The sequence below is a fragment of the Phlebotomus argentipes genome, unplaced genomic scaffold (assembly GCF_947086385.1).
Source record: "Phlebotomus argentipes unplaced genomic scaffold, Phlebotomus argentipes genome assembly contig_5, whole genome shotgun sequence".
NCBI classification, from domain to species: domain Eukaryota; kingdom Metazoa; phylum Arthropoda; class Insecta; order Diptera; family Psychodidae; genus Phlebotomus; species Phlebotomus argentipes.
This window is the reverse complement of record NW_026776165.1, coordinates 7,017,756-7,268,694: the sequence shown is the minus strand read 5'-3', so window position 1 is coordinate 7,268,694 and position 250,939 is coordinate 7,017,756. Positions and strand designations below refer to the sequence as shown.

The following is a 250,939-nucleotide window of genomic DNA, read 5'->3' as shown; positions in this document are numbered from 1 at the left end:
GAGATGAGGTTTTGGGGCTGAAAAAGAGGTCCCAGCACTCTCGAGGATGTGACATTTTCCGTGCGATGAGAGAAACAATTAAGAGAGAGAGAGAGCAATTACAGATACATAAAATTTTCAATTGATTCATCGCAACCAATTATAAATTTATGGCACGATTTTTATTCCCAGAATGGCGTCGTAAAGTGAAATTTAATAACCTATCACAGCTAATTGCGCTGGCCCATTTCCACCCTGAGAGCTGTGAATTTCCCGCCGATTCAATATACGGATATCACACATAAATATATCAATAGGATTAAGGTAAGGAAGATAAACGTGAACAACGTCTTCACGATCTATAAAACTTCGTTAGGCTTTCACTCTAACACACACACAAACACACAATAATCAGTGGCAAAGTTTACAACAGAAATTCAGATATAACACAGGAAGAAAATTACCCTTTTATCCTTTCTTAATAAAATATGTAAAACATTCTCTTATTCCACAGATTCATTGCGAAAATAAACTCACATCTTTTAGGACAGTAAATACAGTAAGAAATTATCACTCCTAATATCTCCTTGGTTCTATTTCTTGATTTGATTACCGACAAATATCTATACTTCTTACTGTGATCTTTCGTGAGCACTTGAAGTGCAATTCTCGCTAAACTTTCAATGCATTTGACCAATGTTCCGCTTCAGTGTTTACACAGAATTTCCGTGCAGACGTCAAACAATCAGTCCAAGGGGGGGAAATACGTCTAATTGTGTTTGCTGGCAGCTTCTCTAAGTCCTCCTCGAGAGAGCCGAAAGACTGCAGCACGTGTGAGCATGAGCGCGAGAGAGTTAAGCAGGCAGTGGTAAGTATTTGAGAAGATGACGCAAAACAGGTGAGCAAGAGAGATGCCTTCGCCAAAAGGGGTTGCGAAAGTGTCACATGCTATTATATCACCTTTCCGCATTTATATGATTTTAATTAGCTCCATTTACATTGTACCTGCGGCTCTGCTGGCTCTTCCTCGGTGCCGCAATTAAGGAACACAGCGCGAGTACACCAACATTGTGTCGCGCTTAGGGAGCAATCGGATGAATAGGAAAAGGGGCATTTCTCTATTTGGACTGCGCCTCGGTCAATGGGTGTGGGCTTGAATGCACTCTTTTCATTCCTCTCTGTTGGCATAATTGAAGGCAATAAGGTAGAAATTAAAGTGGATGAGACAAGTTGTTGGCGGTGGTAAAATATCGATTCCCTCTCTTCTCATATGGCCATAATAATTGCGCGCACTCAGAGTGTTCCCGGGCCTCATCAGCGTCCGGGTACATCTCAAATCGTCACTTTTAGACCTGTCCCTCTCTGCTTAACCCTTTCGCGGCCACTCAATATGCTCTGAGCACAGAATCATGCAGCGAAACTATTATTGAGATCTAAGAAAACATCTTGACTCATATTTGATCCCCATTTCTCACAAAATCTTTCAATATTCCCGTGTAAATGAAAAGAAGAAGCCTTAGGAAGAGTTGTTCTCACTGCCTAACAGTTCGAGGGATTTTCGTCGTGAAGGGGTTAAACACTCCTCTATACAAACCAACAATTTTCCAACTCTGCTCGATATAGAAGCACAATACAAATGCGAAAGACTCCTAACAATAAATTATTGTCAATAATATCTCGGATAGGAATTCCACACTGTACACCTCTTTCCGGATACGGCAACTTGGTGTCTGCAGATGCAACAACTGCGATATTAAGGCATCTCACAATTGCTGACTGCCCCTGAGCTCGCATTTTTTCAACTGCCCCCCAAAATGGAGTCGCGCAGTCCTGATCGTTGGCATGCGATAATCGATATATCATTATTTACGAAACTTTAGAGAAGTCATAATCTAAAATTTCACCTCCATTATGATTTTCAGAGCCATTCGTACATGTTCATGGCACAGAGCAAGGAGGAGATAAAGTGGACAGAAGAAGTGGTGAGCAGCTAAGAAGACTGTTTTAAGACTAAGAACGTCTTGAAATAGAAATTATTGCACTGTAAATGACACTACATATTCCTCATTGAGGAATCAATGAGTGGTGGAAAATTGTGCTAAAGTCTCATATAACCTCAAATTTGCATTAAACAATTGCAATTCAGCGCCACACATATTATAATCGAATTCACTTAAGAATAACTCAATGTTATTCATAGACACACATAATGTTTAAGATTATCTGAAGTTTTACCTAATTGTGGACAGATTTTAACCAGTTTATCTCCCCCTTGGCACAGTCTCATGATGGATTAAAGATGGAAACGGACGATAAGCCGTGCACAGTTTGTTTTGACGAATATGAGATCGATGTTGCTGATGGCAGCTTGCATAATTATTTACGAGCGATGCAACGAAAGACCATTCATTTCTTTGCCAATGCTGCCGATCAGGCCAGCTGAACTCCTCATGAGATTTAGCAAGATGTTTAGTGTCTTAAAACTTTCCATAAAACCCATTGTACATAGCACTATTAGTACCAGAAAAAAAATCAGTTGTCGTTCGATTTCATACACGACGTTTTCTGTGCCCTGATTTGTGTGCTTAATGTACAATTGTGCCATGAAAAATCCACACATGTGCTTTAATAGGGGAGAAGCTCAATGGCGATATAGAGGTTTGACGCTTTTATTTGGCTTTTATCGCACAGAATACATTGGCTGATTTACAGCAACGGGAGCACGATGTGGACATTTATTGGGCCATTATGAAGTGATTCAATTGAAAATTATCTCAGCCATTAGTTTCACATTCGATGAATTATCGAGTGGACTTGTGGACAACTTGCCTATCTCACTGTGTGCGCCTCCTTCTTCATCTCCCCCAAAGCCGTGTGCTTCCTTCCAATGAAAATTGTATTGCGGTGAAAACAAATTTATGAAGAATTTGCTTCTTGGCCATTTGAGTGCACCGTAAAATTCTGCTTCTCTGGCAATCGCGAATACTTCAAAATTGATTCATCTCACAGTTGCCTCCATACTTCTTACGGCGCTGGGGTAATGGAAATCCTCTGGGTGTCTCCTCTTGCGCACAGCCCGATGGCAAGTAAACAGCAAAATTGTTTGAATAAATATAAAATTTGCGATTCAGATTTCTCTCCTTGACATCCAGCAAGAGAGAGAGAGAGACTCTGTGGCGAGTGGAGAAGAAGGTGGCCGTGGAAGCAGAAGAAGAGATTCTCCTTGTGTGTGACTGATTTTATATCATTCACGCACTTGCCATAAGTTTTATGTTTCAATTGAGAATGAACCCCAAAGAGAACTGTCTTGTGCACACACTTTTCCACTTCCTCTCTTTGCGCCATCGCGCGAGTTTCTATATCTCCCATACAGAAGTTTATGAATGATAATAGTCAATTTATTGCATGCATTTACTGGAATTGACTGAAATATCGTCGCGAGTGGAATAAATTTATATCACGAAGATGCTGCACGTCTCGGCCTTATGATGAATTCATCGCTGGACTTTTGCAACCTCCCGCAAGAAGAGAGTTTTGCATACTGGATGTGCGCGACTTTCCACAAATATGTGCGCCTGGGTATATTTTTGATAAGCCCCAACACCCAGCTGTGCCATCGAGGAAATTAGACTTATTCCACTCAGTCACGGAATTGTGTGCAACAGCGATAAAATACATGTAATCGCGCCGCAGCGGAGACACACTGCGGATGGGAAAAAACGACGATCGCGTCGTGTGAATGTGTTTTGCAGACGCTTCTCTGAGATATAAACCATTTGATTTATCTTTCTCACGGCAATAATAATTAGGCACGGCAATAAATTTTACCTACTAAATCGAACTCATCATCGCAAATAGCACTCAAAGAGTGGCTCCGTGAAAGTGTCACGTGAATTGGAAATTTACCAGATCATTTCCGATAACACTCTGTGCAGATTTTTATTGGCATTTTATTTGCAAGATATACTTAATGTTGGGTATTTTGATAGGAAATATCATAATGATGATTTGATACAAAGATGTTGATTTAAAATCCAGGAATTTTATGGAGAAATTCCCCAAAAATCTATTCACAAATTTCAATCTTTCTCTCGCTGCAGGACATTTATTAGTGACCAAATGGGTGGAATTATTCACTTATCTTAACATAGAAATCCATTATGTATCATATTGGAAAGTCTGCAAGTTCATTTTTCTATATTCGACTGCACATAATGACTGTGTGCAGGAGTTTTCATGATCCAATTCCTCAGCTAATGATGTGAACGGTTAAAAAGATAACTTTAGCCATTTATTTTATTAATTTCCCCTGCCAAAAGTCATACTTTGTGCGAATAAATTTTCAATTGAGAGGGAAAGACGATGGAAAATGTATCTGCGCTCTGATGCTATCGCTCCACAGCGTATTCAATCTTGTGGAGGTGTATTAAAATTTCATTAGTTTCCATGGCATGTGATTAAATCTGCACGAGATACTAATTGAATTATGCGATGCCCCGTTCTGGGATGGAGGATTTGTGGAGAGTCCAGTGCGTGATAATTTGATCCACATTTCTGATAAGACGCTGACAAATGTGACACGAGCGGCTCTTGACAAATTGCTAAATTAACCCGGGTCAAGCATGAGCACACGTCTCGCCATCGATGGAGTGCGAATGAGGAAGAGGACCGCAATGTCTCCAGGTGATAACCAGGGTGAGATATGGCTCACGAGCCGCAGAGCTGCAGATCAACACGCGCGAACAGGATTAGAAGTTCACAGGGCAGATAAAACTCCTCAAATCTGTACACCACTTCTGTCTCCTCTGTAAATTTGGAGAATTTGATTAGGAAATTCATGTTTCAAAAGCAATGGGTTCATTGATCTTCCTAATTGCAATCTAAGGAAATTCCCAGTGTCTTCTCAGAAGTACACCTCTTCTGATCACAATTCTTCCCTTGGGAAATTTTATGGGCGTCTGAATGAACAGCTTAATCAACACTCGCGACAATTTTATGTCAAATTAAACTGCACGCGTGCACCAAATGCCATTTGCACTCCACCCGCGATGCCGGCATTCATCTGTTGGCATTGTTGACGAACAGTTATAAAATAATAATATTATTTCACGCTCTGCGGCAGCGTGTCATAAAATATCCCCAGCAACACTCCCGGAGTGTAAATAAATACCAATTGATGGGACTTTTATTGTATGTGCCTTTCGATATAATTTCGCAATTTCATAGTCATCTCGACGCTGGCGAGCCACTTCACCATGATGACTCTATTCGGTGTCCAGGCGATGATCGATTGATCCCAGCATCGAGCATTCAGCGAGAGACGAGCATACTTTGCAGCATTTTGCATTCATTGTTACGCCGCGCTGAAGAAGTGACCAAACCCACTCTTGCACTTCGGCATTCCATCGCCACATGTGTTGCAAATCACTCTGCGCGTGTCAGATTTATTTGTCCGTGATTCTTTTTCTGGCGCAAAATCATATTTCGACCATCTAAGACACACATACACACCCTTTCAGAATCACAGGCGTGCGCGCATATTGATATTCATAAATATATGCGCCGGTTGTAAAATTAAGGCACTTTAGCAGACATTCATTCGCCTCATAATTCAATTTGTTTAATGGATATTCAGTTGTAAAATTTAATCCAGAGCAATAAACGAGTCTCTATAATTGTTGCTAAACACCGTGTTATTGGAGAGTTTTTTTGCAGATCATATATTTATTTATTGCCATATTTTAGTTAACATATCAATTTGCTGCCGCGACCGCACATGAAGATGTCGTTCAATGCGAAAACACTGTATTTGAGCCACAAGTTTTGATCTAGATATTTGTTTTCTTGTGAAAAGTGAGGTTTTTCTGATGAATTTACCAGCCAAATTGAATTTAATTCGACAGAGCAGAAATCACATGTCTTCAAGGAGACCTTTAAGGAGTTTTCGATGGTTGAAGTTCAGGCAGAATGCGGAATCCGCGATCTCCTAAGCACAGCATCTCAATTCGCCGGTCAAGCCGATCAGTCGAAATGTCTAAATTCGACGGCTGGCAGTGCATTTTATTACAATAAATCGCGCTGGGGAGCCAAAGTTGAAAGCGTGCGCCGTGATCAAAGCGATTGGCGGGCCCGCGACCACACGCAGGTCGCTCAAGGGTCGTGCGCGCCGCGTGATTAATTGGACACTTTTCGGGGACGCGCATGAGCGCGAGATCATCCTGTGCAATTGCCATCGCACTGATTAATATTCACCTGAAGCCCAACTGCTACTTTATGGCGCTCAATGCCAACATCTCGGGCTCGTCGACAGGCCGCGAGGAAGGGAAGCGGGCGGATCGCCATCCATCACTTAATTACGCCAACAATTTTATCTCATCGGGCTCCGCAGAGTGATACGGCAGAAGACAAATCTTGTGCCCGCGAAACGTGACTCGTGATCCTCTCCTGACAAATTTCCTAATCGCCAAACATGCAGATAGATTTCCAGTCGGCTGCCGTGCTCACGAGGGGCGCCGCAGTTCGCGATCCGACGTACGAAAGTTCTGAAAAATGTAATTAGTAGAATTTCAAAAGATTTTCATTACAATAGATCTTTATAATTTTCATTTATTGATTGAAAAATACGTGCTCTTTCTCATATCACTCCGTATAAATTTTAATATGCTTTGTTCGCGTCTTGTTTTGATCATTTTATATTAATCAGCGTTAATTCGATGAAAACTCCATGAATTGAAGTATTGAGAATTTTTCACTGAAAATCTATGAAATAAATATTAGACGTTCAAAAATCTGGAGAATCTGTAAATTATTCTTATCTCTATGCCTAAGTAAACATTCTTCCTAATTGTCTGGATTAATCACACTGAATCCTTATAAATTTCACCAGTAGTAATTCCTCAAACGGCCAACAAAATGTACAAATAACCACGAAATGACGCGCCCCGCTGAGGCACTCGTCCAATTGCCGGGTCATTGAATGCTGTGGAGAAAAGAAATCCAGAAGCATTGTGATAAATCTATTTGAAACTTCCATATTTTATTTATTGGTCTCCCTTTTTTGCTCCCCATTTTCTTCTCCATCTGCCAAGAATGAAATTTTTGTACCACTCGCGATCGTTTTTCTCGTCTTCTATCATGAAACTTATCACGTTTCTTCAATATAACACAATATGTGAAAGACTATTGAGTGGCCTCTCTTTTTTCCTACCTTCTGCGCTCTGATTTATTTTCTACCATAGCGTAAATCTCGTGTTTTTTCCTCCCAGAGCAATCTCTGCGGCCCGAGATGAAATGGCCTGAGATTCCTCGCTTGACCAGAATTTCTGGCATCCGCAGATCGCGGGCTATGTCTCCCCTGGAAATGTCTTAGTTTTGTGTGTCTTGTGCCGAAAATCGTGACTTGTAGACAATATTCGAGATGATCGAATAGTTTTTACAATGAAACTGATTCAATTGTTAACGGAATTCTTTGATCAATTATATGGCGAATGCGCTCGGCAGAGAAAGAGAGCGAGCTTTTGGCATCCGTCTTCGCGTTTCCCTTTTTGACCCTTTTGCCAGTCGCTTTGCCTATTCACAGCTCTCTTCTGTGCCAATTTACTTGCAATTTCCTCAATTTGCCGTTTAGTTTCTCATCAAATATAACGTAAAACAAACAACCTAAAAATGTCATTAGGAATCGACGTGAATCCTTAAATAAAATGTGTTTCCAGTTCAGATCAGGTGAAAAGCTCGGTGGAAAGTGAGAGAGAAGCCGATGACTCCGGGCGGCCAAATGACGCGCCCCTGGCGCGAGTTCCGTGATTGCCATCGAGTGTGGTAATAATTTGCTGGCAATTTTTCCATCATAAATTTGCGCGCCATGATGACACGAATTGCGCACGCACTCACCCACTTTGGCCAGCCACCCACTCGGACACCCAGCGAGCCGCGGGACGGATTTATTGGGCATTTATCACGCGGTCGCATCGCGATGCACTCTTGAGCACCACTCCGAAAACACTCTCAATCAATTGGCCACGCAGATCGCGGAATTTCCCATATGTTTTACTCCCTGTCGAAGCTGATTTATGCGAAACACTATTAATTTATTGAACTGGTGACTCTCATCATTGATCCCCTTTGTACACAACACACCACAAATTCCACTGCGCGGCGAAGGGCTATAAAATTGCAACAACACTCGAGATGAGGAACATTTGAAATGTTGTTCATGGGTCGCATTTATGAAGGAAAAAGGGAAGAGCATGAGCATGTTAGTGAAATTTATACAACAGATGCCAAGTCACTCTGATACTCTTATTAATCTCTATTATACTTGCTATAAAATTGCCTTGCACTTCATCAACATATTAGCTTTTCGGTATAAATAATAATTCTCGTGACAATTCCACGATGAAAGCTGCAGTTCGTTATTGCTGCGCTGTCTTCATGCAGACATTGTTGCGCGCGGAAAGCAATGATCTCTAGAAGTCATTTCCATGGGGAAATCTTCATCTACTTCTCTCCTGATTCAGGACTACAAGGACTCTTCTTATGATCTTGGAATGTTATTATTAATCGACATACTAATGATCTCAACTAAAACATAAGGAAATTTAATAGAAGTACGTAAAAGTTTCTCACCAGATATTCGTTTTCCAGCGATTATTTTAATTTTCAAACTATGGACCTTATATCTAGGCCACTACTGGACCTAGGCTCTTAAGCGGGGGTTTGTTGGAAAGGCTTCTGTGCCAGGTATAACATATTAGAACATTTGGTTGATCCATGCCAAAGGAACTGAGTGAATGAGGCAAAATGAGGAAAAAGTGTTTCATTCGATTGTTAAGATGAAATGGTTTTGAAGATTACTCCTTGCTATTCTTTAATAACTGTTTGTTCTATTGAATTAATTTAACTTAATCTAACCACTGTTGTATTTTCGCCTAATTAATTGTCATTTTGTAAAGATTTCACTTTGCTTTTTGGACAAAACGGGTCAAAACTGAATCCCCGCCAAATTCTGCGCTCTTCCGCGATGGCAGCGCTCCTGCGGCAAGCACTGGCGAAGTGCGGTAAATTGATGCGTCAAAGTGACACAACTGCTCGAAATCACAACAATGTCTCCTAGTGATAGAGACTGAGAGTGTTTTCAGCTATTGTGCACTATTTGGGGCAGTCTATCCACCGAGTGAGGCTTGTGCGTGGGGCGATGGCGTCGAATTTGAAGGAGGAGAACGACAACAACCCCTGCTCGCAGGTGGAACTCAGCAAGATGCTGGCCACGACGAAGGTGAGTCGCAGGAAAGATGGTGCTTTGTGTCATCTTCTGCAACCCAAATCGATCATTTTCACCCTCTCGAGCGGCCTGCTCACTGTCTCTGCTTGTATTTCTCGTGCAGCGCAATCCCAAGATTGACTTCAACAAGTCGGACCTGCTGAAGCTGCTCAGCTACATGGAGGGCGAATTGCAGGCGCGGGACGTCGTGATTGCCGCTCTCAAGGTGAGTTGCCTGCACATCGTGCGTGAGTGGCTCTAATGCGGGGGTGTTTTTTTGTAGTCTGAGCGCGTGAAGCAGCTCATCCACATCACGCACTACAAGCCGCCGAGTCTCAACGATCCACACGCAGCGCTGTTCCGCGACAATCTCGTGTCCGCCGGCAACATCGCCAGCCGCCAGTCGTCAATTGCGGCGGCGTCGTCGGAGCAGGAGGCGCGCTCGTACCCGAGCCAGCAGCTGGAGATTTTGCAGAAGACCATCTCCGGGCAGCGGCAGACGGTGAACACGGTCACGCAGTTGCTGAAGCAGTCCAAGGAGAAGTACTGCCAGGCGCTGCACGATCTGGAGGAGGAGCGCCGGCGCAGCGCCAGCACGGACCCCGTGAGCGCCGCCGAGCGCGTGCAGCTGCGCCAGGTGGTGTTCGAGGAGCTGGAGATCGAGAAGAACACACGGCGGAAGGCCGAGGACGAGCTGAAGAAGCTTCAGAAGACGCTGGACGCGGAGCGCGCGCGACAGAAGCAAATGGTGCTGTTCCTGCTCAGCGAGCGCAAGCAGATCATCATGAAGTACAATGAGGAGCGCAAGCGCTCCGAGGATCTGGCGCAGATCTTGTCCGAGGAGAAGCAGCGTGTGGACACGATCGCCGAAGGCTTGGAGGAGGAGAGCAAGAAGTCGCTGCGCATGGAGGCGGAACTGGAGAAGCAGCTGCAGACGTTCGAGGCGGAGCGGAAGCTGCTCAAGGCGGCCAAGGAGAAGGAGGAGCGGCGCATCAAGGAGCTGGAGCACGAGATCCTGCAAATGCGTGCCGAGTGCGAGAGCACGAAGAAGAGCGCGCTGGACGACGCCAGCGGCATCAGCCCCATGATGTCCAGCGTGACGAAGGTCGTGCAGCCAACGGCCACCGTGTCCAGCGTGCCCGTGTCCGGACCGAGTGAGTACTTTGCCATCGATTGGCTCTGTAAATATCTCGCTTGAATGTCACCTTTGCCGGAGCATTTGTAATGACATTAACAAGCAGCACTGCTGACGAGAGTAGGGGAGAGTGGGGCCGCTCTGACTTGTGCAATTGCTCGTGAGTGTTGAAGGGAAAGATATAGAGGCGCCGCGCTCCTCTTGCTCTCTAAGCATCATTGATTTTTTTCATATTGTTTTTTATAACTTGCGAGCGAATTGTAGCACGAAGCGTCAATTGATATTAATCGATTTATGTGGACAATGAAGCTTCGTGGATTTGTTGGCTAAATACTTTCAATTCCATGTGCAATAATGCTGGCGATTATCAATTGCAGCGACTGGAGTGGCGCGATCCATCACATCAGGCCAAACTCTTCGGCAGACGGCGACAATGCCAGAGACTGCGAGTGGATTTGCCACGACAAAGGTCTGTTTTCCTCATGTATTTTTGGCCGTAATTTTCTTGATTGTTCTTGAGTTTTCTGGAAAGAATTCCTATCTTGAGTCAAATTTAATTTTATATTTCAATTGATAAAAAATATCTCATATCTTGTCACAATCGAGATACTTATTGAGTCTTCTGTTGTTTTGTGCTTCAGGTTGCGCCGCGGAAGATGACTAGCACGTCGGCCACCGTGGCTTCCAGCGCGCCGCAGCAGAATCTGGCGACCATCACCAAGCCGGGCGCGTCTCTACCTCAGCAGCAGTCGCTGGCGAAGAAGTCCGCGGCCATGCCGCCGCTGGGACGCGGCGTGCCGCCGCCGATTCCACCCAACAAGCCCGTGATTCCGCCAAAGAGGGACGCCTCGTCGTCGAGGATCGCGTCGGCGGCTGGGCAGCCGGCCAAGGACAAGGAGGACGGCGTCGGCGAGATCGCGGCGCCGGAGAACGACCTGCAGCAGAACTACCAGCAGATCGCGGTTGGTGGCAACAGTGGCAAGTAAGCACGCTGAGAAGCTTTTTACTGAGCGGAAATGCAGAGGGATGATTGAGCGCGGCTTCCAGAGGGGGATTCTTATTTGCCCAGAGCACACAGAAGGATGATCTCAGTGTTGATCTCAATGATTCCGCCAATAATCTCATTTCGCCCGATCACAACGACATCACGCGCGCCATCGAATGAAAGTCCGTGCAAAAGACAGCTATATTCAGTTTTCTCACTGTTTTTGTGCAATTTTTAAACAATTGACGGTCCTATTCAACTTTACGGTCATACTTTGTGATCTGTTCATGCTAGAAATTGCTCAAACATCACATTTTTGTCCAAAAATTCAACTAAAAAGGCTTATCTTATTTGACAAGACGTCAAATTTCGCGATTTCTTAGTGTTGGCTGAAGTTTCAGTTGAATTTTGACTTGTTCATTGAAGATAAAATGCAGAAATATTCAAATATTCAATTTGAAGATAAAAGGTTTTCCTACTCTTACATTTTATGAATTAATCCATTTATTTTATTTTTTACATTTTAATTTCTCACATTTTATGGATGATAAGAGGAGATGCGTAAAGTTGAATAGTGTCAATGTTTTTGTAAAGGAATCTTTCTGTGTGTTTTGGCGCTTTTCTCGAAAAAAAATATGGTTTTCCACATTTCTATTCCATTAATGGACGTTTTCCGACGATGGATGGGGAAAAACTACCGAAGAAACACCACCAATTTACCAAGTAGAAATTTCGCAATCTCCACAAAACATTCAAGTTCCGATAAGAGATAGAAAAAAAAACTCAGCCATTAGAAAGCTTTCATTTATAGGTAGTTTATACACATTGTAATTGAAGGACATGTAAGAGTTTTGACGGTGATATTTTACGAATTGATTTCTGCCATGAAAATGCAGTTTACTTAATTTTTTTTGCGTAGATTTATTTGTAGACTATTTTGTCAAGTCATAATTATAATTTTGTGTCACTTAATATTTGTATTTAATTTATATGGAAGAAGAAGAAGAAAAAAAAACATGTCACTTAAAGTAGATTTAAGTTACATTTTATGCTTAGGACTATTTTTTTTAATACTTATTAAGAAAGAAAATTCTGGCGAAATCGCGCAGCTCTTTATTTATCAAATTAGTAAACTTTATTTTGTACAAATCTCCATGAATCTTTCTGAGAATGTTCAATTGATAAGGCGAGAATGGTTGATTGTCGACCAATTTCTCACTTTTTCACCTCAAATCCAACATTATTCTCTCGTCCAGGATGCAGAAGAGGAATTTTATAAGGGTGTGTTAAATTGATATAGAGAAGAAACTGACGCAAAAAATACTGAAAACTTATTTGTAGACTTTTAGTGACAAAGAGATAGACTTTTATTGAAAGGTGAGAAGAGAAATCTATAGAAACAACTTATTATCTTAAAGAGAAAGAGAGAGAGAGAGAGAAGAGCAAAAAGTAATATTATGTAGATAAAATGATGAGAAGGGATGAGAAAGAGAGAAAAAGCTTCTTTATATTGATATTCATGCATAAACATTATAATATCGTGCTATTGAAGATGAAAATATTCAGCATACAATTCCATAAATAGCATTTAAAAGGATAACAGTGAAAACCGCATTCGGGATTTTTCACCTTGATGTGTAGTGCAAAACATATTTCAAGTCATTTGTATTCTATAAATGTGAAAAATCATAACTGAATGGTATACATTTGAAGTCATTAACGTGATGGAATATGAGCGATTATAATGTATTTTTTTCCCTCATTATTGCACTCTGAAAAAAAAAGAAGAAACAGTGAAGAATAGATGTGAAATAGATATAAAAAAAATCACATAACATTAAAGACACACGAATATATCACAGATGAAGAAAATGGTAAGTAAAAATGAAGAGAAATAATAATTGCTAAAACAGGGAAAGAACTTAAGGACATTTTTTAATGGTTATATTTACTTTTCTCCTTAAAATGCGCGAGCAAAGATGATGCGAATCGATGGAAGAGCATGAAATAATCGTTGAATGTGAAACAATACTCACTGGTAGATTTACAAGTGAAACCATTAATGTAACATATAATATATATATGGAAGACAGACAGAGAAAAAGAGAGAGAAAGAAAGAGAAATAGAGAGAGAGGAGATGAGCAAAAGTGGGAAGAATGTTGATACTTATCTATTGTTAATGTTCATGCTAAAAATTAACTGATTTAGAACACTAGACAGAATCAAAATCAATAAATTGATTTAGAACTGTACTCAAAGTCTCTTCGTCATCAGGGCAATCAAATGTCGATTATGATTTTCATCGTGCTAATTTTTGATCAGCATTTACTCCAAATGATTAGAAAATCAGAATTTTAACAATTGAACAAGAAATATGATCGAAAGTCACGCAATTTTTTAAATTTTGTGGCAATTTGCCACTGTAAATTCACTGTGAAAAATACCTTTTCGTCCCTTCGGATTGTGCAGAATTTGAAACATCGGCCGGCGCAAGAAAAGTCTCACTTTAACATTAAATAACATAATTTTTTATTATTTTCTTCACTCTCCTTTCGTTCTCGATATAATTGTTTATGAATTTATCCATATTTTCATTCTTTGAGAATTGATTTTTACTATTGCCTTCCACGTCGCGTTGAAAGACTGAAACGCAGAATCCAAGACTTTTGGTCGGGTGACCGATAAATTGATGATCTCAATGTGACCAAATAGATGAGAATTAGAACTGTCTAATCACTGTTGATCCTGTTGAAATCAACAAACAAAACAAATTTATGTGGCTCTAATTTGGAATAATTGGTCATTTGAGTTGCGACGATGACTCAATGACGCGGCGGAAAACCGCTTCTCGCCGGTTCTCGCCGCAGAATGGAAATGCCTGAAAGATGAGCAGGTCGTGCTAATTGTCCAAGAGTCCAACTCATTGATCTTAAGTCTTGCTAACTGGTGCCTCCAGATTCGCGTCACTCGCCGTCATCGCGAGATTGTCCACGCCGGCGCTCTTCACCGCAGAAACTTTCCGCGAGCAGCTCTTGCGCTCGAACAACTGCGTGATGCTCTCGAGATCGCGGCCCTTCGTCTCCGGCACGTAGGATATCACAAAGAGGACGCCCAGGAGGCACATCACGGCGTAGGCCCAGAACGTGCCGGCCGTGCTGATGGCCACCTGGAGCGGATGATACGTGAAGATCACGATGAACATGATGAGCAGGTTGAAGGAGCCCGCGAAGGAGCTCAAGATGCTGCGTTGCTTCGTGGGGAAGATCTCGCCCATGAGCAGGAAGGGAATGCAGCCGAAGCCCACGGAGAAGCCGATCATGAAGACAATCAGGCTCACCAGCGGCAGGAAGCCGTACTCATTGTTCCCATTGTCGCTGAGGTGGAAGGCGAATCCCATCGATGTCATCGAAATGGACATGAGTGCGCCGGAGACGATCAGCAGCGGTTTCCGGCCGAAGCGATCCACGACGAAGAGGGAGGCAAAGTTGCTGAGCAGCTGCACGACGCCCACAATAATCGTGGCGATGTTGCCGTTGATTGAGCTTCCGGAGGCGCGGAAGATCTCAACGGTGAAGAAGATCACGGCGTCGATTCCGCTCAATTGCTGGATCATCAGCAGCACCAGGCCAACAGCCAGTGGCAGGAGCACTGTTCTCCTGCACAGTGCGCGCAGAGAGTAGGATTTGTAGGCCTTCACGGCGCTCGCCTGGTCAGCGGCTGTGCTGAATCCGGACAGCGCCAGCCATTCCGCCGAGACGTCAGCCTCGGGGATCCTCTTCTTGCTCTTCAGCCACACCGGCGATTCCGGCAGGAAGGCGATCACGATGAACTGCAGAATGCCAACGGCGCAGGCGAACCAGGCCTGCTGGCGCCACGGCAGGAAGCTGCCGATCACGTAGGCAAACACGATGCCCAACGACATGGCGATGGCGGGAAAGGAGGCCAGCACGCCTCTGATCTTCGGATCGCTGCACTCGCTGACGTAGATCTGCGCCGAGGGCAGCGTGATGCCCACCGCGAGTCCCGACAGTGTCCTGCCGGCCATGATGATCTCCCAGCGCTGCGAGAGCGCGATGAGTGCCCACGAGACCGCCCAGATGGGCGCCGCCAGCAGCACGGAGATCTTCCTGCCCATGCGGTGCATCAGCACCATCGTGACGAGGCTGCCAAAGAAGGCGCCCAGCGGCGGAACGGAGCTCACCCACGTCTCGATGTGGCGCTCCGGCAGGAGCTGCGGAAAGGTCTCCTTGATGGACGGAATGGCCGGAGCCGAGAAGCCGCGCACCAGCCCGATGCCGAAGTACCCGAGCGAGACGCACAGCGACAAGATTGTCTGACGGAAAGGAAAAGAAGAAGGAAATATTGATTTTAATTGCGATCCGCATGAATAATTTGAAAAGAAAATGAATGAAAATATCGCCAAATTTCCCTTTTCATTCGATGTTCTGAACGAGATTTCCTAAAGAAAGGGGCTTTTAAAATGAAACCTTAAAGTTTTAACCCTGTTTTCTTCCTTCGCCGACATATTTGGAAGAAAAATGTGCCGTAAAATTTAATAAATTTTATGAGAATTATAAATTCAAAGTTTTTTTTTACATTAAAAGTGTTTGAAATCAGTAAAGAAATTATTCCGAGTGTTTTTCATACATAAATTTAACCTTTTCCTGCTAGCGTCCAATGTAACTAATTTCATCTCAATGATTTATTTGTTATAACTCAGGTTTAGAAGATATTTTCCATATTTCCCTCGAAATGCGGCAATGCATTTGATGATGATCAACAAACGAGCCATTTTCCCTTCACAAGCAGCCTCGGCGTGTCCTCCAGACGGTTTAATTTCTTGTCTCTGTTGCGTGCAATTGGCGTCGTGATTGATATCACTTGCACGAACCTTGACGTCATCACTGCGATCGCCAAGGAAAACTTTCCACGCACGCCACAGAGATTAGTGAAGAAATCCGACAAAATGCTCTTAATAACACTTCTCATCGTGGCTGTGATGATTCTAAAATTCGCCTGCTTTTAATTAATTCAAACATCGTGACAATTTGTATTTAGCGCCAAGGCGAGAATTTTAGCCAATTTCACCTAACTCTGCCACCACTAAAAAATCAGTTTTCCTTGGTGTATTGCTGCAATTTTCCGGAAATTTACCCACCCAAACAAAAGGATGAATTCAGCAAATATTGTCCAGTGAAACGAATCACCGTGTCTCGAAGGCATTCATGCTTGAGAAAGCAATTTTCTCAGATGGAGGAACATCGTAATGACCTAAAATTGCTTCTTAACAGATTGCAAGACGGAAGAGGCGTTGCATAAGAGGTGGTGGAAAATTTTGTACATCGCGCTTTATCCAAGAAACAACTTTATACAAGAACAGCAGACAAAATCGCAAATGCAGTGAATCAATAAGCAAACACTGCTTGAACTGCGCGCAAAGATAAACAAGATCAGTTAGCAAGTGTTTAACAATATACACAATATCAACTGTTTGAAGAAAGTTATTTGTATGTTTTCTTCCGATCATGCCGAAAAATGTGCTACTTTGCAAATCAATTTGACACAATCACTCCCAAAACAACTTGCTTAGCCGCCAATCTGTGTGCAAAAATGCCAAATCTCGTGATGAAAGAAAAGCCAGATTGAACCAGAAACCGTGTGCTGTGAAAACCAACCTGATCGTGTGAGTTTTACACATGTTTTGATAATTGTAATCAATTATACTGTGGAAAAAGGTAATTGACTTGACAAGAACTTTATATCGCCATTAAACACTATCACCTGACTTAAAATAACAATACAATTTCGGGTTGGTAGTAAAAGAAGTTTGTCGAAGTCTGTCTGTTAAGTTTTTTCGTCAATATTCAGTAATTATTTTGTAATTGAGTACACAGAGTTAAGGCATCATTGGTCAATTCCGGTGTAGCGAAAGAGTACGGAAATATCATCCCACATTGGAATTGTTGAACTTGACTTTTGGCGGCAAAGGTCAAACGCAGTGCTTAACAGCAGAATTGCAGTCGAGATTCGCATTTAATGATCCCAATATTCAATTACACAATTTAAATGCTTTCATTCGCTTATTGAATTGACTCAATAAGTATGCTAAAAATAACTTTAACCCTTCAACATGTTTAAGTCACATTGCAAATGCGGGAAATCTTTAAAAAAATCTTCTCAGTTGTTTTATTATTGCACTTTGGAACGCGGATTTTGTCACGTAATTGGACTTTATGGTGTGTAAATTGTACAAATACTACGAGCAAAGCATTGTAAATATTTAATAAAAATAATTTAGGGGAGAACAGAGCTAATTTTGTCTTTTACAAAATGTTTTTAAAAAATCAAAAATATCTTTAAGAAATCAATTTAATTTGAAGAATTTCGCAATCTTTTAGTTGCCTCTGTTTACTTAACAATGCTTTCAGTTTTCCAAGAATTTTTTATTTTCAATTTTTAGGCTAAAACGTTTGTGGTTTAGGAAAAATTTCCTGGATTTTTTTTGACGTATGAAATCACTGAATTTAATGGAAAACATTAACGAATCGTAATATTTGGCTAAACTTCATTGGAATTCCACTGTGAAAGTGTCAAGTTTCTTATGAGAAAATCCCATGATATTCAAACTTAGACTTTAATGGGGTTTTCCCATTAAAAACCACTCCTTAATTGGTGACTAAAACTTGCCCCACTCTCCCCTAACAGAATTCTCCGTTCAATTATCAACCAATCTCTCACTGTTAAATCATAATGTAAAGCTTTAGGAAGAAGAATTAGAAAAAAATACACTAATTTACTCCACCCGAGTCACGTTAGATGTGCATTTCATATTTAGCACATTTTAGAAGGAGGAAAAAACACGACAAATTTGCAAAATACTCTTACGATGAGATAAACATGCAAATTGGAAGCTTTTTTCTCCGACGATCAATTTTTCTTACGTCTAGCGGAAGTCAAAGAACTTTGTTATGATTTAAAGAATCCCTTGCAAATCCCGCAAACAAAACTAAACCTTGGAAAAAGTTTTTGGTGGAAAATATGCATTTTTTAGCGCCTTTGCAGACACTTTTAAGACACTCACTTGCCGAACAATCGCCTTGGAGAGATGATTCATTTTGCGGCAATTTCTCTTCTAACACTCCACGAATTGATATATTATGCTCTGCGCCTATGACAAAACTTAGACTGCGAACACTATGGATTATATCTAAAGAGATGCTGATCTTCCGCTCCTGATCAATAGATCATGTCTCGCTGGAGTTCACGACGAAACTGATTTGTGAACTCCACAGCATTTTCCAGCTTTGCACGGTGATTGTTGACAGTCTCATTAAACTTGGGGCTTTTATTCCGTCACCAATTGGAAGAGATTCACATATTGTTGCGAGTGATGCGCTTATTTCTGGATTTTTTTTTGTGTGCGCGCGCCTCTAAACTGTCACTCTCCGTGTCTAATAGAATTTGAAACCACTAAATTGGACTTCTTATTGAATTAAGAGTATACTAACAATACTCCTGACGTGACACATTTTTTTATTGGACACCTTTCAGTGTGACTTGTATGGCCATTTAGGCTCTTTTTGCCGCATCACGACCAGAAAAAGCAACATTTTTCCATTGCAAAGTGTAGGCAAAAAAAGCTAATGATTTTATGGAATGCACGCAATACAATTCTCACTGCAGCCGGATGAAAATCTACTAAAAATTCCCAACTTCTTACCAGATATCGAGCTTCAGCGGCACGTGTTTGCAATTAACATTAAGAAGAGCGGACAGAACTATCACACATTGCAAGATTATTGTTCAGAATTTTTGAGGAAAGCTTCCTGGGATATTTCACTCACTCTTCCCATGAAGATTAGAACCTATTAAAGACGACGTCAACTGAAGATTGACTAGCAAATGTTGCTAATCTGAGCAATTTCCTGCCTTATATAAACATGTACATTGTATGCACACAACAGTCGCAAAACCATTTGGAATCATTGTCAGAAAATATCATACTTTTTATGATTCACGTATCAATAAAAGGAAGCATAAATTCAGAATCTCAAATATGATTTCATGACAAATAAAAGTTTCCATTAGACACGCCCACTCGTTAGCTCCGCCTATTTCCAAAAGCTTCATCGCACACTTTGTATTCTTTATCTGAATGTTCAAATTGTTTCGAACAACCAGGTAAAATATACTTAAAAAATTTCTACATATTTGCAATTGCTTTATTGAGCCTTTTAAATGCGTCCCATGGCGAAAGGAGAAGCACTGTTTGTGGGTAGCCAGAAGACACCATGCTGGGAAGGATCTAATGGCTCTCCACTCTTCCTTCTGCTGGCTCCGGTCTGTGGACAGGTGCCGGCCAGGATCTGGTCATATCCTCCAGGACAAAGAACAGCATAGAAGTGCGTGTTCGTGTTGATGGACTCAGCATAGAAGTGGTTAGAGCGAGCGTGAGCACAAGCACCGGAAACGTCAATGCCACATCCGGGCTGAGAGCTTCCGCCATTAGGATAGTAAGTGGCGTCTCCAATGGGAACAGTGAAGCCGAGAACACCAGCGTTTGTGTGAGAAGATTCTACAAAAGCTGCGTCTCCGCGGTCCATGCGAGTCGTGGTGTCATCAGCGCTGAACAGAGGCCAGGCAGGATCCAGACCAACAACACTAGCAAGCTGGTTTGGAGGCGGATGATTCTTTCCCGCGAATCCGGCCACATGAGCACCCAAGCTGTGTCCAATAACGGAGATGTGAGCCCTCTGAGCGCCGCCTGAGTTCACGATGAAGTGAATGAAGTTACCAACAATGGCTCCAGTTGGGCCGACGCGATTCCTGGCCGTGATGTAGTTAATAGTCTGGGCACCAGCGCTCCAATCCACGACGAAGACGTTGAAGTTTCCGCGCTGCATGAAGGCGGCGCGTGCGAGGGTATTGGAAGCTGCCCCAGGGCTTCCGTTCCAGCCGTGGATGAGGAATCTCGTGGGATGGCTGGGATTGAAGTTGGAGTTGGCAAGAGAGGCGGCATTGTTCCTGATCACAGTCTGTCCATTGGTCGGATTGCTCTGGGTGAAGAGCAGGAAGTGGACATCGGTTTCAGGGTTGAAGAAGTTCTCTGGCTCCTGATTCAGAGCCTCATTCACGTTGACGATGTGGAACTTTCCCTGGGCATCTGGCACCATTGCCCACTCCTTATTGTCGATCACAGGCATGAACTCCTCTCCGGGTCCCTCCTCCATCGGCAATCCCGGGGCCAGGAGGCTCTCCGGGAAGGCACACGCGGCACTCACGGCAAGCAGAAACACGAACACCTTCATCTCGATCACTAACAGCCCTGATCAGATGCGACGCGTCTTTTATAAAGGAACTTATCGTCCCTTATCGCACCTGCGCAGTCATCCGCAATCAATCTTGACCTCGTGATAAGGGGAGACCCTCGGTGAGAAAGTAGGATTACGGATCGAAGATCGCAATGCATAATTTATGGGCTGTTTTCGCCTCCGGGAGTCCATTTGCTCACCTCATTTTATCAATGATCGAAGACTTGGAGGCAAGCAATAGACAAGCTGAGACGTTGATAACGTACGGCTGACTGGGATTTCCCAAGATTCTCCATTCAAAGTTCGCTAGCGACGAATGTGAGAAAAATATGAAATTCCTCGCACGCCAATTATGTGATAATTGGCACGATAAGAGGGACTCAATCACTTTGAAAAAATCCACAAAGTCTATCGAGATGTACGAACGTGGAACACTGGAACAATATTGTATCAAGACCAAACATTACACCAAGTATTGCACTCTAAATGACAATAATAAAAGTGTAAATAATACAATTTTGCATTTGCAGTGCTTATTTTAGTATTTTGGTAGCACTTTGCATTTTAATTATTTAAATAAGAAACTTTTACGCAATAAACGCACACGAGTTTTAATCAAAATATCAATAACTATTGAGAAAACAATCAATGCTTTAATCCGTTGCATCGATAAGATAGTGATTTGCTGAGAATGACGAGATTTTTTATCAATTGCTTGTTATCACTTATATTTGTGATTGTTAATTGAAAGGATTTTTTCGTGTCTGATAGATATAAAAGACGATAAATGCATAAGAGTGTCATTCAATGAGTAGCAATGAAAGTTATTGTCGTGATTGTGCTTCTCTCCGTTGAAGGTTGGATATAAGGTGTGATTTTAAGATTTTGGCATTAATTAATTAATTGGATTATCCAGCATCTTCCGCATCATTATCGTCATCTCTTGACCATGAGCGTCCGGAAAGAAATTGGCCTGATTGGGCGATGATTCCTGATCTCAATGGAACATTGCATCTTGTGAACATCAAAGCTCAACTGGCAGATCTAGAAGCAATTTCAGACGCCGCAAGAGTAGAAGACATGGTTGAGTTCAGACTGTTCACACACAGTGTCAGTGATTACATAGTGGAGCAGAACAGTCAGGATTCTTTGGCTACTTCCAGCTTCAATTCCAAATATCCCACTTGCTTCATAATCCACGGATGGCACGGAAGTGAGAACTCCAGTTTGAACTTGCACATCCGAAAGGCGCTTCTCTCGCGGAGGCATTACAATGTTTTCGTGGTAAACTGGAGGGAAACAGCTGCCGCAGACTACATCTCAGCCAGCTACAGCGTTCATCCCGTTGGCGATGCAGTGGGACAATTCATAATCTTCCTGAAGAAACACACTGCAATGGCTCTGGAAAGCGTCACTGTGATTGGACACAGTTTGGGCGCGCATGTGGCCGGATTCGCGGGAAAGAGCGCCAAAGCAGGTGGAAAAATCGGAGTTATTGTGGGATTAGATCCGGCTTTTCCATTATTTTCTCATGCTAAACCAGAAAACAGACTTAATACCAGTGACGCCATCTATGTAGAGACAATTCACACAAATGCAGGACTTCTTGGCTATAAACTTCCACTTGGTCATGCAAGTTTTTTCCCCAATTATGGCACTTCACAGGTAAGACATGGGCAGCCTTAAGTTCCTAGACAATCAGTCTAAATTGACTTGTCTACATTTATTCACAGCCCGGATGCGGAAAAGGCTTAAATGAAGCCTGTGCTCACAGTCGAGCACATGAGTTGTATGCAGAATCCATCACAACAAAGCACGGATTTTGGGCGCGAAGGTGTAAAAGTTACAACGATATCAGTGTTAAAAAGTGTGAGAAATCCGGAGCTGATGCTACAATGGGTGGTGAACCAACAATAAAGAATATTCAAGGAGTGTATTGGCTGGAAACAGGCGATGATTCGCCATATGCTAAAGGTCCAATGTTGGATAAATAAAAATGTATTACGCTATTACGTTTAATTTGTCCATAAACAGAATGATTGATTGTAGGAAATTATAGGAGAAAGAAGTCTTTCTTTATTAAAAAAAATTCATTTCATTATGTATATTTAATTTATTTTAAATCAGTTCAACATCATCACGTCTCTTAAATGGGTCCAATGGCGAAAGGAGCTTCGGCATTAGTGGGTAGCCAGAAGACGCCGTGAAGAGAAGGATCTAATGGCTCTCCGCTCATCCTTCTGCTGGCTCCGGTCTGTGGACAGGTGCCATCTAGGATCTGGTCGTATCCTCCAGGACAAAGGACAGAGTAGAAATGCGTGTTCGTGTTGATGGACTCAGCAAAGAACAGATTGGATCTGGCATGAGCACAAGCACCGGAAACGTCAATGCCACATCCGGGCTGAGAGCTTCCGCCATTAGGATAGTAAGTAGCGTGTCCAATGGGAACAGTGAATCCGAGAAGACCTGCATTTGTGTGCATAGATTCGACAAAAACTGCGTCTCCACGATCCATACGAACGGTCGGATCATCAGCGCTGAACAGAGGCCAAGCAGGATCCAGACCAACAACACTAGCAAGCTGGTTTGGAGGCGGATGATTCTTTCCCGCGAATCCGGCCACGTGGGCGCCCAAACTGTGTCCAATAACAGAGATATCCTCTCTCCTGGCGCCGCCTGAGTTCACGAGGAAGTGAATGAAATTGCCAACAATGGCTCCAGTTGGGCCGACGCGATTCCTGGCCGTGATATAGTTATTCGATCCTGCGCCAACGCTCCAATCAACAGAGAAGACATTGAAGTTCCCGCGTTGGAAGAAGGCTTCGCGAGATACTCTTACAGTGCCACCACCAGGACTTCCGCCCCAGCCGTGAATGAGGAATTTCGTGGGATGGTTGGGATTGAAGTTGGAAGCGGCGAGTGAAGCTGGATTATTACGTTCAACAATCTGGAAGTTGTTGGGACTGTTCTGCGTGTATAAGTGAAAGTGTGTGTCGGTTTCAGGGTTGAAGAAACTCTCTGGCTCCTCATCAAGAGCTTCTTGCACACTGACGATGTGGAACTTTCCCTCGGCGTCCGGAACTAGCGCCCATTCCACATTGTCCACGGCTGGAGCTTCCTCCAGAGGCAAGGAACACACAGCACCCACTGCGAGAAGTAACGCGAACACTTTCATCTTGATTACTAAGTGTCGCCTGGAATCTGGGCTTACTTATAAAGGTTCGGTTCTTATCACACCAATCAATTTTCCTGCTTAAGCTGGCCCCATGGCGACAATTGTGATCTCTCAGATCCAGCGAAATCATGCAATGTGCAAAGGTCATTCAAACACAGTTCCTTTGAAATCATTTAAACAACAGAACTGTTTAACAGTTTCAAATCATTCATATTTGTTTAAAATTCGCAATGAAAACGTCTGCAATCATGCGCAGGGCGAAAGTTTTAATCACGCGTTGTGATAGAGCAAAGCTCTTTATCGATGATGTCAATATCTAAACGGTAAGGATTAGTTCTTTGTCATCTTAATCACTGCTGATAACATTTCGCTGCGTATAAAAAGACTACCATCGCGATGACTTGAGGATGTACAGTGCCATTTAACGTGTGACAATGAAGGTTCTCGCTGTGATCGTGCTTCTCTGCCTCGGAGGTTGGATTGAAAGTGATGTTGATTGATTTAAGGGCCATAATTTCTAATGCATTTTCTGTGCAGTGCACTCCATCCCACTGGAATCTCCTCCGAGTCCTCCAGTCGTGCTTAGTCATGGAAACCAGGTGAAAGAGCCCGAATACGCAATGGTTCCTGATGCTGAAGGATACATGCATCTAGTGGACATCAATGCTGAGCTCAGCGAGCCCGAAACCTTCTTCGAGGCTGAGCGGGATGTTGTCTTCAGGCTCTTCACGCACACAGTGAGTAATCGCGTGGTTCAGCTGGACAATCCCGGTTCCTTGACTGGATCCAGCTTCAACGCCAATCACCCAACGCGTTTCATCATTCACGGCTGGAACGGAGACGGAAATTCGGGCATCAACAACGCCATCCGCACGGCTTACCTCGCTCGAGGGGACTTCAACGTCTTCGTCGTGGATTGGGGCGCAGGAGCCAACTCGAACTACGTCACATCGCGCAACAGAGTGGATGCCGTGGGTAGGGCTCTGGCCAGATTCATAATCTTCCTCAATGATCACACTGGCATGGCTCTGACCAACGTAAATGTAGTTGGACACAGTTTGGGTGCTCATATCGCTGGAATCGCAGGAAAGAACACACTCGTGAGAGGAGGAATTTCAGTGATTGTGGGTTTGGACGCCGCCTTCCCGCTATTCTCCGCCGATCGTCCGTCTGAGCGTCTCCATAATGGCGACGCAAGATATGTGGAATCAATGCACACGAACGCGGGACTTCTTGGCTTTGACACTCCCTTGGGAGATGCCAGCTTCTATCCCAACTATGGAAGGAGTCAAGTAAGATTCTATAGGTTTAAAGAAGGGATGAAACGAATTTGAACAGTTTTGCTATTATATTTTTAAAAAGAAAGCATAAAAACTTACAAATGATGTGTAAAGGGAGAGTTTTAGAAGCTCCGCCCCCTCAAATGCCACGCCCATTTGTATTGCACTCTTGCAATTACATCACTTTCAATGTGTTTTGTATATAGATGGGGATTTAATAGATATGTCAGTCAGCATCTGTTAATCAGGATTTTAAACTACTAATGAAGAGAGTTCACCGAAATCCTTCCCTTCCAGCCTGGCTGTGGCATCGATCTGGCTGGAAACTGTGCTCACAGTCGCGCTCATCAATTCTACGCCGAGAGCATCACCACTGATCGTGGCTTCTGGGCGCGTCCTTGCGCCGATTTCAGCAACATCCTGAACGAGAACTGCCAGGCGATTGGAGTGGAGACTTTGATGGGCGGCGAGCCGGCCAACGTCAACGCTCGGGGAATCTTCTGGTTGCGCACCAACAGCAACAGTCCCTTTGCCATGGGGCGCATCTGAAGCGGGCTCTTCGCGAGGCTCTGGCGGTCCATGTGGGGCTTCACGGAGTTCATCGGTCAGACGCTCGCGAGCGGCCTGAGATTCTTCGAGAGGATCTGGGAGCGTTTCTTCCACGATCCGGCTTAATGCAGAATTGTTGAGAAAAATAAATGTGAACTCAACCCACGTGGACATGATAAAACACACGATTTTGTTGCTCATCTTGTTATTGCACGGGATTTGCCCAATCTCGAGATGTAAATTGAACCACGAGTTGCTGACATTACCTTCGCCAGTACTAATTGAGTGCCACACTTTGAGCATCTTTTTAATTAAGAAGAAATCTGTTTATTCGCAATGTCAATAGAATCACGTGAATTACAACACTGCGAAATTTATGTCCAGTGTCAAAATCGCGAATTTGTATCAAAAAACGGAACAGTATGGGAATATGTTGAGAAAATAGCATTTATGCTGATATTTATTAGTTTTCTCAAATCATGATCATAAGACATCAAAACAAGTTCAACAACGAACAGCAAATACGTTGAAAATTTCACGAATATTGACAGCAAATATTAAAGTGAATGATTAAAAATCATATAGATATCTGTACAGAATCAATGCGTAAATGAAGACTACGTTATTAACACTCTATTTGTGATATTCAATGCCTTGAAAAAGCTTAACTGCAGCATTAATCACACTATGAGACCCACTATGAGAATCACAGTTCCTATAAACGTTTTGTGATCCAAACTTTATCGAAAGGTCAATCAAAGACGTACTCAAATCACGTGCGCGTCGAAATGACAAAAAGTTTAGCAATATTTTTGCTCCTACAACCAGTTTCTCGAGTCACGAGTGTGGCTTTTTTGTTGGGACGTCATTAATGGCAAATGGACTTTGATGCAAATTCTGAAAATAATATCGTTTTAATCGGCCAGCTTCATTACAATCTTTGGTCACAAAATCCTTTCAGTTTTCACACAACGCTGCCTCTGGCGAAGGGTGCATTTCCGTTTGTGGGCAGCCAGAAAACTCCTCTAGCCGCCGTGGCCAGAGGCTCGCCACTCATGCGTCTGTTCGGTCCGGAAGACACGCAATTCTGATTGAGGATGTCGTTGTAATTGCGACACTGGCGACTGACAAATCCAGGTCCAGAGTTGATGGACTCGCCGAAGAAGAGCCAGGCTCTGCCGTGGGCACAATTGCCGGTAACATCTGTTCCACATCCGGGCTGAGTGCGTCCCCAGTTGGGATAGTAGTCAGCCAGGCCAATGGGCAGATCGAAGCCCAAGAGGCCAGCATTGGTGTGCATGACCTCAACGAAGTTTGCGTCGCCCGGAGCGACGCGCTCCGCAGGACGATCGATCGAGAAGAGAGGCAAGGCTGGATCCAGAGCCACAACAGCGGCCAGGCGACCGCGGGTCACGCGCTTTCCGGCAATTCCAGCAGTGTGTCCGCCAAGACTGTGACCAATCACGGACACACTCCCGAATCCCATGCCTTGAGTGTTGAGGAAGTCCACCATTTGAGCCACTCGCGGACCAACGATGTTAATGTTGTTCCGGGCTGCGGCGTAATTAATGGTTTGCGCTCCCGCACCCCAATCCACCACGATGACGTTGAATTCGCCACGTCTCAAGTAAGCATCCCTGATGTTCACATTCACTCCAGAACCGCCGTTGTTATTCCATCCGTGAATGATGAATCTGGAAGTTGATAAAGTCTCGAAGTGTTCAATGTCTTTCATAACAATTGAGGACGTTGAGGAAGATTCTTAATTACTATCTCCGCCTTAGCTCACAAATTCAGCATACCTGGTCGGATGTGCTGTGCGGAACTGGGAATTGGACACAGACCCAGCATTGTTGAGCGTCAGAACTTGGCCGGCTGTGGGATTTCGGCGCGTGAAGAGTCTGAAGATCACTTGATTGGCGTTGAAGAAGGGAGTGGCGCCTTCTTCCTCATTCAAATTCACCATATGCATGGCGCCATCGCCGTCAGGAATGAGCGCCCAATCCTCGTCATTGGACGGCACCTCTGGACTCAGATCCTCATTCTCCCAAATGGGATTCGCCTGAGCTGAAAATCGCAGCACAATCCAAAGTTATCTCAACGACACTGAATCACAAGAGACAAAGACTTTTACCGAAAGCGACGAGGGCGATGCACAGTAGGAGTTTCTTCATTTCACAAAGTGTCTTGGTACACTGGTTTATCGGAAAATGCGGAGTGGTCCTTTTATTGAGAGTTTTATCTAATCGAGAGTCAACTCCATCTCAATAAATTCTTCAGGACAAGTGAAATTTAGCATTGAGATAGCAGAGTTGTAAAGAAAATTCTCTTTATCAGTGTTTGACCTTTGTCTTACTATCACTACGTAAATTATAGTTAAGATTCCACGCGGATTAACTTGAGATTGAGCTATTTGAATGTTTAGTATGATCCGTTCGATTTCATCAATCACTACTGACTGAAGATATCACAAACTTGTCACCTTAAGGTGACATTATTCCAAGCAATTGCAGAAGTAAATAAATTCGGGAAATAATTAGACTTGGTCACGCATTAGTGGCAAAAAGTGCTGTGAATTGAGAGTAATTGTATTCAATAAATTATTCCAGATAACATGCATGTAATTGAGTGAATTTGCTCTTCAAGATTCTTCCTACAAGCTTCTTGAAGATCACTGAGATTACAGGATCAAAACGACTTATGAAACATATGAAATTGTACATAATTACATAATTAGCTCATGTACAAAAAAAAACAAAGTAAAATGTTAAAGTGTGATAAACGGAAGCCTTTAAAGCTTCTAATTAAGCCTCATTTAAATAAATCGTTTAAATAACAGATGTTAATTAAAAGTAAGTAATCGTATTCGTGTTTAATTAACTGTTGAGTAAATATATTGCTGTTATCGTTCCTTGTCTTCACACGATGTCGCCTTTGGCGAAAGGAGCGTTGTCGTTCGTTGGCAGCCAGAAAACTCCTCTGGATTCTGTGTCCAAAGGCTCACCACCCATGCGTCTGTTTGATCCGGAAGACACGCAATCCTGATTGAGGATATCTCCATAATTGCGACACTGGCGACTGACAAATCCAGGTCCAGAATTGATGGACTCTGCAAATAACGCATAAGATCTGGCATGAGAACAAGCCCCAGCGACATCAATCAAGCGGCATCCGGGCTGAGAAATGCCCCAGTTGGGATAAAAATCCACCATGCCGATGGGCAGATCGAAGCCCAAGAGGCCAGCATTAGTATGTATGACTTCTATGAAGTCTGCATCAGTTAGAGCGATTCGCTCTTCAGGACGATTGATTGTGAAGTGAGGCAAGGCTGGATCCAGAGCCACGATTGCGGGCAAACGACCGCGGGTCACGTGCTTTCCGACAATGCCTGCAGTGTGAGCACCGAGACTGTGTCCAATTACAGTAACATTTTCGAATGGCATGCCTTGAGTGTTGAGGAAGTCTATCATTTCAGCCACTCGCGGACCAACAATGTGAACATTACTGCGGGCAGCAGGATAATCAATGGTCAGCGCTCCTGCACTCCAATCCACCACGATGACATTGAATTCTCCATGTAACAAGTAAGCATCCCTGATTTCCACATTCACTCCCGAATCTGCGTTGTTATTCCAACCGTGAATGATGAATCTTTGCCAAACAATTAGAAAGCACTTGAATCAAGAGACATATGGTTTGGACTAGAGGGAGATTTACCTTGTTGGATGATCTACGCGGAAGTTGGAAATTTCGATTGATTCATTACTGTTTAAAAACAAATCCTGAGCATCCTTAGGATTTTGGCGAGTGTAGAGATAGAAGAACACTTTGTCAGCATCGAATGATGTTACTATATTCACGACCTCGTCAATAGTATTGCCAACACTATCAATTATATTCGCAGTCTTTTCGAGTTTAGAATTGACTAAGTCTGAAAAAATAGCGCGAGAATATTCGATAGCAAGAAGAACGAGGACAAAGCACAGGATTTTTTTCATTTCACAAGAGTAACTGAAAATCTCTGAAATTCTCAAGAGCTAATGAGAAGAATTTAATTTTAAAAGATTTTAACTTTGTAATTCAATCGTTTTCAATATTACCAATGTAACTGAAGATCATTGTAACTTTGTCACTTATTTAAAGCATTGGCGACAAAATCAGCGATATTAAATATATATTTAGAAATAATTAGACTTGTTCATGCATAAAGTGTAGAAATAAATATTGTAAACAGAAAGAAATTGAGCGAATTATTACCAAAGATTCTTGCCTTGCATATAAAAACCTTTGTCTAAAATGTAATTAAAGCACGAGGAAGAAAACAGTGAGAATTATGATCTTAAGAAGAAAATTGTGAATGACGAATTTATAGTCTGATTTATATTTTATGCACTCTTACAAATGATTTAATCGTTTATCATTTAAAATGCTGTTTCATCTGCATTTCATTCATGTTTCTCCTCATTCGTATTTTATCTTATTTTGGTTTGCGTCTCTCACTATCCAAATCACACTGAAATTCGTGCAGAAGTTTGAGAAGCACTGCTTCGTACATTCATTCGCTTCACTTCGTCACGTTGCGCTTTCACATTTCAGTCTTCATCTGTCACTCGAATACTACAAAACTCATTGCAATACAAGTTTAGCCTCAACTTCCTTGAATGATGTTTTCCCAAAAATTGCGTTAAAGCGTCAGTTTGTGGGCAGTTTTCCCAGAATCTTTGATCTTGAATCTCATCTCTCGTAATCTGTGAAGACTGTTAGCGTTCTGCGAACGTCAAAATCACTCGTCTTGCATACTTTTCTGCCCATTGCGACTGACCATTTGACCTGCAATTATTGCCACCCCATGGAACTGTTCAGGAACTCCAGGAAGAGGCGCTCGTAAGTCAGGTCTGTATGTGCATTTTAATGATTTCAATGAATAAGTCAATCACTCTATCGCCGAGACACTGCTCCAAAAAAAATGCCCTGTGTCGGTCGTGTGCAGCCTATTGCCGCAGTGTTGTGGGGACTTTCACTAAATCAAAATAGAGCCACAATTGCCCCTAATGAACGTACAATTGAGTGCGGTCCACGAGATAGGGAGAGCAGAGATATGAAATTATCTGAAATTAAGAGTGTAAATTACCATTCAGAGCAGACAAACTCCGCCATGCGCAATCGCAAATCCTTATGGTTTTATTTGTGCCTAATTGTTGTGTGTATCTAAAAAAAAACGTAAAGAACCTAGTCAAATATCAAATAGCGCCTTGGTACAATAAAAATTTATTATTGCCTTATTTTTGTACAGTCGAAAACGTCCTAACACGAAAATAGTTCCGTCTCGTGCAAGAGATTTTTCTGTCAGATTCAAGGCACTGGACACACATGATAAGCATTTGTGGTTTGCAGGAAGCAAAGATTCAATTCAATTCAATTTGAGAAATCTTGTCGCATGCATAAAACGTAAAAAATGTCAAATTAATAACTTATATTGACTTGATTCTTTTTCACGCAAGATAAAATGTAAAAAAGACTAGTCTTTAATACAATAACTTCGTCAATAAATGTGGTTTAAGCTGTCTATTTTACAATACAAAATTCACATCCTATCTTATAAGATATGAATTTAAAGTTAAATAACGCACTTAAAACGAGACCACGATAAAAATCCTTTCATCAGTCATACAATTACGAACATTTAATAGAAAAACTTGTGAATTCATGACTAAATCTTGTTCAGAATTCTCCTAAAATACTCTGTATGCTCACAGTATCCGCAATTTTCACGTCAACGACAGAGAAAACCTCATGGAAGTTGATGGACTGATTTGCAAGTGTTCTACTTCGCTTTCCAACGTCCAAGGCGTGATGAATTTGGGGTGGAAAAAAATTAAATTGTCATTACTGTGGGGAAAAAGCGGCAATTTGTTCGTCCATGTCGTCAATCTAAGTCCTCGTGACGTTGAAGTCACCAAAAGTTGACTGGAAAATGCTAGAGGATTTTCAATGTTGAATTGCGCCAATGACGGTACGTCAGCTTTATAAAGCTTTAGTCCAAAGACTCTTATATAAGGCGGTTTGTTGGAAGTTTGTCAACAGATTTTTGCCATCCAATGAAGCCACTGAAGAGACACGAGAGGGTGCAATGATTGCGAAATTGTACGCAATGCAGATTGAAATTGTGATGCTCTCGTGAAATTTCCCGTTTGAGTATCTAAATTGGGTGAATTAAGCTTGATTCAAGCCAAGCTAAGGCATCTAAAGTTATGTTTTTGTCGTGTCAGTAAATATAAGATGAAGAGACATAAATTGTTGTAGCGCGTGAAAGTAATTTACAAAATACGGTGATTTTCAAGGAAACTAATAAGAAATTCTTACAAGGAAATCATTAGGAAGTATTTTTGGAGTGCCTAAAGTTGTTCGATAGTATCTAATTTCGTGGGTCGTTGGCTAAAAATGGAGGTTAATTACCGAAAACGCACAATCAAGAGGCAAATTAATCTGTCAATCATATTGAGGAAATTTGAGACATTTTCACGATAACGCCTAAATGGCTTTCCAAATGTCCAGAGTACAAACATGAGGAATTCATCGCCAATATTCACTTTACAAGTTGAAATTGACAGTCAAATTGCAGCATTTGAAATACCATTTAATCACTGGAAATTCCTCCCCTCCAGGCAGACACTATAAATTGATAATTTTCCACATGGAAACATCGCAATTTGTGTCTGTGAGGACGAAAAGGGAGCGTGGAAAATTGAAATCTCGAAATATCAATACTGCAGTTGTGCATAAAATTAGCATTTGCATGCATTCTTCCAGCTGATACCCTTCGTGACGTCGCTGGCAAGTGGCTGTGAAGTCAAGTTACTTAATTGGAGATGGAATTTACAATTTCTCATGGAATTGAGCGCACTCTGCCCTTGAAATATCAACACGATGATCACATGTGAGGCACTTAATATGGGGGCTTCGAGACATTTTTACGGTAGATCAAGAATTTAGAGACAAATTGCCTCACTGAAGCCACTTCACAAAGAGAATTGAGAGTGTTTGTGAAGCCTCAAGAAATCTCCCGTCGAATTACAATGTTTCATTTGATTTCATTAGCTTACGCATGATTATTTTCACAAGAATTGGATTTGATCCAAAGGCAACTTCTGGGAAAGAGTTGTTTATGATTAGCGCAATATCGCTTCTTTTCATGAAAATCATCGTTCGTATGAATGCCTTAATGTGCTGCAGATAAACTGACAGACCACATTGGTAATTGGTTAAGTGGAAAATTGAGAATGACTGATTGTTATCATTCATCTCTGTTTGCCGTATGAATATTTTCACTAAAGATAAACGTGAATGCAGCATAGTTTGTTGAACTGCAAATGATTAAACACAATGCTGAATTCATATCAATGGATGAATAAAACACTCATTCGCTTTATGAAGTGCAAAATTGGCTATCATAATATCGAATGGGTCAATAAATTACACATCAAAGTCAATTCTGCGAATTCTGGGGATAATAATGAGTCACCCAATCAGTGTGAAAGCCCATTAGTGAGTCCTTCTCTCTTGCAGAAGCATGACGGGGTTGAGAGGCGGAGCAGGAGACTCAAATTGAAATAGGATCCGATCGGAATCTCATGGCCCGATGGCATCGACCTGGGGCCGAGCGCACGCAATCAAGGCGGCGTTGTTGGTCGGATTTATTTTGGTGGTGCTCCTCAACTTCTTCAGTTACCACTACGATGTCAAATTTGACAAATTGACTCACATCCCAACTCTATCTCACACAAGGTAGGATCATTTCGTCCGCAATGACATTCTGCTAGATCCTCCCTTGTTTTGGGGGCTAAAAGCAATGTAAAATCACCTAATTTATGCAAAGCATTTAGCATTTCAAGTGTTTCTGCAGAAATATTATATCAATAATTGACCATTGAAAATTCAACAAAAAGTAAAGAGACTTTACTAGAATGTCGTGAACTGTTACCAAATTGCTGTTATCAATTTTGGCAGTTCTCCGCTGTTGTGGCCAAAGCGAACACGTTCCAGTACCGAAGTGGCCAACATAACACATTCAGGATTGCCCTCAGTTAATGCCTCAACTGCCTCACTAGCCAACTCTTCCACTGTCGCCGTCGAGGAGAGAAACACTTCCGCCAGCACCTCGACGACGCCGCACATTCTCAATGAGACCCTCCCGATGGACTTGGAGCACTTTACGCGCGCCCCCGCGGAACCCGTTACCGGCAGCACCAAATTCATCAAGAGCCTGATGACCACGCTGGGCCTGAACGCCTGTCCGCCCGTGCCGCCGGACCTCGAGGGCCCCATCGAGGTGAACATCACGGCGGACACGATAGCCGGCGTGGAGCGCTGGCTGGCGCCCCGGCTGAAGCCCGGCGGCTGGTTCCGGCCGCCGTGCAACGCCAAAGATCACGTGGCCATCGTGGTACCCTTCCGCGACCGCGAGCCGCACCTGCCCATCTTCCTGAAGAATCTGCATCCGTTCCTGCAGCGCCAGCAGGTCAACTACGGCATCTTCGTGGTGGAGCAGACGTCGGGCAGCCTGTTCAACAGGGCGGCGCTCATGAATGTGGGCTTCAAGGAGGCCTCGAAGATGGCCAACTGGGACTGCTTCATCTTCCACGACGTCGATCTCCTGCCCATGGACGATCGCAACTTGTACGTGTGTCCCGACCAGCCGCGCCACATGAGCGTCGCCGTGGACACATTCGGGTTCAAGTGAGTCTCGTAATTTCCTCCTGCAGACACTCTAAAGACTGATTTATAGCCTAGAATTCATGGTTTGGAAATTCTGGAACTGCTTTAATTGATATTATATACAGATTTTAGCAACAATAGTTTCCCTTTATTGATTCTAAATCCAAATATCGGCAGTCTTAACTGTGTTCGTGAACACCGAGAAGAGATTCCTGATGGAAGAATTTTTAGCGATAGTGAATGACAAACGCTTATTGTAATGTTTTGGGCTTTTATCAATGGTCAATATTAATTTTGATATTGGCAATTGATGCGCCATAGAAATAGGCTACAATTGATTCTGAGAAGTGATACAAATGGGTTAATTGTGATGTTTGATTACCAGCAAGCATATGTATAAACATATCAGCAAACAAGCCAATTAAATATTTACCAAACTAAAATGTTGAGGTGAAAGTATGGAATTTGATAAAGTTATTATGCAATACATTGAGGAATGGCACACACAAGCCACAGAACATGTTTCATAGTGATGAAAGGCAACTTCTATGTGCTTTGATAAACCGAACTGTGCACGAGAGGGTGGAACAGAAAGTGTGGGAGCATTTTAATTGTATTATACTATGTTGCAAAAGGCGGTTTGAGTGGTAAATAATGAAAGTGTAATTATTTTGTTCACATAGGTTACCATATAGTACAATTTTTGGTGGTGTGTCGGCGATGACGACAAAGCAATTCCGTGCCGTGAACGGCTTCTCCAACTCCTTCTGGGGCTGGGGTGGCGAGGACGATGACATGTCGAACCGACTGAAGCACGTGGGATTCCACATAGCCAGATATCCCATCAACATCGCCAGATACACCATGCTGACACACAAGAAGGAGAAGGCGAATCCAAAGCGCTACGAGAAATTGGTCACGGGCTCGAAGCGCTTCGAGACAGATGGACTCAACTCGCTGAAGTACACCGTGAAGGACATTCGCAAGAAGCCTCTCTACACGTGGATTTTGGCGGAAATTCAGGATGTGAGTCGCTCGCAAATTATACACAATTCATAACTGGGCGTAATTTCTTTTGTTGTACCACAAGAAATGCTTTAAAAATCCTTAAGAATTTAAACAAAATCGATTAACTATCCTAGAAATCTATCTGACTGTGACTTTAAATCAGGATTTAATTAAAAGTTTCGCTACTACAATTTTTATGGAGTAAAATGTTCAATATTCTACCGGGAAATGCAAATTCCGTCGGTTTAGAGACGCTCAGAATTGATTTTTCAGGCGTTATTTTATCCAACTAGAAATAATATAATTTATGCACATTACAAATAGTATTATAATTAATTTTCAGAAAGTTAAACAAAGCGGCAAATTTCTGTACCTTTTCTAATTTCCTCTTCTGTTTTCTGCACTACGCTTTTTTTGCAGGGAAGCTGATAAGTGATGAAGTGGCTTTGGGGCGGCTGGGGCTGAGATCGGATTGTGAGAGAAACGCAGAATCTTCTAGGCAATTTATTAAATTGTAAAATCTTTAGTTGGGAATCATCAGTGTTGAAAAATGTGTGATAAAAACCCCCATTAAAAATCGTTGTAAAAATGTTCAGAGAGAAAGGAAACAGATCAAATCTGTAATAGATATTCATGTCTCAAATTTGTGATTAGTTCAAATTATGAGTATGTTAGGGTATTGTACAAAGTAATCTCAATATTCAATAAAATACTTCTAATATTCTTTAAGCAATGCATGAATTCTCAATTGTGGTATAATTTTATTCACAATTCAAGATCAGTTTTTTTTTCCTTTGGAATGTTAATGGATGAAAAATACTGAGAAAAAAATTGTATAAACTCGAGAACACATCAAAAAAAAATTCAATCAAAATTGAATAAATATCACAATATTGATATCAATTACTGAATTACCTTTTGATAAGTAACACGTATTACACTAGATTACAGTTATTTTTAGTATCCTCATTGATTCATTTATGTGCGAAATCCCATCTTCGAGTATATATTGCACTCTTACTGAAACTAAACCTCCAAATAACTACTAAGCAACTGAAGAAAATCTGTAGTGATACTGAAGCTTCCTTACAACACAGTTCTTGCATTTGTATTCAAATTCTGATTAGTAATTATGAGAGTTTTCACAAAGGCTGTTCGACTCTTGATGAAAACCTTTCTAATACATAATGAATATAGTGTCTTTCCAAAGATTTTCCAATATACATATATATTCATAAAGAGAGAAAACTTTGATATATGAATCAAAATATTCATGAATAACACTAAAAGTCATGAAGTATAGTGTGCAATATAGCGACATTTTCCTATCGAGAGTATCTATCAAAGTATGCAGCAAAAAGAGTCATTCCATTTTATATTTATGTAATAACATTTTATAGTTTGGAGTAACAGTGAATCCACGTGATTTCTCTCTTCGCATAACACTTCATTGTTCACATTAAGCGTTAGAAGCATGGAGAAAATGAAAAATTAAGTGAGATCATCGCGTCAATTAGAATTTGTAGTCTTGAATGTCAAAAGTATTGCAAATATTTCGTTGGATTTCTTCACTGAAAAGGTGTCAAATGCCAAGGGGCCGATCTACTTAAAGTGGACAAAATCTTGTATACTGAATTGCATCTCAATTGAATTTTCATTTCTTGATAAGTGCCATTGGATGTGAAGGTTGAAAATTGTGAAATACAGATTTCTCTAATAGAAAAGTGGGAGCACATTAAAGATAGGAAGAAAAAAACACATAAATTGATATTCTCTATTAGTATAGAAAAATCCAATCTGAAGCTATCTTGGCAGAACAACAATAAGCAAAAAATAAATAAGAATGGAAGTAGAAAATTTTCTAACCGTAGAAAGAGACTCATTGAAACACAAATGAAAAAGAAAAATGAACAAGAATACATGAATACAATAATAGTCTGTTTACTTTTTAGGAAATAGGCAAAAGTGAATTTCCAATATAAACTTATATATTGAACTGATGTGATAAGAAAAGAGAAATAGAGATAATAAAGTTGTGTAGACGATGGAAGATTTAGTGACACATCAGTATTAATATGGCAAAAAAGCATTCAAATAAAAATTCAGATACAAAATACAAATGTTTTTCCTCTCCGCTTTAATATCATTTGCCCATGGTGAGAATAATTCAATTTCGTGCCATTCTGCAAACTCTTCTGTTGCTCTTCTCTTGCATTTCTTCTCATTTTCCTGATTACTATTTTGCCAAATGTTTGAGTTTGCCACTCATGAATCAACATTCCATTAGAACATTTGTGCTTCCCAAAAGAAGTTTCACCGGAAAATTGTATTTGTCTCTGCGGGAGAACGTGAAATATTTACAAATGTGCTACAGTGAGCTTCACGGGCTAATAAGCAAAATCAACACTTCTTCGATAACAGACTGTGGAGACTAGCGAAATAAGGTTTTGAGTTTTTATAGTATGAATTTCTTTCATTCATATTTCTCAATTAATTGTGTGATTTATTTCACATATTTTAAATCAAAAAAGCTTTTAAATAAATCATAAAGTTTAACAAATAAAACCTTGAGAAATTATATTGTTAATTAGTATTCAAAAGAGAGCCTTCATAATGAAGCCACTGAATTCTCTCAACCTCAACACTGTCCTTTAATACTCTCAGGTTCATGAGCAATTCTTGTTGAGACCGTTGAGCCAAAAAAAAGCCTGCATTATATGGATATTGTCCTCTTTTATCGCTTTACAGACCATTGTCTGTATTAAATCCATTTCATGGATGGGGAATTCCCAAAACCTGCGATAACCTTTCGCTCATGAGATGTGAAGCTAATATTTGTCATGTCGCCAACACTATATGAAAAATGGGTCCTTGGGCCATCTGATCTTGTAATCACATAGTATGCAAATTATTTAGCGCTCAACACTTTCACATTACCCTCCAATGACGTCTGCAACGACACTCAATACGATGAGCCAAACACACGAGTTCAGTCAATTTCTGGAGACACACGTGTGAACATCAATCGAAATGCTCTCGAAACTTGTGCTTTTTCTCGCGCTTTCGCTGCTGCCAGTGTTTTGGGCTCTTGCCGAGCCTGAAAACTGCCTGACGCCCAAGCATTACGAAGAAATTGGATGCACGCCAGTGTTGGAGGACAACGAAATCTGCCCAAAGCGATTTGACTGCGGCACAGTGTTAGGCAGAACTGGGAATCAGTGCTACTTCCAGGGCGTGTCGTACAAGGAGGGCGAGCACATTCCCGGCAATCTCACAAACGGTGCTTGTCAGGCGTCCTGCTTCTGCCGCGATGGCGTCATAACGTGCGCCAACATCGAATGTCCTGAGATCTTTGGGCCCTACAAGCAAGGATGCGTTCCTCAACAGAGTGAGGAGAGTTGTTGTGCGCAAGATTACATCTGCGGTGGGTTCAAGAGCGATAGTGCGCTTATCAGTCACCTAAAGAGATCCGAGATAACGCATTGGAAATATTCCAGATGAGGCAGCTATTGAGGAATTGCCAACGTGCTACTTGGACGGCAGGAAGTACCGCAAAGGACAGAAAATGTATCCCGAAACGAGGTCCTGCTACACTTGCATTTGCGACGAAGGCTTCGACAACAGCACAAAGCTCGAGAACAACACACACTGCAATTTTATCAATTGCGGAATTGAGCTTCACTCCTCGGACGATGTGAAAAATGGATGCACTCCAATTTACTACGAAACGCCAATCTGTTGCCCAATTGGATGGAGATGTCGTAAGTAATGCGGAAAGCCAAGTAATTTTCTAACCATATTAACTATTTGGTGTCTTTGCAACAGCTCAAGACTCAGATTCAGTGCTTGAAGGCGAAGGACGAACAAACGACGAAGATCCTAACATGGAGTGCAAGTTTGGAAGGCTGACACTCAAAGTGGGAAATCAGCTTTCATCCCTTGAAGGACCGTCCGTGAAGTGTGAATGCACAGTTCCGCCCATGGTGACTTGCATTCAGACATCTTAAGCCAAGTCTTAAGCTGTAACATTTTGAAGATAATCCTTTCGAGAACTAATTTGTCTTGATACTTTATAGTTACAAATAATAATAATGATTTAGAAAAATAATTCGGTTTTTTTCACTTCATTTTCTGCCCATTACATAAGGCAAAAAAAGCTAAGTATAATCATAAGAAATAAGTATTGCTAAGATTTGCTCTAAAAGATCAGGAAGAACGAGATTTTGGATTGAAATGGGTGGGGCATTTCAGTAGGCGTGGCCTTACTCATCTGTATACAAGCATTGGAAGACTGAGAACCCATATGACGATTTCTGAGGTAAAATTTCAGGTACAATTTATGCAAAATCCCCCATAATTCTCTCTGTCTTCAAAGCAATAAATATTGTGTACTTTCTACCCGTATACTTAGAGCCATTAAAATTTATTTGTATCTACAATCAACTCCATATGCATAAACATAATAAATTGTCATAATGAAAGTCCTAAAGGTATCAACAGAGACTGTCTCATAATATTGCTACAATTCTACAGCTACAATACAAGGTGTTTATGTACAAATGTTCCGCTCCTGGCAGAATTGCTTGGCAGATGGGAAAGACGTACTCAGTACTCCTGCACTTTTAGCTTCTGGATGCGACTAGACACAAATTCCATCTCATGCGACAACTGCGATCCCGCCAGGTTCTCCACGCGCACGTCCTCCAGCGATCGCGCCTTCTTCAGCGGAAAGCCCGCCTCTCCGCGTCGCGCCCGGACGCCCGCCGGCGCAGAGATTTCCATGGTGTGCGCAGCCGGATCCGTGTCCATCATCGTGCTGCTGCCGGCCGTGGCGGTAGGATTGGCGATGGCGTCTGCCACGATGGCGATGGTGTCCTGATACTCGCCGGAATTGGGATCCAGGCTCTCGCTGCGCGTCCGGTGTCTCTCCGGAACTGTGTAGGGGCGCATTCGCAGCGGTGTGCCCGGACAGCGCCTGGGACTGCTGTAGATCTTAGACACGTACTTTGGACTCATGACCACACGACTGTGAGACTTGCTGTCTGTGGAGGTTGTGCAGAAGACGAATCCCGGCTCCCGGGTCAGGGAGGGATTCGTGGTCATGTTATCGAGATTCTTCAGGCCATTCAGCTCCGTCAGGGCGCTCATTAGCTCATTTTCCATGCCGCTGCAGGAAGTGATTAAACTTATTGCGAGTTCTAGAATTGTGCTGTCAATTGACGCATTTGGTTTGTACTCACTTGGGATGTGCACAGAATACACTACGGTATTTCCACGGTACCGAAGCAAAACAATTTTGTTGTCCAACACAAACTCGGATAGCAATGACAGCTGTTTCTTGACGCGCATCCAGAGGCAAAGCAGCTACAATAAATGGTTCCGAGTAATAGAAAATATGTACAAATGATTCAAGAAGAGATGGGTTTGTTACAATGCAAAGTATTAGCGTAATAATTACAAGAGAATCACGAAAGTGTCTTTAAGAGAGTTAAATAAATTCAAATATCTAATACTTCTCGAATTCTTGTGAAACTAAAGAAAAAGCCATTAATTGTTCTTCTGTGGAAAACTGAATACCCTCCGAATGCCATGAATCACAATCTCTTTCCATAGCACAAACCAGTTGAAACATTGATAAAATATTCGTTAACTTTCTTCATGTATGAATTGGAAACCCAATGAATGACTCAGATATTATTATATGGCGCCATGTATTCGAGCTATATTTTGAAAAATTGATTAAAACTTTCAATACAAACCGCGTGAAACATTGGTAAGAGGGGTAAGAAAGTTTGCTTTGCGTTCGTTAAAATATGCCAGAATTACAGTATCAAATTTGGCTGTGAAAATCTCATTTGTGGTGAAGAATTCAAGGAAGAAACAGTCCGGAAAAGCAGAAGAATGAAAAGGTAATTTTCAATATTTCCTAACATCTGCACTGACCAGAATCTGCTTGAAATCTTAATTCATCTTTTATCAAAACTTTTAAAATTGAAATTCTCTCTTAAAACTTTGATAAGAGATTTTCGTCCGATTACTTTGTTATGGGAAATTTTATGTGTGAGGTTATGTTAATGCTCCCGGACGCCCCTCAGGACGGAATTATACAATGATTTTCACACTAAAAAATCACATTTCCCGCATTTTCACAGTGAAAAAGTGTTCATCAGCCCTCCTTAGTGCACTACAATGTGCCCCTCAAGCGTGTCATTGTCCACCAACCCGGAATTTCTCCTTTGACCCAGTGAACATCTTCGATCGTGAGGCGAAGAAGTTGCAGCGCGAGAGGGCTGCCCTTAGGGAGGATGTTGATCTATATGACTACATAAAGGATGAGGTCGGCTTCCGGCTGGCTGACAGAGTGTTTGACGTGAAGAAGCAGTTTAAGGTGGGCGTGGATTTGGGCACAAACCGCGGTTTCGTGTCGCGACACATCCTCGCGGACACTGTGGAGCATCTCATCATGTGCGAGATGAGCCCCACGATGCTCAGCCAGGCGACATCCACGCCCGGCGTGCGCGTGACCAAGACTGAGGTGGACGAGGAGGTGTTCAGCGAGAGCATTGAGGACGATTCGGTGGATTTGGTCATCTCGAACTTGAGTCTGCACTGGATCAACGACCTTCCCGGATGCTTCGTGAGGATCATGAAGTGCCTGCGGCCGGACGGAGTCTTCATGGCGAGTCTCTTCGGCGGAGAGACGCTCTATGAGCTGCGCTCGGCACTGCAATTGGCAGAGTCTGAGCGGAAAGGCGGCATTTCACCCCACATTTCCCCATTTGCACACGTGAGTTGGGCATTTTCCGCCCGTTTTCTCCAACTTCTGGCTTCAATTCTGGCCTCTCTTTTGCAGATCCGAGACATAGGCGGGCTTCTGAATCGCGCCGGCTTCACGATGCTGACCATCGATACAGACGAGATCGTCGTGGGCTTCCCGAGCATGTTCGCGCTGCTGTGGGATCTCAAGGGCATGGCAGAGAACAACGCAGCCTTCAACAGGCCTCTCCATCTGCCCAGAGACACCCTGATCGCCGCGTCCGCCATCTACGAGGACATGTACAAGAAGGCGGACGGCGGCATTCCTGCCACGTTTCAAGTCATCTACCTCGTAGCCTGGAAGCCCTCGCCGGATCAGCCCAGAGCGTTGCCGCGCGGCTCTGGCCAGGTGTCGCTCAAGGATCTGGACAAGGTCGTCGAGGGGAAAATAAAGAAGGAAGAGAAGTAGAGCTTGTCGCTATAAATATCATTTTTATTACTCTTTGTCATTCAGCATTTCTCCTAGATTTCTGTTATCTTTTAAGTAAGGTAATATTAAGTCGTTGAACAAATGGGCAAAAAAATTTGAACCTCTCAGGATTTTTCGTGATTTTAGGACTCATAAACCAGTCTCTGATAGTGCGGAAATATCTCACTAATCGGGACATGCAGACTAAATTCAAGTGCCACCAGAACGGCAAACTCCGAAGCGATCAACTCCTTGCGGTTCAGCCTGAACACGCCCTCCGTCTTCTCAATCAGGCTCTTCAGTGCGTCGCCCTTGACGTCATTGAGCTTGGCACTGAGCAGCAGGCAAGCGCCGGCGCACAGCTTCCTGTTGGCCTTATTGATGAGATTGGCCAGAATCAGCTTCTCGAAGTACACATAAGCCTGCGAGATGGTCAGCAGATCCACGCGCGAGTCCATCTTGTTAATGCGCCGCATATCGCGCTTCAGACTACGCAACTTGCTGAGCGTCAGCTGCACTTGTGGGAACTTCTCGCGGAACTTGTCGTTCAGCTCCTTCTTCAGGTCCGACGGACGCACGTAGTCAATCACGGACGTCATGTAGGACGTGAAGGTGAGAAGAGTGCGATGCTTGCCGGCAATCAGCTCTGGATCATCCAGCAAATTGGCCGAGTACTGCAGATTCATCTGGCGACCCTCCAGACTGTCATCCAAGTCCAGAGTGGCACTCTTCGCTTCGCACAGCTGGATGGGACTCGAGGCGCCTGGCTTGGGCGCAGAGTGATTATCATATGCGAAACACCTGCAAGAAAAGTCAGGAACACCGTCAGAAATCTCAACACAGCGACAATTGCCGAAAGGATACTTTGCGCAGCACAAAATTCTATTTACAAATTAATAACAGACTACAAACCAAAGAAATGAGTAAACAATTAATTACACAGAGACAGACATGAGCGTTGTCAAGATGTGAACGAGAGAGGAACAAAGTTGAGAAAGTGCTGAAAAATGAATAAATCTATACTTGTAATAAAGCCATAATAACCAATTTTCCAATTAGAAATTATGTGTTAACAGAGTGAAAATATCTTCATTTCATCTCTACTTGATTAAATGAACCAACTTTTGGCCTTTATTGGCCACAAAATGTTCTCATTTCTAAGAATATCACTTAATAGCTAAAAAAGCTCTTAGAATTCAGTTTAGACTGAGTGTTTTTGATCCCCCTCTGCCCACACTTGGCCGCGCTCATGCACAGAGATTAGAAAGCATAAACACACACGACAAGGATGAGTGATTACCATTTGCTACCCTTCTGCCAGGTGATTATTTTCGTCCTGAAATTTGCAATTGTGACATTAATGAAGCATTATATGAGAGACAGAGATCCCAGACAGGACACTTTGGGTGAGAATGAAGCTGCTTTAGGGGGGTTCTTTGGACGCTTCCTCACCTGGCCATGGCGTGAATCTTCATAGCATTTGCGGATGTTATCTCGAAATTGGCCTCCGGAATTGCTCCGTACGCACTCAGATGCTTCTTCTCCTTGTAGCCGAGCTTCGACGGCACCAGCAGATGCCCGTAGGACACCTCAATGCTGCCGTCCACCTTCTCGATGCCCAGCAAATCGAAGGCATCGAACGGTGCATCGTTGATGGCCGACAGCGGACGAGGCCCAGAAGTGTTCCTGCGCCGCGTGCCGAAGTCCTTGCGCGCGTCGCGACCTTTGCAGTACGGCAGCGCGGAGAAGACGAGAAAGGGCACTTTCCTGGACGCCACAAGGACGCGATCGTCCTTGAAGTGATGCAATTTGGCCGAGCCAATGAAGCGAATCTCCTTCGGATCGGATATCTGGACATTCTTCGAGCGCCCTGAAAGACACAATTCAACACCTTTATTCACTCACCACTGGAAGTCAGGCTATAAACTCACCCAAAGACAAACTCTCAGAACTGCTGTTGTGAATATCGGATTTCCTCTCGTCGGTCAGCATCATCAGAGCTCTCTTGCTCACGCAACTCGTGCGAATTGATGATGATCCCAGGCGTGCTCTCGCCAAGATCTCATTTGGCTGACTCGAGAGTCTGCAGAAGAATGCCTTATTAATTGTTTTCCCATTAATTCGCCTGGTGCTTTGTGCTTCTATTGATTTCTTCTCTTCTTATTGTTATTGATAGAAGAACACTAATTGCTTGAGCAGATCAATTATTACTAAGGTAAGCAAGGTGAGATATTAACCCTGATAAGACTATAGTGGATCTTAATATCTCGTTTACGATTTCTTGAATCTTAAAACAAAAATATTTTAATAAAATCAAAATTGCTTCGAGTTCAGCTACAAATCGAGCCTGCAACACTTAGAATTGGCCGCAAAAACTGGTTATCAATAATTTGAACTAACGCAATTGGATAGAATGACGAATCTAAGCGAATCTTTCACAATTCGTGAGCAGATTGACAAAAACAATGGGATTTTCATTGTGTCGCAACGTCGCAACCAATGATAAGGTCACCATAAAAGAATGTTGTGCTGATGGATTTCCTCCCATTTTAGTGATAGACACACAGTAAAGCGATAGGGAAATGAAGCGTTTCACTGCAATTTCTTCCCTTCTCACGGTTTTTGTCATCATCAACAAATATGTGGTCGACTGCGAATCTTTCCCAGGAGTTTTCGTGGTGTCTCAAGTCGATGACACGAGCGTGACTGTGAGATTTCATCAGGAAGATTGGGAAGATAGTGAAATTGGTGATGAATTTGTAGCCAAGTGTCAGCTTCAATTGAAACCACTGCACGAAGAGTGGTCAGAAGCTGAGGTGCTGGACATTGAGTGTCGAGAGGACGAATTGACACTGGACAATTTGCTGCCGGACACAATTTACCGACTGAGAGTGACGATAAAGAGTGGGAATGGCGTGAAAGTCTCTGATGGTATTGATATTCTGACGAAGAGGCGACGCCCAGGACGTCCTCCACCAGGTCCTTATCCACCTATCATCAGACCGCCCATGGGAAACTCCACAAACAACATCGGACAAGCCGTGGAATCTTCAGTCAATCTGCTCTGCTTTCTTGCCGTTCTGCTCTGTAATCAACTGCTCTCCTTATCACTCAATTGATTTCTTATCGAACGTGTGTAACGACATCATTCCTTATCGTGGAGACCCAAAATGACATCCTGTCCCGGACGCACCGTGGATTCTATGAATACTGTTTGTGAGCTCGATGACACAGTGATCAATAAAATGTTCCCATATGCTATTGTTAGACGCACTTTGTACAAGAGCAAACACAGACAGCTGAGGCTACTCACCGCTCCCGGAGAGGAGTGTTGGCCGGGACGCCCTTGCCCATTGAGTAGACGACCGAGTCCGAGCTCTCGGACAGCCGGTCCTCGCCGCGCGACCGGGCGGCCACGCGGCGCCCCGTGTCCACGCGGACGTCGTCCGCGAAGGTGCTGCCGTCGCCCTCGTCCGTGTCCTCGTCCGGCTGGGAGGCCTCGATGGAGGCGACGGTGGTGATCTGGCAGGCTGGCTCCTCGACCGCCTCTGGCTCCTCCTGGCCGCCGTCCAGCGAGATGGCGGAGAGGAAGGCCAGGGCGGCCAGGCGATGCTTGTCGAAGGCCCCGTCCAGGATGGCGCCCCCGCGCGGCAAGTCACCATTGGGACACTCGAACAGACTCTGCATCGTTTCACCACTCACAGAACTGTACGCCTGATGGCACGACGTCTCACAAAGGTTTATGCTTGGGCATTGTGGACACACTCTTGTCACCCTGAACAGCACAACACAATAGCGGTAAACAAATATTTTTCAATCCAGCCATCCACTGAATAAATTCGTCACTTTTCACTGAGGTTTTTTGCGGATTTACGGAATTTTAGTACACATCCCGATAAAGTGGCATCTGAAGAGACAACAATTGTCTGTAGACATTTCGCGGGACAGGCGAAAGAAAATCGACACAGTTCGAATAGCCATAGGAAAATCATAAAAGTCATATCTCAAAAATGGCGCCTATTTCTAACGTCAATTTCTTCTATTTCCTTTCACGGTAATTGACTCTAATTGATTTGAATAATGGCGTGAAAGAAATAACTTTAGTATGACACAGGCCTATTACAGAATAGATCATACAGGAACAATTTCAAAAACAAACCGAAGAAGACATTATGCACAAAAATTCGTAATAACTATCTACCGTGCTATATCCTAAGGAAGAACTATCAGCTTATAAGCATACGAGGGATTAGTATACTTGAAAATTAAATGGTCACAGGTTAATTTGATAATTAATGTGAATATTTGCTTCTTTGGGGAACACGCCTTATCATAGTCAATACTTTCAACACAAGAACAAAGAGATTCGCAGAAGTACGAAATATGCAAAGAGACAAGGTTTTCCACAGCTTTTTGACGTTTTGAATAGCCATAAGGTCGTGGTTTGGGGCATTTCAGACTAATTATGTAATTATCTAATTTAGAAATATATAATATATTGAAACTTGTATTGAAGACATACTTAAGACATTACTAATGTTAGGCATACTCCTCCTTTCGAGTTAATTATATACAAAAAAGTTTCTCAAATTGTATAATTATTCCAAATTAAACTTTCAATTAGTTTCATTTGCCCCCCAAAAAGGGGAGTGTGAGTTGAGTGTTTAAATAGGGAATCTCCTTGGAAAAGCCCATCAAAGTAATTGTGAATTTTGATAAAGTGACAATGTTGGAAGAACGTCACAATCGCCTGAAGAATTTCATCTTCAACTACTTCTGTATTTTGCGATGTGACTTCATTCCTGACTTTGAATGGAAGATTATAAAGTGGATCAAGATATCAATTTACCCTGCTAATATGGCTTTCGCAATTTTTTGCTTCATTTGGCATTTGTTCTACCAAATGGAGGATTATGGATACGATTTAGCCCTGACGATTGTATACACTTTCGGCACTTATCAATGTTTGGTGGTTTATTACGAAATCATGATCAATAATCGAGAGAGAATTTTCACAATGCTGCGTTTCTTTGATGGATTTCTAAAGTCAACAGATCCACTTATTTCCTCAATAAGAAGAAAGCATCTTCTAGTTAACATAGAATTGGGCCTTAAGTGGACAAGGTAATAACCATTGTGCTTATGCAATCTAAATTGTTAAGGGTTGACTTGAGATCCTTTAAACTTTTTTTTACAGAATTTTCCTTATGTTCATTACTTTCGTGGGTGTAAGTGTGAACAGCTTCCATCTCTACATAACCAACTTTACCGCCCCATTGCTTTTGACTATTCCTGGTATTCCGATTGACAGTATCTTCTTCTACCCTGTCAACGTGATCTACGGAACTTATCTCTATTTCGCGATACTCATTAACATTACAAGTGCCGATGCAGTCATCATGATATTAATTCTATACTTCAGATCTGAATATTACTCATTGGCAGAGTTAGTGACTCAACTCGATGTTGATGCAGTGGCGAGAAAGAAGGGATCATACATACTGAGAATAACGTATGAAACTCATAGTGCGGCTCTGCAGAAGATAACAGAACTCACTCGGTCTTTCTGGCATCTCTACTTTCACAAACTCTTTGCCATCATGATCTACCTTTGTTGCACACTGTACATTTTTCAGTCGCTCAGTTCTTCAATTTTCATAGCAGTGTTGATTGTTGGCGCAATGACATCTCAAATCTTTATTCTGTGCTTCTTCGGTCAAGTACTGCAGAACTGTTCAGAGCTCCTCTACGATAATTTCTTTATGACGAAGTGGTATGAAATGAACTTATCCGATCAGAAGGCATTCCTCATCATGACGATGAATATACAGAGATCATTGAAAATTTCGACATTCGGCTTTGGAAACATATCAATCTACACATTTGTGCAGGTTTGATTTTCTTTTCTTTTGATTTTCGTGTCTTTTTCAATACTGATAATATCCTTCTGACTCTTATTAGATTTGCAAGGCTGCAGGGAGTTATGCTGCCATTCTTTACACCGTGCTCAATTGAAAAGAAGCTCTCAATATTGTCAGTTTAAAACACTTTAACACATAGTCAAATATGAATGTTTATGCAGAAATGTTGTTATTCAGAGATTACTAAATAAATTCAAGTCTCAGCACAACTGTAAAGATTTCCGAATTGAATTTTCTTATTGGTTTCATTCTTATTTCAGTGAAAATTCTAACTCATTCCCATACAACGGTTTCTCATTTTAAAATTCTCGCCGAGATTTTTAGTACATCTTCGGGCACTGTCGGCTATGTTCGTGGAAATATCCCATCAGCGCAGGCAGCCCCAATTGTCAGAATGACAATCGCGAGAAAAAAAGCAGTGCGACTGTGTGTGTGTGGATCAGTGTAAAAAATTCCATAAAGTAAAACGGGAATTGGGGGTGAGAAAAAGGCGAAATAGTGATCATTGAGTGTGATAATCCGTAGCAGAAGTCCTGTGCGAGACTCCAGAGTCCGTGGCAGTGGATTTTCAGTCGCTTCCCGTGGTGAAAAAGGCGCTGAGGGTGTGCAAAGTGGTGACTTTTGTGACGTGAACCCCGTGTCGCACAAGTCCCTTAAATGTTGCTCTAGTCCGGTAAGTGGGCGCCCCCAGGCGCTCCGCGCCGTCGTGGGGACACGCAGGAGTGGCGGCGCTGGGACGTGAGGCGGGTTCTGTGGGGGCCTGCGTGGGAATTCCCTCGGGAAGTGAAGATTTTCCGCGAAGAGCAAAATGGGTGACTGGGCGGCTGTCAGTCTCGGGTTTCGATCAGAGCTCCTCAAATGGTTCCCTGCAGTTTGATCGATTCAGCTTCTGCGTTTGTTTACTGATAACTCTGATAAGAGTGTTTGTGTCGCGCCAGAGCCAGAGCAGGAAACACTCTCGCCCATTGTCTTCGCAATTTGGGGTCACGCGAAAGAGGAGCCCCACTTCTCAGCGCCCTGCGCGATTGTTCGCCTCCAGCCGAGCGTGATGCTAATGCCAATCTGTCTCTCTCTCCGCAGGACATGGTTGTTGTGAGTAACGGCTGGCTGGAACATGCTGCAGAAGTTCAGTCCTTCCTCAGAGCGAATGGCTTAACAATGTCAGCGCCCCCCGTCCCGTCTGGTGTTGCCCCAAACGGCAGCAACACCCTCGTGGCACCCACCGTTGCATCGGCCGCCTCCCTCGTGCCGCCGACTCTGGGCGAACTGGCCGCCGTGGACGGCGACGCTCAGCCGCCGGGCGGACAGACGCCGGCGCCCGCGGACGCCGCCGAGTGGTTCCCGCACGACGCCGCCGCGGCGCAGGGCAACGGCCTGCGGAACGCGGCTGGTCAGCCGGCCAAAGCCATCCTCAAGTGCAGGCCCAACTCGCATCCGTTTCAGGTGAGCCGAAAGGGCGAACAAACAGTCCTCAATCACCCATTCGTGACACTGAAATGAAGAGTTCTTGTGTGAAAATAATACTATTTAATTCAGAGATCAATCCATTGAAGCAAAGACTCAAGATCAGGAGATTGCGTACAGGAAATCAGTGTGTGAAAATATGTCTAATTAGCCATAAAAGTTGTCAACTCTGCAACACTAGTCCTAAACTTCCATTAAACGAACATTAATGTCTTTATATTGAACAATTATAACCATTTTGTTAAAAACTTCTCAATTCATTTAAATAGAAGCAGAGTCATTAGCAAAGACATTCGCCATGAGAAATGCTTGCTCATCTGTGTTAATTATTTCTTTGCATTCTACAATTGACTGAAAATACTGCTGGTAGTTTACCAATTATCGCCCTTGAAAGATCTATCAAAGACAAGAAGAGAAAAGAAGGAAATGTTTTTGCTCTTGCCAAAGAGGCTGAATTGTTTGAAATTAAAAGAGATTTGTGTATCTGCGAATGATGGAATAGATTAGAATGAATTTTGGTGAGTTTGTTCGGAACTTTGCCGTTGTAACTGGATTAATTGTGTTAATCTTCTTATTCTTCAACAAACGAAAGCTAACTGAATCATTTAGAGACGGACATATTTCAGGTGTTCCATTTTCGATTAAATATTACAGTGCAAAATCAACGAAATTCATTGATTTTCCCGTGAAAATACACGTTTACAAAGACTGCGATAAATTCCATGTCTAAAATGCTCCTTGTGCGCCGCTTTTCCATGTTTGGCGGAAGGAAATGTTTTGTGGTTTCTAGTCACACGCCTGAAGGATTATTGCGATGGGGAAGAATTTCAATAACATGAGAAGTGTGCTTGTTATTGCCACTGCGTCACGAATCCCCGCAGCTATCATATTATTAAATGGTGTAGGAATTTATTATGTTGCACGGCGAGCTGATAAAAGATGCCACACAGCGAAATGTGTAGCTGTGTCAATTGAGTTAACCTCTCGCCTCTGCCTTCTTCATCGTCTTCTCTTCTCTTGTTTGTCAATTTAGAATCGGACACTTCTGCTTGAGCCGAATCAGGAGGTGAAGGTTGGGCGATCCGTGCCGCGACATCGCGTTGCAGAGAACAATGCCATCTTCGACTGCAAAGTGCTGTCGCGCAATCACGCCGTGCTGTGGTACAGTGACGGCAAGTTCTTCATACGTGACACGGGCAGCAGCAATGGCACATTCATCAACAACCAGCGCCTGTCGCCGATGTCCCATCGCTCGGACCCCTTCGAGGTGAGAGTCTTCAACTTTCCAACAATATTCCATCACTTCTTCTCTCTGACTGATAAGCTGAACACGAAGGGACAACATTTCTGAAGTCTCCAAATGGTTCAAATCGTTTTAAGAAATAGTTCCAGATTTTCTGCTATACGGGAAAAATTATATTAAGAGTTCTAATGCACTTATTTGAGCCAAATCTTTTTAAAGTTTTAAATTGCTTGAAAACTGACAGTTGTGTTGTGTTTGTGCAGGTCAGTTCTGGCGACATCGTGCAATTTGGCGTGGACGTGACGGAGAATTCGCGCAAGGAGACGCACGGATGCATCGTGGCGACGCTGAAGCTCTTCCTGCCGGACGGGCGTGAAACGAAGGCCAGTCAGTCCACGTGCGTGGGCGAGATTCCGCCCGAGGATCTGCACAGACTCAATCAGTACGTGCAGGAGATGGTGCAGCGCGAGCAGATGCTGGAGTCGAAGCTGATGGATCTGCAGAAGATACTGGAGTTATCCAAGGCGAATGCCGAGAGCAGCTGGCAGGCGATGATCGATGAGGATCGCCTGCTGAATCGCATTGACATCCTGGAGAACAAGTTGCAGTGCTATCAGAAGGGCATCACGGAGGACAAGTTGCGCGAGGAGGTGCAGAAGTTGCAGGAGGACAAGCTGCTGTATCAGGACTCGGCCAAGGAGGCGCTGCGGAAGGTGTACCAGGAGCGCTATGAGGCCATCCAGAAGCTGGCCGGCATGGAGCGCGCTCTGTCCAGCAGTGAGGATGAGTGCTCAGTGCTGAAGGAGCAGGCGATGAAGGCGCAGTCGGAGCTGAGGGACACACTGTCGCGCTTCAACACGCTGCAGCAGAAGTACGATGAGTTGGCGGAGAAGTTTAGTCAATTAGAGAGTCAGGTGGCTAAGAATCAGCCTTCGTCACTCATCCAGGCTCCCGAAGGTGACTCTGAGGGCGAGAAGAACATGAATGATGTATGTGAAATTGGGTGAAATTGTCACATTTCCTGCAATTGATGGGAATTTTTGTTGCTCTCTTCTTGCAGAAGTGTCCGGAAGAGAATTCAGCCATGAAGGAAGCATTGAGGAATCTTTTTGCCAAATCCGATCTGAAGAATCTCGAGGGATCCGAAGATATCATCAAATCAATGTTCAATGTGAGTGAATGATTGTCACTTTGTCAAATTGTGTTTGAAGAGATTAACATGGAATTGCGTGCGTTTTATTGCAGGACACGGACAGCAATGATGATTTGAATAATGTGCAAGTCACGTACTCGAGAATCTACGATAGACTCTTAGAATTGGAGAGGAATTTCACGTTATCGGACAACTGCAATCCGAGCACTGTGAAACAGGGTGAGTTTGAAGTCACACGGAGGAGATATTACGATCACAGGCTCTGTGAAAATCTTAGGAAGTGGGAAATATTTACAATTTTGACTGTCAAATGCTTTCTTACTTTGAAATTTGTGCAATTCTTGTAATATTTATCAGTATTTCTTGCACTAAAAATTATTTTTCACTACATTTCTAGGTTTAATAATATTCTCTTGGTTGGATGAAGAATCTTTGGGTTTTTTTTGTGTGTGTGATTAATATGCAGATTTCACACATGTGTGTTGGATTCGCACTTGAGTGGAGATTTGATGAATTAGTCTCATTCTCTTGGGCATTAGGCGGAATTCTCCAATGTAACACAGCATAACTGATGATCGCGCGCTTGTGTCTTTCCAGAGCACGTCCGGCGCGACAGCGAATGCTCCGTGGACTCGAATTCCAGCACAGAGACAACTGTGAGTGATGGGAATCAGAATGTGAACGAGGAGGAACTGACGCCGGTGCATAAGCGGATGATAAGTACAACAATTGGCGAGTTGAAGGAAATTTACAGTGACCTGATGAGCAATGTGGCGACGGCGCGAGAGGACGTTGTGGCGCGCAAGGAGTCCAAGGAGAGGTGCGAAGAGATGGAAGCCAAGGTAGAGTTTATTCACTTTATTTAAATGGATGTGATTCAGTTTATGAAGAAAGTGCACAATTGGCGCGATAAAACTTGGTAAAAGAACTGCTAAATTGTTGCTTCTGTTGCCAAAAAGTTGGTCATATGGAGAAGTTTTTGTAGAAAATAATGCAAAGAGAGGAAGAAAAACATGATGTTTTGTTGTGCGCTATAAATTGTTGAAATGGTTTTTGAGTGCAGTTTCTTAACAACATAATAGAATATCGTGATTTTAAGTTGTTTTCAAGTATTTCTGTTTCGCACAACTAAATAAAGGAAAAGATTTTAAGTGCTTTAACTCTAATTGCGTTGGAAGAAACGTTTTTTCCGGGATTTAAACTGAAAATTCACGCGGATTATGGTTGAAAAACCATGATCGAGTTTTTCACCTTGTAAATCCTCTAATGCACTGCGATGCTCTCTTGCAGCTGGTCACGCTGCAGGCGGACCTGCAGACGCTGTCGCTGGAGCTGCAGACGCGTCCCACGTACAATCAGTACCACGAGAAGGTGAAGCTCTGCGACGACCTGCAGACGGAGGTGGCGCTGTTCCAGTCGCAGATCGCGGGCCTGCGCGAGGCGGGCGAGAAGCTGGGCGGCGAGTGCGAGGTGTTGCGACAGCAGCTGGCCGTGATCCGTGACACCGTGCGCAGCGACAAGGCGGCGCAGACGGATGAACTGGAGGCGCCGGTGGTGAAGGTCGTGCAGGTGACGACGATGATGGAGAAGGATGCGGAGCTGTCGCAGGAGATCCAGCTGATCACGGATCCGGAGGTGCAGCGCGAGGAGGAGCTGGTGCTGTACAAGGAGAAGTTCGCGCAGCTGAGCGAAGAGAGCATCCGGATGCGGCAGGAGTTGGAGAGTGTGCGGCGGAGTTATGATTATCTGAGGAATAAGTCGCTGATAACGTTATTAACTTATTTGGTGCCCTTCGTGGCGCTCATCAGTTATTTCTTATTTACAGTGTTCTCGTAATTGGCGAGAGAGTGAGATAAAATGCAAGTTAAGTAGTTGCGCTGAGATTTCTTGTGTGTAAAATGTGGTTGATGCTGAAAAGAGAAGAAGAAAAAAATTGACCCGGTGAAAAAGAGAAGAGAATATTTATGAAATATCATCAACTTTCTCATAACATGTTAATCTAATATATATTTCTCACCATTTATTCCTCACAAAAAACACAGAGAGATGATTTTTGATGATGTGATTGAGTAAGGAAATCATCCTTTCAACTGACCTCTTTAGCAGCGCATTTTCTTCATTTTTTCACTCTCTTTCTCTCGCTCTTACATCCTGTATTTCCCGCCCAGTAAAGAGAAGAGAGTATAATTTAAAGAACTAGGACAGTGTTGTTACCAAAATTCATATTGAAAAGGAAACTCACGTAGAGAATGAAGAAACAAAAAACTCCTCATTGAATTCTGTCATCCATTAATAATTGTATTTGTATAATAGTTAAGTAAAAATTGATAGAGAAACTCTTCATATTAAACATTAAGTCGTGCGCGAACAGAGTTGTTTTAACGAGATACTAGAATATCATCAAATGAAGATAACGTTAAAGAAAAAAAATGCAAGACACAAAAAGAAACACAATTGAAATGCCTTTAGAATGTTCTTTATACACTGCAAATGAGATTAAGACAGTATATATTGATTTTGGAGGACAAAGGATGAAAAAAAATACAAGATATTATCGAGTATGTGAAGGAACAGAGAAAGCATTTATACAAAGAATAAAGGAGAATGGAGAAAGCAGAAGAACAAGAGAAAACAGAACATTTACAATAGATTATATATATATTGTCATGCTGTAGTTTTAACTTTGTGAAAATCATTCAGCAAAAGAAGAAGAAAAAAGAAGAGAGAAAATTGTGTGCAATTGTGCCATTCAAAATGTGTTTTCAGCTGAAGAATTGTACACAGATAACATATCTCGCATAATTCGGCATGTGTGCATTTGTAAGAATTTTACAAATTTAGATCAACGCAAAGAGAGCAATGCTTTTATCTTTGATGGAATATTAAGAAGAAAAAGAAAGAAAAAAAAATGACTTGTGGAAGGAAAAAGCACAGTCAGTGTTGATGAGTTTCTCCTGAATTTTTTGACCAGAATCTCCTGTGAAATCAAATAAGAAGTCGAAAGCGGTCATTGTTAATAACATTACTACAATTTTATGTATATTACTGAATAAAAAGAAGAAGAGGAGGAAGAAAAGGAACACGGATAGCAAAAGTGAAAAAGAGAAAAGAACACATGAATATATTATTACAAAGTAAATTATACAAACATGCTTTTTTGATAATAACATCTTACAAAAAGGAATACAAGTTTTACTTTCAGTTCAATTAAGTGCATCTATTAAAGTGTATTTCAAAAGAACTTTCAATGCCTTTTTACTCCTCTTTTTGCTCACTTCGAAAGTTTTGACGAATGTTGGCGATTTCAACTAATTGGTCGGCGCGAAAAGGACCAACATCAGCGACATCTGTGAAGGAGATTCGCCAAGTGTTGTCGCGCATGCATGCCAGTAAACTCATCGACAAGACGCCAGTGTCAAAATGTAAACAAATCCACGTGAATTTTCTCTCTGAACTTTCCTGCTATTTCTACACAATTCCGCCGGTGATAATGGATATCAACGATGTGTTTGACAACATCGCTCTGGCGGAGGACAAACTGACGCAGCAAGGATACGAAGAGGGCTTCGCGAAGGGCGCGGCGGCGGGAAACACGGAAGCGTATCACTTGGGCTATCACAGAGGCGCCGAGTTCGGGGCGGAGCTGGGATACTACACGGCAGTCGAGGAGATATCCAGGAGTGACTGCAAAGGACAGAAGTCCGAACATGCTCTGGATGTGCTGAGAGAAATGCTGGAGAAATTCCCCAAATCCAATGATGCAACAGTGGATTTTGTGGAAGAGATGCTGAAGATTCGTGCTCAATTCCGGAAAGTTTGTGTTCTGCTAAAGATCAAGAACGCCTTCAGCACCGAGAGCAAGCTGAGCTTCTAAAGGAATGTTTAGGAACTACAAGGACATAATATAATTTCCAATTAAAACGAGCCAAACAATCAGTGTAGGTAAGTAATTGCCCACAATGTGCTTTAGAGTCATTAGAGCCAATAAAGCGCTGATATTGCAACAAAACAGAGTGTTCCCAATTTTGATAGAGAAAGAAAGCAAAGTGTCTTGGCAAAAAAAACATCTGAGAAGCGCCATAATCATCTTGCAATTACTTTAATTTTAATAAGAATTGCCTGCTACCGATTACAACTGCGTGGAGATTTCCACTTGAGAGGTCTTTGAATTCGGCACAGGGCGCAAAAAGCGACACTTATCGGGCGAGCGCACATGGGATGTTTGGCTTGCGTGACCCTCCAAGAGGCTGGGCGTAATCGCATTTCGGTGGTTTTCTGGAATGCGCGCCAAATAGAGACAATTGCCACCCCAACTCCTCCAGTCTCCGGGCGCTCGAAGGAGATGGAAAACAAGGGAGAATCAACAATACGATCTCCTCGAGCGCGCTTTCGCAGCGAATAAGCTCAGCAAAGACTTGAAAAGCAGAAAGAATCGCGATTTTCAGCTGAATATTCAACTGAGTTCATTGAGCTCGATCCTTAGCAGTTTTTGACTTTTTGTCTTGGTGTTTTAGCCAATTTCAAGAAAAACTCTAAAAGTCATAATTTTTGTCAGATCAAATCCCAAGTTTTTCCTCATTTTTACATAAGAAATCAGATTTTCTGCAGGAAAAAGAGTTTCATAGTTTTAGGTTGGCTATAATAAAATATTTCAATCATTTCTGCTGCTTTTGCTCATAATGAATGGCTAAAATATTAGCAGAATTCAGCACAATGTTTAGCATTTCTCTGGTCAATTATTACTGCTTGAATATTGGACTCGACTGAGGCCGACGAGGAGGTGAGAGTCCTTTTTGGCGGGGTGAAAAGTCGTGCATTCACAGCATTATCAGGAGAAGCCTCACCAAATGCGACAGGAAGTATTGACGAAATAGCTTGTCTATAATCCATATTTGCTTAACAATCCGAGGCTAAGAGGTGTTATTTGGAACGTGATTTCACAATTGTGAATTTCCTGTGTCGATACTTGAAACCCTCTTTATTCGTCAATCAATGAATATTGTGTCATTGTTGTAAATGAATGAATTGGAATCACTTTTGGCTTTTAAAATAGATCAACAATTCTACAGCTGTGAATAAAGAAAAGCCTCACTCGAGAGTCTGGTTTGTGTTGCTAAGTGATGATCTTATCTGGTAAATTTGCGAAAATGTACTACAAATTAAATCGGGAGGAGAAATAAAAAAACACACACTCAAAGTCCTGAAATCATCAGAAACAGTGTTGAATGTCGATTTGGAATTAGAGCCCTGAACTGGTAAACAAAGTCCTTGTAATGATTGCTAATTATTGCATTGAGTTTGGATGGAAAACAAATCCATTGGGCATCGCGCTATCAGTTTGTCGTGTGTCAAAGTGTAGATGATAAGAGGAATTTCGTGCACAGTTTGCCGTCCGTTTGTTTTGAACTTGGCGCACTGTTGGAGGCTCGCCTCGCAGCACACCTTAAAAATAGACACTGACTAGCAACTGGTTATCTGGCATAGTCTGGCAAAGGTGAGAATTGCTGTTGTGTGTATCGAAGGAATTCTCGGCACTTTTTTTTTCGCTGAACAGCTAAAAAATCCAGATAAGAAAATACTCAACTGTATTCCAGCGAAAAATTGCTTTTCTACCCACCACTGAATGTCTTATAATTTGGACTGAAAATAGGAAAAAAGCCATAACATTCTCACAGGGCTCAGAATTTCTGGGTGTTATTGGTAATATATTGATAAGATGTTTGAGATTTTCGAACGACTCGCATAATTTTGAGGAATTTGCTGTTGCTATGCCATCATTTTCTGGCTTCGCCACTTTTTATTAGCGCCACGAGATGAAAATATACTGACAACTGTTGGCTTTCGACTGAGCAGAGGCGAAGCACGCTGTCTTGCCGCGAGAGTCTTTCTGTGGTCAAATTGTTTGGCCTCTGATCAATATCGCAATTGGAAATGACGTGCAAAGCAGTGAAATGCAGTGGAAATATCATTGCAAATTGACGTCATTGGGATGCACGTTTTACTTTCCATCTTCCCTAAACATCGGAAACGCAAGTGTAACTCATGTGCAGTTACTTCGAGTGACGTCAAAGAGCATGGGATTTTCAGGGAAAGTAATTTGTGCCTTTTTTCCATGATATTTTGGTCAATAAATCTTCTATTCACTACAATTCTACTTTCTGCCATTTATCAGAGCATATTTTCCAAAGTTCTTTCACGATTTTCAAAATTGACACGAATTTGGAAAGCTAACTTCACAGCCTACAACTCTCTAGAGCCTATGAAGGTCGACAAATGGCCGCCAGATGGTGCTAATAACTCCATTATGCGATAAAAGTCTTTTTATGCATTATGTAGTAAAATATTGATTAATACTGTTGGCTGTATTTTGCGGCGGATTCTAGAGAGGAAAAACCATAGTCTACAAATGTCCAAAACATACCACATATTCATTTGATTCTTATCCGCATTTTCCCCATTTTCATTTGCGTAAAAGCACTATACAGTTTGATGAGAGAGAAATCCAGTGCAAAATCACATTTCCTGATTGACTTCATATAGCTGGACGTGCGATGAAAATAGCAGCGCTTTTCAGCTGTGGGAGCAAAAAACTGAATTTGCATTCGAAGTCTCTCGCGTGGTGAAGTCAGATTTCAGCTGAGAAGAGTGAAAGAAAATAGAAAACAGACTAATTTTTCATGATCTAGCGATATAATTTACATATTCCGCAAAGATTTTCCGTCAATCCTGTTGCTTTTTCTCGTGTGGTTTTTCCCTAAATATCACCAAAACGAAATGCCACAAGTGTGTTTATGTTTTGTGTCGTCAGTTCTACAGACATTTTTTTTTCAATCGTCTCACAGCTGATGAAATCCACACAAGAATTTTATCATCTCACCATGTTTTCTCATGTTGAGAGATGATGGTGAAAGAATACTTTAATTACATCAGCTTTGTCACAGTGTGTTTTGTACACACATTTTGCCAATATTGTTCCTCCGGAGTCAGGTGACTTTTGCCATGCTTTTCGGGCCTTCTTGCCACTCCCAAGATCACCTTGACTGGCCTAATACTATTAGGCTTCTCGTGAGATATTTGATAGCATCTGGAATATTGACTTGAGCGTCAGAGCGAGAGAGAGAAGAGCGGTCTTCTGAAGTAAAAGTGCCCACAAGTTGCCAAGTCGCGCTGATACTTTTCAAAACTTGTTCATCTCTGGGGACAATTATTATCAAAATATTTGGAGACTTTCAGAGTCCACAATTGTGTGCTCTTTATGTGAGCGCGCGCGCGCGCGAGAGAGAGCTGGAAAATTGGGCCAAATGAACTAGTTTCTTGTGGATTTCGCTGCCCTTTTTAGAAAAGCCAACAACATTTGAACAGTGACGCAAAATCGCCCCGAAATTGACCTTTTTCCACCCAAATTGCAATTGATCGCATTTAGAAAGGCGACGGGCCCCCAAAGTGTTCTTTTGCCTGTTGAACAAGTTCCGTCAGCTGAAATTTGTCTTCCGCATTGTGAGAAAATTGCGCGCACAGACGAGTGTGAAAATAAGTCTATAAATTGCGTCTTGTTGTCTCTGGAGGCTCGTGATTTGGGGAGGGCCAAAAAAGCCACCTAGAGAATCGCAATCTCCTGACCTTTCTTCCTCCAAACGGATTCGCGCTAGGTCCAAAAATATATCATCTAGAGAAAGAGCGCTCATTAATTGAGAGGCAAAGCCCAGAGTCAGGGTGCAAAAAAAACCACGCGATTCCCCGGTTCTTATCGACAAACACTCCACAGTCTCTGAATGTTTTGGAGCGCTGTGAGAGTGTGTTTTTGCCGGGGGAAAAAGCCTTAAAGTCGCTCCGGCCATTCGTCTTATCGTCTCGCGGGAGAAAGAGAGATTAAAGAGCCATAAAAGCGCTCCTCTTTTTCCGACCCGCGCGCCCGATTCGGGTAAATATAGAAGAGTGTTGTATTTTAAACTTAAACCATGGCAACAAGGAAATGATGAAATATTTTTGAACACTGGGTGTTTTGATTGCCACCATTATGACTTATCGATGCTGGACACAGATTTCTGATGGCAGATTTCAGCAACAGCTCTCACTACGGCGCACATCGCAGCTGGAGATGCCATGGCGTGTGCTTGTTTACAGGAAAGCGGCATTTTCGCCCAGGATGGGGAAAAACAGCAGGAAAATACTGATAGGCAAGAGTGGCTCACAGAGGCTAATAATAGGAAAATTTGGTGTGTTTGTGCGCGAATTGGAGTTATGAATTGATTGATTCGTGGTTGTTTGATTCGTTTAACAATGAATGGAGCTTTTCTCTCTCGCGATAAAGGCTTGATTCTGAGTGCAAAAGCTCTTAACAACAATGAAGATTTAAATTTATATACTGCTATTAAGTGAGTTTTGCCTAATCCAGTAAGTTCTGGTTGGATTTGCTCAGAAAAACGATGTTTTGAGCATTATTAACTCGACAATAAACCCAAATAAAACTAGGGAAAAGTGTCACAAAGATCTATTATCAATCTGTTAAAGCTTGAAGAGATGGAAAGCAGACAGGAAATCCTGCTGTTTCCTTTGAACAGTAGATAAACAGTGAAATCGAATTGTTCTATTATTCTTAGCTTTCCTTTTACAACACACTTTTTCTGAATACAACTGAAAAATACTACAATTAATGATTCTGTTTGAATTTTTTTTGTCATACAATTCGTTGTGTTTTCAGTTGTTATGACGTCTTTTTAATTTTAATTTGTTCTTTTATCTACTAAATTACGGGGAAATGAGATTTTTATTTGATCAGATTAAAAACCACCTCGAATTGTCGTACTTAAGATCAGAGAACAGAAAATTAAATTTAAGAAAGTTTTCCTGTTTTTCCTCCAAACGCTAGCCTTGGATTTGTTTTTAATAATTTTAACGTTCTCAAGTCAAAGCTCTAGTAAATGATACAAACCTTTTTGCAAACATCATAAGTAAATACAAAAACAATTGGAATCAGTTGTTTTGAAAATTTTGTCTGGAAAGTGAAAAACAGGCTTTTTGTTATTTGTATCTCAAGTGAGATTTTCAGACATGCCAGGAAAAAAGATCTCCTATCTCGATGCTTGTACATAAAATCTGACCCCTGGACTGAAGGCACCTCTTTGGATTAGAAAACAAATAGTTTATAACGTGCTGATTGGTGTTCGATTAGGCCGAGCATATTGATAATCCGGGAGGCGCGGATTCGCGTGTTGATCTTTCTCCCGAATTATCATGCCTAATTATGCAGTATCAAACATCTCTCATGTGTGCTGCCGATGAAGAGTTCGAAGACTCTCCTTCAGATGACATTGGGGGCGCGCGCGCGCGAAAACAATAGCGTCTTGTGGATCAACTGATGATTGGCCATAAACACCCGGTTTGTGGATCAATTAATTCGGGCGCGGGAGAGTCAACAAGTGGGTGGCAGAGTAAATTTGCACAAGTGCGCTGGAGGTGGAAGGCTTTTCCACAACATGTTTTTTTCCCTATGTTGGCAACAGAGCGCGGTTTGGCGTCAGCTGGTGATACTGGTTGGAACAAGTGGCCGATTGAGAGACATTCGGCGAGTGAGACGATTGAAGCGAGCCTCCAAATCCGTCCAATCGCCTGATACCCAGTGTCCCCACCTCGGCGTGGCAGCGCTATAAAAGCTCGCTCGACGGGAGCAGTGGAATTATTCAGTTCTCGAGTGGCTCTCGCTGAAGATCTCGCAGAGACTTCCCCAATTTTCCCTCTCATATATTACAAGAACGTGTGGTGGAATTCTGAGATACAATCCCGTAAATGAATTACACTGAACAATTCAACAAGCAAATCTTCAGCAGTGAAAAGCACGAAAAGTCCTGGAATCTGTTCGATTACTTCTAGAAATTCCCCGGTGAGGAATTAATTTGTGAACACACCCTACAGTTCAGGAAGACGTGAAAATCATCTTGACATTCAACAATGCCTGAAGTCATCGAGAAATATTTTACCCAGTAAGTTGAACAAGCGCCCTTTTTTTCATCACTATCGCGATGTATTTTCTGGGAGTGTATCGATCGCTGTTATCGCTTCTCTGTTATCTTATTTGGGGGTTTTGCCCACTATTTAGTTAATGACTTACTCATAATTTCCCTCTCTTCTCCTCTTTGCAGACTGCCCAGCCAGGTGGGTCACTATGCTGTGCCGAAGAGCGTCGGCTCCAAGGCGGCGCCAGTGGCGGATCTCAGCCGCCTGTCGCCTCAAGTGCGCCAATTTGTGGAGCAATCCATCCTGCTCTGCGCGCCGGATCGCGTGCACATCTGCGACGGCAGCGAGACGGAATATCGCAGTCTGCTGGCGCTCCTGCAGCAGCAGGGCACAATTGTGCCGCTGCCGAAGTACGACAATTGCTGGCTGGCACGCACGAATCCTGCCGACGTGGCCAGAGTGGAGTCGCGCACGTTCATGTGCACGGAGCGCCGTGAGGAGTCCATCCCGACGCCCAGAGCCGGTGTGGCGGGAAGTCTGGGCAACTGGATCGCGCCGGCGGGCTATGATCAGGCGATCAAGGAGCGCTTCCCGGGCTGCATGAAGGGCCGCACGATGTACGTGGTGCCCTTCTCCATGGGGCCCGTGGGCTCGCCGCTGGCGAAGGTGGGCGTGGAGATCACAGACTCGGCGTACGTGGTGGCGTCCATGAGGATCATGACGCGCATGGGCGCAGCAGTGCTGGACGTTCTGCAGGAGGACGACAGTGACTTCATCAAGTGCCTCCACTCTGTCGGCACCCCTGCTACAGGAAAGGTCGACGTGGCGTCCTGGCCATGCGATCCCGAGCGCACAATCATCCTCCACAAGCCGGCGGCCAATGAGATTGTCTCCTACGGCTCCGGATACGGCGGCAACTCGCTGCTGGGCAAGAAGTGCTTCGCGTTGAGGATCGGCAGCACCATTGCCAAGAGAGAGGGATGGCTGGCTGAGCACATGCTCATCCTGGGCATCACGAATCCCGACGGCGAGAAGCGCTACATCGCAGCGGCCTTTCCTTCGGCATGCGGCAAGACAAACCTGGCCATGATGACACCCACGCTGCCCGGCTACAAGGTGGAGTGCGTGGGCGATGATATCGCCTGGATGAAGTTCGACGCCAGCGGCCAGCTGAGGGCGATCAATCCCGAGAATGGCTTCTTTGGAGTGGCGCCCGGCACGTCGGACGAGACCAATCCCAATGCCATGAAGACAATCTTCAAGGACACTATCTTCACCAATGTGGCGTCCACGTCTGACGGTGGCGTCTTCTGGGAGGGCATGGAGGCGTCTCTGGCGGCCGACGTGAAGATCACGGACTGGCAGGGAAGGCCGTGGGAGATGGGCGTGACACGCACGCCGGCTGCGCATCCCAACTCCCGTTTCTGCTCGCCGGCGGCACAGTGCCCGATCATCGACGCCGCCTGGGAGGATCCCGAGGGTGTGCCCATCAGCGCCATCCTCTTCGGCGGACGTCGGCCGGCCGGCGTGCCACTGGTGTACGAGGCCACGTCCTGGGCTAGCGGCGTCTTCGTCGGCGCGGCCATGCGCAGCGAAGCCACGGCCGCCGCTGAGCACCGCGGCAAGATGATCATGCACGATCCCTTCGCCATGCGGCCCTTCTTCGGCTACAACTTCGGCCACTACCTCAAGCACTGGCTCACGATGGAGCAGCGCGCTGAGAAGGCTGGTGGCGTAGCGCCAAAGATCTTCCACGTGAACTGGTTCCGGAAGGATGCACAGGGCAAATTTATGTGGCCGGGATTCGGCGAGAACTGCCGCGTCCTCGAGTGGATCCTGCGCCGCGTGAATGACGAGGAGTGCTACAGAGAGACGGCCATTGGCCGCATTCCCTCGTCGGGGGCTCTCAATGTCGACGGCCTGACGCAGAAGGTGAATCTCGAGGAGCTGTTCTCCCTGCCGAAGGACTTCTGGCTGCAAGAGGTGCAGGATATAGCCACGTACTTCGACAATCAAGTGGGCGTCGACCTACCGCCGCAGGTTGCTCATGAGTTGGCGACACTGAAGCAGCGCGTTGCCCAGCTGTAAACCATTTAATTGTAGCTGAAATTCAGAGTTCAAGAGTCGCACAGACCACAATTAACACAGTATAATAAGAGATGAACAGAAAAGAAATGAAAAAAATGAGAAAAACATGACTTGTGATATGATTTTGTATATTTTTATATAATGGTTACATCAATTTAAATATAGGAAAAATAAAATTTTTATATACTTGTATTCACATCTCTTTTTTTATCCATGGCATATTTTTTTTGTATACTTGTGTATTTGTTCCAGTTGATACATTTTCCATTAAATCCCTTTTCTGTGGGGAGAACTTAATAATAATCAGTTGACATTGAGAAATTCAGAGGACAGTTGAGAAAAATTTTAAATTCTCGCATGACGATCAACAATTTTGATATGAAGAATGATTGTCAGTCAAATTACATTTAGTCCTAACTATATTTATTCTTACTATACATCAACGTATGGTTTCTAAAATAGAAGTAAGTTTAGACGCTATAGAGATAAGTCGGAGAATTTATGGTCGCAACAGACGAGATTACGGGAAACCTGGAGAATCTATTGTCCTTCAAGACATTATTTGACAGATGTGAATTAGAATCACGAGTTGCGACCAATATTTCACTGAATTTAGAGGAATATCATACAAAAGTCACTGAATAGGCCTCATGATGACATTATACAGAGTCTTATTCCTAAGTAGTTTCACAATAATTCCTAACTTGTAAAATATTTAGAATGATTATAATTGTATTACGGTCAAAACATTGAATTCAAACACCATCGTGGTTATAATTCTGCTTCTATCAATGGAGATTTGGAGTACAGGAATCAAGGATCACTTTCTACGTTGATGGTTTTTATTTTTATTGTGTGACTGACTGAAATTGTGCACTAAACTTGAATCTAGGATTTTAGGCCGCTCTGCTACTCTTTATGTTGTTTGCAAGATCAAAACAACAATCAAAGGATCTTCCTTGCATTGACTCAAGTCAATAAAATTACACTTATTACCAAGAATTAAGATTCATCGTTAAAATTATTGATAAATTGTCTTTGAAAATGTTTGGGCATTTTCTCTGTCTCTCTTCTTTTAGAACTTACACACAATTGCACCACTTTTGAGGGATTCACAAAAGGTCATCGTCACGAAGGATTGCAGTAGATGGATGATTTCACAACAAGGATATCTCATATCACATTTAAAGCATTCTCTTGAGTCACAAAGGTATAAATGGCCAAGTGTTCTGTGGTCTCTTGGAGGACAATCGAATGGATTGATGAAGCAATTTGCAACTGCAAATCAATTGTGATTGGTTCCATTGAATTGACAAAACAACTTTGTCTGTATAAGGAAATGGCTTTAAGTTTTGCACAAAGTTGAAACAACAATTTTTCTGCCAAACATTCCAATTAAGCTATTTAACTATTTTCTATTTTGGCCTCAAAAGCTTCTGCATCAATTGATCGTCAGATAATTGAATATGACTTCCTCAGCATCCTGTCTTGTCTTTCTCGCCAATTGTCGGTGATTGTCAGACTCTCTGTTCCTCAAGTGAGCGACTCTTCTTGCCTCTTATAACACATGGAGATTTTCACAGCTCTTGGATTTGCTTATATCACTGAGGCAGATCTTCTGGAGGATCTCCTTGGCCAGATGGAGGGACATGTGCGTGCGCGAATTGCGCATCTTGCTGGCACTCTGGGCCGCCTTCTTGTCGCGCGTCTCCTTCAGACGAATCTGCGACCATAAACAGACAAAGGAAATTTTATAAGAAGAGCACACAGAGAAGCAATTGCTTCACACGCTTTACTCTGCAAGGAAGATTGGGTATTCAATGGCTAATTAAGAGATTATGTAAGATTCTAGACGTTCTAGAATCTTATACAATATAAATCATCCATAAACATCAGTTGATAAAGGATTAAATGCACATTGAATTCCTCTTCATGTCGCACATGAACTTGCCTGCTTGAGGATTCCCACCAGCAATTCGTCGACATTGTGCTGAATTCCACTGGAAGTCTCAATGAATTTGGCGTCTCTCGAGGCGGCGAGAGCTTTTCCCTCTGCACAGTGCAAGGCGATTATGGTCAGTGGTCAACACAATTATGTCTGAGCTTAATACCTTGAGTGGTTATAACACGGGAACGTGCCAAATCTGCCTTGTTTCCCACGAGAATCACCGCCTTATCTCTGATGACATTCTCACGCCACAGGTAATTGATAGTTTCCTCAGCACAGCGGAAGGAGCTGCGGGCGACCACAGAATACACCACCACACAGCCGTGGGGCTCGTAAGTCGACAGGGAGTTCTCCACCTGCACAACGAGCAGACTTTGTACACACGAACGCTCAATGGAGGAAATTATTGGAAGTGTTTTCCCAAGCAAATATCCTGCAAAGCTTATCAATGCGGAGAATCTGTACAAGGTCCCGAATTGTGTGTGTGTGAAAGGGAGATGAGTGACTATGCATTCAGAGTGATGTGTATTTTGCGATGAAAGGACGAGGAAATAGTATGAAAAATATTTAATATCATGATCGATAAGGGAAAATAAAACACTTGAGATGATTACAGCGTCTCGTAAGTTGCAATAAGGTGAAAATTGCAGTCGTTTTAGCACCAAGAATTGACACAATCCTCAATAATTGTAGGATGCAAAAAAGGATTTTCTGCTGATTCCAGCGAAACGTTCACAAAGATTGAACATTTCACCATTAACTTTGCACCTTCACCTTCACCTTGGTTTTATTTGCAATTCTATGGCTTTTCAATATCACTTGACCTTCCGGCCTTTCCAATGAACGTTCCATCAGCAGAAAAAAAAACTTGTTTCTATGGCTGAAGCTCATTCAGAGCACTGTTTGCTCAATTTCAAAAACAAACGGCAAAAGTATCACATTTTCCCATTGATTCTTGGGACATTAACATATTTTTAGATTTTCCTTGGCATGATGATAAAAAAAAACAAATTTTTTTCTTACATAAAATGCCAAAATCATTAATTACGCGTCTCACAGTATGCAAACTTTCCACATAGTCATCTAATGAAGGTTTTCTTTGTTAAAAATTCCCTTTTGGCAAACAATTCCACTCACGCAGGAGATTTCCCCGCTCGCTGGCGCTTTTCAGTCGGAGGGAGGGGGAGGCGAAAGTTGCTAATTTCGGGGCGGAAGACCCCAAAGAATTCCGAGTCATTGAGGGTGGTGAGTGATGTTTGGGAAAAGATGTGGGTCAACTTACGCTCATTTCAGACGTGGGATGATCAATGAACACCATCTCGGACTCCTCACCGTCCAGGAGGATACTCACGGTTTTCTCCCCGAATTCGTCATCTACTTGAGATGGATAGACGGGAAAAGATGCAAAATATCTTCATAGTAACACACAAATGGACAATTTCAGCAAAACAACATCGTCTGAGGGCCAATTTCGGGGAAATGTTGGGGCTAGAAAACCGCGGGGAGTTCTTCACTTACCCAAGCTCGCGTCGTACGTGTGCATGTACTCAGACGTCATGAATTGCGACACGAGGGCAGTCTTGCCGACGCCGGCGTCGCCCAGCATCACGACGCGATACCTGAGCGGAGTGCAAGTGTGGGGAGATTGATACAAAATGGATTTTAATTGGGAATATGGTGTGCTTCCCACTGCGATAAGACATTGCTCAGGTGCTCACCTGGGCGGCGGCGGTGGTTCGCTGTCCGTTGGCGAGGGTGGAAGTGAGTCGACTACCGAGTATCCGCCACCACAACACGACCCATCAAATGGTGACCTCTCGCTGGCTCTGCCGAGAGAAATGCAAATGAATCGTTACACGTGCGATAAATTATTTAATTTCTAAATTACTTTCCAGAACTCTCCACTTATAAGTCGTTTTTTTTTCAACTTGTCGATAGCTATTGGCGTTAGGTGTGGAAAAGGCAGAAGAGCAACTTTTTTAACCTGCCAATAAACTCCTTTCTATTTCCCACTCATTCATGAACCCCACTTTCACACTTTGATGTGTTTAATTTTTCGGAAAATCTCTTGAACGAATTCTTAATAAAATTATAAATCAAATTTAAAAAATAAAACCAGTTTGACAGACCGAGAAATTGTGGAAAATTTTTAAAATTGAATCATTTTATAGGGAATTTCAGTGTTCTACTAATCTGTCACTTTTGCAGGAATGCCACAAACATAAGTAAATTTATCTCTGAAAATCTTGTGTGAAAAATGGCAAAAAAAAACACATTTGCGAGAGAATCAATGAAGTGGCAACACTCATGAGCTCTGCGTAATATTCCTTAAGATCCTACAAAGCCCACAAAGTGATGTGACAAAGTGCAGAAAATACTTTAAAGACTCTGTTAAAGAGAATTTTATTGACAAATTCATTCGTCTTCCAGCGCAGGAACATTTTCCATATTTCCATATAGCGATTAAATTGTATATTAAATAAATTTGCAAGCGGCGAAAAATGATCCCTCCCATCCAGCTCGTGATATTGATTAATCCCGCCCGCACTTGGGGAGAATTCCACCGAGATAAATGATAATTTCAGGCGCACTTTTCCTCAAAGGCCGTTCAACTCAGGCCGGAAAATTCCGGGGCTCAAGCGGAATCTCATTAATATGCATTACAGAAAGCTGTGATTTATTGGCACGTGAAATGTATTTAGTCAAAACTGTAATTGAAATTATTACAATCACATTGCGAGGGGATTTTGTGGGTTAACCGAGGAAGATTGGTCGCTTAGCACTAAATCGTGGCACATTATTTTGCAAAATCGCTTCACCTGAGCAATTGATGAATACCTCAGAATGTAATTGAGATTATAGGACAAACAATTAGGCTTGCAATTAGAGGAATAATAGATTAGGTGAGAATTGTGGGATTTCAATACCTCAAATTAATGTGTGACAATTTACTCAATAATTAAAGGAAGTAAGCGTACCGCAATTACCGTCACAGACACATTAATTGTTCATGGAATTGATGCATTATTCTACAATTTACATGATTAAGACTTCAGTGGGCATTTTCTCAGTCATTTTCACAGGGAAATTGTTCGCCCCAGGAAAAACTCAAGGAAGAATGAAGATGAAATATGGCAAACTGTGAAGAGTTCCTAATTAAATATATCAACTTTCTGAATTGAGTGATGAACTTCCATAATCCATCACTTCCAGACGAGAGAAATCAATCAGGCGAGCTTTAGCAGCAAGCCAAAGTCGTGATCTTACATATAAACTCTACTACAATTCATCATGATTCCACTCTCAATTGCTACAAATCATTGCGGTGAATTTTTCCACTTCACGATTTATCCGTGTGAAATTTCAACTATGTCACCGAATACAGCGAAAAGTCACATGTTCGTAATGTGATTTTTCACGCAGTCTCATCTATTAATCATGCTGCAAGGCGACTCTCGCCATATGGATTCGGTTCTAAGGAAAGACGCTGAATATTTCACGAATGTTGATCAAAATTGTGGCTTTTGCCAAACTTTTTCCCGGGAAATTGTTGAACAAGAGAGTCTTGAAGATTTTCCTTGAGATTTTCCCTCATTACACATAAAATACAAAAGTGCACACAAAACATTCTCTTATACACATTCCCGTGTTTGGCATTGTGAATACGGGACCACTTTCCAAATGCCAAAATATCCCCAGAGAAAAGAATTTCCCGCGCGCACAGCAAATGAAATATTCAGCATCTCAAAAAGGGCATCCTTTTCCACCATCAATTCGCCCGTTACAAATTGCGCTCAACTTCCCATTGGCTAAAATTAATTGGCGCATGTAGCGAGATGTCATTAGATGTGTCTCTACCTGTTGGCAAACAGTCCGAAATTCCTTTAACAATTAATTCCTTATATCGCATTATAAATATGTCATTAAGTAATGCTCTCGTGGGCGGCAGACAGGGAAGGTCAGTCGAAATAACATCGAAATAAATCTTCAGAGGTATTTTCTTTTCAACCTTCCCTGGCATTGATGGCGCGCGCGGAGGGTGGAATGTGGAAAGGACAGAATTTATGGATTTCCCGTGAAGAACGAAGTCTGCAGAATGTAAAATATTGGAAATTGAGAGAGTGTAGCGGCGATTTTGCACAACTTTTTCTCCTTCACCATGGCGAATGACCATGAAATATCTGCTCACTTTCATACGTGCGATGGTCCATTGAATTGGGGGGTGGAAGAAAAAGGTGAAATTTGCGTCTGAGTGTTGTGAAAGTGGGTCAAAATGTAAGCTTTTTCATGGACATTTCAGATGCTTTTACTGGGTGAAACTGTGCAAGTGGAGAAATTTAGAGAATATTCATCACTATTTCAGCGTGTAAAATGAAACTCTGCAAAGCATAGGTTTATTAAAAGCTCCCCTTTACCACTGTGTTGATTGAATTTCATTTGCAGATTTCTTTCATGCTGTGAAATGCAACACACCAGAGTAATAACAAGCAGCAGAATGGCAAATATGTGACCAACGTGTCCATAAGTGCATTTATTTAAGCTTAATTGAAGTCTCGCATCCAAAATCACTAATGGAACATTTGTGTGTGATTAAAATATTACACATTCCCCAAATAGAACAGACTATTTAATGCTCTAAATCACTGGCAAAACATCAAAAGCTCTCACTCTGACAAAATAAACAATTTCCACTCTTAGTGAAGCTTTTAATTTGCGTAAGGTAATTATCGAAAAACATTTCCACTGTTAGTAATTCACACAAGAACATCACAGAGATGGCTTTCCTGGAAGATTTTCCGAGCACAAAATTCAACTGTGCAAATTTAATTATAGAGATTGAGTGCGCATTAGGAAGAATGAAAATGATAGAGAAGCTGAGACTGTTCTAATGAATAGCGCGTAATTATTTCACAGTTGAAAATCCAAATGCCACGAAAGGCATTCCGTGTGCCTCAAAAGGTAGAATTTCACCCAGAAAAAGGATTCAACAGGTTTCTGTGATTCTATCAGGCAAACTTCTCCTTTCATCCACCCAATCTCACACTCCCTCTCACGGAGCCTTCAAGCTCCTGTGCGATACAATGTGGCGATGATTCTCTCCATCGTCATGACTACGGCAATTGGAAGTGTGAGTTGCGGAATCTCTAAATAAACTTTTTCCTCATTTCCACTATATGGAGAGCTTTCGGAGAAATACAACCTCATGAATATTGCAATGTGCATATAAAGATAAAGCTTAAAATGGCATCAGCACGGCTGTGGCGTATTATTTTCCAGTTAGAAAATTAAATTTCGCAGAATTCACTTCAAAGATTTCCCTGTTTTCTCCTCTGCAATAAATACAAATTGCTATTTCTCATAAATAGCCACATCGGTTACAAAAAAATCCCCGGATTTATTGCAAAAACACAAATGCTGAGGGATAAGAAATAACTCATTTATTTCTAACGGATAATTTTGCAAGAAAATTGTATTTCCACGCCTTCGCGCTCTTATTTTCCCTGTGATTTATGTATAATTGACTCATAATTTCCCAGGGGCGAAATCTTTCGCCTTTCTGAGCACGAGATTTCCCGGGTGTTGAAAAGAATTTATTTCAATGATTTCAATTCTCGCATAATGAGTAGAAATATCGCGCGCGTTTCTTCATTTCAACTTTTTTTTCCCCCATATTTAATTGAATTCTCTCTTTTAATCTGCTTCGCACCTTTCATGGCACAGTGGAAGATGTATAAATTGGATGGGAATAAGATTGCAAATAGAATATTACTCGGTCATGAGCTTCTTGAGGACTTGAAAGGTCATTTCGTCACGAAAGCGCTGCAATTTCATTGCAAAACAGAATTAAGGAATTAATAAATGGATGAACTTCGTCAAAGAATGTTTTATGGGTAAATATTTTTTCCTCTCCTGTCTTCAAGATGATATTTTTAGAGTGAATCTCTGACGCGATCCTTTTTGCAGATTTCAGGTGTTCCCTTTGTGGGGTGTGAGATATTTCCAAATATAGATTCCTTCTGTCTACATAAAGCAATATCCTCGGGAGCTTTCGGGGCTTATGTGCGACCGGGAAAGCGCTCAAGATGAAATCTCTGTGGGATAGGCATTCCCGACGCAAACCCCCGCCCTTTGATGCCCTGTTGGGTTGAAATTAAAGCCCAGCATTTCTTTCTCACACACAAAAATATCCCATCCGATATTTCCAAGAGGGAGATAATGCGCCTAAGTTTTGAACATACACCAAGAGAATTGCAGAAGAATTTTTGATAAACAGTGAGGCTATGACATTATTATTTAACTTTGGTTCATTATAGGCTAAAATTCAGGTTATATATCAGTTATTTCTTGATATTGAGCTCAAAATAATCATGTCAAAGCATAGAAAAATCGTGAAAAAACTCTTCAAAATACAATTTTCAGAATCAAAATTAATTTTTGAAGATTTGTGTGACTTTTATATATTCTTAATGTCTATTAAATAGGTTGTTTTTAGTAACTCATTATGTCTTAATTGGCGTTTCGACTAAATTGAAAGTACTCCACCAATTAGTCATAAAAGAAACCTTTCTAACTCAAATATTGTTATTATTTAGTCACTTTGATGTAACATCTCCTCCTTGGATATTCCTTTCGTCATAAGCCAAACGCTTCTTTCCCTTTCGGGAATGAAAAAAAAAGAATAATTTTCCACCCTCGCAAATTCATCTTGTGGGCATTGAGCTGAAATCCCAACGGACGACAGACGATTTTCCATAAATTAACCACAGACTGGGATGGGAGATTCAGCAATGCACTTGGGATTGGGGTGGATGGAGTGAATTGAGTGGGGCAGAAACACCCATTTAATGTACCCGCCAATTTTCCCTGTGCAAACAAATTCCGAGTTAATTCTCCCTTTCGAACTCATTATTAAATCGTTTCCCATTTGCTAATTACGGAGATAAGTAAATGTCAAAGCTCCGGAGAAGGGTAAGTGATCAGCGCTCAATATCGCACCAAATATCACGTCATTACACTGCCGCCACCCCTTCAATTTGCCTTATCTCCCTCCAATGGCGCAACTAAATTAATATTTCGCTCCAGCACAAGGGATGAGGAGAACGCGCCCGAATTAGCATAGAAGAGGCGACGCTCCAGAGAGCTTCCCGCATGGAAAACACCACAACTAGCATAATCTATTTTGATTACATGTCGTCGCACCTGAGCTATATATAAAGATTAATATGTCTTTGCTCGTGTGCCTGGAGAAAAGTTTATTTTCTTGCTGGAAAATTGCCTCCAAATTGTCAAACTTTTTGCCATTTTTGAGACAAGAAAGCCCTCTCTAAATCAATAAATTTGCAGAATTGTCACTAATATTTATGTGTGTAGCTTTTTGCTAAAAATATATTTAATAATTGCGAATTTCTCGCTCCTCAAGTTCGTCTTCCTCAATTTTCTACCTCATATTATATTCCTGCACGGTAATCTGAAATCAGATGCAATTAACAAATTCAAACTCCGGCGCAAAACTTTGCCAAACTCGATAAACAAACAGAGTATAACGGAAAAAAAACTTTGTAAAGTCGTTACCACATATCTCGCATTTGAAGCCGGCAAATAACTTGAGGGTGTGTTTGGTAGACTCCTGATTTAAATGACATTTTCCAATAATTTCCACAATAATCCCGCCGCGTGCACTATCATTCGCTCGCCATCTCGATAATAATTTAACAAAAGCTGCATTGGTGGAATTGTTTAAGGCTCGAGCGCCTCCTGGACTCAATATGCAAACTTGTGGTGTGAGAGAATTGTGTGGGAGAGAAATTGGGTGGGAAAATACAAACATTTTCCGCTCCACCATCGCAGCAATATTCATTAATCATTTTCCATCCCGCGTGCCATTTGCCGTCAAAGTGAGAATTAAGCTCCTTGGCCGCCAAGACATTTTCTCTTTCATTCTCCGTCTTGCAGGCAATTTTGCGGTATTTTCACATTGTAGTTATATGGTATAATTAAATTAATATCGCCACAGACTGACTCAGACGCGCTGTTCCAAGGAATTCCCATGAAACTTCTCACTTTGCGTCATCATGGTGAAAGATATCGAGACCAAGAATGCGTGAGTGAAAAGCTTCGTGAACAAAGGACGCAATGAAATTCTGTCTGTAGCACAACTCATTTATCTTGTCGCTTCGACAATTAAAATCGCTCCAACAATACAAGGATATATGTTTGAGGTGTGGAAACATCATTTGCCTGCCTATCGATCCTTTTCATATATTCCATACCAGAAGACGCGCTTCACGATGAATTTAATGAATTTATCAGGTTCACGAGTTTGCTGTATGCAAAAAAATCTCCGTGTGACGCACCAAAAGATAAATGGTGGTAAATTTTTTATCCAAACACCAACGTGGACACACAAAAACCAGGCCAAGGGTGACATATTTTACTTCACACACTCTCTCACGATCCTATATTTCATTTTACCGATGCGAAGAGGGTGGAGAAGTCGGGAAAAACTCTATCTTGCCACCATCGCCGAGTAATACGTGCCAATCAAAGTTTTTTCACCCGTCCATCAATTCACCCTTTTTACCAGCGCCGCTTTCGCTGCAGAAGTGTGTTGTGTGAGGAAAAAAGTATTTGACATACATGAGATTCAGTACGGAATGGAAATTCCAACGGCTCTACTTTGGCAACGAGTATGAAATGATATTATGACATTACAACCTCTCTATTCAATTGATTCGTCAACTTTATCTCCTCACGCAAATCAATCAATTGTTAATGCATTCCACCAAATGATAAGTGAAGGATAGGAAATACAAGAGGTAGGAAGCAGGTGAAAAATCCAGATAGATCAACTTAAATTATTTTTGTCTATATATAATATTGCCTTATAGAATGGTTCAACTGATATTTTGGCACTAATCAATAGCAATAATAGGAAGAAATGTGTCAATATGAATTTAAAAAATATTCCAATCTATCTTGAGTCCACGTAGTTTTTCAGATATTTTTGGTATTTTAAACAAAACATTGAAAAGTCTCACAATTTCATATTTTGCCATGAATATCCTTCCTTTGCTACAACAAACTAGCGAGTTCAACAGCCTTTGTCGAAAAAGGCCTCATGACATTTTGCCCAGAATAAATAAAACACTCAAACGACACTCCAGCAGCATCTTGTAAGACAAATCAATAAGACATGCGAATTTTCCAGAGTGTTTTTCGCGCGTAATGATGACGACTGAACATTTCGACACTCATTAATTTCCATTAGAAATCATTTACACTGTGACTCTCACGAATTCTCCCTCTTTCACCTCACCAACACCCGAACATCCTGGAGTGAATGATAAATGCCTCAACTTTCTCAACAATCCGTCGATTACCTTTACGACGGGGGCGCATAAAAAGGGGAAAAGATCTCGATCTGATCCTGAGTTGCCAAACACCTCAAATTGTGGTTTTTCGGCCTTCTTCACTTGACACACATCATAAATTATCCGGTTGTAATTAATTGCTCTCTGGCCCTGTTTGGCATACCCAAGAGGAAGTCGAGAGAGGATGAGATTCAATTGTTTTCCCGTTGAGTTTAAGGAACAAATTAATTCGCGAGTGTAATTTTGTATTCGGAAAAATATATGAAAATGGCGATTATGTGAAAGGGAAAGTTTTAGAAGCCCCGCCCTCTTATAATCCACGCCCATTTGTATTGCATTTTTGGAGAATTATTAATTTACTGCTAATAAAAAAAATATATTTCGAGTAATCTCTGGTAAATATCAACTTGCAACAGATAAACATAGCGTGTTATTTGCCCCTCGATGGCGTTCAGTTGAGCTGTTTTGGCTTAAACTTGATAGCATCACAAATACAATGACTTCTTGTCTGTGCCTTGGAAAATCCACTTTGTAATTTACAAATGATTCCCAAAGTGAATGTTTCTCATTATGAAGGGAAAAGAGACTGCCGTTTTTTTGTCTAATTTGACTAATTTCAAATCTCTTGTGAAATCATAATGACTCGTATAACATTTCTGATTATCTCTGCAGATCCCTTGAGATGCCCCTAAAGCGGCCAGTAAAAAGGATACAAATTGTCTGCAGGGCTTTCTCGTGAACGAGATTATTGTTCTCTGGCAGATAAACTTTGGCACAATGGCTTTAACTGACTCTGAAGGGTAGTTATTTAATGTGTGTTTCCTCTTTTTCGGGAATTGTAAAGCATGACGCACTTTCCAAGTGTGGGAAAAATTCGAAAATGAGTTCCCTAGCAAGATTCCTAAGTTTATACTTTGTCCATAGTCTGAAATCAAGTTAAGTTAGATTGATGAAGTTCCCCTGAGTCACACTTCCTCTACAATAAATTAGTCAACATCGGATCGCACTTTGACCATTGAATTGATGATTCCACTTGTGTGAATCTGACTCAAGGATGGGCCGGAAGATGCCGGAAGAGGGGCTAAATTGCCGGTGAAAGTGTGTGTGTAATTTCGGGCCTCACCTGCTCGTGGTGGAGTTGACGCTGGTGTTGCTCCGGGAGCGCCTCGAAATAATCGAGTCACCGCAATTCACCACAGTTCCCTTGCTGATGGAGAACGTGCGGAGGCGATAGAGGTCGTCACTCTGGCGCGGATTGTACGGCCTTTCCGGCAGTGAACACACCCTCGGCCGGATGTGATCCGGAACTGTGGAGGCAAATGAGAGAAATAGACACCACGGTTATTGGGATAATCAATAAATTCAACCTTTCACCGCGCACACATCATTTTGCCGTCATTATTGGCACTACTAGTCCATGTTAAATCACATAAGTGGCCATTTATTGTCTCTATTATGGGGTGGAAATGAAATAAATTCAGCAATAACTGTGGATATACTGCGCATTTTCGCCATTCACGCTCTGGCAGATGAGACTATCATGGAATTAATGATATTCCAAGGGAATGTTGTTAGACAGAACATTTATAATGCAACTTTTTCTACGCTCAGTAGCACAATAAATTCAGAAACCGAACTCATAATAGATTTCCTACCTATATAACCTATATAAGAACTAAAAGATTGTTAGATTATACTTAAATTGCACTGGATTTAATTAAACGCAATTTCCCGGTGATTTGCAATTAAAAGTTTATCTGTTTGAGTCAAACTTTAGCTTAATTCTCCATTGCGATTCTGAACAATCTCTTCGAGTTTCGAGCATTACTTTAAATTTAACGTTAATATTCCGCTATCAGCAAATGATTCTTCAATGATACTTATAATAATTTATTCAAGTGATTTCAATAATCTTGACACTGTTATTCGCAACTTAAGTGCTTTAAGCTTTCCTCTCATTGAAGATTTCTCACAGGAAATCTCCTTAAAAGTTTGCCAATATAATCTTTTGTGGCCGTTTGGATATAGTATGGTTGAAGGAAGAATGTATTGATCAGCCACAATGAATGGTCTGGTAAATGTTGAAGATGTTTTAATCCATGAAATTAAAATCTGCGCATAATATCGCCACTGAATCTGAGCCCAGAACGTGGCAGATAAAATCAACGAGCAGTTCGTGATGCGAAGAACCAATCTACGTGCAGAAAATTCTCAGAGAAAAACACGTCAAAGTGTTTTGGGGTGGGAGGAAAAAGGCAATTCGCAAATTCTTCCCACTCAACAAATTATATGGAAAAGAAATATCACGTTTGTCGCAGCGTGTCCTCTCCGTGAAGAGTGATTACGAGGCAAAGGCGTGGGGGTGGGAAAGGTATCTTGTCCTGAGGGGCAAATGTGAGATTTACATATACGCCTGGCGTGAAAAATAAAACTTTAGTAATTTAAATAGAATTGAAATTGACTTTCTCAATCACTCCCACCCTCAGCATTTGGCCTCACCCAAGGCTAAGGGGTGTGTTCGACATTCCGACACAAGCTCGCTCGGAATATAATTCAAAGATTAAAACCGAGACGCGCGAGGAGTGAATTGTCTATTGAGGGATTCATATCTCAAAAGAAAACTCCAAGGAGGAGATATTTTTCGTGGAAATGTTAGAACAAAAAAATTGTTTTTTAATGTCTTTTGAAGAGCATTTTCGGTGAATTACGATCATTTTGCACTCTTTATCAGATAATAACAAATCTATATTCTCAAATTTAAGCCTTGAAAAGTACGGAATATTTCCAAAAGGAAATTCCTAACTGGGGTTTTACCCTTACAATTTCTGGAGAATTCCTTGAATGCTTATAAAGCGTTTTCATGAGAATTTCAATACTTTCATTTCTTTGAAATTCAAGCTTTCCATGAAATAAAACCTATTTTTAAGAAAAAGAAAAAAACATGTTGACAGGATCTAAAAATAAAGTTGTATACTTTATCTCCTCCTCGGAAAATCCTCCTTATTGGGACTTCTTTGAAGCACTACTCCTAATCTCTCCCTCGTCAATGCATTCTGGGAAAATTACCCACCACAGGCAAGAAAGCACCATTTAAAAGTCATAAGAAGTGACATGGGAGCAAGAGACTTTCCCTAAAATATTCACGCCTGACTTTGTTGAGGACTATGAGACTCTTAAGCGTGATTTGCTCTCACAGCAGAGAGTCTCGCGTCGGCCAATTTTCATTAGAATCACCTCAAAAGCCTGTAAACACCCATTGAGAAGAAGGACTCGATATGGCGGTTTGGGGCTGTTAATTGAAAAATCAACAGAGAGTATATTGTCCTAAATTTGGAAATGTATCGCGCCCACCCCAAATCTCTCCCCATCGCTTTTGCCAGGCGAGCACATCTTGAAGATAAGAGGGACGCCTTCTTGGGGCGCTGCGACAACAAACCCAAACGAACACACACACACACACACACACACACTTATCAATTTTCCCCCGGTGATGATGGAAAGTGTTTACGTTGGCAAATGGGAAACGGAGAGAACCATCCCCTCACTATGCTTCACCCACCATGTAGAGTGCCATAAACATTTATTGCGGTGATATGTTCATGTTATGTGTGCCTGTGCTGGAGATGCCCTAATGCGCCTCTCCTCACCTGATTCCTCAGCCCACGACCGCCCGCAACGCCAATCTGCGCTGCTTGCGAAAGCGGGAAATCGCATTTTTCTATTTTCTCCAAATCATATTTCTCGCACTCACACCGAAGTCGCACTTTATCATGAGAGCGCCCCTAATATCAAGATTCAAGACCATATTCATATGCTGTCGCTCTTCCTTTGAAAACTAAAATTCACAATTTCTCTTCATTTCCCCACGAGGAAATGCATATTTCAAATTTCTCCTCGTGAATAACGTCTCTAAGCAAAGTGAAAAGTTTAAATAAACATACGGAAACCTCGAGAGAAATAATGAAAGTTGTGAAATTTATCTTAGAATTAGTTTTGGTGTTAATAATCCTAAATTGCCTAGATAAGATTTAAATGGTACCGAACAAAGTTTTGCAATCTTACAATGCTTTTCAATGCAGGGACAATCGTATTTAATTACATTGATAATGCATTGTCGATTGAATTGTTTGTATTGAAATCCTTCCTACTCCCAGGGAAAGCTTTCTCATGACCATGCGCATGCTTTTCACTCACCAGGCAACTCCAGGAAGTTGGACGTGCGTCGCTGTCGGCCGCGACTGGTGGCCTGAAACGCCAGGGGACCGATGTCCTCGTTGGAGAAGATGGATGAATTAGAAATGGCACTCTTCATGGACTCCCTCGAGCTGCGCCGACTGGCCAGGTAAGCCAGGCCGCCCTGCGGAGGCAGGAAGTGTCGCGTGAGATGCGAGAAAGCGAATGTCAAGGGGATTCTTACCTTGGAGCTGCCGCGGCGTCTCGGGACAGAGCTCACGGAAGTTTCGGCTTCCAGAGAGGCGTCAGTCAGGTCGCTGGTGGACTTCCGACAGCGCTGGGAGACAACGCTGTCGGAGCAGGTGCGATCCAGCATGAAGTGGGACTTGTGAATGGCCTGCGGACGAAAGAATGCCACATGATTGATGGGCTGCCACTAATGAAATGAGCGACAATTTATTCAGTAGGAAAATCGGCAATTCATTAGCGAAAACAGTGCCAGAACTTGTTCCTATTTAGCCAAAACATAAGCATTTAATAAAGCTAAGGACTTCAATATATAATGACAAGGTCATTGAGCTCAAAAGATTCGTGAAAACAATTTTGCACGGAATTTCATGGATTCTTTAATTGTCTAATCTTCATTGTCTAAAAGCTATATAGAATAGCATTTGTACATAGCAAATAAATATCATATGAACATATATGGCATGAAAAGTTCATGGGGTGTTTCGAACAAACAGCAAAGTTATTTACTGAAGTGTAAGAGTTCAAAGAATCGCTGCAATATTAATATTTGCTCAGGGAGTAATTGAATAAATATGCGACACAATTGCCTGCTTAATGAAATTTTCAATCCCTTGCTCACTGGCCTCTCGCAGGAACGCAACTGCGCGAGATTCGCAGTCAGATTGTCTCTCTTGCACACATACCTGATATCCGGGATTTGGGGTGATGTTGATGGCGTAGCGCCGCTTCACGTTGCCCCTTCTGTGGTGCATATCAGTCTGGACTGTCTTTTGCTCCTCGGTGGAATTGTGCCTGGACGCGGTGGCGTCAGAAGTGCCCATCTTGCTCGTGGCGCTCGTGTCATCCGTGAGAGCACTGCATTCACTCTTCGTGATGCTGCGGCCGCGATCGCTGCTGCTGCAGACGGCCGTCGTGGCCGTGCTCAGCTCCGACTCCCCGGATAGCGTGGACTCCGTGACGACAGAGTGACGCTTCACATCATACTTGTAGTCCGTGCCATTTTCGCCGCCGCCCTTCACGTCGAACACCCTCATGGGGTAGTTCTTGCTCCGCGCGCCGTTGTGGCGACGATAGAGCGCCGCCGGCGATTGGGGCGGCGCTCCGCCTCCACTACTCGTGCTGCTGCCGTCGAAGCAATTCAAATTGGCGTCCTCCAGTGACAAGGGTTCGGCAGCGAAATCAAATTTTCTGCCTAAAACAAGACGGATGCAGGGAAGAATGTGAGGGATGGCTTTAAAAATTAACCGAAGACACAATATAAGCACCAGGGGGCAAATATGTGTTTCTCGTACATCAGCAATCGCCAACAATTCCTGGCAATGCAATAAAGCACATTAATTCAATCACTGTATTAAGAAAAGAAATCGGAACCCAATTATAATAATCACTTCTGATTGTTGGCAGTTTACTTGAAGATCAACGTCTGTTTGTGCCTTGATTTGTGCTTTTCATTACAAAGAACTATGGAACAATTGTTATTAATCCTTCTTATGCTCAATTGCAAAAGTGATAAATTTGTACTGTTCATTCAAAAACTATAAATTTGTTGTGTCTAATTAAATCAGGGGATGAAAAATCGGCAGATCTGCAGTTATTCGCCCCTCAGCAGGCACTTCTGCGTCCACTTTGGCTGGATGCGAAGTCTGACAACCCCCAAGACATCGAGTTACGAATCCCTGAAAGGGTATGGGTCAGGAATTTGCAGGCGAAGAATAAATTATGCGGAGAAATGGTGTGGGCGGGAAGAAAAATGAGATGACAAGGAGAAGAAATTACAATGAAAATGCGGTAAGGCACGCGTTAAAGTGGCTTCCAAATGACGCCTCTTTGCGTAACGCAGGCGACTTTGTCTTGTGCGATGGCATTTTCATTAAAAGTCACAGATTTTTCATCACAACACGGCATAATTGAGACACAAAAGATCACATTATCACGTTAAATCTGGGCGCAATGGATTCATTTAGCAAATGTAATTATGAGTTTAATTACAGTGATATCACTATATTTCAGTGCCGAATATCCTCAAGGCTCATGCATGTCACTCGTGCAGCTCATAAAATTCTAATTGAGAGCCAAAAGTGTAAACAACATTTGAGTATTCTTGTCTGAAGAGCAAGCAATAAATGTGCTCCACTGACGAATTTCCCGTGGAGAGACAGCATAATTTGAATTTTTGCTCACATCAAAGGGAAGCTATGCAAATTCTCCGCGTCTCGACGGAATTTCTGCTGACATGCAAATTGCGAGAGGCATTTTTCGCCACGCAAGAAAAGTGAATTGCTCGTAACGTGGGAAATTCAATAAGAACACACTTACTTTTGCAGTCGTATATGGGACTCACGGCGTCGTAGATAAACTTGCGCGACTTCGAGGGCCCTCGCGGCGATGGTGGTACCTCATAATTGTAGCTGGAGCAGTGCGCTGTACTGTAACCCGAGCGATGGACGCTGCCGGTGGGACTCTTGGCATCGGGATAGTCGAATTTGCATCCTACTCCCGGACTGGGCAGTTTTCTGACGGAGAAATCATGAGATAATAATATGAAATGAGGCTTCTATGAGTGTTTTTAGTTAAAGATGTACATTAAAAAAACTGTCCAGACAAAAAATAGTTAAGAAAACTATCTTGTGATCATTTTCTCAACTTGGATACATTCTAGAGAGTTGTAGACAGTGAAATTTCCATTCCAAATCCGCACAACATTGGGTAATTGAACAAAACCTTCAAAAGATATGGGAAAATATACATATGGTGGAGAGTAAAATGTCTCAAATTGACACTTTCCAGGACAGGACTTTCCTCAGAGAACCCAAAGTAAGTTAGATAAACATTTAAACTAATATTTATTTAGTTTAAGTGCTATTTGTCAGTGGAATTGTTCATTTACGAGCTAAGATAGTGACTTGACGTTGAAGAAATCCTAAAATATCTTGCAAATTACTCACCTCGGTGACTTGGGGCTCTTGGGCGGCGGCTCGTAAGCGAAAGATGGCGATTGTGGGGGTGATGAGTGGTTGGGATCGAAGATGTCGATGGGCGGCGTGTTGCAGTCATCCCAAGATTGTTGCTGGATCTTCGGCGCTTTCGGGCTGTGCGGCGGAGTTCGTTGACTCGTCATCTTCACCCGCGCAGATTTGACGCGAAAATCACCGTAATTGAAATGCTGATCCGCAATTAATTAACACACTTCACCACATTTGATCTACAATCAGCGTATTTGCAGTGCAAATTAGCGGAAATCCGCTCTCAACTCCTGTGACGCACCACTGCAATTATCTCGCGGCAATGATAATATTTCCATCATGCGTTATGACACAATCTCCGCACTTGACGACTACCTGAAAGGATTCCATACAGCATTTGCATCAATAGCTGATTATGTATAATTCGCTGAATTATGTGTAACTTGTGTGCGTGTGTGTTGAGTGTAAAATCAATATGTCAGAGGGCGGAGACATTCACCTATTTTAATGAGGAAATGAAAAACGTCTGGAGAGAATACAATTTTCCGCTTATGGCATTTCTTCGGGGGAAAGTAATTTACAGAGTATTTTCCACTATGCCAGAAGTTTCCTCGGAATGTTATTAACAACATTTCCTCAAGTTATTATCAAACATTGCAACATGATTGAGTGATGACTAGTCTCAATTAATTATCAAATAACATATCGAAATATGCGCTTATTCAATTTTTAGACAGACTAGAAATATAGTCTGCAATAATTTCAATTTTGAGATTGAGAGAGAGATTTTTAATGTTTTCCACTCCATTGTTTGATGGAAACATCATATTCTGCAAATTCATTCTAATTATCTTTTCTGTGTAGTACTTTAGTATTCCTTTTGATGTCGCTATGAAATATTTTAATATTATTCTGTGGCACATCAAGAATCACTCAGAGAAAATTAGAAATGTTAATATGTGTAAATTGCCACGACTTTATGATGAAACACACATTATGATATGCACTTCGCAATTTCCTTCAAACGCAGTTTTGATAATAGCATCATGAGTAAGCAGAAGAAACACCCACGGAGTGTGGCAAGACAAAATGCAATATTGTGGTATAATTTTCAGTAACATCGACATAATGGAATTAATAGAGAGTTGCGGTGTATCCTTTATTGCATTACTTGCCACCTCTTGACTTTCTGCGCCTTGAGAGTGGCGGCGGAAGTGCGAGTGGAAAAAAAGGATCAGCGAAAGTGGGTTAATAGAGTTTGCAGACTTTTGTATAAAATTAACCGTGCCGTTGGCAGAAAATAGATCATTTTTCATGTGACGAAAGTGTTGCCCACCAAACAAAGGCCACCCTCGCGCGAGAGACGGCTTAATAACCACCGCAGAGAGGCGCTTTTTGAGGGTGAGTGAAATGTGACTAATCACAGAATTCCATGTTCTAATTCCAGCATTGATTCTCTAGGATGGAATGGCTTGTGTGAAGGAGCCATTGATTGTGTTTTATTACACATAAAGCATACTCCTGCTGCCCTTTTTGCCGTCAAGCGGGTGTGAGAAGGCATAATGTCAAATATACGCAACAGCGAATAATCCAGACACAAGAATTCGTGTCGTAATCATTTGTGTCTCATTAATGTTTATGCGTGAATTATTCAAAATCGACCGCCCCCACTTATTGTTATTTGAACAATTGCGTGGGTGGATGTTTTTATATATTTCACACTAAACAACACGAGGAGGCACTCGCGCACACCCTAAGATTTCTGCACATTTTCCCTCCTCGCAGGGAATGACGAAATTCCCAGAATTACCTTCAATTCAGCACATGTATCGATTTACAACCCAGTATTGACTCACGAGGCGAAGGACTGTAATTTCCGTGAAAAATTTATATGACAACATTTTTAGAGGATCGTATATGAAACGAATATGGTTGAAATACATGTTGAAAATTTTATACGCGGCAGAGATGAGTTAATATATATGTTATTATATGGTATAGTTTAAACTGAACAACAGCGAAAACATAAAAAAAATAATACTTTTACTGCAAAAGAGCACATACTCGTGCACATATTTGAGCATTTTTCCACTGAATTTTGAATAGGAAGAAAAAAACAATGCAATATCACAAGTTTTAATAAAAATTCCTCATCCAAAGTTTAAACAGTTGGCTGAATTCGAGTTCTTTCTACTTTTGCAATGCAATTACTCTTAAGAGGTTTCTGAAATGATGTGCAATTTGAAATTAAAAATGGTTTCTTTATAGATAAAGTAAGCAATCAACCCATAATGCATTTTCTTAATCATCTCAGTTGCCTCTAGCCAATGCTTTTATTTTTCTAACATTTATCATCATCCATTATCCGAGAAGAATAAATAGAAAAGTCCCTGTGTCGCAATGTATATATATATATATTGTTTTCTTTTCCAATAGAGACACTTTTGCAATAAAATCCAGCTGCAGAATATGAATTTTGTGCCGCGAATGCACTTGACACTCGCTTCAATTTCCTCCGGAACGAGAAACTTTCCCAATACATGTCACTGTGAGTGGTTTGGATGGAAAAATTTGAGGAAAACCCACGATGTTGCGTGGCAGCACAAAGGGTGATTGTTGGTGAAAGTAAAATGGCAAACATGTGATTTCGCAAGAAGCTAAAATTGACATAACAGTGGTTTTTTTGGTATATGAATCAGCACTCCTTCGCAGCAAGTTTAGCGTGGCGCGGAAATCACTTTTTCACCCTCTTGAAGAAGTGAAATTCCACGTGAAAGTACATATAAGGTTGGGGCATGCGAAAACGTGCAGAAATGGTGATTGAGAGAACACGCATTGGGAATCGTATCAGGATGTAATTTGAGACACTCTCACTCGATATATTACAGTGAAATTGGGAATTTTCTCGCTGTCATGATAAAAATGGAAAAAGGTCACATTTGAATACACTCCGAAAGCGATGTTTCTTTAATGTGTTTAAAATGACAATAATTTGGCAATGACACTGTATACCAATCTTTGAATACTGGAATAATGTTAGATGAAAAAAATCAAATAGTTTTCATAGAATTGCTCAAAATTTGCTCAAAATTTATTCTGTGTCTGTTGAAATTGTGAGACATGTTTATAATACATGAAAATTCTACACCAAAGACAATAAGTAAGTTGATATTGTATAAAGAACTCTCTTCAATCTTGTGAAATTCAGTCAATATTTAAATAACAACAAATGTTACAATATAATCTCATATTCAAGGCATTTCCCAGTATTATTCCCTCTTCAGAGCTTACATGGTCCAAATAAGTCCGGATAAGTTGCATTTTTGTGGGGAAAAACTCTAATCTTTATGCAATAATTTATGTCTAAAGCAAAGAAGGATTAACAAAGTACAAGAATAATTAATAAACCCTGATTCACACGACCATTTGAGGGTCCGAAACCACCATATTCTGATCTCAGACTAATCTGAAACTTTTGAGTGCACCTCTCAATAAACTGAAGACTCTTCGTCGGTAATTCCGTTTAAAGCTTAAAGAGTATATTTGGGGGGGGGGGGGGGAATTATGATGAGAAAGTTTCCACGAAAGTTTCCTCAATTGGGCATGTCAGGCAGAAGCATCGGATTCACACGCAGCCAGTCAAGTCCGGGGGTGATTTTGTGTGGTGTGCGATGTTATCCAATGCGATGAGTGCTGTTTGGGGATCGTTAGGGTGGCGTCGCCCCAAACACCCAAGACGAGGGGCCACGGATGAGAGATCTGGCACAATGGATCTGAGTGCGACTCAAGCGAACGCGCAAATGTCACAGGGGAGGACTTTCCCCAAGAGCCCCAGCATCATCCCTTCACCCTGGTGGCAGAATCTCGTCTCGCGTCGACACAATGGATTATTGTGTGATGCAAAAATTATCATATGTGATCCCTTTTCACAAATCCACCCCATGTGGCAAATCATGAAGAAAGTGATAAATCTCCGGCACACGAGATACAGAGTCCGCTTTCAGGCTTTCCGGCCATTGCTTCTCATCCCCCCCCAGAGATGTGTATAGAGACTTGAATCATGGGACTGAATCGGATTAAGAGAGGTGAGTTGAGAGCTTATGGGGAATAAAAATGTGTAGCAATTAAATTGAAAGTCGTGCCATCGCCTCAAATTATTGCCAATTTAGCGAATGTCCAGTGAATCGTATCAATTTTCCGCTCAGAGCCACTGTAACAATCCCAGAGCGTGACTACAGAATGCTCTCCAGCAGCCCACTTTGCCGCATGGATAGAATGTGGGCGGGAAAAGGCCGCGATGGTTTGAGGTGCGGGAAAAATTACATGGTATTCACTCGAGTGAACACTTGTTGCACAGCAAAATTTCATTGAAACACCATCGAAACTCCATTTATTAAAGCTCAACAGGGAAGAAATTTAAGAAAATCCCACCCCAAACATCGTCACGAGACATTTGACGGCTCGACAATGTGATTTGATTCCCGTCTGATAAATAAATCAGTGCGCTTGGAAAACACACATGAGGGTGCGTTATGACGTTATTTTTGAGATTAGGGTGAAAATGCTTTGTTCAATGATTTATGCCGCACTCCATCCGTGACAACATTCCGGCTAAAGTCTTCTTGTTTTATGGCAAACATTTCGAATGAAGCTTAAGTATATTTTTTACTCGTGTAAATACAGTAATTCTCACACAAAAGCTGAATATTTTCCTCATATGGTTAGTTGAGCCGAGTCAAGTTCACTTTGCCATAAAATTATTCATATGTCCGGAGATAATTTAGAGCTTATGTTTTTCACTTTTCGCGTACATTATGTGAAAAACCGTCGACGAAGGTGAAGAACTCGCCAATTAAGAGATTCTGTATTAATAAACGTACAGGTTTATGGCAAATTTGCGTAAAGAAATTACCGCGAAAAATACACAAAATATCTTCGTAAAAACCTCGCAAATTAGAGGGGTTTTACATATACACTTCACATATTCGGCAGAACTCTGAAACAGTCCCGAAAATCGTGGAGCTTTAGTACAATATCGATTGTAATTATCTTCTAGGGCTTTTGAGACTTGTTAACTTTAGCCAGAGAATTAATGGCGTTAAATTGTAAAGCTCAACATGACAATGTGAATGTGAAAGTAAATTATCGCACAATGCACAAGAGATACAGACTTTATTTTGCGGTTTAATACCATTAGTCCAGACTCTCAAAGCCTCAAAATTGTACATGAATTATTTAATTGCAAAATAAAGTTATTGCCAGCACGAATTCCACAATTCTGTTGAATGGCTGGTGGAAAGTGGTATTATGAAAAAGTTATGTGAATTTTCTTGCAAAACCCAGGGTTTCACGTTCTCCGCACAGCCCCAAAAACGACAAGTGTGTGCGAGACCCAGAGGTTATCCATCTCTGTCGCTGAATCCTCATGAAATTCTCTCGTGTTGCCACCACACTCTTGTGCTGTTGACTCTTTGGCTCGATGGGGAGTGGTTTGTGTAATTTATATATGGGCCGAAAAAGATTCATGGTGAGCCGAGAGCAGCCCAACACGATTCACGAACAAACAAACATGGCCACTAAAAGCCACAAGAGTTCGATTTTCACCCCACATCCATGGGTAATCGACATTGGCATTTTTGCCGCTCTTTTCCCAACATCAACGAGACTCCTTTCGAAAGTGGTTGATATACACAAGCGGGAAGCTCGAGTGGACTTAATGACTCCCGTGAATTGCCAGAGTCTTTAACCCAAATACCACCCACCCATTTATTCAGGTCCATTGAATCACGATAATTATGCCACTGGCACTTCCTCGAAGCTCAGCACGGAATTGCATGACTAACAGTGGATCTTCTTACAGTGATCCAATGGCTCAAGTGGCAATTTCCCGTCCCAGCTGGGAAATCTGAGAGAGAAAGAGAGACGAAGATACTTCACCTGCTAATGGTGAATTATGGTGTCAAATGAGAAAATGTGTGACATGAAGAACAATTCACTAACTAAAATCCAATTAAATTATGACATGCGACACAATTACACCAATTCTCTGGCTTTCTCAAGTTTGCCAAAATCTCTTCTACAATTTTTTTAATCCTCGAAAACCCCCTAAAAACTCTTTAATACTTTCGAGAATATAATAGCAAAATATGTTATATAAGCGCTTTGTCAGAAAACAACAGATGTGCTATTCTTTTATTGGCAAAATGCTGGGATATTCTGCAGAGCAAAAGCAACTTTTTCGCTTCATAGCAACTAAGAAAGACAAATGATAGAATTTCGTTTTCAATGCGTCTCAAATTTCCTTTGCCAAATACTCTACAATAAAATAATTCCACACATGGTCATAATTTTTGGATGGATTATTTTTATTCAAAGCAATGTCCTTAGCAATTTCTTGAGAATATTTTCCAGACTCTAAAAATACTGGACACAAAAATCTTTTCTTTTAAGGTTCAGTTGAAGCTTTTGAGAATTTTTTCAGAAAAGTCCTTAGATTGATTTTTCTTACAGACTGTATAGAATTTTTCTTCACATTCTCCAATTCAAGCTCTAATGACATTCATTGTACTGAAAATTCGTATTTCGGCAAAACATTGACTTCAAATGTTTAACTTCACGTCGAAAAAATGGTAGGAATAAAAGGGGTGGAGATAAGAAATGAAGGTGAGGCAGTAGAAAATAGCAGCTCCAAGAGCTTTTCCTTCTGCCGCCGTGTCTGCAAGAGACGTGGTGAGTGTGCGGGTAAAAATTATCATTTCATTGAATATGCCATTAAAAACAATTCCTCCATGCGAACCGATCCTTCGCCGCAAATCTCCCTGGCAGCGTGACGCGTGTCAGGTGCCTTAATCCTACAGGCAATGAAATGGAACACATCACATTCAACCTCAGTGGATAAATTCAAAACGTGCCCGGAAATGGAAATCGCATGCAGTAAAACGGCAATATTATGCCCGTGGACGGGAGAAGTTTCTGATGGGAAAAATAAGTCTCAAAAGTAAAATCTCTTCTCCTTTTTCTATTCTTCTCTGCGGACTTTATACACATATATATATATATATATATATATATATAAGTATACATCGTGATTACCGATTCTATGCATCAAAATCATGCGGCGAAGAAATGTAAAATGCGCTCAGCATTTATGACAAGATATGAATAGAATTTTCCGGATTGAATTTTTATTATTTGCCCGTATTAGGAAATCTTTCAGCACCCACACAAGTGTTTCCTTTCCTTCGCAACACACATTCATAATATCTGAGAGACGCGTTTTGTATCCAACGAAGAATTTCCACCCTCTAAGAGCATTTTCCAAGCTCCCACAGAATGGCAGGAAAAAGGGTGGCGCGTCGAGGGTAAAATTCCCCACCGCAGAGTCCATGAAAATATAAAATGGTCTTCGGTTTATGGGCTGCGCCGGGTCAATGCCACGAGAATGGCTTCGAAAGTGGCAAATTATTTTAAAGCATCTGCTATAATGATAGTGAATAATTAAGACATTCCAACCTCGTGCAGAATACATAATGATGACCTGGAGTTTTTCGAGTACCTTTGAGATTCCTGGTGAAAAAATATTTGCTTTCCCAGAAATTAAATGTCAAAAGTCGACACTAATTCGCATTAAAGCCCTCCAAAAATTTTTTGTGTAGAGAACTTCCGTGTACAGTGAAGCTTTTATCGGATTTCAATACATTGTGCGCTTTGCAGAAACTTTTTTTTTATCGTAGGCAGAAAAGTTCATTTAATGCTCTCATTTCAGAAATTTATGCGTAAAATTTTCAAGTGCTTTTCACTTGTAAATCCCACAATTTTTTTCATCTCTCTGTCAAGTGTTTGTTTCAAAAATTACATTTGAGATAAAATTTATATCTGAAACATTTCCCAGAGCATCTCTTTTGATTCTTTCTAATCAGACCAATGCAATTTCATTCAAAGCATTCACTGTGTGATAAAATGCATTCAGAGCGACCACTGCTCCCACACACACTTTATTTGCAATCTCATGCTGCTCTCCATTGACTACAGAGACTATAAAATAAATAGCAAAATACAGAAATAAATTCCATATTCTTTGTCACTCGGAAAAGCTCTCGATTGTCACTCGAGCATACCTTTATGAGAGACAGAAAATATTTGCAATAAACCGACGAACTTTTCCTTCGATGGAAATATAAGTGGTATAAAATTGCATTTTCCGCATGACATTGGCTTTTGTTGACTTCAGATAAATAAAATACTTTTCCTCTCGGGCAGATAAATGAAAATTCTCCATGTACAAAGAGAAAAAGGACGATAAAATCATTTGCTCTTTTACGTGATGATATTAATATATGGTATAATATCATATAACTTCATCGAAATAAATCCGTGTAGCGAAAACATAATTAATTTTACTACCGACAGTTTTTTACCCACTCTCGATTGCAACTGTTTTTTTACCCTCAACATTTCGACATAATCAATTAAAACGCGTTGCGAATTTTCCACTCTGGCAATTTGACGAAATAAATTTTCAGCCTCAGCGGAGGATTTTTTTTAATCCCTTCCCAGCGGAGCAAATAAATCCCACTTCACATGGAAACATGCACAACAGTTGAGTGGTAGTTTGTACAACATATGATAGCGGGAATCAACAAGTTATGAGACTTAATTGAGCTTTAATTGTCCCGTGAGGGAAGTTTTCACCCGAAATAACTTTGAGCTTCATTTCGAGCATGCGAAGGATATATATTTTGTTGCAATGAAACATGTGGGTGGAATTTGGCCGTAGGAGCGGCGGAAGGACACGAGGAAGGATCACTTGGGCTCTCCATTATCACGTTTCCAGGCCGAAGAGCAGAAAGCACGGGCACATTTGGCGTACAGACGATGGCAAACACTTGTGGCACGTTCATAAATTTTGCAGCGCTGCGGAAGATGGGCAAGAACCATTCTCACCGACCGCAACTTGAGGTGAAGATTGACATTGACGTGGAGGGAAAGTGAGTGTACTTGCCAGGGTTCAATTTTCCACCACCTCTCTGCCCACATGTTTCAGTAGCATTTGACACAGACTCACCCGACAGAGATGCCGCAACGGCTGGAGGAGATTGCGGTTCCGGCAAACTTTCCACGCACAGCAAGAAAGTTAATTAAAGAGAGATCAAGTGTTGGCACCAGATAACTTGTGTTGCGCGACACAGAATGCCACTGGCAGATGAGCGAACCGATTTGGTCGGCGAATGGCAAGAAACTGCCGAGCGCGGACCTCAGTCAAGTCCCAACACGGTCTGCAAGCGCGACTCCTGCGCTCAGGAGAGCGTTCTCGCAGGATACAGTGCAGTGCAGAGTGTTAGAGTCGTGTTGCGGTGTCTCTGGTATCCCTAACGGAATCAGGATCATTTTATCCTCAGTGCTCAGCTGAGTTATCCGAGCTAGAGTTCATCTGGACAATCAAGACAAAAAAGCGGGATTTAATGACTTTATTATTGATGAGATACATAAGGATTGAAGACATAGAAGTGTATTTTTGTATCAAAGATTGAACGGAAAAGACACAACATAAAGCGTAGTAAGTTCACAAGGTTTATACACATAACAACAGGAACAGCATTTATGTGGGCATTTTACAAGAAGTAAAACAGAGACAGAAAGGAGTTAAGCTTTCTTCGCTTTTGTTCCGTCACATACATAGTCGATTAAATGCTGATCGACCAAAAAAGCTCACTTTGCATCAACGCGGATCTACCATTGTGTTCGCCAGTGTTTGTGGCGGAACAAGAAGAACAGCGCGAGAGCGAGAGTCTCTCCGCGAGAGTCCGGGCGAGGAGAGCAGCATGTCGAAGCGTGAAAGCTGGAAGGCCGCCCTCTGGGCGAGGGTTGGGGTCGCCAGGTGGGAGTGGAAGTGAGTAATTTTCCCGTTTTCTCCCTGTTCTGAGAGGCCAAAGGCCACGGGGTGTTCGCCATCCCATGGCGAGCGGCTGCATGAAGCTACAGGCGGTTGGAATTGCAAGAATTACATTATGTTGCATCACGCTGGCACACTCAAATCGATATTCACGTGCAGATTTATGGATTTCACAGGACAAAGTGCGTTAATGAGTTCTGATCGTGAACACGCGACGCAGTATTCAGGCCATAATCGAAATGATGACTGATGAATTTATTGTTCTGTGGCTTTTATTGTGACCGGTGAATAAATTATTCAGGGCATTTTTCAGGCAATCCTTATTAGTCATTCTGGCCATTTTTTTTTGTTCCTGATGCGCTCTTTCGCTCCGCATGAAGGCAATTCGAAAATGATTGGGAAACGGACGAAATATTGCGGAAAATTGTGAACTCTCTCCAAAAGCGGGACTGAAAATTGAATTAGGTTGAAATTGAATTTGCAGAATTTATTTCACATGACTGAACACACTTAGCTTCTGGTTTATATTCTCGAAATTTCGTTATTTGCTGAAGGAGAATTGAGTATCGAGAGATTATCCGTCAATCTTGTGAAATTTCGAGTATCAAGAGTGGAATTTCAACGATATACATTAATTGTTTTGTTTATGCGCATATTGTCTGCTGATTCTATTAAAATTTAATCGAATGCATTAATAACAACACACGATGGAGGCAATTGTGGCGGAGTGTCCATTAAATCTCCCATTGAATGGTGACAATGCGAGGGACGAACAATTAGGCTTGCTTATCGAAAGACCACAAATACTGATAATAATTTAATAATAGTGGAAAATGAATCGATACGCTCTTCCCTCTCGCCATATGCTGATGAGTCGTGGAAAGAGGGATTCTGGGTCAGGAAAGTGTACATCGTCCAGAAACGTGCTTCTTCGACGATGATTTATGGCCCGGAGAAAAGACACCCAAAATACGTTCAATTTTTGGCGGAAATCCATTTCCACCCCTCAACAATGACGCTCCATTTGGCGGCAAAGCCCAAAGAGCCATTCTGAGTGCTGTAAAATCTCATCCACATTCACATGGCATTCAAACCCTTTCCGCCGGTCACGGTAAAGTCCTTTGAATCATTTTTCACGCCATTTAACAAGTGCTGTCAATTCGCATTTTCATCCACTTCCATTTGCCGCACTCTCTTGCTTTTTTTTTTCTTTCTTTCTAGAATTCACCCATTCTCTGGAAAAAAAAGGTGCGATTTCAGTCACACACTCGCGAAAGTGGGCAGAAAGTAGCAATGGAAAGAGGAGGACGTGAAAATGTGCGGAGACGCGAATTGCAGTTAACGATTTTCCACCTCATCAATTTTTAATACAACCCGTACGCGACTTGCCAGCGACACCTGACATGCCCTCGACTTCACCCTCGCACGAGGCACTGATTCGCCGCCTCGAGTTGGTGTGCTGATAAGATAAGAAGTTGTGCTTGAAAATCTGGCGCAACAATAGAAAACCCACGATTGTAACACACAACAATTGACTGTAGATGCCTCTGAGAGTCACAAAGTGGCTTTCTTCCTTCAATCCTTTCACTACAGCAAGAAACTGGGCGCGAGAATCAAATCTAATGATGATGACGACTAATACTCTGTGTGAATTTATTTTAAATCCAGGGAAAACATGGAACCAAATAAGTATTCTTCAACATGAAATGGTTAAGAAACTTACCATCAAACCTATCTTCAATCTATCATTCTCGCATTTGTGTCTCTAAATTGTCGATTTTCCTCTCTCTCTCTCCATCTTTGCCGCATTCTCTTTACTTTTGCACGGATCGCGGATGTTTTCCGGTACACAAAAAATCATTATCCCGTGAATGCCTTCAGGGGCATCCGATTGATGTTTGGTGCCTTCGTCTCCAATTGACAATTTCACAAATAGGAACAGAAGAAACGGAGGAAAAAAATGTCTGAGAAATGCTCAAAGGAAACCTTCCGCACAATATTACGAAGATTCTTTTTCTCATGATTGTGCGCGACTTTAACAGAGTTCAACAGTTACAATTGTTCATTGAAGATGAAAAAAAAAATTGATATCAAATGCGTTTGAAGAGCTTATATTTGCGAGTGGAAAAAATTGTTCAGTAATGGATGATGAATTTAAAATTTAAAATATAATGAAATTTTATTCTGCTTCACAGTAATCTATACACTAAAAACGGCTACTGTTGTGTTAATTATTGAAAATACGTAATGGTTAAATATAAATTCGAACAAAATCCTCTTATCAATATTTCTTCCTGATATAAATCGATGTTAGCAGTTTTTTGTGCAACATTTTCCCAAAAAAGAGAAAACCAAGCAAGTGTTAAGCGACAGAAGATTGATAAATTCTCCGCTTGACCAGAAAAGTCTCCTCTCAGCAGAACATCCGTCTGAACTTCCGGTCATGTCTCAATATATGATGTCTTTTCTCTCCGTTTGGCAGATGGGAAAAATTGTGTTTTGTGAGATTCAAAGTTTTCCAATTAGCTCTGGCAATCGAATTGACTCTCCAAAAAATACTCACGCATTTGTACATCACAAAATTGTATTTCACAGCAAAAATATTACGTTACAAAGAGTGTGTGTCTTTCATCTTGAGTACATGGAACTTTTTTTTTAGTATCTTCTCTACATCTTACACTTACAGATATTCGTCAATCTTACTCGATAAAAAGGAAAATGAGTCACATTTCCTCAGACAATAAATAGACAAAATGGACTTGTGATTAATTTACTGCGGAAGTCACAATATTGTATCACTTCGCATTAAATTAAAAGGGTTTCTGCGTCTTTCGGCCGTCATCAGGTGAAAATAATACTTGTGTCAACTGCAGACGTTGTCTCTCTCTCTCTCTCTTCATTTCTATAAGAACTACAATGTAGGAAGATCACTTGCAATTCAATAAAATCTGACAGAAACACAAGTCATGGCATTGATTGACGTGAAAACTTGTGAATTTTCTGCACATTCTAACATTGTTTGGCAGGTATTTTCACAGAACTTTACACATTCGACTTCTATTTATCACATAGATCACAAAACATATAACACTTCGCACGTTCTTACCTTAAACTAATTGAAGATCTTGGAACACATTTCAGCGACAAGTGAACCTGTGGCTGTCCAGGTGGGAAATCGTCGGCAATCCTTTGCCGCAAGTCGGGCAAATCACCTTCTTCAGCTCACTCTCGCCCACGGACTGTTCTGTGCTCATTGTCAGCTGCTTCACCGCCTGCTCAAGTCGCTTTGTGCAGATCTTGAGGCCCGAGAAGTCATCGGCCAGAGAAGATTCCTCCTCAGAGCCGTCATTCGGGGGCTCTGGGCCATCGCTGAGCTTGTCCAGGATATCCTGATTCGATTGCAGCATGAAAACCATTCGCCGCACGAACTCATGATGCGTTATCTTGTCCTCCACCTTCAGCTGCAGCACCTGATTGCACTGATTGATAAACTCGGTGAACCTCTTCAGCAGACATTGATCCGTGTGCTCCTCATAGGTCTCCTCAAACATGAAGCGCATCCTGCAGAAGAGACACTTGCGCTCGCTCAGCTTCTCAGGCGCATTCGCAGCGAAGTTCTGTCCATCGAACATGCTCATCTGCGTGATGTCATCCTCCACGAAGGCCTTCTGTCGGTAGCCAAAGTATCCCTCGCTCTTCTGCATGTTGTCCGTCATCCGGGGAATGTCTTTGGAGCCCCTCGAGACGCTGAGTGGCTTTGTTTTCGGCAGTAACTTGTTGATCGTTGCATTGGCGGGCTTCCGCTTGTCATTCCTATCCTCAACAGTCACAGCTGCTCTGGGTACAGTTTGAGCAATTAAGGGATTCGTGTGGTGGCCACACAACCAATCTCCTGCCTGAGATGCCCTTATTATGCCCAGGCGACAGGTCAAAGCCTGATTCCGGAAGATGACAGCATGTTTCATGTAAGATATGCAGACGGAACACATCTTCTGAGGCAGTCCATCGTTCGGCAGGACCTGAAAGACCAACATAAGTCAGTGAGAGACCCTCCCGGACGCTTGGAATGTGGATGAAACTCACGGGAATGTTTAGGACGTCCTGCAAAAGGACTCGAATGGGGTGAGGCCAACTGACAGCTTCGCGTAGGCCCATTTCGTGCAAGTAAAAGGGAATTGGGGCGCAGATGTCATAGTCTCCGGGTCCAGAGCACACGCGACACAGATTCTTAACATTCTTAAGCATTTTTCATCACAATGGACACAACTTTTCCCTATTCGTTTTCCTCGTTTTCGCAATGCGTCGACGCGTCAAATGCAAGTTCAGCAAAACTCTAGTGCCAAGATTAAACACTGCGGCGCTGTTGGCAATAAAAAGGTGGAATTATTTGAACCCGGTAATTGATCAACTGTCTTTTGCAAGCAATAATTTTTGATAGTGAAATCTCAAAGAAAATGATTCGCAACACCTTAAATAACACCTCAAAAGCATAAAATGCAATTGCAGTAAAACACTCGTGCAGTATGTTCTAAAATATTTTCTTTATTTTGATGTAATGATCGAAAAATATGGTTTTTTCTCTCTAAACAAAAAAAAAAGTTGGTAGAATATCAGCAATATACATATCATAGTATTGCAACATATTTTGTGCTTCGCAAGATCCTATTCTCACTCCTCACGGCCGCTCGCATTCTCATGCAATTGCAACATTTTATTGACTAGCACCTCTTCGCGAATCAATTCAACTGGAACTGAAAGACTTCGAGAAGCTTTCAAGTTTTCTTACAATTCCGACAAATGTCTTTCTAGAATCACTCTCGTTTTCCGCAGGAGGAGAGAAAACGAGTGAGAAATCATTTAATTTTCATCTACAATTATTAAGCACCGACGATTCGAGTAACTCTGATTGTCTCACTTCAGCTCGTTTCAATTTCTTTTAACAAAAAAAAAATGGGAATAACATGTGTAAAAAATTATCGTTTTTTCTCTTTATCTAAGATTTAGGCTAAACAATATATCAAGAACAATATGCATTCTCTTCTACTACAAAAAAATATCATAGGTTTTCTTGCTCTTCTTCTTATTTGTATTTAATGCAGAGTAACTTATGAAATGTGTGTTTATACATCAATTTCCTCTTATTATTGCAATTCAATTATTGGAAGAGGAGAAAATCATATCAATAAATTAATGCATAAACATTGGAAGACGCTGTGACAAGTTGCTGCAAAATTATACATTACGTAATTCGCCTAAGGAATATTTGTAAAAAAAAAATTGTGTGTCACTTCTCATTAACACAAGCTATTTAGTAGCATAAATTCAACATAAACTATTTCACTAAATAAATTAAAGATAATTCTTCTACATTATCATTTACTCTCTCTCTCTCTTTCGCTTGTATATTTTGTGTAAACTTTTAGAGTTTTTATTGCAAAATCAATTAAAAATATAAATGTATTAACTATGAATTTCCTTCCGCAGCGCGGAAATGTTTTTATGGTGAATTTTTACACTTATCTTCTCTCTTTTCATTAAGTATCTTCTTACAAGAACAATGACTTTCTACTAATCTTGCCATTCTCTTTCTCAACAAACTTATTCAACAAATTCTTGGAAAAGGACATTCTTGGCAAATTTCAACAGTTTACTAAATAAATTTCTAAATATATATATATATATATAATGATATTCTTCTATTGCTAATCGATGAGCTTTTGTATATTTTGAGAGAACAATATTCACATCAAAAAAAAATGTTGCGAATGGAGTTTCCAATTCTCCTTTCTTCATTTCTTTTTCTCCTAAATAAAACAATATTAATGGCAAATAAACAGCGCTCAATGTAATTGCAATTGAATTGCAATGCCATTTTCATCTTCATTTTCTTTCTTTTTTTTTAACTTTTCTTACAAAATACCATTGTAATATCATTGCGAGTTTTTATTCTTCTCTACAATAAATTGTAACAATATTAATAAATCAACAATTGATCGCTTTTGCATGTGTATTCAATGCAGAATTCGACGCGATCGGAATATCTTAGACACAAAGTATTTGTTCTCTCTTGTGGTGTAGAGAAGTAAAGAAAAAAAAAACAGTATGTTAGGCTAAAGCTACGCGCGCGCGCCGGCGTCTCTACACGATGAAGAGCTCGACGTACTGGCTGGGCGCCACGGAGGGCGTGAGGACGCGCGGCGTGGCGATCTTGTCATGCTGCTGCTGCGAAGCTGCGGCGCCCGACTCCGCAGCTGCCACAGGCGCCACGAAGCCGGCTGGCGGCGATTGCGGCGCGAAGCTCTGATGCTGCGGATGGAACTGCGGTGGCTGCGAAATGGCCGGACTTGTGGTGGTCGGACTGGCCGTCACGGCGGCGGGAATCGCCTGCGACATGTACTCCATGGGGAACTGCAAGAGTGAGAAAGCGTGAGCAACAGATGATCAGGACTAAAGGCAAGATCACTCAGTTCGGAAGCCCACAAGCCCACAAAGTGGCTTCAATTGTCTAACTAATCTTTAAGTCTCAGTCAAAGGACTTTTGATTGATTCGAATCTTGCTCTTGTCGTCTTTTGAGCCACAAATATCTTAATGTATACTTGAAAAGAGTTTTTTCTCCGCTTGGACTTTTCACTCGTCCTAAAGTCTTGGGGTGTTGGTGAGGGGTTGAACAGGAGATTCAATTCCTGAGCGGCAGAGAGTTGCACTCACCATGGATGGCTGATTGTGAGGCGTGATGTTCGGTGGAACGTGAGGCGGCGGAGGTCCGTAGTAGGTCGTGGGCGACACCGGGGGACTCGGGTAGCCCCAGTAGAGAATGGGCGGCGGGTAGAAGGCCGGATGTCCTCGCGGCGGCAGCACGGCGGCCGCATGGGGCCCAAATGGTGGTGGAAAACCACCAAAAGGAGGCCCAACAATTGTCCCACCTGAATCAGGGAGAGAAAAAAGAAGAAACGCCAATGAAATCACTGAGTGCGTGAAAAGGCGCGTGAGCGACTGAAAAAAACACAAAGAACTGAATTTTAATAGATAAATAGTCACAGCTAAAAAAAAACTTGCAGATATTCTAGAGAAGTTACTCAAGAGAAAATGTTATGAAACAACAAACACAAATATCAATATTATTTTTTTTCACAAAGGCATTCTTCACTAAAATGTGTAGAATTTTCTCTCTTTCTTTTTTTAATCATTTTATCGATGGACAAGGCAAACACACTGCACTTTTGCAGACTACAGATGTTATGTAATGGAGAGGATTCTTCAGTGACAGTGGGGTGAGAGAGGGTGAAAAAAAGTTATAATAAAGAAAGTAAAATAAAAGACAAAACACTCACCATATTATGCAAGTTACACCAATTCTGCCCAAACACCAAATGCGATTATGTATTGTTTTTTTTTCATATTTTAATTCTCTGTTTATTACTTGCCTATAATGCCAGAGTTTAATTTTTTTTTGTTTTTTTCTGATAAAAACAGACAAACTGCTTCTATCATAATAATGTAAGATAGCACCATATAAAGAACATCATATTGTCTTTAGAGAGTATTTTAAATACCAATACACCAACACAAACATAATTCACGTTCCAACTCCAATGTAGATAAAAAAAAACTAAATAATATAGATAAAATAATGTGAAACATTCATTTTTGGAGAAAATGTCGTTTCTTTTTATTTTGTCCTCTCTCTAAAGCGCCACCAAACCACACAAATTGAGGCTCAACACCAGCATAAGAAATCCTCCAAAAATGACAAGAAAAATGTTGATTTTTGGTTCAAAAAAACAGCAACAACAATATAAGTAAGATGTGACCCAAAACTCATAAATGATAAAGAAGAAGCAAATAAAATACAAAAATAAATAAATATTATTGACGAATAGAGACAATTGAAATTTATTCTGTTGCATAATTATTTTTAAAAAGGAGAAAAAAATATTAAAGTGTGTGTAAATTAAAATGCGGCAAATAATCCAACATACACTTATCATATAAAAGGTGTTAAAATAAGGGATAAGATAAAGTAAAAAAAAAATGTATTGAAGTATTTTGCTCTCAATCCAAACTTCTCTTATGACCTATGACACCACTTCATTATGTATTATGTATGTACTAAGCCTATATATGTATAGCGAAGAGAATAGCCAGTCAATTTGCGTTTTCTGAGCATATTGTTTCCCTCTTTTATTTTTTGTACTTTTTCCTCATTTCAAATTCAAGAGCATTTAATTTTGACATTAAATTGCAAATCAACTGATTATTTTCGCTTTCCTTTTGTGCGTCTGCATGTCACTCTCTTTTTTTATTGTTCCTTACAAAGAGACCACTGACATTATATTACTCGCTTTTCCACCATTTAAACTCTCCTCGTGTGTCGCCTCACAATTAATTCACCCCATTTTCTTGGCAAATTGCAATAAAAGAACACAAATGAGAGAGATGCATAGATGATAGATTTATGCACACACAAACTATATAGGTGTGGAAAATTAGAGATGCGGTTTTTCCTGTGCATTTTCCTTCCTTCCCACACACACGCACACACATTTCTATTTTATTATTCTCCAACCACCACTGAAACTTCTGACTGCACACGGTGAATTAACATTGAAAAGCCAATTTATTTTCAGCTATTTTTACTTAAATTTATGACTGTGACTTTTCAGAAGCAACAGTTGCGAAAGAACTGAGTAAAAAGTATTGATTAACAGCCTTAAGATTGCATAAATTCCGATGATTTGGCATCGAGATGTGACAATTTAAGCCAAGTGCAATTTTTTCTCTTCATTTTCTGTACTCACAAATTGAGAATTCAGACTGTAAATGAGGACAACTTTTGTAGAGTCTGAATGTCTAGTTAGTGTAGCTTTTCAAGCATGATATTATTTGTGTTTTTAAAGTATGGCCTAAAATCACAATCCAGAAACCAATCACCAAGAATGCAGACACACAGAAAGTTATACAAAGGTGCCTAAAATAAAGATATTAAAGTAATATAATATATTGTCCATTACAGTTATTATTATTGTTTGTAATTCTTCTTATTTATCTCCAAACTTAATTATATAGCATAGAAATAGCCCTTGACCACAATACACAAAACCAAAATTATCTTTTGCCCAAACATTAGGGATAAGAAGTATGCTAAAAAAAAAGACAAACCTCCTCAAAAAACACAGAAACGCGATAAATTAAAGAGCAAAATAATGTAAAGCCAATTAATAAATATGTATATATTGCAAGTGTTAAAAAACTCTAAAACATATAAAACTATAAGGAGAAAATAAACACAATGAATGCCAGAGAAATTGTGCTGAGAGAAGACAAAATTTGATTTTGTGAATTGATGAGCCAAAATACAAAATTATTATATATAATAAAATTAATTCCTTACAATTTCTATTATACTAAAGAATCATTGAGAGCAAAATGTGTCTAAAATTTGAGCATCTAAGAGTTATTAATAAAATCTAATATAATTAACTTTATTATAGAGAATGATTTACGAAATACAATAAAAATTAATTCGTTTTAGAAACGATAACAAATCATAGATGAATTTTATTAATTATTCAAAGTGATAGATAAAAAAATATGTATGGACGGGATAATTCATTAAAATTTCTCATTGGAAATAAACGTGGAAATTCATATGAGACACGAAAGTACAGAAAAATATCTCTTTGCCCAGCAGGAAACTAAGTTGTCAACCATTCTAATTCCTCACTAATCTATAGCATATTGTTACGCTTTCCCCACTGCTACTGGCAAATCTCTTCAAAAATAGCTTCATGTCGCAGTTTGACAATCAAATAAGGAAATGAAACTATTTTCCAAAACCACATCTATAAAACATATCAATCCAATATCAAGTACAAATATTATTATAAAGTAGAGAAAAATATCAAGTACGAAGCTCAATGAAATTGTAAATCTCTTATCAATAGCAGAGAGAAATAATAAAAAATTAATATAATCTAAAATCCCCATCACCCAAATCATTTCAATAACAGAAATTACAAATAATAAATTAGCAAAAACATCGCATGAATAAATATATTCTGAATAGTATTCCAAGATGTTTTCTCGTCATTATTTTTTTTTCGAACTCGCGACATGATAAATAGAGGAATGCTGCTTTCTCTCGTTGTCTTTTCTTTTCTTTTTTGGAATAGTATTCATCAATCACTGATTTTGTGAAGAGAATAATAATAAAAAAAAACTCTATCATTCACAATAATAGCCCAAAAGTACGTAAAACATTGAATCCTCCTCGTCACAATGCGGTTAACACCTTTGCGTGTGGATGAATTTGTGTGCATTTCATTAAAATAAGACCATAAAATATGTATTTTGAAGAATTGCGTATTAATAAATGACCTAGTTTCCCACTTTTCTTGCTTATTATTTCCCCTTTTGCACCCAAATAATGCGTGATGGTTTATTTGACGTGAATATGCGGGAATAAATGTGATTGTGTGAGATTTTGGAGTGATATTCACATGATATCTTGGCAATAAGCGATTATGATTCCACTGATAGCATTAATTATAATCACATAATTGGGAAAGACATATGGTTTTTCAAGTCAATCTACAATTATTTCGATAATCATCTTGAAACATTTATTACTGAAAAAAAAATTAATTTGGAGACCAAAAATAGCTTCTAAAATGTTTGCTTGGAATAGCTTTTCCTCCTATTTTTTCCTGTAACTTGATTTAAATCTTTCCTTAGCAGTTGTTCATAAATGCATGATTTCTCAGGGGTTTCTTGTATCCAAAACTGACACTTATGAGTTTCTTTTAACCGCAGAATGCAAATATTTCATACTTGTAACCCTTTGAGTGTGTTAAAGCGACAAATCTGAGTAATGTTCTGATTAGTTATCAATTATCAAATTGCTCACAGCCAAGTTCAGATGAAAACCTCGCACAAATCTCACCGGGAATTATCTCAGGATCAGGGGGAATTGATCGGGAATGTGTTTGAAGTTGAAAAAACACGGAAGACTCTCTGGACACAATGTCTTCATTGCTGTATTGTATATATTACAATTCTAACTTAACAAGTCTCAATCAGAGTGTATAAATGGAATGATTGTCGTTGCAATGGAGTCTCAAGAGAGAGCCGCCAAAGAGTTACATGTTGGGAGGGTAGAAGGGGGCGTAGATGGCGGCGGTGGTGCCGGGATAGTGTCTCTTGGTGGCATTCCCGGCCGTGGCTTCCTGCTGGAAGGCGTGCTCGTAGGAGCGCTTGATGGAAGCCACGGGTGTGCCGGGCTGCGGCGGCATCACGCCCGCAGCCGACGTCAGAGAGGGATGCGCCAGCGGCATGTGGTGCGCTAGCGCCGCCGGCGGGCCCGGGATAATGCCCATGGGGAATTGCGGGTGCGCCGGCAACAGGGCGCGCGGGGAGAAGAGGAAGGGATGCGGCGCGCCCGCGTGGGCGGCAAACATGGGAGGATAGCCCATGGCGGCGTGATGGGGGGGAAGGGCGGCCGTGGTGGCCGGATGCGGCATGAGCGTGAGATTCTGCAGCAGCAGTTGCTCATTGGCCGCGGCGGCGCTATGGCGAGCCAGATTCTGCTGCGCAATGAACTGCGCCTGCTGCTGCGCGAGCAGCGCCGGCGACGGCGGCTGAATGGACAGCGTGAGCGGAGGTGGTACGGAAATGGGAATCTGCTGGGGAACACTCGTCGGCGGAGTGGGCTTTTGCTGTGGTGCTGGTGATGAGTGCAACATACCGGGTGAGAGAAGTGGCGGCTTCGATGGATTGGCCGGTGAGTGAAGGCCGCCCGTGAGGACGAGGTTCATGTCATCTCCCGAGCACTGGAACACTTCGATGTAGCGATGCTTCTTCCCGAAACTCCCCATGTACTTGTTGTGCTTCTGCTGCGCGCACGCGTACGCCGATGTCTCTGAGTCCATCTGGATGAACGCCTCGCCACTCGGCTGTCCCTGGAAGAGAGAGAATCCATACACTGTAAGCCTTCAATGTGTTTCAGCTAAACCAGAATTTTACTTGAATTTAAGTAAAGGGATTCAAACTGCCGAGGAATTTGTCGGTAATTTGATAGAAGCGTAAATGGTTTTACTCACTTGAGCATTATATACCATGTGAACACCTTGGAAGACTATATGTTTGGCAAAATCCTCCAAGAAGTGCAAAATATGTTCCACCTTGGCTTCATAAGGCAATCCTCGCAGCCTGATGCAATCCTTGGACGTGCCACTCGTGATGACGTGCTGTAAAGTGAAGAACAGTCTTAACATTTCTCTAAATCCTCCCTCTTTATGTCCATTTTTTAAACTCTATCCGTGATTCACAAATTCAAAACAAAGAATATGCTTATGAAGTGAAAAAGTGATTCAGTAAGTTTAACACTGAGAGGGAAAATGTGCGTTATAAAGGGAAAACGCGCTCTTGATTCTTAAACATGTGTGCGTTTGTGTTGTGACAGGAAGATCGCGAAAAATGCGAAACATTTTAGAAAATCAACAATGCCAACACAATGTGAAATTCAATTACCTGAGGCACAAGAGGAATTTGCACTTGTGGCAGTTGTGGAATCAATGGTGGGGCCGGTGGTTCATACGTCTTCGGATCCATGGATCGATTAAGTACCTGCAAAGGAAGGATATGGAAAAAAGTCACCAATTTCCTCACTTTTCACACCACTTGAGCCACAAACTTACAACATACACTCTTCCACGGAAGGTTTCAAGGAGAGAATTTACATGAGAATTGAATTATTGGGACTACACTGAGAAGAATTGATTGAATTGAAAATTGAGCAGTTACTACATATAAGTCCACTGGAATGATCGCAATCCACTCTTCTCAGTGTGTACAATTGCATTGAGCTTTATTAATTGTACCTGTTGCACTTCGGCTGTCGTTGAGCGAAAGAGTTCGATGTATCGCTGCCCAATTGACTCTCGATGTCTCGAGAGGGCATTCGGGGCATCCGACTCGTTGGAGAAGAGCACAAAGGCATCTCCAGTGGCTCTGCCATCTGGCTTCTTCACGAACAACACCCCGTCCACCCCATCGAGCACTTGGCAAGGATTGTCGCCCGTGGAGAAGAAGTCCAGCTGTGGAAATAATCAAGTGCTAATTGAGCTTTTGTCACATTGTCTAACAATGCCATCAAACACCAACCACTTGCTTCGCCGTGCAATCATACGGAAGTCCCCGCATGCGAATGATGACCTGGGCGCCCTTCGTGAGGAACGCCTGCGCCTCATTGGATGCCCCGCCGGCCACAGCCAGGAAGTCCTCGCCAGATGCTCGGTACACTTCAATGTACCGATTGCCAATGTGATGCTTGTGCCTCTTGAGCGCCATATCTCGATGTTCCTGTGACACAAATCTCACCAGCGCCTCTCCGTTGCGTCTTCCCTGTGGCGATAGACAAAGAGCTACGCCACCCCTTTTTGCACGCATGAGAAAAAAAAGATAGAGACAAGAAACAGAGAATATATAAGTCAAATGCGATAGGACACACAATGAACTTCTTTTCATCTCTATGAAAATTATAACTTTTCTTTGAATCATCTCTCAATGCTTGTTTTGCACAAACACACACACATACATTCTTTTCCGTGATAACAGAAGACTCTTCCATCTCATTCTCTGTATTTCCGATGGTATCAGGCGACCTTTTAAACCGTCCACATACAATTAAGACAACTCTCTGTCATCCCAAAGAGACCCTCGGCTCGACACTATGTAATTTCTCTATTTATTTACACTCAACTTTCAACTGGTAGAAATACGACGCTATAACTTTGTTCACGCGGGCTTAGAGATTTCATCAATACATTGTTACACAATCCTACACACTTTTTCCCCCTCGTCAATACACAATCCTCAAATACAATCGCTTCTGGTGAGATTAGAAAGGACAAAGATTACAATTTTCAAAGTTAAATCTTCATCAATTCACACAATGTACTTTTGATTGTGCAACACGATATTCTGTTTATTATTACTACAAAAAAAAATCAAATTTACACAGACTAACGGAAAAATGATCGCTTCATTGGTGAATCTCTCACTTTTATGGCAGAATTTTAGAGAAGATCACATTTTTTCTCTCTCTTTCTGATAATGAAAACATTTCTAGGAAATCCGGTGAACTTTAGACTTTAAACTATCAACAATGGATGATATCATGTGCATTTATTAACCAATGAACTCAAAGCGATATTGGAAATTTATTGAATTTTCCCATTAAACATCACACTTCGATTAATTTCTATTCCTTGTCCTTCGATTGTAACAACAACAATTAAAAAAAAACATGGATATGTACATACATGTGACGCAATGACAATCCCAATCAATTTTCCCTCATATCTCAACCACTTTGCAACTAATTTTCCACACAAACACACGACTATTTGCACGATCATCATTAAATTCAAGTGTCCTTTACATTCTTTGTGCGCGAAGTAGCAAATTCTCTTGAATATGGCACAAACGGAAAAATGATTATTCTGTGTGTTATTGTACAAATAATCAAGAGACGAATATATTTGACCAGTGGTGATGATAATTTGAAGGGGAGAAGCTGAAAAAAAAGTGTACAGAATTGCTTAAATACTCACTTGGCAACATTCAAACCCCGGAAAAACTTTGCAATATCTTGATCACTGCTCTGCCACGGAAGACCTCTGGCGCGCACTATGCACGATCCATCAATCTCATCGTCAATTGAGCTGCAATGTTGGATTGGGCAAGAGAGAGAGAGAGAGAGACAAAAATGGCATGATTAGAGGAATTTGCTGCTGTACAAAAACTCCACACTTGGACCTCAAAATATATTACAAATTAATAGACATGAAACACTTGTGAGAGCAAAACACCACGCAAACTTCACCTTTTCTGTGTGCTGGACAAGACAAAGAGCAAGTTTCGGATCTTGACTTCTACGTAAATCACTCCTTGAGATTCCAGATCACAGTGTGCATAAAATATCCAAGAAAAGAGGATACAGAAAAAGAGGCACGTTTCACTCAGGATCACCTCTCCTCTGACTACTGTATTTCTGCCACTGTGACTCGAGTATCGGTGGCAACTCTGTCGACGTCCCGAGCCAATAATCAGGCAAGTTTTCTGGTCGACGATAGAAAGTCATAAAATTCTCTCCTTCAATATGGGTATCGAAGCGACCACTGATAAGAGGTGCTCATGTCTAAGTGACCCCAACGGGAATGTAATTATTTTTAATTTTCATCTCTACAACCACACATTACGTGACTTTACACAACTTCTCGCATCTCTCTACACACTCTCACGAACATGTTCTCCTCCGCATGGGAAACAAAATCCTGATAATGCCCAACCGACGCTCTCATCTCCAATCTTGTCCATTTTTCAATAATCACTCACACAATTCACTTAAGGAAAGATCCAAGATATCTTCTCAGCTCTCCAGCTATTGAAAATCTCTCAGTGTTGCACTAAAATGTATTTATATTTTAGATTTAAGCGATTTCTACAACCTTCAGACACCTCTAAAAGGGATAAATTAAGGCCATTTGAATAGAGAATTAACATGTTTGCATTACTTGAAGTTGAAATACACATTCTGGGATCAGAAATATTTTCTCTTTCACTTGTTGTACTATTGTATAAAAAAATTACATTTATCTATTCGCCACTAAATTATTTCTCTATCGAAAATATTCCATATAAAAATGTCATATTTTGCTCTATTCTTTCTTTATTTTCCTACAGATGCGTGCGAACAATTTCCCAGTATTTTGCAAAATACATTATTAATCATGGTAAAAAATTTGTGTTAATTCACAATAGTTTTTGCAAATTTGCAACGACTGTCTGACAATGTTCCCATTGAATATCATAAGACATTCCATTGTTGTCATAAGACAAGAAAAGAATAATTGCATTTTTCTAGTATTAATGTAAAAGTTTAATCAAGAAAAGGCTTTAAAAAGGTCCAAATTTAACATTTCCGTATTAAACTGACTTTTCTAAGGACAAAGAGTGAGAAATCTGTCTTAATCATTCTGCATCGCACTGTAAGTTTTGAGTGCATGCATTGCAAGTGCGATCGTATTTCAATTATATGTTCATAACTAACAAACCCCTGGCTTTGTATATGCTAATAATCAGAATTTATATCACAATTATAATCTCAAGTGCGTGAGTGACAAGTATACTTCTCCAATATGGAGATTTCTCTCTCTTTTTTCCCACAAGATCCCTATCAGTGCAAATTAGTCTGAATATTTCATTCGGAAAATCCATATCACTTTGCCAATTGCATGCGATAAGGAAGATCAATCACACTCTGATGGGCTGAAATCAATCTACAGCGACGCAATCGACATCTCAACGTCCCGGAGAAACTGCAGCTCATGTGGCAAGATGCAAAAATATCCACTCTCATGACCTCGTCCCCGTAATATGTGGTCTTTTTTCTCTTCTTACACTCTCTCGTGTTGCTCACCTATGCGCTCCCGCGTGTGCGGTGTGTGTATTTTTTCGCAAATATTAATTACTTTGCGATTTAATACCACGGCGCTGTAAATTACACACATATTGCCATCGATCTGTGTGCACTTGCCAATTGTACACATTGTAATTTATTTGGTATTGCGTGTGAGGCAATTTTTATTCTTTCTCCTCATCATTATTTGCTTCTCCTATTTCTTCTCCCACAGCTTTTGCCTTCCCCAAAAACTCACTGTGCGACTCAAATCAGTCGAAATGTCAAAATAAATTACTAGATTTTTGATACTATTGACAATGCTATTTGTCACGAAAGGGAGCAAAGTGAAATTATGTGCTTATTTTCATCTCTCAAATGTCCCCAAAATTCAATTCATGCAACAAAGACAGCAATACTCACCAAATTCCTGGTTCAAGAGCGAGGTTAATCGTTTCTGTACATTCAAATTTATGACCTAGAAGAGATGGCAGAGAGGAAAAAAAGTAGTTAATATTTAATCTTATCTCACATAGCAAAATTATACACTTTACATTTACAGAAGATTGGTAGGTACTTTTGTGAAAAGAAGGAGAATGGCAAGGAAAAAATAGCGTATTTGCGGTAGAATTTGTCAGAAAATAACAGAGTGAAGTGCAGTGAATGAACAATAATAATAGAATGAATTTTTCTCCACAAAAATATCATGTGAACACTCTCAACATCGCACTATATAATGTGAAATGCCGCGAAATTTGATCAAGCGCGCCACACACAAAATATATTTTTTCTTTCACCACACAATTCTCTGCGACAGTGAAGAGAAAAAAATGTGCATTCTTGCAAAAAAAAATCACCATGCAAAGAGTCATTTGTGTGGCGGAAATGGTAGCTTAAAGACGAATTCAATGTAAATTGTAGAAATAAGTGGTATAAATGTCAGTGACTTTGCACATTTTTTTTTTACACAATATCACTCCCTCTCAGTCGTCTCGAAGACAGCCCAGTTATTACCTCAAACATTTAATCATCTGTAAACAATTACACACACACACTCAGCTTATATTTTATATACTTCTTAAAGTATCAGAGACAAATTCAATTTCATGCAATCATTTGTACGATAAAAGTGGAAAATATATATTATTGACTTCTGTAAATTTTTCACATACAACTCCAAGTCACGAAAAGCCAAGCACATTTGTCACACATTCTTCACATACAAGTCAAACATCTTCACTTTACCTGCTGACAAGAGAGCCTGAATTATCGTCACCATATCACGAGACTCCTTCACATAAAAATCCGAATCAGAATAGGGCTTCAGTTCCAGTTCTGAAAGGGTAAAAGAAGAGAGAGAGAGAGAAAAATGTTAGCAAACTGATAAGACATGGAAGAAATGCTGTGAATTATATTTAATTTCCGCACATTTTATCACACAACACGGCAAGTGTATCCATCTTAAGCATATTCAATCAATCAGCAATACAATGATCAATTCCATCCACAATAAATTGATCTTTACACCTTGTGCCAAAGTCTGAGAGACACAGCGAGAAAAGTGTGCGCGCGTTTATCAGTGAGTTATCAGGGCAAAACTCTTCACGAAGAACATCACACAGCAATGGAAAATAAACTCAAAACTCCGCTAAATGCATTTCCCGCTGGAGAAAATGCTCAGTATATAATTAACAACATGTGTACGGTGGCAATTTGTGTCGCGACAGTGCAAACTTCGTCTCCCAAGTTTCACAGTCGCTGATGGTGAGTTTCTTCACAGATGGGGCTCTTTCCGGAATGTGGGTTCCGCACCAATAAGCCCACAATTATGCACAATCCAACAAGTATATGGGAAGTTACTTAATCCATTTTTGCCGAGTGACCTCAACCAGGAGGTGTTTTCAGTCCGACACACTTGACCATTCACTGAATTGAGCCATTTTCTTCCCTGCAATTAGAACTTTCTTTTCGCCCCACTCCACAACCGCGTGGAATTTCCATCAATTTTGTGCGGTTCTAAACCTCAAAATAAACAAAACCATATTCCAAGTAAACTTTCAAGTATTTTTTGTACGAAAAAAGAGTGTAATCAAAATGCAATTTCTTTAATTCATTCACATTGTTGCTTTTGAGGTTGTTAAGAAGTTTATTGTAGCATTGAAAAAAGTGATATCTTGCATAAAAATCCAAAATATTCATTGTGTTCAATAAAGGAATAAAGAGAATAAAATTCAACTATTCTCCACATCATTCCTACGTATAATGAAGCCTCTGTCTTTGGAATTGATTAATATCCGTTTAGCACAGAAATTTCATAACTTTTATGTAATAAGTTAGAAGATTTTCATTACTTCCACATAAATTGATTTATAGCCATCAATACACATGCGCATCTTTTAAATACCTTATAATCCACTCAAATCCTTTTGCTGACATAATAGAATCTTTTAATAACTCTCACAAAACCCATCAAAGTGAGAATATTCGCATTTGTGTGCGAAAAATTAGATATTTTGTGTGCGGCTAAAGGTATTTATGCGAAAAGTAATTTTCCCTCACGAATAATTGCATTTTCTTGGAAATCCCCACACTCACAGAGTGCAATAAATTTCTCATAGTAATTTTAACACGATTTCATATGTGGTTCGCCTTTCTTGGGTGTATTTTTTTTTTCTTCTTCTTCTCTCAAACTGAATTGTAGTTGTATGAAGCAGTGGAAATTCTATAGTGGTATTAACACCTCCGTCATTTTCTATTTGATTATTTGGTCATTTGTTTATGCAAAATACTTTTTTCCCCATCAACGCAGTATCACGTGAATGTCCATAGGACGAGGGAGAGATATTGGACCAAAATCTGTACAACGTTTCATAACAGTGTCAAATTTCCCATGCCTAATGAGATAATAGTAAGAATAAGTATTAAGAAATCACTTAACATGTTTATCAGTGCAAGTTTCAAGCGGATGTGTAAGAATTCCGCTAAGAACTTTCCATGACGGTTTTGAGCATATAACTACCAAAAACCCACTTCCTCAGACTTCATATTGAGCTGTACACCACATGATTTTCTCCCCCTTGGCGCATGGACTCACCTGTAAGCATGTCAGCTATGCTGCCCGGAAGAGGTGGTAAACTAGGCATATTGACTAGTTTTTTGGCATCTGTGATAGGAATGAGCGCCCTGGACAGGTCGCCCGACTTACACCGCACCATCTCCTTTCGCAGGTCGCTGAATCGCCAGTAGTAGGAGGGCAATTGGATATCTTTGGCACTAGCTTCTGGGTGAAGCGACTGACGCAGCGCCAGTTGCCCATCTGTGACTATGCGAAAGTTCGGACTCGTCGGATCGATGGACAGAGAGCGTGCGTAAGCGTCAAACTGCAAGGAAAAGAGAGAGATATCATTGGGAAATTCATCGTCATCACAAGCGTCAGCATCTTGAACACATCCGATGATCAATGTTGATCATCACAGAGAGACGTCAATGGCAAACAGAGCGTCTGATAGATAAATCTCCCACAAGAAGCGTGAATGATTCGGCAGATTTAATTGCTAATCTTCCTGTCATGAGTTTCGCATCAACCGGAAGTCATTCCGCAAATCGCACTCAATCTCATAAATGCGGCCGGTGTAAAGCTTTATCAACGCAATATAGTTATAAAATTGTTCTGGACATACACAAAGTGCTTTTTAAACGTTTCGCCCCGAACAAATTGAAAAAAAGAGTGTTCTGATAAGCACTGATTGTATTTCTATGCCACAATGTGTGCAAGATTATGATTTACGAATTGCTAAGCGAACAGAATTATCAAGAGTTCGCTGATGGAATTTCTTCCTCTCCTGCTCGCTAACACGGCATCTCAACACAAAATTGCACTGTCACAGAGTGAGGAAATGAAATATTTCGTGAGAAATGTTAAACTTCCAAAGACAGTCATTCTCGGAAGTACAACATGACGAAGAGTTTTCACAAACTCTGTGCACAACTTTGCACACATTCATTACAAATTTGTAAAGCAAATTTTGAACTAATGAATTTTTTTTTGTTTTTGATTCAATCACTTTGCAAATTTGTAATTCTCTAATTGTAAAGCATTAAAAAAAGAGATTTTCACTCAAATTTAAATATACACCATCAAATTCAGTCAATAACAGTGAATGTACAAAATATATAACATGCATTTTAAGAAATTGTACGCGCCAGAGAAAATTGTACAATTAGAGAATCAGTCATGAAGGAAATTGTTAGCGACAAATTGTGAACATCCGCATTGGTCTATATTTTAAGAGATATTTTTATCGTACGACCGCCCCTTTTTTTCCAACATTACACACACTGGATGTATAATTCTTTATTTTAGAAAGTGGATGCAGGAATTTGATCATGCAACTTTGCCCATGTCGTTTTATGAAGAATATAATGTCTTCTCTGTCCTTCTAATATCGCCACACGGCGAAGGAAGATATCATTATCAACACTTCAGTTACAGTTAAAGAGCAACATAAAGTATGCTATTTGCTGCATATTTACATAGATAATTGCATTGTTGACATAATCAGCATTGCCACTCTACATATATATTGCAATTATTCTCGTTAACTCTTTCTCTCTTTTTTGGCTGAAATAGAAGTACATTCATCTGCAATGGAGAGCAATTTATAAATTGTGCCTCTGCATTTTTTTTTTACTTCATCGGTCGCCAATTTCTTGAGCATCGCACATTGCAAGCGACGCGGAAAATTCAATTGTTGCAAAACAAGAGGCCTTTCTTCATTGTTGTCCACCTTGTTGTGTGACTTTTTCCCCAAACACACACACACACACACACACACAGCAAAATCTCATTGAAAATATAATCTTAATGGGCATTTGTTTCCGTTCCTTGAAAATTTTGCACCACCAAAACCAGAGCAAAATAAATATATAGAAGAGAACATTGCCTAAAATTGTATGACAAAATTTTCCACATCTCTTTTATCTGCCATTGAGTTGTACAACAGCTTTTCTTCTCCTCATAATTATTGCAGTGCTGCAACACAAATCATGATTATAGCCTGTATTTGCACATGATGGAATCACACAATTGTCTGTGGGTGTCACTGTGAAATTTTTGTGCGCAAATCAAACATAAAATTGAAGATAAATATCCCGGTGTGTGGAATAAAAAATTTCAATCAACTCTTCACTCGACAATTTTGCAAATATTTGCCCAACTGAACCATTGAGACACCGACAAAATACAAAAGAAGCTTAAATGGCAACACAAAAAGCCCAGAAAATACAAAGTTCATGTATAATGTTTTTTCATACGAGACACAATAAAAATTCATAATATACAAATTACAGATTAATGATCGTTATCATGGTGGCAATGGTATAATATTATAAACGGTGACTTGTACTGTAAAAATAAGGAGTTTTTTCAGCCATCCAGCACTCGAAAAGTCATGTCTCGATAGTATAAATTCAGTGAAACTCTGTTGAGGCAAAAAGCAAGGAATTTTGCAAGGTGATTGATGTGTTAGAAATAACCGAATTTAATCATTTTGGATATTAATCACACTGGACGATTTGGTGTAAAAGCCAAATGTTACTGAAATGTTATGTCGATAAACGATTACAAGTGCTTTAAAATCTTGAAAGAACAAAAAAGGCAGCAATTTATTAGCATTTTTATATGACTTTTGCGTGCGATTTTGCAATAAAAATCAGAATTTCATTTTTTTTCTCCTCTCTTAATGCATGCAAAAGACAGTGAAATTCAATGAGAATCACAAATTACACGCAGTGATAATTATTGCAAAATTGTGTTATAAACTAATTGAATTAATATGCAATTAAATGATCTTGTTTGCATTGTGTCATTTGTAATATTTTAACGCATTTTGTTACCGGAATTGCCAATATATACATAATATTCACTCTTCAGTCATCAATTATTGCAAACTACATGTCACTTTGTCACTTGTATCAATTTCCATTTATTGCCAGTTCGCCGGGCGAGAGTAATAAGGCAAAAATATGCAAATGATGTCGATAGACTGGAAATTCATTCTGAAATTGTACGAATTGCTCAATAATAATTCTCCTTGCAGCTCAACCACCTTGCTTTTGGTCATACCAACTATCAAACAGCGCCAGCATTTTCCAAGAGCCATTCACTCTTGGTCTATATTTCGGCCCGTTTGGACTTCAGGTTGTAATCAACTTTGAATCTCTCTCTCTCTCTCTTGCTCTCTTGCCATCTTTTATTTTTCACGACATGAATTTCATGTGAGCATTTTTTCCTCCATCCACATCATAATTCAAATGATAGACTCTCTGTGCACCTGACAAAATATGTAATGCCCTCAACTTGCAACTCCCATCGGAGAAATTCCAAAGCAAATTGACCTGAACTACAGTTTTTTCTCCCGCCATCCCAATCTTCACATCATCCATCGCTTGGGCTGCAACTATTCCGTCATGAAGCCGGTGAGAGGAATCGTTGAGCTTTGGTGGAGTTACAAAAAATGCAGGTTTAACTCTGCACACAATCTAATTTCGTTATAAGATGATAAAACAATATGAACAAATATAGAAAGCAATATATCTTGTAAAAAGATGTAGAGAAAGGTGGGGTAGAATGAGCCAAAAACCGTATTTTTTTAATAGTTCAACTAATCTTGAATGACTGTTTGAAATAACACACATTCAGAGCTTAATTTCAACATTCTATGGAAAATCAGGCGCTTTTCCGGACGGTTTTAGACAGAGAAAATTGCTGTGAGACATGATTTTTACCCTTTTTGAAGATCAAAATAATTCTCTCAGTTCTAAAATAACCATTATTAATTATATTTACTTAAAATTCATGCTTTCCTATCGTTTATAAAATTTTCTTTTCATCGCATATTCCCAATTATAATCCACGTTTATCATTATGATTCTTTCTCAGTGCATTTTATATGATAACTTGTCATGGCAGAGTCTCTTCTACTCATTTTATACCTTTAAATGCATTCAGTTTTCTCCTCAATCTCAACATCGGAATTTTAACTTCAAGACAAATCTTTCCTCTTGGAATTCACACAATTTGTAAATTCTTTTCCAAGATCTCTTGATCAGTGTGCGTACAAAATTTCTTTAGTTCTACAAACTTACGTCAATTCATGGGGAGAAGAGAGAGAAAAAAACGAAGCAAAACAGTTAAAGTGTCGTCATGTTGGCTTTATCACGCCCCAATTATTCAACTTGGCACTTCTAACAAGCATTTCACACGTCCTTGTCAATCAAACTAAAAACTACAAGTTGGAAAGTCCAATTGTCACTTAATTATAGTGTATAATCTTCAAAGATGTGGGTTTATTGCTCACCCAGGAAGTTGATAAATTTTCGCAGGAAAAAAAACGTTCTTTCTTCCATTTTTACCCTTGAATCTGATCTCATTCTTTTTTTCTCTCTCTTCCCCTTTTTCACAACATTCTTCAATTGAAATATGAAATTCTTCAGTCTCAATAAATATCTCAATTAACGGATATTATTTATAGAATTGCTTAATGAATTCTGGCCTCTCACCACCAATAATGTGTCTCACTGTATACACAACATTGCAGTCTCACTACCGATTCAATCACACTCTGTGACGCTCAGCATATCTCGAAATACTAACAGCTTTGGCATGCATTCACAAGGTCCTTGCCCGGTCACCAACCGCGTGGCCGCAATGGATGCTGAATTCCACTCTGCAGCCACACACCAGAAGAGGAATCACATCTGCAGCATCCTGAACACACTTTTCCATGCCCAAAAACAGCCCATCAATTCACCCAACAATCACGCGCATAGTTAAAATTGTGAAATGACTTATGAAAGTTTTACAAGAGAGGTGAAAAATCATAAAAATCACCTTTCAATCGTGATAGGAAAAATTGATGTTATGCTGGGGAAGAAGCAAGGAAAAAAACATAGAGAATCATCCAAAATTGATACTTTTATGCCCTCTCCCTCTCTCTCTCTCTTTGTCGGAATGCTTTTCACATTCGATGGCGAGGTGGAAAAATCGACAAGAAAGACCATGAATCTTGCATCATATTTCTCATCGTGAAGTCTCACAATGTGCCAAGAGATCGCTTTTATTCACACGGAGGATTAACAAGTGCAAAGGGCAAAAAAGCACCACCAATCTTCCACTCTTCTTCCTTTTTCACCGCCTCTCTACACTCTCACAATGCACTCAACATTCGAACACATACACTTTGACCCAATTAGCCGCAAATTCACCTGTTCAACCGGAAATTCTTGCCCTTTTCACTCACTCTCGCGTTTCGCGAGCTTTTATGTCTTCTCCTATGTGGACAAGACGCAGTGTCCTTGGGCGGAGTTGGAGGGAATCCATTGAGACATGCGGTCTTGAGTTGTAGAAGCACCCGCAATTCATTCACAGCCATCAACAATTAATTCACTGTGACCTTATCGTGATGCAGATTTTATCGCAATCATCACACAAAGTGGTTCACCATGTGGTGTCAGGCATTGATACAGATTCCGTGCAGATCGCAGAAATAGATCCATCTTCAAAATTCATTGCATATTTTAATCATGAGCAATTCTCTGCTCAAGCCATAAAAAGCCGTTTCTCTGTCCAAATATTGAAAAGATCTTGCAAAATACCAAAAGAAGACAATTTGACTATATCTTTGAGACTTTCCAGCGCGAGTATTTATCACGTGTTTTCAGTTGCTTTTCAAACAATTTCTGACAATACTTCAATCCCTCTTAATGGATTCCCATCAATACACATTTCCCATTTATTTGGGACTATTTTTCCGATTTCCACTGTAGATTCCATCCGATATGCAAAAGACATCAGACTGTTTTCTGACACATTGACTGACTTTTTTTTCACTGCAAGAAGACAATTCAATTGAACATTGCCGCTCTTTTTGTACAAATATGTTAAGTGTAAATTAAGCATCTTAATTAATTACACATTCAATTAAGATAAATAAAAAACCAAACACATTACGTGCAATAATTATTGAATACAGTCAACATGTGTTTAATAAATTGATGTGATTTCTCGAAATTCGCATTAATTCGCAAAAAGCTGCTGATTTTACGATAGACTTGTGCATGATTAATTCATCTTCAATATAATGGCAACATTCCAATATGAACTGGTTTGAGCGGGTCTCGAGGAAGCACAGCTGAAGGCATCCTGTGCAAGTCGAGAACACGCGCTTATCAATTGATTTAGACCATCTCGCCGTGAAAGAGTACAGGCAATATGAACCATGCTTATCACGACGGTTATCGTGTGCGCTGAAGTGCCCGAAACCGGCAATGGGGGGATCATAAATTTGAGATTAAATCCCTCCAAAAAATGTGTGTCATTACGCAATTGTGAAATTGCTCGACGTTGTGCTCTTCGTGGGCCTACGAAAGACTGTGAGAATTGTCCGCTTGGGTATATTTCTAAATGTCCACCATTGTTTGTCATCCAAAAGTCTCTCTGGGCGACAACACATTGGCAGCGCACGCCCGTTTGGCTTGTAGATGACGGAAACAATACCCAACAAACCATCCAGTCAACCACTCGTGGTTTCGTCTTATTCAACCTAACTGTTTTAAGACATTCGGAACGGGTTTGCGTCGATGAGGCTCTTTTTTCCAACATTTTTTTTCGTCTCTGTGCGCGTCTTCCTTATACTTTTATATTCTTCCACATATGTATATTCGATAATTGTACTCAACGACGCGATGACGCGGCATTTCGGGCGATAGGGAGAGAAACACGGGGAAAAATATGCGAATACCACCAACTTTGCACCTTAATCGAGCGTTGAGCAGTGAAATGGCACAACATATTTATGATTCACACACAAACTCAGTCACTATCAAGCACCAATAGAATCTGATGCAGATATCAAGGCATTCTTGAGACATTCATTGACAACAGAAAAGAGTGACTCTGAGCAACTCCAAAGCATTTCTCCCACTCTCTCATCATCCATATTGTGCAAAATGTCTGTGGAATTTGCTAGAACATCTTCTTGGCAAAATCAAACACACACTCGCGAAAGAGCGAAAAAGAAAATCACTCAAAATATGTGAGCCCATGAAAAATGTGTCTAAGACAAGGCAGAAGAAAGAGTGTCACAGTGAGATAAAACAAATCTCTGAGTAAACATCTGTCAAAGCTACTGTGAAATGATATTCCAGTCGCTTTTAAAGTCAAATTTCCCGTCTCGGCACTTGAGGAAGAAAGCGTGCGAGTGTTGGCAAATTACTCATGCATCTTACCTGATCGATAACTTCACCGAGTGGGCGCCCAGCCACTTGCAGGAAAGACTCCGTGATGGACAGTTCAGGTGATATCAGGGCGTCCGGTGAGCTTGGCTGTTCCGTTGCCTTCTCCTTGTTGCTGAAGTGTCCCACCGGACGGACTAGGTACTGTTGCACACCGACAATCTGCAATCAATCAGCACACAAATCCATCAGTTAATTGAGCAGATATTGAACTTCTCTGACTTATTATCAATTGTTAACCTCTTAACCGCAAATTAAGATAATGTTAATGACTAAAAACATTATGAAATATAAATTAAAATATAAAAATCGAATTTGAAAGTTTTCGCACAAATATCAACACAACAAAATTTGCTAAAATCCAGCCCAAGAAGTCTGTAAAACAGATTCCGGTGATAATATCTCTCCCTTTAGTGTCAATTTATGTTATAAAATCATACAATTTACCTAATTTTACACACGTAGTTTGTCTAATCATTAATTTTGTCAAATAAAACCCTCAACTGTGCTTTTATTTCAGCATAACCCACAATTTTTGCACGCATTTTGTTGTGAAAGTTTATGAGTTGTACTATAAATTTTATAGTGTATTTAATCATTTCATATCTGTAACAGCAAAAATACAGGGTGATCCAATTAACACCAAAGACTTATGTTCAAAAAAAAAGAACATTTCATTGGATATTAGATCTAACTTGATACGATGCTAGTAGAAGCTTCTTCACCTCTCAGCAAAGCAATTTGAATCCCTGAATAGATCGATAATTATCTCTAACTGCGTCTGTTGGAGATTTTCAGCAATTTGACTAATAAGTTCGATAACATCAAACATAATAATGAACAGAGATTGGAATGCGCCAATCCGCAATATGTTATTTGCACTATCTCACAACATCCATGTCCTCTTATCTCTTGAATCTCCTTTCCACGTAATATTTAAATAATTCTTACAAGAGTGCGCAGAAGAGTATTTGTGGGTCTTTTGTACTTATTGAGAAATTTCAGGCAAAACACTAATGACTCTTATTTGTGCAGTGTTTAGTGGCACGAAGAGATGCACAATTCAAGTGGAATAATAATAATTGATGATGATGGTGGAAGCCTTGGAGAATAATAAGAGACCTGTATGTGTTGTTGGGATTCTAATGGCTCAAACTTAAGCGAGCGAGAGAGAGAGAATTGATAGACTGAAAATCTTTCTCATTGGCTTTTGCATATATACTCCAGAAGAATATCTCAATCTCTTCAATAGAACACCTCGGAAAATTATGTACATTGTCGACGAGAATCTATTTGAATATAAATTACGCACACACAACACTTGGGGACGGTTTTAATAGCCACTCTTTCAGCACTTGTGTGTCTCATCCACAGCATTTTTTTTTCAAGATGTGGAGGACAAAAGGTTAAGGATATTCTGCCATATTAGATGTCTGTTCACGTATTCGCTCCACCTCAAATCTTGCACATCGCCTAGTTGACCCTAATTATTCAGCCAAGAGAGTGACAATTACATTTATGACTCTTGTTATACAATTGTAGTTAATATTTAAATTATTACCTCCACGAGTGGACATCAAAGTCCGTAATTAACATTGTTATTTCTCAAATATCATCTTCCACACATCGTGTCTCTCTTTTTTTTCGTCTGCGTAACACAATTTACTCAGCAATAGTGAGGAGTTGAGACAAGAAATCACGTCGATATAAAACTAATGAGGCGTGATATAAAAATTTTATCGACTATGTTATTAATTTCAAGGATTAGCAGATGAAATTTTGACAAGTCTCGCGCGCACACATCATATGTGAAAAACAATCATCATCATCATCAACCTTTTATTGCATGCTAAAAGTTCAAGTAGCAAAAACTCACACTTTTCCTCATCTTATCTCTACCCAGAAATCTTACGTGCGTTACATAAGAATTTTGACTAAAAGCCACATCTGCAATCCCAACAGAACATTTATGAGTTATGTTGGCAAAATCTGATATTGTGTGTGTGTGTTAGGCAAGGGAGAACGAACAACAGTATTTTTACCCACTTGCAAGATAATCCATAAATATTTTGTATGCTAAGCTATGTTGCTGAAAAACAGCCGCCATCCTTAAATTAACCGTGATTACTAGACATTTTTTGCCTTCTGCTGCATTAATTAGCGCCTTAATCGCACCTCTGAGCAGTCTAACTGCTTCTTCGCGAAAAAAAAGAAGCAACGAAGATAATGCCATGGCGTATAAAATTTCTTAAATGCGCGCGCGACTTTAAGAAGTAAAACTCATTGCCGCGAAAAGGTTATACTTTTCGTGTGGAATCCCCGTCGTCATTAATTAAATTTCACTCCACACCTGAGGATAGGCGTATAAAATGTCTCAAGCAGTCCATTAAAGATGCGCGACTGTTTGACATTGCAAGGCGAGGAGAGACAACATCTCTTCAGTTGCGCGGTGAGACTAAAAGAAACTCACACATTGGTCATAATTGATGGAGATAAAATATAACATAGTGTGGTTTATTTTTAATTCATCCACATGCTAAAAATTTCACTTAATTCACCTCTTTTGCGACTCATCTTCTGATCTCTCCATGAGGGTTTAATCAACATCGCTGAGCAATTTTCCAGCTGAATTTAATAGTGGGAGACAACAATTATTTACTGCATTGTGTATAGAATTTCCGAGAACATTTCTGAATCTATGATAAAATATGCCAGAAGAATTAAACGTATCGGAAAATCCACAACTCACACACATGCAAATAATTTTGTGCAAACATTGCTGATTTAATTTTCATCTCTATTTCTAGAATTTCGACAGTCACTGTTTGAACAATGAGAATATTCTTTGAAGGAACTGAAAAGCACCATCTAATCTAACATAAGTACGATTGAGAATTTTTGTGGATGCACAAATTGCAAACATAATTGGCAATAGTCACAATTGACCCAGAATTGGTACAAGAGCCCAAGCACATATTATTACTGACTTGTGAGGGATGAATTTGCGTGCTAGTGCGAGATGAGAGGCAAACTTACTTACCATACAGCAAGTATAAAATGCAAAATAATTGGAGGCTCAGAGATGCAATTTCACAAAGGAAAAAAAATCATGATGCAAAACAATCAGCATATATGATATTTTTTCTTCACCTCCAGAAGGGAGATAAGCTCTGAGAGTTCATAGAGTGGGAACAGCAAATTATAATTCAATCGCGCCTGCATTGAGGGGAAAAACTTAGGCTTTTGTGTGCACAAAATACAGACAGAGTGAGTGATTGAATTCTGATATTCCACCCATTCACGTGCGCGGTGGATAATTAAAATACAAAAGTATGTGCAAGAGGTGAAGGGAGGAAAGGACAAGCAGAATTGTTTTTATTATTATTATTGTTGTCTTTTTTATGCCTATATAAATATTTTATGTGCCACTTTTGAGGCTTTCTGCCAAGTGAGAATAAAATTGCACAACAAATAAAAATATATCCATTCGAAAAAGTATATTATTCAAAAGAAGAGAAAAAATAACTGCCGTGTAAGTGTCAGCATTATGATTGATTTCAATTTAATACCACCAACTTGCGCATATATTGCCAGAAGTATTATCATTGAGATGCTTTTTGGACGGTGCGTGTTGAACAGTTAACACCCAGCAATTAGGCTAAGAAACTTTCGCTCACTGACTTATTAATATATATATTTTTGGGAATAAGTAATGAGCCAAAAGTGCTTATAAGCACACCAAATCTCATGCCTATTAGACAGACACTCAATAAGCACACGATTACAAAATTCCACCCCTCGGGCGGTAGATTTCACAGTGAAAATCACCGCTCGATAATTTGTCAAAATAATTAAGTGTTATGACAATTGTTACGATATTGCCAATAATATATTTAAAAGTCTCTCTCTCTCTCAAACACCAAAGTGGACTTGCATCGCTTCATTTGGTGCTGCTTTTTGCAATGCAATTGGACATGACGAGTTCAAATTTAGAAACTTATACAGTAATTAAGTGCCATGAAGTTGAATTGCTAGGAATTTTCTTGTTATATATTTCTCTTTTTTCTCTTCTTCTTCTTCTTTAAAAATTTCAATCAAGCTTTCCAATGCAGAAATCCCGCAAATTTTATTCACCTCCAGAACACCGATATTCAGCTCAATCGTTCTTGTAATTAAAATTCCCTGTTCTTGAGTACAACACAAAAAAATATGTACAGTATTTCTTGGTCTTAATCCTCCCGCCGCGGGTGTTCTTGAAAAATAATTAACATGTCTTTGGTTTTTGTTGGTCTCCAAAAAATTGGGTACCTTTGAAAGCCTTCCGTTGGGTGTTTTGCGTTAAATGGAAAATTTCCATTTTTGCACTGTAATTGCAACTGACTTTTCAATGTCAAACATTAAAATTCTCTTATTGTGAAGTACGTGAAATTTGTGTCTGTGTCTCAAGAACAAAATGGAACGCGCGCATGTCTTATTATTGTGACCAAAAAAAGAAACCAGCGCCAGAGACCAATTTTACCAAAATTCTTGAGAGTGATTTTAACTGAAAATCAAATGAAGCGTACAGAATTGTATAGTGTTTTGTGTGCAATTTTGCGAGTTATCATAAGGAAACGATTTAGAGCGAAAGATGGAGAAAAACTCTTAATGAGATAATAATTGACGTTCGCCCTCTCTTTTTCCCTTCAGACACTTATGCTGACTCTATAGTGTGTAATAAGGAAATCACTGGTCGTGTGCGATGTGCATGTAAAATTTAGCATGATGCTGTAAACATATTAGCAGACTTAATTATATTTAGTGTACTGTGAATTGAACAATTGACTTATTAGCGTATTCTGTGTGTTGTTTAACGTTTTCCACCTTTTCTTCTGCATTCTTTTGATACTCCAGCGAATCATATTGAAAGATTATCACAATGATTTATCACTAAAATTATATATTTGTTTTCCTTTTTTTTCATATACAAGAAACATTAAATTACAATTTTCGTACGGCTGTTTTTGCTTACAATCTATAGTGGCAATTATTAAGTTATTGGCGCGACGAGGCAAAGGTTTTCCCAGCAGAGGTAGAAAAATATGTTATTTTAGACAATAATAAACCGTCTTGGCCAAACACGAACATCTCTTTGAAGGTAATTTTTGCTTTTGTAGCTCTGTTTTTTTTTTGCTTGAAAGACGTGCCGTCTAGTGATTTATATTATTTTAAAGACTCCTCAAATCTATGAAGAGCACCCTTTTATGGTCATGTGGCAGAGAAGGAGTTTCATTTCACAACTTTGTGCACAAGAGTCAAGTAAGAAGAAGAAGAAAAAAAAACAGAAGAAGAATGAAAAGAAATCTCAACTTTGTGTATGACTTTTTATTCCCTCAAGCTGTGAAAAAGTGTCTTAACTTGTTCCTCACTCATTTTTTGCGCAATGCAAAGTGCACAGAATAATTACACTTGACCAAATCGAATGTGTGGAAAGAATTTTTGCGCGATTGCGAATCAACTCGCGCTGACCAACTCTTGCTTATATTGATGGCGGTGGGCAAAGCGCACAACGTGAAAATTCACCTCTTTTCCAACACCACCTCAAAAGACCCGTCAGAAGTTGTACATTAACTTGCAGCTCTTCAGCCAACGACGCGGACCAAAGTACACACAAGTGCGCGAGAATGAAGAGAGAAAAAAACGCAAAGTTGAATTTCTTTTATATGTGCAATAATTATGTAACTTGGAGAGTCCTACTGTGAGAGACATGGGTAAATCCAATTGTAAAAAAATGCAGAGGCAAAAAGAGCCCAAACAAGTCACTTTGCTTATGGCAATTGAGATTCTTAAGCCGACGATCGCGGTGAGTGCGTGAAATTCTCTTCATGGACACCAAAACTTTTAGATTGTAAAACTAATCAAGAATTCAAAAAATTATGTGTGATTCAATCGCAAATCCTTGATGGCAAAAGATCTTTTTGGCATAGAAAGAAGACTTTCAATTCACGAGAAAATTTATAAAGCAAATAATTAGACTTCTTTCAATTTCTAGCCCAAATTCTAGAAATAACCATAGATTAAACATGTGTTTTTTTGGTTTTGATAAATTTTTGTGCATTTTCTGTTCAGAATTTCTTTTCTGCCTTGTCTAAAGCAAGTTTTAGGCTCAATAACTATGAAAATAAGATTTTCAATCTTGAGTTCATCTACAACATGCACAAGGAACGCTGTTCGGATTTTCCATTACATCCGAAAGCAGAAATAAGTTATTTTTCCCCATGAAAATCCTTCAAAACCACCTACTTTTAAGTCTCTATAAAGACATTCTTTCGTCTTCGTCGAAATTTTAACAGTCTTAAACACATGAAGTATTTTTCTTCTAATTGACAGTCAGAAATTTGGGTCATATTTGATCCATGTCAGTTTAGATGTGACAAATCTTCTCAATTCACGTTCTATTTAGATGTTATAATGTGATGTTTGACTTGAATCTTCGACTTTTGTGTGCTTTAAAATGAGAAATATTGGTAAAATATCACTTCCACCATTCAAAATGTGTACATTTTTCCATTCACTCAATTGCATTCGATCCCCTAAACTTGTGGAATGGCTTAAAGCAGTGACGCTTGCGCCGTTTGTGCAGGAGGAGGAGATTCCCTTGTACTCAGCCAATTATGACTGCGGCATCCGCCGAAAAGCCAGCACTTTGTTCTATTTATACGCTATCATCGCTCGCGAGGCTCTTTCCCATTCGCATTATTGCTTATGTTGGACAAATTGCCAAAGAATGAGATGAAACGTGACGCCCACTTTTTCTCCAATTCGCTCTGCGCCTTCACAAGTGGATCGACTTCAGCCACACAAAATACAAAATGTTTGTCCTCTCTAGAGAAATCATGCTTGAAAAATTGACGACAAAATCTCCACGTGTGTCACAATGAATTGTTTCCTTTTCCATAATTCACAGCCTTTTGACTGGCCTTTTTTCTTGCCTCTTGCGCGCTCGCGCGCGCGCCTTTCTGAAGCCATCGCGAGGCTGACAATAGAAAATGAGGAACTTTAGCACTTTTGCAAGTCAAATATCGTGACCTCTGAACCTGCTTTTAATAAATAACACACAAGAATCCATTGTAAAATTGAATACAAGGAGAGATAATTCCCCCCTTTTCACACTCTTTCGTGTGAGGAAATTATTGTGCCTCCCCAGGAAGTTGTCCATGTGACATGCAAATTTCCGATATGTCGCGATATAATAAACCATTTCACCAAGGAAAACTCCAAATTTGTGTTTTAAACGTATTTGCCACTCATGGAAGGTTTTATTAATTCAGAATTGCCCCTAACTTTACTCTTTTCACGTTGAAAAGAACGTCAATCTGTAGAAGTGAGGCAATTCTTATGACGCTTTTGCTACAAAGAGTGAAATGTTTTATTCATTCTGCTCGACTTTGATTTAATGACTCGAAAATCATAAATTACTCTCTCAACATTAGATACAATTAAAAACTTAGACTCTTTCTTCACTTGCACATCACAGAAGATGATCAAGAGTGGAAAATTTAAAGATAAAAAAAATACACAAATATCTGTAAAAACGGTTAAATTACGAATTAGAAAACATCACATTTAGATATCCTGAAATCTTTCAACCTCGTGAACACTTGCAAAAACAAGTTTATTCAGTAAAATAAAATTCGTTTATGGATAAGCAACATTTCTGTATCCAATAAACGTAAAGATTCGTTTTATGCTTAAACACGGAAAGTGCTTGGAAATTATCTTTTCATTCGCAATTTTAATTTGCTTTTTTTCCAAAGTGAAAGAGTCCATCAATCAAAATTCCAATTAAACATCTCTTAAATCATACAAAATACATTGCAAAGTAAAGATTATGTCCACATTAAATCTATCTTGCAAATTTTTATCGAAAGTTATTGTAGAATTTTACGATATGAGCACATCTTTGCCCTTTTTTCTACCTCTGGTAGACTAAAGTCAACCACTGCTGTGCTCTTTGGGCTATTCATGTGTTTGATTTATGGCTTTGACTTGTTGCAGAGGTATTTATTGCGTCTTGAGGGATTTCTTCAATTTCCTGCGCGACACTTTCACCCGAGCGCTCAAGTGTTCGTCTCGCAAAAGGCAAAAATCAAAATTATCAAGGGGTAAATAGGTGTCTTTTCACAGTGAAATATGAACGGCAGACTTGAAAAAGTATAAAAATGCTTAAGAAATTACAATAAGAAAGGGTTATTATAGTATAATTCAGAGTGTTTGAAATTATTTCTTATGAAATCATAAGAAAATGTAGAGAAAATTGCAAAATATTGCTCAAAATCCTTCAAAATACTTTAATTCCTAATAATTCCAAACTAATAAGTGTATTTTGACTATTAGATTCAGTTTAGATTGCATTTAACAGTAGAAAAGTTCTCCAATTTATCTATCTCAATCGAATTCAAACTGAAAATCCTTGAATTTACCATCGAAACCACGGAATTGGAAGATGATTTGATGAATTCATGCGAGAAACTGTTATAGAATCAAAACAAATCGCAAATTTACAATCTTTTGATGCATGCAATGTTGCTAAAACTACAAAACCCCTTTAAATCCCCTCGATTTGCGTCGATCAGAGCAGAAAAATCGACAGATCGACGATATTCCCTCTTGACACTAATATTTATGTTATGACAAATTACTAAATAAATGGCAAAGATGAAAGACTCACATTTGTCGTGCTGGCATCGATGATCACGTAGACGAGCAGGACGACCTCCTTCTCGTCAGAGCCCAGGCCAGGACCGCCCAGTCCGCACGTGGCCACATACAGGGAGACAACGTGTCCCGGCATCAGCATCTTCCAACAGTCTCACTTCTGCTCTTCCTTCACTCTCTCGCTCTCTCTCTCTATTTCTCTCTCTTCCTGGCGTTTAGGCGCGATCTCCAGTGCCTTCGGTCTCAGTCAAGTGCGCAGGGATTCCCGGCTGTGATTGCTTGATATCCGGCACCTCCTGAGCCACCCATTCGTGTGAGATGTGGTCAGAATCCAGCAGAACTGGTTATTGAGTATTCTGTTGCCATTGATGATTTGTTGATTCTCTTCACTGCCTTTTTTCACCTTCCCCAAGATGCGTGTTACGTAACGCTCCGCGGGCAAGAGTGTAAAGGTGCTCTTCGCGCGCGCCTCTCTGCCCTTCTTCGCCTCCTCCTTCACTCTCGATGGCGATGGGGAAACGGCCACTCTTCCGAGAGAAATTCCCTGCGTATTTTCACCCAGCCTCAATCAAGAAAGCCCACACGCTCGTGTGTGCGTTCTTCGACGCACAAGTGCCACAGTATGACGCAGAATGTTCACAAATGCGGAGAAATTTCACTCAAATTTTCTCATTTCAACACAAAATGAGGGAAAAAAGCATGGGGAATTTTATGCAACTTACTTCAAGTTCGTGTAAAATTAATAATAATCAATAACTGCTAATTGTAAACCAAAGACTGTAAATATATTGTCATGTGTGAAGCAAGGAATTGTCCTTCATTACATTATTTTAAAAATCATGTGCATTTGATGGAAAATTTCCTTACTTAAGGATAGTTTAGCTAAAACTGCCTCATAATTATTCACAGTCAGTGAAATTTCAACCCCTATAAGGCTCGAAAATCTTTAAAATCAAGGAATTGGGAACCTCATCAAAAATTTTATGTTCCTTTTAACTTTTAAATGTTATTTAAAGGTTTTAAACTTAATTGTTATGGAACTAACACAAAACGTTTCAGAATATCAGCTTCCAGTCAATTTAGTCTAGGAAAAGCGTAGATAAAGGCTTCAAAGTCCCTGATAAACATATTCTTCAGATATACAAAAGCAAGAACACAAGAACTAAACGCATTAATAAAGCTCTTCAATTGGATTTGCAGTGAGACTTGGATCTTAGAAAACTCCTTGTTCTTCTCCGTCTTCTGGCATTTCGGCCAAATATTGTGCACCTTGCGCAGAGCCTGAGAGGATCTGAGACGGAGAAGAGACTGAGTTGCCGCCGAGGCGGAATATTGTCAGGGCTCTGCGATCATTTTGCACCACACTGTGCCACCGTCGGAACCAATACACACCCAAGAAGGCCGCGGAGAAATTGTCCACGGCAGAGGTGCTGCTGCGGTCAAGTCTCCGGGATCCCGAGATGCCACGGAGGCGCTTCGCTGCGGTGATCCGGTTGCAGGTCCTCTCAAGAGGGCCACACACGTGTCAACACAAGAGTCCGGACGCAACAGGTACCGTTAGACTCCGTCTCGAGAACACTTCGCCACGGCACAATCTCTCTCTTCTTCTCCTCTTTTTCAGGTGGAAATGTCTGGCGAACAAGCCTTCCAACTTCTCACTGGAGGCATCGAAGCGGAATCGTCATTATACTTAATGGAATTGCTCAAGTTTCAATGCACTTTGCGTCGTCCGCACACACACACACGGAGTCACACTCTCGTCACGGGAATTCCGGGCGTTCTTGCCGCCCCGGGAGGAGCACAGGTGGCTCTGGGACACAGGTGAATGGGTCGCAGGAGCTCAACAGGTAGCTACTGCTGTGGGGGCGCTCGACTTGAGGCGTTTTCTGCTACGTGTCCGAGGAGAGGGTGAGCCAGACTGAAGGCACAAGATGACTGGGAATCAGAAACTCACCTGTGGCAGGTGAGAAGCGCGCGCCCTTGCGGCCAGTACGACAGCCACACGATCGCTGGAGTGTTGCCCGATTTGCGCGCGCACTTCAAGCCAAACCATCATCAGCCGAGCCGAAGGGGTTTCGCAACACAGCCAAGTAATTCCTACATGTGATTTAATACGAACATCCATTACAGAAGTTTCCTTTAAAAATATTGTACGGAAATTCATATTCCTGGGTTAAAATTACAATACAATCGTTAATTTAATCTTCAGCGTTATTTCACCTTCAATTTTTCTTCTTTTTCCTTTTTCATATAAAATGCGCGCAAATTCCACTAGAATTCCCCCTTTTTTCCTCGATAAAATACACTCGATCGCAATCCTTCAGTGTCCAGAGAATCCAGCAAATCCAGAGGCAGCAAGGCAGAAACTCCACCTTGCCGAAAAATACGAGGAATCTTTGAATGACTACTCGAGAACCGTTGTTTCCTCTTTGACTAAAAATTCCACAATCTCCTCTTCAACATCGTCCGTGTCCAAGTTATCGGTGTCGATATCTGCAAGAGTGCGGAAAAGCAGTTTAATCAGGGTTCTATGAATGTGCTTCTGAACTATGCAAATCATCTTAAGACTCAATGGAAGATTTCACTTTCGATTGAACCTTTCTCATGCACAACTAAAGAGCCAAAGAACTATTGAAATACTCACGATTTCTCATCTGAAGCCTCCTCGTCTTCTGGCTCTGCCACTCGGCGATTCTCTTGGTGCGATACTCATTGAACGCCTCACGCAGTTTAGCTCTCTTCTCCAGCAACTCCTTGGACGCCCTGGTCATGCGCATGCGATCCTTGCTCTCGAACTGCGGATAGTACTTCTTCAGCTCCTTCAAGATCTTCACCTGCTCCTGCTCAGTGAGCTGTGACGCCGGCCGCGGACGCCAGAGAAACTGCACGAAGTTCTTCAGCATCACGCGCTTCTGGCAGCGCCCTTGGAAGTTCCACAGGTAGTAGCCATTGTCCTCCTTCACCTTCCACGCCGACACACCCGTCACAACATAGCGCCCCGTGGGATCCCACTCCACCTCGGAAGCCCTGAAGTGGTCGCCCGTGTTCATGACCAGGAAGTAGTTGTTGGTGTCAATGAACTCAAACACGCCCAACGTGAGATTGGCCAGCACGATGAATTGTCCGCGTGGCGACCAGAACAGGTGTGTGCACACCTTCTTCTCCAGCTTCTTGATCATCGCCGGCTTCTGCCCTGTCTGCACCTTGTAGAACGTCACATTGGCGCTTGTCTGCTCGCCATGAATGATGGCAAACTTCTGCCCAATCGGCTCCCAGGCGAAGGCCAAGATCAGGTCTTTGATCTCCACCGAATCCACTGGGATGTCACGCTCGCGCATGTGGAAGATCTCAAAGTTATAGAACATGCCCAGGAACTTCACGTCCGAGTCCTTCTTGTCCTTCTTCAGCTTCGAGAAGCGATCCACCTTCACGCACAGATAATCACCAGATTGTTGCCAGTGGATTTTGCAGTCGGCCACATTGAACAGATTCTTGTTCCTGATCTCGCGCTTCTTCGGGATCTCCAGCAGACTCACCTTGGCCGGTACATCCGTGGTCTCTGCCACCCAGTAGGCAATGATGTTGTCCGTCGGCGACCAGCTGAAGCTCCTGATCCCCGCCACCTTGATCGACTTCATGTCCAGCAAGTAGAAATTGGGCGTCTCGTAGATGTAGATTGCGCCCTCGTCCATCCTGGCCACGTACTTGTCATCGTGCGACCACCGGAACATGGACAGATTGCTCACGCCATCGGAGATGAAGGAGCGCTTCTCCTGGCCCGTGCGAATGTCCCAAATGATGATCTTCTGCCCCACCGATGTCGGCCCGTATGTCACCAGATACTGCTCGCACGGCGAGAAGTCCACGAATTGCGTGCCCGGGTGCGGAAACTTGTTTATCTTGACGAACTTGCTGCCACCCCATAGCACGACTCCGGGCTTGTGGAACGTCACGATGTACGTGCCCTGAGGCGACCACTTGACAAACGTGTCAGTGAAGCGCTGTCCAATGAAAAAAAAACACCGTTAATGTATGCAGAAAGATAGCAGATTACGCGGCACTTACGTCTCTCTTCTCGATGTCCGTGGGCTCAGGAAGAGTGTTCTGCCAGAACTGCACCTGGACGCTGGACGGCGCCGTCTCGGCGGCCACGCAGAACTGGTCGTACGCGTCGGGCTCCTGCAGGAAGTTGTACAGATCACTCTGGACGGTGTAGGGCTGCGCCTTGGGGGCTTCCCAATCCTTCGGGATGTTCTCGTACTTGTTGAAGTCCGTGAACAGATTCACCGCGAAGGTGTAGTTCTTGTCCAGTCGGTGATTGTGCATCTCCTTCACCGCCTCCTCAGCATTCTCTGGGTTCTTGTACTCCAGGAAGACATAGCCCTTCGTGTTGCCGTTGTCGTCCAGCGGATAGAAGAAGTTCGTGACCTCGCCAAAGGCGTAGAACAGCTTCTCGATCACCGACTTCAGCTTCTCCATGCGCGACGGCCCGACAATGGGGATATTGTCCACCACAATTACACTCTCCACGCCGTCCGTGGCGCAGGGCTTCTGCTTCAGCATGTCCGCCAGCAGATCTATCCGGGAAAGGGGCAAAAATACCAGTAAATCCGGTGAGAATTGAGGTTATGCGGAATCCGCCATGCTGTCAATGCGTAGACGTGGATTACCTTCGTCGGAAATATCGTCCACAAAACCAGGTGGATCGTCGAATCCCGGCTCCTCGCCATACTCATGGTCACCGCCACCCTCCGCCGATTGCTCGTCACTTTTCTTCTTGGCCATTTTCACGGTAGTTGCTGGGAAAAACGGCACGAAAATGAGAGAGAAAGTTTGCACTCTGCGTATGTCAGCGACCGGAAAAGAAATGGGAGAATTATGGCTCGTGTGACAGCGTCGCAGTCGCGGTTTATGGCATCGATGTCCGGACCATAATTTCGGCGCCATTATTTTGGCATTGTTTTGTGAGGTTGTGTGCGAATTGTATACATTCTTAGTTTGCTGAAGGAAATTTAATTTAACACACAGAATGAGCTCAAAATCTTCGGTAAGCCAGAAACGACTATTATCAATTTCTTTAGCTAAGTTGAAATGTCTTATAGATATCTTTTGACGTCAAACCACTCGAGCAAACAATCCTCAGCAATGCCGCAAAGATTTCTCCTTTCATCCGGGAGACAACAATAGGGCCAAATGCTAGAGATTGCTCCATTGAGGAAGGCATCGGCGGTCTGGCGATTGCGGAGGACAAGAGCGCACTGGTAGCCAATAAAGGAGAGAAAAATAGGAGAGATTCGGATGGAATTAGCGCTGCGCAGATCAATTTGAAGGAATACTTCGATGACATTTCGCATATCCGGAAGCGATTGAGTCTGGAGAAGGAGCGCAAGGAGGCCATCCAGAAGGAAGTGTTGTCACGCATGAGTCGTCAGAAGATCCAGCAAACAGACCTGGACGCGATCTACAGCGAATCGCAGAAGAGTCTGCAGCGGAAGCTGGCTCTGCTGTGCGAGCAGACGGAGAACAGAGTGAAGCAGACGCTGGAGGAGCAGGAGAGACAAAATCAAATACAGGAGGAGAGGATGCGTGAGGCGATGCTGGCCAGCAGCAAGCGAATCGATAGTGTGCAGATGAAGTTGAAGCAGGTGCAGGAGAAGCAGAAGATGAACTCGTGCATTGAGGCGCTGGGAAAGGCGCAGGAGAAATTCGTGAAGTGCTTCGAGACGTTCGCCAAGACGCTGCTGGGCGTGGAGAAGAGCCTCCTGCCCAACTACATGGCCTTCAATGAGCGAGCGAAGCCTCTGATGGCCACGTACGAGCAGACAATCAAGTCCATCGAGCCGCGGAGCATGTCTGAGGCGGCTGTGAGGGTCATTGAGGGCCTAGTGGAGGATTTCCAGAAGCTGCGCCAGGAGTTGGTGGCGAAGATCGCCTCGGACGCGGCGGAGGCGGAGGAGGCGAAGCAGAAGGCAGCTCAGGAGGTGCCGAAGGTCAAGGAGAAGTCACCTGTGGATCAGACGGACGCTGTGCGGAGTGTTCAGGGCCTGAACCAGTTCATCAGTCCCGAATCCCAGAAGCAATACACGCGCGTGATGAGCAAGCTTATGGACTACTCCAGTGAGATTGAGCCGCTGTCCAGGGATGATGGCATGAAGAAGTACCGCTTCAACTGCCAGAAGGCCATCAACATCCCAGTGAATGCCATCTCCGGTGTGAGTGCCGCCCATCTCAGGGACAAGCACGACAAGCTGGCCACTCTTCTGGGCGGCAATCCCGTGCCGTGCGGCGATGAGCAGGTTAGCGCCGCCGCGCATCCGCTGGGCAGGAGGTTCTGCACGGTGCTGCTGGCGAAGAAGTTCGTCAACCAGGCGGACATGATGGTGGCCAGCAATCCCAAGGCCGCCTTCCCCATTGCCGCTGTGATCGTGGCGCTGTGGCAGAAATTCCCGGACTTCGGGGAGCTCTTCCTCGCCAACTTGTACAAAGACTGTCCATATCTCGTGCCCTACTTCATCCCGCAGTTCGAGGGCCAGAGCGCGGAGGAGTACTGTCATGAGCTAGGCTATAAGACCATCAATGGTGCGCAGGAGCCGCAGGACATGTACTTGAAGCGCATGGCGGGAATCGCGAGACTCTACGCTGCCGTTCTCGTGACGAAACTCCGCGCTGGCGAGACACAGAGTCATCCGCATGATCTCAGCCATGGCTGGGTGTGGCTGTGTAACATCCTGAACATGGATCCGCTACCTGATATCTGCGCCACGATCCTGCTCGAGGTGCTGCAGACTGCCGGCGAGGAGCTGCGGCGACTCTACGGCAGGCAGTTTCTCAAGCTCATCTTCGCCATTCAGAATCAATACTTCCCGAAGCTGAAGCAGGTGGACGAGGGCGGTCCCAGTGTGCGCCTGGAGGTGCTGCTGGCCAAAGTGATGCAGGAAGGTAAGTTTGAGCAGCCTGAAGGAATCCTGCCGCCGAACTTTTGGTGAAAAACTGTCCTTGTAATGCTTGCAATTGTGTAAATTCATTTATTAAACGTTTATAACGAAGCGTCTCTGCGCCAATTATTAATGATATACTGGAGAACTTGGTGAATTCCATCCCGGCCCAGCTTCCCGTCCAGGTAAATCAGCTCCAGCTTCGCTTGATTGTTTCTTGGTACCATTAACACCTCCGCCACAAGGATCGGCTTCTCATCCAAGCGCGGTTTCTTCCTTTCCTGTAAGATCTCAACGTCCTGAGAAGCTTCTTTCATCATCTGACGCCTCTTCCTCCTCTGGTGTGACCAGGTGTTGCTCTGCGCCCTCACCAGCCAATTAGCCATCCCCGCGCTCTCCTGCAGAATTTCCACCGTCATTTCTAGCTCCCCAAAAATCCTCCTCAGCTTCTCAATGACGAACTTTAGCGACTCTTCATCGCTATTCGTGAGGGTGAAATTCACAGTCTTGCTGTCACTTCCAGCGCCGGCGCTGGGATTGATGCAAGGCACCCTCCTGAGGAAGAGATCTTCCCGGAAAGTCCACGCCAGACCCCATCGTGTGGTGTTTCCCTGGCAGAACTGGGTCTCAATGTAATTTGTGATGTTCTTCTCTCTCAACTTCTTCACCAAAATCGCTAAATCGTGCTTAACACCTATCATGGTGGTGAAGAAGGCCACTCTGTCCTTCATCTGGACACTCTCCTCGATTATTCTCTCAATAAACGCCACTTCTCCGCCCGCGCAAGCCAATTCCGTGGCATCTCCCGTGGGCGCATTCTTGGGCGACGCTCTCTTCCCCGTTCGATTCTCCGGACAGTCTCTCGTGTCGTCGAAGAAGGGCGGGTTGCACATGCAAAAGTGAAGATCTGCCTGAACTCTCGAGAACACAGAATCACTCTCGTCTTGCTGGATGATCGTGACTTTCTCGTGCAAATCATTCCTGACCACATTTTCTCTGGCACTCTTTGCGATCTCTTCCGTGATGTCTGTGCCGTACATTCGCCAACCTTTCCACTTGGCACCCAGCATCGGATACACACACGAAGCACCACAGCCAATATCCAGACCAGTGGCCTCACAAATGCCCATCTTCTCCAGGATGTCCTCAATCCAGAGAATGTAATTCAATCGCAAAGGTAGCGTTGGAACCAACTTCCCAGCCGGAATTTCCACATCCAGCTGAAAGTCACGCAAAAGCAGACACTTGGTCAGGATCCTGAGAGTGTCTGGATTCCTAAAGTCCACCTGGGCGCTTCCATTCAAGTCCTGCGAGGGTAAATTACGTGAAATTATCCTTGTTCACAAATTATTGTTGACATTCTTACCAATTTGCAGACTTTCAAGAATTCCGGGTACTTCACCGCGAGTTCAGTGAAATCAGGAGGTTTCTTGTAGATATTCCTCTCGTGCATGAACTTGTTCTTGGACATTGTCCAGGAAAAAGCCAAGAAAACTGGAAAATGCGTGCAAAAACCAACGCAATAACCGTCCAATTGGTTTGTTTGCAGACACACATAAGACTCTTATCGGAGCATTTCTGTGAATTGATCAAAATCATTCCAATATTCTGTAATTTCACTTCTGTTGCTAATTTAACCACTTGAAAATCATCAAGAACGACAAGAACAAGCTGTGAAATTCACAAACTAAATAAATTATTTTATGCAAATCCAATTGTCTGATCTCTTGTCCATTGAATGTCCACGGACAACATTTGCCCCCTCTTCGCATGTGTTCGCCACCAGGCGCCTCTGTCGACGCTCTACCTGTCATCGCGTTCAGTTGCAAAAAGAGTTTTTTCTTGTGCGATTTGCCTCCACCCAATTTTCATGCGATTTCCACCTGAAAAGGTCACCAGATTGTGTGAAATATTGCACATCTCACATCGTAAGTATCCCCTCTGCGTGTTGCAAATGCAGTTTCACCTGTGTCAGGTGGTTTTCGGGGTGAAAAAGTGGCAGAAAATAGGAAAGTGCATATTCAAGATGGCGAAAGGCTGTGTGAAAAATTTTCCTCACTCGCAAATATCGCCCAAATGGATGGCATTTGAATGGGTGAATGGTCGTTATTTTGGCAAAAAATGAAAGCGAGGGTGTTGGTGCGTTGTCTGGGTGGGATTTTGGTCCTCCCGGCTGATTTGTGTGTCCCGGAGAGGGTGTGTTTTTGCTCTTGGGCAGGCAGTTGAGAGAGGCAAGAAAAAGAGGCGAAATGAGAGTGAAAAAAACAAGTTGCGACAGCGAGAAAAGCGTCTCATTTGGCGCTGGTCGCGCCGTATGACGTCGCGGAGTGGAGGAGGAGGAAGTGGTGCGCTCATTGATTTTTCAAGCCAGGCCTGACTCACCAGTCACGCCGAGGCAGACATCGACTCAAGATCACAGTGCAAAACGCGCTCCGGAACGCCTTCGTGGAAAGGGATTCGCACGCACGCGCTGTGCAGCTCATGCGCCCCAGTGGAAGTTCGTCCGGAGAGTGCATCCCAGTGAAATTCCAGCCCAAAATAGACACACTGGCGAGATGACTGGAGGCACTCCAGAAGACACACAGTGAATCCCTCGCGCGTGCATTATCTCTCATGAGTGCGCCTTGTGCAATTCGGGACGACATACAGTGAGTGGCAAAAGAGTGGCGACAGTGTTGGTGAATTACGTGGTGAATTGGATTATTTAGTCACAGGTGAAATCACACCCAAAATTGCTACGGAAATTTCGGTGGTGTCTTTCAGAGCAGAAATTTACGGTTCTTTTTGATTTATGTGTTCTTGAATATTACAAGAACGGGATGGAATTTTTCTGTGGACTTTATGACACTGCAGCGCCCCTTTCTTTCCAAGAGTCTCTAAGCAACGGTGTCGTGCGTTGTGCTTTTTTTCTTGAAAGAAATTCCATGGATGACAAAGTCGTGCTCTCGTGACTTTGTAAAAATGCTTTCTTTGGGAATTTATTAGGGTAATTAGTGGGATGTGCTAATGAGCATTGTTCTCATACTTTTGCCACCTACTGTATAATCTGAGAGTGTGTATTTCACTGTGAAATTAATTAATTATCTCAGCGCAGAAATTCGCCTTCCTGAGACTGACTTTGTGTGTCTTTTATTGACCAACATGGTCAGATAAAATGTGCTTCACGCAGTCGAGAAGCGTCAAAGCGACCATTGACAACCTTGATTTATAATTAATTCGACAAATTTTGTGAATATTAACACCCAATGAGGCGTCACACAGTCACTTGTCATCTGCTGTGCTTGTGAAATCTCGCAAGATCTCTTCGAGTTGTGTGTCAACAAAAGTACATCATCAAATGTTGTGTCACTACTGTTGAGAACAACGGGAAATACGGCTTCTTTTTCTTCGTCTCTTGGCGATTGACAAAACCTGGGAAGAAGACGGAGTTTCCGGTATCTGGGAATGAAGTCAATGTTTTTCCACTTCTTAGACCTTTTTTATGGGCTCAACGTCTCTGAACTGTGTGTGTTGTACAATTTAACGCTTCCAGTTTTCACACACGTTTCCCATTAAATTGTATTGTTTTTCTCCTAAAGAAAGATCTCAAGTTTTGCCTCTCTCTCTCTCTCTCTCTCTCTCTCGCTCTTCTGCACAATGCTGTCAACTGACGATGTGTTGCAAAAGCTTCCCCGGGAATTGTGCTATTCAATGCACCCAGAGAAGAAGAATAGGAATGTTATGGAGAGATAGTGCGTGTTCTGTTGCTTGATTTACTGATAATTGGGTAAATTTTATTTATAAACAATGAGTAATTTAGCGGGAAAGACGTGCGTTGGCGTTATCAGTTTTTACACACCGAGACAGAGAGAAGAAGAATTGGCGGAAATTCTTATTCTGATTGGATTTGTGATGTCAAATTCTTTATTGTAGAGATCAAATACGAAGTCATTGTAGTTTTATTCCTGAACTTTTGATGTTTTAGCCGAAAAAATTTACGATTTTGGTCTGTATTTTGATGCTTGGGTAACTTCAGTTGGCCGGAAAGCAGTTTCCTAAATCGCACGTGCAGAATAATGAGCGGAAATTAACTCAAAATTGGAGTATTTAACATTAAAACTCATAGTCAAACAGCAAATCTTATATTTTTCGGCGTAGATAAAATTTTTTGCTCAACACAATAAAATTTGAAGTCAGAATTCTTGTTTCATTTTAACTAATCTTCTTTAAATAGCATTGGACGGAAAGTGATTATTAACGCGCATAATTAGGTACTTTTTTCAGTGCAAAAGAATAATTGAAATTTAATTATTTTGATTAAAGAACAATTCTTCAAGTTATCCATGAAAGTTTAGTGAGGAAAATTATAAATTTGCTGATTTATTGTTCAATTCTATAGGAAATCTCTTATGCTCTTAAGCTCTTGAGTTATGAAACGAGTGTGTAATGTTAAATATTGTCGATATAAATCTACACAATTCCAAATGACACTTTATTTAATTTATCACATCAATATTGTGCTTTACGTGATTTTACTTTACGCATTTGCTGTTCAATTTGCGTCTCGCATTTTCCAATGCTCTTTTGTTGCATTTCGCAAAGTGATATTTTTTCTGCCAACAATTTGCAAACACATACTAATTCAATTTTTGTATACAGGAATTATAGTTTTGAAAAACTGCCAATGAAATTGAGAGTTTTTCGTAAGAACACTTTTGTTAGATAAATAGATGATGATGTAAGTTGAGTTTACTGATTTTTTGTTAAATTGTATCTTATGCAAACAATTTACATCCGGTGAGAGATTTTCTTGCACAAATTGATCTCTTGTCCCAATTTCTGACGAAGAATGTGAAGAAGAATATGTTATGCGAAGAGAGATTCAGTCAAAACAGAGGTCAAAATTGCCATCGTTGTCTTTTTTTCTCTCTCTCTCCTCTTTTGTGCAAAGATGAATAGATTGAGGAAGAGAGAAAAAAATGCTTGTAAGAACATTATCTTTTTGATGGTGTATGAAAGAAGTTGAGAAAAAGCCGTTAAGATGTTTGATATTGACAATTTGTGTCTTCCATCATCAAAACTGTACGTTTTGCAGAGGAAGAGAGAAGTTTTTTTATTGCTCAGAGAAAGAACAGACATGCGAGAAGAGTGACTTGAAATTTAAGGCAAAACATTTTCCAACAGTGTCTTATTCCAGTTGGATAACTTTACCGGTCAATTAGTCATCCAATGTGTGGCTTTAAATTATGGCACATGAACTTTTGATGCGATGCGAAATATATTAAATAAAACAGAAACGTTAAGAGCCGCTTGAGACACACAAGTCAAGACCAGAACATGAAGGAAAAGCCAAAACTTGTACAGTGTTGCATAACGTGCACAGCTTAATTGCAATGGATTTGGTATGGAATATAAGTGTTAACAATAAAAAAAAGTTCGGGTGAGGAAAAAAAAGGTGTTTGCGAGTGCGCGAACTCGCGCATTAGTCATTGTGGAAATATGTGGGGAATTGAGGTACACAATTGCGGCACTTTCTTGTATTTATGGACGATTGATTGATTTTTGTGACCAATGGCAAATTAACCAATATATATATTTCTTTTCTATTATATTAATAACACATAAAACATGCTTTTCAAGGTGGATTCATATCTAATTGTGTGCCTTTTCCGTCTTTTCTCTTTTCAGATTCAAGATTATAGGCTTTGATTGCAAAGATACACGACGCTAAATCGCGCACAGAGTGAAGAAGGCGAAAAAAAAGTGAATTGTGTTGTGTGTGTGAGAAGGAGAGATATAATTTTGTGTATCGACAAAACAGCATTTGATTTGAAGAAGAAGAAGAGGTGAAGTAATTGGAGTGAAGAGAGAAAAATTGTATTAAGGGAAATAGAGAGGCGGAGAAGAGTGGAAAAATCTCGTGAAACTTCAAATCAATCACCTCGGAGTTGTGGAGCACAGGAAAAACATGAAAATGGTTTTGTCACAGCGGCAACGCGAGGAACTGTAAGTGATTTATCATGAGTAAATTTTCTCTATTATAAAGTTAAGAATTCTCATGCATATTTATATACATATTAGACTTCTTCCAATTGCATTCCGCACATGTTGCAAGAAAAAAAGATTTGCGATTAGATGAAAGTTCAGAGATAGTTGCACTACATTTTCTGCCATTTGACTTACTTTATACGCTACAATCCTCTCTCAATTGCGATGGTAAATACACTGACTTTGTTGCTGTGTTATAACAATATTTTATGAGTTGTTGATACTTTGTTGTCACGATTGGGTGTTAAAGTTATTTTCATGGGGAGACAGAGAGAAAAGAGCTGAAAAATGTGCATCGTTTAACCCGGTGTAGACATTGTGACTGATGGTTTTTGATGCAACAATCGCGTTTGAATTGATAATCATGGAATACAGAACATAAATATGAATAAGAATTCTCCATAATAAATTATTGCCAAATAGTTGCGACTTGTTTGGTTTTCTTGTTGTGTTTTCTCGCTTAAGACACAAATATGTAGATGTATAAATAATATTGTTAGTGAGTTTCTTGTCAGAAGACGATAAACTCTACAAGACAAGACGATTCATACATGGAAGGCACGTTCAGCACTATTTTGGTTCTGAGTGGCAAGATTTATTGTCTATTTTCTTTATCGTCTCTACAATGTGGGCAAAAGTTTCCAATATTCTTCCTGAAGCTGAAGAAAGATCTTAACATTCTTCTAACACTATTTTAGAGTATTTTGAGAGAAATTTGATTCGCTACTAATTCAATATACACAACTCATGAATATAAATGAGACTTTGAGATGTCTTAATTTTTGGCAATAAAATAGCCAAATAAATACTTATGATCAAGCAAATGCTAATCGGAAACTGTAACTATAATGAAAAGAAGAAAAAAATATTCCGTAATTTCTGTGATCATATTGATTTATAAACAGTGCCATCAAATTGAATGGTTCCAGAAAATAGCGTTTCATGATAACTTCCTCATCTAAATCCTACGTTCTGTCCAGATTTAAAATTACTTCCTCGTGATTTCAATGCATTTTTGTGATTTATGAAAATGTTCCTACCTTAAGTAGCATTCTCTCTACAGTAAATTATTGGCACTATTTCGTTTGCTGTGGTGTAATTTAGTGGGCAAAAGTAGCATAAAAGTGTGCTGTTCTTGCGAACAATAATGCTAAATTTTGGTGCAATTTTCAGTATTCGTGCTACCATTAAAGAGTAAGAAAGAAATGAAAGGAGAGCAAAATGTAGAGCGAAAAAAAATCTCCGCCCTGCAATTATTTCGGAAATTTGACATGGAATCATTTGTATATTTAGTAATAAAGTACAGACACAAGACTTAGCAGGGGAAGCCTTATAGAGTGGAATGCTTGTGGTTTAATTTTGAAATCTCATTTGTGGGCATTCATTCCTCTTTTTCGCTATGGTGAGAAGACCATGTCTGGCACTTCTTTGCCGTTTTTTTTCTTCTTCTTCTCCTCCAATTTTAATCTCACAATAGAGCAAAGAAGGTTGGAGAGTTGCTGGAAAGACGTTTGAGCGGATTGCGCTGTGAATGGAGTGAAATGTGTTTCGTGTGTGGAAAAAGCCATAGAGAACAACGTGAATTTCTCGGCGTTGGAGTGCTTTGAAAATGTCACGAGCATGTGAGAGAAGTTGATTGACCTTTAAAAGCATTAAAAGCATAAAAATGTTGCTCAGAAAAATCCCATGACTTTGCGGGTGGAATAATCTAAATGCGTCCAAGACGTGATAATGTTGAGTGAAAGCATAATTGAGCTTAGAAAAATGGATGAATTTTTATCGCAATTTAAGAGTCTTCATTTCTCGAAACAGATGGAAGAAAGTCAATGAATTGGAACAGATGTTAAGAAGAGAGAGAGAGAGATGAAAAAATTGCACTTTCAGTGTCACCATATTTTGTTGATGATGTTGACAACAGTGAAAGAAAAGATGAAGAAGAAGAGAAAAATCCAACTGATGAGCGCGATATTGTGTTGATTTCTCGCAAGAAAAATTACAATAATGATGTCGAGAGAGTCGCACGGAAATGAAATGGAAAGTTTTGAGCTCAAAAAATTGATTTAATATTACTTAATTGGCATCTTTCTTCGCAATCTGTTTTCTTGCGGCCACATCAACACAATGATTGTGAATGAATTTTAATTGCGTGATAATTGCAAGTTTGAGGGAAGGAAGGAATGAAAAAAAAACTTGAAGTCGATTGATTGCAGGGCAGAAAGAGAGACAGAGAATTGTGATTGGAATGCTGTGCTTTCGAATTCATGGCCAAGGCTAGGCAGGAATCTATTTCACAGGAGGTTCATTAAATATATAGGCAGAGGAAGAGACTGAGGAAAAGTCCGTGACGCTTGTTGGTGTGATGCGGAGACTGAGGAAATCGATGAAGCTTCAGTTGACGTCAAACTGTGGGTGGATTTTTCCCATATTGACGAGAAATTGTTGGGGTTTTGGCTATTTAAGGAAGAAACACGCTGATGCACTTCAAAGCTAATGATTATTATGGATAATTAGAAGCAAAAACAAATTGAACAAAGACTTTAAAAGTCTCTTTTTTCCTTCTGACAATCATTAGAATGCAAAGTCACACGGCGCAAATATGTGTGCACAATGTTGTTGTTGATTTTTTCTCGCAAGAATTCCACAGTTTTTTCTGGTTTTTCTCCATGTGATATTGAAACGCAGTGAGATTTTTCTCCCATGTTGTGTGTTTGCACGCTGAATGTGAGGAAAAGGTTAAAGACATTGATGATAATTAGCTTGAGATTTGTACAGGGGAAAAAGTTACATTGTTATGTGTAATTATTTAATATCCAGATAACGATTCATGGTGACTTTATTGCCTTTTATGTCTTGGATAAAATTGTTGAAAAGAATTTCTCTGAAAAGGTTTTTCCTATTCATTTTTTGAATACTTTCTTTTACCATTTTGATATGACCAAAAGTAGGTTCTTTTATTGAAGACGTTTCGCATCTTTTGTGCCACAATAATGTGTCAAGCGTTGAATTACAATTTGAGTTCATAGTGACTCTAAAGTTCAGAGGCGAATTACATTGAGTGTGTTAAAGAAGTGAATGAGAAAATATGAGATAATGACAAATTGCAAAGTGGGTTTTAGGTCAGAGAGTGATAGATTGGGAAATGTGTGAGTCGCGCGGACGCAAAGCTCATCAATTTTATATAATGTTGAGTGGGAGCGAAAGAGAGGGAGAGAGAGAGGATTCTTATCAAAGTCAATGTCTCGCAGCCTAAAGTGACCCCTTGGCACTGTTCGCCATTCGGCGCGGGAGAGGAGGAGACAAGAGACAGAAATAGACACAATTGAGAGAGATTTGCACTGACAGAGATTCATTGACAGAATGCATGTTCATTTTTTTGTGCGTGATGTCATTGCAGAAACCAAGCGATTGCCGACTACTTGGGCAGCAATGGATACACGGACGCGTTGGAGGCCTTTCGCAAGGAGGCGGATGTGTCCAATGAGGTGGAACGCAAGTACGGCGGATTGCTGGAGAAGAAGTGGACGTCGGTGATTCGGCTGCAGAAGAAGGTGATGGAGCTGGAGGCGAAGTTGTCAGAGGTGGAGAAGGAGGCGCTCGATGGTGCGCCGACGAAGAGCAAGCGAACACCGGGCGAATGGATACCGCGACCGCCGGAGAAGTTCACGCTTACGGGTCACAGGGCGACAGTGACACGCGTGATCTTCCATCCAGTGTTCAGTCTGATGGTGTCAGCGTCTGAGGATGCCACAATTAAAGTGTGGGACTTTGAGACGAGCGAATATGAGAGGACACTCAAGGGACACACGGATTCAGTACAAGATATTGCATTTGACGCTCAGGGAAAATTGCTGGCCTCGTGCAGTGCCGATGTGTCCATCAAGCTCTGGGATTTCCAGCAGACATACGAGTGCGTGAAGACGATGCACGGCCACGATCACAATGTGTCCTCGGTGGCTTTTGTGCCAGCCGGTGACTTTGTCCTGTCAGCATCGCGAGATCGCACGGTGAAAATGTGGGAAGTTGCAACTGGGTGAGTTGACAAAATTAGATCTTTAATATCACTGTCTAATGTTGAATTTCTCCTGTTTTTCTTTTCTTCACCGAACAGCTACTGCGTAAAGACATACAGCGGCCATCGGGATTGGGTGCGAATGGTGCGAGTCGGCATTGATGGTTCCTTCTTTGCAACCTGCTCAAATGACCACACAGTGCGAATTTGGATGACCAGCTCAAAAGATTGCAAGGTGAGTTGCTCTCTTTTGCCTCGATATTGAAGATAAATGGCACGCTTGAGTGTGTTTATGAATCGTATTGAGTGATATCTCTCTTTGGGTTTTCTCAATGAAGGTTAATTGTAATTGTTTGCACTTGTTTTGTATGCAAAGTTTTGCTAATGAGACTATAAATTGAACACAACAACAAGGGAAAATTGGATGAAAAGCTTAACGTATTGTTGTGAGAGATGGAAAATGCGTAGTGTTGGAATGAATCAGTGAATCAGTTGAATGATTGTGGATTTTCCCCGAAAAAAAATAGTAATAAGAACCCAAAAGAATTTGCTGGTTTCTTTCTTCTGTCTAAGCATGACTAAATAATCCATTGTGTGTGTTTTGTTATCTGTGTTCTCTCAGGCTGAGCTCCGAAATCATGATCACACTGTCGAGTGCATCGCTTGGGCGCCTGAATCTGCCGCCGCGGTGATAAATGAGGCTGCCGGTGCGGACAACAAGAAGGGTGCACATCAAGGGCCATTCTTGGCTTCTGGATCGCGAGATAAGACAATTTGTGTACGTATTCTGACTCTTCGTCATTAATATTGAGAGATGATCTGATCATTTTTCTGTTTGTCTGTTTTTTTTCTTGGCCAAACAGGTGTGGGATGTAAACTCTGGCTTATGTCTTTTTACGCTTACGGGTCACGACAACTGGGTGAGAGGACTGATTTTCCATCCTGGCGGCAAATACTTGATTTCCGCAAGTGATGACAGGACAATCAGGGTGTGGGACTTGCGCAACAAGAGATGTATGAAGACCCTGTATGCTCATCAGCACTTCTGCACCTCTGTTGGTGAGTAGAATAGCCATTAATTGTGTATGATATTCAGTTAAGAAGTTTCTTTACTTGAAATAAGGTAAAATAGAAATATGACTAAAAGATAAAACATTATCAGTCAGAGAAAATTATTAATTACTGTTTTTAAGTCTCTCTAGAGCGTCTTTTGAGTTTGTAGAACCATTTAAGGAAATCAAATTGATGTTATAATAGATAGAAATTTGACTCTTTTACTTTTTTTCTTGCAGATTTCCATCGGACTCATCCATACGTTATCTCCGGAAGTGTGGATCAGACGGTGAAAGTTTGGGAATGTCGCTAGATTCTCCTAATTCTCCTAGTAGATGATATTTAAGGGAACTTTATTTAAATCCGCTTGCCACACACTTCAAGACGAGAGAATTGGATGGAAGGAAGAGTCGAAGGAGAATAAAATGCAACATTGAAGAATTCCTCCAAATAGGGAGAAGAGTTAAATTATGGACAGAGAGAGAGAAGCATAAAGAAAATTGTATGTGTGAAAAGATGATATTGCGTGCGTGTGCGTGAGTGTGAGCAGAAGATGAATAAAATAATGATTATTTTTTGGGGGAGTCTTGCAATCTTCATACCAAACTTTTATGTAAGAAGAAATCTTTTAAATCACTCTATAAAATTATACATAACATGAAATAAAAATACTCCAGACAACATACTGGAGATGGAAAATAAATCTTCAAATGGAATTAAAAAAAAAAAATAAATAAATCACCATAAAAATAAAGGTCGCTTTTTGAGTAAATATCAATGATGAAATTATTGTTAAAATGAAACTATTGAAGAATCGTAAATAGCTTTCAATGTAGATATTTGTGGCAAATTGTGCTGATTTATTATCTCTAAAAGGATGAAAATAAAGCCTCACAGAGTTATTATTGCTAAGATAATAACATTAATCTATACAACAACAAAAAAATATTGTGTAGAGAAACAGAATTGTAACGAAATATACTACATTTATAATACTTTCACTTTCTCGAGACTTACTAGTTTATCTCATTTTTTTTGCAAAAGCTAATAGTGAATTTTTAGGGTGTTTAACTGTAGAGAAAAAAATATACACAATTTGCTCTTTTGAGAAGAAGAAAATCATATTTCTTTCAAGACAGAAAATGAAGAAGAATGAATTTCTAGCGATTGTCGATGAAACTTTCAATGCAACTCTCAAGTTTAAAAACTGGTTTGAAAGAAAGTGATGAGAGAAGAATGGACACTAATTTAAGTTTAGTGGAGTGAAACGAAGATATTGCGACATTTATGTTAATCTTTAAAAAAGAAAATCTAATTATGATTTAGTAGAATTTTTAGGTTTAAACTTGAAAACAACAACGTCGAATATGGATCTTTAGAAGAGACAGAGATTGCATCTAAAACTAAAAAGGCAGGTGAAAAATACTAAGAAAGGAAAATCAGAGCAAAATGTATTAATAAAAAGAAAGATACCTTTTAGTAGAGTGACAAAGTAGTAATTTAATAACAGTGAACAAGAAAATGAAGGTCATTTTATTAGTTGTTTAAGAGGAGAAAGAAAAAGTTAATTTAATCAATTTACTTGTACTTTCTTTCCACTGCGGAAAACATGTGTTTTCCTTTTCACTCTTTGTTTTTCTCTTTTTGCTAAGAATCCAGAAACGAAATAATTATAGAAAAGATATATTTTACTATATTTTTTCATTAGTGTGAATTGTGATCGTTTTCTTTTTTTTTATTCTCTGGTTGGAAAGTTTTCCAGCCAAAAGAAATGGAGGGAATTTACATTGATGTATAGAAAGCTTTTGATTTCTTTTTTCCAACATGCAAACATCTTAGAGAATGTCACGAGGAGAAACAAAACTATTTATAATGAATCTAAAAATGCAGTATGAAATAAAATAATGATGAAAAATGCAAGATTTCTTAGTGGAGACTCAAACCCAGTTCTTTATTTTTATCCCCAAAATCTTCAGTACAGTTTGCTTATGTCCTCATATTGAATGTTGCTGATCTGGCGTCCTGTCAGAGGTCCTCGTGTGATTTCCACGGTGACGCAGTAGTCATCCTCCTGGAGGCTCTTGAGCAGTGCTCTGGAGCCTCGATAGGCGCCGTTGAGGATGAGAATCTCCTTGCCAATCTGCGGAATGACCGTCTCCACGTCGTCCTGGTGCACGGCCACCTTTTCTCCGGTCTCCAGCAGCTTCACTTTCGCCCTGTACTTGTCCAGCATCTCCTGCACGACGGCCTTCTCCTTGTACATCCGCCCATCGCCAATGGACTTGCTCACGATCTTCACGACAATTCCCTCGCACAGCCAGTAGCTCTTCCTATTGCTCGTCTCCTTCTTCGACTCCTCAATCTTCATGATCTCATCCAGAGCCGACACTCTCCTGCCCTCGTCGCGCTCTTTGCGCTGTCGCTTCGCCTCGCCTGGCCGAGAGAAGCTGAGTGGCGTCTTGAAGACGGCCTCTGACTTGCTCTTCTTCGTCAAATTGATGTTCAGCTTGATCTTCTCGTCCTCACTCTCGCGCACAAACTCCTTGGTATCGTCGCTGGCTGTGCTACAGCCGGGCACATCCTTCTTGCCCTTCTCCACTTGCTTCTCAATGAACTCCTGCAGACGCTCCTCGTCATCCTTGTCCATCTTCTGCTTCTTCGCCATCTTCTCCTGGCGCGCAATCGTCTCCGGATCCCTGTCGATGTACGTGATGTACCAGCCCTTCTCCGTCTCGTCCACAACGCACTGCCCCGTCTTGCCCAGCCACAGCACGAAGCCCGTGAGCGAGAGCCACTTCGTGGCGTTCATGTGCAGGTGATTCTTGTCCGTGATGTACTCCTGGTACACCTTGTTGGCCGCCACGCGCTTCGTGCCGAACTGCCGTCGCAGGATCTCCGTGTAGCCCTTGGCGAACTCCCGCGAGAAGTCATCGATGTAGCGCCGCGAATTGTCGGCGAAGAGCAGCAACTGCCGCTGGTGGGATTCGCTCATGGTGTGGCACTTGAAGCCATTCTCATCTCTGCACTGCTTCTGGCACATTTGGCAGTACCAGCGCAGCTTCTGCAGTCCCTTGGCCTTCATCTTGTTGGCCAGGTACTTGGGAGTACCCACCTCAGCGCGCCCCATCGTGAATCACCCTTTATCGCTGGCTGGAAAAGCAAGTCAGGAGCATTAGGAATAGATTGGAGAACATTTTCTGGGCACATTCTTACCTTAAATGCTTGATATTCAGGAGAAAAGAACGAGAAGACAGCCTTGTTTACGTTTTCTACTGCTTGATGACAGCTTGAGATATTCACCACACTTTCCACCATTCAGTACTCGATTCAGCACGGAATAGCAGGAACTGCGCGGAGGCCGTTCAGTCGGGTTGTCTAAATTCTATCCACTCATCGTGGCTCGTGGGTTTTTACGCTCGGCTCAGATGGAAAAATTCTAGTGTTTGCTTGACTCTCAACGTCTTCTCGCCAAGACGTCCTGCGCGGGAGAATCCCTGAGTGCAAAACCCCGTGGAAAAACAGTTCCCGGATTGTGAAAGCGAGTGCCAAGTTGGAAGTGAAAGTGCGCCTGGGAATTGAGACTCCGCCACGATCTGATAATGGATCACGAGAGCGATAAAGTCATACGTGTTGGGTCGCGCAAGAGTAAGGTGAGCAAAATCAAGCAGGCCATGTAATTAATTTTCATGCAAATGGCTCATTATGCAATCCACAGTTGGCGCTCATTCAGACCAAACACGTCATTGGGGAGCTTCAGAAGCTCTTCCCGGACAGGAAGTTCGAGATACGTGAGTGGCAATGCGTGAGAGAGAGAGAGAGGAATTTGTGGGAATGACTGGGATTTTGTCTTTGCAGACACCATGTCAACGGTGGGCGATCGCGTGCTGAACATTTCGCTGCCCAAGATCGGCGAGAAGAGTCTCTTCACCAAGGATCTGGAGGATGCGCTGCGCAGCGGCACGGTGGACTTTGTCGTGCACTCGCTCAAGGATCTGCCCACGGTGCTGCCGGACGGCATGGTGATCGGGGCGGTGCTGGAGCGCGAGGATCCGCGCGATGCTCTAGTGCTGAACAAGAAATACGCGGGAAAGACGCTGGCCAGTCTCCCGGAGGGCTCTGTCATCGGCACCTCGTCGCTGCGACGCACCGCGCAGCTGTCCAGATTCCATCCGCACCTGGTCGTGAACGACATTCGCGGGAATCTCAACACGCGCCTGACGAAACTCGATGCGGCGTCTGATGACTTCGCGGGCATCATCCTCGCCCAGGCGGGACTCGTGCGCATGGGCTGGCAGGAGAGGATCAGCGAGGTGCTGAAGTGCTCGGATCTGCTGTACGCTGTCGGCCAGGGTGCGCTGGCGGTGGAGTGTCGCTCGGACGCGGCGGATGTGCTGGGAATGCTGGAGAAGCTCTGCTGTCGCGTCACTGAGGCGCGGATCGTGGCCGAGAGGAGCTTTCTGCGCACACTGGGCGGCGGCTGCAGCGCTCCCGTGGCCGTGAGCAGCTCCCTGAAGGCGTCCGCCGAACAGAGCGGCAAGAAGCTGAGCCTGCGCGGCGCCGTGTGGAGTCTGGACGGCAAGACCGAGATCCAGCACCAGCTGGCGTGCGAACTGCCCTGGGAGACGCTGGATGCGGTGGACGAGGTGCCCGCGAAGAGGCTGAAAGTGGACGAGGAGCCGCAGAGGCGAAGCCCTGAGATCATAAATGATTCCAAGGCGAGCACGGAGAATCTGGACATCGAGGCTCTCATCAACATCCACGGAGACGCCTTCAAGCGCTGCCCGTACTCCATGGAGCACCAGAAGGCCGCGGAGGGCCAGAAGAAATGTCCTCTGCACATCCCGATTGGACATGACGTCATGGGCGAGTGTCCTTTCTTCGACACCGCCCAGAAAGTCGATCTGGCGGACACTTTCAGGCCCGAGGCGAGATCTAGCGCCGTCATCGAAGCGCCCCCAATCGACAAGTGTCCCTTCCTGGCGAAGCAAATCCAGCTGATTGAGCCGAATGAGGTGCAAAATGGAACAACAGCGAAGGCAGAAGACCAAATTTCGCCCTTCTGTGGCCTCTTCTGTCACAGCAACGCAAACAGCGATGTCCTGACCAAGTGCGAGGAGTTGGGACGGGAGTTGGCAAACACGCTCATCAAGAATGGTGCTCTTGAGGTCATGAGGAAGGCTCAGAACGAAATTCGTGAGAAGGCCTAATCAATCATTTTCCACCCCTCTTTTTTATTATACAATTGTAATAGGGTATCAATTAGCGCAATATCACGAATTTATGGTGGTAAAGAAGACATTGTTGGACATCATTTTTCAATAAAGAGGCATGAAATACATGATAAAATATGCTCCAATTACTTCAATTACCTTTTTCTTATAAGACTATGGGAAATTAATTTGAATATTGCGTTGTGAAGTTTGCAACGCATCTTCTGATATTGGCAGCCGTGCTTGTCATGCAATATTTACAAAAGCGATGAATGAAAAATATCTGGGGATTTTCATCTCACTTTTCGTGCTCCAAAACGGGAGTAAAATGTAAATTCTCCCAGAAAACCCCTAGTGTGTGTTGCAGAGGAACATCTGCCCTGTGATTTATTGTACTTTTGCTGTGGAATCTCGAGGAAATCTACTGAGAATCTCGTGTTTTGGAGAAAGCCATACAAGTGCGCCTCAGAGGGCAGTAATTTTGGTAAGAGAAAGTCGAGGACAATGGACTACGAGTATGACGAAAATCTCTCCGTGAATGACTTCTACGTGATGCTGAAGACCAAGCATCAGATCCTCCTGGACACGGCGCCAATGGAGAATTTCGTGATTCTCATTCCGCGCCGCGGCAGTCTTCCTGACGTGAAGACACTGGAGACTGACTTCATCCTGTCGCACGTTCTGATTCCCAACGACGAGCTGCCCGGGAGTCACTTCACCACACTCATGGGCGAAAAGGTGAGCGTGAACGTGGGCGGGAAGAGGATCAGTGTGGAGACTGCGGCTGGACCCGCGGAGGCGCTGATCCTCTTCGAGGAGGTCATCTACACCAAGGACAATTCCAAGTACCGTGTCTGGTGCATCGACACACCCATTGGCAAGAGCGGAAGTGAGCCTGGACGCAGGAAGAACACTCTCAGCACGGATCTGTACACGATTCTCACGAGTCACGACGCTGGCCAGCTTCTGGCCAATGAAATCAACTCCCAGACAGTGTTTAAGCGCATCCAGGCCATTTGCCGAGAGTACGTGACGGTGAACTCTTCGCAGGAGTTTACAATGGAGCAGCTCAGGGAGTCTATTCAGGTGAGTGCAGGAAAAGTTCCCACAACACTTGAACTTAAGCCCCTTATCAAGAGGCTTTCTGGCGTCTCCACAGACGCGATAAGTCTCAGACAAGATCATGTCCAGAGCGCTTATCAGAGAAATGCTCTCCCGACTGCTTTCTCATTGTGCGACCGATATGCTATGAATACATTGAATTCATTCATACTGATCAACATTGTGTTAGGGACACTTTAATTTTAGTATTTAGGTTCTCAAAAATACCAAAACTCAATGAAATCAAGGATCGTGACAAAAATATACACAAAGCACTGAATAAATGGAAGAAAATTGAAACCTTTTGAAGTCAAGAAACGCAAAAGCGCGTAAAACAATAAATACAGTAAAATTTTACGAAGAACCAAAAGCATCACAACTACAAGTGGAATCAGTGAACTTTATTCAGTTTCGTGATCCGAATGATTTACATCTTCTGAATCTGACAGCAGTTCCACTTCCCGTTCTCCGTCCGTTTATCAGACAGTGACGGAAACTTCGCCAGCCAGGCAACCAAGAAGAGGACAGCAGGCCTTAACGTTGCGCGGTCCGCGTTCTCCACAGCACCGTTCAGCTGCAGACCTGCAGCAGATACTAACACCGTCGTCAACGCCGTCGTACAGAGCACACATATCTTCCAGAACTGCTATCTGCTCAGGGGTGCATTCTGCGGCGGCGTCCTGCACGATCAAGATGGCCGCCAAGATGGCGACGAGGGCGAAAGCTGCGATCTTCATTGGAGGTCTTCTGTGATGCTTGCTTGGTGGTGTTCTGGCAAAACTCGTTCACTGACTTGCTGGACGAAGTATTCTTTGCCTTTTTATATTCCCTCTCCAGAATAATTCAGCAATAACACTTAGTCACAGTCTAGAAAGTCGAACAAAACTTTTCTCGTGTTGATAAGGAATGTGAAAATTTTGAATCGTGAAAAATATCAGAGTGAGACATCTTAATCCTCAATTGTTACATATTTCTTGCCAATGAACTTTATTTTTTCGATGCTGTGGCAAAAATTAACTTGCAAATATTTTACAATACGTATAGCTAATTTTTGCAACAATAAGACTTGGAATTCATGACTATAGAATAAAAAGAAATGATTGCAAAATTTCAATGCGGTATTTTGTCCAATATTAAAACAAAACAAAGGATGTACACGTCATTTGTATGAATCAAGGGATAATTAAGATGTCTCACTTTGATATTTTTCACGATCCAAAATTTTCACATTCCTTATCAACACGAGAAAAGTTTTGTTCGACTTTCTAGACTGTGACTAAGTGTTATTGCTGAATTATTCTGGAGAGGGAATATAAAAAGGCAAAGAATACTTCGTCCAGCAAGTCAGTGAACGAGTGTTTCCAGAACGACGCCAAGCAAGCATCGCAGAAGACTTTCAATGAAGATCGCAGCTTTCGCCCTCGTCGCCATCTTGGCGGCCATTTTGATCGTGCAGGACGCCGCCGCAGAATGCACTCCAACGCAGATAGCTGCGCTGCAAATTATTTGCGACGCAGCGTATGAGATCAGTACTGAAAACGGGGATTGCTGTATCAGATATTTGGATTTGTGTTGCAACAATGAAATTGACGAAGATCGTGGTATTGGAAGCTGCTGCATCATTTTCAACTTCTTGGTTACTGATGCCAAATGTGGGGACATTGAGTAACTGATAGAGTGAGACGAGTGGGACTGTTGTATTCAGAGCATGAAGACAGAAATAAAGTCCACTTTATAAAATCTAATTGTGTGACGTTTTATTAACACTAAGAACACTCAAGTCCTTTTTGTAATGCTGCACGCTCAGAAGAAAGAATCTTATTTTATTACATTCGTGCATTTTACAAGATGTTTTACTTTCGCAGTAACATTTGATCTATCTGAATTTTCAGGCTCTCTTCAACAAATGCCTCAAAATTGCGATGCTCAACAATGGCGTGCTAAAGAAGAAGTGTCGAGCGGACGCTTTCTTCCTTCGCAACGTGAAACTCGCCCTGGAAACCTATATTATGAGTCTCCTGCACGACTTTGTCTTCGACCGCGTGACGCTCTGCTATCTGCCGGAGGCGGAGATCTTCAATAGGCACATGCGGAGTGCTTCTGATCTCACCTTCGAGAGCTTCCACATTGACCAGCGCTTCCAGGTGGCGATGGGCTTGGTGAGGAGCGAGCTGAGTCGCATTGAAGCGTGCACAACGGTGCTGGAGAAGATGAACTGCCTGAAGAACGCCCTGAATGTGCTGCCCAGGGAAGGGCAGGATAACTCAGCTGTGAGCTCTGACGAAATCATCCCCGTGCTGGCATTTGCCATTGTGAAATCCGGCCTCACGCACTGGATCACGACGCTGAGATATCTGAAGCGTCTGAAATTCACCAGCTTATGCGATAATGGCGTCGAGGACTATCTCCTGACCACTCTGGAGGCTGCTATGACGTTCCTGGAGGGCGGATCCTGTGGAAAGATGGCGAACGCCAAAGGGGAGGCTTCTGAGGAGAGGATCACAGAGAGATTTGCGTCCAGAGAGCACTTCATTGAGTACTTTCATGCGAAAGTGCGCGAGAATAACGAAAATGAGGTGATCAGGCTGATGGATGTGGCTCATGTGGAGATAGAATCGCTGAACAAGAGACTCTGTCATCCACTCTGCGACTGCCTGGCGTGCCGGGAAGTTGTAGGCCAAAGTGTGCCGGATGTCAATTGTAACGCCGAGGATGGGAAGACGGCTCTTCACGTGGCAGCGGCTGCGGGCCCGGCGAAGATGGTCACTCTCCTGATCGCGCTAGGCGCGAGGGTGAATGTGAAGGATCGCGAAGGAGTGACACCACTTCATGTGGCAGCGCGAGCGGGTCAGCAGAGTACTCTGCTGCTTCTGCTGCACGCAGGGGCGAAGATTGACGCCAGGACGAGTCTCGGGGCGGAGACTCCACTGCACTTGGCAGCTGTGAATGGTCAGGATCGCTGTGTGAAGGCGATTCTGTACTTTTGCGATCACATGCACGTCCCTCAGATAAGTATCAATGCGAGGAATATGCGAGGAGAGACGCCTCTTCATCTGGCCTCTCGCTGGGGATTCGCCAGCATTGTGGAGTCACTGATGGAGTTCGGAGCGCGTGGTGATGTGCGCAATAAAGTGGGCATCACAGCTATTGAGGCATCTCACAATTCGCACATCCGGACACTTATGCAGGAATCTCTGGGGGCTTCCCAGTCGCCACAGCACAGTGTCAGGGCGAATGGAAGCCCTCCTGAGGTGAAGGTGGAGAAGATAATCGATGCCATCGCGCAAGGAGACACGAATCTTGCGCTCTTCTATCTCAATATCGATCCTTCAGCGTTGGCCAATGGCACTAAAGTGACCTGCGAGTGCGCTGAGCCACTGTGCCAGTGTCCCAAGGATCCGGTGAGAGTACCTCGCGGTGCTAGTGTGAATCTGGCCACAGAGGACGGCGTGACGCCTCTCCATGCGGCCATTCGCTACAACAACGTCCACATGACGCACATCTTGCTGGCGTTCGGAGCCAATCCCAAGGCTAAGACGCGCTCGCGATGGCACACCCCACTGCACTTTGTGGCAACTGGCCAGGAGGTGGACGCTGTTGTCGTGTTTCTCGATCACACGACCAAAGATATCATTGACGATGAGGATATCAAAGGCAATACGGCGCTTCATCTCGCGCTTCTGGCCTCGAATCTCCACCTCGTGGAACTTCTGCTCAAGTGAGTGCCAAATAAAGTCCTTCTAAAATTGATTCTAAACATTTCCTTATTTTCTTCAGATACAATCCAGACGTGACACGCCGCAATTGCGATGGGCAGCGCCCAATTGACGTGGCCAGGAGCAAAATGCTGTGCGGAATTGTGCAGCAACTGGAGAATCTCAGCGAGAATACTGAATTCTAGAGACACTGTGTCAGCCAAACTAATCTTCCACTCGAACTAGTCACAACTGAATTTTTACAGCACAAGCAATTCTATCATTCTTGTTCTCTTTATTTCTCCTCTGTTTTTTTTTTTTAATTTATCTAACTATCATTTAAACATTATATTCTTTAACTTGTAGTATTAGTGTGCTTCCATAAACGTCTTGTCTTAGCTATTTACACAATTTCTGTTAGAAAAAAAAGAAAGAATAGCGGCTGAGGGATTATTTACACTTTGTGATGAAGAATCTTTCTGTTCTGCATGTTTCGAAAGTCTATCAAAAAGAATATTCTAATAAACTGATGATGATCAAACGTAGAGACAAATAGAGATAAAACGACAGTCACACTTTTCAATCAATTAGTAAAAGTCCTCACTATAGAAAAAGTCCAGTGATTTGATTCTTGTCTCACTCGCGCGCACGCGATTGAGGAATAATCTCATGATGGTATTGGAGAGGAAATGAGGTCCGCCGAGCACTAGACCCACTCGGCGCAGTGCTATGACTTCTTCGTGCCCAGGAGCGGCGTCCTCTCGGCCAGCCCAGTTGACGGCCCAGCCACAGGCGCCGCCGTCGAGGAAGATTGCTGGTGCGGCGTCTGCCACAGCTGGCGCTGGCTGTGCTCCTCCAGACGCACTCCTCTTCTCGTCATCTGCAACGCCAAAGAAATGTGGCTCAAATCGCGTGTCTCACAATGGATATTGAATTATTTCCGAATTGTACTTTTCTTTTGCCCAATAAAAATCAATATGAAAACGCCAATTTCAGAAAATCACAATTTCAACTCACATGTCGATGGTGAAGCTCGTGCAGGAAGAGTGTACTCAGACTCATGTCAGCCACCGTGAGTTCTGGCTGCACTTCTGTCGTCGGGAAGCAATTGAGACTGCAAGAGAGATCACACCAGTTAGCCACTCTATCTCCTTCCACACGTCACATTGGCCACATCTCACCTGTACAGAATCCCATTGGGCTCCAACTCCGACGGACCCTCTCGCCTGCTCACACCCCTGAGACTAGAACTCATCACGCGCGGCACAACTCGCGCCTGAGACGTGCTCGGACCAGCTGCACTCCTCGTCGTCACGTCGGCATCCTCATCCTCGGCAATGTCCGTGAGGAGAGTACTTCTCAGCGGCACAGATGTGTCCGTGAGGTTCTGATGCAGCATCCTCTCGAAGTCCAGCGTGGCCTGGTGCACAGCCTGCTGCTGCTGCTGCTCTTGCGGCGTCACGTGCGTGGGAATGTGGAAGAATGACTGGCCCATCTGTGAATTGTTCAGCGTCTGATTCTGCCGCAGCACCGACTGCACAATGGACGTGTATTCGCCACCCAAGCTGCCCATTGACATCAGACTCTCGCCCATCGCCGTTGTGCTGAGCAGAGCACCAGTGCCTGTCGTGGCGCGTGTTCGATTGAGATCATTCACGGCGTGACGAGTGATTCCTGAAAGGTAAATTTCACGTAAATCTGCTGCCTGCGCAACTAATTCAATACAATACTCTCACCCTGAACGAACTTCTTCGACTCCTCTGGCATCTTCCACGTGGGATTGGTCTTGGTGAAGTGCACCAGCGAGAGTTCCGTCTTCCCATGCTCAGCCTGCGTGTATTGATTGGTCTCGCAAGTCGGCGTAAACTCCGGTTCAGCCTCTGTGCTCGGCGTCAATTGCCAATCTGGGTTTCCATGGCGTCTGATGTCCATCTGGGCGAAGGAACAGACATCACCCACACCCACAACGCTCACTGTGAAGTTCCTGAAGAAGTCCACAATGTCCAGCGCGCGCGGACGCAGCGAGAACATGAGCACGAAGGGTGTCATGAGAGGACTGAAGAGTTCATTGAGGAGATAGGACGCTTTGAACTGGAACAGCTGCCCAAATTGCTCCCTCACGTGGCTCGTGTGCGCCTTCCCTCGCCACGTCACCGGCAGATAGTGCACATGTGCCAAAACAGCCGTGAGCAACTGCTCAGGACACCAAATCATGTTCTCCTCGGGAATGAACACTCTGAAGATCACCACAATCGCCGTGAGAATGGACATGACGGTGAGAACATGCTGCACTTGCATCACATCCTCATCATAGATGGTCAAAAGGATGAAAACTGACAAAACACCACCGCAAATGAACACCATATTTCTGCAAAAGTGGGAAAACAGAGTGTCAGATGTTAATTTCCTGCCGATCAAATGCCGCCAGTGGCATTTCCCACTCACTGAGCAATAACTGCCATCAGAGGCGATGAGAATGAGTTCATGTATTTCACAGCGGGTCGATAGGCTCTATTGAGTCGCGCCTCCAGTTCATGATCGAGTTCATTCAAGTGTCTCAAATAGAGTTTTCCGTATTGCGACCAGCAACGTGTCCCCAATTTTCCAGGCTCGCGCTTCAGTAGCTGGAAAAAAGAAAATCAATGGTGTAGAATGTCGTCTAGAATAAAATGTGCTGACTTCTTCAACTCACTTCGGCATAATTGAAGAAGAAATACATGAGCTGCCAGAGGAAGATCAATGGACAGAGAAGGAAATTCGATAGTGCCACCCATGTTATCTGCTTCGATAACTTCGATGCGAGATCCTTCCGCAGATTCGCACGCTTGAAGTCCTCCCGAAGGTGCCAATTGTTCTCGAAAGGCGACCAGGGACCCCCTGAAAAACATCCCCAATTTACTAAGCAGCTCAAGAGCAAGTAGCAATGAAAACTCACAGAAGAGTATCAGGTCCATATTGTAACGCAATCCTCGACTTAAGATGCTCACGTCGCCCAAGAAGGGAAAGCGAACCTTGGCCGGAAGGATGTTCTTGTTCATCATGGCCACGGTGTAGTTCTTAAATCTGCAAAAAAAAACCCAAAAATTAGGGTAGATTTACAGTCAATCTTAGCATGAATATCATATAAACCTTAAAATACGATGATAAATATCTAATTCGGTGAGTTGCTCTTTATGGATACACATTTGCTGTTCCGATTGCACTTCCCGGATGCGTCTCTGCACCTCATGCCAGGTCAAATTGTCCAATTCACCCTGAAAGAACAAACACAAATGCTATACAAACTGACTTCGATGCCAAAACTACGCCTCCAGAAGACACTCACATCTTCAATCTTGAGTGCAGAATTGAAGAATAGCTTGATATCCCAGAACTGAATGAAGTGGTAAAGAACTTTGATGAGGCGGAAGAGCCAGAAGAGTGCCGACAGAGTCAATGCGGTCCAAGTCCATGCGCCAAATGCCCCAATACACTCCGAACTACTCACCAAAACTTCGGGAATCGTGATTTTGGTAGCTTCACTGTACTTTCCCTCCCTGAAACACACGCACACAAACATTAATCAATCGCGAAATCATTGCAATGATCAGCAAAACTCACCGAAAGAGCGCCTCATAGTTCACACAGTGCATCAGGTACGACGTGAAGGTCACCACGAAGATGAACTGGAGCAACTCAAACACTTCCTGCAGCATCATCACCCAGAATCCGTGCTTCTGATGGTAGCAGTACATTCGCGAGAAGAAGGAATCCAGATCCTCAATGTGGTTCCATCGCGCTGCAGGGAAAATAGAGGAAAATACAGTCAATTTGTATTTATTTTCATTCCATTCCAGATGACCTCAATTCGCAATCGACACTGCGTCTCTGTCGAAACGCAGAAAAAGCGTCTTACAGATATTGAGTGCGTGAATGGGAATAAAAATCAGATGATGAATCAACTAATCACACGCGCACTCCATGCGAAAGTGCAGCAGAAGTAGATTGCACTTTTTATCCACAAAACATACAAATATTTTGTGAATTCTTCCTATTCTGTTCATTCTTCTCATTCTCATATACTTTTTAAAATGCCACGAATAAATAAAAATCAAATAATTTGTTCAACAATTGGACAAAATGTGCTCAAATGGCTCAAACATTGCCCGAGAGTTCGGAAGATTATGTAAATTCTTATGAATCTTCCCGGGATTGATATAAACTTAAGCATTTTTGCATGGCATGTGCGCTGCTTGTAAACTTTCCTTCCGCGACATTTCATCAAAACAATTCTAAATACTAATTATTTGTCATTAAACAGAACAAATATTAATTTCTGGGCAGGAAAGAGAGTCAGAGAATTTCATCTAATAAACTTCCCACTCAATTACCAGAAAATCCCCTCTTTTTGGGGCTTTTTAGGACGCTCTTCGATCTCTTGACCGATTTATTGGGCATAATTTCAAGGCAAATGACTCAGAAAGCGGATTAAGAGATAAAGATGTGTTTTCCTAAGTGGCAAAAAACCACGCAAAACATCGCAACTGAGACGCACAACTTGCGAATTCCGGACAAAGAACCCGTCCGGGAAGCACATTTCGCCATGCGTTCAGTTCCAGTGCGCAGCAAGGACGCGGAGATTGTGAAGAACACCCGCTAGGATGGCAGGACTTCCGGGAATTCCACTCGCTGTGCGTGTCCAACGCCTTCCGGGAACACTCACCTTTGCCTGCCTCTGGGGCTACATGGATCACAATGCCGCTGACGGGGGGCGCTTCCTCGTTGTCCGAGTCGTCGATGTCCTGCTCGTAGGCGGAACGCTGCTCGTGCAGGACAAAGGGGTTTCTGCCCTCATTGTTCAAGGCGCTGTAACTGACGTCAGGCTTCGCCATATTCCCCACTTTTCTTTGTCACTTCTGTGCACTTTTGTCGCCTCAATTGCGTCTCAACTCCACATATTTCACCCACTGTCTCACTGCCACGGCACACCCACAGTCATCCGCGATGGTGCATTGAGGCTCAATTCGTGCTCCCTGTGCAGGATGTTGGTCAAAATGGGGGAAGAACTGGGGATGACCGCCTATTTTTGCGCTGCTTCCAAACACAATTGCGATGCGAAAAAAACGATCAGTGGCTCAGCTGATTGCGGGTTGCCAGGTAAGCTGCCAGTGTGAAGTTGGCGACGAGAGCAAGAGTTGGCAGTTTCCGCGTGTAGAAAATTGCGTAGATTGCGTATGATAAAAATAGGGAAATTAATTGTGAAGCATCACTTGTCCCAAATTTCGTCTTGCAGCCGCTGTTGCTGGCAATTCTCAATGATATTTCAAGTGATTTCTCCTCCACAGAAAGTCACTTTTGTATGTTTGAATTTTTTACCTGTCGTCTCGCAGGGTTGGCAGCACTGCGCACACAAAGGAAGCGCAGTGACATTTTGGCAGTGTGTGCGTGTGTGGCTGGGTGGAAAAAGTCTCGCGAAAAATGCTGAAAATCCCCACATTTTCCCCAGAATTTCCACCATTGGCCGCGCAAGAAAAGTCCCCGTGAGTGTCGTGTCGCCGTCGTGAGTGACAATTTGTGTGGATTTGCACGGCAAGTGCGTGAGTTTGGTGTGTTTTCTCAGTGCAACGCAGCAACATCAGGGTGCCACCATTCGAATACGCTTCTCGGGACGGAGAATTCAATGGAGAAAATCTAATTACGGGCCTCAAGAGTGAACGAATCGATAATTTCTGCTGATTCAGTGTAAGTTCCTCCCTCATTGTTTATACGTGCGTCGTCCAGCGGACACTCGGGCTCGCAATTACATAACCCAGAGTGTGTGTGGACTTTGATGGCACGCTGAAGACACACGAGAAACACCTATTCCACCTGACTTCTCACTTCTTCTTCTCTCCTCTCTTTTCGCTCGGCATCTGTGCGACACAGGAGGCGCAAGACGGGGGCCACACGATGACATGGACAACCAAGTGTCCACACATGGACAATGTGGTGCAACTTTCACTGGCGGAACTGTGCAAGCTTAAGCAGGTGATTGTCGCGGCGCGCGCGCCTCCGGAAGCGTCTGGCGGCGGCCAGGCACACGACGGCCAGAGCCAAAGATCAAAGGCTAGGGAATCAATTAGCAAAACTCTCCCATTGCCAGCTATTCTTGAGTTTCTCGGCACACTATAGTGCATGAATTGAAGCTTAATTTCTGGGTATTAATTGCCCCGAATTAATGACAAGGGATGAAAATCAATAACTCATAATTAGAGAAATCAGGGATGTTTGAGAAGTAAAGACAGAATTTGAACTTTTCGCGCAAAAGACTGAGTGGAAAGACAACAGGCTTTTGTGAAATGGATGTAAAAGTTCCGGGAGAAAGAGAAATAATGGAAATAATAGTTGTGTATTATGAAATTAAGGCGAAAAATGCGCTATTTTTTGGTTTTAGTGGCTTTAGTGATTGAATAAAAGAGGTGAAAAACTCGGAAGCTCTCAAAAATCACAGTAGCTTGTGATAGTGCACATGAAAATGCACGAAAAATGATATAAATCGATAGATTTAATGATATATTTCCCACTTTTCCGGAAACATCCATAATAACACCTTTGGTGGCTCAGATATTGAGTACTTTGTGTGCTATTTTAAGCATTTTTCAATCTCTTGTCAATGGATTTTTCGATGAGTATCGAATACGCATTTTTTCCTTACAATTTAATTTTACCTTTGGAAAAAAATATGCTAACACCCTGAATTTCACACTGAGTGTGTTACAAAGAAGCAACAACACACAATGCGAGTGCAATTGAAAGCGACTTGGTGAATCTACGACGACTTAACCTCCGGACAGAGACTCTGGTGAAGAATGAATAATGAGAATTTGCGAGTCAAGGATGGCGGATGATTCATTGCGGAACTTTGTGATAATGTCACTGCAATAATGCGTGCTTTCTCTTTGCCAGGGTGTGCCGTGCACGGATTGCGATGCCTGTGGACCAAACCTGTGGATCTGCTTGGACAAGAATTGCCTGTACACGGGATGTTCTGAGCAGTACAATGACCACAGCACAAAACACTTCAAGGTACGCCCTTGCTTCCCCAAAGCGCTAATCTTTATTTAATGGGAATTTCCACACACACTGGCAGAGATTTCGGACGAAGATTGTTTATTTTATTGGTCACCATTTCAATTATGATGCAATTTCACGCGTCATCACGCGAGTGGACAGAGAAATTGATGGTGAATTTCGTTTGTTAGCTCTTTCAGACGCACTCCATCCATATGAATTTGTCATCGCAGCGCATCTGGTGCTATTTATGCCAACAAGAAGTGTTCCTCGCCTCCGGGCAGCGTCGCACGTCGGCTGTGAGTGAGGCTGGAGAATCTCTGCGGCACACTGAGAAGATAATGGCGTACGAGAGGAGTGAATCGTGTGGCGAGAGCAGTGCTGAGGAGGATGATGCCGTGTGTCAGGGCGATCGGAGGCAATTTGGGGGCTTAGTGGGATTGCAGAACATCGCCAACACGTGCTACATGAATGCTGCCCTGCAAGCGCTCAGCAATACGCCTCCGTTGACGGGATACTTCCTGGATTGTGGCGCCATTGCAGATTATGTGAGTGAATTGGCCACTCCGGCGCAACAGGGCCGAAAGCCGGGCTTGGCGAGGAGCTTTCATCGCCTGATTCGTGAGATTTGGTGCAGGAGTCACATGAGCAGTGGCTATGTGGTGCCTAGTGGCATTCTGCATGGCATCCGGAGTGTGCATCCCATGTTCCGGGGCTTTCAGCAGCACGACACGCAGGAGTTCCTGCGCTGCTTCATGGATCAACTGCACGAGGAGCTGAAGGAGGACACTCCGCCGCCGCCTGATGCCCCGTACGCCGCTGTCTGCAATGGAGGCGATGCCGAGGAGGAGGACGAGGAGGATAACGAGTCCACCTGCTCCACACCGTCGCCATCGCAATCGGAAGCGGAGTATGAGACGTGCGACAGTGGCGTGAGTGAGCAGTCTACGGCGTCGGATGAGGGGGAATCGGAGCAGCAGAGTCAACAGAGGCGCCGTAGGTATGCTCCTGCCTCGCCACAGCCCAGGGAGCCACACAGGAGGCCCAAAACAACGCCGCCGCCAGCACAGGTGGAGAAAAATGCGCCCCGCCGCTCGATTATCAGTGATGTGTTCGATGGAAAACTCCTATCATCTGTGCAGTGTCTCACGTGTGATCGTCTGTCCACGCGTGAGGAGACATTCCAGGATCTGTCGCTGCCCATTCCGGGCAAGGATCATCTCACGGTGCTCCATCAAACCCAGCAAATGGTGAGAACACCGCTTAAATACATCCGATTTGAAGAGATCACAAGCAATTTGTATTGTAATTTCAGGTGGCTCCGGCCGGCATTGTGGGTTCCGTCACGTGCACGGATGCCGTCTACCAAGGCGGACAGGAGGGTTGGCTGTGGTGGCTCTGGAGCTGGCTTCGCTCCTGGTTCTGGGGCCCCGCTGTCACCCTTCATGACTGCATGGCGGCGTTCTTCAGTGCGGATGAGCTCAAGAATGACAACATGTACAGTTGCGAGAAGTGCAACAAGCTGAGAAATGGCATCAAGTATTCGCGCGTCTTGGCGCTGCCTGAGATGCTGTGTGTCCACTTGAAGCGCTTCCGCCACGATCTCTCGTACAGTTCCAAGATCTCGAGTCCGGTGCATTTTCCTCTGCACGGTCTCGACATGAGACCATACCTTCATCGTGATTGTCAGTCTGAGGTGTCGACCTACGACCTCACGGCCGTCATTTGCCACCATGGCACAGTTGGCGGTGGTCACTACACCAGCTTCGCGCGCCACGATCCCTCCGGCAAGTGGTTTGAGTTTGACGATCAGCTGGTGACTCAAGTCACACCGGATGTGGTGCAGAATTGTGAGGCGTACGTTCTCTTCTATCGCAAGAGCAATCATCAGATGGCTCAATTGCGCGCCCAGGCGTTGGAATTGGTCAACACGAGTCCTCCGCAAGCTTCGGACATTCGATTCTTCGTGTCAAAGCAGTGGCTGAATAGATTCAACACCTTTGCTGAGCCAGGACCAATTGACAATTGGGCTCTGCTGTGTCCACACGGAGGATTGCCACCCGGAAAAGTGGCCCTGGTGTCCAAACTTGTGGTGCCACTGCCGCAACCGCTGTGGGACTTTTTCTATGAAAAGTGAGTTCAAGTGCATTTTGTGAATGAAAGTGAGATTGATTGTCATTCTTTCTCTCCACAGATTTGGTGGTGGTCCAGCGTGTAATCACTTCTTCGAGTGCAATACGTGCAGAAGAGCCGCAGAATCACTGACAAAGCGTCAGAAGGCAGAATTGGTGGCATTTATGGCGTACAATGATGAATTCCAGGTGAGATATTTCGACTTTTGTGCAAAGAGTGTTTTGCGCTAAAACTGATTTCTGTATTGCAGCTTCTTGAAACTCCAGCGACAATCTACGCTATCTCGATGGCCTGGTTCAGACAGTGGCAGCTCTTTGCTCGTGGAGCCACGACAGAGGAACCCGGACCAATTAATAACACCTCCATTGCTCAGCCATCGGAAACACTACCCATTCGCAGTGTGAAACCGGGTTCGGATTATGCGCAGATCAATGTGAAATTGTGGAAGTTCTTCCACAGCATTTACGGCGGTGGGCCTGAGATTGTGTTGCGAGGGAATCCGCAGGAGGATGTGAAGCCGCAGAGGATTGTATGTGGAATGATGTTGTGTGGCTAAAAAGGGGGTTTTGTTTGGGCTAATGATTGTGTTTCTTGCAGGAGAAGGCAGAGTCTGAGGAGATGGAAACTGAGGAGATACTTGAGGTGCCGGAAGAGTGCACTTCAGCTAGCGAGACGGTGGACAGTGATGTGATTTCTCCTGCACCATCTGAGGTAGAGTCAAATGGCCAGAAGGATGTGGATTTGTCGGAAATTCCACCGCCGTCGGCGTTGAAGAATGAGTCAGTGAGTGGTGAGAAGCGATTGCCCAAGAATGTGTCATTTGAAGATGTGGACACGCTGACGAATGGCAGCAGTGAGAAAGAGTCCAGTGCCAAAGATGAGACCACAGAAGGCGGCGCTCGGGTGTATTCGTCCAGGAAGAAAATGCGCCAGGAGGCAGAGCGTGGCAAGCGTGAGGATAAGTTCCGTAAATCCAAGAAATCACCAAATCTCTTTGGACCGGAAGGTGAGGAGGAATTGAGGAGAAAAAGAAGCCTTCATTTGAGATTTATGGCATAATTTTGTGGTTCTTTTCTCAGGGAAATTTGTGAAAATCATTCCGGATGCAGAGACGAATCATGCTCCTGAGCAGAATTCCACGCCGGAGGATTCGAGGGCAGCACCAAAGATGAATGGAGTGGCAGAGGAGGAAAGCGGTGAAGTTCTGCCGCTCTTGCTCTCACCGGGCAGCGAGGCGCCAGTGAATGGTGGCTCCAAGTACAAGGGCGGAGCGTCTGCTGGTGATTCTGGCCATCACAAGAGTCACCATCGCCGGAAACGCATCAACTGAGGAGTCTCGTGTGCCACACATTTGTGAACGTGTCAATTTGGCGGGTGATTCTGGGCAGTGGGATTCGTCTCTGTAATTTATTGCAACTTGCCTTTATTTATTCATCGCTGGTGCGTGCGCATGTGATGCAGAAATTCCAATTTATGTCCCTTTGACTGATTCGTCGATCACACACTTTGGTTTCGGTGGAGTGTTTTTTTCTCTGTGTTTCCTTAAGCCAGATTAAGAAGGATTGGAAGCTCGATTGCTGGAAAGTTTACCAATTTATTTTTAGCAATATTAGTGTTAATTTTGCGTATTTATATCATTTGTATATAGCGATGGATTTGTTGAGTATATGAATAAAAAGGTACGATATGTTTTCCTTGGTCAGAAAACCTCTTAGAGAACGCATCTCTTATTCTCCTGTGTTTCCCGCCAATAGTCTGCAGGCCTTCCAGGCCGCTAGATTTCCCCTGAATTCCCCCTGCAGACGCCAGCGCTCGTCAGGCAACCCGCGAGTAATTCGCAAATGCGCCGCCAGTCTCGACATGGCCGCTGGAGCTCTCAGACGTGATCTGTGCATTGCGCCGAAGAAATTCTTCTCTGTCTGCCAATCAATTATGAAATTGTGATATTGTGGGTAAAGTGTCTCTGGCAGGAACAACCATTTGCGTTTTGGAATCATTTGTTGGATGCAACGTGTGTTTTCTCACCGTTTTTCGCCTTTTATTTTGGTAAGTGCCACTCAAGGTGTTTTTCCAGGCTTTCCAGCCACTTGTGAAAATTGCGCAGTTCCTGCCAAATCCACGCGATCCTCGGCAAAATGCACTCCGTGGCAGCCAAATAGCTTCACCACGTTTTGCTGGCGGTGACGTCACGCACCGCCATCGCCACATGATGTGAAAAATTGCGAGGTCGCTTTGCATACGGCGGGCCGCGTGGTGTTGGCGAGGGGCCCGTCCTCGCGTGCCTCCACAGCGGCTCTCGGCGGGGCGTGGTGGGGCTCTGGGGCGCTGTGCGCATCCAACATGGCCGCCTGTGTGGCGTTCGCAAGGTGCGGTAGCGCCCCATGAGAGAAGAAAGTTCAAAGAAAGCTTATTTGCCTGTCCGGTGGCATGGACATTGATGACACCGTGCCAATTGTCGACGCGTCTGTGTAGAGAAAAGGGAAGACAAAGGGTGAAAAGCGCGTCAAGAACACAAGTCATGTTGTCAGAATGCTCTGAATAAATAAATAAATCCTGATTAAAACTATTCTTCCACATGCGCACCAAAATATATGTATTTTTGGGCAAAGATTTAGGAAGTGTTCGAGAAAGAAAAACAAAACTCAAGGAAGTTTAATTATTTTAAATATTGATTGATTTTTTCCTGTTTAACTGTGAAATTTAATAGTCTTTATTGATGTTCTAAGTACATAATTGTAATTTATCCGGATAAATCTAATTTTTTTTTTTTTTTTAATTAAAGGTTTCATCAGATAGATGATTTCCCTTCTAATATTTTTCTACTGTATTTATATTCATATATTTTCTCTGATTGAAACTTAAATCTGTTAGTTTTATAGATATAGAGTGTAGATAATGGCAGCATACGACGTTGAAGCCTTGCAGATCTGAAGAGATGGGCAGTAAATTATGAAATTAGAAAATTAGAAAATCAGTAAATTAGAAAATGTCCTTGCAAACTAACCTGAACGAATGTGTAGTAAGAAATCACTCCGAATCCAAATGTTTCCACCTTGATTGGATTCTTGAAACCATTCATAAGGATTAGGAGAATCTTTTGATCTTTTATGGCCAACAAATACCACTTTGTCATATAGAGAGAATTTGCCATTTCTTCTGATCCGTTCTGTAGCACTTGACCAAAGTAGCAAAGCAGGAAGCTTTGCACTACGATGACTACCAGACAGAGGAGAGACGCAAGAATTGACACGTCCTTTGATTGCAACAGAAACATTGCCGAGCAGAAGTAGATGAGAATCGTGAAGAGTTTATGAAAGTAGATTTGCCAGAAAACGTCGGTCAGTTGGTTTGCGTTCTCGAAAAAACTGACGTGAACATTGTGGATAATCTTCAAAATGACATTAGCCTCACTTCCAACGATGTCTTCGTTGTTAAGGCTGGAAATGAGAGCGAGAATGGACTTGATTTCTGCATTGCAGTACATAATCATGACAATTATGAGCAAATCGGAGCAAACGACAAATTCCAGCGTAATGATGTCGAATGCCAATTGAAGGACAATGTTCACAGGATAGTAGAAGACGCTGTGCTCAGAAATTCCTGGAGTGCTGTGCAACAGTGGCATGTGTCTTTCAGTGTGTGTAACATCGAAAACCGCAACTGCCAGTCCGAAGGATGTTATGAAGATCCAGAGGAGTCTGAAAGAAGAAATTATAATATTGTTGTAGTATGAAAACACTCCAAATCACTCCTTTTCGACCTTCCATAGATGAACGTTTGTCTAAGAGTTGCTGAATAGAATGTATTCCGAAGATTCGATATGATGTACTGCTCCGTATTGAGTATGCAATCGAAGTACTTCACGATGTTCTGGACTTTGTCCTTATTCACAATGTTTATTGCCATGTATATCATTACACATTGAAAACAGGCAAAGATTATGATAATTGTGAATGACAAATCAATCATATCATCAGGATTTAGATCGGAAAGTAAATGCCAAGTGGAAAGCGAAATACTGGAGAACATTAAGATAGGAAAAAACAGAAATTTTAACGTATTTAGCAACACATATTTGGATTTTGGGAGGAAATCCAAGCACCAAACACTCAAGAATATCGAGATAAATGTCTTACAGGCGCGGTGATACTGCACTAAAGACATGCTTCCGAAGGATGTCTCGGACAGGAAACTTCTGACTTCCGTTATCAACAAAGACACACTAATATTGAGAATAATTTCTGAATATTTCAACAGACGCGTGGAAAAATATCAGCTGCTCTAATAGGTTTACTTTGAGAAGTCTTTATATAAAATTAGTTAACTGCACCTTATGCAGTTTTATCATTAAAAATGTATATCATAATGAAGCATAATCTAACTTCATAGGGGGTTAGCATCTATGTCGCCAACTCCTTCTGCCGCCCCGCTTTGCTGCGTCCCCTATTCTTAAGGCACTGCACTATTCTCACCCGCGATCAGAAGAAGACTAACTCGCACGCATTCTCGCGTCACTCTCAGTGCTGCCTCTACACCGTCTTATTCTATCAGCAAAGGTCTCGTCAGAAGGAGAGGGTTGCCTTAGACAGTGGCATTCCCGCCACACAATCTCCAGGAATACCAATTAGGCAGGGCTGAGTGTTTTGCCGGTTGGTATGGGGAATTCGATCTACAATAAGTTGTAAAGTTTTATAATTCTTAAGGCGATGTTTTATTAAGAAGGTGGTGACATTGTTTATTGTTTCTTTGTGCGATAATTCTGGGAAGTTTCAAGGGCACTTGAATAGAAGCCCAGTAAAAAGAGTGGACTTTTTTTTTTAAATTTCCTCGCCTATGAAGAATTTATTTCCAAGAAAAGGAAGAAAGACTCCAAGTAAAAATAAGCAAGTTCAGCTCAATTTTCTTCAACTTTTCTAACCTATTTGAGACTTCGACGACGCTTTTCCTTTCCAAAATCTATAGGAAGTTGTTGAAAAAGAACTATTACTTCTCACAAGTTGTTTTATTTTGGTGTTTTCTATCTAAAAAATATCAATTACATTTCGAGTTTTGGAACTTTGAAGGGAATTCAGAGCATTCCTTGCTGAACTCAGAGGCAATTCTGCCATCGTGTGTTTGAAAAATATAATTGGCGTATTCAAACCTATTGTTTTTTATCATTGTCTACACGTCTCGCGTAGACAATGGAGTAACAAAGCGTGCACGAAATTTTCCACGTCAAAATTCGATCAAACATTCACTTGTGCGCAAAGGGAAACATTTGCAAAAATAACAACAACAGTTGACATGGTGAATTGCGCTTGAAATATATAAAATTTGCATTTCTCTTTTGCAGGTAGTGAAAATTTGCATTTAGCAACGTGCGTGGTTATTCTCATACTCTCAACTGTGTGTGTGAGGATTCGAATCTGCTCTGGAGAGGCAAAAAGAGGAACGACGCAATAGCGAGACAGACGACACTTTCTCTAGCATTTCTTTTTTTTCGTGTTTTTGGCAACAAGAAGCATTTTTCCTTCTCACGCAACACCTTTTCAATTTTCACGTAAATTCTTTTCTACGTCAGCTACAATTTGAAGAAGAAAGACAACCATGAGACCAAGAATTGAAAACTCTATTGGTGGTGAGTAAATATTTATTTTATGGATAGTTTATTTCATTTGAATTCTTGTGATGCCTTTTTTCTGAGAAAGAATTTAATTCTTCTGCGAAATGTTCGAGAAGGATGTGTAAAGTCAAGAAGGAAGAGAGAGAGAAAGAGTGGGAAAAGTTTGTCTTGGTTTCTAAGGAAGTTTGTGTTCTTTTATGATGATATTGAATGACAAGAGCGGTTTTGTCGGAGAATTGATGGAATAATTTTCTTGTCAGTTGGTAAATACTTTGGAGCACTTTTTAATTAGAGAGTTGTCGTATGAAAATCTATTATGTAATTCCACATTCGATACCTTTATTAGCGCTTAATAAACATATTGTCACAATAAGTCCAATAAATGGACTAGATTTTGCTACAAAAGCACGTGAGATGTGTGAAGAGGTGGTGTAATGGCATTAGAATTCAACGTGGCATTTCGAGAATGCCTGATAGAAAACCTTGTTGAACAGTTGGAGAGTGAAGAAAAGGGGTATTCTTAGAAATTAGCACAGTGAGTGTGTAGGAATTGATAGTGGATATTTTTGGAGCATCATTAACTCACTATCGTCCAACACTTAATCACACTGTGTAACCGGGATATTCCGGAAATGGTGTGATGATGGGGAAAAGGGTAAAAAAAAATACACCCTGTTGCTAAATTGCTGTGCCGTTTTGCGAAAAAGGTCTCTTCGTCAGAGATTTCACAGCGTGCGCGAGAAGATAATAAAGCCGGCTGTGAACAAGTGTTTTTTCCGACACTGAATACGAGAACGGACGGCTCTTTGAGGGGGGGCATCATGCCAACTGTGCCTCCTCACATTGGGAGAGAGAGTCATTGAGCAGAGCCCAGATTACAATATTTGCTCTCCTTTCGTTTTATTCATCTCTCGCGCTTCTATTTCATCATTCGGCCCGAAAAAAAGCATACATTTCACATATATAATAGGAATTATTATAATAAGGCTATCAGAGTGGTGTGTTTTTCTGATATCTCACCACAATTCTGAAGAGAGATTATGGCACGTTATTAAGTTCTCGTTATCATTTACGATTGTGCGATGGGGGAAAAAATTGCGAGTATAGAGAAGAAACACAAAAATGAATTTATGAAGCACTCGAAATTTGCTGATGAGAGATACAAAGACAAAGACAAGTTCTTATTTGGCCACCTCGCGTGTTCTCACAGTGAATGACTTAATGAGGTTTTGTGCTGTTGGAGAAAAGTGTCTCCTTTCTATATCACTCAATTCATCAACAATTAGAGCAATTTGCATTGCCAATGATGCTGGTTTGCTGTGTGGAGATAAAGACGCCGCCACGACATCACATTTAATTGACGGGAGGTTGACAGTGAAATCAGCAGAGAAGTTGATCAATTATATTGGGGTTTTTCCAACGTAAAAGTTTCCACAGAGTAAATTGGTTCCTCAATATTATGCGCTGAAGTGATGTTCTTCACCTATTTTTTCATCGTGAAGAGGAAACCTTTGACCTTATTAAAACCTCACACAAATTGCAGACTTTTTTCTCACCCACTAAAAGTGGTCAGGGTTTTTGTTCAAAATTCCTTTGGACGACACAGAAATTGTGGATAAGCTGAGGAATTAAAGAGTTCCAGTTGTTAAATTTATAACAATCTGTATAAATAGCATTTGTAAATCTGCAGCAAATCTAATTTATTCAAATGGTCAAGGGAAGAATTTGAAAATAAGAAGCATGCATCTGACGTAATTTGTCGATACAATTGCATTGAATTACTGCATAAATAATGTTAATAATTCTTCACGTGAGTTTGTTGTTAAATTGCAACATTGAACAGAGTGGAGTGTTTAGAGAAGAATTACAGAAAGAAACACATGCGTTGGCGCGCATTGAAGTCACGTGAAGAGTCTGAACAGTGATTTGTTCTGACTCTCAAGCAATTTTTAATGAAATGCCTAAGCATTCAATTATTTGCTCAATTGAGAAGGTAGTGTTTTATTAGTTGTGTTTCATATAATGTTAATTTGTGCTGAGAATGACGTGTGGATTCTTTTTCTCTCGTGCACAATTTGCTACAAGAAAAAAAAGTAAGCAAATAAGAGTGATAAAAGTGAATATATTCTAAGAATTTCTGTTTGTGATACGTTTTTAGAAAGTCAAACACAATAAGTTGATAAAATGTGCATTATATGTTCACGCTTATTTGGCCATGATAACACTTAAGTGTGGAATTCATTGCTTTGCATCATATGTAATCAGCTGTGCCTTCGGTGGTATGACTTGGAGGTGTGTGCAAATTCATTGTGGTTTGGAGTGGGAGATTTAATCGCTTTGCTTCTGTGTTTTGTTGCGCACAAACACACACACACAGAAGATTGTAATTGAATTTGAGAGGCAGCGAGTGAGAATGTGCAATTTGTCTGTGGTTGAGGTGTTAAAAGAACCTGTGCTGAGGTAGAATGCCTTTAGGGTGTCGCGAGTCACCACTCAGTGAGGTTTTCAACAAGCGTTGTTGTGCGGAAAAATTCACCAAACAAAAATCCCTTCGTTTGACTGACAATGAGGATAAATCTGTGTGCTAAGTTTCCCTATAAATTCTGTGTTGTCCTCAGATAACGCTTTGTGTTTTTTTTCGATTTTGAAAGTTTTCTTCTCAAGTGGAAAATTGCTTAAAGTTTGATTATAATTGTGAAGTATGAGGATAAAACAGAGATTTCTCAACAACTACGACAGCGGTAAAGATTTATTTTGGCTACTTTCAATGAAGAGAATATAATTTTGAGAATTTGAAAACATGTAAGAGAAAATAATAAAGGAGAGTGAAGAGTTATCGATTGATGTCGTGGTTGAAAGTCTGTCTGGGTTGAAATTATGTGACAGAAAAATGTGTTCAAGGAAAACATGAGGGATTATTATTATTATTCATCCCTCATCATATTGTTCAAGGTTAAATAACTCCTTATTTTGCTTCTAGAAATTGTTTGGAATTGATTGATTTTCATGTCAGTCTCTATGGAAATTATTTGGTGTGCTACAGTGAAGCACAAAAGTGTGTGTTTAGATAGAATCAATATGTTTTGGAGCCATTCGAAACTTCCTTATTGATTGATTGGGTGATTTGATTAGAAAGAATCTGTTCTATTGTCTATATTAGGGGTTTTATTTCTAAGGATGTCTTTGCTAAATATCAAGAAATCAAGATTTTCACTTTTGGTACTCAATGTGATCAATCTCAATCAAGTTGTTAAAGAGATTTTATGAATCTAAGACAGAGAAAATGCGGAAAGAAAGTCTTTCTGTCTGTGTTTCGATAGGAAGAATAAAAGTATAATATTCAAGGTTAATTAGACATTTATATCAGTGTTGATACTTAATTGCAAGAGACACTGTTAAGATATTTTTATATCATTCGCGGTAGTTAATTTTCTTTACAAAAAAAATAACTTCTTTCATTCTCAACTTTATCTCTGAGATTTATTGACGAGTTCTTGCCATGCTGCTAATCCTCTGGGAATCCCATTACTTTTACAAACCACTCAGTGGCGCAGAATGCGAGAAGATATATTTATCTAGAGCCAGATTTAGCGATATCACTCTAATGCCTTTCCAATCTCTTCTGATAGGACTTTTATCACGTTGAACTTGTCACTCTAAGTGGTATTGATTTGGCATCGCGCGTGTGTGTGTGTGTGTGTAAAATGAGACATTTAATTGAATTAAATGTTACGCTGCCGTTGAGAATCCCTATTAGTTTCACACATGTTTGACCTTCAGGTGTTTTCATCCTCGCATTTCTTTTTTTTCCCCTCTATTACTTCCGGAGGCAATTATTTTCTTTCCACTGAAATTGAGGTCACTAGCCAATGAATGCGTGACCCTTTTTCCGACTGTGACCTCATTTTGAGTGCTGTGCTCGCGAGAGAAATGATCTCTTAGACGCTGAATTATTAAGTTCAAGGTTCACAATAGTGACTAACTTGTTGGTTATGTGCGAAGAAAAAGTGTGGTGTTTTTTTCCCTCAATTTGTTTGCCCGCTTTGGCTGGTTGTACATCACATGCCATTTTTGACCATTGTTGGGTTGTGTCGTTGGCCCCGAGATGTTCGCTAATCATGCTCAAAATTTTCCATGGTGAAAGAAAGACAAGAGGAGAAGGAGAAAAGAAGAGAGGCGAAATTCCAATAGAATTATATAAACTTCATAGAGGGTTTATTTGCAATTCACAGCTGCAAAAGAGTGCAAATTACAGTTCTTGTGTATCCTCAGTACACTGAATTGCAATTTGTGCTCACTGATTAAATAATGTGCCACGGAAATTGGAAAGAAATTGCAGCTTTGTCGCATTTGCGTGGGTGAAGTGTGCAATTTTCACGAAATAATGTAATTTAACATTGATTCAGTGTCAATTTTCCACGATGAATATCGTGTTATTTTGCCTTGTAATTAGAATGAGGACGTATTTTGTACAATTTATCGCATAGATAATCCTTTTTTTTTGTTGCTGTCTTTGCTCTTCCATTTACGCAATGAAACCACCATATCTTTTGACTGTTTTCTCATGAGACATGAAGAGCGCGTGATGTGCGAAAGAGTAGATATTGTAATAATATTTACCCGCTAAAATTCACATTATTTACATGTTCAGAAGCCATCAAAACTCGATAAACGAAGCATTGTTGAGATAATTCTATCTTACTGTCATTAATATGCTATCGATTAAAATTCCCTTGAGACTTTTACAGCTCATTTTCTTCATGTTGTTTGTGGTGGATTTTTATGATCAACAAGAAAGATTAAGTCATATCACATTTCTTCACACTTATTTGCCTATAAACAATTGCACAAAATCCTTTCTCGGTGATTCTAGTTAATCGGGGCACATGTAAAAATATTGTTTCAGCAGAATTGTGTGCAGAGTCGGAAGGGGGCCAAAGAGTCTGGCACCATTGCAATCTCGGGTGATGTTGACAGAGAAAAGATTAGCGATGAATGTGAATTTAATAGAGAGAGAGAAAAAAGAGAAATAGAAGGCAATAAACTTGAATGGAAATTTCTGAAAAAATCTCCCAAATTGCCCGCGCCCCCAAAAAGCGAGTGAAAATAATCAATTTTCTTATCCCAGTTTTTGCGACACTTTAGCCTTTAATCACGTGAACTTGAGTCACATTGAAATTTCCTCTGTCTTTTTTTCTGTTCTGCGTGTGTGTGTCCGATAAAGCTGTCCGGCAAAAAGTAACACTTTGTTCCGCACTCTTTTTATACACCGCGTGCCATCCTCGTTATATTTACACATTATTCGTACCGAGCGAGAAGCAATTTTTGAGTGACTAAAATTGATTAGCAGGCATATAATATACGGCTTTACGATTAGTGAAAGAAAGAAAAAAACACTTGGGAGATTGACGCAAAACACTGGCAAAAATATTCTTTCTAGCCCTCATGGCGCGAATTGGTTGGTGGATAATAATAGTTGGATTTGTTTATTGTTAATTGTTCTTCAACACTTTTTTTGTTATCATATTGTCAAGCTTCGGAGGAATTGAATTTTGTCACAAAACTTGAGTCATCGATCTTGATTTTTTTTTGATAAACTCATGTAAAATAAGGTGTTAAAATGATGAGGTGATAAAATGAACATGTTTAAACAAAAAAATATTCTTTCAATTTAATTAAAAGATCTCTACTGAAAGTCCCTTAGAATTATAGGATTTATTGAGAAAACTAATTCTGCGCTTTGCTGCGAAGGTTGAACAGCGGCAGACGCAATGAAGAAAATTCAAGGAGTTTATAGAAATCAATTAAAATAGCAGAATAGCAGAATAGCAGAAACTCTTACACTTTTCTTTTCAATGGAATTTATAAATAGATTCAACTCATGCACAATCTAAGCAAATGAAACAAGTGAGCTTTGGATATCATCAGCTAATTTACCAACAAACAGCATCACAATCTCTTTTCTTATCAGGCGCATTCTGTTCAATGTAATTTCGAGCACTTTCGAACTGAAAAACATATGACGAAAGTGAGCCATGAGGATGAGATTGTTTTAATTTTCTTACGCATTAATGGGGTCTTTTGTTTTTAAAATTAGACAAGTGAAGTGTGGAAAGCGAGTGAATTTCGCAACGGTGCGTAAATCATTGGATGAATGTTGTTTAATGGACGCATTTTTTCTTCATCTTTGCAGACGATGCAATGGAGGACTGTGGCTTCCTGAAATTCACCGATAATGATCTCAAGTCGTCCTTTCTGCAGGCTTTGGCCACCATGAGAAAGCATCGGCTCTTCTGTGATGTGATTCTCAATGTAAGTATTTGGGGAATTGATAAGTGATAAATGCAATGAAGTGAATGCAAAATCCACACACGATCATCAAAATTCTGAAACATTTTTCACACTAGAATAATTATAATATTAATTTGGAGGATGAGGAAAAGTATAAGTTTTCTTTTAGACGATGATATGACACTATTTTGCCTTGTCGACGGGGGGAAAATAAGTGTGGGCAGAAAAGGGAGAGAGAGAGAAAAAAAGAAGAAAAGGAGTATTTTGAAATATTTGTATTAAACCATATTTATGTCCCAAATTGTCTCCCTTCTCACTTGTCATTATTGATATTTTATTCTTTTCTCATTTTTCTTGTGTGTGGGCGATTATTTTCACACATTTAGGGTGTTTTACTTCTCGATGCAGGTTGGCAATGCCGATATTCATGCTCATCGAAATGTCTTGGCATGCGTTTCGCCGTACTTGATGGAATTATTTAGTGCTGATCAGGTAAGATTTGACCATTCCAGTTTTCCCACCTCCTTCTTGTCATCCTCCCACTTTTGCCTCCGGCGTGACACTTGTTTTCTTGGAAGCAAAAAGAAAAAAAAAAAGAAAATAGATCGAATGACTGGGTCTTTGCATATCTGTTTATTTTTATTGTTATCTTCTAGGCAAAGAAATTTTGGGGTGTGAAAAAGTGATGGCAAAGATTTCAAGTGACATTCGAAGCTGGTTATTTTCTTCACACGTGGAAAATTTTTCACTAATATTTCTCCTTTTCTTCTCCCTTGATTTCTTTCTCTTTGCGGTGCAGCAAACGCAGAATGGCAGCGGAGATGGAAGTATTCCGAGCTACAGGCTGAATGGCGGCATGAGTAAGATTGCTCTGCAGATTCTCGTGGATTATGCATACACGGCAACGCTGGAGATTCCGGATGTGCTGGTGAAGGATGTCTACTTGGCAGCATGGAAGCTACGCATGGATCGCGTGGTAAGCGAGTGTGCGAAGCACTTGATAGCTGAACTCACGCCTGAATCGTGCATTGAGACGCGCTCTTTGCCGGGCATCACGAAGAACAAGGCATTTGTGCTGGAAGTTGATGATTTCATTGCTAAGCAGGTGAGATTTATTTCGCAGATGAGAAATTTCTCAGAGATTGACTTTCTTCCTCTCTGTGATTTCATCAGTTTGCTGAGGTGGATCAGTCACCGGGATTCCTGCAACTGCCCTGCGTTCAGATTGAGGTGTTGTATCAGACGAAGCAGGAGATGTCTCTGGTCACGCACAGCTCTCTGGCGCGCCTGGTTCTTGACTGGATGAAGCGTCAGCTGTCCGAGGAGTCACTCTCGATGCCCCATCTGCTGGAGCGCAGTCATCTGCTCTATCTGGCACTGGACAACTCCCTTCAGGACTGTTCTGACCTCCCGCCGGGCCATGAGTCTGAGTCTGAGTTGGTGCAGGACTACAAGCGTCTCGTGCTCAAGTGTCCCAACAACAAAACCAGGCGCAAGTGTTTGGCCGCTCCGATTCGTCCGCGAGTTCTGATCTACTCGCGTGACATTGGTGGCGATCGCGAAGAGGTTGAGGGCAATTTTCAGCCTGACTGGACTGTGTTGGGCAGCACGAAAGTCGCTGAGAACACCTTTGTGTCGCTCGTGACGCTGGATGGCGCACTGACGCGCATCTCCATTCAGTTGCGCCTCAATGTGCCCACGAGTGCATCGCCCATTCACACGCCGGATGCATTGACGTTCGGGCCCAAGAGTGAGGATGCGGCGGACGGACCGGAGCTCTTCTGCGAGGTGGCGACCATGTCGGGGCCTAAGTGTGGCCTAGGTGTTTCCGAACTGGACGGCAAGTTGCTCGTGTGCGGTGGATATGATCGAGGTGAGAGAAAGACACAAGATATTCAGCTTAATTGCATGCAAATTTGCGACGTGGCAATGCGGTGTGGGTCGTGTTGAAAATCACTCTCAATTAAGACCACTTTTTATGATCGACGCGCGCAAAATGTTTGTGTGACGCAAGTGTCTGGTTCCGTTCAATATAAATCACTTTTTGAATATATGGCTAAATGATCAGCTTAATTATCTCTTTCCTTACCCTCCTTCATATTGGCACACGTTCCTCTGTGAATTAACTAAGAAGGAATGCGACTAAAGGGAGGCAAATTAACTTTTAGAATGACACAGTGATCTCAGTGATTAAGCCATTGTGAGATCATTTCATTATTCTGCACATTTTTTTTTTCTTTCTTTTCTTTTTACACATCGAGTGACGGAAGAATTTGGCTGACAAATCTTAATGTTTCTTTGCAGGTGAATGTCTTCGTCTCGTGGAGGCCTACTGTCCGGATGAGAATGTGTGGATCCAGCGTCCGAGCATGATTGAGGCTCGCGGACGTGTCCAGATCGCTGTGATTGCCGGCACGACGTTCGCTGTGGGCGGCAGCAATGGCACCACAGAGCTGGACACGGTGGAGTGTCTGCCGGAGGGTGCGTCCAAGTGGCGCAAGTGCTGTCGCCTGCCACTGGCGCGCAGCAATGCCGGCGTGTGTGCCCTGAACGGCCGTGTGTACTGCATCGGCGGCTGGAATGGCCAGAGTGGCATTCGTCAGTGTGATGCGCTGGATATTGATGGCGATCGCTGGGATAGTGTATCACCATTGAACACTGGACGCACACAGGCCGGAGTGTCGGCATTCAGGGGGAAATTGTGGGCTGTCGGTGGCAGCGATGCGTGGAATTGTCTCTCTTCCTGTGAGGTGTACGACCCTGAGGTGGATCAGTGGTCAGCGGCGGCTTCTCTCCTCACGGCTCGTCGTGGTTGCGGTTTGGCTGAGTTCAAAGGGCGACTGTATGCCATTGGCGGCAGTGATGGATCCCATTCGCTCTCAACCACAGAGATTTACGATGAGGAGAACAAAGTTTGGGTGAGTCACGCATATTATTTGACATTGGAGTAATTAAAAAGCCTCCCTCATATTGGCACACATTCCACCGTGCAGATTTGCGGATGGAATGCGACTAAGGGGAGGCAAATGAATCATATATAATATGGGCCAGAGTGACACAGTGGTCTCACGCGGAAATCATCGTGAGATCATTTCATATTCTGCACAATTTTTTGTTTTACCCATTCTTCTCTCTCTATTTACCATTCCTATCTTCCATGCTCAAACAGTGTGAACTTGAGTCACTCTGCAGCACAGATAATGGGAATCAGTCGGTGATTTGAAAGGACATGGAACTCAAACTCAGCACTGTTTAAATGTTATTGTTCGTGTGAGCTCGGGCGCAAATAGCAATAATTTATCTAAAAATATCCTAAGCATGTGAGAGATTGTTTTATGGCTCTGCAAAGGCATCTTTCTCTAATCAATTGGGCAGTAAATGGTTGTTTAGAACGAGAGAGAGATAATGCCAAGTGATGAAAGAAGAAGTGCTCACATAAATTTTCGCGTTGCTTATCAGTGATGAATGGAAAAGTGGGTAATCACGCGTTGTTGGGTATCATAAAAATGGGGCTAATTCATGGTGATTTATATTAGTTTTGTGCGTGAAAATTTGTCATATTTATTTACACACCATGTATTTGTCATGCTTTGCAAATCATAATTACAATAAAATTCAAGGTTATTAATTTTGAAATGCAAACGGAAGAAGACAATTAAATGGGGATTCTTCTTGAGATAATTTATCTCTCAAATTCGCAATATTCACGTGTTATTTCTTTATTTGTTCTGCCATTTGTCGAATCATACAGTGGTGTGGAATTTCAATAATAAATTCCTTGAATTATTGCCGAGGATCGATTTCACAGGGTTTTTCCTGACCAATTTCTGCTGGTTTGTCAACTCCTTGTCCTACTTCATTTACTCTCTAATAACTTTACACATCAAACAATCTTTGCATGTTTTTCTCAATCATATATAATTTTCTGATTTGCGTGTTTATTTCCATTGCAATTGCAATCATGTAAATTGCCTGATGGCATGAAAAGAGTCTCCTGAACATACATTTTAACGGTGTATATTTGCTGTCTATGTTGCAGATTCAAGGACCAAATCTCACGACACCGCGCTCAAATGTGTCCGTTGTGGTGGTGAAGGACAAGTTGTATGCTGTTGGTGGCTTTTCCGGGAAGACATTCCTCAATACGATTGAGTATTTGGATCCGAATACCAATGAGTGGACGACTTTTGTGGCGCAAACGGGCAACGGCGACGCGCCGCCGGCGCTGGAGAGTGAGACGAATGGGCGTGTTGAGGTGACAAATGGCGTAAATGGCCACAGAGAGGTTGAGGATCGGCTGGTGATTGATGAGAGCGCCGTGGAGAAGAAGTTGTCCATTGTGTTGGGCTACAACAGCTTCGCGGAGGCCAAGAGTGAGGCTCACAATGGGGATGAAATTGTTAGTAATTGAGGGGGTGAGTGGGGGTGAAGAGAAAGCCATATTTGATGACAGTGGGAGGGAAATTTTGCTGAAGGTAAATCTTATTTTCATATTAGAGATAAAAATGCTTGATAAAATGTAGTTTTGAGATATGAAAGAGAGAGAAAGAGTTTTATTGAATGTCGTCAACTAATCTTAAAGACAACACATAGAAGGTAACTCTTCGTTAGTTCTTAAGCTCACACAGACACAGTTTTTGAAGAGTTCAACATAGAAGACAAAACTACTGAGTAACATTTAATCTTGGGAATCAATTTGCAATACAATTTAAGGGCGCGCATAATTCCATATTCTTCACAAAACCACGTATTAACTTTTTTTTTTCTTTCTCATGAATTTCCTTTTCAATTATGGAAAGATTAATGTATTTTACCACCAAGTTGATGGCCTTTAATGAGTGTTGAGAGTTGTAGAGATTGAAGAAAAAAAAGTAATCTAATTGATGAAAATGTATGACATTTTTCTACTTTATTTTTCACATCCTCCAGTCGCACACTTTTTCTGGCGAAAATATGGAGGAGAAAGACATGATAAAATAAAAAATACACTTGGAGAAATCAAACGGGGAAGTGTCAATAGTTGAGTTGAGGCTGCAAACAGGGAATTTGTCAATGAGATAACGACATGATTATTGTGTGTCTTCATTGAATTTGCTGCCATTTTAATGTTGTAATCAAGCGTGAGTCCATTTTTTATTGGGAATTAAACTATGTTTAGTCCAAAACACGAAATTTGTAAAAAGTCTTTCTAATCCACCAATTTTTGAAAGTTTTCAACTCAATTATTGATAAAAATTTCTCGTGTTGATTGTATTAATCATATTATATCTATATTATGAGAATATTGAGAGAGGATATAAAACTAAAAAAAAAAATTGTTGATAACTTTGAAAAGAGAGAAAGAGAAGAAGGAGAAGAGATAAAACTATAACTAAACATTTTACAGCAGTTTATTCTTGAATATTTAAGTAATAAGAGGGATACAAAAGAAAATAAAAATCATAGCAATTTAAAAAGAAGATGTGAAGAGGACTATTGTATTAATGAAAAAATAAGAGATTTAAAGAAAGAAAAAAAAATTGTAATTGAGTGATAAAAGCTCATAATTTATACTCACGATATTAATGTGTGTGAAATTTAATTTCAGTCTCACTATTAAAATTGTGATGTTGGGGATCCAAAAAATAAAGAAGAAATATTATATTGAAAAGTTGATGTGAAAAAGAACAGTAAAAGAGAAACAAAATAGACTGAGAGGAATTTATAATTTAAAAATGAAGAAGAAATAATGAAAATAATAATGATGAGGTACATTTCCAATTGTAGAGAGAGAGAGAGGGAGAAAAAACAATGAGGGTTGAAAGAAAATCAAATGAAATCATAAAATTGGCATAAGATTTGGGATATATTTTTTATTGCTGCAATTCTTTTTGTGATGCACACTTTTTTTTAAGAAGGAAGGATATAAAAGACAATTTCAAAGAGAGGGTGTAAAATAATAAGTAAATTTTTGTCTCAACTTTGAAGAAAAAAAAATGAAAAAAGTCTCCAAAAAAAGATAATGAATGTTGTCAGTAGTGAAAAGTGAAAATCCTACTAATATATCATTAAGAGAGTAAAAAAAAGAGAGTAAGAAATCATTTTTTCCACTTTTGCGATTGAATCAATTTTTGATTTGGTCTCTTTTTGCATTCAATTAATGTATTGGGCATGAAATTCTTATAAAAAAAAACACAACAAAGAAAAAGAAGGATTGTATAGAAAGAAAAATATGTTTGCTCTCATGATTTTTTATTTTGTCACATAAAGAGAGAAATAATAATAATAATGAGAGAAGGAGGAAAAAAGAGAACATTTAAACTTGTGCGAAATTATCGTCTTTTTCTAATGATTCTGGACACAAAAACAAGAGTAAAGGAAAAACAGAAAGTAATAAAGATGCTTTAATACTATCAGAATGTCGTAGGAAACTGAAGAAGAGTGACAAGAAGTGAGAGCGGCGACGTTGTGCGAATCGTGATAGGAAGGGTCGTGATCTCTGTGACTGTGTCACTGCTGAGCTGGAGATTAGAGAGCGTCGGAATCAGAGATGAATTGATGACTGCGGAAAGTCGATGTTTTCTAAGCTCTGGCGATCTCATTAACCCTCAACAGGCTATCAGGGGGCAATTCAGCCACTTCTGACTACAACAGTCCTTCGAGGAATTGCACATTTTCTCCGATCCTTCCAAAGTGTGGTTCATTAGTTTGTCTGTCTCGATGTGAACGATGATGTGAAGGCGAGAAGCAGGTAAGTGACTCTGAGTTCTCTACGCACGCCAAATCCCATCCCTTTGCGCTCGGCCAATGAAGCGATCACAGATAAGAAACCGTCCGCTTGATCTCAGTCTGCTAATCTGTCGCTTTCAGTGCCTTCCCGGCCGATGTCCAGGCGCAGCGAAAGTGCGAGCAACTCTCCAGTGGGTGTGTCAGCGCAATGAGTGCCTCCAGGATAGCGTTGAGGAGCGTGAGTCGCGGCCTCCTGGCCGCCAGGAGCTTCTCCTCTGCCGCCGCTGCGGCGGAGAAAACCAGTCTGTATGACTTCCACGTGGCGAATCAGGGGAAGATGGTCAACTTTGGCGGCTTCCTGCTGCCCGTGCAGTACGGCGACTTCGGCATCGCGGCGTCGCACAATCACACACGCACGAAGGCGTCGATCTTCGACGTGTCACACATGCTGCAGACTTACGTGCGAGGTGAGTGAATTCGTGAAGTTTTACCGCTAAAAAGGACAAACTGCGTCTGCACACTTGTCCACGTAAAGATGGAAGTGCGTGAGATTTCTGTCCAGGCCAGCAACACACTTGAAGAAATCCTCACAATTGCAATTGAAGTCCGGGAAATCCTCTGGACACTCAATGTTGTACCAGAGAAAGTCGTTTAATTTCAAGTCAAATTGACTCAAATGTGCACAAACGATCCCAGAAGTGAGAGTGAAGATTGATAAAATGATCAGTATTTTGCTCATTTCACTTCCCGTTGACTTTTCGCGGTGTTTTTGCGGATTTGCAACAGTGGCACTTTAACCAGCTTTGCCAACCTCAAGTTCTCATTTGAAACACTTGTTCAAATGAAAAAAACATGAGGCACTTTTATTTAATTAATTCAAATAATATGATAAAGCGAAACAAGCAGTATTTCTCAGAGACAAACCCTTTGATAAGCACATTGGAAACGCTTTTCGCTTTTGCTGTGTCGTAATTTAGCGTTAAAATTGATTAAAACTGGTGAAATAATTCCTCCGGTTTTTATTTTGCAATTAAAAGCGAAGAAATGCCTGAAGAAAGCTTCGAAAATTGGCCATAAGAGAATGAAAAAATCTGTTAATCTTCAGTTGCACAAATGAATCCTTCGCTCTTTTCCCTGTCCAGGAGCCGCTGCCATTGACTGCATGGAGTCCATCAGCACGGCGGACATCGCTGGGCTGCCCGAGGGCTCCTCCACTTTGACTGTCTTCACGAACGAGCGTGGCGGCATCCTGGACGATCTCATCATCACGCGCCTGTCGGACTCGCTGCTGTACGTGGTGTCGAACGCCGGCTGTCGCCAGCAGGACATGGACATCATGTCCGAGGCGGCGGAGCGCTTCCGTCGCCGCGGCAAGAATGTGGACATGGAGTTTCTCACGCCTCAGGACAGAGCCTTGCTGGCGCTGCAGGGCCCGGACGCCGTGCGCTGCCTGCAGGAAGTGTGCGACTTCGATCTGCGCTATCTGTACTTCATGACCTCCACCAGGGCCGATGTGGCGGGCATTGAGAACTGCCGCGTGACGCGCTGTGGCTACACTGGTGAGGACGGCGTGGAGATCTCCATGCCGGCCGACAGGGCGGTGCACATCGCCGAGGCGCTGCTGGGCAGCAAGCTGAGCGCCGTGAAGATGGCAGGACTGGGAGCCAGAGACTCGCTGCGATTGGAGGCGGGATTGTGTCTGTACGGCAGCGATATTGATCAGGACACCACGCCGATCGAGGCAAATCTTGCATGGCTAGTGGGTGAGAGGAAATCCGCACAAAATCCCTCTTCTTCCTCATGTGCATTTCATGTCCTTCTCTCTCCTCAGCCAAGCGACGGAGGAGCGAGATAAACTTCCCCGGAGCCAAGATTGTGGTGGATCAGCTGAAGAACGGCTGCTCGCGTCGGCGCGTGGGCATCCGCGCACTCTCTGGTCCACCAGCCAGACACGGAGTGGAGATCTTCAGTGAGGACGCCAAGGAGAAGATCGGAAGCGTGTCCAGCGGATGTCCCAGTCCCACGGCGGGCGGAAACGTGGGCATGGGATACGTGAAGGAATCCCACAAGGCCAATGGCACGAAGCTTCAGCTGAAGATCCGGGAGAAGTTCTTCCCCGCCGAAGTCGCTCGAATGCCCTTCGTCAAGGCGAATTACTACACAAAGCCCAAATAGTGGGCAATTGGCCAGTTCTCTCTGTGGAAGAATAAATCCTAGCAAGTCAGGACACTTTGCTGAAGTCGATGAAAAGAATTGTTTATTAAATTGTTTGTCCTATTTACATTTTAAAATAGTGTCCCCAAGATTTTCTGTGTTCTTATACAATATAAACTCCTCTGGGCCTCTTGCGGCCTCACTCCCATAGTTCAGATCCTCCGTGCGGCGCGCGCCTAGGCCGACACAGTGCCGTGCACCTTCTTCAGGTGCTTCTTTAAGTAGCCATTGAGGGCGAAGTTCTTGCCGCAGAGATCGCACTGGAACTTCTTGTCCGCCGAGTGGATCTGCATGTGCTTCGTGAGTTGGTTCTGCGCGCTGAACACCTTCTTGCACACGCTGCACTCCAGCGCGCCCGGCTTCTCCCCATTCACGTGGCTCACCTTCATGTGCTGGTTGTACTCCTGCAGGGACGGGAAGCTCTTGGGGCACACCTTGCACTTCCACTCCTCGCTCGCGTGCTGCTTCCGGTGGGCCGCGTACGCCTGCAGGCTCACGTTCTTGCCGCACACGTCGCAGATCGTGGACGCCCGGTCGGCGTGCAGCTCCACGATGTGACGATTGTAGCTGGCCGTGTCGCCGAACGCCTTGCAGCACAGCTCGCACTCGTAGATCTTCATGCCCGGGTGCTTCTGCAGGTGCTCGCGGAAGGACTGCCTCTCGGCGAACGTCTCGCCGCAGATGAGGCACTCGCAGCGCGCCTTGCACACCAGCATGTGCTCCTTCAGCCCCGTGGCCAGCTCGAAGCGCTGCTGGCAGTTGGGACACGTGAAGTCGCTGAGCGACGCCCTGATGATGTCCCCGTCGGTGGTGGGCGCCGCCTCGGCGCTGCTGTGGTTCACGAAGTGCGCATTGAAGGACTCCGGATCGGAGAAAATGTCCCTGCAGATGCCACACATGATCTCGAGGATCTCCGCCTGGGCCACGTCCAGGCCGTCCACGTGCCCAAAGGCGATCTCACCACCCTTGGCCGCGTAGTTCATCTCCTCCGGCATCGGCGCCACGTCGCGCGGAGCCCCCACGTTGCCCAACGCCGGCGACATGCTCCTGGGCGGCCATGAAAGAAAAAGAAAGCGAGTCAGCCATTGAAGAAATAAATTGTAAAGAACAGCACTTCTCATGTAAGGCCGGGCAGACACAAGCCGAACGGGATTCGCAACAAGACCATGCAAATCTGTCTTTCACGCTCACTTGTAATTTCGCCAGAAATTTAATGCAAAATGCAAAATTTTTCTTTTAATCATGAAAGAATGACTTTCTTCGCTTACATCCCTGATGATTGAGGATAATAAATATTGATTAAAGGAGTGAAAAGCAAAAATCACAAATCAACGAAACTTGGAAATGAGTGAAAATATCAAGCGCCTCCAATATGACTGTCTAATTAGGATCAAATTGATCAAATAGGATGAGCAGAGAGAGCAAAGAACAGGAAATTCTCCTGGCTCTGCTCGTCAATTCTCCGGCACGATTGCAATAGCCGCGAGCCGCTGAGCGCCAGGGCGCGCTGTCAATCGCGGATGCTGGAAGCCACTTTCACGGAAACCCACCCAAGTGATTGGGGCGCGAGAACTCACCTGGATTTCACCTGGACCGCCTCGGGTTCCGCATTCTGCACGGGCACATCGATGAACTCGATAATGGCATCATTCTTGCCGTGGCTGAATGTCACCTGCTGCCCCAGGAATGATCGAAAGTGGTTCAGCTCGAGCGTTGTTTGGGCCAACTCCGCCTTCAGCTTGGCTATTTCGGCGTCCTTCTCAGCGCAATAGCCGCACTCCTTGCCATGATACATCCTCGGCGCCGCCGCTGCTGCTCAACTGGGACTGTGGGGCTCCACTGGGGCACGCGAAGACGCCAAAACTGCGATGCACACAAGTGTTTACGGGGGGAGGCGAAAAAATGCGATATGGCTCGCTGTTGTCTTTCCCGTGAAGTACACTGACACTGGAAAGCGCCTCGCTGGAAGGCTTGTCCGGAAGTGTGAGGTTAGGGCCGACCGGCGTTACCGATTCCCGACTGAACGCACCCGCCTCGCGTTGGGTGTCTGGTATTAATATGTAAATTTATTGGACAATTACATCGCCAATTCTTCTTCATGCCACTCATAATGCTCCTTGAGCTCTGGCTGCGTGCTGAAGCCCTGCTCGCACAGTTCGCAGGGGAACTCCTTCTCGTGAAAATGTATGTTGATGTGGATGTCCAGGAACTTTTGGGAGCTGAACTTGCGGCCACAAATGGCGCAACTGAAGCGCAAATTGTGTGTCTTGATGTGGCACTTGAGAAGTTGCGACTCCTTAAATTTGCTCTTGCACAGCTTGCAGGTGTTTCCCTTGTCCGCCAGCTGATCCTGGTGATTCCGCGACATGTGCCGCTCCAGTGTCTCCAGATGCATGCATCCTTTGGCACAGTATTGGCAGGTGTATTTGTTGGGACCGGACTTTCTCATCACATTGTTGCTCTCCTTCCTGGCAGAATTGTATGTGCGAATCTTCACCGAGAGTGGATTGGACTTCACTGGGATGATAGCCTTCTTCGAGTCACTTGTGGCAGGACTTGTGAGGGATACATTATTATCCCTTACTGGCTCGGTTTTCTCATCTTTCGGGATCCTCTTCTTCACATCGCTTAGCTTCTCACTGAGAAAATAACACGGAATCAATTGAAAATCAATCATCAAGGCATTGGGAGTTTCCCTACTCATCGGATTCATCAGAGGATTTGTCGGCAGGACCACCAGGGGCTGGGAAATCATCCTCATCGCTGCTGCTGCTGCTCGCACTGCTGCTGTCGCTGCTCACCATGCTCAAATTCAAGGTGTTCTGAAACTTCTTCGTAGGAACTGAAGTGTGGACGAACACAATGTCGTCATCTTCATTGATATCCAGTGGATTTTTCTCCATTTTCCCCAATTTTCACTGAAACTAGATTTGTTATTGTGCTTTTTTCGCTTTTCTGGATGAGTGTCAGAATCCCGGCTGTCGAGTCCACTTGTAAACACCCTACAAATCACAGATTCGTGCTGGGTTTCTATCCCTAACCTCACATTGTTTGTTTATGGTGCTGTGCAGCATGGTGATTTTCATTCTCTGATTTCGCGGTGTTTTTCTCCATTTTCACCATGTTTGTGCTATCGGAATTGAAGGATACGGTGAGAATAGCTCCTGAACTGTTTGAATTGAAACTACCAGAAGCGATTAAGGACGAAATCAATAGGAAACTAGCCAACAAAGTGAGTGCTTCTGCTGATGACTTTTTGGACTCTTGATCCACCAAAAAATCGATTTTATTCTTCAGGTTCTGTACAACGTCGGCCTGTGCATTGCTCTGCAGAATATCGTGTCACTGGGTGACTCAATAATCCTCCCTGGAGACGGTGCTTCCCACACAGAAGTGATCTTTCGATACATCGTCTTCCGGCCCATCATTGGAGAAGTGCTCACAGGGAAGATCCGGAGCTGCAGCCGGGAGGGAGTGCACAGTAAGGTATCTCTGGCAATTCCATACGTATCTTCTGATGTTGGTGTATTTTCGCAGTCACTCTGGGCTTCTTCGATGACATCCTCATCCCGCCAACTGTTCTGCAGCACCCTTCGCGCTTCGAGGAGACGGAACAGGCTTGGGTGTGGGAATATCCACTGGAGGACAATGGGAAGCATGATTTGTTCATGGACATTGGAGAGACAATTAAATTCCGCGTGACTGGCGAGATTTTCGAAGAAGCCTCGCCAGTTGGAGCGCAAACGGGAGAGAAATCCAGTCAAGCCTCGGCGGAGGTCAGCAAAACTCCCTACAAAATCTTCGGGGCCATCAATGAGTCTGGCCTGGGATTGCTGTCGTGGTGGGCGCAGGATAATGCCAATGCCGACGATGCGGACGATATGGATGAGGGTCAGGAAGAGGATAGCGAAAATACATGAAGTTTCAATATATTTAAATTTATCTTTTATTTACATTATTATTCATATTGCTACAACACTATGATTAGTTTATTTTTAAACATGATTTCTCGTGGCTTTTCTCAAAGATTCTTCACTTCATCATATCCCAGAAAAAACACTCAATTGACGAACAGAATGTGAAATTGCGACTGTTTTCTTCCTCATTCTTGACTCTAACGAAATATTTCATTTTTTTTTTTACAATTATTTACAAAATATTCCACTTAATGAATGATTCCACAATGATGGCATTCACAGAATTTGCAACGTGTAAAAAGAGCTTTTCTCTTTTGCCGAAGAGAAAATGCAAAAAAGTCGCAGTAAAAGTTTCTTTCTCTTGATTTTGATGCTCAAATTGGAACAAAATGTTGATTTTCGACCCATGAACACTTCTTTTTCAAATCTTTTCAGATGTATTTTGATTACATTCAAGGGATCACTTTATAATGCTATTGCTGCTATTTAATTGTGAAAGTATGACAATTGATCCTGAACATTGCCTAGAAAAAATCGCTGCAAATTTTATGAATAGCGGTTCACTTTTATCGCTATACACAATGAATATCTTCGCATTTCTTGTTCTTCTGCTCCTCTAATAATACTGAATAGACACAAAACGTTCACATACAATCTTCTACACGCGTTTTCCTGTTTCAGTCTTCGAAAAAGGAAAGTTTATATAAAAAAGGGGAATAAGAAAATGTGGTGAAACGAGAAAGGATATTATAATATTACAATTGATTTTCCTTACAAACTAAGCATATATATTTTCTCCTCCAGCAATGCTTTCAACGTTCCTTAAAATGTACTCTAAAGCCTAGCAAGAATTCTCCCACTGTGGATGTGTGATTTTCTTTTGAAGAAAACACTCACAGAAGGTGTCTTTTAGCTGCTTTCTTCTCTCTCTCAACTCGTCTGTCGTCTATTTTGCTAGTCATGGGCAGGTGCTCAAAGTGATAAATGTACAATATTTCACTTTACTTTCTCTTTGTTATGCCAATAATTCACTTTATCTCTCTAATAATTACACAGCAAGTGGCTTCTTCTTATCATCTCCTTTTGTACAAGTAAAACACGTATTTTTCTGAGGCTTTGCGGATGGAAATCTGATAATCTGCGTGCGTGTGTGTGTGTGAAGAGGAAAGTTAGTGAAAATTGACTAGAATTTACATGATTAAATTCATTTCTACATTGTTTATTTCCCTTTCACAACAAAAGAGACACACTAGAGAACAAGGTGAAGAAAGAGGACTCTTCTTCCTACAGTTTAGACAGGATTTTCAACAACAACAATCCAACAATTGCACGCAATGTTTCTTTGGGGTTCTTAATCGCTTTTCTCTGTTGCAGTTTTAGAAGAAGAAAAGAAAAAAATAAAAATCAGTGCCTAATAAATATCTAAGCAGACTCAAATGAGAAGACGCCTCGATAAATCTCTAATTGGTATTCTTGAGTATTTTCTGCTCTAATGGAAAGTATTTACTTGTAAAGACTAATATTGCCTATAAACTATCATTTATTATCTCACTCTCATCCAATCTCTCTCTGTTCATAGTCGAATAGCGCGCACGATTTTCCTAATGTACTGTGATTTCTCCCTCCTTCACATTCAGTAAGATTTCACCTCAATTATACAAATTTAGCTAAATTGTCACCTAGTTTTACAAATTATATGCATTACTCTATAATGAGACAGCGCGGCAGGTGTTCTCGTAAGTATTCGAACAGTTCCTGCGAAGCGCCTGGACAATTTGTCAGCTCCAATTCCTGCAAGTGTCTCAGCTGAATGAGGCTCGACAGTCCGCTTGACGTCAGCAGTGGGCAGCCTAGAGGAAGAGGAGTGCTTAGATTAGTTGAATTCAGCAGGGAAAAGAGCTCTGCTCCGTTCTGTAGATTTGAATGGAATCTGAGGAAAACGTGAAGCTCCGCCTTCTCACTTTCCACGCCCATTTCCATGGTTACTTACCAGCTAACGAGAGAACTTGAAGATTTCGCATGGAGCAAAGGTGCTGCAGTCCAAAGTCCCGAACCTGAGAACACCAGCGCAAGAAGAGAGCTGACAAGGAGAGCATTGTGGAAATGTAACCGACTCCAATATCCGTTACGTGGACGCATCTGAAATGAGTGAAAGGCACAATGTTATTGATAATGCAGAAAGACTGACCTTTTAAGTCTTTCAGAGCCATTGACAATTTACGTGGGGTTTCAGGAGTGCAATCAATTACCATTGAACGCTTGGAATCCCAGCGGCAGAATAGCGAATTGTTCCCTTTTGTCATGGCATTTTCAAATGGACAATGCCACGTTATTTCCTCTCGTGCGATTTGATCAAATTAATTTATGTAGCATGCAAGGCTTGAGGACTTTTTTTTTGTCTTCCTGTGGCAAATAAGACGACTTTGCCAGTGCGTCGGTGAAATTACGACCACTCATTGGCTCTGTGGGGTGGTTTAGGTCGAAATTTTGGACGACTTCTTGAAAACTCTTGCCAAACAGATTGTGTAATTCTGTTGGAAGTGTGATTGAGAATTACCAGTGAAAGTTTTGCTTACATAATGCATGAATATGGGCGAAAAGGGTTTGCGATGTAACCACAATTCCTGCCGATTGATTTCCGCGCAACACGGACGGAAATACAAGAATATTTTGGGGGAATTCTGCGGGCGGTGAATTTCCTAACCCTTGATTCTCGTCTCAAGAGTATCCTGTCGAAGGATTGTGTGCCAATAATTGGATTTGTGGGCGACGTTTATGCTGTGTGCGGACTCCGAGGGTGTACACAAATGATGTGGGTGTAAAATGGGGATAAGTGAACCGATTCAAAAGTTTAGGGACGCGCGAAATGAAAATGCTTTTTGTGTATAACAAGAAAAAAGGACTACAACTTTTTTGATATGCTATTGATTTATATCCGCATTCTTTTGCGTCAACTTGGCATTCTGGCATTCTTCAAAAATGACCCATTTGCTAAAGTGGATGATGACCTTTTCGCTGTGCCATTGGAAAAATTCTCTGATTCTTGGCACGTGTTTTTAGCCCTAAGTTGAGCATGTTTTTCTTTCTCGAGAAAATACATCATCGATTGGAGATGAAATTTCAGCATTTCACCCATGAAAATGTCTGTTTGCCTTGCCATGCTCATTTTCATCCACTCAATCAATAGGATTTTCATCGTGTAGGGAGTGAAAGTTGGATTTTTTCCAGCACATTCCTCCGAATGTCAAACTGAAAATGTTTACCAGTGGAAAATCACTCTTATCATCATTCTTCGTCGCCCCCAGTATTTCTCTGACCTTGAGAGATGAGATAAAATTCTCTATTTTGTCCATAGTCTCAGCTGGAAATCCTTCTTTGGGTGTCTCAAGAGGCGTTCTGTCGTTTTTATGGCCTTTAGAGTGACTGGAATTGTTGGTTCTTTACTCAAATTGAAAGTCAATTTTGGGGAAAAAAAGGTCCTTGAATTGTCTGTAGTCTTAAAGTCAAGAGCAGGGAAAGCGAAAGAGGTTTGCTTGTGCCACTAAATCGACATGCAAGCGACGCTTTAAGATTGATTTTCGTGGTTTACAATCGCTAAATCGAAAGAAGATTAGAAAAATATAGTTGTGATATTTACCGGTCAAGCGTCAACTCTTCCAGTTGATTCAAGTCACACGCAATGTACTCCAGGGAAGCGTCTGTTATTCTGGGACACCAGGACAAGTCGAGTGCGCGCAGCTTCTGCAGATTCTCCGCTATCAGCTCGACGCCGTCGTCCGTGACTTTGCTGCAGCCGGAGAGTGACAAGACGGTGAGATGCGGCAGCGAATGGACTGTTGGGAGAAGAAAGAGGGACAATTTAATTGTGACGCCGAATTGCCATAGCAAAATGAGCTCGAAGACGTCGATGTAATTCACTTTGTGCCAATTTGCACGGCAATTTTCGCGGTGAGCAAATCAAATTAACATTTCATAGAGTGACTGAGGCTTTGAGAGGAAATTGATCGCGCTGTGGAGGCGCCTGGTGCTCCACCTGTTTTTCTCATCCTTGCGAAACTCACTGTGTCTCTCTTGCCCACTTGATAAACATGATTTTGTTGACTCATGTGCACACATATTTTGCAACGAAGACGATAAATTTAATGCAACTTCGTCACTTAATTAACATTTCACGTTATTGTTTGTCGCTGACAATGTCAGACTATATCCACCCTTATTGTGTTATCTTTGCCAAAATTTCACGTGTTGTTTGCTGAAGGCACTGAGCGGAAATGAGTGGAAAGAAATATTTATCTAATTTTGCAAATAGACAGATTTCAGTGAGCGATGCTATAAAAATACATGTCAGCTTTTGGCAGGGAGCCTGAGAGAGTGTAAAAAAAGGGCCAAAAGGTGCAACTTTCATTGCCAATTTCTCTATTAAAGAGCTATTTAAAGTGACCGTAAAGATGCATAATTTGGCTCAAAATATTGATTTACGGTCAGTTATAAATAGCGATGAATTTTCATTCTTGCAAATGAAAGCACTTTTCATTCATACACCGTGGAAATGCGTGGGATCAGAATAAATTTGCAGGTGGAAGTATTAAAAAGTATCCCGAGGGCGTTTTCCTCTGCTATTTATGTATGGCACTTTTCCATAAATTTCCTGTCTATTTTTAGCCCATCAATTGTTGTGTAACTTTATAGTGAGAGTTCTTAAGCGATTTTTTTCTCGTGATTTGAGATGGATTTTTGGGGGCAAAAATATTATCCGCAAATTGGCGGAATGCAAATCTCACCAATGTTGACGATGCCGTGGTTTGTGAGCTCCCAACACGACTGCAGTCTGAGGATGCTGAGGCTGTGGCTCTGCTTGGGCGAGAAGTATCCCAGAGCGGCGTCCGTGACGTGATAAGCCTGCAACGGGAGATGAATTCAATATTCACTGGGCTCCTGTATGAGTGAATGGACGATGATTGATTAGTGCACTCGGCCAGATGGATAATTCACCTGCAGGGAGAACTCGTAGAGCGATGGAAGCAGCTGTGCCACGGCGCCCACCGCCTCGTCCGCGATGTTGATGCAGTCCGCCAGCGACAGTGACACTATCCTGGGTGTGAGGCATGCCCACAGGCCGGCCTCGGTGACCTCATTGCAGCCGGCCAGCTCCAGCTCAAAGAGGCTCTGAAACGGACAAAAAGCACTCTTCAATGTCCTGCAAAAGCATAAATAGCCGTCAGTCAGACTGTCCGACGGATAGTTTTAGTATTAGTTGAGCCTCGAATCCAGGGACGCAATTTCACTCCTGCAAATTGCCCCACAAGTGGCCAGTGGATTTGTGCACAATGTCGCTTCGGAACTGAAGCCTCTTCAGTGACCCCACGGGATGAGATATTGATCCGTGCGGGCATTATGAAGATAAATACCAGAATGGGGGACTTTCACAAGGCTTCCAGTGCGATTAAACGTATAGAGAGGACAAAAATTGAGTTCCACTCTCGTATTTACTCAAATCCCCAATTAACTTGATGTCGCTCGGGCTTCACGAATATGTTGTATGAGTTAGTATGGTATTGAAAAATCAGGCTTAAGGGAACGAAATGATTAATTCCCCGATAAAAAATATTGTTTGTCACTGCTTTTTCATCATCAGTAAAATGTCATTTGGAACATATTTACTTTCAACGATACAAAAAGCTAAAATGATGACTTCAACAGTGCAATCAAATTCATAGCAGGTCTAATATTAATCTATATATTTACATTTTTGTTCTCTTCATCGATTACCTTCCGTGGCGAATAAAATTCATGCTTTTGAACAGCAATTTGGAGAATGTTTAAGGTAGGGTTGAAGGATAACTCTAAAATAAGTGAGAAAACACTAAACTATTTGCTTGAAGAAAAGAGTTTTCTGGATATTCCGAGATATTCTGTTTCATGTCAACCGTTGAGTTAACTTGAGAGTCAAAAGGTGGTGAAGATTCACATTTTCTGGCCAACAAGATAGCAGAGTCAATCCAACTGAAAGTGAATAGTGTCATATTTTCCCAGTGAAATTTCACACTGCTTATAACGAGGTGTTACTTATAGTGGGTGTGTGGGTGGGAACTTTTGTCACGATGCAGTCAATAGCCACGCTGAAGACGAGAAAGAGTGTGAAAAGTGGCGCAGAAGGCAAAAATAAATCCTCACTGTGTCACAGGGATTGCGAAGAGCACCGCTCTCTTTACATTCAGACCAAAGCACTCGGGATTACCGTGGAGATCCTTGGCTGATATTATTTTTCCAATTTCCCCCGCAAGTCTGTGCACAGTCAATTCGCATGACCCACTTTCGTCAACGCATAGCCTTTACACACGACTGGAGGACCTCAGCTCATTAATGCATACTCTCTAAAGTCTCAAGAGTGGGAGTCTGTTTTACCAAACATGACTCTCATTAACCCCTTTCCCTCCCTGGCATGTCTCTGTCGTATGTTTTCCCCACCGCAGAGACACACACACATACACTCTGTGAATCCTTCAGCTTCAATGGCAGGCAAATTTCTCATGGTAATAATGGCAAAATTACCTTATAGTCAGGGTGGAAATAAATTCAATTACTCTCTTCGCCACCCGCTTATTATGTTGAATTTATTCGCCACATTAGCGAACAATATCGCATGGAAAATTCACCTTTCAATTCAACATTTTGACATTGATTGGAGAATTTGAGCTCTAGTCAAACCAAGTACAGTCTTGAGTAATTACTTTCACCCTGGGTGACGTGAGAGCGACGAGCTTCACGTGAAAATGATACTACAAGAGATGCAAAACCACATTTACTACTTCACCGGATCCGTGAGAGCAAATGAAAATTAATATTTCTGTTATATAATCGCATAAAAGCTCACTAACTGACATGTATCTTGAAATTTTGGCAGAGAATTTTCAGAATTTTAGAAGTCACAAATCATCTTATGAGCAAGTTCGTCGCATGCCAATCCTTAAATGTAAAGTTATCCGTGTTGAATTTAATCTTTTATTCATGGGAAATTCTTGTGCTGCCAGACGATGCAGTTACAGTGAATTTTTCCTATAAATCATGAGTTTTCTCGCCTCTGGAAGATGAATATTCCAAAGACAAAGGAACTTCATGCCCTGAAGTTAATTTCATATCTCTGCAGGAGTTTCAATTGCAAATTCATAGGAAGTTATACAACTTCTTAGAGGACATTGTCAAATATCTTGCAGGCCGGCTGTTGGCATTATTCTGGGTGGCATTTATCTGCACCTTTCTGAATGTTCCACATGCCCGTGTCGCCCACGCTCTTCTCGCATGCCTCTAAAAATACCGCATCAGCAAAAATTCCTCCATTGATGAAGTGTTGATTTTCCAATGTTGACGAATTTATGACGATGATATGCGGTGGGAAAAGGCGAGAAAAACGCCACCAAACATCAATTAGTGACTAAACGTGGTTTGTCACTCACAATTTTCGCTTATCAGCCTCGCATATCCGGAAAATTCTACGCCGTGTAATTCACAAGCTGATAAAATCGATCTGGGAAATATTTTATTGCGGTGTTTGTAGAAGTCATTTACCACAAATTGCTCTTCAGATTATCTCAGTATTTATTGATGGAGAAAAAAAACTCAAGACTTCTTGGCAGAAACCTTAAAGAGTCTTGCGTTGTGGCTTAAGAAAGGGCTGAAATAGTGGCGAAAGTTGAATTTTCAGGAGAATGTCAACACGAGAACGAATGTTAATTTGACCTGGAAAGCTAATCATGGTCGCAATTGTGGTTCATTTGCGTGATTTATTATAATAAACGTATTTATTATGCCTTTACGCGTTGTTGTTTGCTCTCTAAGCGAATGGGAAAAATCCCTTTCCGGCATCGGACATTGAGCACAACCCATGGAAATGCACTAACAACGTGGGACCACATTAACCTGAGTTGCTTGTGAAGGGAATCGACAAAGGCAGCTCAGCTTGACGACACATGAGAAGGTGTTTCCGAGAATAACCTGGAAGCATGTGTATATGTTGTGTGGTGATGTGTGCATATGTTGAAATTAATATTTGATATCTCGGTTTAGTGCAGACGACACTCAAAGTGGGAGGTAAAAGTTGAGGAATATTGTGTGGTTTCCTCCAAGAGAGAATCAACAATCATGCAGAATGCCATTTTGAGAAGAAGCAATTTCTGAGTACCCACAAATTTATTGAATTACGGATTATATTATTCTCATAGTTGTAATATTCTCTCATTTAAAATGATTATGAAAGGATTTTCTCGACATAGCAGAGTCAAAAGGAATGTTCAAAATTGTGATTTGAGTTTTCAATTAAAATTGCAAACTCAATTAGATTCCGACAAAGTTTGCTAATAATATTATATCGTTTTGATGTCATTTTATTAATTAGCACAGAAGATGGATTAATAATAAGATCATCTCATGAACGTGTGAGAAAAGGTTTAAAAAAAAACTGGGCGGGGCATGCGAATGGGCGGAGCGTAAACCCGATACACGCGTTCGAGAACATTGTGCACTTCTGACGATACTCAATCATTCTGAATTTCCGCACCGAACTTTCCACTTTTATTATTGATTTGTCATGCGAATGTAGTTTCTGCATAAACTTTTCTTTGACAAATTCTTCCCCAAGCGAAAATGGACTTTTCCGATGGCAAATTTTGCTGTTTATTTTTTGCTCAAGTTTGGCTGTATTTAAATAATCCATTTAGTTCTGCGTGTCTCTCGTTCAATAACGCAAAAAAATGCTTTCACAACTTTTACAAGAGGAATGAACAAAGGGAAAATCGATATTTTGGCAATATTTCTGTACTCATGCCTTCAATACATTGTGATTTTTTATTCATTTTATGTGTTTATGCCGTTTATAGGTTGAATGGGCCAAAGGAAAATCTGCGTGATTCAATTCTTGTTGTTCTCTTTCTCTCTCTATCTTTTCGGGGTGACTTTCGGGAATGGAGAACACATGATAAAACTCAATTTCTGCCAATGATTTTGCGTGTGTGTGCGGAAAAATTAAAACCTCATTCAGTACAATATTTTCCTTACAACCAATTTATCTATTTTCATTGAAAATATTTACACGCGGTTTTCCAGTTTCCGCTGTGTGGAGGAACAGCGAATGGAGAATGTGAATATTGTGGTTTAGGGTGGGAAAAGAGAGAATTGGAAAAATAATTGGATTTATTGAATTATGAGTTTGAACAGTTTTACAATTAATTTACGTGAAACCCGAAAACTTTTATTCCTTTATCACAATGATGGTGCATCGCTTTTCCTCTCTATTTGTTGTACAGATGAATGTTGCACACAGTAGTTAAAAAATAATTAATTAAAATTTTATTTAGAAATATTTCTTCTCATTGTGTTCCAAGCAATTTGTAGACTTAACGAGGTGTTTTTTTCTGCATTTTCCATGGCGCTCTGTCATCACTTCACTTAATCAAAAATGTTCTGTTTGAAATGCCATTCAAGTAAAAAAAAAGAAGCTTACGAAGAAAATTTACACAAAAGAGACATCAAATAATGAAACATTCCTTGAGTGAGCGTCACTCTAGACTCAATTACTTTTCATCGATGGAGCTTTTTATGATGTTTCATTCTCGCTTCGGAAAACTCAATATAATGAATTATTTGGCACGCAAGAATGTCCTTTGGCAGCAATCTCACATCCAGGAATATTGCATTGAATGGTGTTGTGAATTTCATCTGAAAACGGGACAAGGTTGCTCAAAGTACTGCACGAGAGAATGACGGTATTTCTATGGGGAGAATTCTTTGTATGATTTCTCTATATGGCATTCCGATGAAGAATTCTACCAAGATTGAAAAATTATTTTATCTCTATGGAATTGTACACCTTGTGCAACACAGAAAGAAGAGGGTGAGAAATGAGAAAATGTTGTTTATCAGTGGAAAACATTTCATTTGTATTTATACATCTTTCAACATTCTACTTGCATAAAGTGAAACGAGGCGTGGAATATACATTCCGTGAAGTCAAAAGGACGCGCCGCGTGTGAGGAGACTGTGATGTTTTACTTGGAAATGGGAATTGATACTTCTCCATGGAAAATCTAATATCCTCCTCGTCATGGCGACCAGAGGTGTATCTCCACTAGCAATCTGCTGCCTTAAAAATAACAACCTCCAACCCAGAATCCGGTGGAGACACGCAATGACATTTGCTATATTCTACATAAAGAGATGTTGAGGGAGAAGTCCGCGTGGAGAGAGAAATTCTTTGAAAGACAAACAGTATAGTTTCACTGCAGGTTTATTGAGGATGCGCTTGAGTGCTTCGGTTATTTTAATTGGCAATTAAATCCAATAACTGGAATTTAACAACCTCTGACATTCTGTTCACTTCACCGAATGCAATTTATTCCAGCGTGAAAATAGACACTGAATCTCACTGAGAATTGCCAGAAACTTCTCAAGGATCAAATTGAGGGTAACTTAAAATTCATCAAAACTCATCCGGAATACGAAAAGGAGAAAAATAGTCGAATTCATTGCTCCTTTAAGCGGCTTTACGGTGTTCTATATGCATGTGAAAAGGCAGCTTTCCCGACGCTTTTGGGGTCTGGCAGGAAAGGTCAATGGTTTATTTATTTACTTTCAGAGTCGTGCGAGTGAATTTTTTATTACAAACCAGCACTCACACAACACTTCATCTATTTTCGCCAAAGGTGTTTCCCTCGCACCTCTTGTGATGGGTGTAAATCTAAAGGACGATGACTCAAAAGGGCCAAAAGTAAACCTTAGAAACTTCAATTGGGATTCTATTGATTCGTGCACGTGTTGTGGCTTCACCATTCCGCAAGAGTTCATTTAATACTCTCGCCAATACTTAATGTCAGTCACTTGCCCAGGAGAGTTGAGCATTTTGGCTATATATCAAGAATTAAGGACGCCTAAGTGCTGTGCTAATGTCTCTGTGCATATACGAAGTAAGAGACACGGCGACAAGATGCCAATTAACGATATTTTGGAGCACATCAGAGTACACAAATCATTGAGAAAACTATCAACAAACTTTAGATGAATTACATCAGACATCTGAAGAGTTTGTTGGTAATTCAGGACATCGGAAGAGTGACTTTCACATAAGGATAGAGGAGAAAATTTGTGCAGATGCTCTTTTGCATACAGTAAAAATCAGTATAATGTTAATAGAGTGATTTTTCCATCAATCAACCTTACTCAGTGATTCGTAATTCTCCTCTTTAGTCATTCACCCTGTTTAATTTCCTAGAATTGATTAATGTGGATAAAATATTTACTAGACAAGCCCAACGACTCTCGAGGCATTAACTCGTCCCACTCAGAATCGCGAAAACGACAGAGTAATTAAAATTGACATGATATCCGACATAATATGTAGGATATTACCATCAGACCTCATATTTCTCAAGTGGCAATCCTGAGAATGCTTCTCAATGAATAAATCCCTGGATGTTTACTGTGAGACTTTCCGTCCCATTTGAGGCCAATTACCGAAAAACGGTGTTGAGAAACAGTGAAAAGGCGTAATAGCTGAATAAATTTCTCTCTCTCTCCCTCTGATTTAAGTCACTCAATAATGCATTAGCCCAAAAATGCGTGCTCCACACACACACAACATACACACAAGCGTCATGCGGATGAAGATAAATTGGCCGAGAGATAGAATTGGGGTGACCAAAATTTCGCGAGTGATAAACCTCTTTGTGTTCACTGTGCAATGTTGGCACTTTGCCGGCAGTTTCTGTGCATTTGCCACTTTGTCTGGCCCTTTTCGCATGGCCTGAAATAACATGCATTGCCATCAGGAAGTCACGGTGCAGATGGAAAAGTTACTGGGTGAATTCTTCAAAAGCTCAAATATTTCCCCCGCGGAGCTTTCGCCGAAATAGCCTGGCGGCCAGAAATAGCCCAGCAGAGTGGTTCTTACCTAATTGGACTCACCCACACACACACACGCGTGACAGAGAGATAATTCCGCATTAAAGACCCATTTGAGCCACCCTTCGCGAGTGCGTCAGTGGTGAGCTTTCACGCTAAATACCAGCCCTGTTTCCCACTCTAATAGCCGGATTACGGCACACTCAATGAAAGCTCCCCGTAGCCGAAGGGGTGGAAGTGAAACTTCGTTTGCCTATGCTTCCAATCCGGCCACCATGGAAACAGACTCGAGGCCAGGAGACAATTTTCACCAGCAAGCTGAGCTGGCTGACTAACAAGGTTTTAGTGTTGTCGCTTCGCTAAACTAATGCGCGAATGCAAAGCTTTTGATATTATCAGCCAATGCATACTTAACTTTTAATAGGCAATTATTTTAATGACACGAAAACTTTTAATTAGGCTGTCGGATGAAAAACAAATTTACCAAAGCTGTGAAAATCATGAAGAATTCATCAAATCGATTGTTCGATATAAATGTGAATTCTATTAATATTTGCAACAGCTAAAATGCATTTTTTAACGATACATATAACATCCCACTTGTGTGATTGTAGTCCGTAAATTATATATTAAATGTAATCTACTTTAATGATCTTTTACCACTTCCCTGAACGCTTCCTTGAGCTGATATATGTACCTTTGTCTTGTAATTTGAATAATAGTGATTGAAAAAAGAAAACATCCCTGACCGAAAGTTAGGGATTGCCTCAGTTAAGAGGCTTTCAAATTGATGTAAGAGAATTTTAGAGGGCAGAATTGACTTATAAACAACATAATCATAACTAGAAATTGTCGATGAAAGGAGTTGCAGCTTTTCCACTGCACTTAGCAAGAATAACAGTGCGAAACCACACAACGCTTTGTTCCTTCTTGCTCAATTGTTCTCAGGCTCCGAGGATACAGAGACTCGTCTGCAGAATCCCACATAATACACAATCTCCGTGTTTGCTAACACTGCCTCAGGGGGAGAGCAGAATCTTTTCATGCACGGAGTGTGTGTACAGGTGTTTTTCCCTTTCAAATGACTCACAAAACAGGGCAAGTCATGGGGAGATTATCACAAGTTTGCGGAGAGCAAAGAGGCGGGCCTCACCTGAAGGTGGTCCAGAAGTGCCTCGAGTCCTCGGTCGCTGACGGAGGAGCACCGGAGGCTGAGGGAGTGGATGTGCTTGGAGGCGAGCGGGAAGGAGTGCACGATGTCCAGGGCGTCCTCATCGGTGGCGCCCAGGAGACAGATGGCATGGAAGCCTCGCCGGATGAGAGAATTGTACAGCTTCACGCGATCCTGGCCGCTGGCCTGGCGCAGTTCACGGCTCTGCAGCACCGGCAGCAAGCCCGACCAGAAGCGCGGTCCGCGGTACAGAACGTCCCGCCAGCGCTGGCACACCTGGGCCAGGACGCAGCGCTCCAGTGGACTGAAGTAGAGGAAGAAGCGGCCCAGGAAGCGCTCGTCCATGAGCAGTTGCTCCACGGTGAGAATGGGAGGCGCTGGAGGGCTTTTCCGTGCCGCTTGGGGAGTTCCCGTGTGGCTGGTCGACATTGGAGCTCCTTTGCCCACGCTCAGCTTCATGGCGGCCATGCGGGAGGGCTTCTCGGGCGCGCCCAGGGAGTTGGCGGACGCGTGACCGGCGCTACTCCCGCCACACAGGACGTTCGTGACCCGCTCCATCACGCTCGCCTTGGCGCCGTGGTGTTTCCGCAGCCCGAGGCCGTTGATGCGCTTCGACAGCTCGGCAGACGCGCGCTCAACGACTCCTTGAGCCGAGATTGAGGACATCTTTATCATCAACTCGCGTCCTCGTCACTCATTCATGGTTTAAAAGCAATCTGGAGACACTTTCAGGATCTAAATTTGGTGTTGGAATGATTTATTATGTGATTGAAGTATTTCATCAACTTTGTAATTAATCTTTGATAAATATTCAAATATCTTCATTGTGAAAATATTGATGTTTTTTTTACAATAGTCAGAAAAGCAAACTACTTTTATATACAAATTTTGCACATGAGCGTGAATAAATTTATGATTCTTTAACAAATGTTTCGATGGAAACTTTTCACTTCTCGCAAAACTAATTAACTTATTAGTAAACTTGAGTGAAAGGTAAAATATGGAATTCTAATCATTTAATTAACGATATGAAGATTGAATGTGGAACATGTGTATGTAAACGATGTAAACATTGAACTACTCTGCCAAATTGGCACATTAGAAATGTTCCATTTGCAGAATATTTTCGCTCTCGTTTTGTGCAAATAAGCTTTAAATGTAAATTCACATATCAAAAAGTTTAAATTGCAAATCAATATCCAATTAGCACATTTGTGTGCATTTGTGTTCAACAAACAAGGTTATTCTTCACGATTTTCCGCAGAATAATAGTTTCAATCGTTTAAACTTTAAATCAACTTCTTTCCGTTTTCATCGACTAACGTGTAAACATTGAAAGTGTTAAAGAAATGATTTCAATTGATGTCTCCTCAAGTAAACTTTGTGCCGAGAAGTAATTCGACACTATTGTTCTCGTGTAAGAATGACTTTTGGTGAAAAAAAAAACAGAGAAAATCGATTTCTGTGGCTCTTTTTTCTTGTACAAAAACACACCATTCACTGGAAAGGTTCACGTTTTTCCTCGCAAAGACCAGAATTTTTTGACTAAACCACCGAATTGGCCCAACTCGTAACTTGGCCTCACGCTCTATGTTTTCACTCCTCACCGCACAGAATCCGAATCTTTTTGTTTAGGGAATTGAGCTCAAAAAAGAGGGGCGAATTACAAATGTTACCACAATTGTGCAAGAACAAAAATTGCGAAACAAGAACTTTTCACCGTGGGCACAAAACACCATACAATGTTTATGCGTTCAGTGTGGAAAATTGCGCCAAAACAAGGTGTATTCACGGAAAAGTCGCCCTTCTGTCCAGAAAACCGCGCGTAACAGTCCTTTGTCGGGCACTTTTGCGGGGTGGCTGAAAATGGTTGAGTTTGTGTTCATGTGTGTTGAAACACCGCGCGAAAAGACGCTTTCTCACGAGCTTTTCCCAACTGACACTGTGCGAGTTTCCAATTGTGCGGATGTCACGGCGCCTCGGTGGACTTTTCCTGCGCATCCGCACGATTGTCGCCCGAGTGTCGCCCGAGGGGCGTCTCGTGGCGTGCAGCGGGGCGGAGGCGCAGTGGAAAACTCGTGGTACAACACCATCAGCCAGAGTGCGACAGAGAGACCACGACTGCTTAACACTCGAACACATTGTTCAAGTGAGTTTTCCATCGCGTCATCTTCCTCGGATTCCCTCATGATTTCGCCCACAATTCAGTTAATATTAATTCTATTCTTCTATTTCTCCGGCGTTCGTTGACTTGGGGAGAATTTTGATAGGTTACTTTTATAGACTTTCAGATGGGGACAAAGAATTTTCTGGTTCTGACTCTCACTAGACGCACTGGCGACATTTATCCGCAACGGTTGAGGGAGAAAAAGAAAAGTGTGGCGCAAACAGAGTAGAAAAAATTCTGGACTAGAGATTGTGGACGAGGATAATGGTTACTATTCGCTTTCATTGCTCCTCCCACTCTGATGCCACGCCCATCAACTAACATATTGTCAGTTTAACATTGCTTTCTTATGGCTTTAATAATGTTTTTACACTATTTTTTTTAATACATTTCAGTGGAAAATGGATTCAAAAGTGATTTGTCAGAAAATGTTGTGTGTTTTTTTTCCATTTTAACAACGCTTTGTCTAACCCTCTGAGTATTTTGATTATTATATCGAGGGCACTTGTTAAGAATTATGGTCGGACATCAATTCTTGGTCATTACACGTTAAGCAACACGGTATTTTATTCATCATAATCGATTTCTTGTAAATTCATTTTTCCTTCGATGTCTAAATGGATGAAGGCTGGCAGGATAATTGCTCATCAACTAGGAAATGTTGATAGAAATTGTACCCCAAGCTTTGCATGATAATCCATATAGAGCTGCTTTGCGTCTCCAAGGCCTCATTCATCTCAATTTCCGTCAAAACTCTCCCATACCTGTGTGCACTCATGAGAAAATCAATACAAGATGCTTATCTCTATCTGTCATCTATGGCCTTGCCTCTTCTGCTGCAAGCCATCCAGCGTTACTCCATTGAATTTATGTAGTGCAATTGAGTGGTTACAAAGTGGCTCCTTGCTCTCCCTCAGCGCCGACGCATGCGTCCCTCCTGCTGGCGCCGCCAAGATTTTGTGCAATCCGACCCCGCCGGAGAACATGACGTCATCCTGGAGACAAAACCACAAGCCACAAGCCGAAGATGCCATTATGCAGCCTCTCAAGGCGCTGAATTATTCCTCTTTCTCGCATATCAGGAGGACAATTCGCTGGTCGAATGCAGTCAATCAACCTTTCTTGATCAGTGAAGAAACGTTACTTTCAATGCACGCTTTTATTTAATTGGGCAAAGAGCCACGAATGGATATTTTCAGGACATGTGCGTTCCCGCCCATTTACTTTTATGCACTCTCTAACATGTTCTCATCCCAACAATCCTATATTTTACTGCTTATCTGCACAAAATCCCCTGTTGTCTCTTCCTCATCGGCGGCATTACCGTGTTTTGTCGCTGCAATAAAAACAGCATCTGTGCCAAGATTAAGCAGTGGCTGATTTATTTGCAGCATCTGATTAATCTTAATTTGTTGACACATTTCACAGAGATTCCTCATTTGTTCGCAACACAGGTTAATATTTTTCTACACGGTGTCTCACATTTCACAACTACAATCCTCTAACTATCAGATCATGTGGCCTTCTTGGCGTCATCGAAGTCTCCCTTCTCACATCGGCCGCAGCATCCGTTGCCGGCGATGCGTGCGCAGCCCTCCTGCGGATCCTCCGGCTTGAAGTTGGGCGTCCAGCGTCCCAGGCTCTGCGACGCATAGAAGTCCATCGGGTAGGCGTCCCTCGAGTCGCCCCCGCAACGCCACTGGGCGTCGCCAAGCGCCACGGAGAACTCGTAGGGCGTCAGGAGGGGCTTCGCGAACGCTGAGCCCCAGTCGATAGACAATCGTGGACAGGCGACCTGGAAATGCATCGAATTTTCCAATTAATCCTCCATATATTTACTGCTTGACCAATCAAATTGCTCATTATGCCCACAATTTAAGCAGGAATTAATCATGAAGTACGATAAATTGCTGTGCTATTGAAGTGAATGGAAAATGCAAGGCAAACAAATACAATTTTTTGAACACCACGACTTTAATAATAAATTGAATGGATAGTGATTCACTGTCAAGAGAAAAATATTGCGTTTTTTGCATTAAGCATTCAATTTGGATGCCAGGAATGGGATTTTTTGGCGCCTAAAGTGTGAAATAATAATACTTTTATCGTAATTTTTAACCCTGTTTTTTGTTTATGACTAATTTCTTGATTAATTCGTCACATTTGCATAATCGGCAGAAGACCAAAAATAAATCTAGGTCACCAAATTTATTCCACAATATTTCCTCCTTTCAATGTTTCCAGGAAAAACCATATTAATGTGCAAATAGTTTTTATGGATTTCACGAAAATGGAAATTCTCACCTCGTCAACTGTAATTAAATTGTGTTCAAAAGGTCTTTTTTGTGCTTATGAAAAATGCAATTTCCATTTCAAATCTATCTTTAAAATCATTAAAAACTACTCAATAAGTCGTCAGGGCAAGAATTTCTCAGAATTTTACCTGAACAAAGGCGTCAATGTCCGTGAAGAGTTTGAGCTTGCTGGGGAAGATTTCGGACAGCAAAATGATGACAGACTCCTTGTCCAGCTGCTTCAGTCTTTTCTGCAGATGCTCCAGCACCTTTGTGGAGCCCTGGCGACCGAGTGTGCCCAGGATCAGACCGAATTTCCTGCCACTTCTCGCCTGTTCGATGGCTTTCAGTCGCGTTTGCCGCATTTCAGCATGATGATACTTCTCCATGGTGAACTTCTTCTCGTACGGATCGTACTTGAAGGCCTCCACGGAGGGATTGGCGATCATAGCGGCCTCCAGGTGGAAGCGACCGTCGCCCAAATAGATGAGGCAGTTGCAAGTGTCCGGAAGCTTGGGCGCTGTGCATCCCAGGATCTCTCCGGGACTCAGAGGTCGCGACTGAGGCACCGTGACTGTGAAGCCAGCCTCACGAAGGTGATTAGCCGCCGCGTGAAGGGTCGTGACGAACTGAATCGTGCTCACGAGGGCCAGATGCTTGTCCGTGGGGAAGTTGGCCTTCACGCTGTCCACGAAGTGCAAGGCGTCGATCTTGATGTCCACGAAGACGTACAACACGCGAATGCCAGTCATGCGGTCCACGGGGATGAGGCAGCTGTGACCGTAGTGCACTAGGAGATCAGCTCCGAGTGCCTTGGCCGTGAAATCGTCCACACAGCACGCACCATAAGTCACGTCGCCCATCACCACCACATCCGCGTCCGTGAAGCGCTCAATGATGTCGCACAGGACAAGACTGAACACCAGCAAGCCCTCCGGAAGCTGCAGCGCCACTCGCCTGGCTTTCGTCTCCCGCACGCGCCAGATTGTCTTGTGCAGCTCAAAATTGTAATTCCTCGGCAGGGCTTCAATGGCAGCGTTCAGCTCCACATTCGCCAAGATTTCCTGTGGAATTTTGTTGAGTGTCCTCGATGTGGTGGGCTTGAATACCCTCCGCACAGGCTTCGCCTTCACCACCACGACCCCATTCGCGTTTTCCACTTGCATTCTGTGAAGTGCCTTTGTTGTCTTCTCAGAACACCATTGTTCACTTCGCAATGCAATTTACGTGCGAAATTTCACCTGAATTGTCTGCACTTCACTGAAAACTACCTCTTTGGAATGCACTCAACCACTTCTCGCTGAAGAATAAGAGTTCTGACCAGTGGAAGCACTCGAAAAAGCCTGGAGAAAAACGTGGTCAAAACACCACGTTTATTTTTCAAATGTGACACAGCTCTGACGTTCTACCACTATTTTGTCACGTACGCCACGAGTTTATGGCAAGTGGTGACGTCACGAGTGGAGGGGAAATTGATATTCTCCTCATTCCACGCACAGTGGCGTAGCATGAACATATTTCACGCACTTCACAGACAACACGATAAATCCGTTTGGAGGAAAACGTAGAGAAGAATGGTTCCTTAGCCAATGAATAGTTGATGTTCAAACAATCCCACATCACTGACTCTCCCACTCCTCGCTCTCCTCCTTCCTCCACTTTATAGCGTGGAGTGCTATAAAAGAGCGACAAATTCAAACTGAGCAACATTTTGTAGTTCAACGGACCGGCTCACGTGTTCTCCATGCAAACAATCGATAAATTATTAATTTCCCCCACAATTCAGCATACGATTTTCCACTTACCTAATAATGCGGCGCTACGTGGGGCCGTTCATGGTGCGATTGTGTACAAATGAGGTTGAAAATTAGATTTGATCCACACCTAAAATAGGAGCGAATGTCCTCGGTATTGTGCCTACGATTGTGTATAGCAATTTGTTGCTCCACTCCGAGGGGCTCTGGAAAATTCAATTTCCTCCTCGTCCTCGTCTTCCTATTCTGTTCTCGCAATAAAATGATTGACATCACAGCCGAATGGAATTGATTATTGAGCATTTTTATCTGTTTCGTGGGGGTGAAATGTCTCCTAAAAGAGAAACAATAACGAATTGTGAGGCCTTTGGGTGGATGACAAAGAAAATATATATTTCTTATATCGTTGCGGCTTCACTGTGCCCCTTTTCCTTAAGCTCCCATCAGAGGTATTGTTGTGTGATTGTGGAGCATAACAATATGCTGTCAATTTCCACTCGACAAAAAACACGAGGGGCAATGGAAAGGGTTGAAAGCTAAATATTTCTTCTGAAGCTGCGCTTGGGCGGTGGGTGGACTCGTAAAAATCCGCCAAAATTGCTGGGGAACTCGCGGGCTTTCGCTTGTAGTTGTGAAACAACAAAAATACACCATTATCGCTGCGCAGAGTTGAAAGCACAAGAGAAGGAGTGTTGGATTTATGCTGTTAATTGATGATGGAAGTGCATGGCAATTGCACTGTGACGCTCATGGTGATGAGGAAGTTGCCAATTGGGAGGGATTTTTCACTGACTAAAGCACAGCTTTGTGAGTCCGGAATCTCTCATCTATCTCTGTGGGCGGGAACAGCTCGACGGAGGTGCGCTCGAGAAGGAGCGGGTGAGCCGTTGGGAAGGAGAGCCACTGTGTGACGACATCGCAGCTTGTCGCCTGGAATTATTTTCGTCACGGACCTCGCAGTCACCAGCGCGAATCCGTGGTGAGCAGACGAGCCGGATGGAGATCCAGTATGTGTACCAGAAGGAGCGGCGCGACTTCGGGAAGCAGTGCAGCTTCGCGGACAAGAATGAGCTGGTGTTCTCGGAGGGGCCCAATCGGGCGGCCTTCAAGGAGTTCATCCTGCGCAACCCGATGGACCGCGAGACGCAGAAGAGCCGCCAGATGTCCGCCAGCGAGGCCAACACGGAGCGCGCCGTGTTCGAGCACAAGGGCGTCAATCACACGGAGGGTGGCTGGCCCAAGGACGTGAGCATGGCCGATCCCGAGCAGACGGTGCGCTACAAGAGGAAGATCGAGAAGGACGAGTCCTACATCGTCCAAGTGATGAGTCTCACGAAGGTGAGCCCACCCCCAATTTGTGGTTTTGTTTTGTCGATAAAAGTCATCCTTCTCTCTCGGTGTCTTCCGCCTTCCGCGGGGACACGGCAAGAGGAATTAGATGCACTCCGCCCCGTCACAAATACACCCGTCCGCGGAAGAGTAATTATAAAATTTATTAAGACATCCCCGACATTCCCCCATTGTTGACATGCAAAGCGGGAACTTTTTGCACACAAAAAGAAGTCCACAGTCACGAACTTGGCGTGTTGGGAGAAATTACAAAGTTTTCCTGCTTTCTTTTCGCCCAGCCAATGGAGCACTGCATCTTCCAGAACAATGCTGTAAATATCTATGAGAATTACTTTGACGATCTCGAACCTGCGCCGCTCGTCGAGAAGTGCAACTCGAGGACAGTGAATGTCTACAGGGATCCTTCATCCATTCCGGTACGCATTGCCAATTGATCAGGAAGCAGAAGATCTCATTAGTTCTCTTCTCCAGAGGAACGTGACCCACTTGTCGTGGTCTCCGGACTCTGGGAAGCTGGCTGTGTCGCACTGCAACAGAGATTTCCACGAGGACAGATGCTCACAGTCCAAGAATTCCTACATTTGGGAGATTGAGAATCCCAACGCGCCTCTGCAGACTTTCGAGCCGCCGAGTCCCATCGTGTGTCTGGAGTACAACCAGAAGGATCCCTCGAGCCTCGTGAGCGGCATGTTCTCCGGCCAAGTGGCCGGCTGGGACATGCGGCACGGGAAAAAGCCCATCTCGGTCACAGATCGCGAAGTCAGTCATCGAGATCCTGTGAATTCTGTGCTCTGGATCAACTCCAAGAGTGGAACGGAGTTCTTCTCGGGCAGCTCGGACGGACAGGTGATCTGGTGGGACACGAGGAAGCTCACTGAGCCCCTGGATCGTCTCCTTCTGGATCCCATCAAGACAGATGATCAGAATCTGGATCGGTCTTATGGCTGTTCCGTGCTTGAATACGAGACAACAATTCCCACGAGGTTCATGTGTGGAACGCAGCAGGGAATGCTCTTCTCGTGCAACAGAAAGGGAAAGACGCCCAGTGAGAAGATTAACATTCGTGTAAGTGCTTGGAGAATTGATTTATTCGCCGCTTCTATCGATTGTGACCTTTTCATTCCAGATCATGTGCCACTTGGGACCAATTTACACGGTGGCCAGGAATCCGGCCTTCGTGAAGAACTTCCTCACCGTTGGCGACTGGACGGCGAAGATCTGGTCTGAGGACTGTCGCGAGAGTGCCATCATCTGGACGAAGAACCACTCCTGCCTCTTGACCGGCGGCGAGTGGAGTTCCACCAAGGTCTCAATGTTCTATATAACGCGCATGGACGGCGTCCTGGACGCCTGGGATCTGCTGCAGCAGCAAAACGATCCGGTGCTCAGCATCAAAGTCTGCGACGAGTCCATCCGCTCTTTGCGCTCGCACGAGGCAGGACGGCTGATCAGTGTGGGCAGTGAGAAGGGGGCCACATATCTGATAGAGGTCAGTGAGAACATGTCCTTCTCAACGCGCAACGACAAGCCCTTGTTCACGGCGATGCTGGATCGCGAGAGCAAGCGGGAGAAGATCCTGGAGGCGAAGCTGCGGGAGCTGAAATTGAAGGTGCGCGCTGCTCAGCGTCAGGAGGATGACACTGAGGAGGCCAAAGCGTCCCGCCTAGCTGCCATGGAGCGATCTTGCCAGCAGGCGCAAACTGACTACTTCAAGATGGTGGAGAAGATGAGATCTTCCAGGAATCCCGATCTCTATCCCTGTAAGTACGGCAGATTTTCTGCTAAGGCTGAAAGACATGAAGTGGAAAGCTTGGGATTTGGGAGGAATTTGAGATTCTTCAGCTGACCAGCTCTTTTCTCCTTTCCAGTCAGCGGTGATGAGGATGAGGAGACTGCGGACAGGTCGGAAGTGAGCCAGAAGGACACGGACACCAGCGAGAAACACTAGTTGGCGTCTCTAAGCAACCCACCCACCTTTTCACGAATTGCCTGTTTTGTTTCACACTCAGCGGCAGGTGTGAAAATTGATCAAACACCTCTGGAAAGATTCCCTCGAAGAGACCCTTAGTGAGCACTGGTGATTCTGCACAGCTCATCCCCATGAATAAGGAAGTGAAGGTGGTTGTGACGAAGACGCGGCGGGACTTGGGGCTGCCGTGCATCTTCCGGGATCGCGATAAGCTCGAGTGCCATGTGCCGTCGGAGGAGTTCCATCGGCGGGACTACATTATGGCGCCCGCGACCACCCGAGGTGTCCAGGCGTGCACACCGATGGGCCTGAGTGTGTGCAACACGGAGAATGTGGAGTACATCAGCAAGGGTATTCAGCACACGGAGGGCGGCTGGCCGAAGGACGTGAACAAGAATGACTCAGAACAGACGCAGAGGTACAGAAAAAAGATTGAACGCGATGAGGCCTATTCGCGGCAAGTGTTGTCCATGGCGCGCTCCATGGAGCACTTTGTGCAGCAGAACAACGCTCTCAACATCTACGAGTGCTTCTTCGAGGGCCTGGAAGTTATGGGCACGACTGGACAGTGCGACGCCCGGACTATCTTATCAGCGAAGGATCCCAGCGGAGAACACCGCGCGGTTAAGAGGCTGTCCTGGGCGCCTGAGCGCCAGGACGTCATTGCAGGCGCATACTGCTCGCTGTACGGCGATTCTGGCTCCCCTGAAGCCCTCATCTGGGACATCCGCAGCCCCAATGAGCCCCTGACTGTCCTCAATGCCTGGTCGCCGCCCAACTGCATCAAGTACAACTCCAAGGACTTCCACCTGATGATTGGCGGTCTGGTGAGCGGTCAAGTGGCGCAGTGGGACCCGCGCGTTGGTCACCAAGCCATGGCTTTGAGTCCTCGCGAAGTCAGTCACAGGGAATGCGTGACGGACGTTCTGTGGCTGTCGTCGAAGAACAACACGGAATTCTTCTCGGGCTCCTCGGATGGTCAAGTGCTGACGTGGGACGTCAGGCATCTGCGTGAGCCCATCGAGGAGCCGCTCATCATGGATCCCGAGAGACCGGATCAGCCCAGCCTGGAGCGTGCCGAGGGTGTGACCTTCCTGGAGTTCGAGGCCACGATTCCAACGCGATTCATGGTGGGCACTGAGAGAGGACACATCTTCAGTTGCAACAGGAAGGGCAAGACGTCAGCCGAGAAACTCCCTTTCAAGGTGAGATAGTTCAAATTCGCGCTTTTTCTGTGGGGAGAATTCTGGAAAAGTAATAATCGATTTTTACTTGAACACACTGAAATTCTAACTTTAGACCACAGTTAACAATTGAGTGATTGACGAGCCTGAGTGGCATTTGTCTTGCAGTACATGGCTCACTGTGGACCGATTTACGCCCTGGAGCGCAATCCGGCCATCAGCAAGATGTTCCTGTCCATCGGTGATTGGCAAGCGAAGGTGTGGTCCGAGGAGTGCCGCGAGAGCGCCATCATCTGGACACGCTTGCACAAGATGAATCTCTACTGCGGCGCCTGGAGTCGCACGCGTTTCACGCTCTTCTTCGTGGGGCGCGAAGATGGTGTTCTGGACGGATGGGATTTGCTTCTGGACCAGCACGAGCCCGTGATCAGCGTGAAGCTGTGCGATGAACCACTCATCTCGCTCGTGGTGCACGAGAGTGGCGAAAAAGTTGCCGTTGGGACGGCTGATGGCACGATTTTCGCGGTGAAATTGTCACAATTCCTCGTGGAGAATGCCAAGAATGACAAGGCGCTCTTCACGGAGATGCTGGAGCGTGAGACGCGTCGACAGAAGGTGATTGAGGGTAAGATGAAGGAGATGAAGCTGAAGAACAAGACGGCACGTGAAGAGGAGGAGCGTGAGAAATCACCTAAGGAAGAATTGGCGATTGACGATGAGGAATTGAGTGTTGCTGAGGCATTTGCAGATGAAACTGTGCTTCAGGCGGAGAAGAACTTCTTCGGTGTTGTTAAGGAGGAGCGCGAGAAACGTGCACAGGAGGCTGAGAATCGCATTGGAGCCGGAAGAGTTAGACGACCACCGCCCAGAATTGATATTGATGCAGGAAGAGTGGAATCACTGGAAGTTGTGACGAAGAGTCTCTCTGAGAGGGATTTCGAAGGGCATGAAGAGTGTAAGTTTCCATTGAAGCTCTTCTCTGACTCATTTGCTAGACACTTTCTTGTGGAATGTAGTTAAAAATAATGTTCTTTAAAGTTTTTATCTGCTACACTAACTTCCCTCCATATAAATACCCACGATTTCCGCGCCACGCGAGTTAGTTTGCGCGATTAAGTCTAATCTTAAGCATGACTGGCAGTATTTTTGTGACCTTCCTAGTTCTGTGTGCAGTTTTCACCCAAAGCAGTGGTCAAAGTCTCTTAGAGCGACTATCGAGCATGGCTCTTAGTCAAGCGGAGACTGTGTACAATGTCGCAAAAGGAGCTGCAAAGCTGATCATCACGCCTGAAGAGATGGTTGAAATAACGAAGGAAATTCTCTATGATTTACCATCGAGAGTTTTGACTGAAGCAATCAACATTTTTTGCTCACAAGCCATTGCTGTGGATGGAAATCTAAATCGCTCTCAACTGATCATTCCCGATGCTAAAAAGCTGGGCTTAACATTCTTCAACGACAAGGGTTATGTGATTTATCTTTTGGATGACATTGAGCATCTCGTTGAGCATCCATCATTTGATAGGGATGGTGAAATTGTGATCTTATTCATGGGGTGGCTTTCCAATCGAAACGACAGCTTAAATTATGCTGCAGAAATTCTGTACAATGCTTATAAATGTCGAGGACACACAAACTTCCTGGTGAGTAAAGAGAAATTATGTTTAGACGTGAATTGTTAATAATATGATCTCATTTGTCCTTTAGTTCCTCGACACTGATCAGTTCATCGACAGTCTGTACACTTGGTCTTCTCTGAACACAGAGGATTTGGGTCGTCTTCTGGTGCCTGCCATTGTTGCTCTCACAAAACACATTGACATTGGCAAATTTCACATCTTAGGCCACAGTTTAGGCTCTCACATTGCCAGTTCGCTGGGCAGACACTTCCAGGAGATCACGCAAACATCCCTGCCACGGATTACGGGTCTGGATCCGGCGCATGTGTGCTTCAATCAAGGTCAAGCACTGACAACCCTGGGAAGTGGCGATGCGACATTTGTGGACATCATTCACACCAGTTCTGGGCGATATGGCCAGGAAGCGGTCATAGGCGATGTGGATTTCTATCCCAATGGCAAGGATGGCAACATGCCAGGCTGCTTCTCTCTCGCATGTTCGCATGCAATGTCCTGGAAGTACTTTGCAGAGAGTATCTTGCCGGGCAATGAGAGAGGCTTCCTTGCCACACGATGCAATTCCTTATCGGCCTACACACAAGGCCTGTGCATTCGTGAGCCCATTCCAATGGGCTTTGCCACACCCTTAACGGCAAAGGGAACATACTTTCTTGAGACAAACGCCGCAGCGCCTTTTGGGAAGAATTCACAGATACGGAATAAATGTGTAGATGAGCTTTAGTTGAAGTTTTCCTTACCAAGAAACAATTTTACTCATCCCTTAAATAATCCTTTTCCACCTATAGTTGCTCAAGCATCTCTTTATCTTTTCAGCAAATATCTCCAGCGTCATGCAGAACTCTGTCGCCACTTTTAGGAGTGATGGAATAGCAGGAATAACACAATCCGGAGATTCCAAGACAGAAGACGGAAACAGTAAATCCGCAACTCTGTCCGGGACCATACCTTCCCTCTGAAGAGTGCAAGACTTCACTTTAGTAATACTTTAATTGACCTTTCGGACTGTCCTTCAAATTACAATTAGTATCTCTGTACTGAATTCGGGACTAAAACATTTGTGTTTGACGAAGAGGAATATCTTTGCGTGATGTGTTAATGGTGTGAAAAAGATGCTTTTTCTTTGACACTGTGGATCAGACTTCTCTCACTCATCAAAGCCACTGAAGCGCCAATTGCGCTCAATCTTCGCTCCCACGCCGGTCACTTGCTCCACGAAGATGTTGGTGTAGCGACTGAGCAGCTCCTCGAGGCCCTTGGGACGCAAATGGGGCGCCACGCGGTGCACGTAGGACCAGATGTAGTCCGTGCTGGCGCCAAATGGATGCACCACGAGAAATGTGGACACAAGACCAATGATTCGCGCCTCTTCCGGATCAATCTTGATCATCTTTGGATACTCATTTATCGTCTCTGCCTTTGCTGACTTCACTTCCACCTCATCGAAATTCTCCGTGTCCTCAGACTCTGTTGAGGAGCATTTGGTTGCACTTGTGGACGATTTGGTGGCAATTTTGGTCTTCAGCAGCAATTCTTTCACATTTGCCGCCTTCAGTTTTGCCTCCAAATCGACAATTTTGCTGTCTTTCTCCTTCTCACGCGACTTATTCTCAAGCAATTGCGTCTGCATGTTCCTGATGGTCTCTTGCAACACCTTTATTTGCTGATCTTTGATGTCTGTGTCAGATTTCAGGTCTGACTTCACGAGATTCACCTCATTTTTGTACACTTCCAATTGACACCTCAAGCTATCGTTCTCCTCCTACAACAAACAAGTGACGGTAAGTTGAGATTATGATTTGAGTTGAAGAAGAGCGGCAAACCTTGAGACTATCATTGTCCAGTTTGGCCTTCTTAGATGCACTCTTCAGAGACGATTCCCTCTCTTCGTCGGACATTTCCATCTCGTCCTCATCGTGAAGATCCTCAAGAGGCGTTGTTGCAATTTCCTGTTGCACAAAAATGAAAAGAACACGTCAATATTGATGAAAAACTGAAAGTTGGATCTGAAGATTTATTATCTCTGTGGAGGAAAGTATTTTTCTTTTGTACAATTCAAATGAAAATTGTGAAAAAGGATAACTTTTACTGAATACTTGTTGGTTATATTTTTTTTTTTGGACGAAAGTGTGTCTTTCATCGCAATTTACACTGTTTAATATCTAACAATTACTACTTATTAAGAAAATCTACAAGGAAATATCACAACAAACTCACACACATACGTATAAAAAAAAAACTCGTGGACAAAAGAGAAACATGCAAAAGTATTTTTTTTTCTTGAGACCTCAGAAAAATCCTTAAAGATTTTCTTGTGTTCTCATTTTTTGAGAATGGAAGCGAGAGAAAATAAATAGAAAATTCATTACCAATTGTGGATTTTTGGGTTTAAATTTGCTTGATTGTTTTTTTTTGTAAATTACTTTTCTCATCCTGGGTAAACAAAACTATATTTCTGAGAATTTACGGTCATTGCTAAATACCATTTTTCATCCTTGGCCCTGTTTTCCGTCCGTTCTTTTCCTTTGCTGAACTTTCTTTCACTTACCTTCTGTCTTAATCTTTGCATATTTCTTAGATTCATTCTAATTACTTTTTTTTTGAAATATTTTTCTCTTTTGCAAATTTGCCTTTGAATGTCTCAAATGATTCTGGTTTTACTTCAGTTACGCTTTTCATGCAGATAATTTGAAAATCTTCACACATTTTTGAGGTTTTGGGATTTCTTTTAAAAGTAAAAATATTAATTTTGAATTGATATTTTTGTTTATTTTCTCATGTAAAATATTTGAAATTTCTTTATGTTTCTTGAAAACATTTTTCAACTCATTCTTACAAGAATATAGAGAGAGAAAAAAAGATACAAGATATAATATTTAATGTATGAGAAAACAAACAAAGATTATAATTAACTATAAAAGTGGATTTTAGGATAGTTAAGAGGATAAATCTGTGTGCAAAACTGGCCTATAAAAGCGAAAACTGCCTTTCGAAAGATTGTCTGACGAGAAGTTCTAACAAAATATCACGAAAGACTTTGGAAAAAATAAAGAGAAAAACACATAGAGTACGTACCAGAGCCTGCCTCTTCCACAGATCGATGTTCTTTCTCTGTGCTTTGGTGAAATGGTCCCAAACCTTCTTGTGACTAGCAGCATTGAACACTTTTTTAATCTGAGTGACTGATGGAGATGATAGCGAGTACAATATACAATTATAATTGAGAGGAGTTAAATTTATAAAATAAAAAGTCACAAAGAAAGAAAGAATAAGAGACGGAAAATTAACGAGTCTTCTCTTCTCACTTTGGAATATTGTACACCAAGGAAAAGTGAAAGTGGGGGGAAAATTTCACATCTGAAGAGGATCCTCAAGACATTTAAAACTTAAACACGAATCCTCTTATCTTCACGGCTAAAATCCCAATAGAAGAAAAATTAAAGAAACTGAAGAGCTACGCGACTCTTCTTCTGCTTAAGACACCAAAGCAAAGGTAAGAAAAAAAACAGTAATTTGAAAAAATAATTCACACAGAACAATTAAAGAATCACTACCAGAAATGAAGTTTTTTTTCGTGTGTTGAGAACGAAAATAAAAAATTATATACTTGAAAACCTTGGAAATAATCCACCACTCATTTTTTTTTTGGCAACCTGATTTCTAGAAATAAGAAATTACGGTAAAAATGTCCCTGAAAAGTAAAGGTATTGGAAAAATAAATGAAATATTACCCTGCTATGCTTCACAAACTCCCGCTCAGCATTTTAGATTGCTTCATCTTCATTCTGTCTTAAGTTCAAATTTGTAACTTTACATACCTTTTTTTCAATCAATATTTTTCAATCTTTTTTTTTCACATTTGCAAATGTGGGAATTTTGCAAAGAAATACAATTGTCATGCAGTGTTGAACAGTGAAATAAAGCTCATGTTTTCACTCTTTTTACACTGAGTTTGCTTAAGTGGATATTTATCAAAAAGACATGATGGTTTTATTCCACTGCACAACACTGTATTTTCCTTCGACATCATTTTGTTTGTAACTCCTTTTTACATTGTGTAAAAAGGAGCTTTGAACTTGACACCCAAACATTGATCAATTCCAAAACTCTTCTTCACGAGATGCTCTTCTGTTCTAGATTCCTCAGATCATTTTCCTGTCCGATCTTTGATTTTTTTTTCTCATATTATACAATACCTTCATGAATTGGTCGGGAAAGTTAGGAGAAATTTGCCAACCACAATACTTGCCAGAAAAGGACTCAATTTCTCCTAAGTTCGTTCTATGGAATATTACAAGACAGATTTTCTGACTAAACTTCCACCACCAAGACAGAAATGTAAAAACTAAAGGTCTCCTCAAGGCACCGCCAAGTTACCGGATCAACATAAAGGTGTGAATTTGGACCTCTTCTCACCGCCCCGGGGACAGAGAAACACCACGGCGGGAGGGGATTGAGTGCCTTAGAATCTGAGCACAGAGAAAGCAATCGCGACTACTTACATTGCACCATCATGCTCTGCGTCTGCTTCCTGTACAGCTCGCGCGCCTTCTGCAGCTCCTCCTCGTACGCCAGCTTCTCGCCACTGATGCGCCTCACGTGCGCATTCGTGCTCTGGATCATCGAGTAGAACGTGTTGGAGTTGCGCTTGTTGCAATCGCCGCGCTCCAGCCACGCGATCAGCGTCTGCACGGCTTTAGCGAAGGACTCATCCTGCTTCAGTCGCTCCGCAATCGCCGCCGCCTCGTGCTCCGTGTAGTGAACAATCGGCGGCGGCGACAGAGGTCTCAGGCGATCGCGCTCAAGACGCTCCCGGTGACGCTGCTCGCGCTGCAGTTGACGCTGCCGACACTCCCACTCATACTGATCGTCTCTGGCCTGCAATAGCACACCAGAAGCTCTCAAGTTCAGTCTTCCGGAGGATCAGAGCGCCGGCTTTACCTGTGCATAGTCCACGTGGAGGCGTCCGGAATGCGCGAGGTCCGTTTGTCCAGTGATGCGCAGCCTGTAGCCGGACAGATAGATGGCCGAGTCCACGGAAGCCTCAAAGGCGAAGCGGATGTGGCAGAAGTTCTTCTTGGACAGCCTCAAAGTCGTGATTTCTCCACATCTCTCAAACACTTCCCTGATGATCTCTTCGCCGATGTTCTCAGGCAGTCCGCCCACGAACACTGTCCGGCATCCTGGCGGCCTCTCGCGAGTCGTCGGCGCGGGTGTGTTGGGATTTGGCGGGAAGAGCGTGCAGGACTTGCACGTGATGACTTCCTTCGCTGATGTGGAAACACCGGCTCCCGCTGAGCTGCTCTTCCCGTCCGCGAGCAGCGGATGCGGCGCTCCGACGATGGGGAACTGCTGCAGACCCAGCATAGAGGGATCAATGACGTTCATCATGCCCGGCATCATCATGAATCCCTGCGGCATGCCCATCATTCCGTTGAACACCATCTCGCTCTGTGGCAGCGACATGGGGCCCAAGTTCTTCTCCTCCAGCCCATTGCTGCTCCCCTCGCTGCTCCTGCGCTCCGCGATATCGGCCTTGTCCTTCTGCCCGGCGCGGCACTCCGGCTCGTTCGTCTCCAGATCCATCGGAGCCGCTCCGGGCGCCTGTCCCTGGTTTTTCTTGAAGTCCAGCGCGGAGTCACTCACCGCCGACAGGTTGGCCATGACCGTGTGCGATGGCCCCGCCATTGGAGGGATGCCAGCAGCCAGGGAAGTCATGAAATTGGCCCCATTCGGCAGATTCCCCATCAGAGGCACTGCATTGACGTGCGGAACATAAACATGGCTTTTTCTCGCAACTCCCCGGAAAATCCACCCAATATACTCACTCATCGCGTGAAGGGGATTATTCCCAAGGGGGTTAAACCCGAAAGACATCCCCGAGATTTCTTTTTATCCACAAATTATCAATTTTTCTCACAATATTTGCACTATTGATTAGACAAGAAAATTTTCACTACAATCGTGAAGTTGATCACGAATCCCCTGTAGCGAAAGCTTTCCCTGACAATATTAAAGAGTAAGAAGTGTCCATTGACCAAAGAAGATTTTTCCGATACATTTTCTCACTTTTTCTATATCGTTGTTTTATTTGTTCATTAAGGTATGAGCTGTGAAAATTTTATTTTAATGCCAAAATTTTCAGTAAGAAATTGTGTATTTTATTACAATTTATCAAGTTAGGTACACTTCTCCTACTTAACCTATCATCCATCAAGATTAATTGGAAGCAGTACGCATGCATTGGCGTATTGTGGAGGGCATGTGTAACCGTTGGGACAGACGAGGCCATCGGTTACGCAGCAAAGCCATTCCAGATATGGATCAATCTTCGTGGCTCCTTGGTAGTATCTCGCGCAGGAATCCGATCTGCCGAAGGAAACTATAGCCACTTGCACTCCAAACAGTGTGACCCCTGATCCAGAGTCTCCGTTGCAGATATAAACAGAAGGGGTGATATGAGTGGCCGGCCCAAGACAATAGGCGCTTGGCGGGACTACTCCGCCAAATTGTGATTGGCAAATTGATATGTCTACAATTTCCATGTAACCCTGTTGAAGTATTGGTGATAAATCACTTGTGTCTGATGTTTTCCCGAAGCCAGTCACACTGAGACTTTTTCCGTAAAAGTAGCTATCCGGGAAATGAGTAGTTGGCAGAGGTACAGGACGTACTGTGGCAGAAATTGTAACTGGCGTAGTGAGTTTGATTACCCCGATGTCATGTTCAATTGTTAACTTATTATAGAGTGGATGAGGACAGATATTTGTGAATAGAACTTCTTGAGAATTCCCACTATCAAGTCTATCACTGCCAAATTTAACATTTATCACAACAAAAAGGAAGAATTTAACTCTCAGGCAGTGAGCCGCAGTTAGAACATGTCTGTCAGTTATTAGTGAACCACCGCAGAAGGCGTCAGTGATAACGTCAATTAGAGAATCTCTTGCAGTATCTAGTTCAAGAGCGACTTTCAGAAAGAGTTGAACGTGATAGGGATGTTCTGCAATTGTAGCATCATCGCCACCAATAATTCTGGATTGAGGCCCACTTGCAGCCTGTAACACATGTATATATATTTTCAAAGTCCCTGCTCTCTAATGCTTCTCAAGAAGATCTTACCTTACTTCCAGGCACTTGAAAAAGTGCAAGACTGATAATTAGCACAGAGAGTAGTTTCATTTTCACTGATTGAGCAATGACTGGTGGTTCTGTATTATTCCTTACCTTTTTATACTCAAATTTAGCCTAATTTCTTAAGGCAGAATAAAGTATTATCATTTTAATAACTCATTGTTATAAGTAGAGAAGGTAGAGAATAAAGCGTGCTTTTTTAGGCTCAATTATTGTATATTTTGGAAAATTCTTGTGTTGCAATGTAACACAAGGACTTCTTATCCATCTGACCTAGTCTAGTATAAAAGTCATAACTTGACGCATCAATTATTTAAAACAATATAGTTTCTGAATTTCTAGGTCATTTATACTAAATGCTGACAAAGATAAGACATTCTTGTGGAAGTTCGCTGAATGAATTTTATTGGCTTCAGCCTGTGTTTCATCTACACGACGCTTGGATTGTCTTTGAAATTACAAAGAAACAATCGTTTGAACACAGAGTTGATTTCTTAAATCATCATAATTTCCTGTTCCACTGATGTGAATATCATTTATGGCTTAGTAAAAAAGAAAGTCGACGAGTATTATTTTATTGATCGTGAAAAAATGATGAAGGATTTCACCCTCTTTACAAAATGCATGTCAAATTACCGCCTTTTTTGGTCACAAATTCACAATGCGCGCTTATTGAAAGTTCTCACTTTGGGTGAGAAATAAAACCAATAAAGATAAGTTTTAATATGTGAAATTTCTTTTATTTCCCCCTAAATGGAATGCGCAACTCTTATTTTCATGTAGCGCAGCTGTAATTTTGGTCAAATCTCTCAAACAGCTGTTCACACGCGAAGGGTGGAAGAGAAGGAAAATTGTATTCCTTTTTGATGGGATTTTTCTTTGATTTTATTGGCACGTCTCGCTAGTTGATTCCCCTCGAGAAGCCCCAGTGTGAAAAACATCTTGTCCACTGTATCTTCCTTTTGCCCGCGAAGACCATCACGGGCAAAAGAGAGACGGAGAAAGAGGAAGAAAAAGAGTGAAAATGGGGCAATGCGGAGATGCCCAAGAGAGCACGAGAGTAAAATGCCTCAATTTCATCCTTTTTTCCCGGCTCTTGTGCAATTCCTTGGCTGGTTTCTTCTTATTTGGACAGCTGATGGTGAGCGTAAACAAAGATGGATTAAGCGAATCGATGCACAACTCCGCGATTTCGCCTCACTTTTTGCCATTTCGCTAATATGTAAAAGTGCATCATCGTAAAAATGCGCCATAAAATCTAATGATTGTGCAAATATCGTAAATTACCACCTGGACATGTCTAACGAATGGTGGACAAAATTTTGGCGAGTTTTCGTCTGTGCAATAAATTAAAATTGGAGATATCTTTCACTTGCATCGCAGGCCATTAACATCAGTTCGCCAGTGTCGATCTTAATACATCAGAAAGTTGATTTTATGACTTCTTTAGCACCACCAGTGGTGATGTAATTGGATTGAGACAGAAGAAAGGCAATCGCCAATCGATTTCCGGTTCCGCGCGCAAATCGCCGCGCGGAAAAGCGACCAAAGAGCTGAAGCTCTGCCTCATCTCCTCGCGCGCGCGGGAAAACCCTTTCGGGGGAGCATCAGCAGCTGCGCCAGACAGGCAGACACTTAAACAGCACTGCAATATCATGACGAAGATTAATGACCTCGAGCTTCCCTAGCGAAATCCTTTGCTTTGTCGTAAATTTCACTGTGCGAAAGATGAGGGGCGGGAGAAGAGAAAAAGTGCATTTCTGAGAGATGCAATTTTCTTTTTCATCCTCAGCACCATCAAATTTTTCCCAGGGTTCGTCGGGGTGGTGGCGACGAGGGGTTGGAATCTCATTTATCTCCGCTCTTGAAGGATGTTCTTGAGGTGGAAGTGGTGAAAAACATTAAAGCACGCGATGGAGAACAAATTGTCTGTTTCGAAATACTATGATGCTATTTATCTGTGTTATATGGATAAAGATAAGCCTGGATAAAGAATTTATTACAATCTCTATTTAGATTAAATGTATTTGATTGATTGACTTTAATTTAAAAACAATTCAATTATGTTGCAACTATTATTCTATTTTCTCGCAACATTTTAGAAGGAATTCGTTGTGTCACACTTTTAATCATTTTCTTGGCAGGAATTACAATTTCCCCAATTCATACAATTTTAATTGGTCAATACATGAACAGCATTTGAATTTATTTTCTTACAATAAACACAAAATACTATTGAAATCGTAACAGTAACAACAATTATTAGAGAAATTCTTACAGCAGTGTAAGTTCTATCATTGTTTGATAGTTTAGATTTGTTGATTTGAAGATTCTCTGTTGTATTTATTGGTACAAACACTTGATCTGTGTGAGAACACTTGTTCCAGCACGTGGTGTTGTCCAGATCATCCTTCTTTGGTTGGTCATTTTCCTCAAAGTAACTGGACAAAACGTTTACCCGTTTTGCAAAATTATCCAAGTACGAATCAGGAGATAGCCTACGATAGTAGTTAAATACAGAATCTCTAACGACGATCCAGGCGCCGATTTCATAAAAATCATCAGCTATTTGATGACAACCCCAAAGCATTAGAACGCTGTCAGAATTGTACTGAATATTGACATCAAACCAGTGATTTGGACATGGGTTGTTGATATATCGTATTTCGTATTTTGAAGGTTTGTAGTGTTTGAAGATTAAGTGTACATTGTTACACAATACTGGATAAGAATATATATCTTGAATCTGTGAATTGCACTTGATGCTAAAGACTAAGATAATGAAGTATTCCGCATGTTTCTTGCAACTTAGGTGAATGGCTGTGTAACCCAGGTCTTCACACGGATTGCTGTAGAGATTGAAAGTGTCATTATCTGCTGGAAGATGGTACAAAACTCTGTAGATTGTCAAAGATGTGTCTATATTCGCAGCTTCGCAAGGATTGTTTTCCTGAGACACTTCAGCTTCAGGACATTTTCCTTCGAACTGCAGCCCAAGAACACAAACCAATATAACGAGTATCAACCGAATTTCCACAGACATACTGGAGATTATAGTACCCAGAACACCTACAAGGCTTCTTATATATAACATAATAATATTTTAAATTATTTATTCGTTTACAGGTGTTATGAAAATTATAGAGTCAAAGTTTAGTTACGCTTTTGGTGTTACTATATCTTGTATTTCTTAATGATTCCAATAACGCAAAACCCAGAAGGGATCAAAAGCAAGCCCAAAAATCCTGCAGTTATGAAGATCATTTTCTCATTATCTTCATTAGACTGAGATTGATTTCCTGTCGGTGAAGATGAATCGCATTGATTGTGATAATCACAGTTGCGAATTTTGCATTCGCCACTTTCATACACGTTGCTCATGAAGTCCATTTCGAAAACATTTAGTTTTCCAGATATTTCCTTCAAGATCTCCCAATCTCTCAACATTTCACGGTAATTGGGATCCTTGGTGATTATCCAGGCTCCCAGTTGATGGCGATTCCCTATCAGATTTTCGCAAGTCCATAATCCAATATATTGCTTCCCTTCGCCAGCGAAGATGCGAAAGTCTTTCGAGTACGAAGGACACTTTTGTTCTAGGAAAATACTAGGCTTGATTTCCAGGGAATTATTAATCTGTTTCACCTCAAAAGGCAAACACTGAAAGTCAATGTTAAATTCAATGTCACGCCGACACTGAAAATATATTACGAGTGTGTCGCTTATTTTATTTTCTACGTATTTCGTTGGGCAGTAAATCTTGATATACATCTGTCCGAGATCTTGAAAAGGATTATAAAACAGGGTAAATGGTTCAGATTTGAGTGGCAAATGGTAAAGAACGTAGTACAATTCATACAACAGTGACGAAATATTGTAATTTTTGCATTGAAATTCACTATTCTGAGGTTCCGGACATTGGCCCATCTTAATAATACAGTCAATTTGAATTAAGAAAGAAAAGAAGAGCAAGCAAGTGACTATTCTCTGGCAATTCATCTTGTACTGAAGGGTTTCGAGGAATGTGCTCTTGTTTATCAAAGTGCTGTGGCTTTCCTGAAAACTTTTAAAAAGTTTTCTCATCAACAAGGAAAGTGAAGGTGTTATGACATAATTGATAGGTACTGTGATAATAAGTCTGAAAGCCTCGAGTTTTGCAACAACGGAAATAATATTGAAGTTCCACATTTTATTGAAACCCACTCAATCACTATTCGTTCTTTAATCAAGAACTAAATTAAAGTAAAAAAGAATGTTAAGTAGCAATTCAATTACTCTTATGAATATTATAATAAATGAATGCTAGTAAGGATTCTACTGGCTTCAGCCAATCAGTTGTTGTGAAGGAATAAATCCTTTATTGCAACATCGATTGCTTTCAATTGTATTGTTATGCATACAATTCCATATTGCTTCATGCTGTCTTTCTTCTTTGTTGCTTGAGAGCCCTTTAGGTCGGTAGTAAAGCATTTGTTCTTGCATAATCAGCTCTCAATTCTGTGTTGACGATGAATTGTCCCAGCAAAGTCCTAGAAGATAGTCACAATTGGTAGCATTGTTAAGACTGAACAGTGCTAAAGAACCTTCAGTGAATGAGTGCAAGTCTTGCAACGAATATTGAGAAAAATTTATTGTCATACAAATGTATTCTAATATTCAATTACTGTTCGTTTTGTCTACTTCCGTTGTTGCAGTGAAATTAAGCGGAAAATGTCCAAAACCTGAACTGTCTCACGAAAGCAATCCTTGCGAAGCTGCAAATATAGACTCAACTTACGCAATCTACAGAGTTTTGTACCATCTTCCAGCGGATACTGATACCTTCAATCTCTACAACAATCCGTGTGAAGACCTGGGATTCTTAACGGTCCGGCTGAATTGTATGAAATACGAAGAGAACTATATTCATTTGGGACTAAATTTTAAGTGTGATTCACGCCCGGAAGAATTTCCTAGCACTGCTGGACTAATGGGATGTTATAGAATAAACTTAATCTTCAAATACTACAAACCTCCTAAATACGAAATACGATATTTCAACAATTCATGTCCAAATTACTGGTTCGATGTCAATATTCAGTACAATTCTGACGGCGTTCTGATGCTTTGGGGTTGTCATCAAATAGCTGATGATTTTTATGATATCGGCGCCTGGATCATCGTTCGGCATTCCGTATTTAACGAATATCGTTTGCGATTTCCGAAGTATTTGGACACCTTCGTAAAACGGATAAATGTATATCCGGATATTCTGAGAATAAATGACAAACCAATGAAGGAAGATCTTAGTATTGACACGTGCTGGAATAAATGCTCGGATATTTTCCAAGAATTTGTTAATACTAATTTCACGACAAATGAAAATATCAATGAAACAATCCGAATGACATCAAACAATGAGATAATTTTCATAAACATTGGCATAGCTCTTGTGGTAGTCATATTGCTTTCAATCTCAATTGTCTTGTGCATTTTCGCGAAGAACTATAAATCGAATTCTGTTCACGTGATTAATACATAAAAATATTGCTGTATTTCAAAACAATTTTGACTTTCACATCCCACTTCTGACACCAGTTTTATCGCAACCAGAAGAAAAATGTCAAAACATTTTTACATCTCTTGCAAGTGATATAATTTCATAATGCACGATTTCTATTTTCATCCTCAAACTATCAAACATGATTGAAATAAATTAAATTAATTCGAATGATTTTTTCTTGTCTTCTTTCTTGCATTTTCGCCCGAAAAAAATATTTTGTGATACTTTTATTTGGTCGGCAGTCTTATTTCTCTCATTTTCGAATCTCTGGGGCAATCAAGAGCAATAAATGCAGGAGGTGGAACACAAAAAATGATACACTGTGCATATGAAAAAGTGAAAGGAATTTTTTTCACGTGCTGCTGCCTTTTTATCGCTTTTATTTGTCTTCCTCTGCTTCTGATATCTTGTTTCTTGCGGTGTGAACCGAAGGAGAAGTAACAAGTGAAATTTATTATGAAATCCTGGAATATCGCGATATTTGGGCCTCTTTTATCTCTCTTTTTCCCCGTGTCACTCATGGGCCTCACTTTCCACTCACTGCGTGGATGGTGTGACTTCAGGTGCGCCCGTGTGGGATCTGCTCGGCGATGTTGGGAAACCCTTCTTGGCTTCCTTTGCGAAATTCGCGCTGCGGCGGAGGAACTGCAGGCGGCGGACAGTAAAAATAGAACCGCGACGAGGCCCAGAAGAAGCGCACAGAGAGAAACGGGCGAGGATTGGCGATGGAGAGACAAGAACACACGGCTGGATGCTGATGCACGACAAACACCTCTGATGCCCCCTCGCCCATGCTCAGAACCAGTCTTTTTAATTTGCGTCGTGCACTTTTAGTCGCTTTGCCGTCTTTTTTTGTTCGCTCCTTCACCATTTTTATCGTGGCGGGATTTCGCTTCTCTCTCTTTCTTTTTTTATTCAGCTTGCCAGCACTCGTCGTTTTGCCACCATCCTTCTGCCCAGAACTCTCGCTCATACTCCCCATCATTCTTCTGCTGCATTTGGGATGTTCTTCTGCAAAAACTGCCAACATATTTCACTTTACCATGCTCGCATGGCTGTTGGAACAATATCGATCTTGCGAGGGGCAGACAGGATACAAACATTCTGTAATTCTACAGAAGTTAGTAATGCTTTGACACAGCCTTGATTTATGTCAAAGTGACATTGGAATGCTGATTCATGTTGGAAAATTAAATATTAGCCTCAATTTGCTCAGTTTAGAAATTGATTGAAATAATAATTTTTTAAGGATTTTTCTCCCTCAACACAATCTTTATTATTTTCAATGAAAGCTTTGAAAAGAAACCCTTTTTTCTTTAATTTATCCATTCACCAAAATCTATAAAAGAAAAACAAGAGCGAATAATTTAAACAATATTTTTAGAAAAAAATATCCATTTATAGAGAGTATTTTGGGTCAACATTTGAATGGATGACTGCGAAATTCAATTTTCAGCAAACAAAACCCAATCGTCAAACATTGTTGCAGTGGCATTGTTATAAGAGCCACTGAAATCAAATTTATATTCCACTAGCAGAGATTATGTTTTGAAAGGAGCACAGAAAAATACTGTCTCACTTCCAGAAAATCACCAGAATCACGATTTCTTGTGGATTTTCTCCTCTTTCACTCGATTGTTTTCTCGCAAGAACGCCAGAACTTTGGCCAATGAGAGAATTATGCACAATCTTTTTGTGTCGCTTTTCCCCGCCACACTCTGGCATGACTATCCGTTCCAATTGTGCAATCATGTGTACTGGAAATATTCTATTTTTATTGATATATATAATTCAATTTACGGGGTCGCCGCATTGCATAGGAAAATATTATAAATTTCATTTCTATCACTGGGTCAATGGGTTTTTTTTGCCCCTCCCCTAAACGTGGCAGAGGAAATTGCTTTTGGCGGTTTGTGTGGCGTTTTAGCAAATTTTCTTCGTCGTCGCATGCAAAAAAAACGGAGGATGGCCAAAAGGTGTCTCTGGATGTTGATGTTATTGAGCAAAAAAGTCAATAAAGATACTGATCGACATCTTCGGAAGCAGGTTGACTCCCATCAGAAGGCAAATAACGTCAAATTTATATGACGATACAAACATTACGCTCAAAGAGAAGATGCGAGGATGGCGGCATAAAAAAAGCCAAGAGTTCATCAAGTGATTCTATATACTCTCCTCAACACTCCATTTTATTCATTGTAAAGTGGAATTTCATTAAGATGCTTCTCGTGGTGCTTTTTGCCCAACACCTCGACACTATTTTAATTGTATCGCGGAAAAAATGGACTTGAAGAAAAATAACTTAAATGGACTTGCGCGCTTCGGAGGAAAAAAACTATAATAGCGAGAGAGCTTCGTGGGATGTGTTCAAAGTTGACGCTCTTTTGGCGCGAATTGGAGTCAACAATTGGGTGTGGAGTAGAAAATGGACTCGAAATTTTTGGGGAAATTCGAATCTTGCTCACAAAGATTGCCCAAAAAATTGGTTTTCCCGCCAGAAATAAGAAAAGACTTGGCGTGACTTGAAGTGCTGTACATCAATAGAGTCTAGAGGAGAAATTAGTTTCACTTTGAGGTGGTTTAAATGGAAATGCTGATCGGATTCCTCGCTTTTTCTGACCATCGCCGTCCAGAGAATGAACAGCAAGATGAATTGCCCTGAAATTGGTGAAAAAGTAGAGTCGCGTGCAAATTGATCTAGAAAAATCTTGAAAAGAGCACTCATTAAGATGAACTCGTGCAGAACTGAATGAAATATTCTCAAGTGACTCCTCTTAATCTTTTTCACTGTCGAAACACTTTGCCTCAATTCCTGACTCATTGTCTCGCAGAGAGTTTGACGAAGAAAAATAAAAGGAACAAATTAAGTCGTGTTTTTTTCGCCTCCGACAATTCCATGGCAGTGCACTCAAAACTGGCGTCTTTTTTTTGCAATTCTTCGCCCAGTGTTATAGTAAATACAATTCAGCCACAAACAATGAATATAAAAATCTCAATAAATTATTGTTTTCCACCTCCTTTTTCTTCGTTGTTTCGCGCGTCTTTTTCACAACGAAGATGCGATGGCAAAAAGGAGGAGAAAAAGCTTCTCGGCTCCAAGTGTGGAACTGATAGACTCCAAAGCTGTGGTGGAGGTAGAAAAAACGAGTTGAAAAATTCAAGAAAATAAAATTCACCATTGCAACTTTTATCTCATCGTCGTGATCTTATATCTTACCGCTGAATCGCTCTTTTATTGACTTTTTTTGCGCACTCCATCCTGCTCATGTGAATTTCTGTCTCTACTCACTCTGGCATATTGACGAAATACGCAAAAAGAGTCTCCTATATTCGCTTCTTGCTGGCGGCAACCTCTCACTATTCACAGAGGGTTTATCAATTCAGAATGCTGCGCACTTTGGGGAGAAAAGTGGCAAAATGACAAGGCAGACATAAAGAATGGATGTCACTTAGCTCTTTGAAGCTTATTTCTGACGCTCAATCCTCTATTCTTCTCATTGGTCTTTTATTGTAAGAATTCTTTGCTGTTTTTCACTGAATGAAAAGGTTCCTCCAGTTAAATAACTTCATCTATTCCTCCATTGGTGTCCTGCAGGGTGCAGGACTATCTTACAAGTTACACAGTCAGACAGCATCCGGCTCGTAGAGCCAGGCCACCCCTTATTTGAAATAGATCAACCCTTTGACTACTGCCTTGAGCATTGTACTTGGAATTTGGGTGTACATGTCTTGCTGATATTGGCGTATTGGCGAGAAAAGGAGCAAGAAAAGACTCACCAAAAAGGCATCTCGATGGAGCGCAGCTCTCGAGGATGCAAAAAGAAAAGAGTCGCCGGGACTAGTTGAGAAAATTTAACCTAAATTCCAATGGCTGGAGACGAGAAGATATTCTCTGCGGCAAAAAGAGGCGCGCAGAGAAGAAAGATTGCCATTCCCGCCATCTCGCTCTTTGACTACTATTTAATGTGCAAAATTGTTGGCATTTTATAGGCATGTGTGGAGTCTCCTCCGACATCTCCATGTGGCTCGCTGTGTGTGAGTTGTCCATGAAAAACTGCAAGAGTTTCGAGTTGGCTGCATTGACCTTGAAAAGTTCAAATGTGCAGACGCCGTGTTGTTTTGTCTTTATTCCAACCGTTTTTCAACTCCTCTCTTGTTGCTGTTTTGCCTCTCGGATGGGTTTATGTTGCTATTCTGGCGCGTTTTTTGAGTCCGCCTTTCCGGGCCACTCTTAATGGCATGGATTCTTTATTCATTTTGTCTGCTATCGTATTTATTGTCTTCATCTTCTCCTTTTTTTGCTTGGTGCATTATTCATTTCGGAAATGTAGGTTGGGCTCTCTCAGAACCCGGGTTTTCTTCTCCCCTTTGTCCGCCACACATCCCCCGATGGGGGAAAAGAGAGTCAACATAATTTTCAAGTGTGTGCAATTAATTAAAGACAAGCACAAATGATCATCCACTTAATTTTAATTATTGTTCAACATTTTCAGCTAACCAAACGATCCTCTGCCAGCGACAAGATAAATTCATTCGCAATGGTAATTTGGGAGTCAAACACAAACATAAAGATCGATTGTTGTTCCCGGCAGCCAGAACATTTAATGCCAAAGCTAGGGACTGCAGAGATGCAAGCGGGGATTTACGCTGGGCATCTCACATTAATGTTTATCATGTGCATTGCGGAGTGTATTTGTTGCAGGGACAATTAAAAACGCGCCAAATCAAATGATCACTTTTATGGCGCTGTAAAAACTGAAATAGTCAAGGCAAGGGAATTCCTTTTCAGCTGGCTATATTGAGTGTCACAGTCGAAGAGGGCAATTCTGCAAAATGAAACATGCTAATTGAGGAGAATTTATAACAGTTTCATTAAATGTCTTTTATGCATTTATGCCTCAAATTAATTGCACAAATGGCGACTGGGCGGATGTTATTTGTTTTCTCTCGGCAAATATAGATTTCTGTCACCGAAGTATTTGCATTCACACCCTTTTCGCTCGTCTGGAAAGTACATCCAATGCTAATGTGATACTTTAGGAAGGAGTTAAGTTGAAGTCGCTGCGGAAATGTCGATTTTCTTGATGCGAAATGTATAAATAAGCAGGACTATGAGATTAATTGGCTTCTCAAAAGAATGAAATACCCTGAATTTGAAATATAAATCCAACAATCTCATCTAGATTACTAGTGTGTGCACGTCGATGGTTATAAATCCACGAGGTTTGCAGATATACATGCATTCTTCAACTCTACTGCTAACCTATATTTAATCCATGGACTTGTATTTGTCGTCTTCCTAGAAGGCAACAGCCACAGCATTCCCTAGCATGTACCATCGGAATTCCCCATCCATCGCCAACGGTTTATCTCTCAACGGATCCAGTGAAGCAAGAGGAGAGCTTTTCATATATTTTACTCGAAAAACTCCTTGTCTTTTTGCCCATATCCACCATCGCAAATGGTTTATTTCAGCCATCTCTTGTGTTCCTCCTCTGACCATCCTCACTCCGTGAAGACAAAAAGAAGAAAGAAAAAAAGGAGTTCTACTCTCACTGAACGCTGAATATCGCGTTGTTCAATTATTTTTCTTCTTGTGAAGGGGTTTCCTCTTTTTTCCCCTTTGCAAAACTCTTTCAGCAGAAACAAACAGACACGGTGCAAAACAGTGAACAACGCGAAAAATGAGAAGTTCTCCTCCATGAAATCGTGGTTGTTTTATTGCTGTTTAATTTTATCCCAGGCATTCCATCCTCAGTGGTGCTCCTTTTTTTTCTACCAAACTCCTCTTATTCACTCCAATTTCAAACCGTCTTTCACAACAATGTTTACAACCTTTACAACTCAATAACGATATCGCTGAGCGAGAGTGGATGGAAAAGCGCACTTTCGTGCATAATTTCCATCGTTCATTTTTCCTCTAATTAATCAATTAATTTTACCGCCACTGAGAATGCTAAACTATATTTTAATTACATTATTTTGCTACTGAGAAATTTCCAATGAATGAACAGTAAATACATCGTTGCTCTTTTTCTCATGGGCAATTTTCTCGGCAAAAAAATCGTTTAACAAATATTTGTAGAGAACTTTTGAAGCAAAATAAAACAGTGTGAATATTCTGCTCACTGTGTTTATTTACTGTGCAGAGAGGTGTACTTTTTTTTAACTGCGGTGATTGGAAAAAGAGTGCCCGAAAACACTTCTGTCTAGAACTGTTTCACAAGCTCCGCCCATTTCTATGCCCCGCCCAAGAGATTATTCCTAATTTCATAACTTTCAAATTCAAAATTAATAGTTAAAATATGTAAATCAGTATCGTGACCTACTTCTCTGCTCCCATTGTACCTCTGTCGAAAGTACACCTTCTTTGTTACATCGTGATTGTACTGATGATGTGACATTGAGAACAAATCCCTGGGATAATGTGCGAAGGGAGCAATGATTTCGCTGAAGAATAGAAGTCAATTTGATAAATAGCATTATAGCGGAGAGGATGCCTTACAGATTTGAGAAAAAACATCCCCAGGACAATTTTTTGCCGCTCGTGTAAGAAGACATCTCTGCTATTCCCATCAGAAGGAGCTTTTCGGTGTGCATGTACTTGTTGGGGTAGAGCAGCAAAAACAGAGGCGCGCTCTAACTATGTATTCACCTGATCCTATCCACCCACACGTAGACAGTCAATTTTTCTTTCTTTCGTCCCGAAAACGTACATAAAGGAGCAAGAGAGAGATATTGAGCTCCCTGCGAGGGCTGGAGGATGTCTATGAACACATAGGGTCGACCGAGAGCTTTTACATGGCGATGTTGGGCGAGAGAAGTGGGTGGCACTCAGAGGGGGAGGTTTTTTCGTTGGGTTTTCCGAAGGTCGTTGCCCCAAACACACTCGGGTCAGACTGTTTGCTGTTTTGTGCTACATAAGCTCGCTTTTTCTGCCTTTCAGCGGCTTTTTTCTCGCTTTATTGTCTCCTTCCCTGTCCTCTTTGGAAACTTTCAGGTATATCACGCCAAACACTCCACGGCCCGTCTTCATGGGCACAAGCGATGATCGAGAGCGGTGGTTGTTTTTAAAATCCCAGCACAGATCTGAACTTAAAGCCTCCACTTCTGAGGCTCTTAGGACTTTGCCTAGCTCAGGAGATTCGACCGAACGGCGAGTGCAGAAAAAGTTGAATCTCCATTGAATTTGCACACACGTATTGTGGATGAAGATGCCTGGGGGGGTTTTGCTATCTGGGGCGGAGCACCCTGGCATGGGTGCGGCGCGCGGGTATTGTTTCATCATCATGACTCCCTTGGCTTCGGTATCTTCCGCCACGCTCAGGATGAGCTCCGCAGCTCGTGATGGCGCTTCAAGTCTGGGATGGAATAATGAATGCAGCAGCTGTGCAGCTTTTTTCCTTGCTGCCCCGCAGCCACTGTGCCACCCACTTCACCGGACGAGTCAATTGCTGGTGAACACGGCAGTCCGGACGGTGCACCACTCAGTCCTGTGAAAGCCTCGGGGTGTGCTTTAATGATGACAAAATTCTGCATATAATGAATGCTTGAGCATAAAAACTCTAGCATATTATGGGCGTCCTTTTTGAGGATCTCATTGTAATCAATTTTAATGTTAATTATATGCATGGAAAGAAGTGCGTGTGTAATTCTAAAGGTAATGCGATAGTCAAATTAAATTTTGTCAAATCTGTCACTTTTGTATTATTTCCAGGTTTGCGTCTCGGGTTTCAAGATTTCAAGAAATTTACACCTCAATGTCTCGGCTCAGAAATGAAGAAGAGACAAAAGTGTTTTCAATGTGAGCAACCTTCCAAAAAGCATTAACCGTTGCATTGTTAATCACACATGAACTTGTGCTCATGAAAGCTCTCATCGAAAATACATATTTCATTGGTGCGCTTGTTTTTTGGATGAAAATTCAATGTTATTGTTTCGGTGGTGGAATATTAAAAAATAAAAAACACCACTGCTTATTGTATCTTTCCTAAAAAAAAAAATGTAACCCCTTCCGGTGGCAATTTGCATCATAGTCGCTGAATATCCATAATTCATTATTTACGACACATTGTGCAGTTGTTTATTGAATATTTAATACAATGGGTTGCGACCACCAGAGTGAATGAAAATTTCCGAGGGGCATTTCATTCCTTTCCCAATACAAAAATCTTTTTCCTCAACTCTCGGTTCAATTTCAAGAACACCGCGTGCTTTTCTTTCGCTCTTTATTGCACTCAATATCCAATTGTTAAAATGCACACTACAGGAATTTTATGGAGTCATTTGAAAAATGCTGGGTATTCTTGCAACTCTCGATGCTCGCTTTTGTTCTCGCTCAGGTACGTATTGATGCTGTGCGATAATTAATAAAGGCAGCGAGGTGACGAAGGAGCGGACAAAGAAGCATTTACAATCATCACTGTCGCACGCACGTAACATCTTTTGGTCTCAATCACTTCTTTAGTCCATTTTTAGTGTGCCGTAATTGGATTGATAGGCTTCACAATTGCTTGTCGCTGCTTTTTTTCCCTGTAAAGTCGCCTGCAAAATGAAGAGTATTTTGCAACCATGCAGAATTTGAACTACTGAACTGTGCATGATTCATCTTCTTGTAGGAAAAAAAATTCATGCTGTGAAATTAGTACATATTTCACTGAATTTCCACAGATTTTTTTCTGTCCTTTCATCTCTTATATGTATTTTTCTATGGCGATTTTAGCACAGAGCCTTCAAATGGTAAAAAACGACAAGACAGCCACTTTCCATTATGCCTTTTTCTTGTTATCCTTCCTGCAAATTTCTTTAATCCATTCCAGGCTTTCATCCGCTGAAGAAGTGCTTTTCAATGCATTTAACATCGACATGAGTTTGAAATTCTCGCTCTCAATACCCTTCAAGATGTATTGTTAATCTCTGGAATTGAGAGATATTTTTTTCCAAACGACAAATACAAATGGGTGGAAAATATGTAGAGAAAAGCTCTGCTCTGCTCTAAATCTCTGATGCAAAAATGACAGTTTGAATTTCCCTTTCTCACCACTTGACGACTCTCAATTTACAGATTTGACTTTCCTCTCAATTCCTTAGATTGAATTGATGTCATATTGCTAGAGGATTTATGAAATGTGAAGAGCTTTTCCAATTGTACTTTCCTTAGCAATCATCATTCGATGGATTTAGTGCTTCAGAGAGAAACTGCAATGCATCAGAGGCTTAAAAAAAATATTTGCATGTCTCAATTTTGCGACATGAATTTCTTATTTAGATGATCAAGTGGAGATAATGTTTTGGCAGTAAAATCCCCAATTGGCACTGCCATTTTGGCGTTTAATTAAAAATAATAATAAAATTAATTGTTACGATCAATGTAAATTGCAGTTTTGGGTGTAGCTCGATCTCTCTTTCTTCAGCATCTTTTTTCCCGCGCAAAATCTCACTCCATCTTAATTATTGATGAGGCAACAGCACACTTGACACAAAGTGAATGTAGTTTTTTCACTCATCATAATGCTTTTTTCTGTCTTTGCCGAATCTGTACAATTACCACTGGCGATATAAAAAAGCGACGTCCGTGCTCGGGAATTGAGGGAAAAAAAGAGTTTTATAAACAAGTCTGTGGTGGAGTCAAAAGAAAGACTGCGAATCTTGCGGCGCAGAGCAAAAAGACTTGTGACAAAACGAAAATCAGTCGTCTTACCAGGTAAATAATCATTGCAATTACAATAATTTGCGTTTCTCGTGTCCGCAGCCATAAATGATATTGGGGGAATTTAAGTGGATTCCCCTGAAATTCAGACTGAGATGATTCCACTGGCAGATAAGTTGAATTTTTCCGCTTAATTATTGGGCTCGTTTGGACTGGAAATTTATCTTGAAAGTGGGACTCCGACAATACGAATGTCGAGAGAAACATTGAGTAAATCTGCTTGGAAAATGCATTTTTCCCCACAAAAATAAAGTCATGTTGTTCGGCGATTGTTGACTCTTGACTTTTTTCAAGTATTCAACTGCGCATATAAAATCATTAATGACACATTTCGGGTGGGAGAACACGTAAAAAAGTGAACTTCCTCCTTAAAGATGCGGTGGAAAAAAAGTGAAGAATTCTGTATGTCTTTGGAGAAGAAATCTACCAAATTGAGATTGTAAGAGCCATAATAAAAATTCTGTTATAAAAATAGCAATAAAAATTCACATTTTGTGTTGCCTCACTGGGTAATTTTTCTGGCCATTTTCTCTCTTGCAAATGACAATCATTTGACTACCTGTTATTTTATGCATGTCTTTATCGTTCGCTCACCCGAAAAAGGCACTTTGCAGAGTCACTCGAAGTAGCATAGTTTGATTATAGAGTTTATATATAGAGTAGTAATTAATATACCGCTAATTTAAAGCGATAATTTAGTTAAATGGAAAATTAATAGTGCTCGTAATTTTACACTCCCTCTCTTGAATTAGAGTCACTTTTGCACTTTTTATATTTTATGTAACAGTGTCGCGATAAAAAATTAGACGAAAGTATGAATTATTCGTTTCACTTCAGCAAACTTCTCTGCAATTTTCTCCAGAGTGAGCTGAAAGCTTTAAAAGCTCTTTGATTCAGTGAATTCTTTGGGTGTGAAGAACTTATCTCTATAATCATGTGTTTATCCACGACCACGTCTAGAGCCTTTACCTTTGACAACTTCTGTTCCGTTGCACCGTTTGAGGAAGAGATAAGGCCGACACACTGAAAGATTGCGCAAAAATCTTGAACCCCCGCAGTTTGAGCCCTGAATATCACAAAGCTGCGATGTTTATCAGGTATATTTCCTCTATTTGCGGCCACTCAATTGCTCAGTTGTTGAGGTGAGTCGGTGGATGACTGCGAAAATCGCATTTGTGACGTGTGTCGAGAGCAGGTGAAGGAACCCCATCGAGTGAGTAATAAATTATTTTGTTGTGCCATCGTCTCGAGGTGTTATTTGTTTGATACTTGAGTTTGTGTTGCATTTCAAATTGCTTTCCACATTTTCTCTATTAATTGTGCCTCATTTGCCCATCCAAATGGATGTCTCTAATATGAGATTTCTCGCAATTCTCTCTGTCCCTTCATTCCTCCTCGATTTTCTCTCTCTCACTCTCCTTTGGCATCACAAATCGCTGAATATAATATGGTGGAATTTGAAATATGCCAAGAGAGTAACGGCAAAAGATAATTTTTGAGCACGGAGAGTTTTGTCTCAATTGCACGTCTCGGCGTATCTCGCGTTTGCCTATGACGACAAATATCTCGCAAAAAGAAGGTCAATTGCTCCACTTATGCGAGATAATCAGATATACAATCAAATATTTATTCAAATCACTTCACATTCACATTGTCACTGAGGTGCACTTTCGAAAAAATGCATCCTGATCAACAGAGGGCGTCGCAGCGCGTGAGCACGTGAGTCAATGCTCTGTGCTTAAGTCTTTTTCACTCATTGTTTTCAATTAAAGAAAATTACTCCAGCAATAAATTCATACCATTTATGCTCTTCATGTGCTCTTGAGTCTTTGTTGTTTGCCTGAATAAAATTACCAGACAGCAAAATAAACCTCCGAAAAAAAAATTGCATTGGAAAAGCAAGTAATAAAACTGCAACAATGGATTTACCATACTTTTTTGATGTATCACTTAATAATTCTCCATTCTTTCCCTCGACTTGAGTCACCCAAATGGTTCTGCTTGTTTTGAATCTCCTTTTTGGCCGTGATTGCCAAATTCAGTGAATCGCCTCGAGGGGTTAAAAGACACCCGTTGAATTGAAATTTGCCAAAGAAAGTGTGTCGTATGAAAATTGAGTGAAAAAATTTAAATTATCAACGCCATGGTGAAGAAGTTAATTGAAGAAAACGTATATAAAAGGAATATGCCTCTTACTTGGACACTTTTCGAAAGGCCTCCCTGCCAATTTCACCTCAATTGTTGATGCATAAATTGAATTTTTATTGATTTTTCGACACACTATAATTTTCGATTTACGCGCGCATAAAGAGCTTTTTCCCCCGACAACTTTTCATCATGTGCGATTATGTCAAGACTCAAGATGATGTCGAAATTCGTGCATGAACTCGACTAATTGCAAGCAACTGGGGGCTGTCGAGGGGGTGGAAAGCTCACTGTGCGGTGACATCAATTGATTGGCACATGGGAAAGGGGAGGAAAATTGATGGAAATTCTGCACAAAGTGTCTTGAGAATGAACAAAGTCTGAAATCTACACGAAAATTTTCAATTTATAATAATCTCGAAAATGATTAATGAGGTCTCTTGACATGTGAACAAGATGAATTGCACTCTGAGCTGCATTTGGCCGAAGGACGCCCTGAAGATTGCGGGTGGACGTGAAGAATGGGTGGAAGTGCTTGAGAATATATTCATTCTCAAGTCACTTGGGATGCTGTTTTTCTTTGCATCTCCTCCGAAAATTTATCTCTCAAGTGCGCGAGGCTTCTTCATTAATTTTTTGGTATGTGCAAAATTAATTATGACCTTGCTTGATGGCGAAAGAAAAAACACATGAAATTCTATCTTTTGCAAAAATTCAAGCTCAACTGGAAATATTTTCCTTTCATTTTCCACCTCATGCGAGAGGCAAAGAAAATATTTTTACAAAAAATACAAGCTTTCTGGATTTTTCAGCGCGGCAACATCATGGGATTCCCTTCATGCCACATCAGACATTCGTTTTATTTTGACTTCGGCGCGGGTGTGAGTTTCAGGGCGAGGACAGTAATCGATTTTTCCATCAGCATGGACGAGAAAAATGCACAGCACTCCCACAGTGTGTTCCCTGCTGGATGTTATGTCTGTGTCATACATACCATCCCTCGGCCACCCCCTCGCTTCCTCGCGCTTTTAAGCTGTCAAGGGTGCAATTGCAGATATGGATTTGAAATACATAGCAAAATTGAACATGAAATCACAACATTTCCCGAATATCTTCAATCAAAATCGATGCTATTCCGCAGACAGTACTTTTTCCGACTGTTTAAATTTAAATATTTAGATTGAAAATGTAGGTTTCATGAGGGCAGAAATCAAGAGAAACAATTTCCTCAAGGAAGTGAATAGCAAGCGAATCATTCAACCTGAAGAAGCTCTTCATATCTGCTTTTTTATGCTTTCTCGCAAGGACAATGCATTGTAAACGCAACGTTTATCCTCAATGGAAATTCTCTAGTTATCCATCACATTTTGTTTTACAATAAGCTCGTTTTTATGGATATATTTCACGTGGTTTCAATGGTTGCCATCTTAAAATCCTTTTTATCGATAAGCAGAATAAAAGGAGAACTTTAAAATGTTTCAAAGGGACAAAATTTCAAAGGTAAGATTGTTGAAATTGTTCTGTATTTCTCTCAGTGCAGTTTACTAAAAGTGACTAAAGTCTCTTTTAATTCATGTTTACCCTCAAAACTTAGTCTGTGTGATTAATAAATCAACTCTAACTACACAGCATTGATGTTTCTAATTTTAAAAGTTCCACTCTTTCAACGCGATAATCCAATTTGTACGGCATTGTTGAGCTTAATTTCTCTTTGAACAATTTCTCAGCAACACGAAATTCCTTCCAAATGACAAATTCACCCGCAATTCAGCAATTTTACTGAAACTTGATAAGAAAGTCTCTCGTCGAGCATGCCAAGTGTCGTCAGCTTTCGTGCGGATCAAAGTGAAGGAAAAGTCCCGAAATGAAATTCCTCTAGACTTTTCAGAGCATCGCCAGAGTGTGTTTGTGTGCGCGACGCATTATTTCCACAGCGACGGTCGCTCCGACGCTGACGCTGAAAATGAGTGTTATTGACCCTTTTGGTATCGTCATCGCCATCCCCGCGTCGCGGCGTCATCGCGATGACTTCGCGTCTGTGTGTGTTTGCGGCGCTCTCGTGCCCATACCCAAAAATAATGCACAGCATTTCATCGCGAAGCCCCCGCGGATTTCAGCCGGTGCGGATGTACAAATCTCTGAGTTCGTCGACGCTGTCGTCGCGATGCACACACAGTGACGACGCTGACATGCGAGGAGAGGGGGCGAAAAGCGCACCCGCCTTTGATGAGTTTTCCCATCAAAGAACTCGCGCAAACACTCTCAAGTGGAACTCTCTTCCAGTGTCCATCGTCACAAGAGTGTCTGACATCCGGAAAAACGACCAATTTCCTCCAAATGAACGCCTTGACGAACTTTATTTCCAGCGCGCAATTCAATGAATGTCTCGCAATTGTCGTCCAATTTCGCATCAACTCTCATGATTGGGGAAAGAAATATTTCTGGCACGGTTTTGCATTAATGCGTCAACACGCGTATTTTTCGCTCCAGATAGAGAGAAAATTTGGCACCGCAACACTAAAGCATAAATCACGAACTGTCCCACATTTTTGGCAAAAATCTTTCCATCCCTTCCTTAAGAAAACTCACCACACAACCCCCAGAAAGTCCACCCAAACGAACATGAATTACGACTTTCGATTGCGACAAGAGGAATTTGTTCCACGGGCGAAGCCCAGTATGAAATTGAAAAGTCAATTAATTTTTTTGCTCCTTCAAATGCTTGAGTATTTTTTGTGTGATGTCTTCTGAATGACGAATTTAAATTGAGAGGATTTTTTGTTCCTCCAGTGTGTCTTGTGCCACTAAATAAGTCCATTTTCAACTGACATTGCTCAGTGTTTGATTACAGATTGAGATAAATCTCTGTAAGAGTAGTAAAAGTTGTCTTCCGTCAGTGTTTGACACATTCCTAATTTGTAATTCCAACGAATTTTTTTTCACCACGCGCGCCTCGCCAAAAGAGACATAATATTGGGAGATATTTCAGAGGGTGTGCAAGCGACGAGGATGTAATCGCGAGTGCAATGAAAACCACCTGACTTGATCTGCACCAAATATCGAGATTTGAAATTGTATAATATAATTATGTTAATAATTCAGTAATCTCATTTGAGTATTAAGTATTAATGGTGACATGAGGTGAATTAATAATAACAGGGATTATGGGAAAATAGACAGAGAAATAATCCCTGTCGAAGCAGGTTTCATGCTCTCAACTGTGAGCGGGTCTGTGGAAAAATTTCATAATAAATGCATTTTAATATTTAAATTAATGCCCTGTGTGCTCTCACGGTGAATTGGAAGCTGAAGACATGCTGAGAGGTCTTGCTGTGCAGCGGATTTATAGTACTCTTTCTCAAATCAACCATCGCAAAGGGATTAAAAATCCCAGCCAAACACACTCGATACATTTTGAATTTTAGGATAAAACGGTCCACCACTCAAACTGCATTTTCCACTCGCAATTTCCTCCACCTCCGTCAATTCTACGCTTGTGGTCATTCACAATTCATTCCTGTTCTATCCCATCTGCTTCTTTAACGTTTTTATTAGTAGGTTTGCTCTCCCTTTTGCATTTGACGGCAACTTCTGCGCGGCAACGTATAATTTTGCAAGAAATTGAAGATGTGCAATTATAGATAAACCGGCTCCTTGAACTTCTCCTCCCACCTCTTGTCTCGCTATCATACACCAAGAAGTTCAATTCATGCACAATTCAGAGGCACTTCTCACGACGAACTATATCATGAAGTTGAAGGTTAAACTTTAGCCTCCTTTTGCAAAACTTTCCTTCAAACTGTGAAGCAGCCGAAGGACTTTTTAATGAAGTCAATCATAAATCATGAATGTATATTCTCAATTTATGAAAGAAAATAAATGTGTTCATGATGATTAAAGGAAGACGATGTTCTAAATGACAGGAAAATAATTGTATGTATTCCAAAGTACTTCCCTTGATATAAATGTTAAGCGAACAGTGGGCGGAGCTTTAGCGAGGGCGGAGCACAGAAAGAATTCTATCAAACTGACAATATTAGCAAACAAACAAACCCTTTTCATTCCCACTTCATTGCTCTATTGGCAGAATTATCGCATCAATATTGGAGATAATGAGATTGCTTCTCTGTGGGCAGTCTGGATGAATAAAATCGAATCATTATCGATGGTGGTCGGTCGCAACATGTCAATGGCTTGAGTGACAACGAGAGTTCAAAGGCGCGATGCTGATCACAAAAAAAAGAGTGGCGCGCTGAATTAGCATGCAGAGGCACAAATTGCTGCACGTATGATTTCAAGTGTAATGTAATTATCGCGGGTTTCAATTCACTGGTTTTCCAATATTGTGGTTGTACGCGCGCAAATCAGGGATAGATTGTGGATGCTGGCCGATGGAGGTGAAGGCAATTCTGATGATTCACTTCAATTGACACGACTTCCATCAAGGATTGATTCGTGCATATCGAAATACCGAAAAAATGCGGACATCCAATGCCTCTCAATGACAAACGTGATCACATGGATTTCATAGATTTCTCCACTGGAGCCCTCTTAAAAATGCAATTTTCTATCTGGCGCTCAGATCAGCCCAGCAATGTCAAATGCAGATTGTCTGGGCTTGTGTGCTCTGATGAGATGTTGTATTTTGGGATGTTGGTGCGTGGCGCAAAGCGAGAAAACTTCGAGATAAAGGCATACGTGCAATAAGTGAAAAGACATCAAACTATCTCTCAAAGTAGCCATCATTAATCACATGTTAAATGATTTCTTTTACGGTTGAATTTCAAAGCGATCAGTCAAACATCCATTTTCATCTCAACAATAATTTCCATTTTGGGCTTCTGAAGCGTTAAATAGACATTATGGCAAGAAAAAGGCAGCAAGACGCATAGGTGAGAGAGAGAAAAGACGGCACATTGATCAGATATGACAGACTTAATAAAATTTTAATAGTAATCACGATGTTTCCGAAGTTCACTTGCACAAAAAAAACGTATATTGACCGAGAGAGATGGTGAGATTGCGGAGTCTAAAGAGAAGCTAAAGTAGGGGGAAAAAAACTGAGCAATAACGTGAATTAATTGAGATTATCTTATTTCCATTCGATATGGACACTACAAATCCAAACTCAGCTACTGATCGGTAGAAGTGGCATGGATTTTTATTGACTTATTAATTGATTGAAATGGAGATTTTTGTCCATTTGATTGGAAATATTCTCCGCGCGATTCTTATCGCATCAGTAAAAATGTTTTAATTTTCGCATCAAATTAACATGACGTTGAACTTTGAGGACTTCTGAAATTCAAAGTCAAGAAAAAGAGTTGGTGAAATTTCACGAGATTCATCTTTCTTTCTGAAATTGTCTTCAGAAGCTTTAAATATGCTTCAACTCATAAATGCAAGCAAACTATACAGTTTTATTCAATTTTTAAGACTTCCTATTCCTGAGAAAAAACCCATGAAGATTTTATGAGCATTTGGAAACCCTTTTACTGGAAATACAACCACCGTTCCGAGCATAATTTCATTGGATTCCTTTCTATGAATGGTTCATTGAGAAGAAACTTCATCCCCTGTCAGCCAAAGTTGTTGATGGTGGTCGGAAGTTTCCTCGAGTGTTCGTGAGAGTCGGAAAACATTCGGAGGGGTTGGGAAAATGCGAAAGAGAAGCGAGAAAATAGGCCTCGACGTTTGCCACTGAAGTGTGTCAAGGTTATCGAGCCTCTTTCGCCATACCAAATAAGAAGAGGGTGAAATTGTTCTGTCTGCACAGTGAAAATGCGTTTTCCTATCTGTCTATGTGTGTGGCCACAGGGCGCATGGAAAATCAATACTCCACTCCTTCAAGGAGACCTTCCATTAGCCACGTTTAAAGTTCGCCGGCGGGAAGACATTGCAATAAATGCTTTTGCTCCCATTCAATGAAGTTCAATGGAAAATTTTTGCCCTTTTCCTCTCGCTTTGCGCGCGGCGCAATGCGAAAAAGTCAAAGATGAACAACTTTCAAAAAATCGCACAGGTCGCATTGCCGGGCGCATGTGGATAAAAAGTGAATCTGAAGGTGCAATAAAGTGCCCTCAGAGTGCAAATAAGAGGAAAAAGAGTGCGCATAAGAAGTGCATTGCGTGCGATGTTCGATTTATGGGCTTACCGAGCAATTCTGTGCGCCATCCTTTCACCGGACGCTATAAGTGCTCGTTATTGGACAACAATCCTTCTGCAAAATTGCAATTAACGTTGTTTTATCCGCAACATTGGGGAAATTAAATTTAACATGGGGAGACCCGATGACATACCGCATGATATGTGGATGTCTTTGACATTTTGCCATGTTTTCACCGCGCGCGCGTACAATAAATTGAGGCCCACCAATCTTTTCATCATCCCAAAATCTCATTAACCCCTGGCGACTCACTCGCTCTCTGTCTAATTCAATTCGCCATTGCGAGAGCCAAGCTGACGAATCAATTGATCATTCACGTGATTGATTAACCTGCTGCTGCTCAAATTGCGCCCAAACACGAATGATGCTCAGATTCAAGTGCCATTTATCAGCGGCGAATCTCAAATTTTCAACCAACTGCCGAATTGTTGCACGATTTTGCGGGAGATGAATTAACATTAGAAGCAAGTGGAAAGTCCGCGTGTCCTAGATAAACACGACACAGCATCACGCGAAAGCTTCTGCCATCGTGTTTGGCATGGGTTAAGAGAGAGAGAGATTCAAAAGGAATCTCATGATGTGAAAAGAATATCTCCGCTTTAACGACTTTTTAATCTCAACATGCACCGAAGAGACAAAGAGCAAATAAATTTTTGGCACTTGCTCTTCCAACATTCACTTGCAGATTGTCTTCTCGGGCAAAACTTTAAGGTGTTCTCGCTCATTTCTCTCACAAATCCACACTATATCCCTCTTGTATCGTGATTAATGAGTCATTTCGCTTGTGTTAATGCAAAAGCAATGAGCATTGCGAATCTCTTTGTGCACTTTTGGGAAATACCATCGAAATGTCTCGAATTGACGAGGGCAAAACATGGCGCAAGAGGGGAAAAAAAGCAGAAAAAAACATTGCAGGGAATCAGAATGACGGCGAAAAAGTTATTAAAGGCGAAAAAGAGTCAGAGAGGAAGATAAAATAAGAATAATTACAATGTTGTTGGACGGCGGAGATGCATATTATTTGGTGTGTGCGCGGGAAAAAATAGGAGGAAAAGGCATTGATGGTGATGTGTGGAGGGCAAAATGGCCAAAAATATACCCATTTGAGATGTGAATAAGGAGAAATGCGTCTCGCTCAGAGGCACAAAATCATCTTCCTTCAGCTACTTCGCGATGTGCACTTGGTCCATCACATGGCATCATGCGAGAGGTGTGCAACTACACTATCAGTGCACTAGAATGCTAATTAATAAGTGCTGCAGTCCACTTACTCATTAGACTCGCGACTTGCCATGCGAATCAACTGATACTTGAGAAACTTCTAGGTCAGATTCATTAGCTTCTGGGGCGTTTTCGGGATTCCATCTGCGCATTCACTGGACAGAAGTTGGAGTACTTAAACTAGCGCCAGAGTCCGTTACTGAGCAACCCGATTTAATTGAGTGATGCGATGGTACAAATCGCCAACCCTGACGCAGTAAATATCCAATTACACACCCCTTGAGGCGCAGCGTGCGAGAGGATATTTTGCAAATATTTCATGGCAAATTGTGCATCCTCTCACTCTGTCGCACTGACTTGCTAAATCTGTCACTCATCCCAACAATCATCCCAGGATGTACAATTAGTGTGCATAAAAGCAGCATGTGGCTGACATAAAGTCCAAAAATCCAACGTCGCTGCACGCCAAAAGCGCGCGAAAATGTGTGCAGAGAATTGAGACTTTAGAGCTGAAATTTTCAGTATAATCCCAAATCGATATTACTTGATTGTAATTGATCAATTTGTTATGGCAGAGATAAACCCTATTTGTGCTGTTTCTGGGACGATTATGAGGGTGTTCTGCATGTTCCAGCGTGAAGCACTACAACTCCTTGTTTTTTTTTTCTTTCATTCAAATTCAAACCCATTTGTTGCCAATGTAATGCTCACGAACATAATATTTTTAATTCTCATCGATTGAATGAGGGAATCTCTACAAATTGCCACCCACTTTCCGCACGTGAACTCCACCTTTGCTCGCACCCACAGAAAGCACAGCCTTCGCCGGCAATAAGAAGTGTGACAGAAGAGCTGGGAAAGTGACTTACAAAAGCAATTAAGAATTAATATTCACCATCATCGTCACTCTGACGTCGCTATGACCACGACGCGACAGAGAAGGGCGCGACGAAAACTTCAGGAGTAAATGCTCCATCGTGAAAAAACACAGTGGGAAATTGAAAAATAACAGGAAAACTGGAAAAAAGCTTACAGTCAAAACATCAAATTGTTATTTTAGTCGCTTGTCCGCTCAATATTTTCATGCTTTCTTTTTATCCTCGGCGTACATGAAAACACACTGTCGCGCTGGGTTGTTTTTCTTACCAAGGATTCCACGGAGCTCGAGGGACTCCTCGATGATTTCCTTGCACTATATTTTTCTTCTCCGACCCACAATAACATCCACTCCACGCCGGAGCTCACCTATTGAACCATTTTCCATGCTCATGGGTGATTTTCAGCATTCGAGAAAATGTATGGCAAAGGACAAAGTAAAGTGGAGGCAGCGGGAAAAAAATGAGCAAAAACAAAATGGTGAAATGAAAAATAAATAGAGGAATCATAAAGTTTTGCACATTGAATGTGGCAAAAAAATCTACGAACAACAATTTGAATGCCATGGAATGAGCGAAGAATTGAGTTTGTTCAAAAATTTGCAATTCACCATCGTTTAATCTATTTCTTATGTCTTCCAATTGCCCATCTTGCTTCCCACATTGTTACGATTTTTTCCTAACATTTTCATTACACTCTCTTAACTAGGAGAGATTGCTTATTTGCCGTCGCCGCCAAGAAGAGCATTTTTCAATTAAAATCTTGTTAAATTTGCGGTGTGAGAAATTGAATTTTTGAAAAAAATACCAGCGCGAGATGAACGGTCATCGACGGTCTCAGAGGAGTTCAATTGAATCATTGACTTGTAGAATCCAATTGGAGTGAAATCGATCCGATAGATCGATGAGAGTCCCAATTTGTGATAAATTGCAATGCCAAGAGGGTGATTATCTCGTCACTGCTGGAATTATAAGCGCTCTCATTAACATATCAGTCAATAAATTCATCTGCCTAGATTCCCATCATCATCGCCGAGTCAGTGTGTTGGGTATTGCTGGAAGAGAGATCAGCTGCTACTCCACAAACTTGCACTCCATCCCAGAAATGCACAAAGTACAGAAGAGAGATCACACAATTCTCATCTTAGGGACTTTCCATACGTGCGTTTATTATCGTTATTCCTTCAAAGATTCTTCATTTAAGAACAAATGACCAGAATATTCTGCTAGAACAATAAATTTCTATCGGGAACTCTTAATATTGCAGTTTTTCTTGCACAAACTGTCTCTAAATTAGCATTTCTCACTATTGTTGAAATTTTTATAGCCGAGCGTAGCTGCCCTCTAGCGGTCATCTAGTGATTTTAGAATATTCTGGAATGTTGGTGAAAGATTGGATTTCAGCAATTGTGGGTTATTAATCCGTGAATATGTCTGAAACGGTCCTGAATGTGACCCAAATGCAAAGTCGAACAGACTTTGCTGAGAATTTTCAATCTATGAACGCGTCGCTGGCCAAGTCTGATCCCATGAAGTGGAGTGCAAGAGTGGAAGATTCAAGTCTATTGCAATTTTACATTCATCTGAACTCATTAATATTCATATGTCGTCTTCCAGCGCGGAGTTTATCCACGGCTCCGGAGTCTCACGGAGGTGGCAAGAGAGCCAGCATCTGTGGAGTCTCATGGTGCACATAATCACAGCGTTCGTCTCAGGTGACGGACCACTTGCCCAGGGTCCGAGAGTTTCCGCGACGAGGAGCACCGGGAGAGGCAAAAAATTGCACTATGCAATTAAATTTATCTGCACTGGGGAGCTGAGAAATTATAGTGGTGACATCTGCCTATGGCGGTGAATTTCAATCACATGTAATACTAATTTTATTATACGGAGGACGCCCGTGTCCCCGCGCCCGTCCCGTCCCCACGAGCCCCGGCGATTATGCTAATTCTGGATATTTGACATTATTTATGTGTGCTCGCAATAATTGACAATTTTTATTATTCAATTCATTAGACTGACAGCCATGGAGCACTTCCTCCACCATCGATTTAAATCAATTTTCACTGGGATTTGCGCTGCAACTATTTGACTTATGATTAATCGCTGTGAGCGCACTTTGACGATCGTAAATTCATTACCATGTGTCTCTCCGCAGGGTTGCATTCTCTACACCAAGTGCACAAGGCACATTGTCTACCGCCACGTCCTGATTTACAGCCATGCTGAATTCCTCCTCCACTCGAGCATCAAATTACCCGATTGTGTGTTCAACAGACGGAGCCTTAATGATCGTGCGAGATTCACGTTTCTT

At 42.0% G+C, this 250,939-nt stretch overlaps 40 protein-coding genes across 47 annotated transcripts; 20 read left to right on the top strand and 20 right to left on the bottom strand.

Moving 5' to 3' along the window:
- Positions 1-9,081: 9,081 nt before the first annotated feature.
- Positions 9,082-12,726, top strand: LOC132255624 (CTTNBP2 N-terminal-like protein). Its single transcript, XM_059751726.1, has 5 exons — positions 9,082-9,253; positions 9,363-9,464; positions 9,522-10,392; positions 10,751-10,842; positions 11,015-12,726. Exons 1-5 carry the CDS (start codon positions 9,173-9,175, stop codon positions 11,357-11,359), a joined length of 1,491 nt encoding a protein of 496 aa, XP_059607709.1. The 5' UTR covers positions 9,082-9,172; the 3' UTR covers positions 11,360-12,726.
- A 1,180-nt stretch (positions 12,727-13,906) lies between these two features.
- On the bottom strand, positions 13,907-18,594 carry LOC132265863 (facilitated trehalose transporter Tret1-like). The gene is made up of 2 exons (XM_059766649.1): positions 18,441-18,594; positions 13,907-15,692 (listed from the first exon to the last, which is right to left on the bottom strand). Exons 1-2 carry the CDS (start codon positions 18,471-18,473, stop codon positions 14,289-14,291), a joined length of 1,437 nt encoding a protein of 478 aa, XP_059622632.1. The 5' UTR covers positions 18,474-18,594; the 3' UTR covers positions 13,907-14,288.
- Positions 18,595-19,593: 999 nt separating this feature from the next.
- LOC132255914 (pancreatic triacylglycerol lipase-like) lies at positions 19,594-20,667 on the bottom strand. The gene has a single exon (XM_059752086.1). The coding sequence runs from the start codon at positions 20,665-20,667 to the stop codon at positions 19,594-19,596; it is 1,074 nt and encodes a 357-aa protein (XP_059608069.1).
- An 896-nt stretch (positions 20,668-21,563) lies between these two features.
- LOC132265636 (lipase member H-like) lies at positions 21,564-22,755 on the top strand. The gene is made up of 2 exons (XM_059766374.1): positions 21,564-22,335; positions 22,404-22,755. The coding sequence occupies exons 1-2, from the start codon at positions 21,655-21,657 to the stop codon at positions 22,662-22,664; spliced, it is 942 nt and encodes a 313-aa protein (XP_059622357.1). The 5' UTR covers positions 21,564-21,654; the 3' UTR covers positions 22,665-22,755.
- A 61-nt stretch (positions 22,756-22,816) lies between these two features.
- Positions 22,817-23,845, bottom strand: LOC132255913 (pancreatic lipase-related protein 2-like). The gene has a single exon (XM_059752085.1). The coding sequence runs from the start codon at positions 23,843-23,845 to the stop codon at positions 22,817-22,819; it is 1,029 nt and encodes a 342-aa protein (XP_059608068.1).
- A 434-nt stretch (positions 23,846-24,279) lies between these two features.
- LOC132255912 (phospholipase A1 VesT1.02-like) lies at positions 24,280-25,674 on the top strand. The gene is made up of 3 exons (XM_059752084.1): positions 24,280-24,319; positions 24,383-25,137; positions 25,423-25,674. The coding sequence occupies exons 1-3, from the start codon at positions 24,280-24,282 to the stop codon at positions 25,672-25,674; spliced, it is 1,047 nt and encodes a 348-aa protein (XP_059608067.1).
- A 964-nt stretch (positions 25,675-26,638) lies between these two features.
- On the bottom strand, positions 26,639-27,848 carry LOC132255911 (pancreatic triacylglycerol lipase-like). Its single transcript, XM_059752083.1, has 3 exons — positions 27,809-27,848; positions 27,477-27,741; positions 26,639-27,368 (listed from the first exon to the last, which is right to left on the bottom strand). The coding sequence occupies exons 1-3, from the start codon at positions 27,846-27,848 to the stop codon at positions 26,639-26,641; spliced, it is 1,035 nt and encodes a 344-aa protein (XP_059608066.1).
- A 700-nt stretch (positions 27,849-28,548) lies between these two features.
- Positions 28,549-32,643, bottom strand: LOC132255910 (lipase member H-A-like). Its single transcript, XM_059752082.1, has 3 exons — positions 32,555-32,643; positions 29,392-29,559; positions 28,549-29,325 (listed from the first exon to the last, which is right to left on the bottom strand). The coding sequence occupies exons 1-3, from the start codon at positions 32,641-32,643 to the stop codon at positions 28,593-28,595; spliced, it is 990 nt and encodes a 329-aa protein (XP_059608065.1). The 3' UTR covers positions 28,549-28,592.
- LOC132255674 (beta-1,4-N-acetylgalactosaminyltransferase bre-4) lies at positions 30,284-37,447 on the top strand. The gene is made up of 5 exons (XM_059751790.1): positions 30,284-30,567; positions 33,241-33,459; positions 33,682-34,410; positions 35,073-35,415; positions 35,818-37,447. The coding sequence occupies exons 2-5, from the start codon at positions 33,314-33,316 to the stop codon at positions 35,824-35,826; spliced, it is 1,227 nt and encodes a 408-aa protein (XP_059607773.1). The 5' UTR covers positions 30,284-30,567; positions 33,241-33,313; the 3' UTR covers positions 35,827-37,447.
- An 838-nt stretch (positions 37,448-38,285) lies between these two features.
- LOC132256518 (kielin/chordin-like protein) lies at positions 38,286-39,487 on the top strand. Its single transcript, XM_059752981.1, has 3 exons — positions 38,286-38,821; positions 38,895-39,158; positions 39,223-39,487. The coding sequence occupies exons 1-3, from the start codon at positions 38,428-38,430 to the stop codon at positions 39,402-39,404; spliced, it is 840 nt and encodes a 279-aa protein (XP_059608964.1). The 5' UTR covers positions 38,286-38,427; the 3' UTR covers positions 39,405-39,487.
- A 184-nt stretch (positions 39,488-39,671) lies between these two features.
- LOC132266190 (uncharacterized) lies at positions 39,672-40,727 on the bottom strand. Its single transcript, XM_059767044.1, has 2 exons — positions 40,638-40,727; positions 39,672-40,564 (listed from the first exon to the last, which is right to left on the bottom strand). The coding sequence occupies exon 2, from the start codon at positions 40,558-40,560 to the stop codon at positions 40,003-40,005; it is 558 nt and encodes a 185-aa protein (XP_059623027.1). The 5' UTR covers positions 40,561-40,564; positions 40,638-40,727; the 3' UTR covers positions 39,672-40,002.
- Positions 40,728-41,475: 748 nt separating this feature from the next.
- LOC132256517 (arginine-hydroxylase NDUFAF5, mitochondrial) lies at positions 41,476-42,631 on the top strand. Its single transcript, XM_059752980.1, has 2 exons — positions 41,476-42,184; positions 42,251-42,631. The coding sequence occupies exons 1-2, from the start codon at positions 41,507-41,509 to the stop codon at positions 42,620-42,622; spliced, it is 1,050 nt and encodes a 349-aa protein (XP_059608963.1). The 5' UTR covers positions 41,476-41,506; the 3' UTR covers positions 42,623-42,631.
- Positions 42,632-42,765: 134 nt separating this feature from the next.
- On the bottom strand, positions 42,766-46,517 carry LOC132256516 (CDK5 and ABL1 enzyme substrate 2). Of its 2 annotated transcripts, XM_059752978.1 has the most exons (5): positions 45,936-46,517; positions 44,554-44,705; positions 44,075-44,492; positions 43,923-43,958; positions 42,766-43,423 (listed from the first exon to the last, which is right to left on the bottom strand). In XM_059752978.1, exons 1-5 carry the CDS (start codon positions 46,307-46,309, stop codon positions 42,766-42,768), a joined length of 1,638 nt encoding a protein of 545 aa, XP_059608961.1. In that variant the 5' UTR covers positions 46,310-46,517. The 2 variants fall into 2 exon arrangements, with proteins under 2 accessions (XP_059608961.1, XP_059608962.1); XM_059752979.1 differs by lacking the exon at positions 43,923-43,958.
- Positions 46,518-49,869: 3,352 nt separating this feature from the next.
- On the top strand, positions 49,870-55,644 carry LOC132255909 (sarcolemmal membrane-associated protein; the record flags this gene model as incomplete). The annotated part of the gene is made up of 7 exons (XM_059752081.1): positions 49,870-49,986; positions 51,041-51,274; positions 51,514-52,239; positions 52,311-52,421; positions 52,496-52,622; positions 53,001-53,245; positions 53,694-55,644. Coding segments are annotated over 7 exons (2,106 nt in total), but the record flags the coding sequence as incomplete, so codon positions are not given.
- A 161-nt stretch (positions 55,645-55,805) lies between these two features.
- LOC132266194 (protein LTO1 homolog) lies at positions 55,806-56,412 on the top strand. The gene has a single exon (XM_059767048.1). It carries the CDS (start codon positions 55,894-55,896, stop codon positions 56,275-56,277), a length of 384 nt encoding a protein of 127 aa, XP_059623031.1. The 5' UTR covers positions 55,806-55,893; the 3' UTR covers positions 56,278-56,412.
- Positions 56,413-61,960: 5,548 nt separating this feature from the next.
- Positions 61,961-64,473, top strand: LOC132256542 (phosphoenolpyruvate carboxykinase [GTP]-like). Its single transcript, XM_059753021.1, has 2 exons — positions 61,961-62,383; positions 62,543-64,473. Exons 1-2 carry the CDS (start codon positions 62,352-62,354, stop codon positions 64,443-64,445), a joined length of 1,935 nt encoding a protein of 644 aa, XP_059609004.1. The 5' UTR covers positions 61,961-62,351; the 3' UTR covers positions 64,446-64,473.
- Positions 64,474-64,726: 253 nt separating this feature from the next.
- On the bottom strand, positions 64,727-92,343 carry LOC132255908 (uncharacterized). The gene is made up of 13 exons (XM_059752079.1): positions 92,214-92,343; positions 83,132-83,524; positions 82,503-82,699; positions 80,870-81,378; positions 80,182-80,334; positions 79,959-80,121; positions 76,888-77,071; positions 68,112-68,219; positions 67,912-68,012; positions 67,676-67,770; positions 66,557-66,749; positions 66,397-66,497; positions 64,727-66,168 (listed from the first exon to the last, which is right to left on the bottom strand). Exons 2-13 carry the CDS (start codon positions 83,302-83,304, stop codon positions 66,004-66,006), a joined length of 2,142 nt encoding a protein of 713 aa, XP_059608062.1. The 5' UTR covers positions 83,305-83,524; positions 92,214-92,343; the 3' UTR covers positions 64,727-66,003.
- A 3,200-nt stretch (positions 92,344-95,543) lies between these two features.
- Positions 95,544-97,377, bottom strand: LOC132265851 (uncharacterized). 2 transcript variants are annotated; one of them, XM_059766636.1, is made up of 3 exons: positions 97,125-97,377; positions 96,148-97,060; positions 95,544-95,952 (listed from the first exon to the last, which is right to left on the bottom strand). In XM_059766636.1, the coding sequence occupies exons 1-2, from the start codon at positions 97,284-97,286 to the stop codon at positions 96,179-96,181; spliced, it is 1,044 nt and encodes a 347-aa protein (XP_059622619.1). In that variant the 5' UTR covers positions 97,287-97,377; the 3' UTR covers positions 95,544-95,952; positions 96,148-96,178. The 2 variants fall into 2 exon arrangements, with proteins under 2 accessions (XP_059622619.1, XP_059622618.1); XM_059766635.1 differs by having other exon boundaries at positions 95,612-97,060.
- A 186-nt stretch (positions 97,378-97,563) lies between these two features.
- On the bottom strand, positions 97,564-130,526 carry LOC132256198 (RNA-binding protein fusilli). Of its 2 annotated transcripts, XM_059752462.1 has the most exons (14): positions 129,884-130,526; positions 128,505-129,035; positions 119,789-119,956; positions 112,596-112,881; positions 110,747-110,836; positions 109,925-109,979; positions 107,655-107,765; positions 106,204-106,474; positions 105,921-106,136; positions 105,571-105,666; positions 105,141-105,287; positions 104,786-104,999; positions 99,751-99,965; positions 97,564-99,449 (listed from the first exon to the last, which is right to left on the bottom strand). In XM_059752462.1, exons 2-14 carry the CDS (start codon positions 128,631-128,633, stop codon positions 99,180-99,182), a joined length of 2,268 nt encoding a protein of 755 aa, XP_059608445.1. In that variant the 5' UTR covers positions 128,634-129,035; positions 129,884-130,526; the 3' UTR covers positions 97,564-99,179. The 2 variants fall into 2 exon arrangements, with proteins under 2 accessions (XP_059608445.1, XP_059608444.1); XM_059752461.1 differs by lacking the exons at positions 97,564-99,449; positions 99,751-99,965 and having other exon boundaries at positions 103,192-104,999.
- Positions 130,527-130,733: 207 nt separating this feature from the next.
- Positions 130,734-133,357, bottom strand: LOC132256199 (eukaryotic translation initiation factor 3 subunit B). The gene is made up of 4 exons (XM_059752463.1): positions 133,162-133,357; positions 132,557-133,068; positions 131,136-132,492; positions 130,734-130,984 (listed from the first exon to the last, which is right to left on the bottom strand). The coding sequence occupies exons 1-4, from the start codon at positions 133,274-133,276 to the stop codon at positions 130,896-130,898; spliced, it is 2,073 nt and encodes a 690-aa protein (XP_059608446.1). The 5' UTR covers positions 133,277-133,357; the 3' UTR covers positions 130,734-130,895.
- Positions 133,358-133,433: 76 nt separating this feature from the next.
- LOC132265722 (mRNA export factor Gle1) lies at positions 133,434-135,477 on the top strand. The gene is made up of 2 exons (XM_059766489.1): positions 133,434-133,538; positions 133,594-135,477. The coding sequence occupies exons 1-2, from the start codon at positions 133,521-133,523 to the stop codon at positions 135,475-135,477; spliced, it is 1,902 nt and encodes a 633-aa protein (XP_059622472.1). The 5' UTR covers positions 133,434-133,520.
- A 50-nt stretch (positions 135,478-135,527) lies between these two features.
- Positions 135,528-136,985, bottom strand: LOC132265723 (U6 small nuclear RNA (adenine-(43)-N(6))-methyltransferase). Its single transcript, XM_059766491.1, has 2 exons — positions 136,793-136,985; positions 135,528-136,733 (listed from the first exon to the last, which is right to left on the bottom strand). Exons 1-2 carry the CDS (start codon positions 136,895-136,897, stop codon positions 135,528-135,530), a joined length of 1,311 nt encoding a protein of 436 aa, XP_059622474.1. The 5' UTR covers positions 136,898-136,985.
- Positions 136,986-137,226: 241 nt separating this feature from the next.
- Positions 137,227-147,938, top strand: LOC132265709 (lissencephaly-1 homolog). Of its 3 annotated transcripts, XM_059766475.1 has the most exons (8): positions 137,820-138,074; positions 140,603-140,919; positions 141,094-141,411; positions 144,848-145,483; positions 145,562-145,697; positions 146,085-146,240; positions 146,326-146,521; positions 146,755-147,938. In XM_059766475.1, the coding sequence occupies exons 3-8, from the start codon at positions 141,374-141,376 to the stop codon at positions 146,826-146,828; spliced, it is 1,236 nt and encodes a 411-aa protein (XP_059622458.1). In that variant the 5' UTR covers positions 137,820-138,074; positions 140,603-140,919; positions 141,094-141,373; the 3' UTR covers positions 146,829-147,938. The 3 variants fall into 3 exon arrangements, with proteins under 3 accessions (XP_059622456.1, XP_059622458.1, XP_059622457.1); XM_059766473.1 differs by lacking the exons at positions 137,820-138,074; positions 140,603-140,919 and adding an exon at positions 137,227-137,354; XM_059766474.1 differs by lacking the exon at positions 140,603-140,919 and having other exon boundaries at positions 137,822-138,140.
- A 300-nt stretch (positions 147,939-148,238) lies between these two features.
- On the bottom strand, positions 148,239-149,819 carry LOC132265711 (DNA/RNA-binding protein KIN17). The gene is made up of 2 exons (XM_059766476.1): positions 149,729-149,819; positions 148,239-149,665 (listed from the first exon to the last, which is right to left on the bottom strand). Exon 2 carries the CDS (start codon positions 149,640-149,642, stop codon positions 148,488-148,490), a length of 1,155 nt encoding a protein of 384 aa, XP_059622459.1. The 5' UTR covers positions 149,643-149,665; positions 149,729-149,819; the 3' UTR covers positions 148,239-148,487.
- Positions 149,820-149,880: 61 nt separating this feature from the next.
- Positions 149,881-151,855, top strand: LOC132265668 (porphobilinogen deaminase). Its single transcript, XM_059766420.1, has 3 exons — positions 149,881-150,165; positions 150,231-150,303; positions 150,371-151,855. Exons 1-3 carry the CDS (start codon positions 150,115-150,117, stop codon positions 151,720-151,722), a joined length of 1,476 nt encoding a protein of 491 aa, XP_059622403.1. The 5' UTR covers positions 149,881-150,114; the 3' UTR covers positions 151,723-151,855.
- Positions 151,856-151,979: 124 nt separating this feature from the next.
- On the top strand, positions 151,980-156,730 carry LOC132265667 (ankyrin repeat domain-containing protein 27-like). Its single transcript, XM_059766419.1, has 3 exons — positions 151,980-152,811; positions 154,719-156,544; positions 156,604-156,730. Exons 1-3 carry the CDS (start codon positions 152,230-152,232, stop codon positions 156,725-156,727), a joined length of 2,532 nt encoding a protein of 843 aa, XP_059622402.1. The 5' UTR covers positions 151,980-152,229; the 3' UTR covers positions 156,728-156,730.
- A 66-nt stretch (positions 156,731-156,796) lies between these two features.
- LOC132265666 (autophagy-related protein 9A) lies at positions 156,797-161,649 on the bottom strand. Its single transcript, XM_059766418.1, has 11 exons — positions 161,224-161,649; positions 160,122-160,299; positions 159,847-160,057; positions 159,651-159,775; positions 159,457-159,584; positions 159,214-159,398; positions 158,967-159,145; positions 158,258-158,889; positions 157,703-158,195; positions 157,539-157,635; positions 156,797-157,401 (listed from the first exon to the last, which is right to left on the bottom strand). Exons 1-11 carry the CDS (start codon positions 161,390-161,392, stop codon positions 157,249-157,251), a joined length of 2,550 nt encoding a protein of 849 aa, XP_059622401.1. The 5' UTR covers positions 161,393-161,649; the 3' UTR covers positions 156,797-157,248.
- Positions 161,650-161,904: 255 nt separating this feature from the next.
- On the top strand, positions 161,905-167,389 carry LOC132255650 (ubiquitin carboxyl-terminal hydrolase 20). Its single transcript, XM_059751754.1, has 9 exons — positions 161,905-162,242; positions 162,426-162,527; positions 163,446-163,565; positions 163,742-164,800; positions 164,866-165,683; positions 165,745-165,871; positions 165,934-166,212; positions 166,281-166,689; positions 166,763-167,389. Exons 2-9 carry the CDS (start codon positions 162,450-162,452, stop codon positions 167,011-167,013), a joined length of 3,141 nt encoding a protein of 1,046 aa, XP_059607737.1. The 5' UTR covers positions 161,905-162,242; positions 162,426-162,449; the 3' UTR covers positions 167,014-167,389.
- Positions 167,390-167,540: 151 nt separating this feature from the next.
- Positions 167,541-183,357, top strand: LOC132256290 (influenza virus NS1A-binding protein-like). Of its 3 annotated transcripts, XM_059752623.1 has the most exons (8): positions 167,541-167,729; positions 171,019-171,303; positions 177,482-177,600; positions 177,988-178,071; positions 178,379-178,684; positions 178,753-179,452; positions 179,884-180,497; positions 181,619-183,357. In XM_059752623.1, exons 2-8 carry the CDS (start codon positions 171,273-171,275, stop codon positions 181,988-181,990), a joined length of 2,226 nt encoding a protein of 741 aa, XP_059608606.1. In that variant the 5' UTR covers positions 167,541-167,729; positions 171,019-171,272; the 3' UTR covers positions 181,991-183,357. The 3 variants fall into 3 exon arrangements, with proteins under 3 accessions (XP_059608606.1, XP_059608605.1, XP_059608607.1); XM_059752622.1 differs by lacking the exons at positions 167,541-167,729; positions 171,019-171,303 and adding an exon at positions 173,820-174,029; XM_059752624.1 differs by lacking the exons at positions 167,541-167,729; positions 171,019-171,303 and having other exon boundaries at positions 177,487-177,600; positions 177,966-178,071.
- LOC132255907 (odorant receptor 4-like) lies at positions 168,557-169,589 on the bottom strand. The gene is made up of 3 exons (XM_059752078.1): positions 169,444-169,589; positions 168,688-169,381; positions 168,557-168,610 (listed from the first exon to the last, which is right to left on the bottom strand). The coding sequence occupies exons 1-3, from the start codon at positions 169,587-169,589 to the stop codon at positions 168,557-168,559; spliced, it is 894 nt and encodes a 297-aa protein (XP_059608061.1).
- A 308-nt stretch (positions 183,358-183,665) lies between the features above and the next one.
- On the top strand, positions 183,666-186,653 carry LOC132256291 (aminomethyltransferase, mitochondrial). The gene is made up of 4 exons (XM_059752626.1): positions 183,666-184,309; positions 184,429-184,754; positions 185,430-186,050; positions 186,119-186,653. The coding sequence occupies exons 2-4, from the start codon at positions 184,496-184,498 to the stop codon at positions 186,460-186,462; spliced, it is 1,224 nt and encodes a 407-aa protein (XP_059608609.1). The 5' UTR covers positions 183,666-184,309; positions 184,429-184,495; the 3' UTR covers positions 186,463-186,653.
- A 14-nt stretch (positions 186,654-186,667) lies between these two features.
- On the bottom strand, positions 186,668-188,422 carry LOC132256292 (zinc finger protein 570-like). The gene is made up of 2 exons (XM_059752627.1): positions 188,079-188,422; positions 186,668-187,548 (listed from the first exon to the last, which is right to left on the bottom strand). Exons 1-2 carry the CDS (start codon positions 188,294-188,296, stop codon positions 186,678-186,680), a joined length of 1,089 nt encoding a protein of 362 aa, XP_059608610.1. The 5' UTR covers positions 188,297-188,422; the 3' UTR covers positions 186,668-186,677.
- A 125-nt stretch (positions 188,423-188,547) lies between these two features.
- LOC132255448 (zinc finger protein 26-like) lies at positions 188,548-189,484 on the bottom strand. The gene is made up of 2 exons (XM_059751489.1): positions 189,202-189,484; positions 188,548-189,140 (listed from the first exon to the last, which is right to left on the bottom strand). Exons 1-2 carry the CDS (start codon positions 189,402-189,404, stop codon positions 188,579-188,581), a joined length of 765 nt encoding a protein of 254 aa, XP_059607472.1. The 5' UTR covers positions 189,405-189,484; the 3' UTR covers positions 188,548-188,578.
- A 27-nt stretch (positions 189,485-189,511) lies between these two features.
- On the top strand, positions 189,512-190,421 carry LOC132255906 (DNA-directed RNA polymerase III subunit RPC8). The gene is made up of 3 exons (XM_059752077.1): positions 189,512-189,733; positions 189,799-189,982; positions 190,039-190,421. Exons 1-3 carry the CDS (start codon positions 189,623-189,625, stop codon positions 190,419-190,421), a joined length of 678 nt encoding a protein of 225 aa, XP_059608060.1. The 5' UTR covers positions 189,512-189,622.
- Positions 190,422-190,423: 2 nt separating this feature from the next.
- On the bottom strand, positions 190,424-205,345 carry LOC132255447 (F-box/LRR-repeat protein 16). Its single transcript, XM_059751488.1, has 7 exons — positions 204,973-205,345; positions 203,461-204,213; positions 195,411-195,584; positions 195,200-195,317; positions 194,056-194,251; positions 192,409-192,557; positions 190,424-192,268 (listed from the first exon to the last, which is right to left on the bottom strand). Exons 2-7 carry the CDS (start codon positions 204,151-204,153, stop codon positions 192,120-192,122), a joined length of 1,479 nt encoding a protein of 492 aa, XP_059607471.1. The 5' UTR covers positions 204,154-204,213; positions 204,973-205,345; the 3' UTR covers positions 190,424-192,119.
- Positions 205,346-206,710: 1,365 nt separating this feature from the next.
- Positions 206,711-209,345, bottom strand: LOC132255651 (2-(3-amino-3-carboxypropyl)histidine synthase subunit 1). The gene is made up of 2 exons (XM_059751757.1): positions 208,089-209,345; positions 206,711-207,440 (listed from the first exon to the last, which is right to left on the bottom strand). The coding sequence occupies exons 1-2, from the start codon at positions 209,103-209,105 to the stop codon at positions 207,159-207,161; spliced, it is 1,299 nt and encodes a 432-aa protein (XP_059607740.1). The 5' UTR covers positions 209,106-209,345; the 3' UTR covers positions 206,711-207,158.
- Positions 209,346-210,689: 1,344 nt separating this feature from the next.
- On the top strand, positions 210,690-213,167 carry LOC132255402 (dynein intermediate chain 3, ciliary-like). Its single transcript, XM_059751409.1, has 4 exons — positions 210,690-211,031; positions 211,322-211,459; positions 211,515-212,108; positions 212,170-213,167. The coding sequence occupies exons 1-4, from the start codon at positions 210,690-210,692 to the stop codon at positions 212,887-212,889; spliced, it is 1,794 nt and encodes a 597-aa protein (XP_059607392.1). The 3' UTR covers positions 212,890-213,167.
- LOC132255905 (dynein intermediate chain 3, ciliary-like) lies at positions 213,144-216,811 on the top strand. Its single transcript, XM_059752076.1, has 3 exons — positions 213,144-214,217; positions 214,365-215,151; positions 216,650-216,811. The coding sequence occupies exons 1-3, from the start codon at positions 213,144-213,146 to the stop codon at positions 216,790-216,792; spliced, it is 2,004 nt and encodes a 667-aa protein (XP_059608059.1). The 3' UTR covers positions 216,793-216,811.
- LOC132265776 (vitellogenin-1-like) lies at positions 215,327-216,557 on the top strand. Its single transcript, XM_059766550.1, has 2 exons — positions 215,327-215,839; positions 215,904-216,557. The coding sequence occupies exons 1-2, from the start codon at positions 215,327-215,329 to the stop codon at positions 216,555-216,557; spliced, it is 1,167 nt and encodes a 388-aa protein (XP_059622533.1).
- On the bottom strand, positions 216,805-221,793 carry LOC132255401 (ecto-NOX disulfide-thiol exchanger 2). The gene is made up of 6 exons (XM_059751408.1): positions 221,662-221,793; positions 220,775-221,589; positions 220,336-220,711; positions 218,909-219,015; positions 217,657-217,782; positions 216,805-217,595 (listed from the first exon to the last, which is right to left on the bottom strand). The coding sequence occupies exons 1-6, from the start codon at positions 221,708-221,710 to the stop codon at positions 216,981-216,983; spliced, it is 2,088 nt and encodes a 695-aa protein (XP_059607391.1). The 5' UTR covers positions 221,711-221,793; the 3' UTR covers positions 216,805-216,980.
- Between the last annotated feature and the right edge of the window lie 29,146 nt (positions 221,794-250,939).

Excerpts from the sequence above, each read along its gene's own strand:
- LOC132255913 (XM_059752085.1), bottom strand. The coding sequence starts at position 23,845 with ATGAAAGTGTTCGCGTTACTTCTCGCAGTGGGTGCTGTGTGTTCCTTG.
- LOC132266190 (XM_059767044.1), bottom strand. The coding sequence starts at position 40,560 with ATGGAAAATGAGCTAATGAGCGCCCTGACGGAGCTGAATGGCCTGAAG.
- LOC132256292 (XM_059752627.1), bottom strand. The coding sequence starts at position 188,296 with ATGTATCATGGCAAGGAGTGCGGCTATTGCGCTGAGAAGGACGCCGAA. Across the intron at positions 187,549-188,078 it reads GCGGTCCAGGTGAAATCCAG|GAGCATGTCGCCGGCGTTGG; the intron begins GTGAGTTCTCGC and ends ATGGCCGCCCAG.
- LOC132256199 (XM_059752463.1), bottom strand. The coding sequence starts at position 133,276 with ATGGCCAAGAAGAAAAGTGACGAGCAATCGGCGGAGGGTGGCGGTGAC. Across the intron at positions 132,493-132,556 it reads CGGACATCGAGAAGAGAGAC|CGCTTCACTGACACGTTTGT; the intron begins GTAAGTGCCGCG and ends TTCATTGGACAG. Across the intron at positions 130,985-131,135 it reads GAGGCTTCAGATGAGAAATC|ATATCGACACCGATAACTTG; the intron begins GTGAGTATTTCA and ends GCACTCTTGCAG.
- LOC132255914 (XM_059752086.1), bottom strand. The coding sequence starts at position 20,667 with ATGAAGGTGTTCGTGTTTCTGCTTGCCGTGAGTGCCGCGTGTGCCTTC.
- LOC132255402 (XM_059751409.1), top strand. The coding sequence starts at position 210,690 with ATGGAGATCCAGTATGTGTACCAGAAGGAGCGGCGCGACTTCGGGAAG. Across the intron at positions 211,032-211,321 it reads AAGTGATGAGTCTCACGAAG|CCAATGGAGCACTGCATCTT; the intron begins GTGAGCCCACCC and ends CTTTTCGCCCAG. Across the intron at positions 212,109-212,169 it reads GTGAGAAGATTAACATTCGT|ATCATGTGCCACTTGGGACC; the intron begins GTAAGTGCTTGG and ends TTTTCATTCCAG.
- LOC132255911 (XM_059752083.1), bottom strand. The coding sequence starts at position 27,848 with ATGAAGAAACTCCTACTGTGCATCGCCCTCGTCGCTTTCG. Across the intron at positions 27,742-27,808 it reads CATCGCCCTCGTCGCTTTCG|CTCAGGCGAATCCCATTTGG; the intron begins GTAAAAGTCTTT and ends TGCGATTTTCAG. Across the intron at positions 27,369-27,476 it reads CGCACAGCACATCCGACCAG|ATTCATCATTCACGGATGGA; the intron begins GTATGCTGAATT and ends ATCAACTTCCAG.
- LOC132265709 (XM_059766473.1), top strand. The coding sequence starts at position 141,374 with ATGAAAATGGTTTTGTCACAGCGGCAACGCGAGGAACT. Across the intron at positions 141,412-144,847 it reads CAGCGGCAACGCGAGGAACT|AAACCAAGCGATTGCCGACT; the intron begins GTAAGTGATTTA and ends ATGTCATTGCAG. Across the intron at positions 145,484-145,561 it reads ATGTGGGAAGTTGCAACTGG|CTACTGCGTAAAGACATACA; the intron begins GTGAGTTGACAA and ends TTCACCGAACAG.
- LOC132265723 (XM_059766491.1), bottom strand. The coding sequence starts at position 136,897 with ATGTCCAAGAACAAGTTCATGCACGAGAGGAATATCTACAAGAAACCT. Across the intron at positions 136,734-136,792 it reads TCTTGAAAGTCTGCAAATTG|GACTTGAATGGAAGCGCCCA; the intron begins GTAAGAATGTCA and ends TTACCCTCGCAG.
- LOC132265863 (XM_059766649.1), bottom strand. The coding sequence starts at position 18,473 with ATGAATCATCTCTCCAAGGCGATTGTTCGGCAA. Across the intron at positions 15,693-18,440 it reads CCAAGGCGATTGTTCGGCAA|ACAATCTTGTCGCTGTGCGT; the intron begins GTGAGTGTCTTA and ends CCTTTCCGTCAG.
- LOC132255674 (XM_059751790.1), top strand. The coding sequence starts at position 33,314 with ATGGCATCGACCTGGGGCCGAGCGCACGCAATCAAGGCGGCGTTGTTG. Across the intron at positions 33,460-33,681 it reads CCAACTCTATCTCACACAAG|TTCTCCGCTGTTGTGGCCAA; the intron begins GTAGGATCATTT and ends CAATTTTGGCAG. Across the intron at positions 34,411-35,072 it reads GTGGACACATTCGGGTTCAA|GTTACCATATAGTACAATTT; the intron begins GTGAGTCTCGTA and ends TTGTTCACATAG.
- LOC132256291 (XM_059752626.1), top strand. The coding sequence starts at position 184,496 with ATGAGTGCCTCCAGGATAGCGTTGAGGAGCGTGAGTCGCGGCCTCCTG. Across the intron at positions 184,755-185,429 it reads GCTGCAGACTTACGTGCGAG|GAGCCGCTGCCATTGACTGC; the intron begins GTGAGTGAATTC and ends TTCCCTGTCCAG. Across the intron at positions 186,051-186,118 it reads AAATCTTGCATGGCTAGTGG|CCAAGCGACGGAGGAGCGAG; the intron begins GTGAGAGGAAAT and ends CTCTCTCCTCAG.
- LOC132255910 (XM_059752082.1), bottom strand. The coding sequence starts at position 32,643 with ATGTCTCGAAGCCCCCATATTAAGTGCCTCACATGTGATCATCGTGTT. Across the intron at positions 29,560-32,554 it reads GCTCAATTCCATGAGAAATT|TGTTGGCAATACTATTGACG; the intron begins GTAAATTCCATC and ends TATAATTGATAG. Across the intron at positions 29,326-29,391 it reads CGCGTAGATCATCCAACAAG|ATTCATCATTCACGGTTGGA; the intron begins GTAAATCTCCCT and ends TGTTTGGCAAAG.
- LOC132255447 (XM_059751488.1), bottom strand. The coding sequence starts at position 204,153 with ATGATAAAGATGTCCTCAATCTCGGCTCAAGGAGTCGTTGAGCGCGCG. Across the intron at positions 194,252-195,199 it reads CCACGGCATCGTCAACATTG|TCCATTCGCTGCCGCATCTC; the intron begins GTGAGATTTGCA and ends TTCTCCCAACAG. Across the intron at positions 192,558-194,055 it reads GAAGAGTTGACGCTTGACCG|ATGCGTCCACGTAACGGATA; the intron begins GTAAATATCACA and ends CACTCATTTCAG.
- LOC132255650 (XM_059751754.1), top strand. The coding sequence starts at position 162,450 with ATGACATGGACAACCAAGTGTCCACACATGGACAATGTGGTGCAACTT. Across the intron at positions 166,213-166,280 it reads ATGTGAAGCCGCAGAGGATT|GAGAAGGCAGAGTCTGAGGA; the intron begins GTATGTGGAATG and ends TGTTTCTTGCAG. Across the intron at positions 166,690-166,762 it reads AAATCTCTTTGGACCGGAAG|GGAAATTTGTGAAAATCATT; the intron begins GTGAGGAGGAAT and ends TTCTTTTCTCAG.
- LOC132255908 (XM_059752079.1), bottom strand. The coding sequence starts at position 83,304 with ATGACGAGTCAACGAACTCCGCCGCACAGCCCGAAAGCGCCGAAGATC. Across the intron at positions 81,379-82,502 it reads TCCCATATACGACTGCAAAA|GCAGAAAATTTGATTTCGCT; the intron begins GTAAGTGTGTTC and ends GTCTTGTTTTAG. Across the intron at positions 77,072-79,958 it reads CAACTTCCTGGAGTTGCCTG|TTCCGGATCACATCCGGCCG; the intron begins GTGAGTGAAAAG and ends TTGCCTCCACAG.
- LOC132256542 (XM_059753021.1), top strand. The coding sequence starts at position 62,352 with ATGCCTGAAGTCATCGAGAAATATTTTACCCA. Across the intron at positions 62,384-62,542 it reads ATCGAGAAATATTTTACCCA|ACTGCCCAGCCAGGTGGGTC; the intron begins GTAAGTTGAACA and ends TCCTCTTTGCAG.
- LOC132265667 (XM_059766419.1), top strand. The coding sequence starts at position 152,230 with ATGGACTACGAGTATGACGAAAATCTCTCCGTGAATGACTTCTACGTG. Across the intron at positions 152,812-154,718 it reads AGCTCAGGGAGTCTATTCAG|GCTCTCTTCAACAAATGCCT; the intron begins GTGAGTGCAGGA and ends CTGAATTTTCAG. Across the intron at positions 156,545-156,603 it reads CTCGTGGAACTTCTGCTCAA|ATACAATCCAGACGTGACAC; the intron begins GTGAGTGCCAAA and ends TATTTTCTTCAG.
- LOC132255624 (XM_059751726.1), top strand. The coding sequence starts at position 9,173 with ATGGCGTCGAATTTGAAGGAGGAGAACGACAACAACCCCTGCTCGCAG. Across the intron at positions 9,254-9,362 it reads AGATGCTGGCCACGACGAAG|CGCAATCCCAAGATTGACTT; the intron begins GTGAGTCGCAGG and ends TTTCTCGTGCAG. Across the intron at positions 9,465-9,521 it reads TCGTGATTGCCGCTCTCAAG|TCTGAGCGCGTGAAGCAGCT; the intron begins GTGAGTTGCCTG and ends GTTTTTTTGTAG.
- LOC132256290 (XM_059752622.1), top strand. The coding sequence starts at position 173,990 with ATGAGGATAAAACAGAGATTTCTCAACAACTACGACAGCG. Across the intron at positions 178,072-178,378 it reads AATTATTTAGTGCTGATCAG|CAAACGCAGAATGGCAGCGG; the intron begins GTAAGATTTGAC and ends TTTGCGGTGCAG. Across the intron at positions 180,498-181,618 it reads ATGAGGAGAACAAAGTTTGG|ATTCAAGGACCAAATCTCAC; the intron begins GTGAGTCACGCA and ends TCTATGTTGCAG.
- LOC132256516 (XM_059752978.1), bottom strand. The coding sequence starts at position 46,309 with ATGCAGAGTCTGTTCGAGTGTCCCAATGGTGACTTGCCGCGCGGGGGC. Across the intron at positions 44,706-45,935 it reads AACACTCCTCTCCGGGAGCG|ACTCTCGAGTCAGCCAAATG; the intron begins GTGAGTAGCCTC and ends ATTCTTCTGCAG. Across the intron at positions 44,493-44,553 it reads TTCTGAGAGTTTGTCTTTGG|GGCGCTCGAAGAATGTCCAG; the intron begins GTGAGTTTATAG and ends TGTGTCTTTCAG.
- LOC132265711 (XM_059766476.1), bottom strand. The coding sequence starts at position 149,642 with ATGGGGCGCGCTGAGGTGGGTACTCCCAAGTACCTGGCCAACAAGATG.
- LOC132265851 (XM_059766636.1), bottom strand. The coding sequence starts at position 97,286 with ATGCTTAAGAATGTTAAGAATCTGTGTCGCGTGTGCTCTGGACCCGGA. Across the intron at positions 97,061-97,124 it reads AGGACGTCCTAAACATTCCC|GTCCTGCCGAACGATGGACT; the intron begins GTGAGTTTCATC and ends TTGGTCTTTCAG.
- LOC132256518 (XM_059752981.1), top strand. The coding sequence starts at position 38,428 with ATGCTCTCGAAACTTGTGCTTTTTCTCGCGCTTTCGCTGCTGCCAGTG. Across the intron at positions 38,822-38,894 it reads TGCGCAAGATTACATCTGCG|ATGAGGCAGCTATTGAGGAA; the intron begins GTGGGTTCAAGA and ends GAAATATTCCAG. Across the intron at positions 39,159-39,222 it reads CCCAATTGGATGGAGATGTC|CTCAAGACTCAGATTCAGTG; the intron begins GTAAGTAATGCG and ends TCTTTGCAACAG.
- LOC132255907 (XM_059752078.1), bottom strand. The coding sequence starts at position 169,589 with ATGGCAATAAACATTGTGAATAAGGACAAAGTCCAGAACATCGTGAAG. Across the intron at positions 169,382-169,443 it reads CAAACGTTCATCTATGGAAG|ACTCCTCTGGATCTTCATAA; the intron begins GTCGAAAAGGAG and ends TTCTTCTTTCAG. Across the intron at positions 168,611-168,687 it reads CTTACTACACATTCGTTCAG|ATCTGCAAGGCTTCAACGTC; the intron begins GTTAGTTTGCAA and ends CCATCTCTTCAG.
- LOC132255401 (XM_059751408.1), bottom strand. The coding sequence starts at position 221,710 with ATGTCTTTCGGGTTTAACCCCCTTGGGAATAATCCCCTTCACGCGATG. Across the intron at positions 220,712-220,774 it reads TCCACGTGGACTATGCACAG|GCCAGAGACGATCAGTATGA; the intron begins GTAAAGCCGGCG and ends GTGCTATTGCAG. Across the intron at positions 217,783-218,908 it reads TGTGGAAGAGGCAGGCTCTG|GAAATTGCAACAACGCCTCT; the intron begins GTACGTACTCTA and ends TTTGTGCAACAG.
- LOC132255448 (XM_059751489.1), bottom strand. The coding sequence starts at position 189,404 with ATGGAGAAAAATCCACTGGATATCAATGAAGATGACGACATTGTGTTC. Across the intron at positions 189,141-189,201 it reads TCCTCTGATGAATCCGATGA|TGAGAAGCTAAGCGATGTGA; the intron begins GTAGGGAAACTC and ends TTATTTTCTCAG.
- LOC132265776 (XM_059766550.1), top strand. The coding sequence starts at position 215,327 with ATGACTGGCAGTATTTTTGTGACCTTCCTAGTTCTGTGTGCAGTTTTC. Across the intron at positions 215,840-215,903 it reads GAGGACACACAAACTTCCTG|TTCCTCGACACTGATCAGTT; the intron begins GTGAGTAAAGAG and ends TTTGTCCTTTAG.
- LOC132266194 (XM_059767048.1), top strand. The coding sequence starts at position 55,894 with ATGGATATCAACGATGTGTTTGACAACATCGCTCTGGCGGAGGACAAA.
- LOC132256517 (XM_059752980.1), top strand. The coding sequence starts at position 41,507 with ATGATTTTCACACTAAAAAATCACATTTCCCGCATTTTCACAGTGAAA. Across the intron at positions 42,185-42,250 it reads ACATTTCCCCATTTGCACAC|ATCCGAGACATAGGCGGGCT; the intron begins GTGAGTTGGGCA and ends TCTCTTTTGCAG.
- LOC132255906 (XM_059752077.1), top strand. The coding sequence starts at position 189,623 with ATGTTTGTGCTATCGGAATTGAAGGATACGGTGAGAATAGCTCCTGAA. Across the intron at positions 189,734-189,798 it reads ATAGGAAACTAGCCAACAAA|GTTCTGTACAACGTCGGCCT; the intron begins GTGAGTGCTTCT and ends TTTATTCTTCAG. Across the intron at positions 189,983-190,038 it reads CAGCCGGGAGGGAGTGCACA|TCACTCTGGGCTTCTTCGAT; the intron begins GTAAGGTATCTC and ends GTATTTTCGCAG.
- LOC132265666 (XM_059766418.1), bottom strand. The coding sequence starts at position 161,392 with ATGGCGAAGCCTGACGTCAGTTACAGCGCCTTGAACAATGAGGGCAGA. Across the intron at positions 159,399-159,456 it reads TATGGACCTGATACTCTTCT|GGGGTCCCTGGTCGCCTTTC; the intron begins GTGAGTTTTCAT and ends GATGTTTTTCAG. Across the intron at positions 157,402-157,538 it reads ACGAGCTTCACCATCGACAT|ATGACGAGAAGAGGAGTGCG; the intron begins GTGAGTTGAAAT and ends TTGGCGTTGCAG.
- LOC132265668 (XM_059766420.1), top strand. The coding sequence starts at position 150,115 with ATGGATCACGAGAGCGATAAAGTCATACGTGTTGGGTCGCGCAAGAGT. Across the intron at positions 150,166-150,230 it reads TTGGGTCGCGCAAGAGTAAG|TTGGCGCTCATTCAGACCAA; the intron begins GTGAGCAAAATC and ends TGCAATCCACAG. Across the intron at positions 150,304-150,370 it reads GGACAGGAAGTTCGAGATAC|ACACCATGTCAACGGTGGGC; the intron begins GTGAGTGGCAAT and ends TTGTCTTTGCAG.
- LOC132255651 (XM_059751757.1), bottom strand. The coding sequence starts at position 209,105 with ATGCAAGTGGAAAACGCGAATGGGGTCGTGGTGGTGAAGGCGAAGCCT. Across the intron at positions 207,441-208,088 it reads ACATTGACGCCTTTGTTCAG|GTCGCCTGTCCACGATTGTC; the intron begins GTAAAATTCTGA and ends ATGCATTTCCAG.
- LOC132265636 (XM_059766374.1), top strand. The coding sequence starts at position 21,655 with ATGATTCCTGATCTCAATGGAACATTGCATCTTGTGAACATCAAAGCT. Across the intron at positions 22,336-22,403 it reads CCAATTATGGCACTTCACAG|CCCGGATGCGGAAAAGGCTT; the intron begins GTAAGACATGGG and ends ATTTATTCACAG.
- LOC132256198 (XM_059752461.1), bottom strand. The coding sequence starts at position 128,633 with ATGCTGATGCCGGGACACGTTGTCTCCCTGTATGTGGCCACGTGCGGA. Across the intron at positions 106,137-106,203 it reads ATTGCACGGCGAAGCAAGTG|CTGGACTTCTTCTCCACGGG; the intron begins GTTGGTGTTTGA and ends TTATTTCCACAG. Across the intron at positions 105,667-105,920 it reads CGACAGCCGAAGTGCAACAG|GTACTTAATCGATCCATGGA; the intron begins GTACAATTAATA and ends CTTCCTTTGCAG.
- LOC132255912 (XM_059752084.1), top strand. The coding sequence starts at position 24,280 with ATGAAGGTTCTCGCTGTGATCGTGCTTCTCTGCCTCGGAG. Across the intron at positions 24,320-24,382 it reads CGTGCTTCTCTGCCTCGGAG|TGCACTCCATCCCACTGGAA; the intron begins GTTGGATTGAAA and ends TTTTCTGTGCAG. Across the intron at positions 25,138-25,422 it reads CCAACTATGGAAGGAGTCAA|CCTGGCTGTGGCATCGATCT; the intron begins GTAAGATTCTAT and ends CTTCCCTTCCAG.
- LOC132255905 (XM_059752076.1), top strand. The coding sequence starts at position 213,144 with ATGAATAAGGAAGTGAAGGTGGTTGTGACGAAGACGCGGCGGGACTTG. Across the intron at positions 214,218-214,364 it reads CCGAGAAACTCCCTTTCAAG|TACATGGCTCACTGTGGACC; the intron begins GTGAGATAGTTC and ends TTTGTCTTGCAG. Across the intron at positions 215,152-216,649 it reads TTTCGAAGGGCATGAAGAGT|CAAATATCTCCAGCGTCATG; the intron begins GTAAGTTTCCAT and ends TTATCTTTTCAG.